The sequence below is a fragment of the Tenebrio molitor genome, chromosome X, assembly GCF_963966145.1.
Source record: "Tenebrio molitor chromosome X, icTenMoli1.1, whole genome shotgun sequence".
NCBI classification, from domain to species: domain Eukaryota; kingdom Metazoa; phylum Arthropoda; class Insecta; order Coleoptera; family Tenebrionidae; genus Tenebrio; species Tenebrio molitor.
In genome coordinates, this window is record NC_091055.1 from 8,065,021 (window position 1) to 8,314,584 (window position 249,564).

The window sequence follows — 249,564 nt, forward strand, 5'->3', positions numbered from 1 at the left end:
CACATATTTCCTATTAGTCTCTCCCGGCGCATCCACCAAATATTTTATTTTGTTAATTGCCGTATTTCCATTTTATACAGGTGTCCCAGAATGAACCAGCATAATTTTAACCACGAGCTACTGGCTTCATATAAAACTCGGAAAAAAATATTTGAAAAATTCTGTCAAAAAATAAAGTGACATTTAATTTTTGAGGTACATTTTTTTTATTGCTTTTAGTCTTCTAGGTTGTCCTACAACCTCGTAGGTAAAATTTCGGCACATTTTAAAATTACACCCTTATATGTCATATTTTATAAATGTACGCCAATGCGAAGTAACCTCTAGGAAATATGCTTTAAAACAAGGAAACCGCATTGGTGTACATTTTATAAAATATGATATACAAAGGTGTATTTTTAAAATGTGCCGAAATTTTACCTACTAGGTTGTGGGACAACAATTAAATGTCATTTTATTTTTTGACATAGAATTTTTTTAAATATTTTTTCCGAGTCTTATATGAAGCCAGCAGCTCGTGGTTAAAATTATGCTGATTAATTCTGGGACACCCTGTATATTTGTTTTGTACAGTTTCCAAAACAGTTCTTGTAATTCAGTACTTTTCAATTTCGTTACAACCTCGGTCATGAAGCACCACCATTTTTATATCTAACATAAATAACAATAAAAAAATTAAATCAAGCAAACTTGTGTAACTAAAAGCTTTCCATGCTTTTTCAATTTTCAATAAAAACGATTTCATTTAAATGCCGTGACCAAATATTAGTTCGCAGTATTTTCTGATGTTATTTCCTCCAAGTGAAAAGACAAGCAATTATTTTTTTCTTTTGAATACACTCAAGGTGAAACATTCACCTGCGGCAAGAAATTATGTCGACCTTAGTTAATAATTCAGATTAATCTGAAAATATGATCCATGAATGCTGGAGCTCGCAATTGCAAAAGCGAGGAAATTATATTTATTTATATTTGATAGTTCCATGAACGAAATTTTGTTTTTGTGCCGAATGGCCACATCAAATATAAAATAAATCAAAATCATACGTCGCAATTACAGAATGAATGTTTTTTTAATCTGGTTCACCCAGCAACAGCGACGGCTTAATTACAACAGTACATTAGCTCAAAAACGGATTTTAAATTAACAGTGAAGGAAAAGTTAACTATTACAGAGAACCAGTGCACCGTTAATGGAATTTACAGTTTTACAGCCACTTGCCCGTTACTGCGGAACGTTAAAGTTGGAATTACTCTTGCGAAAAAATCCACCACTAATTACGAATTTATGCTAGTTAGCACTAACCTGACACCTACCATGACAATAGATATTTTCCGGCAAATCTACAAACTCGTCTTTAAATTGCGACGCCGTACTCAAAACGGAAGAACTGAATAAGTACGAAACGTTAGAAAGTGTGGTGTGTGTCGGATATAGAAATTTTTCGAGACTTTCCCTGAACTAAAGCCGCCTTTACACCAAGAAAGCCCACTTAAAACTGCCGTAATCCACTTGTAGTTTTGTCCGGATTGGTCGCCCCTGAATCTCCAGTCACGAAAGATAAACTTGGTGTTATAAAAATTTATAACGGCCACAAACAAAGCTGCAAAATCCTTCACACTCCACAAGAATAGCAACAGTTTCAACAAACCTTCACTCGCTGAAGTCTGGGGCTGTGTGAAACCAGCTTTGATGCGGATTATGGTGAGAAAAAGTGTACTAATGAAGCAATCTATCGCGCAGGTTCGATTACTAATTCCTTGTAAGTGGAAAAAACTTGGAAATATTACACCGTGAGATAAAACGGATTGGTTCTGGCGGTCATTATGACGAGAATTTGATTGCCAGAGGAGACTTTGACAAATCTGTGAGGTATGTACGGGGGCTTTGGACGTAGAAAAGCTCGGGTAACTGTTTCCAGGGACGCATTTGTTTCAAGTTCTGTTCGTAAAAAAGAGTTCGCAAGAAGTCGAGGACGGACAAGAAACGATCATTTGTTAGTTTCGATTTATGTAGCTTTCTAATGCAGTCGGAAAGAGTTCCGTTCCTGTTTTTAATTTTCCACCCTGTTTACCAAAATTTATGTTAAATACTCGTGCGATTATCGCGACTTTCCACGTTCAGTTTTAACGAAGAACGAGTGATCGATTAGGTTTTTTTTCGACAGTAATTTATTGAAGAGGGGAATCGTCAGTGCACATTCGATATCGAATGGTTTTTGTGATTTTGAACGAAGTGTCAGGTTTAATAACAACGATGTTCATAGCTGCGCCGAGCTCTGATTTAATTTGATTTTTATCGCTTTGTTTTCGCTAAGCCCTTGTTCGTTTCAGATGTACATTTTGAGGGAATCAGAATAACGTATCGATGTACATAAATAAATATCGGCTAAACCCACTGTGGTCCAGAGACTAAAAAAAGAACAAAAGAATTTACGAATAAAAAGTGCAAAACAGAGGAACCTCGAAACAAATTGATTTCAAAACTAAACAAATATTGATTGTTATTTTACGTAGTGTGTATATTGAATGTAAAAAACAATAAACGTAATAACAAAAGTTGGGGAAAATGCAGTGACAGCGGAAATTTTTACTCGACGGTGGTGAAAACTAAGCGGTTTTTATGACTAATTAAAAGAGGTGAAAAACGCTGGAATCTCAGCGCACAAAAGTTTTTCTGCCATTTGACAGGACATAAAGTAAAGCGAGAAGTGAAAATTAAAATAATCATAGCAGCTAAATGCAAGAGCCGACTCAATATTTTTACACAAATTTGAAATAAGAATCTGTGGCACAGTTTAACTAAAAAATTAAATAAGTTTGGGTTTGGTGACTCAAAGAACGCTGTGTCAGAAATCGGTGTAACCACTGAGACTGTTTAATTAAATTTGGTATAATGAAATTATGGTGTGGTCGGAGCTATCAAAGAGGAACCGCCCCCAAAATTCACTTTCAATTAAATATCCTTTATTTGGGAATAATCCTTGTTGGCAACTACAACTCATAGTTGATTTTCCGCCTGGAAGCTTCGAGATTTCAATCCAATCTCCTAGAAATATTCAAAACTGGTCCTCAACTTGCGGCTGCATTAATACATTTCCAGGACATTTGTTACGTCGTATTGACCGCGTGATTTCACCACTTCTGACCCTCGACGCATTCAATAAAAATTCTGTCGGAACGATAACGCGCCAGGGGCCACCCTGAATATTAAAGAACTCCAATTGGCGAATAAGTTTATTGTTTTGATAGAGTTTTTCACGAGTGGCTGAATTTTTGCCAAAGATGAATCTGCAATCTGCTACAAAAATAGCAGCGGGCTCGGGTAAAGGTCACGCGTGAAATCCGCCCTGGCCTTTACTTAATTATTTGGTCCAAGAAACCAAAACTGAGCTTTCTGCATAGAGTGTTTATCGATCTCGACAACAAACGAGTTGTAAGTTGGACCGCAATAGTAACCGAAAACTTTGAAACTTAGCAAGTTCACAGACGGCTAAATTACAAGTATGAAATGTGAGGTCGAATTTTCGAAGACAATTTTTTTATAAAACCGTCGACAATGTTTACAATTGAGACCAAAAAAATGGGAGTTTGCTTAAAATTCAATAAAATGGCGGTTTGCTGGTCCGTGGCAAATCGAAAAACTTTTATCCTTTGTGTCATCCTTAAATGCAGTGGAAGGGCAGCGTGTGTGGAGCTGGCGATATCCTCGCCAGCCTGCATCCCATCTTCCAAAGGACTCGCCTGAGATTTTACCAAAATTGTTTGAGAGAGACGCTAGACCAGAACTAATTCGCATCAGATTGTGTCGTTTTCGAAAAGTGTCAATACTGAAAACATTGGGGTAAAACAATTCTGTGCAGGCACAGAAACGTTAGGTCTAGTTTGGCTTGTGAATATTTTAATGAATATTTCATTTGCAGGGAATCGCGATAATAACTAAATGCAATTATTCGGTACATAATTAAATGTAGCAAACGTCGAATTTGTTCACCATAATGGATTAATATTTTGCGATAATTGTGGAAGTTTGGTCTCCTGGGTGAGGGCTGGTGCGCACTTCCCTGGGCGTATTTCATTAAGATGTTAATTTTTCTGTAGGGGTTGTGCGTCAACAACTCGGAGGTTTATTTCGATTAGACAGAGGTGTGGATGAATTAGGGTGGGTAGTTGTTTAAGAAGTTCACTAATTTGATTGATGTAATAATAGAAAAAAAAATGAGAAAAACACAACGAATTTATTTAGGACGCAATGAAATTGTGAGGGGTTGGAATGTCGCATTAAAATTCCGCGCGCATAAAAAGTCGAAACAGTATTGTTCCCTATAAAGTTGTACATGGAAACGTTTTAAAGGTATGCTGGGTTTTATGTGTTCAATGGGGGCGCGGGTCTTGCTGACTAGATAAAAGACAAGCGCATCTTGGACGTCTTTCCGATTGGCTCGTAAATCCTGATGATTTATGCTGGGGTTAAACTGTATAGGCAGCACGCGGAAACCATTTGTTTAGGGGATGATTAATTAACCCTTTTCTTTGCCAGCATTATAATTGCCATGTCTTTATCTTAACTAACAATACCACGCCAAATATCACGGCTCGGCTGAAGTCCCCCTTCAAGCTGACAAATACTCGGGATCACCTCCAAACCATATTAAGACTGCCCCTATTCCGAATAATAGGCCCTAAGTAAATGCAGAACTTACGGAGTCTCCTGAAAGCGACTTCCCAACTCATCCATTTAAACGAATTAAACCATCAAACTCGATTAAATTTTTGGAGCGACCTCGAGCTTGCTAATTACTCCACATAATGCAAATAAATAATAAAGTCTACGGCAGATTGACGAAGAAAACGACGACGTTTTTTTCCAGAATTTTGCTTTAATTAAATTCAATTAGTCTATTGGGCTTAGTTTGACGATGTTATTTTGCGATCCTCCAGTGATTCCAGCTTCCTTCATCAGCATGTGGACCGGCTGCCTTCAAACGGCCTATTTAAGCTACCCCTGAAACAATACTAATCTAAAATATTAAAATCAACAGTCGACTGGAATATCTCTTTGTGAAGTAAATTGTTGCCTAACTTTCATAACAAATATTTCAACATTGCAGAATTTAACTCCGTTTTAGTTTAATTGTTACCACTTTCGCACTTCCTTAGATCTACATAATTTAACTTTTCCTTAGTATCAATTTCAAATATTAATAACCCCAAAACTCCAACATTTCGAATAATATTATTAATTATTTTCCTAGTTGTAGATTCAAGTCGAATTTAATTCGAACCACCACACACAACGCACGATCTATTTAAAATGAATGTTTCAATTAATTGAATCAAAATCTGGTGGAGGCGCCGGGCAAATGAAATTAAATTATCACGACGATCTCTTTTTTGCGTGTATTCTCGTTGTTAATAAAATGGCGATTATTAACATGAGAATGAATGATGAGTCGTAATAATAATTAATCTTTCTATAAAGAAAATTACAAAGAAAAAAAATTGCACCCTAATTATTCCGGGTGAGGCTGAATATTAAATAAATTGTAAACACTGAATGAACAATTAATTTTAAATAAAGCCCTCAACACTCACAACTCCTGAAAACAAGAACAATAAATAGAAAGAAAATTGCAAAAATATTGAACACCGGCTAACTGATTTTGAAGGTTCAAAATTCATTAATATTCAAAATTAGAATTTTGCAATTTCGCCGACTCAGACGACTCAAAAAATTTGGAAATAAAAAAAGCGTAGAATGTTGATCTTTCTGTCACGGTTTCCCATTTCTCTTCCAATAAAAAAATGAAGATAAACTGAAAAATTGTTAATTAATATGCAACGCAGTGCTGCCAATTTAGCAAACACTACCACCCCTTAAGAAGGTAAAAATGGGTTAATATAATCGTAAAAATCTGGCGTTGTTAAGATTCCATCTCCGCACATCCTGCTTATCAGGAGGAGTGCGAATGAAGAACAAACCGTTGGAAAAATCTGCTTAGATTTTATACCGACACCTACCACTCAAATGTCACGTGACTTTTTTCATATGTGAATAATATCTGTTTTAATTTACTTCCGTTCTACGAGCATGCAAACGATTAAAATAATATGAATATTTGTAGTAAAAAATTAAAAATTAAAATCATCGGCAACACTAACGTCAAACAATATAAAACGAAATCTGCAGAAAATACCGCTCAAGCGGTGAAGAGGCGAATGCATTTGTTAACAGGTACGGCGATTTAAGGCATCGAGTTCTGTTATCATCATAATTTAAGAGGGCTGAATAATTTATCTGGTTCTATCCAGTGGCGTCGCTGCTTTTTTGAACACGCTCCAAATTTAATCACAGCCAAGCGATTTTCTTAAATTGAAAATAGCACCAATACAATAAGCAGTCTTTTGCTTTCGATTTTATCGACTAATATAAATATCATTGTTAAAGTATTGTGCAATAATTTTGAACAGCAAATTTTTTGTGATGTATGAGAAAATTTAAAAAAGTCAAATTTTCACTATTTTGAAAATATGAAATTACAATGCTAAAACACAACAAAAATATATCTCATTTAAAGTGAGAACGTGGCTGAAAATAAAAATAATGTAATGGTTTGACCCCCAATCCCAAAAGCTTTCTACGCCGCTGGGTGTGGCGGCCCACATAAAGAGAGGTTAATTCGAAATAAAGTTTGTGATCTGAGGTTCTGATGAGAGTGGCGTATTCAATGTATTCCCTCAATCCCACCTCTGTTCGCAGACTACCTTAAATATTTAATTGACCACAGAAAATATCACAGTTGTCAGAATCCGAGACATGTAGACATATTAAGTATGTTATCGTTTATATCATCCACGCACTACGAATAAAAAAGCATATTTTGGAAAAATGATTGCTTCACATGTGATGTTAACACCCATCAAAAATTGTTTTTATAACGTAAACACTGGCGCGTAAAATAGCGCCACAAATAATTGATGATTCGGCAGTTTAACATGCCAGAGTCACGTCTGCTGTTCTTTCTTTACTGCCATTGTAATAAATAAACAATCAAACAATACGTATTTAACATTGATTAATTTTTTAATACAAAAATGTCTGGAGCGAAGCTGAAGAGTAATTAGACGAAAATGTATCGTACATTTTTCTAAAATAACTTATAAATTTTATTACAAGACGTCATAATTGTGTGCACTCTGATGTAGAGTTTAAAAAATGTGTTAGTGTTCAAGTGAAACATTTTTCGCCGATATTGTGGATTGAGGGCAATTTGTAAGATTTATGTGCGGATTGGGGATTTGGGATTTTGGGAAAGTTATTGTAGACTTGATCTGTTGTTGAAATGGTGTCCGAAAATTGTCATGTACAGGGATAGGAAGTTATTTAGTGTGAAATAATTTTATAAGCCCAGAGGGTAGAGTTTCATAGCAAACTGTCCGATAATTTTAATAACGGAAATTATTCGTCTCGGCTTTTTACCACGATGAAATAAAATACTAAGTCTTGGAGTAGTGTTATTACCGCCGCGTAAAAATTCTAAAGACAACTAAAACAGTATAACTGAGAGGGGAAACCAGAAGGAAATAAATCGCAGCGCCAACAAATCGTGTTTATAAGGGAAACAAAAGATTTTAGCAAGTTAAAGCCAACAAGAACGATATTTAAATTTTCCAGATTTCAATACTCGTGTAATAAAACACTCCTTGGCTAACAGAGATCAAAATTTTAATTAAAATAATTTCAAATGAATTTCACGTTTCAGAAGTTTGAAATAACTTTAGTAATAATATTATTTGAATATTCAAAAGTTAAAGTTCAAATCGCCCAACAAAATCAAAGAAAGGTATCATCTGATACGGACTTGGCATTCATTAATTTCGAATCTCAATGACAACACCATAAAAACTTCACTCGAACAAAGCTTAGACACACCTTAAAACATTTTTTAAATGTGATCATTGTCCTGGAAAGGCCTCCTCCATAAAATTCTATCGCACCACTCTCGCTTCGTTGGTTATAACACTTGCGCCTTTTTCCTCCTATTATTTAACATAACGTTTTATTAATAAATCTCACTCGGACGGGTTTCCTACATAATCAAGTTAATCGTAATGAACTTCAACTCGATATAAATTTAACGAAGGCTCGACTGCCTTTACGTCAAATTACCGGGAAAAAATCGAGAAAAAAATGAAATATAGTTTTCATCCGCTTATTCGCATGGGAAAAATATGAAAAATGTGTAAAAAAAGGTCTAAATGTGCATATATCGATTTTGAAATCCAGGTTCTTTGCGTTCTACAATGTCTAAATGGGTAAGTTAATGCAATGTTTTAATATTAGGCGTAATAACGAGCAACCGTTCATCTTCTGCTACAGCCGGGGGCTGCTTTATCCTCTGGGAAAACCGGCAAACATCCAGGGCCCACCGCTCTTGCAGAGGGCCGCCAAAAGGTTCCTTGATTTCATTTCTCACAATTTATTTATGCATTCTTCCAAACTGAATCGCACAATCTTTCCTGATTAACTTATTAACTCGTTTGCAACACTTGAAAATCCAAACGTTCAATAACACAATGAAAGAAAATGTCGTCCACGCCGTATATCGACAACCCAACATACGGGTTCACATAACTGGTTGCATAATTACGTACATTTTTTAACTAATTAGATTTTTTTTTTATTACAATGTTTCAATTATTCAAAAAAAACACAAAAATATGTTTTTTATTATTTCAACTGGGAAACTATGTATTGTATCTATGGAGTAATAAAAATTTACACGAACTTTTATTTGTACCTACTCATTTAGTGCACATATTTTATTAAATTAAACCTTTACAAACAGGTTAAATTAATTAAATTAAAAGCTTTATTTTGGCATTTATGTCATTAAAACATCTCAATTTGTACATGAAGAGAAATGACGGGAATCGAAAATTGACATTAACAGGTTTTAGAGAGTAGGATTGCCAGGCTGCTTGAAAATGCGAGATAAGTCGGAAATACGGAGTACAAATAGGAAACAAACCGAAAACCCGAGAGATTTTTCATTTAAGAGGGTTATCGTCACTAATACTAACAAAAACATCACGAAAATATGGCATCGCAATTTTAATTCTTCCCGTCCTTGGAATAATTTAATTTGCGTTTAGAGATTACTGGAATTGAATTAAAGTCAATTTATGTCATTTTTATCTTTTTTTTGTTTGGTAAAAATTAGTAGTAATACATTTTTGCGTTCCTTTTTCTTCAATACGCATCCTTTTAACCATTACGCTTTCTTCATGCTTTCTATTTATATTAACAATTCTTTCTTATTCGTCTTGCTAAATTTCTTTCACCATTTGTGGTTGTGCAAATATTGTTTTTAACTTTTTAAGTATTCTCCAGCAAGTTCATGTTGTTGCTGTTTTAGTAAGTGGAAACAATGAAAATGAAAAGTTTGAAACAAGTTTGATAAAATTAATTGTATTTAGAACGTTGAGAAATTGAATCAATTTGAATAACAATGTTAATAAAATGTTCCGATCTATTTGTTCATAGGAGTAGACATACCCTATTAATTAAACCGAGATCCCGAGATGGGATTAAATTAATTCCCGGATCAGTGAGCATCCAAGTTAGCTGAATATTTTGAAGTAGAATCAATAAAAAGCTGGAATCCATAACGGAATTGATAAAATTAATTTACAGTTCAAGTGCATTATTTGCGGTGATTGCCGTAATCGAATCGGTTTGTAGCGCAGCTGCTTCTCCACACACAACGTCTAATTTAGTCGATAGCTCCGATGGTAAATCATAATCTATTTAAGACGTAATAGTCGCTGTTTAAGATTTCACCGGTGGGATCCATAATTCAGCGAAATTAATTGTAGAGGACCCCGGTTATGGAACGCGTGGTCCGGCGTATAATTAGAGGCGATCGGGGCTTGAATAAAATATGACGATCGGCGAGGAAAAAGTGTGAATTTCCGTAAAGGCGTTGATCGATATGGGGGCAGGATTGAGTTGTTGTGGTTTTGGCGGCGGCTGATTGCGGCGAGGTATGCGTGAACGTCCAATTTCTTATGGTCTGTCTCGTATCTGTGTAATATGAATATTTAAATTCTTATTACGGGGAGTTACTATAAAGGCGACGGCGGGTAGATTGGCGCGGAAATGGGGGGCATATCTCTTAGTGTATTTTGAAAAGTGCCCCAGTAATAGCGATTATGTAAAGCGGTCGGCGGCAGCGGCGTCCGTCGCCTCTGCACCGCTGCCATCTACCGAATGTATGAATTCTGCATGTGGAGGAGGTCTGTGCCCGGAATCCAAGAAACTGTACCCGGGGGACCGCCGCCTCTTCTACAAATGCGACCGCCGCCGGAGTCGGCGCAAGCGTGGGCTTGGGTGCCCTCTCGCTGCACTGCGGGCCTGGCCACATTCACAATACGCTAATATCCGTGTCGCCCTGCACCCCTAATCAGGGGTACGCACATCCCAATTACCGAGCTTTTTCACCGAATCATCGACACTAATTGCTCACTACTACGCCGTTTCGCATTTATAAACACTGCACGGGGAACAAATCCAAAAACAAACGTCGAAATACAAAGAAGAATAAAATACTAATTCAAAAAAATTTAAACCAAACCGTCACTTCCTGTTGTGGCTTTGCAAAATATCGACACCCGTCACAAATAATAACTGTTTAAAATTCGTATGCATTGGCAATTACTTGGCAAATAATTTGAAAGAAATTAACTAAAATTTTAAATTCGACGGTGAGATTAACTCGCAAAAATGGTGGATGCGCCGGGAAATTACGAAAGCTAGTACCTATCATTATTAATTATAGGTGGCATTTTAACAAAATAAATAACAAAAAAATCTCTCTCTATCTCTATTATTAATCAAGAAAATTAGTTGTTTATGAAAAACTAACTGAGTGGGTTGGAATTAGAAACAAAAATGTCGCATCTGTCGTATGTAATAAATTATATAGAATCCAAAAACTGTTCACGCTTGTTATTAACTGAATGAGGAAAAATGAGAAACAAGCCGAGAAAAATGTTAGATATCTCTATTGTCGAATGAACTAAACCAAAATCGAATTTACTCAAACACAAAATGATAAATATTCCAAAAAATTTTGTGAAAAGATCTGTCATGTCTGACATCTTGTGGGCCAGTCGAAACGTAAAAATATCGTTTTGTTCACATCCTTCGTCAGTTAATTTAGATTTTGACTGAATTAACATAATAATTGCACCGGTCCTTCGCCACATCTCCCCAAAGCGGCTTCGATGGGGTTTATCGGAACGCCAACCGATGACTCTCGGCTTTGTACGCCTTACTTATGACAGGATTCTCATAAAACTTACAATATTTTATGATTACCATTCGCGCTGCTGCAAATTTATATTCAACGAACAAGCTCACAAAATTGTAAAATATACAGGTGGCTTCACTAGAACTGATAACTCAAAACATCTCTGATACGAAAAAAATTCAATTTTACTACTACTATCTCTGATCAAATTTTACTTTACGGAAAATACAGGCTCCCTGTTCTGAAAATATAAAAGAATAAAAAATGTGCACATATTTTGAGATAATATTCGTACATCTATTAAGCTAGATGAACTTTAACCAATGAATAAAGGATCGAATTCTCAAAAGCATTTTTTACTTATTTATTGCATTATACGGAATCTAAACATTGTTCTCCAGTTTTCATTGAAGCTAAGACAAAAAATATTTGAAAAAATGTTTTCGCTTATGATTATGAACTAAATTTCAAACCGCAATACTTTGGTATTATCAAGGTTAAAAATATTTGAGATGTGTCGAGTGATTTAGAACCGTTCGATATCTTCGGGTCTTGTTAAACTAAATAAAATCTAAAAACATGAGTCTTTGATTTTGTCATGATGAAACAATCAGACACAAAAAACATTAACTTATTCCCCCGAATTCGAGGTAGCTTTAGTGTTATGATTGTATATCTTGATGGGTTTGGTCTGACGAGCGGTGTTACAACACTTTTTTTGTAAATTCGGCAAAACTAATAGGACTCTGAGGAGTATCGCTTTGGCAAATTTACAGCTCAACAGATGATTTGAGATTGATTTAGAAAGATACTCCGATCTACTCGTATAAACCTCCAAAAAGTTCGACCTTCGCCGGAATCATTTCACTAAAATATTAACGCTGATACAGGCATTGTTCGAATCGTAAAAAAACATAAAATCATCTAAGTATTCCTTTTACATCCCATTTCGTATCCATTTCTATTGTCGGCATGTGCGCGCGAACGACCATTTTAAGCAATAATTTTTTATTATTGAACCTTAAGGCTGAGTGGCTAGTGAAATTGTGCGTACATTACATGTGTCTCATTTCGATATTTTACAGAACCAATACTATTTTCCTGTGAATTTAGAACAAAGTCGACTTGAAAACTGGATCTTTGTGTTGTTGTTAGTGACTTAATGGTTTCGAGTAAAAACACCGTCTTAATCGACTAAAATTTAATTTTATTTTGTCAAGTAATAAATTTTATCACGTAGCGCTAGGTACTGACATCTCATTTCTTGTTCACCCAACCACTATCGAGAATGGTAATAAATGCGAACAAAAAGCTCAAGTTGCTTGTTAATTCCCAAATGCCACAAAGCCGTTTACATCTAGCATATTAATGCTCGGCACACAGCATTTTTGAGAAAGCTACTTTACCATCATTATGCAACGATATTCTGGAACATTATGTACAATTATTTCTGATAAATTACCCTAATGGTGCAGGAATTTTCGTAGTTTTGTTGAGAATTACGTAAGTCACTATTCTGTATTGATTTTCTCGACTGACAGCTACATTTCGCAAACAAATAAGTTCTTACACCAAAACAGTTTTTTCACTGATGAAACAGTCGTTGCCTCGAGACACACTTAGAATTTCATATTGTATGCCAAATTATATCGTAAATGATATCGAGTTCGCCTACGTAATAATTTTCTCTAATTAAGTTACGCTGAAAGGGGTTCTATTATTGCTTTGAACACTGAAGAACCCGCGATCGCCAAAGAAAGGCAACTGCCTCAAATCTTGAGGTAAATAGTCTAACAGAATTAACACCACAGGAACGACATTAAGCGTTCATTCCACCATTCCACCTCTCTTCCTATATTTTAATTTATTCATCACCTCCAGTTATACTTTCGTCAAACTTTACAGAATACAGTTAAATGGCAAACATTCTTTATTTGTGCTAACAATACTACTAACTACTTACTCTACGTATTGAAATAATCTGTTAATTTCTCAATCTTATGCAATCAATTTAAATATAAGGTAACGTAATAATGACAAAAATTGTATTTCATAGACTTCGTTGTGATAAAGAAAATTAACAGCATCCGAATTGTCCAATGAATTCAAATAATCGAAAAATAATGTTTCATAAATTTCTTTGTAGCGAAGCAAAGACTGCAAAAGTCTCCATTACTGCGCTTAAATAATAATTGTTTAGATACAGAAAAAAATTTCCAACCAAATTATATTTTTGTTGTTTCATTAGTTAGATAAAATCCAATAAAATCCATAAAATCTTCTCTCAGTTGAACTCCAGATAAAATGATAAAGTATTTGAACGATTAATCACTGTTGGGTGGTGATATTAGCCGTTCAAATGATATAGTCGTCTTTGTATAACTACTTAAAAACTTTATTGTATGACAAAATGTTGATGTACAAGTGTTAAGTACCAAGGATAGTGGTAGACTCTCGTTTTTACCGCTATATCTCGACTTAAATAAGGGTGGGTGATTTCACCCCTCTCACAAAGAAAGTAGGCAGGACTACCTGCTACAGTACCTGTTTCTAACAATAACGTTCAAAATTACATTATTTTGTACATATACCGCCCCCCTTGAAGGCACGGACTTCAAAAATATTGGAATTAGCAAAGATCGAACATGGTTATTAGAAAAAGGATTGTTACATAATAAACATGACAAAAAACATTAAAAAATACAAACATTGAAGTCAATTGTAAAAAAGGGTTAATGCATAATTATAACAAATATTTACACGATACAAACATAGTCTATTCATTCGCTGGCAGAACGCACACCTTTCGCGTGGCTCTTTTGAAGATGCCATTGACAGTCTTTACGGACACTACGCGCACAACACCGTCACTTCCGGGATGAAGTTCTACGATGCGTCCCAATTTCCATTGTAGTGGCGGCGTGTTGTCCTCAACTAGGATCACCATGGAACCAACTTCCAAGGCGGGGGTAGACGGTCTGGAACCGGAACCACGGAGCTGCTTGGAACGATTGATGTTTTGAACAAGGTACTCCCTTTGCCAGCGGTGCCAAAAGTGCTGCCTCATCTGTTCCACTCTTTGCCATTGCGTCAATCGGTTGATCCTCGTCGTCGTAAGATCTCTTTCGCTTATAGAAGTTAATGGCTCTCCGATGAGGAAGTGACCAGGGGTTATGGGATTAAGGTCATTAGGATCGTTACTCAAGGGACACAAAGGTCTGGAGTTTAGGACTGCTTCAATTCTTGTTAACAGGGTATACAATTCTTCGTAGGAAAGCACGACTTCTCCAATTGTTCTCTTTAAATGACCTTTTAATGGATTTTACGTTTATTTCCCAAATACCGCCCATGTGCGGGGATCTGGGGGGAATGAAATGCCACGAGATACCCTTATTAGCCAGATTTTCTGTAATTTGACTAAATGAAGCTGACTTTAGAAATGTTCTTAGTTCCAGTAATTCTCTATTGGCGCCAACGAAATTTGTAGCATTGTCCGAATAAAGATGGTACACATGACCACGTCTTGATATGAAGCGTTTTAGCGCATTCAAAAAGGTTTGAGTCGTTAAGTCACCAACTAGTTCTAAATGAACGGCTTTAGTTGAAAAACAGACAAAGACGCAAATATATGCCTTCACAGTACGCTTACTGCGACCACGACATTCCTTGATGTAAATAGGCCCGGCATAATCTACGCCACTGATTGAAAATGGTCTGGTTGGTTCGACACGGGATTTGGGCAAATTACCCATAATAGGATACATAACGCTTGGTTTGACTTTAAAACATTGCAAACACTGGTGCAAAATCTTGCGTACCACACTGCGTGGAGAAATTATCCAAAAATTTTGACGTAACGCGGCTAAAGTTCCCTGAACACCAGCGTGCAGTTGCTCAATGTGCACGTGTTTGACTAATGCCTTAATCAAATGGTGATCGTTTGGTAGCACGATGGGATGTTTGACATCGTAAGTTAAGGATGAGTTTTGCAACCTACCTCCCGCGCGAATTAAATTATCATTCTTGTCGAGAAAAATATTTAAGCACAGTAAACGTGATTTCTTGTTAATCGGTTTGTTTTGTTTAAGGCAAGCTAATTCATCGTTGAATGCAACTTCTTGAATTAAACGCATGATGGCCTTCATGGAATCTTTTAATTCTTCACATGTTAAAGAACTAGAGATTTGCCTTTGGTTTGGCTTCCTACAATTGTTGATGAACCGTAATACCCATGACATTACGCGTTCAGTTTTTTTGTAATTTGAAAATTTTGTAAGAAGCGGTAGTTGTCTTTCGCGAGAATGAATATTGGTCAGAGTGACAGTTCGCCGTTCTGGAATTTCAATATCCGAAAGATTTACGTTAGATACGGGCCAAGTGTCGTTGTTTTCTGACAGCCAATCAGGACCGTTCCACCACAGTTTATTAGTTTTGAGTTGACCAGGTAAAGCACCTCGGCTTAGTACATCCGCAGGGTTACTTTCGCTTTTGACATGATACCAATCTTTCGCATCCGTTAGCGTTTGAATTTCGGAAACTCGATTTCCTACAAATGTTTGTAAGTTTGAAGATGTAGCGTTTATCCATGCCAGAACGACTGTGGAATCTGTCCAGAGAAATTGCTGATCAATTTTGACATTTATCGTTCGTAAAACTGTATTAAATAATCGCGACAACGTTAAGGCGGCACACAGCTCCAAGCGTGGTAACGTAACAGCGCGAAGAGGAGCCACACGAGATTTAGCGCAAATTAAGTGAACTTGATGATTGCCACTATGATCAGTTGTTCTTAGATAGACAGCAGCGCCATATGCGATTTGTGATGCGTCACCAAAACCATGTAGTTGCACCTGTACGGGGCTTGATTTTATTATGTTTCTGGGAATTTCGATTTCGTTTAAGTGAGCGAGTTCTTGCAAGATCTTAACCCATGCACAATAAATAGTTTCAGGTAATAGATCGTCCCATCCAATTTTCAAACTCCAGCACTGTTGAAGGATTATTTTTGCTTTTACTACTACTGGCGCCACAAGACCCAATGGATCGAATACCTGGGCAGTTTTAGACAGGATTTCGCGTTTTGTTAGTCTTTTCGGAATGTCGCACTGTTTTACCTGATAGCGTAACGAATCGTGATTAGGATTCCAAAAAAGCCCTAACGTTTTAGTGTAAGCATCCTTATCGAAACTGACGTTGAGATTAGGCTCGTGACTATCTGGAATTAATGCAGGATGATTGGCGGCCCATTTACGTAATAAGAAACCACCATGAGCTAAAATTTGAATTATTTGATCTCGTAAAGTGATTAGGTTTTCAAGTGAGTCTCCTCCCGTCAGAAGATCGTCTACGTAAAAATCCTGTTGAATTGCTTTAGCGGCTTCCGGGTACTGATTTACGTTTTGAAGAGCTAGTTCTTTAAGACATCTTGTTGCTAGAAAACTGGCCGGTTTTGTACCGTAGGTTAGAGTGGTTAATCTATACGTTTTTAGCGGATCTTCGGTGTTCTCGCGCCAAACAATTCGTTGATAGTCACTGTGATCGGGATGTATTTCTATCATACGGTACATTTTAGCTATGTCCCCGTTTACGACGTATTTAAAAGTTCTGAATCTCAACAAAATTGCAAAAAGCTCTGGCTGGATTGTAGGTCCTGCCATAAGATTGTCATTTAGACTTAATGCATCAGCTGAGCGAAATGACGCGTTAAAAACAACTCTTAACTTGGTCGATGTAGAATCCTTGAGTACCGCGTGATGGGGCAAATATGTACAGTTCGGTTTATTTAATTCGCAACCCGGAACTTCCTCCATGTGACCCAAAGAGATGTAATCCCGCATGAATTGCACATAATCTGATTTTGGTGTAGGCCTTTTGTTTAGGTTTCGTTCCAGATTGTTAAAAAACTTTACAGCACTATCGCGGTTTGACTTGAGAATTGGAGGATCATTTTTTAATGGCAGTTTAACAAGAAACTTTCCGTTTGTTTGTCTGCACGTATTTTGAATAAAATGTTGCTCGCACATAATCTCTTCATTTGAAAAGCATTTTTGTTCGGAAGGGTTGCTGCATTGTTCTAGTTCGAAGAATTTCTGCACCTGGTTCTCTAAAATGTCGGTTACCGACGTTAGAGAAAGCGAGCAGGTGCTTGAGCTATTGTTATTGTTCATATTTAGTGACCCACCCGCAATGAAACCTAAATGGGTATTTTGCAGCATTAGTTTGTTATGGTTCTTCATTGTTATTTCCTTGCGGTCTTGACATAAAGGGTTCCAAAACAAATCAGCCCCGATAAGTAAGTCTACTGGTGCAGTTTCTAAGAATTTCGGATCGGCTAGCTGTAATTCCTTTGGAATATTTATTGCAGACATGTTTATGGTCACCAGGGGAAGATTTTCGGTTATTTTTTCCAGAACAAAACAACTTAAGTTCGCCGAAAACTTATTGTACTGAGACTTGATGTTTACCTGGACGGCCTGTTTGATGTTCGTCGAAATTTGACCAATTCCGCCAACGGTTATATTTACGGCTTTCTGCTGTAGACGTAATTTTTTGGAAAATGATGACGTAATATAACTGTTCATGGACCCTGCATCCAGGAGAGCTCTACATTTATGTGACTTATTATTACGATCTTCTATGAGAACGATCGCGGTTGATAGCAAAATAATTGATGATTGGGACCTCATAGAATGAGCGTTTAAACTTTCTACCTGTGCTGGTGTTTCATTGGTTTGCGTGATTTGTCTTTCTTTGTGAAGCAGCGTATTGTGGCTTTGATTGCATTTACGGCATTTGAATTTGGACTGACAGTTGTTAACAAAATGATTGGTTCTTAGACAATTAAGACATAACTTCAGGTTTCGAGCTTGAGCGTTTCTTTCCTCTACATTTAATTTTGTAAATTCATTGCACTGAAAGATTGTATGATCGTCATTTTTACAAAATGTACAATGTAGTTTGTTTGTGGCAACATAAGATGTAGTGCTTCGTTTTTGTGACATATTGTTTTTTGCATTATTGTGATTCGGATTGACGTTCGATTTGGGGTGCAATAGATTTAAGGATTCCAACAACTGACATTTCTTTTCTAAAAATTCGATCGTTTGACCGTAAGTTGGAACCTCGTCGGTTAATGTAGCCTGCCATTCTCTTGCAAGATTGTCGTCTAATTTGTCCACAATTATTACGACTAGAAGAGCGTGCCAAGTATCAATTGGTACTTCTAGCTGTCTTAACGCGGCAACATTTGAATTCAACGTATCTAAAAAACACCTAAGTGACGAATGCGAGGCTTTAATTACTTGGGGTGCCTTTGTGATGGCTATTATGTGATCGTGAACGATCAGCCGTTTGTTGCAGAACCGTTTCTTTAAGATATCCCACGCTACATTATAATTTTCTGATGACACCGTTAATGACTCGACTGCTCGCAAAGCTTCACCAGATAAACATGATCGCAAATATTGGAAACGTTGACAGTTGTTTAGCATGTTGTTTTCGTCTTCAATAATGGATTTAAATGAATTTTGAAATGACAACCATTCCTTATAGCAACCAGTGAAAGATTTTAACTTTAAAGTTGGCAGATTCAATTTGATTGATTGATCACGATTAGAGCAATGTGAATTAGCGCTGGAACAACTACCGTTAGGATTCGCTGTGGCCGCAGTGTGCGGTGGAGGCGTCGTTTGTCTAATTTTTGTTTGAATTGATGATAATACATCGAGATACTTTAAATCAATTTCGTCGCGGTCCTGAGTCTGTGTCTCAATCGCCTCTGATGAAAGATCGAGTGATTCAATTTCAGTCTGTACCTCGTCATATTCTTTGAATATTTGTTCGATGAATGTTTTTCTAGTTTCTAGTGGAGACACATCATTATCATTTGATTGAAAATTAGACACAAAGTTCTGAATACGCGTAATTCTAGCTTTTTATGAGGTTCTTTTCCTTTTTAGAGCCTCTAATTTGGCAATTGATTCATCTAATAAGGATGTCTCGGGCATAATGATTGATTTGATTTACGTGGTCGAGATGAAAATTTGCGAAATTAGGAACAATAGAAAAAGTCGTACGTAGTAATGCAGTTTGGAAGGGAAATTGAAAGGATTGAGAGCCACTAACCTTTGTTGATGTCTTGAGTGATGATCGCTTCGCTGCTACCCAATTCGGTGACTATTCGTGCTGCCCTTTTGCCCTTGCTGAAGGTGACGAAATCGTTGCTGCCCTCTGGGTGTCGAAACTGTTTCTTGAATTGTTGTTGTATTACACTTGTTATTACACTAGACGACCGTCGTGTGATATGGATTTAATCATCCGGCTCGAAGGACCAAAAATTTATGAACGATTAATCACTGTTGGGTGGTGATATTAGCCGTTCAAATGATATAGTCGTCTTTGTATAACTACTTAAAAACTTTATTGTATGACAAAATGTTGATGTACAAGTGTTAAGTACCAAGGATAGTGGTAGACTCTCGTTTTTACCGCTATATCTCGACTTAAATAAGGGTGGGTGATTTCACCCCTCTCACAAAGAAAGTAGGCAGGACTACCTGCTACAGTACCTGTTTCTAACAATAACGTTCAAAATTACATTATTTTGTACAGTATTATTGACAATTTTTTCATTGGTGAAAGAACAACACAAACAAAAAAAGTCCTAGCTTTTGTAAGCTCAGGTAACTCGCATATTATGTTATCTAAATATATTCTGAGATAATTTCTCTGTCATTTAAAAATTAGGGAACGTTATAAAAGAAATGATACGTTTCTCTCCCTGATATTAAAAGTTTGTGATAGTAAAAACAGGAAAAATACCTTAAAAAAATTGTTCAATGAGCCTTCCACTTATCGGTTGTGTAACAAGCTTTGTACATAATTTATGTTGAAAATAGTTTGAATATGAAATGTGACCGTAATTTTTTCCCAATTTAGCTTTTGGTAGGAACACAATATGTAGTATGTATATTATTATACTAGTTTTATAAGATGCTTGATTGTGACACGAGTTGGTTGGGGCACGACGAACGCAGTGAGGAGGAGGAGTGGCACAGTACGTCTTATAAAACAAGTGTAATATTAGTATATTTGTTATACGAGTTGCACAAGACAGTCTATTGTCGAACGCGAGGGTTTAAAACACGACGAACGCAGTGAGGAGTGTTCTAAACTTCTAAAAGAACGAGTTGGACAACATGTCTTGTGTAACGAGTGTAACATGCTATTTTTATTATTATCTAGTGACTTTTATTTTAATGGAATTGGGTTGATATTGACGAAGCAATGTCATTTCATCGAAAATTAAATTTTAAATTGTCTCCCAAATGTTGTTACAATAATAATCCCTTAATAGTTTAATTTGATCCAAAACATGGATTCAGGTTCAAATGACATCACATTTAACACTGAAATTTACTATCAATACCAACCCCACATTCAATAATCACTAGAAACGATGCTATAAAATTGATCTTTGTGAAACTGTTTTCGGTGTCACAAAATGCTCGTTGTGACACCGAAGTAGAAAAACTATTTTTTCTACTTTGGTCGCATTAATTTGATAAAAACTCAAAAATCTAATTATGAAATAATCTAGGGACTTTTGTGGCATGAGTTATGGTGGCATTTCTGTAAAATTTATGTCAAATGTCAAATGTTTTAATTGTTAACAGGAGCTTGCTAGAGATGTCGGACTCCGGCCAACGTGCTATTACAGCAATACCAACGTAATACGTATTAAAAAAAAAACAGTTTCACAAAAAGTTCCTTTGTAACACTACTTTTAGTTTCACAAAGACTCATTTATGATACCAAAGTAGAAAAAATGTATTGTCTTTAATTATTTCGTTAATTAAACATACGGGAAGTGATAACCGGTACTCGCAAAAATATTTCTAATTAAACACAACCTTTCCAAGTTCCATCAGTCATATCGAATTTGAGATGGTCTATTTTTGAGATGCAATTTATTTCGTGTAGAGGAAAATAAGACAAATTAAAAAAAAGCGAAAGATTGTCAAACATGAACCAAACGTTTTGTATATACGAAATATTTCTAACTTGCTGCGAAGCAACAGTTCTCACACCACCAAATTACGAATCGATTGGTACTGATTAATTCGCTGACTTTCAGCATTTAATATTTCTGTTTAATGTTGCGAAGCGTAAAAATCACTGAACGAACCCGTAGAGATTTATTTCGATATTTCAATAAAGTTAAATAGAACAAAAATACAGCCGCTACAAAAGCCCGTTTCGAAAAAGTTCATGAATAAAACTGACGAATTCTAGGCACAATTATAATCTCAGACGTTTGAACGGTCTAAGAGTCGATTCGTGGAGAGATTCGCCGCCCCCTAAACGAGTTATGACTCGCCAAAGAGATTTCTGCTGGTGATAATTTAGAAAGTGGGTGTTTTCTCGCCGAGAGGGATGTCAATTAGCGGATTATTTTAAATAAAAGCTATTTTAAAAGTGTCAACGACGCAGCCAAACACCGATTGAAATTATTGCCAAAGTGAATTTCAAAGTAATTGAACATCCCCCTCGCTCTTTAGACTCAGCCGGAGGCATCACTGTTTATTTACATCCTTAAAAAGATATAAGGGAATTTATTTTCGAGACGACGAAACCATTAAAAAGCGGTGGATTAAGAATTCCTTAATCTAGGTTTTGTTACAATTTTTCTGATGGAATATCGCGTGATGGTCAATCAATGTACGAGCTCTGTCATATCTGGGGTTATTTTGAGTCAGTTTTATCTGTCCTAAAAATAGAAATTCTGTTAATTACATTATTGGAAAAATTATAATTTACCGGGGAGATTAAAAGTGTGTTGTAATCATTAGTGTAAAAGATGTAACGGCTTGTTAGGTGATAATCAGGATCATAATTTTGTGGGAATTCCTTGTGCTTTGCGTGTGCTATTTTATCATATCGTATCATATCAGTTTTGATGTTATTGATTTTCGTAGTAACATTATCTGGTCGTGCACTCTTTATAATTAACTTGCCAGACCAGAAGGGAGATATATCGGAATAATCCTATGTTGATGGAGATTAAAACGGCAATGAGAAAATTGAGAAAAAACTTTTTAAAGTAACTGCATAAAAATGAAATAATGACCTCTGTTTCGTAGGTGGTGTTAAAATCCCTCCAGCGCATATCGCCAGAAATGTGTTTCACCTTCTTTAATGCGTCTCTCAGTGCTGGCTTATGAAGAGTTGACATAGTAAGCAGAAATGCTGGACTTTTTAATGGTGTTTGCTTTATACCTCGTTAAGATTCGTAAAGGCTTGCTAGCGTCAAATTGAATAAACCGAACCTCAACTTTGCATTTCAATATAAAAATACGTCATATTAGATTTGGGAAAAAATGGAGAGCTCATTTTGAAATTAAAATTGAATCAACCGATTATACATTCCTTAACATCAGTATTTAAATTGAGCATTCAAAGTTAAATTGGATTTTTTCCGCGATAGTGAAATTTCAAATGAATATATGTTTTTAGATCGGTCTTAAAAACTTTCGGGAAAGTTTTCATAATATGGTTAGTTCGGGTCGTGCTTTAGATAACTTCTTAAGGATCTCGAAAGTTACGAACAACAATTTATTAAAAGCGCGTCGTTTTCTTTTTGCATAAACAATATTCACGCAGAAAAATTCAATTAAAGCAAATCCGCTCGCCGCTAAACTTATCTTAATCCGCCTTTTGCGATGTTAAACTAATTGTGTGAAAATTTCCAAATTGAGCCCGACTCTGTGACGGTACAATTTTCATTATCTCCGCAACATCATACCTTTCTATGTAATATTAATATTGTACTGAAACAATTAGTATCAACGTCAAATTGCTTTGTTCTTTGTGACTTTGACGGTTGGTACATCTTTGTGTATGAATATAAATGCAATGGAAAAGGTTAATAACATCGCATGACGTTAACGTTTCGATGTGACATAAAATGGAATTCCGCAAATTCCATATCTGTAGGTAGACAATCAAATTAAATTCTCATTAAAATCCGAAAAAAATTAATTGCTAAAAGGTCCTCACTCGCATTGTAAACCAGCAACCTTTCATTACACGAGTCCATTCAGACAGTTGACAATGTATTGACAAAAATAACTTGTATCGCACGACGGAAAATATAGTGGTCGTTAAAATTTTATTTTAAAATATTTCCACCGTAAAAATGTTGCCAGTCGTAATTTTTCTAATAAATCTTCATGTGAAAATCGTAAACATTTTTATTTCCCCAATTATTTAATCAAGACTTCGACGTCATAAAATTTTTGATAAAGCCACGCTTTCAAATCCATTCTCCAGTTCACCGTTTATTAGTCACGTATACTTTATACAAATATTTAATCCACAACTACAAACGATTAAATAAATATTTCAACATCTAACGCACTATTTGCACAACAACTCCGATGTCACACAAAACAACAAACATCATACTTCCGTCAGGAACAAATCAAATTTACAAAACTTTAACCATTCGACCGTCGCAATCATTACAAATTAAAGCATGAGGTAGCTGTTCAACATAAAATTTGATCTAAATTCGTCGACAGTCTTCCTCGACCACATTACGTGTCTACAAAGATTTCGCCCTTTCTCCCGAATCAAATATTCATTCGGGTGTGCCACAAGGGTTTTGGTTAAGGTCTGTGCCCTTAACTTCGTCTACAATACCATACTTACGTTCAATTTACCAATGTTTTGAAACTTGATACATTCATAACCAACACAGGTACGAGTACTTGCGTTGTCGACGTATGCATTTCCAATTATTTTGGTCGTTCCTGTATAATTTATAACCCTCACATGTAGATTCCCAGTGTAAACATCCAGATTCGTTCGTGTACATACATAACGTTATCATTATTCACCCCAGTTCTGTGTTTCTATCTCAGACTGATCCTGATACGCAAATACAACAATCTTAGCACTTGGTTAAACACCGCTCCTGTTCTATTTTCAACAAAGATATGATAAAATTGTTTAAATTTGCAACAACATTCTGATTATTTTAATAAAGTTAAAATAATGGATTTTCGGAGATACAGACGCATCATTTGTAACTTTCTCAGATTCAGGTTTAAATATCTGAATTGCCAGAGCCTTTCTGGCACTGATTAATGTCGTAGCCACTAATTGACCACTTCAATTTACGGCCCAATTAATCATTCGAAAATATCTTCCTTCAGATCTAAAGGTATAATAATAAAACCACAAGTTCGGTCACTCGTTTTATTCTTAGTTTTCGGTACAGTGCCCTAATTAGAACAGCTTTCTGTCAAACACAGAAGCTATTAAAACAGTTTTGATGTAGCAAGAATGGAGGAAGCGCCCGGTTAGATGACTATTTGACGCTTACACCTGCATTAATTTTCATTTTAACTAAAATAATAAAAAACATCTTTAACTACTTGCATAAAACGGCATTAATAATTATTATCACGTTGCACGTTGGCAGCCAAATGTAAAAAAAAAATCTGAGCTAGTGGGTAATAAATATCAAATTGGTTATAAATATGATGATAAAAATAAATAGAAGAAAATATTTAACCCCACAGGAAGACATCAAAATCCTATTCTAAGCCTTGCACTGCTCCTAATAAATTATATTCGATAAGGGAAAAACGGGGGGTTTAAAAAATATTCAATGAAAAATCAGATTTTTTAAAATGTCGGTTTTGACTCAAATGTAATCAAAAAATTCAAATATTGACAACTGTCAATTCTGAGTGCAAAGACAACCTGTCCGGCCTTACGTGGACAGTGAGTTCTGCGGTCAGTTAAGAAATACAAAAGTAAAGAGCGATCGAATTAATTTGTAATCGAGTTATCCATGAATCCGAAGTCGTATGTCGTTACTTGAACTCCACGCTCCAATAAATACAGTTTGAAACACAGGTTAGATCTCGATATATCATCGCAAAAGACATGCGGATTCAAATCCATGGATGACTCGATTACAAATTAATTTGATCGCTCGATATTACACAATGTGTTGAGTGAGAAATGCTAATTCTTGTTTAATAATATTAAATTATAAAAACAGCTAAAATGTTTCAAGTAGCAACAAGTAACTTTTCGCAAATATTACCATCGATGTGAATAAAAAAAAAAAGAAAAGGTCCTAGCTTTGACCTCAGCAACACAGCTATTCACTATTAGCATTATTCATTGAACTTTTATGATTTTGAAAAATTTTAAAAATCCGAAAATGAGGTTTGCATTAAATACACTTCGCACCAAAATTAATTCATAATTTGTAAATTACATATACAGGGTGTTTTTTAAATCCTAGTACAAAAAAGACTGGTAATAGATGAGGATGAGTAGAACTCATATACAAAAAAATTATCCAATAAGTCTTTTCGTTTTCGAGATAAAAATAAATTAAATTTTGGTTAAAATTGTCAATATGCTGCTGAATTAAAGGTAATTAAAAACGCAATTGGGGTTGTTAAGCAACAATAATAATTTTGTTGCATTTTTGTTCATAGCATTTTCGAGTTGCTGCGGTGTTTACGGTTTACTATTGTTGTGTCTGTGGCGTGGAATGTGCATGGACAGGGTTAGTTTATCCCTACCGTTTTAGATTTAAAAAAAAAAATGGTTTTCTGGACTCCTCAGAATCTCCATATGACCCAGTTTTTTTTGTACTAGCATTTAAAAAACACCCAGTATGATATTACTTTTGTTAAGTAACTGTTTCTTTCAAGAGATGTGAAGGAAATATGTTTACCTTTCTTATTCAAGTTTTTTGAAGATAAATCAAGACGAAATGTTGATAGGGTTTTATTTAATTGAAAAAAAAAACATAGCAGCGTTGTTTTCTGTTTATTTCTTGCAATATTTCTGTCAATTGCCAACATTAAGTGCTTTGAAAATAGCTTGTTATTTTTATATTCGGGTAAAATGGATCATAATGGCCGACTTCGAAGAAATTTTTCCGCGGAAAAATGTGCGGTGATACTAGCGTTCTCCGAAGAAGGCGAATCTCAACATCTATTGCTCGACGCTTTGAGGTGACTCAATCTACCATTTCAAGGGTTCAAAATCGAGAGACAGGTGCCAATAAGGTTGGGTCAGAGTAGAAAACGGGTCACAAACGCAGCTCAAGACAGATTTTTACAAATATGTACAAACTTTGAGACGATTTGTAACAAGTTCTAGCTTGAGTCCAGACTTTTCCTCAAATTAGCCAAAATACAATTAGACGAATATTGGCAGAGTATCATCTGCTGCCATTTGTACCCGCAACGGGTCCCCTTTTAATCGCAGACCACCGCAGAAGACGACTAGAGTGTGTTCGCGAACACCTAAATTGGCAAAAAGCTGATTGGGCTAAGGTATTGTTCAGCCACGAGTTTTGTGGAAATTTTCTTTATTATGCATGATAATGCAAGGCCTCACGTAGCACAAGTGGTGAGTGGATACCTTCACGATGTTGGTATTAACACCGTAGACTAGCCAGCCCGAAGTCCTGACTTAAATTTGATAGAGCACTTATGGGACCACATGGGAAGACAAGTTAAAGCTTTTTGTAACCTGCGCCAATAAATCTTAACGATCTTCGAAACAGGCTTGTTGCGATTTGAGATGCTGCTGACCAAGATTACATAAAACTTAAAACATTTAATACTGTGTATGGGGTAAGCGGTGTCAAGCAGTAGTTACCGCAAGAGGAGGAAATACGCGTTATTAGGTACTTTTTTCTTCTAATTTCTTACATAATGTTGTGTTAATTTTTTGAAACGTTCCTGTATTGTACTTTATTTTACGTTATTAATAAAAAATACAGATGTCCCAGAACTCGCGAATCAGATTTAGAGTGTAGTAGATTTTTTCTAATTAACAATTAAAGTTCACCAATCAGAAGGTGAATTCAACGAACATTTTAAATTGCTTAGCAACATAATTCTAATATCTAGTCATTTTTATTATTCATACGATTGATACGTATTACACATTACTTAGTAATTGAGGGAAAGAACTCAGTTTTCTCGTAAAGGTGAAAACTGCTCGAACACTATTGGTCAATTTGAAAAATTCATAACTAAGAAGCTATTGCACCCCGAAAATTTTTCTGAACGTTTTTCACCTCCATTACGATTAAGGAGTATGCCCTTTAAATCTGATTCGCCAGTTCTGGGACACCTGTATATCGATTTGCTCCAATAAGATTCGAAAAATTCGAAAAAAATAAATTATTACTTTGCACGATAGTTCGTAAATTGGTTCAAAATAGTTCTTATAATAGAAATTATTGCGAGTTTAAGAAATTTAAAGCTCAGATTTGTTCTGTTGTGTTAATTTGAAATTAAATTTTATCATTTTAACTTTTTTCGAAATACATGTGATTTTTTTCGAATTTCATTCTGAAAATATGCTCAGGCACAGAAACCCCATTTTCTGATTTATTTTTTAAATGTCAAAATTGAGGTATACCTACCACAAGTCGCATGATAACTTTTATCAGTCATTTTTTCTATTCTTATTTACTTTTAGACAAGCAACGAAAATTGCCGTAGAATTTTTGCTAAATCCATGAATAAAAAATGTTCTCATGCGGTGCGAACATTTTGGTAAGCACTGTATATTCGACATATTGAATTCTGTCAGTGGAATTGGAAGAAAAATAACAAAAAAACTCGTGAAAAACAATTACTTCTTCTAGTGAAAAATTTACTCGAGTGTTTTTAGAAAAGAGTTGTATATTTTAATCATATCTTTGTACTTTCTCCACTTAATCTTCGTGTTGAACACGGCACTTATTAATTGATTACTTTAATGTTACAAAATGGTGAATGCGCCGGGTTAGTTTAGTTGAATGTTTCTGTTGAATAAAAATGAGTCAAGGGACGGCGTGAGAGATACCTACCTAAAACTTTTGTTTTGATTCAGTTATGTTACGGTTCGTCAAAACGCCGTTGATGGATGTATGTGTGAAGCGATCAAGTAATAAATTTCATTTTCAATTAGGTTTATGAGCCGCGGCTGCAGCGTTGCGTGCGACAGGGTGGAATTGTGGGGATGCGGATGAAGATTTCGCCTCGTTTTATTCATTAAACGGAGGCGGCGGCGTGGAAGGTGGCAGGAAAATGACAGATTACCCGCAGCATCAACTGTCCAGAGTGGCAGCTCGCGTCGGGATTTAACGACTATAATAAGTCGACGAAAATAAATTTCGCCGAGACAGATCGAACAAGAGTTCGGATTGTATGGAGCACAAAGTCGCAACTAATTAACGGCCTAAAAGACCTTCAATGACTGGGGTTATACGGGCCGGCCGCCGCCCCCAGTGGACTATTCAGCTCTCGATCTAAGTCTCCTTTCATGCAAGAAACGCCGTTTTCCCGTTCAACAACTTAATCTTCTCCGGGCGCAAATTTATAAAATAATGGCCCAGTTAATATCGCAAACGCCCTGTCCCAATACACACCAAACTAATTTCAAGTGGCCGACCGCAGACCAAATAGTCGGCCCCGGCTCGGTCATCAGCGCAAATTACTGCCGGACCTAGCTCGTTGCGAGTTTGCTACAAAAATACTGACCATCACAACTTTCGCAAAGACGGCGAGTTTGTGAAGTCTAGTCTGGCGGAAGTTATCAGATACGCGGGTTGACGCTCAGTGAAGTGAAAAATGTCTGTGCGGATTTATTGAAAAGATTTATTGCTTGCTCAAAATATGATGAATTTTTTTCCAAGGATGGGAAAGGTGTGTGCAAGGTGAGATGCCCAGGATGGAGTACTGTGTTCAAAAGAAACTTTGTTTATCAAAAGCATATTGTCATTAATGATATATTTTATGTACAAAAGTAGAATAGTAAAAAGGTATATCATATAATGTTGGTCAGAGTCGTCTTATATTACAAGGAACACTTATAGACAAGACGTTAAATATTGAATTTTAATTATATTTAGCGTCAATATTAGAATACATTAACATACATTTATATTAAAAAACAACAAGATTGATTTATACAATTTTTTTTTAATTGCTTAATGGGAAGAAATTTTCAACTGACACATATATTTGTGATTGGAATCTAAAAAAGTATCCGGTGAAATACAAAATATATAATATGTATATATTAACTATATTTTAACATAATCTTTCAAAGTATTGGCAAGCGGCATTGCATCGAATCAAAATGATTACCGCTGTTGTGCAAAAGGCAGGTGCGAAATAAGAGCGTTAACCTCCACAGACACAAAAGCTAATCAGAAAGTTATCACAATTTCCAATTTCAACACTAATACGTGAAATCAGATACGAATACATAATAAAAATACAAATTTACTTAGATAGAAGTTGTGACTCTGGAGAAATTTTCATTTAATTGGCACTTGGAGATGGAGCACCATCCCTCAGAGCCCGCTACCACACTGCTAACGGAGTAAGCACCACAGTACTAGTTAATGATATACTGTTGCGCTAAATCTACATCCATTTACAAGGACACCTAACACAATTAAAACTGGTACTTAATGGAGTGGTCGTATATTCTGCATATGCGGCTAGGATGTAGCGATCGCACGAAAATGTGATGAATTCGTGCGAAAGCTCCAGTGCTTACTCCGGAACTACCACGTAGAGTCCATCGGTGGAGGACCCCCTCACTAGGCTTATTCTAGATAGGAATATAAAACACCCTAAAATGCTGTGGTCAAAGAAGTATTGTCCCGTCGATAGTCTTGGCTCAGAAGTAGCACATACCACTGATTCACATACGCTATCCCTATTTGACACCACATAATTGGCAGTAGATTTCAAAATACTCTATCACTAAATAGAATTGCATCTAGAGTCAATAACAACCTTGATTTTGGAAAAATTTAACTGACATATATTTTATAATTAATTACAAATACAAATACTTAAATATTTAATAAAAAGAATATACAGGGTCTAAAGTACCCTCCGCTGGAAGAAGCTCTCCACGTCCGCACTTGCCTTCACGCCTATACACTTTGTCTTACAATTGTCTTTGAAATCTTTAAATGTACTTTTTGGTTCCAAATCATTAAATTTTTATAGAAGCACACAGATCGGTTTCTTTTTCTGCTTTTGTTTCTTTTCAGGTGATTTTTTGTTGATTTGTCGAACTAGATCATAAAATATCTGAAAAACGACGTCAACATAACACAAATATTACCACTTTCGAACCACTCACATCATTAACATTTATTTTGGCTTTGGCAGAGGTTTCCATGAAGGCACAGTTGAACTGGCGCGATAGGTTGATTCCTTGTTCTTTGCCTACCACTCTTTCCTCTTCCAGATCACACTTGTTTCCCACTAACACCATTGGAACATCGTCGGTATCCTGCACAACAAAAACATTTCCAACTTCATTCAAACAACATTCTAGCATTATCCCATCTTGCAAATCGTGAAAATGAAGAAGCACCAAACTTTTCCCCATTATGTCACAACTTCAAAACACACGAACATGTACCACAAACTAATTTGCCGCGTTTTACTCGATTCTGCCATAAATTAACTCGCTATCAAGCAGGTGATTAAAAATTAAACCATTTCGTTCAAGAAATCTTAACAAAAAAGTTACAAAAGCAGTTCAAACGGCATTTACTGCAAAATTCTATATGTGAACACCAAAAATACCACATCAAGCATTCATAATCGACTCAAACGATTCTTTGAAACAGACTCCAAAACGTACATACTAAATTTATCGGTTTAGAGAAAACTGTGAACGCACGTGATTCAATTTTCATTCTCAATTACTGCGAATTCAAATGCAATAATTAAATTAATTTCGTTCCGTAAATCCTTCCCATGTACGTTAGAACTAATTAAAAAAAATTACAACGAAAATAACGTCAAAAAACCTTGTAGAATGAGTGAACACGTAACACTTAATGAGATGATCGCTTGGGTAAAAAAAAAAAACTGAGTGAAAAAATCCATCATCTAAAAATTAACGGGGAGAAAACAGAGTTAATTGAATTACGGAAACACATTGTTCTGTCCACACCTCTGATGTTTGGAAAACGTTTAAAAAAATAAGCTACAAAATTACGTGATAGTCAAGCAATCTGTTTAGACTATCTAATGTGGTTGTTTTGGTTTGAAGTGTAATAAAAATGCTATTCAAAATTTTATCAGCATATTTAGATTTTGGTGGTGGTTGTGACAAACTATTAAAAATAGGGCGCGCATCTGGTGCGTGTTTATTATGAGAAGGGAAATTTTCGAAGAAAACTATTAAGTGAAATAAGTGTTTAAAAAAGATGATGACTTGTTAATTGTCAGAAGGGTGCAAATGAGTAATAAAGCAGGTCAACATTTCCAATATGTAGATTACATACATAACATAAATAGTGATCAATCTCATGTTGACCTTGGTTTTATTTTGATAATAAATGAAACATTGATATGGGTGTTGTTTGATATGCAATACTGCTCCTACTCCTGTGATGAAGCAAATATTTAAAACAAACTGAATCATTCCTTTGTGAAACAATGAAGTGTCGATCGTCTTAAAATAGACATGTTTACATACACAAATAAAGCAAAAAAAAAAGTGATCTAAATTGTGACCTCAATTGCAATTAGTCATACAACTGTGGTGTACAATTAAGTTCAATTAAGAATGTACCTTGACTCTGAGAATTTGTTCCCGGAGGTCTTGTAGATCATTAAATGTTGATTGTGCAGTAATTGAATAAACCAAAACAAAACCTTGGCCATTTTTCATGTACAAGTCCCTCATCGCCGTGAATTGCTCCTAAAGTGGAGAGAGTTAGTGCATGTAGTTTGGATGTCCGTACTGTGTCATACTGTGCCTGCTGTGTCCAAGATCTCTAGCATGCACTGCTGCCCATCCACTTCCACTTGCTTCCTATAACTATCCTCGATGGTTGGATCATATTTTTCGACGAATATTCCTTGCACAAATTGCACGGTGAGAGCCGACTTCCCTACGCCACCCGAACCCAACACCACTATCTTGTATTCGCGCATTTTCCCTGTTGCCCTCAGATCTCACTCCAACTGTAAAGAAGGAAAACGATAAGGTCCTGCGGTCGGACTGACAGACGTATGAGTAAGCGTTAACTACAAAGCTGCTAATCTTGGTGGTTAGTTCAACCACAACCCAACAGGATGCTTGCTAGTTTATGCTGCACACAGAGCAGGTGATTAATCCGGACATGCAGTCAACACCGATCACAACATACTCTACTGATTAGGGCGCTAATAGGCGGGATCGCCACTGCGGCAAGCTCTAACTGATCTAACGGCCCCAAACAATGCCCTCCTCCATCACCAACAACTCAAAGAATACGTACGTTGCCGCACTTTTCCAGTTTCAGCGGGGGGCGGCGCTGCCTCTTCCGGGAACGAATCCGGCCACTTCACAGTCCGTTTTAGGTTTTAACGTCAAATCGGGTCCGTAAGCACTTCAATTTACACTGTCATGGCTCAACGCTTCAACAAATACTCACTAGGTGAAACTATTTCAATTTTTTTCTGCACTGCCGTTTCAAGGATATTGTCATACTCTCTTAGGTGCTCTGGATGTTGGGTGTGATTTACATGAAAATAGGCAACTTACCGTGGGTATTACACCGTTATTTCGGGATCGGGCGATGCCGTTGATGGTAGGTGTATAGCTGCTGGCAATTACTATGCTCCCCTTCCGTTTGCCCTCAGATTAGCAGCGCATGCCACCATGCCGCACCCGAGACTCGAACGGTCGGTAAAATAGCACTCGCTACGTCAAATTTCTCAAGACACCACCAGAGGACACTAGACACTTTCCCACGCCAACACTCTTATTTTTCCTCAGGTCCAAAATCGCACACGCCCAAGACCCACAAAAGCCGTTTTTTACCGTATCGACCTCATTATTTTCAATTCTGACTGGAATTCTTCGGTAAATAGGCGAGCCACGACGTGTCACAGTTCGACTGTCAGGTTTCTCACGCGCCTAAATTCCATTTAAATGTACCAGATGTAAAGTTAAATCCTTCAAATCCCCTGTATGACTGTCAATCCTATCATCATCGAAGTATTATTTTACATTTCCCTTCGCAAAACCATATTGAATAATCCCCCGTCAAAGCGTTTCAACCCCCGAAAAATTTTTTGTAATATGTACCGCAGCGAATATCGAACGCCGCAGATTAAATCAGAATTTAATAACATAAATATCAAAGCCACAATCAAGCGGAGAACCAATAAACCAATTCGATTTAGTAATACCGATCCCTGAAAAATTATTAATGGAAATACGAATCTACACACCAGGTGGTCATTTTAAAGCGATCCAGTGTGAATGTCTTAAAAAACGAAATATTCAAAGGTCCTAACGCAAAAGAGAGTGTTGCAAGTGTTAACAAGTAATTTACCCCCCACTTGCACCCACCCGGGTGAATAATTTAAATGGTAATATACCTCTTGTGAGAATCAAATGCGAGAATTTACAAAATATAAACTAGCTGTAAAAAGAAAATTAAATTAAATTCAGACCAAGTCTGCAACCGTAAAAAATACCGGAATTCTCTCAAATAAAAGTCGAGTTTTTGCGGTACTACACTGTTTTAAAATTTTTATTGCAAAACGATAATATCATAAGCTCGAAATTAAATTTGGAAAATTGTACCGATCTTTGATTTTAACTGTTTAAATTATAATCGTAAAGATCATGTCTCCGAAAGAGTTATAAATTTAAAATGATTAAGATTAAACTAAAGAGTTTTTCTTCACAAACCTCCAGTTTGTACATATTACACTTCAACATTCAAATTTTACTCGACAGACTTGTCCAGATGTATTTTTCAAAAAAATATATAAATTAATGTTATCGTTATCGCCTTCAGGACAATTGAGACGTACACTCTTTTTAAAAGTTTTTTTGTCATTATCATCATATATGTATCATATTATTACCGTTACTGCGTTTATTTTGGTAAATTTTTGATCACTTATCGCCAGAGCAGTTTTTCCCTAAAAACCTTCGCACACAAACATTGAATTTAAACGTTATTTCATTTTTAATTGTTTCAAGAAAAATCCTTTCGCACCTAAATATTTTAATTAAATAGAAACCTGTGGGGCCGTTTATCATATTTTTTCGGAAACGTGAAAAGAATGTGTTCGATTTTCTCATGGCCGTCTGAATTTTTTAAATTCTTTAACGTGATAATCACAAAAGGCGTTTTTCGTGAAACGTCTACGAACGAAGGTATGAGTCGACGGCTAACAATTACAAAGTTCTCTGATAACCACCTTTGACCTCTGACATTTAGAATTGGCGGCCCCTCAGAACCTCATTTCTCCAGATGTTTAAAGAGAACCGATTTTAAAATGGACACCCGGTAGAGTCATCGCCTGTAATAAATCCTGATGGATTCAAACGGTCGGAATTCGTACCGCAATAATGGCAAATTTGTGAATTTAAAAATGAACTCAGATGTGTAAGTTAATTATCTGTTACATGTATCTCCAGTTATTCGTAAACACTTGTAAATATGTGTTGTTGTTATTTTTGGCGAATCACGTACCCACTTAACGGGAAATTGCTGGGAGAAAATGTGCCGAGAAGATCGGAATTAATTGTGAAAAATTTTCCAGGGAGGCGACTTTCCTAATTCGGCACACTTTGTGAATAACTTATTAAAATTTTGCAGAAATATGTGCTGTAATATCTTGTCGTTAAAAATAAACGCTTTAAGTCTCATTTAAATTTTTCACTTGAAAATTTAGATGACATTGGGACAAACATGGTGAGAAATTTCATTTCTACCGTGGAAAGGCGATATCAAAGAAAATGAAATCCTTGAATGTTGACTCGGACTTTTAATTAGATGCGTACCAAAGGCCTCATTTTTAATTTATTGTGAATCGTGTCGCTCTGTATTCACTTTGTATCACAAACAACAACAAAAAAAAAATATATATTTGTGAAAAATAACAGCTGCTATGTTATTTTCCGAAGAAAAAATCACTTTCTCAGATGTACTTCGTTGAAATTATAATATACTATTTTATGTATTATTTATTTATTGTTCGTAGATAAACATGAATCAAGAAGAAAACATCAAAAAATAATCGGATACATTAGACATAAAGCAAATATGTTATTCGATCAAATACGACATAACTTCCAATGTACGTTATGCAACTTGACAATTCTTGCTAAAGTAAATTCTAGAAAAGCGGTTTGCATTCTCCTCTTAGTCAGCGGAACACACTCTAATATTTTGCCACAGATAACATAACTAAATAACTTGCTTTGTCACGATTGCGAATGTCTCATTTAATAATTTACAAGAAAGTGACGAGTTTAAAATAATCTGAGTTTGACGGTGGTGGCAGAAAATGATTTTTAATTTCGTTATCTGCTTTAAAAACAACATGTTTTTCTGTTCGAATTTAAATTTTAAAGGAAGCAATGAAATCACCACAGAAATTTTCAAAATTCATTTTGAGGTTGATCGAGTTTTCATTCGTTGTATTTTTAATATAGATCACAAGAGAAAAATTTCTCATATCGCGAAATATGTGTTCATCAAGGAGAATGGAATCTCGATATCCTGTACGGTGAATAAAGTAGTGTAAAGCAGAATAAAAACGTGACACGAGCACTGATTAAACAAGAAACCTTAGTTTTAGGAAAAATTTATAAATCAGTTCGTTGTTTACTGCGTTCGTTCGGAACGTATAAAGTGGGAGATTTACATAAACGCAACGAATTTTCCAAATTAATCAAACATTTAAGCGGGGCTTCATGTTTAATTTGACTAAAAGCGTGCCAAGAGGCATCTATAGACAAAATATCAATTAAAACATATTTAATAATTCCTATTGTTTGCAGCGCTCCCGTCACGGCACATGATAAGGTTTGGAGTGAAATTTCTTAATAAATTACTAGGCTTATCCCGCCCATAAGCCACAACAGTGAAAATGTTAATCTCGTCTAAAACTGTTTTTAATTAGTTTTTTAAAAGACGGAAATTACCGTTTCTCACCCCATTCTGCTCGAACGCCCAACTCGAATAAAAATGTCTTCAGTTTTTCAAGCATCAATGTTTAGTCAAGTCTGAAAAAATCGCAAAAATCCGACCGGGATCTGATTGATTAGTGACCTAATTCATGCGTCCCTTCTCCCTCTTAATGTGAACTTCTTTATTATGTCATAATTCACCGAGAAATTAAGAGAAGTAAATGAATCTTTCGTCAGTCCATTTCTTAAAGGGCCAAAGTTTAATGTGTCTTTTGATAGTCCCGGTGTTAATTTGTCCTCTATTAAAGAATAATATACCACAACTTTCGCAATTTATATAAGACAATATGAAAGGTCTCGAAATTTCTGGAATTCTTCATTCTGTCATAATTCGGTTAAAAATGAAACGGGAGGGAAAGTTATTTTTCATTACGTTTCTATTGTAGATGGGCATTTAATATTAAGCGTATCATGAAAAACATCGCAATTTGAAACCTGTTCTTTAATTAAGACATTTTTTTCATATAAATGCTTTCATTTCGACATCGAGAGGAAAAGTCTGTCGGTAAATAAATAAATTAGCTTTAATTTTCAAGAGAGAAATTAGGTACACAACTTCAAAGTTTTATTATAACCGTTTCTTAAATTAACCGTATTCATGAAAGCCGTTCCTATGGGTAAATTGAGCCGACATTAATTAACTAACTTAGGTTAGTAGATATATGAGTTTCTAGAGAAAACGTAACGATTCCGTCAACTAAATCGAATATTTAACTAACTAAGCGACGCCATAATTCACCTTATGAATTCAGCATTATTTAAATTGTAAATTTGAACGATCAAATTAAGCCAGATAATTGCGTGGAAGTACTCATTGTTACAACTTTAAACACATGCGCAGATATTTTTATTCTAAATTATAAGAACATGCGCAAATAATAACCGGCGAGGGGGAGGGTGAGGTGAACATAATTTACCTGGCGCCTCCACCATTTTTGTAAACAATTCAACTTTTACTAGTAATTTTTCATCTGATCGATAACAACTCCGGTGGTGTCCTCGCAACAAAATGTCACCCCTTGTTTGAACATTTAGAAGAACTGTTTGTTAATCAAGTGATTAATCTTGTTGGAATTAGAAAATTTCCATATCGATAATAGTATTCCGATAAAGTAACGGGTTGGCTGTTTGCTTAATCAATTAGCGATTATCGAAAGGAGCGTCTGACAACCTCTAGCAAATACAATTAAATTGATTATCGCAGCGTGGAGATTATGGGAGTCATTCAATTTGTCATAATGGGGAAGTTTTGTAAATAAAGCGAATGTGACATGACTGTCTTTCAATATTGGATATAAAAGTCGTTCCCAAGCGGCCCTTTTATGTCATTAATGTATGCAAAGAGGTCGTCCTTTCTGCATACTCGGTGTTGTACGATACATATTTTCCTTTCTGGGGGTGTCGACGTCGACGTCGCCATCAGTTCGGTGTGATCAATGAGTAAAACTCGTTGTTCTGCAGCGGGGTTAAAATTCGGGGTACTTGGAGGTACTCGCGGTGGTACCACGGGGTGATCCGGTCACGCTGCGACAAGGGTGTACACATGCGCCGCCACTCATTGATCTGCAAGAACAGCATCCGTAGGAAGCTGCAACGTGCGTAAGGCCATTGAAGTGGAAGTATTATTAGGAATCAGGCGGTGACGAGGACGGTGAGCTAGAAAAGCAGGCGCGAGGGTGGTTCGTGCGCGGTCCATGTGTCATACAGCATCCCTGCTGGTCTGGTTGGGGCAGTGGGCTCGCGGTAGCGCAGTAGCACTTTGGCGGAGGAGCATCCGACTCGCAATGGCTTTAGTATACGAATGTGCAAAGTAGGCACGAGATAGTAAACATGAAGTAACTAAATCTAAACCAACTGGCGGTAATACTAAACTATATGTATATACATGTGTATGTATAGTATTTCCAGTACTGATATACATAGGTATATATGTATACATGCTAAACTTAAACTCATGAACCGAACATTTAAACTAATTGTGTAATAAATAACGCTGCAAACGCTAAACCCGACTAAATAACAAACGATTCTAATATGAAACCGCAATAAACCAAAACCTTAAACTAAATCTAAAAGATCGTTAGAACACAGCACTGGCGCGAGCTCTCTACTGCTAATTCGCTACCCATGGACAGTGGCATGCAGCAATGTCAATTCTACTGCGGCCCACGAGCACTGACGCTCTTTGTCCTCTTGCACATCTGCCTCTCGCTACCGAACGGTAGGCTAGATCTAGATCTTGTTCTTGATCTCGCTTAGATACCCCATACTCGACCTTCACGTAGCATCCTCTCCAAAACAAATATCACGCAACAAAAATAGCTATCATCCCATGTTACACCCTCAAAGAAAACAACCATCACCTCGAGGCTCGCACGTCTGGAGTCGATCGCTACCTTCAAGCATGCAACCAAACACCCGACACCCTTCCTCCCCTGTAGGTACATTTCTTAGTCGATCAAAATCCAGATTGCATCGTTAACTCATGCGAGGGTCCGAATGATTTTAGAATCTTTGGCGGGATACAACGAGAAGCGACTTCTTCACAAACTGCTCGACCATTACAACGTACTAGAGCGACCTGTCGCCAACGAGTCGGACCCTTTACAGCTCAGTTTCGGTTTAACATTAATGCAGATCATCGATGTGGTAGGTGTACCTACTGATTGTTCGTTTGCATAACTCGAACGATTCCTTTTCCAGGACGAAAAGAACCAGCTGCTGGTGACCAACATCTGGCTGAAACTGGTGAGTTTTTAGCGTGATAGGAGAGTTGTGTCGAGTTTTATGCAGATATGAGTCAGGCGGGGTGATTAATATCTGTAATGGTGGGTCCTTTGTGGCGCGAACAATTCGGCGCTCATGTGTGAGTTTTGAGTGGAAATGTCAATGGCGATAAGTTGATCGGTTGCGAATAATTTGACAATCGGTGAAGGCGGGGGCGGGTCGCGCCCTAACATCGGTTGACAGGTGGCCTATCGGCTTCAAGATCAGCGATTCACGGTGTCCGTTTCAGGAATGGAATGACATGAACCTGAGGTGGAATGCGTCCGAGTTCGGCGGCGTCAAGGACCTCCGCATACCACCGCATAGGTTGTGGAAGCCGGACGTCCTCATGTACAACAGGTAGGACCAGATTTTTGTAGAAACAATTTACAAAACAAAACAAAAAAAAATAAAAAAAAACGAACTTGTCCAGCGCCGACGAAGGCTTCGACGGGACTTATCCCACCAACGTGGTGGTGCGTAACAACGGCAGCTGCCTCTACGTCCCCCCCGGAATCTTCAAGAGCACTTGTAAGATCGACATCACGTGGTTCCCGTTCGACGACCAACGGTGCGAGATGAAATTCGGAAGTTGGACTTATGACGGATTACAAGTAAGTTGTTGCGTGTCCGATTTCCGGTGATTAACTCGGTTTTAGCTGGATCTACAACTACAAGACGACTCGGGAGGGGATATCAGCAGCTTTATTACTAACGGCGAGTGGGATTTACTAGGTGAGCGAGAGATAAAGCTAACACGGGATATTAACGGCTCATTCCAGGAGTTCCCGGCAAGCGGAACGAGATCTACTACAATTGCTGCCCCGAGCCCTACATCGACATCACATTCGTCATCATCATCAGACGGCGAACTCTTTACTACTTTTTCAACTTGATCGTGCCGTGCGTGCTGATCGCCTCCATGGCGGTACTGGGATTCACGCTGCCTCCCGATTCGGGAGAAAAGCTCTCTCTGGGGGTGACGATCTTGCTGTCCCTCACGGTTTTTCTAAATATGGTCGCCGAGACGATGCCCGCTACCTCAGACGCAGTCCCACTGTTGGGCACCTACTTCAACTGCATCATGTTCATGGTGGCATCGTCGGTGGTCTCGACCATCCTCATCCTGAATTACCACCACCGCAACGCTGACACTCACGAGATGTCAGAATGGGTAAATGAGATCCTCGTCGAAAATGTTTCTTTCACCGTTGTCACTGTTTTCGACAGATTAAGGTCGTTTTCTTGATTTGGTTGCCGTGGCTTCTGCGTATGCACAGACCACACGAACCTGGCAGTTGTGAGTATGGGCAACAGCCGAGTCGACCCGCATCTGTGCCAACAGATCGCAAACCGCTGCACTTCCAAGACGTGGAATTAAAAGAGCGCTCCTCCAAGAGTTTGCTGGCCAACGTGCTGGACATCGACGACGATTTCAGACACAACCATCGAGGCGGCGGCACTCCGACGCCCTTACCGACGGCGACTTTTTTCCGAACAGTCTACAGGTAAACGACCGAATTGAACGGTGACTGATAACGTAATCTTGTTGCTTCAGGCAAAACGAAGACAACGGAAACGGAGGTCGACTACACGAATCGCTCGTGTCGAACCACTCTTGTCTAAGTGCGGATTACGAGCTGGCGCTGATCTTGAAGGAGATCCGCTTCATCACCGACCAGCTACGTAAGGAAGACGACGCCGCGGACATCACCAGGGATTGGAAATTCGCGGCCATGGTGGTCGACAGACTGTGCCTTATTATATTCACTCTGTTCACGATCATCGCCACCTTGGCGGTGCTGTTCTCGGCACCCCACATCATCGTATCGTAGCTACCCCTCGCAGGTGTCTCAGAGCTAGATGAAGTAGCCGCCGACGGAGGGTTTCCAGTCACCCGACTGGAAGCCGCCTCCGGATCGATCCCGCTCGCGCCACCAACACCCATCAATAGTTGGCAGTCGTTTTATACGGAAATTTGGTTTTGTATCGTGTTCTTTAGGGTATTAACACAATCATACTGTGATAAATCAAGTTAAATGTTGAGTTAGTCGGACGAGATCGCGAGTCGGCGCGGATTAGGGGATTCACCTGGGGGGCGGCGGGCCCGTCCGCTCTCCCCTTTTCACCGCAGGCCGCGCCATTTGCGAACCCGACAATAGTAATGTGCAATGTTTTGTCCGCGAAGAGAGGAGCACGATTGTTTCTGTCGCTGTTCCCCACTTCGTATTGTTACTTGACACATTGTTAATGGCGTTTTATATTGTATGACGTGTAGAACTATATTTTTCTCGTGGAAATTTGAGATAATTTAAAATGATTAAAATTCATTACTAAAATTTATAAAGCAAAACGAAATGTTGGTATGATTAGACTAATAATAATCCGGATGAAGTTTTAGGAACCGCTTCATCTCTTTTTTTATATTTTGTCCGTCTAGCATGCTACGTAGGATGTAACTGTCATCTATGGACTTCTCTATCCTGTACATACAGAACCTAACTTAGGAGCATAGCTGGTGAAGAAGCACTTGAAATTCTAACATATCCTTTCAAAGTCATGTAACGTACAGAGTCGTGTGTAAAAAATACTCATGTCTCAAGTGGGAAAACGTCGTGCGTGTTTCCGGAGTCGCAACAATCATCGCATCTCTATCTTCGTTTCAGCTGAACATTATTTTCCGACAAGTTTTCCTCGATCGCTCCGGACTCCTCGTCGAATGAAGGAAGTTGCTCAAATAATAATAAAACGCCGAAAATTGACGTCGACTCGGAGTCGAGTCCGGGAGTCCGGACCCGCGGATTGTGTCACCCGGAACAAATCGGTCGCAACAATACATCGCCAACGTTCTTCCACTGTCAAGCAAGACAATATCTCGTCAGTTAGGGCTATAATTCTTATTCTTAGTCTTTATTTACATCTAGCAAAAATTGAATGCGGTGAATACCGAAACCATTGCGAGTGCGAGTCCTTACCCATTTATATTTTAGGTTTTAGGCAAATTAATGAATGGCAGTTCGATTGTTATTGCTGATTACGCAACGGCGGAAACGCTTAGCGTCATCTATCTCTCTTAATGGCTTAAAGAGGCAGGAGCTAGAGTGGTGGCTTCGGATGGTCGCTCCGCCCCGGGAACCACCACCCGAAACCACGCGACAGGTCGCAAATCTCTTTCGATGATATACATAAATATAAGTAATAAATCTCGCGTTCCATTGTTATATAAATAAGTACTTCCCAGAGAACTATTATTATTCACTAAAAATGCTAATCGGATTAAACACTATTTTAAAGAAACTCGACAATCCATTATTGGTCGCTAATTAACGACACGAGAGGGCCTTTGGGACAGCAGAAGATCCGCTGTTGGCTGGGGCTGCGACCCGCGACGTCCTTGCGACAGGACCGAGGAGTTACAACGCCGCTCGTCGCACCCTCAATCGCATCCAAGCGACAAGTACTGTTTTCTACCGAAATTGTTGTAAATTGTATCACAATGGATTGTACTTTGTTAAATGAATTTCAATTAAACTTGCAAATGCAGACGTTCTCTTATTTAGCGAAGGGTGTCGAGATGGAGAGCCCTCATCCCCCTCCCGATCCTGTCGAGTCACGGTTAGAGAAGTCAAATTCTCGGCTCGAAGAATGCCTCCGGATTCTCCCCGGATTCCTGGAATGACAAACTCGTCGGCGAGATTTATCCGCGCGCTCATACTTCGGAAGTTTCGCTCCAAGTGGCGAAAGAAGAGTCGAGTAGGCGCCACCACCGTCGTGGCACCCAAACGCATGCTCCTCTCTTTTCTTCGGTCGATAATAAGGTGGGAGACTGCACGGATTGGTCCTGAGGGCAGTCCTGCGCCCTCCCTGCCTGCCATCTAGTCACGATACTCATAATTATTTCCGAGGGGGTGGTGTCGCGCTACGTCCACGCTGTCTTTCGCAGAATGAGTCGGAGGGTGTGTGCGTGCCCTTGGTCGAAGCGTTGAGTGAAAGGACATGTTGCGGCGATCGCAGGATGTTAGGAAGGAGTAGTCAGCGTCCGAGGAGCGGAAATTGGCGACGCCAGGAAGCTCGCGCCCCGACGTCCGCCCAAGCCATGGACTTGAGCTGCCGCGCCAGATCTCGATGATCCTGTAAGCATCCTCGAGTGCCATGCACCACCTCGCAATGTGGACCGCCACGGCGGCTCAGCTGCTGGCCCTGCTTCTCATCTCATGTCTCATCGTCATAGGTAAGGGCGCCGGCACACCCACTGCCATGCTGAGTGACATGTAAACACAGCCCCTCCCCTCTGACATTGTTTCAAACAAAGGATTCCGTCTTCGCGTGATAACACTCGTTCGAATACGTGCATGTCGCAAAAAACAAAATCAATTTGGCAATTAACCGAACTCGACACCCACACTCGGACTTACAACTCATCGTCATAATATCGCCCCTAAAACCGCATAATCCCCGTTAATGCGATCTCCCTCAGGCAAATGTTCCGAAGATGAAGAGCGCTTAGTGCGAGACCTCTTCAGAGGCTACAACAAGCTGATACGCCCCGTTCAAAATATGACTGAAAAAGTTGACGTCAGATTTGGCCTAGCTTTCGTTCAGCTCATTAACGTGGTAGGTGATCAAAACAAGCCCAAAAAAAAAAAACTTTACTCAGCACACTCGAATTTTCAGAACGAAAAGAATCAGATCATGAAGTCCAATGTTTGGCTCAGACTGGTAAGTAAATTACCCCCGCTCCGGTCCAAACTCAGATTCGATTCGGTGTGTAGGTGTGGAACGACTATCAGCTTCAGTGGGACGAAGCTGATTACGGAGGAATTGCTGTACTCAGGTTACCCCCCGACAAAGTCTGGAAACCTGATATAGTTTTATTCAATAAGTAAATTGCGTTCGCGAAAGGGAACGCTATACTAATTTTTAATGCTTTTAGTGCTGACGGCAACTACGAAGTGAGATACAAGTCTAATGTGTTAATTTACCCCAACGGCGAGGTGCTGTGGGTACCGCCCGCAATTTATCAGGTGCGAAAATTGGGTCGACAATGTAAAATTTTAATGTGTTCGTTTCAGAGTTCTTGTACCATAGACGTCACCTATTTTCCATTTGACCAACAAACTTGCATTATGAAATTCGGCTCTTGGACTTTCAACGGCGATCAAGTATCGCTGGCTTTATACAATAACAAAAATTTCGTAGACTTGTCAGATTACTGGAAGTCTGGAACGTGGGACATCATTGAAGTGCCCGCCTACCTCAATATATACGAGGGTAACCACCCCACAGAAACTGATATCACATTTTATATTATCATTCGCCGCAAAACACTATTTTATACGGTCAATTTAATACTTCCCACAGTACTCATCTCGTTCCTTTGCGTTCTTGTCTTTTATTTACCAGCGGAAGCCGGTGAAAAGGTAAAAATTATTTAAAAAAAAATGTTTTTTTCATTTTCGTTTAACGACAATTATTCTTCTAGGTGACGTTGGGTATTAGTATTTTACTGTCACTTGTAGTGTTTTTATTGCTCGTTTCAAAAATCCTGCCACCGACCTCACTTGTATTACCGCTCATTGCGAAATATCTCCTTTTCACATTTATCATGAACACCGTTAGTATTCTCGTTACGGTAGTGATAATCAATTGGAATTTCAGAGGGCCTAGAACGCATAGGTTAAGTATTTATTCTTGATCGATTCGGCGTTGAATTTATAAGTATTATGTTTAGAATGCCTTCGTGGATCCGTTCTGTATTTCTAAATTATCTACCGGCAATGTTGCTAATGAAGCGACCACGAAAAACAAGATTGCGATGGATGATGGAAATGCCTGGAATGGGCGTGCCCCCTCACCCCTACGGATCTCCGGCGGATATCCCAAAACACATAAGGTAATCGGAATATGTATTCTATAATTAATCACTTTAACTAGTACATTTCCAGTTCTATTGAATCCCAAACTAGTAAAGTCGAAGTGATGGAGTTATCCGACTTGCATCATCCAAATTGTAAAATTAATCGAAAGTTAAACTCGGACTTGGGTGTGGGTGTAGGCTCCGAGAGTTGCAGACGAGAAAGTGAAAGCTCGGATTCTATTCTTTTATCACCCGAAGCTTCCAAAGCAACAGAAGCTGTTGAATTCATAGCAGAACACTTACGCAACGAAGATCTTTATATTCAAGTGAGTGATCTGACGCGTCGTCCGACGAAGTTACCGAACTGTTTTTTTTCTTTGCGTGTTTTTTTTTCGCAGACGAGAGAAGATTGGAAGTACGTGGCAATGGTGATCGATCGTCTCCAGTTGTACATGTTCTTCATCGTAACCACCGCTGGTACGGTGGGGATCCTGATGGATGCCCCCCATATCTTCGAATATGTAGATCAAGACAGAATCATCGAAATATACCGCGGCAAATAAAATCTTGGCTTTCCCCATCGCTGGCTAACAAATCATGTGGCTTCCATGCGAGAACCGCAAGGCCTACCGGTTTGGTGTTCGATAACAGTGACTGCGGCAATGTGACTCTGGTCCAGTCCGATTTTTGATTTTATTTTTGGACACTGCAGCGTCAGCGCTTGGTGATTGTTATAAACACACGACGAAAATTATTTTGTTTCTTATCGCCGAGTGACAATCGTTTGATACCGCGTGTGCTAGAAAACGGAAGGCCTGAAAACGGTGTATTGTCGATATTTCGTTGTCACGTCTGCCGGCTGATCTTACGATCGGTCGATTCTTGCGTGCACTGAATCAGTTGTTAACGGTGGCAAAGATTCGTATTGTTAAAGACCTGAATCCGTAGTAGCTCAATTGCCCGGAGCCCTCACACACCGCTGGTCGGGGGCGGTTGCCGCCGACGCGGACTTCGCTCGCTTCGGCGGCAAACTCCAACTATACCTACCAGTAGACTACACACCCTTCGTCGAGGACAATAGACCCGTGCGCGAGCTCCAGCGACATCAGTCAAATATTAACACTGTCGTATGTTTAGATTAGAGTAGAATGGATGAGACTGGGCAGTGTTATACTGTAATGTACTGCGTAGCGTCGTGTCGGCGGCCTGGTTTGAACGGAGTCCTGCCGCCTCCGCGCCAGGTTCATCCCTAATAGTTGCGCAGGCCCTCGACAGCAGACAGCCCGATAGCCGTTGACACCAACTCCTTGTACATACGAACATGACTCAAGCACTTTTCTTTTCACGATCACATCGTATACGTTTCGTTACTGGGTCAATGCTCATTTCGATAGGCCTAATTTCCTGTTGATCATTTCTGATTTGTTATGAACTAAACGTAAAAAATTGCTCAAACTCGGATGTGTATGCAATCATCAATATTCAATAGACAGTTTAATAAATGTTATATAAATATGTACAGTAATGTGATTGATCACTATAGGCACGTCTTCGACTATTTTTTCGATTCGTTTCGGCTCATTTTGTTTGAAATTTCGATCAAACAATATTAAAATATCAATATTTCATAAATTAGGGGTAATAATAGTTCTTCGGTCAAGTTCGATGCATGGATGTGTATATTACTGAATGGTCTTCCAAAATTTTAATATTGTTTTTTGGAATTTTCATTCACGCATTTGCGACACACTTTTTTACGACTATATACGCAATAACGGGTCATAGCTGTACATTAGTTAGCTACACGTGCTAATAGTTATCAGATGTAAAATAACGTTGTTACTGATAGATACTAATATAGGAATCTGTACCGTATAGCACTGCCTGCCCGTGTTTCAGCACATAATCGCTTGGAACACTTATTGACTATTTAATACAATAAATAATCATTTACCTGTTATAATGTTAATGTACCAGACAGAGGCATTTACAATAAAAATACGCAGAATAATTGTTATTACTCGCCATCATTCATTTAACTCACGTCGACCCAGATAACAAGTACCAGGATCATAACTAGACCATTTCCAAATCTGGTTAACTACCGGTGCAATGTTACTTGATCGCAAATAAATGCCTGAAATACCCACATAATTAATTTCAGAATCGTAAAAATTTCACCAGGTAATTACGTGAATGTTATCAAAACAAACCCATACTAAATTTAATCCTGCAAAATATCCATGTGGTGCAGTATTCGCTTTAAAATTAGCGCTCGACCAACAGCTCTCTCCGTTTTTGATCCAAAACCGCACTTTTTTGACAGATCTGTCATCTCCGACCATATAACCTATGTTTCTAAAAATAATATCAAAACATTGGCAAAGCAGCGAAATACCTTAAAATATGTAAATAACGACGTCATACTTAAATCGACGAGATCATTTCGTTTTTGAGTTATTTAATAAAATGCGGTGTGAACTTAACCTCAAACTAACCTGTCCGTAAGTTGATAACAACAACAAAATGCCTGGAAAAGTAAAAGTGAAGATAATTTCTGGAAGAAATCTCCCGGTTATGGACAGGTCAAGTGACACCACTGACGCTTACGTTGAGATCAAACTTGCTAGCACAACTTACAAAACTGACGTCTGCCGAAAGTCTCTGCACCCCCAGTGGAACTCGGAATGGTACAGATTTGAGGTAAAAGCTTTATCGTTGTTTTTTGCTATTCTAAATATTTGCTTTGTGCAGGTTGACGACTCAGAACTGCAAGATGAGCCTTTACAAATTAGACTGATGGATCATGATACTTATTCAGCAAACGATGCTATAGGAAAAGTGTACTTAGACTTAAACCCACTCCTGTTACCAGCAGCTAGTTTATTAATCAAATACGGATGGAATGGCGACGGCAATCACGAACACCCATCAAATTCGGTCATGTCTGGTTGGATACCAGTCTATGATACAATGCACGGTATCAGAGGAGAAGTCAATATTGTTGTTAAAGTAGAATTATTCTCTGATTTCAACAGATTTCGACAATCATCATGTGGAATTCAATTTTTTTGCTGTACTATACCCCAATAACGTAACGAAATAATCTGACATAATGTTTGTAGCCAAATCAATCCCACATGGCTATTTTGCTCAAACCGTCCACGGTTTTGTGGAAGAACTTATCGTAAACGACGATCCAGAATACCAATGGATTGATAAAATCAGAACTCCTAGAGCTTCCAACGAGGCGAGACAAACACTTTTTTTCAAATTATCAGGAGAGCTGCAGCGAAAAATCGGAGTGAAGGCTTTGGATCTCGGTGGAAACGCCGTCATCGGTTATTGCCAATGTTTCGACCTGGAAGGGGAGTCGGGAATAGTCGCGCGCGGGATCGGGACAGCTGTCACACTAGTCAAACTTCTGGACGCCCCCCATTGCAACATTACCGAAACTTTAAACGAAGAGTAAGTATAGATTCCAAAGAAAAAAAAACATTCAAAATACTCTGGTCGCGATTGAAGGGAATAATACATTTTTTTCTTGTCCTGTTGCATGTAGGCGTGCACAGAGTTACTTAAAATTCCTAGGGTCCCAAGCTAGCTTCCACCTGAACCCCATACTAGTCAGCAAACCCACTTTCCCGTTCTCGAAAAAACACCTTTCTTCACCTTTATATGCTCCCCTCCCGACCCTCGATATAGACAATCCGAGATACAAACATTTGCCAAAGCATCTGTACAAATCGGAATTTTCCCAACAGTTGAGATCCACCAGATCCAATCCGGCTTTAAACGAACAAATCCACCACACTTCGGTTAAAACACTTCTGAAACAGGAGGACATGAGAGGTACTCCTGCCTACGGCTTCAGTCAAAAGTTCAGAAACTTTAAATACTCGTCTCAGAATATTTTGTCTAAGAAAATGACCGCCCTAAAAGCTAGATTGGGAGATTCTGGAATCGGTGAAGAGATAGATCAAGAGGTTGCGTTGACTCCTCGGCAAGAAAGGAGGAGATTAAAATATAAAAGAACTATCAGCGATTCAAGTGTTATGGCAGAGGTGTTGGCCAGGAGTGTTCTCCACGCGCATAACAGTCTTACTTGTATACTGGAGGCGCAAGATTCGCTGCAATATGATGATGAAGAAACCGCAGTTGATCAAGGATCGGTTACTCCAAATACGGAAGAAGAACTCGAACCTGTTCCCAATGTACTCGAGAAAACAGTATCTGAACCACTATTATCTATCCAAGATAATCTATTGGAGACACACTCGTACACTGGCTCCTCAGGCTCCAGTTCTGAATCTCTAAGTTCGGATGACGACGAATATACTTCCGACTCGAAAGAAATCAATTTCGAAACTGTCAGCAACATTGTTAAAAATGTAGAGCTGCTAGAGAAGAACAGTACAGTTTCAAGTACTATGAAAAATTACTCAAAACAAATGTCTCTGCCCACTCTGTCTTTCGGTGAGTGTCAAAGCAACGTGACGGAAAGTAAGAATGGTAATCCTTTCGTTTTCCCGACTACCTCTGAAAATGAAGAAATTCCGGAGGATTCTGCTCTAGAATCAGATAAAAGTAGTTCACCTCCGGTTGAGGATTTTCCGGACAATTATTTGGAAACTTTGAAAGTCCCACTCGCAAAGATAGAAACAGATGAGGAATCAAACACTGAAGATATTGTTAACGATGACGATGTAGAAGTTGAGTCCAAATCAAAAACCATAATCCCACGAGTTAGAATGATGACAGGTGATGTTAGACACAAAGGTCTTTTTAAAACTGCAATGCAGACGATTTTGTTGGATAAGGTGAACATAATGGGGACTTACACTCCACCGACGTCCCCGACTTCAGTCACCACAAAATCGAGCGCTTTCAGTGTTGCATCGCCAGCGTCATCCTCGAGTTCCATCCAGAATTCGAACAATGTTTCTGGACGTTTGCCCAGATCTTCCACGGCAGTGTCGCTTGATTGTGACTGGGAACGCAAACAGGACACAGTTCTCGGCGCCCCCTTCGCATCAGTCTACTCTATTCAAAGGCAACATTCAATTCCTTGCATCTCAGACAAATTTATTTCATCCAGAAGAACGCCAGACTTCGGTCTCTCCGACAGCGCCCTCAATAAACCTGAAACAGCGAAACCACTCATCGTGTCTTGTAAAAGTGACCAAGCTAATGTGGGTAAAAATAAAATGAGTTTTATTAATTTACTCAAAGGGGGCGGATACAGTTATTCGGATGACGGGAACGTAGAGAGATTCGGCTCGAACGAGCAACTGGGGAGGAAGAAGTTCACTTTCTTGCGACGCACCTCTCACGATCCCCAATCAAATTTAAAGAAGGTGAGGAGTGATGATCTCCACAAGAAGAGGTTCTCATTTTTGCAGAGGTCCAAGAAAGTGGAGAAGTCTGAAAGTGAAAATACAGGGAAAAGTTTTCTTTCTAGTATTTTTCACAAGACTGGAGATGAAAAGGAGGGAAAGGATACTTTGAAGAAGCACGGATTGTTGGGTACAGCTCTTGGGAATGTTGTTATGGAGACTGTACAAGATATTCTGGCGACGTCTCAAGCCGACAAAAGTAAGAAAGTGGTGGAGGTGGATAAGAAGTGTCCCATTTTTCCTTCCTCTTCAATATTAACTGGTACTAATAACGATAATGGTCCCGATGTGTCTGATGAGGCCTCTGTACCTGTCAATACAGAAATTGATCGAGGCACTAGCGTTAGCGATAATAATATGCATGCGAGCTTAACCCCTTCTCTTAGGAATAATAGTTCACCAGTCCCGGATCACCCACCCGAACCAGGTCACCACAGAGCAGAGTCAGTTGGTACAAAAATGGTTCAATCACCGGCCAAATTGAACAGTGTACCGTGCATCTATCGCCGATCGTCAGATTCTGACCTGAGCATCACACCAAAAGGTGGGTCGAAGTTCTTGTAAAAAGAATCGTTCATTAATATCCACAGATTGTCTTATCGCGTCACAAATAAAATCATTTAAAGCATTTTTTTCTTTTCTTGGTTGGTAATTTCTTACCGTAGGATTCTTTAGGAAAAGTGAGTATAATGCGCTTGCCCGACATAACTGTTGCATTACTTTACTGTATCAGTGTCTCACAATTGGGTCACTAACATCCTCATCTCTCAAAAACATTACCATTATATGTGGCAACGTTAGACTAGTTGAGTCGTTCTAACCCCCTTCTAATCTAAATGTATTGAACTTTGTCCGATTTGAAATCGACAGATGTTTTCTGTAGGGAATAGTTTGACCGGAAGCGACCGCTCAGCCACCGGAGGAATCAACGGACACTTCCTTAAAAGCAACGTTTTGCTTAGGGCTACAGTCCCCCAAGAAAATTTTGACATGCTGGAGTACCCATTTTTGACGATGGTAAAATACCCGTCAGGATTTATCACCAAATTAGGTAGTCGTTCACGATTTTAATTCCCACTTTTCTCATTTTAATCCTTGTTAAGGTGGCGCTGTGAGCGCCCGATCTGTCAAACTTCTGGAGAGGATCTCGAATCTAGAAGAACCAGAATCCAGAGATACTTGGTGGTCTGAAATCCGAATGGAGATTCGCTCTCACGCCCGCGCATTGAACTGCAATGCCGTTTTAGGATACACCGAAACAACAAGCATTTGGTACTTATTTTGTCAAAAATTGAGGGAAAAAATTGTCAAACGATTTTTCAGCGAGGACGTTTGTGTTTTGAGTGCGAGCGGTACAGCAGCAGTGATCGGTTTTCAATACACAGGGGAAATGGGTGATAGTATTGGGGGACTTCCAATAATCCCCAAACACTGCAAAGATATCTTGAGTTCTTCTTTGGACCGCAACGAGTTCGATAAAGAAAGACTTCTACAAAAAGACGCCGTAATTTGGTCAAGTTTTTGTTGTTTGTCTGTTAAACAATGTAGTTTTTGCAGAAAAACAAAGTTTTGTTGGAAAGTCCAGAACATGAAGTTGCACCCAGCCACATTAACAGTTCCTGTGCAATATGTCACTTGCCATACAACACCAATAACGTACCAATCAGAGCGACTGTCCTAAAATGTGGTACTTGTCGTTCTGGAAAAGTTCCAGATATTTTGATCGCAACAATTGAGACTCCCGATGGTGCCCCGAGCGTGGGCCGGGGTTGTTTCATACAATCTTTTGTTTGTAGGTATGACTGCGTAAAGATCAATCAATATTAATATTGACTAGTACTCGATGTGTAAAATTATTGCTAACGTTTGTGACGTTTTCAGACAGTTGAAAGACTTGAGGGGGGAGTCAAACGCAAAAGAAATATCCGATGGACTCCCTTTCCTCGAATACGAGTTGCACAGGTTGCTCATAAATAAATTAAAAATCAAAGGGATGAATGCAATATTTGGACTGAAAATACGCATTTCAATTGGGGAGAAACTACTCGTGGGGCTTGCTACAGGAACTGCAGTGTTTTTAACTCCTTTGCCTACACCTGTATTGCCCAAATTAGTATCTGATCGCTCCTCCGACGAGAAGAAATTAGCCGATTTACAAAAACTCTTGAACGATACGGTGAAGAAAAATAGGGAAATTTACCAGTTGAAAAGTAATGTAAGTATAGCGAGAACAAAAGAGAACTGAATTAATGTGTTGTTGAAGGAGGACTGTCAGAATGGTCGCGTTTTATCTGATGATGATTCAGAAGAGGAACAAACTTCTATGGATTTATCGATAGGCAATAAAGACTGTTGCGTTCTCGAGGTTGTTAATTTATAATAAGTGTCAAGTTGTAAGTTTTGTTCGGGTATATTTTAGGTGGACGATCCTGAAGATGCAGACGTGGTGAACATGTTGATGGAAGAGCGTCCACCTGACGGGTTTCACGTGGTCAATACTGAATTCGTCCCAGGCTTAGAAGAATTAGAAATTGTTAAAAACTTGCAGATGTTCACTCAGATATACCGAGCCAAGTTTCAGCCTCCTTACAATTTTGACAACCACTTTCACAGACTGTTGCAAAGTGTGTATTTTAAATTGCGAAGAATGGTGCCTTGCGCTTTGTGTGATTTGCAGTTTCGAGTGGACCTGCCAGAAACCGACGAAATCCAACTGTGCGTTCTAGGTAGTAACTCACAGTTTATATTTTTCACTGTTGTTGACACGCTTTTGTTAAAGGAATGGCACTGGGTCTGGGAGATCCTCAAAAGATGAAATTCAAAAGGAAAAACACCGTTACGAAGAGATACGGTGGTTTGAATGGATTTTTTTGATTTAAGATCTAATCGATTTTTCTGTTTGCAGAAGACGATTTGATATTCAATTTGGAAGAGGATCAAATACCGGAAAATAGTGTCACTCCTCAAACGTTTCCGGCGCATTTAAATACTCACTCTGCAAGGTTGAGGCAGAAGTCTCCCTCAAGAAACAGGCTCCAAACTATCAAACAAAGACATGTAGTTTAGACGAGAATTTGTCAATATGCATTTCTGTACGTACATTCTTTTAGATGCCTTATAGAGAAAGACATGGAGTAGATATTACGCCCTTGTCGTATGTACCTGGTGGGAAAATAGAACATTACTTAGGAAACTTAAATTTCTTTTTTATTAGAGAAACCACGTCAATAAGAGAGGCAAGAAACTAGTGCTTGAATTTGGTAATTTGTTCTAATTGCTTTCTAATTTGTAGGAAGGGGGATTGAGTGGTTTTATTCATAGTTTTGTAACAGAAGTCTTGGCAATTGTTCGAGCACATGTCACCGCTTTGGGTGGTAATGCAATGGTGGCATATTTCATGACTGAATGTGTTTTAAATCACAATCTTCACAAAAATCAAGTAAGTGCAATTTATTTAATCACTTAATCATATTTAATACTACACCATTTCAATTTGAAGAGTGAAAATAAACTATTTTTTTTTGTGAAATAAAAAAAAGCACAGAATGGTAATAAGCAATTTCCTAAATCAAAATTGCTAAGAACTACGAGTTGCCTATTTAAAGTTGTGGCTAGTGACGTTATTTTACATCGTGTTAAGTCATAACATAGTAACGTTGAAACTGTTTAAATAACAGTAGTCAATGTAACTTTTACTATATCTATTTAATGTTTTTGAAATTTATTTCTTTTGGTGTCCAAATATTACATTTAGGATAATAATGACGCGATTTCCGTTTCAATAAAAACTTTATCGAAAATTAAACTAAAATTTATGGAATATATCACCAAACTCATATTTCAAAATAAACATACAACGATTTGAATTTATAATGAGTTAAAAATTTTCAAGGAAATATAAATAAATATGAATTGAAATTAAAGTCCAACGAGAATATTTAATAAACGGTCACTGGTTTAACAAGCAATAGCAAGTTAAATTTTTAATTACTAAAATTGTGACAGCACTACAGCAGTTACTTTGAGACACTGCTAAAGACAGAAACATTCAAAAAATTGTCACTTCCTTTTTTTCGTGTCTAACCACAGAACAATTTGGCTAAGAACGAAACCATATTCTTTTTTGGCGAAAGCTTTGTTCTATCTTGATAACAAGACAAAGTCGCGTTACAGCTTATGCATTTCCAATAAAGACGGTAATAATTTTATTTTGAAAAATTTGAATTAGAATATTCAAGTATAAATTTTGTTGTAACCAAACTTCGATGAAAAAATTTAATAAGCTGTCTTTTTATAAAATTCCATTACAACATTTGGGTTAGGTCAGGTCAGATGATAATATTTTTAGTAACAAAGAAAATTAAAATACTTTTTTAGCATGATTAGAGGTCATTCACTTCGTGATATTTATTGCCGCATCTTTTGATCAATATCCCGGTATTAAAATAGTTATTGATCATGTTCTGGGAGAAACCTTCACGTGTCAAAATTGTGTTCGATTTCCATCGACTTAATTATATATTATTCGAATGAATAATTGTTTTTAATGAATTTGAGGCTCTACACGATTTAATTAATTGAAAACACCTCGGTTGGCGCATTTGGTGTTGATTTCTGACAGGTGGCGCCCTCGCTTGTTTGTTCCACAAGTATTACAAAAGCGTACGAAAACGAAAGAATGTTAAAAATAAATATCAAGATTTATGAAACCCCAACTATTTATATTATGCTCGAGTGGCTATTTTTACATTACTACAAAGCTAATTAATCGTCTTCGCAATAAATCCGTTCGCTTTTCGAAAAAAAGGAACGATCCAAAAATTCACCGGCTGGAAAGAGTCTTCGGTCAAGGTTTTCATTTCATGTGTTGAAAACACTCGAAAGTCGTAAAGTTTTATTGAGGAAATGTAGAAATTTACGATTGGACGGAATTACTACTTTTTTCACAAACGAACTTTCTGTTGGAAGTTCGTACAATTGATTTTTTGCACGTGGCGGGAATTGTAATTTTCGTTCGTTGAACTGTTAATTTTTTTGTGTTTTGTGGAGCGAATCCACCCCATTCGTCATCGATTCCAGTAACAATAAATAATGAACCTCTGTCGCGTGCCGGGAATTATCCTTAATTGTATTCATAATTCCGTACGACCGAGAACAGTACATAGATGGCGCGAGTTGTATCAATCCGGCAACTGTAAATTGGATTTTTATTTTTAGTTTTGAATTTTCGTCGAGAAATTATCATTACAGCGAAATTGGGGTTCTTGATGTTTTATTTATGAAAAGATTTGCGGATGGAGACAAAGAAACTTTGTAATTTTATATCTCGACTCGGTTTCTTTGTAAACAAGAATTTCCACTAATGATCACCCCTACGTCCCTTCAAGCTTTCACAGCTCAAATTTCCCGATTTAAAATTTCCATCGTTATTTGTTACTTATACCAGTTGATAATTTTTTGTATTGCATCTAAACAAATATTGAACTCAGTTGCTTTTATCAGCACTTTTTTTCTATTTACTTTTCATGTTAACACCATTACTTATTGGTACACAGTTTGTATTTATGTTATCAAAGTGTTTTTATTAGTAACTTTAATTTGCTTCAAACTGGATCAAACTCGTGTTTACCTATATAAAAATAAGTTACATTATTTCGTCCGAAACACAACTAAACAGAACCAGTTTGAGTTTAATAATTTATGTAATAAAATTGTACATTTGAGTTTCCCAGTTGAGATACTGTAAATTGGCCGACCTTTACTAATGCTGTAAAAATCGGAAAAAATCCTTTGGCAAGATTTATAGCAGGGATAAGTGACTTCCAATTGTGCGACAATTTAAGATGCGTCAAGATTCCAAATATAACCACAGTTGTTTAAACTATAGACCGTTCAAATAATAGCACTGAAAATAAATTTATTCTGAGCGTTTGGTAATAAAATTTCAAACCTTAGTCCGTCTCTGCGTAGGAAGGAAAAATCTTGGCGGCCTTCCAATCTTTTAAAAAAAATTGGCATACAGTCCGTGGAATCTGAGAAAAATCCCATTTTCAAGTTGACATCCTAATGATAAATGTAGATAAATTTGACACTTTTTATTCATACACTCTGTCTCGTATGTGAATTTTAGATCAGTTATTTGTTTTAATATGCGCCAACATAATGACGTCAAGAAGTAACTGTCGTCAACTGTGAACATTTTGTTTTTTTTTTTTACAAAGAGGTGACATAAATTTTCATCTGATTTGTACAACTTGAGGCACAGTTTTGGGTTCGGGTTTGAAGTCAAAAATGTACTTTTTTTTCATTTGTGAAGCGACGTTGAAGTTGATTGGCAAATTTATATGCATGTACAGTTCTTGGGATTAAATTTTCCGAAGTTAATACTTTTTCCCACAAGTATAACATGCCACCACTTCCATTATTTTAATGCTGGCACGGCACTTTCAGGAAAATTACCATTTGAATAATGGCGGTCTCGCTATGTTCCACTACATAAAATTCAAGTCTTGATTTAATTTTATTTGTTGATAAATTTCAGTAAGTAAATACATATCTTCCAAAAGTTGAATGGGCGCAGAAATGTCGATAAATTTGCACCGCGAATGCGATTTAATTAATATATCATAGGCGATCAGACGAAAGATCTCGTAATATATCACCGTCGCAAGATCGCTGTTGCGAATGTGTCAGCGCAGTTAAAAACCGGAAATAACCGATAACTGTATTTTTGGAATTGACCACGTGGGAGCATTACATTTTTTTCATTTTTAGGTTACTGTAACAAAGTATTTTCGAGCTGGATAAACATCGTTTCTCTAGCCAACTTTCATAATATGTAATTGTTCAGAATCTTATTATTTGTTGTGTCTGTCGAAAACACACCAACGAGTCGGATTTTTACGAAGGCGGCTCTCAATGCTTCAAATTCCGCAAATTTTTGCCCGACACGTCAATTTCGTCTATTTTACATAAAAACTATTTACTTACGTGTCGAGCAGGCACAATTGAACTTTTTGTAACGTCTACTCTGACAGTAGCGATACAGAATTATTAAGATAAGAGAGGATATTACAGATGGGAATATAATGTATTGTGTATGTAGTCGCAATCACGTTTCTGTTTACAAAACTAAATCCTTTTAAACTGTTTATTTGCCTATTTTAAGCTGGCACAATAAGCAATTTTTAGCGTTTCTTTGTTCATTTTGTTGTATATTTTTTGTTCGGCAAGACGAGAATCCATTTTCGACAGAAATTGTAGGTAGGTACTTGTCGGATCTAAAAATTTAACTGCATGTGATGACCCCCCCGAGGTCACATCTGATTGTGAACTCAAGGCATCATTTAAATGTGAAAAATGAAACAAGAATTTGGAATATTCATTATTCAATGAACGCGCACAAGAATGTGTGCATAGATTTGAATTTAAACTATGTACTACTTTCTTGTAATGTGCGGCTTAAATGAATGACTGATCGTTTTCAGAAACTGTTTTAAATAATTTCGAAATTGTATACACCTACACGAAAACGCTAGGGATGCGAAAGGGTGTGACTTTGATAATTTGCAAGCTTCCCTCAGCGTTTTACGCTAAGTAAACTTTTATAATAAAAATAATATTTTGTTTTGAATTTTATTAATTGAAAAGATTATGTCTCGTCAAAACTGAAAAAAAAAACACCACGCCACGAGAGGATAAAGGTCGAATTTATTTATTATTAGTTTATTGTGGCACCAAGAATAGGACATTAATGAATAAATATTAAAACAATTGCTATAAATAATAAATGGAAATTCTAATCGAGATCCTGTTAGGGTTATTAAATTAAATTTAGTATATTTTATCCCTGGCCCTGGCTGTGTCATTACTCATTACATATTTTTTTCTATTTTGCACCGTTAACACAGTCATTAATCATTATACGGTGTGATCAAGAATTACTCAATCTGTTGGTAACAATGAAATTTGGCAAATTTGAAATTTACCATCAAAGGTTCATTTTTGTAATACCATAAACATAACCGGCATAAACAAAAATGTTTTTAATATCGTCTCAAGTTAAAAAATCCGGTCAGTGCCAATTACGAGACAAAAAACACCAGTACTTTTCAATTGTTTCATTGCCAACAGACTCAGTCATTGTTGATCACGCTGTATTACCATGTGAGCAACAATTACTGTTTGAGCTGGCAATAAATTCTGGTGACTTTTATGTCATGTTCCAACGAGAAATCCATTTTATTAATAACAGATTACAAAAACCAAAACGTTTAAATTTGAAATGTATGCCAGCTGTCAATAATGTCAATAAAACAAACCGAAACAGGTACAATTCACAATCTTGAAAATTTCATGTAAATTTTTTTATTGCCAACTGAAACAGTTATTGTTGCTCACCCGGTATAATACTCAAACGAATTTCGAAAAGGAGTTCTTTTCGATACCAGTTTCAGGAACATTTACTTAAATGTTTAATGTTTGCGGTGACTGCCAGTGAGTAGTGGCTGCGTAAATATTTAACACTTTAAATCATATACAGGGTGTTTCTGAAATAAGTACATTAATTTTAACTGGTAATAGAACTCACCAAAAGGAACTACTTTTCTCTCTGCCATTTTAGCGAAAAACGTTGCGTAGTGGCTTAAAAAAATAGGAAAGATTTTCGTAAAACCGTTCATATCTCCAAAACTAAGCTACCTAAAAACGTGAAACAACCAGATTCTTACGAAGTGGATTTTTTGCTATACGGGTAGATTTCTTTGAATTTCGATTTCTGCGTTAAAACACGTTTTCTGGATGAAAATGGACGTTTTTTTCATATTATCGCTGATCTCAATTAGCCATTGCAGTATTTAGTGGCGTAGGGTTATTTTAGTGAAAAATCTCTCCAATTTTTTTTTGGAATTAAACATCGTTTTTCGGCAAAATGGTAGATAGAAAAGTTGTTCCTTTTGACGAGTTCTGTTACCAGTTAAAATTAATGTACTTATTTCTGTTACACGTTGTATCTGCTAACTAGTTATACTTCGTCCAACGAGAGATTGGGAGATTGTATTAAATTAACGCAACACTACAAAATGCACTAGAATACATTAATTAGAGCATAATTTCAGGGCAAAAATGCTAGAGATATTTTCATATCTGATGGCGGAAACAAAAGACTGAGAAATGTCACAAATTTGTATTGCCAGTGTCAAATTTCTCAAAGACGTTCATGATTTCGACAGAAATGCAGCAAATTGGCAATAAGAAAGTTATTCATCGTCGAACTAGAGAAATAATTTGTAATACGTTTGATTATATGAGAATAACTTTTCCTTTTGAAGCACTGACAAAAACTGGTTTCCTTAGAATTTGTTTTTTCAATCTATTTAGCGAAAAGTTAAATTTACCTAGACATTCATTTTTACGGCATTTATGAGAAATTTGACACTGACAATACATTTTTGTGACATTTCTCAGTCTTTTGTTTCCGCCACCAAATATGAAAATACCTCTACTGCTTGAAGGATATATTTCAAATTTTACCTGCCCTAGGTACTACTTTCTCTACGTAGAATTTAGTGATTTTTATGACAACCAATCTCTCGCTGGACAAACTATAGTAGATATATGCTTTAAATTCAAAACTTGAATTGTTCGTCTAGTTACCAGTGCTATCAACCCTTTATATTTGCCAGATATAATTTTCCTAGCATTATGTATTGAACGTTTTTAAAATTTAAATAAAATCGGGGCAAAATAGAAAAAAATATTGTATTACACTCGTTTTATAAACCATTTTGTCACACTTTAAGTTATTTAGGCTAGAGAATGCCACAAGCAATATTTTTGTGAACGCATAGTCAGTGTGTGGTGTGTGTGAAAATTAGTTAACGCAGGAAAATACACAATACATTTTGATTCAATTTTTTTTTATAAACGAAGTTTTTATTCAATTAAGATTTTGGACTTCGATCCGGATACATTTTGATGAATTATTTCCCATCGACTTCTCTCGTATTTCAGTAATTGACTCTTGTGTATAAATTTTCCGTTGGGAAAATAAAGTAATTGCAAATACCTACCGTTTGCACCCTAAAAATTGCCCTAAATAAAATAAAACAAGGCATCCGTGAGATTTGAACGTTTATTGTTGGAAAAGTAAATTCGATAAATCAGCAAACAAGATCGAACGTTATCGAAATTGATCGTGAGAAATGTCTCCGCAGCGTTCCTATTTCCACATAATAATGTGTAGAAAAAGTTTCAGATTGTGCCCCAACGTTTTTAAATTTTTTGTACCCGGCAACTAGGGCCGAATACGGTGGTGATGTTTTTTTCGAGGGCCGCAGCTTATTGGGGATGCTGCAAATTGCGTTGTCGACTAAAAAGATTGGCCATTGTTTTTTTCAAACGTACCTACATGCGAAATTCAAATTGTGATTGTATGTAGCGAAGTGAATGATTTCATTTTAAATCAACGAGTGTAAATAAATGAACGTTGAACAGAGCTTTTGACCCAAATTAATGGTTTCAAGCACGAATTTGCGACTTAACTCGAGAACCCGAACAAAATTAATCTGGCAAATTCCGGAATGATGAATTTAAGAACGTTTAGAAAAAAACGAAGCACTCTCGACTTCGTTTTGAAAGTTGCCTAGTAAACGAAGATTATTATTTTGTCGTGGAAGGATTTTAATGGAGGGGATATTGTTTTTGATTATTCGAATGACGATTGGTCGAATTGACGGCGTTTTAATTTGCACTTTTCCAGGGACAATGCCTTATCAACGTTGGAGGAGACGTGGTGTTCGTTTCGTATTTTAAAGAGGACCCCTAGACTCCATTGTTTTGATTCTTGATTAATGTACTTAACGCTGTTTAATAAAACACGGTATTCGATTAATTGGGGCATTTTTCGTTATATTTGCCAAGTCTGATGACGTAAACTGCGTTCATCGCTTCCCAAGTTCATATTAATTTAGTAAGAGGGTCACATACCTAAATTAATTGTTCAATTTTAGAATAGTTCGATAGTTTTTTCACCTTGGGGACGGCTTCACCGTACGTCAGATTTATTTTATAAATATAAAACGAACCGTGCCCCAATAGCCTTAGCAAGCTCAAGCTACGTTCACTTTGCAATTCGCGGTGAAGCCTTTTTTACCTGCGATTCTAAAAGTTTTGTCGTTTGTTGACTAGAGTAGAATTTTTAGGGTATTTTCAAGTTAAATTCGGGACAGTTGATGATTTTTGTAGGCTGAGCTCGCTATTTTTTTTTTCAACCTAAGCAATATTTTTTAGTTCTCTTGAGACACTTATTTTGATGGGTGGAATTGTGATTGATTTGAAGATTTCTTTCTGTCAAAATATTTCACATTTCTCTATAGTAATCACAGCTCCACTGCAAATATTGTTTCGAAACATGACAAATATGAAACTGATTGTTTGATTGTATTTATTTTGGAATATTGTTAAATAAAAGTCCTGATATTGAATGCATAATTATTGATACCTCCACAGAAACAAATTGATACAATTCGAGTGAATGCAAGAATTAGGTGAGTAGCAAAGTTTATGTGATTTACGTAAACATCCAAGGTTCTGTTTATTATGCCTATTATCGATTACAGTCATAATGTATGTTGTTTTAAGGTAAATATTTGAAGCTTAAAATAGTTTTTTGAAATAATAGTCAACTTTATACTTATAAATATACTGTTATTAATTTAATTACAATAATTAATACTGTTTTTTTGTACACATATATGACTAGAGAAATAATTAAAAGCGCTGGATTCCCAAATTCAATCCAATCACATCTTTGCAATTAAAAGTAACATTTATTGAAATCAGTCGGTACAGGAAGAAGCGTTATTGACTGAGGATGGGCACCTTATAAACCGAGACGTCTTCCGAAGCGGAGAAAAACATGGTCAACATCTTGCCTCTTCGCATTACCATTCACATTTCTTTCCTCTACTCTCCTGTCTGCAACAAAATAAAAACACACAATTATTTCAAAATAAAACCGCACCCGCATTTCCAATCTTCATAAATATTCAAACTGGCTTAACAGGTAATCGCCGCAACACAATATTGCCAGTGTTATTCAATATTTTTGAAGTCGACCGAACTACAGTAATACCCACACTGGTCATCGGTAATAGCATTTTCGCTAATCGCCTGTTCGATAGCATAGCATAAATGGCGGACGTAGGGGCTGGCTTCTAGTGGGTTGGGGGGACAACTGATGGCAGTAGCGGTCGCCGAAGAGGTCAGAAGAGCAGCGACGGCTGCAAATGCAACTGCGACCAAGGTGTAGTGATGCATCCTGCAACAATTCAAAATCCCTTCCAATGAAATAATCACAGATATTTCGAAAAAGCTCGAATTAATCTGATCGCGGTCTGGAATTCTTGAATAAGCACTCGAATGTGACCAACATCACGTTTTTAGTTGATCTAGTTGGGGACACGTAGGAATGCACATTGAGGATAAATACAATCGGCACGAACTCGTTTTCCAATTTATTCACCTGATTGGGGGTGGAACTCGACAAAGAGATTATTTCGAGTGCCTCGAGTCGATTGTTTCTACTCAATCCCGAAGATTTTATTCGAAAAAGTCTCAAAAACGCCCCCGCTCGACTTTTTCGAACGTTGCCACAGTTAAAAATTAAAAATCACACCAACTAGGTACCACTTGCGATTCGGTTAAACTGGACCGGTTGCGGCAAAAATTTGCAAAAAAAATCCACAAGCACAAAAAAACTATCACGGCTCTTGGAGGACTTCGACAAAAAATGTTCACTTACTTGAGAGAGGAACTGTGCACTGTGATACTATCACTGAGACTTCAATGTAAAATGTGCCGTTTCGACCAGATGAGATCACCTTTATATGTTGAGGGCGCCTAGCGCCTACGTCTCTTTCCGCTTCATCCACCCCTTGTTGTCACCATACTTGCGCAACATCATAAAAGCATACATATATCTTTGTTTTTAACTTGACGCCCGTCACTTTTGACACACATTAATTGATATACATTATGGTATTACGGTGCCACTTATTTTAATTGTCACACTTTATCTGGACCCCTAATAAGATAATTCAATCACAGAAAGTGAAGCCGGGACGCCCTTTCGAACAGCCACCGGATTGGCTTAACACAGTTAATGATAACGTGACATGCAATTTGTTTCATATCAATGAGACACCCTGTGTTGGCACGCTTCGGTTCGTTTGTTCTCAAATGAAAGACTACTTGTTCAATTTTTTTTCTCATTTAGGCCTTTGTCACAAACTCTAAACGATGCCGGTATTACAAATACGAACTGCTTTTTTCAAATCTCCATTTTTAATAATATTCACCATGTTTCCGGTTTTAATAAAAAAAAATTGAGAGTCTCAAAAACCGCAAAATCGGCCAGATCCGGTATTTAATTACAAATGGTATAATAAAATCGTATTTCATCAATTTTATTGTTGTACAATGGGCTTCGATGATTATTTTATCGTACGATAACAATTTAGAGACGATAAATAAAAATAACTGCTCAATAAATATTGAAATATATTCTGTCACCACTGTTATTATAGTTGCAGCATATAAATTGCTTTTTCTGTCAGTCAAATGTAAATTCGTAGATTATGAATGTTGATGTGTTTTTATTAGTTTTCGTGTGAGTTGTCTGAGCCTTTAGAGTAAAAGATGTCCGAAAGAATCCGTTGTATTTGACTTAATGGACACAAGACATCCTTCCTTTTGATGGAACCCATATAATGGCATGTAACTTCAAAGATGTGCAGCCTAATTTGTTCTTGTAGAGAATGTGTATAACTCCGAGGGGGTCCAAAAGCTTAATTGAATCTCGACTAGGTCAGATAATCATCAAAGACTGTACACAACGTGTTATTAAATGTTAAATGTGATTCGTGTTCCTAGAAATTGAAAGTTTTGGGTTTTTTTGGACCAAGAATAGAGGAGACGAAAGGTCAGAATCGATACCTGAGATTTAATCAACTGTCGTATCAATATTTGTCAAAATTAAATAATTATGTTGACAGAGAGGAGGCGCTTTATTGTGTTCGCTTTAATAAAGTCACTTATATGCCTTAGGACCTGGTTGACAATCAATATTACTTTTTTAAGGGGTAATATTTTTTTAATAGCGGCTGTAAAAATAAAAACAAATTAGATTGTTTTAATTGTTTTGATAGACGCCACAATTCACCGGAAGGCACTAATTCTTTGGGTTTCATATTTGGGCAAAAATTTAGTGCGTAGTGGCCTCCTTAATTAGGGAACTGCATAGAAAGGACAATTAGAGTCCTGACGTAAAGAAACGGGGTTGTAGGACCAATTTAAATAATACAAAGTCTCGCTTCGAATACTTAATTGCCTCACTAAGCGATAAACAACAATTATTTACTAATAGACGTACAGATTCTCCTAGGTTGATCCCTTCGTTATTATTCAGGGCACATTTTCACCATACTCGAATCAATTTCTTACAATACGCATTTATACATTTTACCGGCAATTCGGCTAACAATCACCCAACATGGAAGGGTCAGAAGTCATTAACAATGAAAGCATTTGCATGCGCCTACAAAGACCGGAAAGAGTTGTGCGTCCAATTTTCAAAGCTCTCGATAGTTTTCGACGAGGCACTGAACAAAAAACCTAACTTGAAATGTTTGCTTTCCAAAATTTTGACTTTACACGTAAATGCGGCATTTAATTGTACCTCTGCAGTGGTGCCTCGTCGCAGAAATATATAAGAAAATAAACTAGGCCCGAAGCAGAAACCGTAGATTTTTAAGTGTGAAGTTTCTATCAAAATAAAAAAACAGAAAATGTATTAAACAAAATCGATACAAAATGATAACACATAGTACCGATTGGTCTGTTTCTTCAGTTCTGATGCACGCCTACTCGTTCGGCACACGTTTAAAAAAATAAAACATTAATATGAATTTGAAATGAATTTGAATTAAAATTATTTGAGAAATTTAAAACGTTGCCGAAGGGATTTGAGTTTTGCGTGGTGGAAGGGCGCCACTGTTCTCTTGCTCAGTTGCCAAGAAAATATCCTAATTGTTTGGGTGATGCGAGATTATAATAATAAATATAAAAATGAAATTTGAATTTAATGGTCGACAGGAATGTGTACTTTGGCCATTGTTAAAGCGTTTAACTTAAACACGAAGTATGGGAAAATATGTTTTTTTTTGAGATTACTTTGCATTATCTAGTGCGAGCCGATCCATATGTTCATAATCATGATATAAATTCGCACGTTGCTAAATGCACTGTCTTTGCAAACAATCATGACATTAGGTAAGTGGGAGTAAATAATAGCGCGATCAAATTATTATCTGTAACAATAATTTGCTCAATTAGCTTACACTTCTGACAAGGTTTACTTTGCCTACGATATTAAAGAAACATTGTTCCTGAAAAAATATACAAATCTTACTCGCACTCGTTTACAATTTCCATACAACACAAATCAAAATGTTCAAAAATATGTATCCGACCTGATCAGAATTTAATCAATTACGTAGAAGTAAAAATGAGGAAAACGTTCAAACATGTTTATTGTGAGCGCTCTCTGTTTCAATATGTCGTAACAAAAGTCACCGAAGAAACAAACAAACAAAAAACTGAAACCATAGCTTATACTTATTCATATTTTCCTTTTCCTTAGGTTTCATATTTTATTGCCAATAATCCTTTTTACGATCTCAATTTGTGGGCGATATTTTTATAAGTGTTCTTTTATCGTTTTATCCCAGAAAAGTTGTACACTTCATGCGTGCAGGTCTTCACTTTCTTTCAAACCTAATTAGATATATTTCGAATCAGATTCCTCGACGTTTATCGCAATAAACAGGTCAAAAATAATTAATAATACACAGATTCAACAGGTTTTAGTTAAGCAACGTCATTTAAGCAGTTTTATTAAAACATGAGTTTTATAAACTTAGTAACGAGTCGGATTTGCAGCACTACTGTCGCAGGTAGTAGTCTGTAAATGACGAGTGCTCTTAAGTTTTATAAAACAAATTTTTTATGCTATTTTTCCTAATTTGCATATTAAATACATTTTTTTACAAATAAAATCAATTTTGGTAATTTAGGGAATTTTGTGACAGTTGGTACACTTCAAAGTTCGCAAATGAAATTGCAATTAAAGATGAATTATTATCCAGAAATAACGACAAATAGCAGAGAATACCACAGTAAATTTGCTGCCGGCAATGTGTGTTACCAACTGAAAAAAGTTTCTAGATTTCGGGTGTGTTAATGGTTTATTAACGCATTCAAAATGAAAAAATACTGAAACAAATTGACTGATTGATTGAAGTTATAACTTAAGATTCTTCAAACTCACCAACGAGAAGTACCTACTTATTTTTTTATATTTTACGTGAAGACATAAAGTTCATAGCAAAAACCATAAATTTAAATCAATTTTGAAAGCACTGTACGCATATAAATCTTAATTGTAACATATATGCCGTTCACGATCTTTTTGGGGAGGCTATGGCCATCTAGTAATTTTGTTGGCAGTACCTCTGTGCAACTAAACTCTCTATTCTCTAATGGAAATTGACAGTAATTGACACTTTTCGTGTTAGGTTGGGTTGTTTTTAGTTTATATTTTTTGAATATGTAGGCACATTGTTGCCGGATCTCTTAAATCTGGTCTGTCCTTTTTAAATTGAAAATATAATCGTGTCAAAAATAAATTACTTAATCCCTAGGATTTAGGGATATTCGTTACTAAGTTGCCATAAATTTGGTTAGGTTTGGCCGATCTTTTGCGCCATTAGTGACATTTTTTTTATGTTTCGTACGCCTACTACAACTTTTCAAAGTTGATAATAAAAAAATGTCGAAAACTTCATTTTTTTTAATGGCAACTACCATTTCTGACACTAGATATAAACGTAAAATTTAATTTAAGCCCACGAGGTCGCCCAGCGGTCGAAATTCGACCGTTAGTCATTAAATTTTTAAGTTTGAACGTTATTGAGGTTTTTTTCCAAGATTATACCTCTATACTACATATAATCATTGCAAATAATTTTTTTGAATTTTGTTCTATTACGTCAGCTGCGAGCGTGAGTTATTTGAAAAATACGAACGATAGGAAAAATGAGGTATAGCTTGGCTAAGCCATATTTAAAAAACGATAACGGGTTTTTTTGCATTTCCTTGTTTTTTTTTAATTACTATACTGGCCAGGTTTCGCCAAGGCTACACAGTTAGGGTACGTTTTTGTTGGAGCTACGATGAGCGATAAAAGAGGCAACAAGAGCGAACTGCCATGGTTTTCAAATGGCAATTCGCTCTTATCGCTCATCGCAGCTCCGACATAAACGTTCCCTTAGTTTGCCTATCTTTTTCAAATTATACAGCCCGAGTCAGCTAAAACGGGTCAGTCGTATAAAACAGAAACTAAAGAATAATTTGAAAAATGTTTGTGGTAAATTTAATGTGTGGTACACTCTCATTGTATGCACATTTTTTTAGGATTCTATGATAACCCTGTTAGGAGGTATTAATTAAAACAAGACGTCAAAAATTATTTTTTTGTGCAAATTTATACCTTTTTATATTTATTTACCACAAAAAGTTTTCTGTTTTATACGAGTGACCTGTTTTAGCTGACTCATGCTGTAAAAAAATTAATACATACAAAAAATGAAAAATAAAATAAGGAATACGTGCTTCGTATTTTTTTTATAAGTATATTTTTTATTGAAATAAAAACCCGGGCGGTTAAAAAAATAAATGTTGTCCATTGAACTTAAAATAGTTTGAAAATGAATTTAATGATTCAAAACTCAAAAACTATTTCATCGTTTGCTAAATGCCCTTGACCGTTATATTCGGAAATATAAAATCTCAAACCAGTGAATGATCGAACTCTACTTGCTGCGACGTACAATTGACCATGTGTAAAAAGTGGCTGCCTCAATAAAACTCCCATTTTTTCGAATGATTGTTTTTGAGACTTATTTATTGTCATCGCAAATACAGGTATAATTGGAAATTGAGTTCTTTTTTATACGTGTAATCAAAATTCTCTTATTGCGTGCGGTTCCAGTTAAAACTTCGCAATCAGTAGCATTACGATGCATAAACTTGATGCGCATTCTTGTTCCATTGACTAATGCTTCCTTTATATTAAGTTTCTGATCAGTAAAACGATGCAATTCAGTATTCAGTATTAACTTATGTGTTGGCAAACCACTAATAGTCACGGAATTTTGTATTTCACTCCGAAGATTTTTTTTTTTATAAATAATCTAAATAAACTCCCTCTTGGAGTGAATTTCACTGCGGGGGGTTAAACATAGACAATAGTAGCGTCTTTTAACTTTTTTTTTTGTATTTTTGGTATGTAAGTGTATACTTGTGATATATTGTTTTCTTCACAATAAAAATTTCTATCAGAATTGTTAAAAAAATTATGTGCTCGCATTTGAAAAAAAATATTTTGACAGTTTAAAATAAAATAAAATAAAACATTCATTGTTTACGTTCATATCCAGCATTCACGATTGTTTCAAATTCGGACTGTCTATGAAAATCTGACATTTTAGTTGGCAATATTGTGATTTGGCTTAGTAAATCTATTTTAAGTTATAATTGAATTGTACTAAATCAATTACGGAATTGACAACAAGACGAATATTTAATAATGAAACGTCATATGACACTATGACAACAAAAAAAATATCTTGGCTTGCTGCGTTTAAAACAATTGTGAACGGCTAATACACTGTAAAAAAAATTAGCGGAGTAAATGCGGAGTGAATTTGGGGCGAATGCGGAGTAATTGATTTAAATTGCGCTGTGCGCAATCTTGTTATGTTATTTATTACATATTTGTCATTTGTTTTTCCAGCTAACTTAATTGGGTTATTACATTGTAACGCAACGAATTTTGATAGCTTCTCGCTTGGTACCTATCCGCCATTTGTTTCAAAATGTAGTGTTCTTTTTTAAAATTTTTTCTTATTTGAGATTATACATGTCATTCATTGTTGTTTTCAGAATAAAAATATTTATCGGAATTACTACATAAAAAAAAGTACATATGTACCTATGTGTTCACTTGGCCTTGAAGCCCTTGGGGCTTTACGTGAATTTATTCCAGTTAAAGTTTCCACACTGTATATAGATTTTATGTATGCCTATTTCAGCCGTTTCGGCGTAATTTCAAATTTTTAAATAAAACATTATTTTTTTATCAAGCAGCATTATTTGAATTTTTATTCAAAAATTGCGTTGCAATAAATAGTAGATAACAACAAAATAATAAAAAATAAGCAAATTAACAAAAAAATATTTTAATGTTAAGCTCAATGTGTAAACCATTTTTATTTCAGTCAAGAATGTTGTTGTTGTCCTTGTTATCTACTATTTATTGCAATGCGATTTTTGAATAAATATTGAAATAAAACAATTCCTTGATAAAAAATAGAAATGACATCAAAACGGCTGGAAATAGCCATACACAATGTTAATAAAAGTGGCCTTAAAATTAAATTTTACATTTATATCTAGTGTCAGAAATGGTAGTTGCCCATTAAAAAAATGAAGTTTTCCACATTTTTTATTATCAACTTTGAAAAATTGTAGTAAGCGTATGAAACATAAAAAAATGTCACTAATGGGGCAAAAGATCGGCCAAACCTTTACGGATTCAATTTAAAAAAATTCATTGTCTTTTTCCAATGGTTCAGGAGTTATACATTTTTTAATGAAGCCCTGTTCTAAACTCAAAATTTAACGTAGAATCCAAATATAAAATCAAAATGGGGCCTTTTTATTAAAAAAAACAAAGATGGCGTCGATTTCCGGTCTTTCCGAAAGTGTTGCCATTTTGAAAATATTTTATTTGAACTTGGAGCACTCGATTATAGTCGGCTACCAATTTTCATGTTGGGAAATCAGGAAGATCCTACGAACGTGCTACGTGAATCACCCTGTATATACTACTAAAATAGTTCCCTATTACGAGATTAATTTGCAATATCCCATGCAATATGCGGTATAAACGCATTTATGTAAATCGCTTACACAGAGCCTTGTTAAAGTTTGCACCGGAGGCAAAGCTCCATGTCCTTAAGGATAGTTTAGTGTTCTTCTTGCAAGATTAAGACGGAGGATAATTGATACAAAATGGTCTTTTTTCTCCCATTGTTTCATTATCTCATGCTGATGTTATTTTGTTGGTTTTCTTTTAAATCTTAAGTATTCTTTATCATACTTTCTACTACCTACGATCAATAAGTCTTTTTTTTACTTTTCCACGATGTTGAATATTTATGACGGAAGGCTATGTCGTTCTTTGTTTTTTGTGTCACTTTAGACACACCGTGTTATTGTCATTTGTCGTTCTTGTGTGTGTTTAAAGTAATACAACAAACAAAGAACGATCCATAGCACTAAGTGAAAATTTTAAATAGTCACCCCTTACATATTTTTTTTCAGTTCAGAATTTTATTTGATTTAAACCCTTAACTAAACTTATTTGTTTAGCTTCACTGTGGAATTTTTTGCTACTTTATTTGACCCACAACAACCATTAACTGCTAACTTAGAATTATGGAATTAGAGAATTGTAAATTTCACATTGAACTTGATAGGATATTATGACACCGATTGATTCTAATTTTAAGTTAATAAATCCGACATTATTATTCCAACGTTTCTTTTGGAGCATTGTTAATTTAGTAGGTGTTGACCTTCAACTGATGGCAATGGAATTGGTGCTGGGTTATTTGTAACAAAATCATTATTTCACATCTTTTGTATAAATTTATCTAAATTATCCCTCGAAACTCAGAAATGCGGGATACGCCTTTCATGTTTACTGTGTTAAATGAACACGCTGAATTACTTAATCGGTTCCTACGCCACAGCACAGGTCTGAAGTGTAAAGCTTCCTTTTCAACCAAAATTTGCCTTTAGTAAAAAGTAAAAAATATTGATCAGCCCGAGGCTGTTATTGGTGTTGCAAGCTTAGAACATCTCACAATAGAGGTGATGTTATTCCATAATGACGCTTTTGTTAAAATTGCCAGCGAAAACGTAATTAATCACGAAATAAAAGAATTAACTCTCTGTCCGAAGGTTCGTGTCTTATTACTTCAAAATGTAAAAGGAATAATTCGTTTTCAAGTTTTCAGTTTCCGTCTTTCCCGTAAAATAAATAAACGAATATTTTTAGGTCAAACAACTTGCTCAGTTCGGTCAAAATAACTAATTAGTAATAAATGAAAAACAAACTTTTAAATGTATTTAATTTTCACACAAATACAAAAAGAGAAAAAACACAAACAATAGTGACTAAAGAAAACTTAAAACTAGAAATAACAAAAGACGAAAATATTAACAAGGTGCACATAATGACAGAATATGGAATCGTAAAACAAAGGAAAGCGGAACGACCGATTAACCTGTAAAATAACAAAATCAATAAATCAGATTACATTACATACATGTTTTATTTCTCACCTGAATTTCTGTTGAAGTTGTATATGGCGTGTAATTAACTTACGTAACATATGAAAGAATACAAAAACAAGCTCAAAACGTTCGACTTAAGTTCCCAGTTTTTCTTGAAATACTTGAGTGGATGACTGTGAAAAAAAAAACAATACAATAAACAAAATTATATTTAGAGCCATCTGTTTCAGTGGAAGTTCTATAATAAAAATTAGTAGCTATATCAAATGTGTTTAAGAAAAAATAAATGAAAATTATTAGCATTATTCATAAAAATATTTATAAACTGTGTTGTCTGTCTAACAATTAAATCAATGACATTCAAAATGTTATTGACATTTTCATTAATGTTATTGTTTATTTGTGGTCAAAATGTTTCGTAAATTCTCGAAGATCTTCAAGTCGCGACTGATTGACCCACCGCATAAATAAAATTCAAAATAGGAATCCAAAACAGGCTCAAAATTACCAATCACTATGGTGGATGCGCCGGATTAATTCAAGTGAAGGTTAGAAATGTACATATTAGCAATGTAAATTGAAAAATGGTAATAACAAAGGAACAAAGGAGGGGGGCGAATAAAGTTAATATATACGAGACATTTTCCTGTTTCCTTTTCATGTGCGGTGGTGTGAGTTGCATGTGTTCCCGAAAAAATGTTAAATTCAAGAGATAAAAATGACGCGTTTCAAAATCGAGTTCAAGAAATCAGTGCTCTCCTGAGAAACAAATGTGATCGTAGTGACAACGAAAGTATGTTTTTGATTTTTGGTGTAAACAGTTACAATGCACACCATTATTACGTGACCATTTCATTTTCCACCGGACCAATTTCAAACTACATCACGGTAACTGAAACCGATGAAAGTTTAACCGACAGTAGACAAACATAATTTAATACATAGTTCAGTTATGTGCAAACTTACATTCTGTTGATATAAATTTAAATCAAATATTATGTCTTAAATTATTCATCACACATTAATGCAAATTCAAACTTGACGTCGATTCGTTCACTGTTCAAATTTTCTCTCGGTCTTGCAGACATGATAGAGAAAGAAAACCCTTACTACAACAAAAAGTACGAAGAAGCGTACAAAAAGTCTCTGGCGAACCCCGAAGAATTCTGGACGGAAGTGGGAAAATTAGTCTCGTGGACGAAACCTTGGGAGCGAGTTTTGGACAACTCGCACCCACCCTTCACGAAATGGTATGGTGAAGTGCTTAATCACACCGAAACGTGACGGTTTTTTTAGGTTTGCGGGTGGAGAGCTGAACGCGTGCTACAACGCCGTCGACAGACATGTGGAGGCGGGTGGCGGGTCCAAAGTTGCCCTCATCCACGACAGTCCCTTGACTAAAACCGTGAAAAAAATCACTTACGCAGAACTGCTCGACCAAGTGTCCCATCTGGCGGGAGCTTTGGCTAAATTGGGGGTATCTAAGGGGGATAGAGTGCTGATATACATGCCCCTCATCCCGGAAGCTGTAATTGCGATGCTGGCGACCGTTCGACTTGGGGCCGTTCACTCCGTCGTCTTCGGAGGTTGCTGAGTATAATTCCGTCGCTCATTAACACAACTGAACTGTTTCCGCAGGATTCGCGGCCAGAGAACTCTGTTCTAGGATCGTCCACGCCGAACCAAAAGTCATAATAGCGGCCAGTTGCGGTATCGAACCTAACAAAGTTATACGGTAGCAAGATTTTATCTTCTTTCGCGACCACCCGAGTTATACGATATTTCTAGGTATAAAACTATACTGAATGATGCGATCGAATACTCCTCACACAAACCCAGCAAATGCATCATTTTTCAAAGACGCAACATCGAGTGTGCTCCCATAGACGTAGAGATGGACATATTGTGGGAGGACGCTATGAAAATGGCAGGACCTCATGAATGTGTCTCTGTGGAAGCGAACGATCCTCTTTACATTCTCTACACGTCTGGCACTACAGGTTCCTTACAATTCTGTTGAAATTAGTGCTCATGGTAGGACTTTCAGACCAGCCCAAAGGTATACAACGACCCGTGGGTGGTCACATAGCGACGCTCACTTGGTCGATGAGTGTGATCTACGGAATGACACCAAATGACGTTTGGTGGGCTGCTAGTGATCTGGGGTGGGTTGTCGGTCATTCATACATCTGTTACGGACCCCTTCTCTACGGAATTACGAGCGTTATGTATGAAGGAAAGCCAGATCGTACTCCCAATCCGGGTCAATATTTCAGGTAAACAAATTAAAATATTTTTTTATCGATTCTTCCATGCATCTATAGTTTGGCCATATTTTGACAACTCTGTAAATACCAAATAAAAAAAAAGCTGCCTGTAGTTGATAATTTGTTTTTAATATTTTTAACAATGAAATATTTCTATATTTTGAAAACAGACATCTTCGGTGACCTCACTGGTAAATATAGTTTATGAAATAATTTGAAAAACAGTCAATTGCCAACTACGTTCAATTGTGCCTTTTTGCTGCGATTTTTTTAAGTTTGACGCCCATCATTCCGATTCGTTAGCGACAACTACCAAATTCTATTGGAGCAAAATCCCTTGCGAATTCTTGAACAAGCAAGATATAAGTACATACAGACAGAAAATCAATTCCATCAACTTCCAGGATATTAAAATACAGGGTGTTTAAAAAAATGCGCACTAAAACTATAGTAGGTACAGTGTTCAGAAACATTTGGTAAGTCAGCGAAAAATATTTAAAACAATCTTGGCGTTAAATTTTCACGTGGATCAAGGTTTCTTTTATGGTAAATTTGGCAACTGCGTGCACTTACCAGTACTTACTTTTAAAAAATAATTTCATCGATTTTTGCATAATTTTCGATAATTGAAAGAGGTAAATAGCATTTAATATTAAAGACCCCAGATATTGCGTTAAAAATTATTAACCAACCTTCTATTCTGCATATTTTAGTTGAATTTTGGGTGTTATTTAGTAATAATAACTACAACTAACAACGTTTAAAGATCTTTACACAAAACTCCCATTGTACAGAGAAATGAAGACCAAGAATTTTTTAAATATTTTTCCCTCACCTGGCAAATGCTTCTGAACACCGTACAATAATTTTAGTGCGGCATTTTTTAAACACCCTGTATATATATATTGGTGTGTCAGAATTCCACTGACAAACTTTCAGAGCTGATTCTATAATCAAAAATAGGCATAAAACTCTTAATACATATGGGATAAAAAATGCTTAGTTTATGAGATAATCGACAAAAAACGTAAAAACAATTACGATCTGAATTTCTTCGATTTTTTATTTATCTGTACATTGAACAGGGGGGCCGAACTTTTCACAATTTTTGTAATTGTACATAGCTCCTTTTTATGTTTGTTTGTATGTTTCATCAATAAATTCCACCCGATTGCTTTTATTGCTGATAAAATGTTTAGTCGATTATCTCGCAAACTAAGCATTTTTGACCCATACGTATTAGGAGTTTTATACTTATCTTTGATCATAGAATCAGCCCTGAAAGTTTGTCGGTGGAATTCTGACACACCCTGTATACATATAGACGTGATTTCATATATAGGGTGATTCAGATTTTATTAGAAATTTTTTTGGAGGATGTGCGGTGCATGTATATAAATAGTGGCACAAAAAACTAATGAAACACTTTGAGAAGTATTTAAAAAAACTAAATGTACGCCACTGAAATCTTGGCGGCTGCAATGTTTAAAATTATCTATCAAAAACAGGGGTCAACAGAGGCGAAAACAAAGTCAGCTGTTACAGTAGCCCATCCGAATACTTCCCAATGTCATGAATATTTTGTCATTTTTTTTACACGCCTTTTGTGTGATGTGTGAAGAACATCTCCTTAAATTTTTCGAAAAAATCTGAATACTCAGTATGTTATGTCGCCCTGTTTTACTCGACGTGATTTGTGCAGGATAATTAACGAGCACAAAGTAAACGCAATTTTTACCGTCCCCACTGCGTTCCGAGTCATCCATCGCGAAGATCCTGAAATCAAATTCGGCAGAAAGTATTCGCTGAGCAGCCTGAGGACCATCTTCGTCGCCGGCGAACACTGCGATTACGAGACCAAAGAGTGGGCCGAGAAAACGTTCAACGTCCCAGTTTTGAACCACTGGTGGCAGACGGAAACCGGTCATGCTATTACCGCCACCAGTTTAGGGTTCGGCCACAGTCTCTGCCCCCCGAAATACACAGCCGGGATGCCATTTCCTGGCTACGACATCAAAATCCTGCGCTCGGACGAAACGGAGGCGTCGAACCACGAATTGGGACGAATTGTGATAAAACTACCCTTACCCCCTGGAACCATGACGACCTTGTATCAGGCCCCAGAGAGGTTTTGTCAAGTCTACTTCAGCAAGTATCTCGTAAGTTGGTAAAACGCAATCGCAAAGCGATCAATTTGAGGGTATTGTTTTGAGGGTTACTACGACACCATGGACGCCGGGTACCGAGATGAATACGGGTACATATACGTCACAGCTCGAGATGATGACGTCATCAATGTGGCGGGCCATCGAATATCCACTTCCGCCTTGGAGGACGTGATTCTAGCGCATCCCGATGTCGCCGACGCCACAGTCGTCGGGGTTCCGGAACCGACCAAAGGAGAGGTTCCGCTCTGCTTGTACGTCATAAAGAGAAGTTGGTCGCTGCGGCAGTTTATTTTCTGTTTTAATATGTAATGTTTATCGCAGATGCGAGAAAAACTGAAGCTGCTATAAGTCGCGATTTGCTCAGGATGGTGAGGGAATTGGTCGGTCCGATCGCCGCCTTCAGACTGGCGGCGGCGGTGAGAGGTTTACCTCGCACCCGATCGGGTAAAACGTGTCGGAAATCCATATCCGATATGGCTAAAGACAAGGAAGTGAGGGTGAGTTGATCGAATAAATCGAAGAAGTTTTATTAACAATAACTTTATTATAGATTTCGGGTACTGTAGAAGACCCAACAGTTTACAAAGACATTAAGACCGCTCTCCAAAAGCTGGGTTTCGCGCATACCGCGCCCGATCCCCAGTGAATATTTACATTTAAATATAGAACATTTCCATTAGTTTACGTTTACATCCTAGTTATTAGTATTTTGTAACTTATTTGTGCTTTAGTTATTGAAATGTTGGTATATCTTTATAATTAGGTACAAATTAAGTGTTATTCGGCTAAAAAATCGCAAATAAATTTGGATTGATCAAAAATTGAAAAAGTGAGAAGGCAGCAAAGTTTTGAGAGTATTTTATGTGAACAAAGCGTAAACAGAGAGGCGAGGATGTTAAATAAAATTCGGTGTTAATTATATATGCGTGATTATATTTTAAAATTCATGTTTAATATGAAAATATTCATAGCATTTTGTAAATTCTTTAAATTATATTACAACGTTGAAGAACAAACATTCATATGAACTTGAAAAATATCTGACAGAACAAATGTAATAAAAAAGGCCTTTCACAACAATAAAATAATTTACAGGCGATCCTGAAATGGAATCATTAAAACACTTTAACAGCATGTTATTCACCTCTCTTTAATTTAAAGCTCAAAATACCTTTATTATATAAATAAAAGCACAGACAGACAATAAAACTTAATTAGGTAGAATGGTCACGGCCGTACTCCGATCCACCTTTAGTTCGATCTTGAGCCACCGGACCTGCCAGTGGCGCGAGTTGCGCGGCTAGCGCGAGAGGCGAGTTCGTATAAAATAACAACCATAACATGATAACGATTTAATTGTACCATTATAAATTACAAATAACAACATTCAACTTAAAATGCCACGTTGACAAAATTCGGCATAATCGGGGCAATCAATATCTGCGCTTACTACTGGTTCCGCAGGGGTCAACGCGGACCCCGTCCTGACTATCAACTAACACCCCTTCGATCTCAAGTGTAGAACTACAAAACAAACGAGGTAATGGTAGAGATTGCGGTTCGTTTGATCAACTAGAAGTGTATGGAGTCTGATGGGCAAGGGCGTGACGAACCACAGATACAACTTAAGTAAATTATATTACATAGTAATAGGAACGCGCGCTACCACGACCCACCGTGGGAGAGCGCGTCCGACACGACGGCTGCTCCGGAAATCGACGACGGCCGCGCGCCGGCCGCCAAATCGACAAGACATGACTAGAATTTGGGGCGGCCGGTATGACGCTCGTTGAGATCTGGAGCAGCAACCGAGCGATGTCCGCTGGTGGAATCAGAGAGAATGTCGCGAGGAGGGGCGGCGGGGTGCGCTCTGATCGCCGGACCATCCCCCGAAGAAGACATCCGCTCTGATACCGTCCAAATCGGACACCCTAATCGATGGATCCGATACGGAGTAGTGTATAAATGTGTGCGCGAGCTCGTCGGTCGCAGCGAACCGAGACCCAACAAGTTCAAAGTAAAATAAGTATAGATAGGTAAGTAAGTATGTAAGTAAGTAAGTACAGGCCGACTACTAAGTACCGCCGACTAGGGGGTGTTGGTCGGGGTTCGATAAGCCGACGCGCCATTATACACAGCTTACTAACTACGTACGTAATAAGTTTAGAGTACTGCAGTTTGTTTCCTTTCAATCAAAACACATTTAGATGAAGTATAAAACAAATCAATCTCTGAGGTCGAGGCTGCGCCTCGTACAGGATCTTAAATATGTAATGTATATCTAGTGTTCACCGCTAGACTATCTACATAACTAAGTCAGAGTTAGACCTAGATTACAACAGAAGAAGGCGAGGAGAAGCAGTAATTCGACTAACTATCAAAAACTAATCTATAACTGCACGTGTGGTTATTGCCTCCCCTCAGATATTTGGCAGACAACATCTTCTACGGTTTTTTTTTTTGTTTTAATAGTAAGATAGGACGGGTCGCCCACGCCGGTGTGCGCTTCAGGTCCAGCGGATCGGCGGCGGCGGCTCGTGAAAACGAGGGCGCGCGCAGCCCAGCTGGCCAGGCCTGGCCGCGGCGACGGTGCACTAGGAGTCGCCTCCTGGTCGACGCGGCGGACCCCGCCAGAGTGCACGACGGACGACGACGCACGTCCTCGTCTCGTGAGAGTCCCACTGGTCTCTCACCTAGGCACCTAATTAACGCTATGGGCGACTCTCGATCACCCATTTATTGCTAATCAATTTAGTCCTTGTCGCCAGCACGGATCCTGTCTACGAGACACTCAATGTCCACTAGATAACAACAAATCAACGAACAAACGATGCAACGCAGTGCGATCAGATGCAGACTATGATTGCGCGGTCGTGATGGATGGGCTGCCGGCGCTGGGCGGTCGGTGCCGGCTGGTCGACGGCGGCGGAGGCCCCGCGGCTGCTCGATCGACGGATCGGCGGGTCATTGAGGCGGTTGGCGGGGTTCGGACCGGTCTGGAGCGGAGGCAGGACGGGAGCGCGGCGCGAGGAAGAGGTGGCGTTTGCGGGCGGGGAGCTAGACAGCCGTTTCTGTGTGGCTGTGGGAGGATAACCGCTCCACGTCTATTTCGGGGATCGTCAACTCGTCTGGGATGTTATCGGCATACTCAATGGAAGAAGTCTGAGACAACCTCTTAGAGAGTGATGTCTGTTTGCGAAGTACCTCGACAAGGGAAGTATTGCTGTGTTCGCCATACCGAGCATCTAGGCCCTGACGGAAAGCATTAACTACTCGGATCTGAAATGAACAAGAAACAACAAAACAGGGAGAATTAAAATAAGAACATTCCCGGGAAATGGCGAGCAGTTAGCACAGCCGAAGAACAATACAGAGCCGTTAAGTAAAGTCTTGCGGTCGGTTCTCGGTGGTGGTGGTGGTGTTCTGCATGTGACTGTCGTATCGTCGCTGTGGCATGCAGTCATTATCATGAGGAAGGGGAGTGCTGACAAATATCGATGTCCAAAAGTCAGTCAGTCAGTTTAAGGGTGAATAATGAAACAGTGAACGTCCAAGTGCTGTTCAAACGAACAACCGAGCCAACTCCACGTCTAAACCCGCCACTACGCACATCAGACATCACAGATTGTGGTGGTGGTGACTGTCGTAGAGTTGCCTCGGTTGCCTTCTCGTTGTCGAGAACCGACGCGCGACCGAAAGAACAGTTATTAACAAACATGCAGTATTATTTACATGCCACGAGTAGCTGTGGCTGCATACATACACGTGATCGGAGGCAGTTCAACTGACAGGACTGCCAGAGCGAAATGTATTTGTGTAGAGCCATCATACATGCCGTGATTGGATGTTCCGAGGCAGGTCTAAGCTTTACATTTACTGATCTGATTGCAGACTATAAGCTAGAGTCTGGATGCCTCCAGTTGAAATGATTAACATTGATATGGAGGAACAAACAAACAGTCGTCTGCGCTGTCTACTTTGAATGTGCGATTCGGTCGCACGCAAAGCGAAAGCGCGACCGCTCGTTTATTCGCTGGTAGCAAGCAGTCGGATCTTGTCATACCGAGTGATCAGGATTAAAACATTGAACTTGCAAAATTTTCACAAATCAACACAGTTTAAATTGTCTGAGCACCACTTAAGAACACACACGAATAACAATAGTCAAATACATACAGTCTTTACCAGATATTGGTTACTTTGCTTACGTGATTTTGCCCCACCTGTATGTATGTATACGTGGGTATTAGTAAACACACAAACTTTATAAAACATTATTTAAAAGAAACACATAAAATAAAGGCGAATTAAACACAACCTAGCAGTTTGTCAAAATAAAAGTTGTAATAAGTTTATTAATTTTATTGAAAAAAAAAATGTTGCATCGAAAACAGCTGCTTGTTAGTATGTTATTATATAAAACAATTCTAAGTACACTTGGTCAGTTTTTAGATATTATATATATATAACAAATATAATAACAAATATAGGTAATTTAAGTGAGAAACAACTTTTTTTTCATGTAAATTTATAAATAAATGGAAGCCTCTACAATAAATTCAACAAACAAGACTATCTATATATGCAACGAGGCCGTTAATAATAAATAACCTATTAAAAAAAAGCATCAGGCATCATAGATCTAGCAGACGAGTCGTGACGGCGGTTCTGCAGTGCCAACAGATAGAATGACAGCACTACTGCATTGCTTCCCTTTTTTTTTAGTAGTGACAAACACGTAAAATATTTGACTTGACACAATCACAGGCCACAGAAATAACAAACGAAAAACAAAACAAAAAAAAATAAACAATCAAAAAGAAACAAACGAAACGATCGCACCAACCGCGGTCTAGTCTATGATGCGTCGTCGTTCGAAGGGCAACGTCATTAGTTCAATAATAAACCAATAAATCAAGTCGATTAATAATAATTAATAGTTGTGTATCTTCTAGTGATTACCTCATTAATCTCTTTTTTTTTCCTATAAAAATTAATTACGTATGCGGTACTTGGCCAAGATTATTTGGTGCTACTACTGACACACCTGCTCGTAATAACTTGATCAAAATTCGAAAAACCAAACAAAAACAAAATCGGCCGAGCAGTCGTTTTGAGCGATCTTATGCATCTGTGAACTAGGTGTAAATTAATATAATTAACGTTAAAAAAATGAACCACATGCAGCGTGCGAACAAAAATGAAAAAGATGTAAAACCGATCAACAGACAAAGAAATACGGAAAATAACTACGTAAAAATCAATATTAATGTTGTTAATTGAACTTCACTGCTTCGATATTGATAAGGGGCTTTAACGCTGTTCCGAAATAAATAAAACGACCAGAGGCAAGCGTAGATCAGTCATGGTAACGAAGCTGTGCCTCTACACAATGTGGAAGCAGTGGAAGCGTGGCCAAACACAAACTAACAAGAGCGAACAGCGGCATACGAATACATAGCGGACAGAAAGATGTAGGAAAGCGGCTTACAGCTTGGTCAGTGGAGCTCTTGCTGTACGGAACCGGAATCAAACGTTCTTGCAATTCACCACCTATCACCTTCAAGAGTAAAGGGCAACGTTAAGAGTGGTTCGATAGACAGTGACAGACACATACAATAGATAGTGCACAGAACAAGATAGATCAGATACTACTAGTAACCTGAGAAGAGTGGCAGGCGCCGGCGAAGGACGAATCTTTCATCCCGATCGCCTTACTTACTCCCTTGGACCTCTAAACTAACTAACAACACACATGTATCAAGAATTGAATGTGTCGTGATATGTTATTTTGTGATGTGAAACCCTTGAGAGCGGTTCGGTCTTTATCCGCCCTTCGCCGCCACCTATAAGGAGCACGCGGAAGCCCTCTGGTGTGTGCCATCGGCACGACTTCCGCATGTTCGCTGTGCTGTAAATAAAAGTGTTACAATCAACAGACACACGATTGCTCGAAACGTGTATCTACATGTGGCCCAGTGCCGAATATCAAGAACAGAGCATAGAAACATCGCTATATAGTATAAAAAAACGTTATATTCGATGTAAAAAAATCAACAGTAAAATTTAACGATTATCAGTGATTACTACACATTAGCATAATAGGTAATAATATTAATACACAGAGATGTTAACATCTTATAAAATATATAATTGAGTATTAAGTAATGTGGCCTGCTGACCGAATGCAGAAATATTGTTATAAAATAATTACGATACTTGTATTTAATTTTTTGGCATGATCGTTTTTTTTTCCGTTAGATGTATTATTAACACTGATCATGTCGTTGGCGGTCGACACACAATACAGATGACTCGCAGTTGTGTGCATGCGTTCAACAAGTTCAAAAATAAAATGTCTGTTTCCATTACCACTAACCTGAGAGGTCTAAGGCTATCTAAGATGCTATACATACAGCTAGTCTACAGTGAACGACGAAATTATTATGTACAAAATAATACAAAATACTCAGATTTGGTCAAGTAAGAAAGTCTACTTAGTGCTAAGCTAACGATAGAGGGAGAGGCGGGTGGGGGTCAGGATGGCTACTGTGGCGACACCTAGGGAACAGTACTGTCTGGTTGGTGGATCCAAACGGTGGAACGGTCAGGCGGCTACGGCGCAGAGCGGAGGCAGAGCTTGGCAGCGGTGGCGGGCAGAGGCGGCTGCGGCTACGGCTACGGCGGCAAGCTACACCGGACACGGAGCATGCGGTGCGCGCCGCGACTCTGCGGCCAGGACCGGCACTAGATGCGAGTCTCATGCACGGGCTTGGGCAGCTCCGAGTTGTTCGCGGGGGATGGGGCCAGGTGTGCGTGTGGGTTGTGGGTGGGGAGTCGGAGGGTGTTCGGGGACAGCAGTCGGTGGTCGTCGCGCTCGTTCTTCGAAGGTTGCGGCGACAGTTTGTTGGCGGTCGGATCCTCGTCTATGTAAGTGATGTCTGAGAGGGGACGAGGCGGCCAAGGGCCGGTGTGGCTTCGCGAGCTGCGCAAACTGTGTAAGCTGTGTAAACTATGTACCGAGCGACGCTCCTCCAGATCCTCCAGGGTGGACTTGAAAGCTCTGATTACTCGCAGCTGCAAACACAGGGAAGCAGGGTACTCATAAGGCCGGGACCTGCATGCACACACACACCATGCACACGCTCACCCTCGATTTACCTACATTTTCACCTGGGAACCGACAGCGGACACGGACACGCTCGTCCTTTCTAACTAATCGCTGGTGATAGTTTAATCCAAACTGGTTAGTAAAAATAGTAATCGATTCAAGACAGAATGATCACACTCAAGAAGAAGAATGAAGAAAGAGAAATTGAAGAAGCAAAGATAGATAGATGATGACACAGACGCGTACACTCACCTCAATTTCTAACGTCACACCCTTCTGACTTTACGACGACCGAAAAGATACTGCACGAAAATTATCTTCCTCTTCCGATACACTGATTCACATTATTTTAACCAACACCCCACGATATTTATTTTCTTATTTCTTACGATAATTAATGATTGTCGTAATGACTATTTAAACTTGTCCGTCCACAGAAAATTAAGTAATTGTAAAAACAGTAAATTAATTTTTTACTGGAAAGTTTTTACACGTCAGGTTTATAAAATAAAACTTTTTTTATCATCACAGATTCGTTAGAACCAACAAATTTTGTAAGACAAACCCATCAAATTAACAATAAATCATACTCAAGTTTGAATCATTAAACTTATGCCGTCGAGTGCTTACATCAGAGTTAGGTAACAATTTTTCGGTGAGAGTCAGAAAAAGATTTAATAGAGACAAATGTTACTGCAAAAAATTTAACCTCGTAGCATTAGAAACGGGTGTGGTATTTTTTCTAGATATTTTATAATCAACCTTGAGATCAAAACAGTCTGTTAAAAAAATAACGTTTTTCATAAAAGATGTGGTCAAGGGTTATACAAGACAATGTTGGGGTCGTCTTTTTAGTGCAGAAGATGTGACATTAGAAATTGACTGTACACCGCGAAAAATTCCGACTCTACCCATCACGACAACTTTTTTTCCGCAAGAAACGCACGCAAACTCACAAGCGCCAAGCGCAGCCGATAAGCACCGATTCTTATACGACTTTGCACGACACGCCACGCCACGCAACGCGAAATCCAACGCAAGCTGCAGTCCAACAAACGACGAGCCAATTACGTACCAGTTAGACAGATTTGAGAAAAGTCGAATAGATCGCGTCCGCGAGACTATTCCGAAACAATCGTCAATTCCGTGGCTGTGTTGTCGCGGAGGAAGCACTCCCTGGCCTCTTTTCTCGCTTTCTGAGGGTGTCGCTTTAACTGGTCGTCGTAGTGGGGAAAGGCCACATCCAAAGGGTTGCTCTAAGACAACTAACACCAGTGCAACACAGCAGAACGAACGCATCGCAGTCATTGCATGAGCTAAAGGCCTACTACAAGCTACGTACTTGTTTGTACTGCGAGAGGAATTGCTTGAAACACCCACAGCGTTCCTATACCTCAGTTTCTCTCATGGGTTCCGCCGGCTGATAAATAAACTCATGTTAAATACCCATAGACAGGTAGTGCTCTTGTACTAAATATGTTTGTCTCGATTGAGTGGCCGCGGACATTAACTAGGGGTCTGTTCGGGCTCAGACTGAGTCAACTGAGTCAACTAGAGAAGCAGTCCGCTTGCAACATCCACATGAAACAGACACTTAGGGAGTGACTAGCAAGTGGCCGGGAACTGTGACCTTTGCGGGGCATGGTGCAACCTTTAAAGACAACACAGCCAACTCGGGGCTCGGGCACGGATAGACGGACGACGTGGACGTTTCTCATGCACATACTATTGCTATCCTAGTTGCGCTATTGCTATACTACGTGTTCCGCGGGTTTGCTAACTACGTGATGCTTATGCACCGCAGTGTTCAGCTGGATGATCTGAAAGCATGCCTGGATCGAAGATGGATGGGGTATAGTTATGCCCGACATCGGGACAAGTAGTGTTAATAATAAGATTCAAGCAAATGCTATTTAAAATATCACCAACTTTTCAAAAAATAAAAATAAAATAAAACTGACATTCGATGAGGACGGGTGTTTATCCACTGCTGGCCAATCAATAGTCTTGCCATTTAAGTTCTTTTTGTTCGTATTATAAAAAAAACTACTCGATAAAACACAAACGGATTAATTTTGTTGGCGCATTTGCAAGACACTTTACCTCCTAATAAAAATAACAAACAGTATTAAAAGTACATATTATGTCTATGCTACAAGGAACACTGACAACTAAAGCAGCGAGATGAGGATGTGGGTGGGTTAACTTTTAACTTCAAATTTGCCAACACTGAACACACAACATATTAATTTTTGCTTCACAAAAAAAAAAAAAAAAACAAAAAACAAAACAAACAGTGTTTAGTGGAAAATGCAAAACAACACACATATCATCATGATCCATAAATGTAAATGTATGGATTTCAAACCACATGCAAGGTGTTTTATTTAAAACTCTTCAATTTACTTCGAGTTTTTTTTTTACCGTTCAAAGATGGTCCAAACAACAGAAGGAAATCTGTTTACTAACACTTTTTTCAATTTCTTTAATAAACACTCATTTACTTATGTACATAAAGAGTGTTTCTCATTTAGAACCTTTCGCTTAAACAATATTAATTTCCTAATTATTCTTTAAACACGACGCGAAAGTAAACAACTAAAAAAATACTAAAAAATACACCGGCACAATCCTTTACTTGTTTGCGAATAAATAAATAAATATTTCCATTTTTCTCCGAGATTCTCCAACTGGAGACACATACTAAAATATTCCTTTTGAAGGTGCTCTCTCAATATTCCAACTCTTCAGAATTCCTTTAATACACAAATTTATATCGAGAAAAACAATATTAATGAAATCGTCATTGACATTTTTTCCACTCGATGCTAAATTATGGGTCCACGATTTCGAGTAAGATAATTGAAAACCGTCGAAATTTGTAACTAAATTGAACATACTTGATTTGATTTAACATAAACGGCTGATATTAGATACATAAATTGGAGACTTTTTGAATTCACTTGAAGTTTCAAGCATGAATTAACACACAAGATCGGAAAAAATACAAATACCACGATTATCTGTTTTATTTATGTTATGAACGACTTCCCGTCTGGACGTAGAAAAAATCTCTTGTTACGTTCTCCAGAAAAAAGTTAAATCGAAACCTACCCGATGTGATTGGCATTTTTACATTCTGACTCGTGTCGGAAGAGTTGAAGAGTGAGTTTCAATTAAGACACCCTGTACGCTGATTGTCGATTGTGCTGAGATTATTGACAGTGTTGTAAAGTTTAAAGTTGGGGCTCAACGGCCACGGTTCACCCTCTCACATCATTAATTCAATTGCACACACATTGTCAGATGTCAATGCACCATGCTTATCAATAGACTAACACAGAGTCGGACCGGGACAAGGAGCGGAGGGAAGGAAGCCTCATCTGATGTGGTCTGACTGACTACCTATCAAATCCTAAATGACTGAGCTCTGTTCATCAATCACTCATTTACATAATGCTTAGCACACTTGTGGGAGAGATGCTGTACGAGAAGCGCTTGACTTCTCGACAACACAGCTTCTTACCCACTCGTGCTAAAATTGTGTGGTAACATCGCAGATGTCGCAATGTACACAATGCTCGTACTTACCTGCGTTTGCAACCTAGTCAAACCGCGGATCCATAATATCTGACCGGCTCTAGGCTTCTTGTCCGAGTCGACGTCGAACTTCTCCTCACCAATGGCGATGGCCTCGGTGTACTCTTCTGGATGGCCGCGGCCCCAACTGTACAAAACGAACCGACCAATTATCGACCGTCATAATTCACAATGTCGTTCACTTACGAAAGAATCTTGGGTATTTTACGTGTAGGAACTGTAGTTACCAGTTGTCCCCAAAGCAACGTACCCAAACCGAAGAAGAGGCACCAGAGCCACTGCTCCAAAGTCAGACTTCTAGTCGAGAAAGCCATTTTACCGTACTGAATGATAAGAATCTGCAAAAAGCCGGATTATATTGGATGTCGTCGCCACCGTGGGAAATTTACTTGGGATACACAAGTGCCAATCCAGATTGTATAGAAAATTGGATTGGTGAAAATTCCCTCGAATACGTTGCGTTGACCGTGAATTTTTCTTGCATTGAACTCGTTAAAGAGAGTCATCATAACAAAAGAATTAAATATAACAGTGAAATGTTGTGAAGGTCCCGCTCCGAGCTCTGCATAGCGTCCAGATTCAATGTCTAACATTTTGTCTCCTGCAATATACCAAAATTCGAATTTTCCGCCTCGGCTACAAACCTATAAAACTTGACTTACCCACGAAGAGAAGCGCAAATATTACAGTCAACTGATAAACTGCTTGTCCAAGAATATTTTTCATCATCGTCCTTGATATCAAGGGTTTTGTCCTGCCGTAGGGTTTTCGCAGGAGCAAGTCGTTAGTGGGAAGTTCTGTGGCTAGGGCGAGTGAAGCTAAAGTATCCATAATCAAATTTACCCACAACATTTGGACAGCCTGTCAATTAAAATTTTTTAGATCGAAATTGAAAAATTCTCGCGCGCTACCGACCTTCAATGGACTGTCTTGAACAGCACAGGCACCAATAAATGCTACAACAACAGCAACAACGTTAACAGTAAGCTGAAATTGCAAAAACTTTGCTATACTGTCGTAAACGTTTCGCCCCCACATCACGGCTTTTACGATACTGCTAAAGTTATCATCAGTCAGAATAATATCGGAGGCTTCTTTCGCCACATCTGTTCCGGCTATACCCTAAAATTGTACGATTAAATCGACACCGATTGGTCATTCTTTGATCGCGTACCATGGCAAAACCGACATCTGCCTTCTTCAGTGCGGGACCGTCATTAGTACCGTCACCAGTGACTGCAACTACTTCTCTGTTTTCGCTGATCTTACTGTCAATAATGCCCTTCACTAGTGTATATTTGTCGGTCGGAGAAGAACGTGCAAGCACACGCAATTTAGGCCATACTTTATCGAGTAAATGCTGTTGGACCTAAAATAGGACAAACGGTACCCGAAAGTTCCACCGAAGAACTTGAGAATCAGTTGATTGTAAAAGTGAAGGTGAACATTTTACAAACAACTGTGACAGAAGTGAGGGGTCTTACTTCTCCGGTGCTGTCTCTGATGCGTCTGTTGAACTCTTTACCCTCGATAATGAGAAAATCTTCGTTAGGTTTGACGATACCGCATTTGGTCGCGATAGATCTGGCTGTGTTTAGGTTATCACCTGTGACCATCCTGACGGTAATACCGGCTTTCTGACACTTCCTGATAGCATCCGGTACTTCCGGACGAACTGGATCTTCGATTCCGACGACGCAAAGACATGTCAAATTGTTTACAATATTGTCTTCGTCTTCCCAGTTCGGCTCGTTTTCTACGTGTACCTGGTTGATTTCGGCCTTGCCCGGTACGAACTCTCGGAAAGCGATACAAATAGTCCTGAGACCGTCACAAGCCATCGGTTCGATAACTTGTTTTAACAAACGTTCTTGCATGTCTCTGGTGAACTTTTCTAGACGGCCGTCGTGACCGTAAATGAAGGCACACCTGAAACGGGCTCGATCAGAGACGAAAAAGTCTCACTTGAAGACGTACTTGTTTAAAATCATTTCTGAAGCACCTTTTGTGAACAATCTATATCCACCACCCGCTCGGGGGATGACAGTGCTCATAGATTTTCGCACGGAGTTAAATGTATAAACGCGGGTAAAACTTTCTTCGGGATAGTCGTCGCGGATCGTTTGGTAGTTCTTGCCTAGACCGAGGACGAATCCCAACAGGGAGCATTCGGTTTTGTTGCCCACTTGCTTTGGCAACTCCGACGGCTCTTCGGGAGGCTTCGATGGAAGTCAGATTACTGAAGGTGTCGTTTTTATTGGACAAACTCACCATCACTCGCGACGTGTAAGCGCAGTTGACGGCGATACCCTGAAGGATCGCTGTTCCGACGTGGGCGGGAATATCAGAGAATTTGGGCATCGATTTGCACAACTGCTCGCAGATGTAAGATTGCACGACAGTCATACGGTTGGTGGTTAGAGTTCCGGTCTTGTCTGAACAGATTGCTGTGGCATTACCCATTGTTTCGCAAGCGTCCAAATGTCTTACTAAATTGTTATCTTTCATCATTTTCTAAAACACGCCGGATGAGGAACTTCTTGCGCCGCCAAAAACCAGACGACTTACCTTGACACTATAAGCTAAGGAAAGCGTAACAGCGAGTGGCAAACCTTCTGGTACAGCCACGACGAGCACAGTCACACCGATAATAAGATGGCGTACCAAATGACTTGCATGGGTTTTTTCCCATGAATGTCCCTCATAAACGTACGTGTTAACGCAAAACTGAATTATCAAAATTACAACTGTTAGAACGGCAATGGTTGAGCCGGCATAACCAATCTGAATGGCAAGTTTTGTTAATTTCGCTTGAAGAACCGATTTCTCTTTCTTATGACTCTCTCCCGACGACGGTGTTGAAGCTACATGGTTCTCTTTTGATTCTTGATCACTAGTCTCGTTTAGTTTATTCGGAACTGGTGCAGGTGAATTCATGTGACTATTACCAGTTACATTTTCTTCATCTGCTCCTATATCGATATATTTTCTTGTTATAATAAGAATCAAACGAATTTGTGGATAAATACTAACAAATCTCACAGTTATTGATTAATCGACACATGCCAGTTATTGTATTAATGTGAAACATTTAAAACTTTGTTATTTAAATTTCTTATTAATTAAAAAAAAGTTATTTATTTAATGAATGATTATTTTAAATTTAATTTTAACTCAAAATATAAATATAAAAAATTTATTCACCTGTTAGACTTTTCTTCTTCCGCTGCTTTTTAGCTTCTGTACAAAAACACATGCAAAAGGAGAACATTAGCAATCTCAAAAACACTCCCAAAGTCCTGACATGGGTAAAATACGATAATAATTCGACTTCGTGGCGGAAACTAGCAATTATTGTTCAATTTGCATAACATTAAGACCGACAAAAACATACGCACGTTTACGCCACGAAGCAAGAGAGTGACTATTAACCAAAGAAAAATATATACTGAAATAGTAAGTTAGGTAGACTGTATCCATCTGCAATACACTGTCAAGTTGGAAACTATCATTAAAGAACATTTATAAAGGGTTGTGCACTAACAGTAATAATGACACTGAAATTTAATGCGCTGCCAGCATTTTCAGTTCGAGTACGACCGCAACCACAACGTAACAATTAAACACCTCTCTCTGGAATTTATTTTTAAATATGAATGACAATGCTTTTACCGGAAAATGCAGCAGCACTAATCTAATATTTGAAAAATACCACAGGTGGACACTTAATATTTCAGAAACTATAAACTCACGAACCGATTAAATTCGAGGAAAACTTATTTATTTACTTCACACGTAAGCTTTCACGGACCCCGTTGCCAAATTTCTCGATTTCCTCGTATTACACCGTGAAAATTTTTATACAGCATGTATTGGATATAATATGCCGTTCATGATATTTTCTACGGCATATTATCCGAAACACCACGCAGTTTATTTATTCATTTATAGCCACTTTTATTAGTATGACATTTGCACGTTCCTATCTAAAAAATTCAATCGGGGGAAAAAACACAAATCCCGTCTTTTAGAACCCAACCAAGTGCACCGATTTTCAATTTTCTCCTTTAACCCGTACGTCGATAAGATATCGAGGCATCCAACCCTGTGTCATCTTTCAAAAATAACCACCATTAATTTTTAACGCTATAAAAATGAATCATCACTTTAAATTACGTTCAAGTTATCTCACCACGACAAGAAGTGCGTACTAAAAATGTCAAAGATATTTGCATTTAAAAAAAAAGTACTCCAAAGGATGAAAATAATTTTAAAAAACGCGACGCGGCGGCACTTTCGGCACAAGTGAGTTTCATGTTGCATTTTCGAGTACACTTATCCAAACCGAAGCGTTGAGACAGAATAAAATTAACGTTGTCAACGTTTTTACCAGACTTTTAAAGCAAATCTGGCGAGAATTCACTGGGAAATGTTCAATGAAATTATCTTACTGGTTCGGAAAGAACCAGTAAGTAATAATTTGGTTTTGGTAACTGTCACCTGAATCTGCTGACAGTTGTCGTGGCGGGGGGGGTACAAAAATCAAACATTTGACAGTAACATGCTGTGGTGTACAGACGAACATACCTTTTTTCATCTTCTTCATTTCAGCTTCCTGTTCATCGACAGCTGCCCCGAGAAGAGTGAAGATGATACCTGCTTGCGAATTGACACCAACTGCGGTAACCAACATTTTTCCTGAACCTTCCATCAGGTGAGTGCCAGACAGGACCATGGGGTCGAAATGTTCCCCCTTTTTAACGTGGTCTGACTCACCCGTAAGTGAAGATTCATCCACCTAGAGTCGTCATCGTTGTAAAACAAATTCAAAAAGAAAAATTATCGTAATATACCTTAAGATCATTGGACTGGATTAATATACCATCTGCTGGTAAAAGATCACCGTATTTTATCTGGCAAATATCACCCACAACTATATCGCTAACGGAAATTTGTTTTACTTCTCCTTGTCGAATCACAGCAAATTTATGTTCTCCTTCAATCCGACTCTGAAGACCTCTAAACTGTCTTTCTTTCGTATAATCGTTAAATGCTGTTACTAGTACTACTACAATAACGGAGATTAAAATGGCCAAACCCTCAATCCAACCATGACTAGTTTCGTCGTCGTTAAAAGCTACAAAATCGGAAGAACTAAACGGAAACCGTCTCGAGGGTGGCCCGACACTTACCGAGATCATCTTGTTGCGGCTGATAGAAAGAAAGAGCTAAAGACACAATGGCTGCTACTTCCAGAATAATAAGAGTAATGTCTTGTAAAGCTTCCCATACTAATTGAAGAAAAGTTTTTGGAGGTTTGGGAGGAATTGAGTTTGATCCGAATGTTTCTCTCCTGTGTTCAAGGTCCACTTGTGACCCGCTAAGACCTAAAATATGCGAACTCAAATCAGTCACCGGTCAAATTTTAAAATCTCTTTTCTCTCTCAAAGGCTCGCTCCTTGTCAAAAGCCGTCGCCGCACCCCTCAAAGAGCGTCCCAATACATTTCCGTATCTTTTTTGAAACGACGATTTACCTTCACTGGGCGATGTGTATAGTTTCTTGCAAATTTCTTGTACTCCTCCATAATCAGTTACTTTGGCTACTCCTTCGCGACCTCGATGTTCCATGAGGTCGCGTAACTGTTTCAGGGAAATTCCATATTGCGCGGGACGGCCGTCTATCGTAGCCATTTCTCACAGCTAGATCTATTAATAAATCACCCAATATTACAAATACACACTCACATAATATTTATTAGCATAAAAACATCAACAAACAGGCCTAATTTTATTGAAACATCGAATTATTCATTTACTAACAACCGGTTTACGGCAAATATAATTATTTTGATTATCTTTTAAATCTCACGGCCACCTCGTCAACTTCTGGCACGGGCTTTTCGCAACCAATGGAAAATTCGACTTAAACAAGTTAATATTGTTTGACGGGGAACAATAATTTACAACGCATTACAAGACAGTAACGACTAATATATCCTATATACATAATTATAAATAAGCTTTAAAAAACGATAAAATTCGAACATAACCTATAATAATTTATACCTAGTTATTCACTGTCAGAACTAGAGCAAGACTCACCGATTTTAAACAATGTTCAATTAAGTTTCATTCCGACCTGAATTATTAAAAACCTCTCTAATTAAGCGCGTTAATTGCGAGAAAGCTTCCAAAATGACGGTATTTTCGATTTCCACAATACTGAACAAAAACAATTTTCTACTAAGACTGACTGACACACAGTACCAACAACTGGATAAACTTTCATACCAACGAAAAACACTCATGAAAAAAAAACTTTGAAAAAAATTACGATAACATTATCGTTTTTTGCGCCTACTACAGCATACAGTAAGGTTAAGCTGGTTAAGCACGTTTTAAATAATTCGCTTCGCAAAACGTAAAAGCCGTCTCTCCGTTTACGGCTCGCTAACTTCACGCTCCAAAGTGCAACAAAATGAGCGAATAAATTATTATAAATAATATGCAACACTGTAAAAGTGTAGAGTAACGTAACGTGGTCCGTGTATTAGTCACTGTTAAGTTTAGAGACGGAGGTAGGCAGACGAAAAGAATTAGCAATAATTCTCGAACTTTTGTTGCCAAAATGCACCGTATTTTAGCGAGCCTATTGGCGTGCCGATGGGTGGACACGAACGTCGGGACCGGTCAGGACCAGATCCCGGGGTTTGAGTAAGGACGTCCACGCTAATCAAATTAAAAATAAGTCTGTTTACAAATGAGCGAAATAAATTGTTTTGTAATGGTTGGTAGTAAATTCGGTGGGTGGCTCCATTGGCTCTGTATGTGGAAAAGTGACCGACCGGTAGAGGGGGCAAATGTATGTATTTGAAAATTGTCAAAAATTCGAGGGTACATCACCTTAAGCGCAAGGATGGTTCTAGATCATTTGAGGAAAACACACAGATCACAACGTGAAGGGCGTAGAGATGATAGTCGTTTTAGGTTGTGGAGACGCGTGGGCCGTTTTCTAGGTCGGCATCAGACGTGTAGGTCTGGCAGTCGAACACACGAGACACGCAACACACCGGCCTAAACTGAACCTCAGGCCAAGACGACGACGGCGGCGACGGCGACGCTGAACGTCACGAGTTCACGATGTGGCCACGACAATGGTTCGGGCCAGATCATCACCTCATCACCAGAATGCAACGAGTCCGTGGAGTAGATGTTCCAGGTTTTTTGGGGGCAATCTCGATACGAACTACTCGTGCCTCAGTCGAGAAACGTAACCACAACACGGCAAAATACGGAGCCCGTGACGTAGCGACACTGTGATCGAGCTTCAGTTAATTTTGTATATATCTGGGACTCGGGAACGATGAACACGTACTGAGGGCACAACGGCTTCGTCTCTCTGGCGCCTCAAACACGACGGCGGACGGCGTCGCAAGGACGATTAGGCCAACATCGCCAACACCGCTAACAAATCGTAAAGAGTGACAATCGTACGACCACGAACCAAACTGCAACGTGATTAGTATTTTTATTATCAAACCGTAAATCCGGTGATTATAATTGAACAGCAGGAAGCCAAGCAGAGCTAAAGTTAGAATTTTATGGTTTTAGTCGAAAATGCGAGAATCCGGTCGGAGGCGGAACCAATCCGACAATCCGACGTTGAAGGGACCAAGCAGCGTCGTCGAAGAAGTGCGGACCTGGTGCACACCTGGACGCGATGTGACCCCGGCGAGCTGGCTCTCCGATATTAAAGGAGGTATTGAGGTTATTTATAATGCATGCTAGTCAGGAATCTCATGGATAAATGACGTCATGCAGGCCGCTTCTACTACCGCCACTCCGTCGGCGCTGGCGATCGATTCGCTCTACTCACAATATTAGGTATGCGGTGGCCAGAGTCAGAGTCGGACTCGAGACTCGACCCGAGGCAAGACCCGGTGGCGGCGGTCCAGAGCCGAAGAGGAGGCCCGGCGAAAGGTCACCACCTCGCCATACCGGTTCGCACTGGTCGGCTGGGTCGCGGCGCGTGACGTCACCACCGAGTCGGCCCTAGGTGTCGAGCGCGAGAGCGTCGGGGTCGGGAGTCGGGAGTCGCCTCGGCGGCGCTGCGGCCCATCCCACCGACCTACTTCCAGCACTTACTCTGCCTTGGTCCAATATGTCCCGGCTGCGGTAGCGGTCGCCCCGAGCCTTGTCGCAGTCCACTCCGTCGAGATGTTCCGTAGTGGCGGTCAGGTTAACATTGGTCGCCCGAAAGGGAGCAGATCTGGGCGCCGAACGCACCCAGCACTACACACACTCAAACTCAACTCGCTCGCACCACTCCGCCGGTGGACATTAACAGTCCCAACGTAATGGTCTCGACTCGCCGGTAGGGGCGCTGCCTCTGTCTGTCGATTCTGGTGGTAGGTCGCCACGATGAGCCCGATGGGAACTGCGATGGCGCCTAAACAACACGCGCACAACGATCGCCATGCCGACGCCCTCTATCAGCCGTCGCGCCAAGCGCGCCCCGGATCTTCGCCCGGAGGTGACGATCCATGCGGTCAGTCCCGATCCGCCCTCGCCATCCGCGACCGCTAACCGGAAAACAGGGGAGCGCCGCCGGTGGTGTCGCGGCGTCGATCACTAACTGACACTTCCACTCCGGAGGACTCCGGGTGCACCGTGGCGCCACCCCCCGGCCGCCGCACTCTCGCCCCAAAAACTACAAATATGCGACGCTCTCGATTTCAGGACCGTCACCCAAAAAACACCGATCAGTAGTAGTACCCTAATTACGAGAAACACCGACGAATCACTTCGGATCTCAAATTTACCGATATTTTCGGCGGAAATCAAATTTCTAGCGATTACCGGTGTACTTGGAGACGATCGTCATACAGGAAGATGTGATTCAGACGGTTAAAAGTCGAACAGACATGGCTTTCGTTTTCTGGTAGAATGGAAAGAGCGGCGGCGGCAGCGGCGGCGGCGGCGGTAGCGGTGGCGGTGGCAGAAGCTATATTATCGATTGCATATCCACGGCGACCTGAACCTACCCATTTCGTTTCTACACTATACTATGAACTCCACACTCAAAAACAATACTTACCTACAACAGAAACGGGTCTTCAAAAATCACTATGACTCCTCACATCGCCACCCGCTTTTCATTCATCGGATGACACACCAGTCACATTTACGACTGTTAATGTTATTATATTATATATTATCTTGCCGTGTAAATACACTTTTCAATAATAATGTAAGCATATCTACCGTTATTTTTATGATACAACTGTAGACTTTTAATGTTTTATTGTCACACTTATATGGAAGAATAAGCTTTAAATATTCTTGTCACACTTTTCTGACAGAATTGATAAAATTAGCCACGCACCACTACTTAATAAGTACCTAGAGTCGTCATTTCTTATGACAAAATGTCATAAACTTAATCCTATGACGTTCTTATTATCATTATACTTGTTAAAAACCAGAACACTTACGACGACTACACTTTTTTCACTGGTTGCAACAATTTATTACACAATAGAAGATTTCGCATGTTACGTTACAAACTAAGCCCCAGATTTACCACCCGTTAAATTAATTATACGACTCTTAAATGTTTTAACTGTTTGTTGTTTCAATAATATAATTCTCCGACAATATTGCTAAAAAGATTTTTATCACTTATTTTATCAACAATTTTACGTAATACACACACATATTTTTTTATCTTAATTCTTCTTTTTTATATCGTACGATTATACGCGATATTGAAGGTGTTTAATTACTTAATACACATTATATCCGCTGATATTAATAACAATTTCTTGATTAATTCAAATGCGGCTATTTTTGATATTCAGTCGTCGTTATGAATAACATTAGCCAGAATTTACATTTTGCAATGTAAATGTCATTGTTATTTCTGTGAAGTGACGTCATCGATGATGTCAATAACATCATTTTGAAAATTCTCCGAGCTAGTCATCGCTGTGATAAAGAGTCGACAAATATTCTCTCATTATTCTCCGAAACTAGCAAAAATATCTCTTATTAATAGTAAATGGTATTGATTAGCTAAATAAGTGCTATACGTGTATTATGTTATCGTTCGTTTTAACAGCTTTTGCTTGTATTTTGGTATAAAAGTAAGTAGTGGCTAGTAATGTTCCTCGACTCAAGTTTGGTCGATAATTTTTTGTAATAAATCCTCTGAAAAATAACCACATGCATGAACGATAAATTTTATTAATATTATTTACAGACTTAATTCGTCTACAATCAATATAATAAAATAAAGAAACCAAACAAGACTAGGTATTAAAAAATATGGCAAGAAACGCAATTTCGCTTCTAACATCTACACCTCGTTAAATTTTAATATGCATTTAAAATACATTTCGTATTCCTATCAACATTAAATGATAACAAATGTTAATACTACGATTACTACGTACTTTTAACTTGTTTACTTCTTACTGACTTCCAACCGATTATAACAACCACTCAAAATCATAGACTAAGGGTGCCAGTCTGTAACACCGTCATAAAAAAATCTCATAATTAATAATGTTTTCTCACAATCAATCAAAATATCTTTAATTCGCTATTTAAAATTAATCAATAATAATAATTTTATAATTTAGATAATTATACTCAACATCAGAGAGATGTACTTACCCGATACTCGAAATCACCGTAACAATTTTAACAGTGCATGTTACAATGGCTACACACTTACACTGTGTTTCAACTAAATAAAGCACACATTATCTTAAGTAGTATAACAGATAAGGAAAAAATATATAAGTAGAATTAAAATTAGTCGGCAGCTTCAATTTTTTCTCTAGCTTTGGCAAGAATAGCTTTGAGTTCAGAACTTCTCACAGTTTGGTACTAGAAAAACGAGAAAAATGTAATGGATTAAAAGAAATAAAATAATAAAAAAAACCTACCCCACTGACACTCTTTTGTATGCTGAGTTGGGAATACAATCTGGCTCCTTCTTTGTGACCGCAAATTTTTTCCAGCTGACCTCTTTGGAAATCGAACAGGTTATGTCCAGAGAGTCCCTTAAATCTATTACATATCGGCACGTCGAAATCTTTAATTCTGAGCCAGTTTTGAACTTCCTCCGGATTGGATTTTTGGCTGATGAAAACCTCCGGCGTTTGTCGTACTTCAATGTGTTTTTTATATCTCCTGTCTCGAACCATTGAAAGTACCATATTCAGCTCGTCTTGCATTCTATCATTCTGCGTTGCTGTCGATTTAATTGATGGTGATCTTTTTAAGGTTGCGACGGGCGTTATAGGTGCAGGCACGAGGGGCGGCAGAGGTGGCGGAGGTGGAGGTACATTGGTAGGCGCTACTGCGAATTTTACCAAATTAATAATCCTATCGATCTGTTTACCGTATTTTCCACAGGTAAAAGCTTAAAGCAACATTCATTTTTTTTCCAAAAAAAGACCCTTATCGGAGCATTAGTCGATAGCATCAAAGAAATTATATTCGTAAGGGACCGTGACGCAAGTGCAAGATTAGATACTCGAATTTGCGTAAAAACGAGTCTTCATCTGATGGAAAAAATGTGCCAAATACAAAATTCAAGGTAAATGTAGATTTACTTCGGGACGAACAAGCATTACGGGATTTATAATCAATAAAGTAGAGCGAAATGGAGCGAACCCAGGATAGCTGTCGATTGACAACCATAAATTATTCAGTAAAGGTCTCGGAATAGCACATGCAGTTAAGAAATGAACCTCGTCGAATGCAAACATAATTATCAAAATTGATTATTCTGCAATGTCAATTAAGAGTGTCCCCAAACAACACAGATCGATACACGCTTAATTGCTTAGTTTTATCTATATTTGGAGCGGTCTTTAAGGAGCGATTTCTGTAGTTCCAATTAAGGGTTCCCTCGTGTTGAACAAATGAAACTTTTGCTCGGAAAATCGCTTAATGACACTTTTAATTTCTGTTCATAAACGTGATGTTTGACTCAATCAGGATTCAGAATTTAATGAGAACCACCCCCGCATTCGTTCGCGCCCGTTAAATTCTATTACAATTATTACATCCGCACTGGTTGTTTGCACTAAGCTTAAGACCTGTTACAAATTTTCAATCGAAACTTTATTCAATCTCAGCTCCAAATGAATTTGCCCAAACCCAAACATAAATTTATAATGGATCGTTCGAGTGATTTTTATGGACACTCGCAATTATCGGGGGTTCTTCGACATAATGGTCCATCTCGCGGCCGAGTTGATTAATACCAATAAATTTTGACTCGATACAAATTTCTTCAAGGTCGTGGCATCCATTTACGTAGGTTGGGGCATATTTGAGATAACGTATCGTCCTTGTTGTGACAGATTTCCAATCTTTCCACATCTTTACGCACTATCATTATAAAAACATGTCCCGACTTGTTCATGTTTAACAATAACAAATTTATCGATCACTGTCCCATTTAATTTGCAACATTGTGCATCTGTGAAAAAGCGTGGCGCATCCATTTTTCCACCCTCGGGTGCGCGCCGACGTTGATAAAAACCGACGGCTCTAGATATTACAGGGTACAACTCATAAACCGAAGGTTCTAATTTAATTAAACCGTGATTCATGGAAAAAAGTCAAAGAAAAATCCAGCGCACAGATAATGTGGGAAGGTGGACGGATTCCTAACTCGTTATTTAATAATTCATTATCTGTGAATGGGTGTAATGATCAAAGTTAGACGTAAGAGTCATTTACTTCGCCTTTAATTAGAATCCAGGGAAATGACTAAAGGATTCGAGACGCACGCCCATACCTGCGCCTAGCGAGTGAGTATCCGGTTTCGTTCTAATTATCTGCTTATTATCCCATTTTAGTCAAAAACTCACGCTTTTGTGACCTACCGTGTTTAATATTCGTACCGGCGACGTTGATACTCAAAATAACCAAAATGACTCCGTCAACCTTGATTAAAATTTCAACTAGACAATCGCATAAAACACTCATCAATTATGCATGTGTTTTTTCAAGACTGAAAACTTGTACTTCCACACAATATCAAACACACACAAAACAAAAGCAAACACAGAACGATATGGTAGAAAATTTATTTTTCATATACGTAAGATAGGTATTTTTCATATATTATATAAGGTAGGTAATGTAGGTACTTAGGTACTCATTAGATATTCAGTTAGTACAAAATTTATAATGCTGCCATATAAAAAAAAATACAAAACTATATACAGTTTACGTACATTTTCGACGATTTTTTCACCCTCCAAAATGAGATTATGATAATTACACAATATATATTTAAAAAAAAGTTTTAATTAAAAAAATATATGTACGAGGAAAAATAAGTTAAATGAGATTATAGCCTGAACTGTTACAAAAACAGAAGTCTTCGAGTAAAAATAAAAAGCCAACGCCTAACAACTTACAATAACAATGTACAAAACAACATAAAACAGTATTATACAAGAAGCAGACGAAGTGGTGGTGGTGGTGGTGGTGTTGGTGATGGTTTTATTGGTGGTTTTGTAAGAGTGTACCAAACACTGAGGCAACAGTGCTTAAAAATAACGAAATTCTCCTTTCTTACCGAGTCTCTCTTTTCTCACCCAGTCGGCCGAAGTGGCCGAAACCGGGGGATTCACATGATCGGTCGCACTCGGACTGTGCCCTCCGCTGTATCTATCCGACGGGGAATCCTTTACGAGACGAGTTAGCCCGGTTTACGCAACACCCCAACAAAACAACTTACCGCTCTGTTCCTGTTGTAATTGTGCGTGGTGTACAACGGATTGTTGAAAATGTCGTTGGCCCCCGAGTGTAACGGGGTGACAATGGTGTGGGGAACGTGCGCCACTTGTCCTCGGCTGTTCCTGGCCTTCCACCATTTGCGACTGTCGTCCAAAATCTAAAGCCCTTTCAAGCAATCCGTCTTCACATTTTTACACAACTTACCTCCAAATATTCCCCACGCACGACCGTCAACTCCTTGTCGTTGTTGGCCGTGCGGGGATAAGTCACTTGAACGATGTTGGCCCCTCTCGCTTGCAAATCGTCCAGGAAACCCTCTTGACTTCGGCCAAACCCACGATCCTCGCCCCCGTTTCGCTCGATGGAATCCACCGAAATGTCGCTTCTAGTGCTCTCCCCCAAATTTGGAGGTAAATCTCTCTCGGGCTCGATCTTTTGATGGTGGGAATCCGTGCTTTTCTCGTAAATAAAAATGTCCCGGTGGTTCGACGAGTCGTAATCGTTATAATCGCTACTGTATTGTCCTTCGTTGTAATGCTTGTTTGCCTCTAATTCGTCCACCACCGGGTAATCGGGGGACCAGCCATCCATGAAAATCGGATGATAGGGGGCCACGTGACCTTTCCACTGGTCCCTAAAATGGAAACAGATGAAAAACGAAACCGGGCAGCTTAACATTTCTAATTAGACGTTATCACGCGATGAAAGGGTTAATTTCGTTTTAAGAGGAATCGTCGTCAGAGGAGAAGTAAGTAAGAGGAGACAGGTGGAAGTGAACCACCAGAATTCTTGTACTGCTCGTTTGACGGTCGCCCTAAAAATTTTCCGGAAGCCTACCTGGGAATAAGCCAGGCATTTCCTAGGGAATGCCACAATTCCGTTTCTTTGCTGGTCACGCAATTCATCAACAAATTGACGGCTTCTCTTGTCAAGAGAGGCGAAACCACCTTCCGGGGTAACTGCGAGTCGGGGTAGGTGTCGTGTGAAGCCTCGACGATCAGAGCCAAAGGCGTGAATAAGAAATGTACCAGTTCTGGAGCGTTGGGGTCGTGGATGTGCGCTTTTAATTTGGCCAGGAGGTTAAAAGACAATTTGAATTTTTGGAAAATATCGATAAATTCTTTCTCCGGGGGCGGTTTGGTTCTCATCGTCAACATTCCGTCACCCATGTCACGTTTCTTGCTCTTTCTGCTCCTCCTCCTTCTCTCTAATTCCCTCGCCGCCGCCGCCGCGTGTTGCAACCTGGCTATGAATTTTTCGATGTCGTCGAAGCAGTGGTTTAAAATGGTGACGTCCCTCTCGTATTTCTCGCTCGTTGTCGAGCTCGAATCGTCGTTGTTTGCCGTCAGCTCGGAATCAGAACCGTGATAATCGCGTGGGTCTCTTGTGGGGTTGATTACGTTATGGGGTGGTTTGTGGGTTGGCGGCGGTATGCTAGTCTTGCGGCTTCTCGTCAAAGTTTTCCCCATGCTTAGTTGTTTCAAATCTTCTACGAGGTCTAACGCGGATATGCTTTGACACTGAAACATTTTCATGACAAAGAAACAGATGTTACGTTATCTGTATTCGCTACTACATTCGAATGGATTAGTTGATTAATGAGTTCGGTAAATGTGTCGTGATCTCCGTTCACATTTTCAACGGATGATCGATTGTGTTTTTGAGAATTGTTATTTTGACAGAATATCTGGAAAATTGAAAAATGGATCCAGGCCAAGTTAGCGTCTAAATAATGATTGCTCAGTAGCACCAAAAGCTCGTAGAGCTGTTGATGAAATCACAATTTTGATTCGAGATTAACACGACTTATTAACTAATGTCGCCAATCATATAGATAAGTCGTTTGACGGTACGTGACAATGAGAATTATCTTCAAATGACACCATCGTCATAAATAAGCGGTTTGAAAATTACGAGGACCCCACGTTGGGTGCCGAGATAAGACTAACAAACACTCACCTGAAAAATGTGCATTTCTGGCGGAAAAGACGGGTTCGAATTGGCGACGTTAAAAACTAGGATATTGTTGTACATTTCCATCGGATCGTGGCTCGTAAAAGCGGTAGGTTCTTGTATGGAATTAGCCGGGAACCGTTCCATAACGTTCTATATAAAAATTTTAGAGAAATATTGCGATTAGTCAAAAATTATTTACCCCAGTTTCGTAATCCATTATTAAAACCCAAGAGCGGTCGAGGCACAGTTGCATTTTTTGAGACCATATCCCGTTTGTTTTTTCTAACTGGAGTAACCTCCGCATGCCATCGGCTGGGTACAAGATACCCGTTTCTTTGGTGACCGTAAAAGTGGCCAAATGCTCCATGAGATAAGTCGGTTTGTCACCCCCTTCATCGCGGTATCTTTCCAGTTCATCCCCCGAATACCCGTTCGAACGGTACGCCATTTTTGTAATACTTTTCAGTCACACAATATCTGCAAAATGTTGTCAAGATTACTGATCAAAAGTTATAAATCTGCCGATAAGATTAGTATATCGCCGCAATCATCTTAAAATTGTTACTACATTTGTCATTTTGCCGTATTATTTTATATTGTTTTCAGAAGGAATGCGAAGTATGTGGCCCCTTGTCGATAAATTCGGGGAATATAATCGATAATTATGGTCCTACTTGTTTAAACGCATAATAACTAAGATTAATTTCCTCTCTTTGCCACACCTTCAGCCATAATGGAATGCGAAGAATGTCAACAATTCTTCACTGTTGTTGGTTGTTACTTTTACGGCTGAACTACACATATTTACCGTGAATATTAATAACCGAACTGTTGCGAACTAAATTTGGAAAACGAAAGGGCGTGGAGTGCGCGCAAACCACACACTTTTATTAGCAATGCTGTATATAATTATTCAAATCGTTATACATACACCAAAAGTAGATTTCATCAACTTGTAGAAATGACGGCGAAAATAAAAAACGTGTTAAAGAAAGCGGTTTTATTTATTAATTGCGTTTTAGAATGTAAAATTGTTAATACATATGTGTGAATAATGCTTTAACGCAAAAGCCATCGTGGCGACCATAATAACACAATAGCCATGAATACAGTAACAATAACAGTATTATTAAATTTTTCGCCGTCAGGAACTTATTTCTAGTTGAATTTCGAACACTTACCATTAACCATTAGTTAAAAATTCGCGACATTAACACTCATACCTAAAAATATTTTGTTAACACATTTCGCACTAATCACAACGAAATTAAATTGTTTGATATCTACAGGTGGGCAACTCGTATCTTACCTGTCAGGTAAGGTAACTAAGTGTGCGCATGCGTATTGTGTGTCGAACGTTTACCTGTGGAAGTGTAAATCAGCATTCTTTGACATAATTATACCTGGTTCCAATACATTTTTGTCTGTAATTGGAAAATCACATTCTTGCTAATCCCACTTTACGACAAATATCATAAATATTAGTTCTTTTTATGGCGCGTTTCACTTTTATTGACCAATTCGCGTTAGAATGTTGGGAATGGGGTCCGAAAGAAAAACTAATATCGTCCGAACACGGTTTCAAAAGAAAAATAAATCCGGAGATATAGGTACGAGTAGATCTGACATTTTTCTAGTTCTATTAGGTATATCTATTCAAAACAGTCGACGAAGAAATAGATTAGTCGAGACGAATCTCGGCCCATCTGTGTCATATTAAAATTCAGACGCCCCTTGAATATGCATTTAAATTAGGTAAACCAGTAACTTATAGGATTTCCCGAAATCCTGGGCTTAAAAGGGTGTTTTCTCGTTATTCCGTGGTATAATTAGCATGGAAGAAAGCCGCCGAGCACATGTTTTGTTTCGTGTTATTTAATCCAGTTTCTCGTGCAAGAACCGTCGAGATTCTCACGGAAATCTATACGAATAAATCAGCCTCCGAAAACTCCAAAAATCTGAGGAAATTCGTATTAAATTCCAGACTCCCCTTGAATATCCATTTAAATTAAATAAACAACTGACTTACGGGATTTCCTGGATTCCGAAGGGTGTTTTCCTAGGCTCGATGTGCGGCTGTTCTGTTATCCTGTAGATAAATACAGGTTTAGAGTAAAATAAGGACCTAACACCTCAAAGGGTTTCTTATGTTTTTATACAGAAAAATCATTCGTTTCGCGACGCCCCAAATCGATGCTTGAAATATTGTTAGGAAGCGGTGTCAAATGAAAACTCGAAAAATTAATTCGGTCTTTGTCAAAATTATTTTGATTAAAGTGTCTAGTTTGATTATCTATCTGATAAATGCGACTTCTGACATTTATTAGACAGCAAACAGTCGTGTTGTGTTATTTCGATAACACCAATTTCACCCTGACGAAATTGTGTTACCCGTACGACACTCTTAAAACATTTTAACAGTGTACAGCTCCTTTAATTGCGTTCGAAATTTCGTCATAAATACATAATTCCACACCTACAAAGGCACTTGCATCGGATTGTTTCGTAACTTGAATTTTGAAAATTTTATGAGAATTACAGTCGGATTAGAAGGGTGAAAGACCTGTGAAACCAAAGAGCGTTCCTGTTGTAATTATAATTATCCTCATGGTTGAACTAATCCCAGACGTGCCTCCCAAACGTTTAACCTTTCCAGATCGTAATAAAATAATGAGCCCCTAACACACACGTAATTTCTCCACGTCTCGCAAAGAAAATCACTTTGTTTTTGTGGAAGCGTGGGTGTTTACTGATTGGTCGAAAATCTGGCAATTAAAATTTTTAAATTGCATCGACCTCTTTATTTTCTCATATCTATTGATTTTTTTTTGATGACACCGTATTTTTCTTCGTGTTGGCGCCCGTACGTCACCACCCCTCATTAATATTCAAAATTCCTAATCCGAAGTTCGTCGTATCGCAACAAACGAGTTATACCTGAGAAGCTTTCCTCTTTACAAAAATAAACATGCCCAAATCGAATAAGCTTCACGAGGGAAACACGATAATGGAATTATAATTCTGTCGTCTGCTACGCGAATTATTGTACTTATTTTTCGATGACTCAGGGGGTAAAGATCGGAAAATTTCACGATGTATACTAGGATCTCGATTACGTCGGCTTTAACACCAGACATAAAATTGATTCAAGGAAATATACGAAATACCCTAATAATATGTCTCTTTTCTCAATACATTACACTAGTAATGTGACCGTGTACGTAAATACGAAAGATGATAAAACGTAAAAATCTGCCTCTGGCTCAATTTTTCACGTTCGATTTCCAAAATGGGTTGGCTAATCAACACTACCCTTAAAAATATCGATCCTGTTAACGTACATTTACACAGGATTTACACTTACAAACGACCAATTTGATACGTAACCATTTTTTAGGAATTTATGAAACATGAAAAAATTAATAGGGTCATCGATTTATTAAACAAGCTAAGCACGTACGTGTGTACTTATTTAATTCCATCAACCCATCCCTAGTTAAAGTTCACGAGGGGTGAACTTTAAACGTTTGACACCTTCTGAATGTTTATGTGTTTGCGTATCGCCCTTTGCAGACAAAATACATATATTATAAATCTTCCCAACAAGATTTAATGGATACTCGAAGCTCTTTGCTTTGTTAAACTCCAAATTTCACCCCTAAAGTGAAATAGACGTGTTTAAAAATGATTTTAAGAAATTATGGCACACCACTAAATAAATATTATTTTTGTGTTCCCGTTGTAGACTGGCTTCTTTCTGCGATTGGATGACATCTGTCGTCGCCTCCCTGAACTTAATGTTGTGGAAAACCACCCTTAGGTCCTGGTCACCCCGTGGGGCGCCACCTGTCAGATTAGTTCACTTACAATGTTGAAAAAATGTTGTGTAATTTAACACATCGGGAAGTGGAATGTTTGACAAAAACCATATCAGTTAAAATACTATATTGAAAAACAACGCATACAAAATGGCCAAATGAACAAATAAATAACATCAAGGCGATCAGTCTTGAATTAAATTCTGAATGTGAATCCATGTTTCAAATTATGTTACTTATATTACAATAGCACAAAATAACAGCTTTGATCGACAAACATGTAACTGAAAGAACCAATTGTGATATGTATAGTCCGGACTGAGTTTTTCAAAATAAAACACTAGAAATATTGCGAATCGGCTTATTAATTTACGTTAACAGTTTCTTGAACCCACCATTTAACTATCTCAAATTGACTTTACAAAAAACAACAAACACAACAATAAAACAATTATTTACAGTTGACTAACAATAAGTACATATAACCCTACGTGGATTATTGTTGTAATGGCCATTTAAAATGAATCGATTATTACATCACATCTAGAAAGTGAAACATCTGAGAATTGCTTGTAGTTTTGCTACAACATTAAATCTAAAAGTTTTCTGGTTTCCAGGGTTTAGAAATAACGATAAGTCAGCAGCTTTGGCTAGTAAATTTACATTATCAAAATTTTACACTTAACAACTAATATGATGGAACAATATTTACAATAAGTATGATTTTATCACAATATATTGCTTTGTATTTACATGACTATAGTCTTTTCTTACTACATCTACTCAATAGACGATGACTATAAACGTAAAGCAACGACAAACGATTGATTTTAATCGCTTGAAACAAATTTTTATTGACAAAATTTTAAATCAAAACGTGCACAGCAGTAGTACATGTTGAAAATCAATAACATATTTATTGAGGATGAAAACTAATTCTAAATTCTTTTGAGACAATTTGTAGTTTTATTTACACATTTATAAAATCATACTTTATGGATCGATCTCACCGATTTCTCGTCTTCACCAACTTCATTACCGTAATTAACATTTTCTCTTTTAGGGCACTTTCGTTTAGCAGATTGTTCCATTAAATCACTACGTAAATTTATTTTTGCCATCAAAAACGTCTTCTCATAGATATTTTCACATCAATTTTTTTTCCAATAAACTTATGCAATCTTCATCTCTACATCCATTATTATGTTTTCACATTTTATTTTAATTCACTTACTTTTCAATACTTTCCCAAACTGATGTATTCTTTAACTTATAACTCATTTCTCTAACACACTTGTAAATCTTTTATAAAAAAATATTCCTATTCAATTTCCATTTTTGCTTTAATATACATACATATTTTTATTTAAATTTCTTTTAATTCTTACAAATATTATCACTCTTATAACTTTACATTCACATTTTTATATTCATTGGATTAAAACTTTGTTCATTAATAATTTTTGATGAGTTTGACAGATTTATAAATTATTTTTCATTTCCTAATTTCGACTTTATCATCACTGGTCATGATAACGTAACATTGCAACATATGAAAATGGTACCTCCAATGGCATGATGAGAAACAAATAATATGAAATGAACTCCTGACTTAAGCATTCCCTGTAAGAGTAAAATGTGATGGCAAAAGCATAGTATATACAAAGTAATATTTTAAGTACTTCATCGGTGAACAAAATACAGAGTACAAAAAATAAACTACAAAATTGTTACTCTCGATCTTTTAAATGGTGGATTCATTTTAATTTGAACTTTGATTTCTTTAAATCTAAGTATTACTGGAAAATGTGATGGATTATAAAATAAATTATTTACAATTAAACAAAATAACCTTAACTACATTAAATTAACATTTTATTCTAGGGTTTAGTTCTTGGGCAACCCCTCCCCAAGCCAATTTAAAAATTCTATTGCGCCATTTTATTGGAGGATCTAAAACGGCATTAACGAACAAATAGGGACCTGATAACTCCCTAAATAACCAACCAATTACAAAATGAAATTTATTAAAAGGCAAGGAACCATTCTGTAAAAGAGAGATCTTAATAATAAAAAAAATACTACCTAGTCGATAAATCACCTGTACTATACGTAGTAGGGTCCAATCACAGATAAACCATATTAAAATATGTACTAAATAAAATACAAAGAAGTCCCATTGAAAAATTACGCTTACGGACCATGCTGTGACAGCTCCAATCATCATACATTCGGAGAGAGGTTCCAAGAGGATTACAAATGGAATCATGGCAACTCGTAACTTCGCCCACCTGCGAAAATGGACAAAATGTAAATATTCTTATCACATTTATTTTAATCGTCAATACCTCGTAAGGCGAGCTTGAAAATTTTCTACATCGCAAATACCGGAATTTTGCATTGCTGGTTGGGTACTAATGGCAGTTTTCCATCCTCTGTTTATGTAGGATTGTGCAATAAAAAAGTCTTCGGCTAAGTAACACCCAAATGATTTTAACCCTCCTTGTTCTTCAATCACTGGTTTTCGCATCAAAGCCGACATACCAGTATGACAATTAATTCTAAAAAAATCAGCTGCTAAATATATCCTAGATTGTGCTGTACCAAAATATATCTGAAAACCAAACAGTTTAATCGTTTGTTCATCTCGGTGAATTTAGAGTACCTTTTCTAAAGTTGCAGCAAAACCAGGCCTGTCACATGTGAAAGGCAATTGATGGACCAATCCAGTTTTTTCGTCCATACGATTTACCATATCCAGAAGAGTGTCCTCTTTCACTAAAAAATTATTATATTATTGTATATGTATGTAAAGAAAAATTTTAAAACTTTATTTTAAATAACAAATAACAACAGACTTGTCAGAGCTATTTAATAAAACGACGATAAGACGACAAATTGTGTATTTAAGCAAAATAGGTTTTTACCATTACATTTATGTTTATGCATAAATTAAATCTTTTTTTACACATTTTTAAATAAATTTACGTTAAACAAAATTTAAACTTATTTTTAATAAAAACGGAAATTCCCGTTAGTGTACAATAAACTTACTATAACAAACTAAATATGTACTCATTCAAGAAACGAAGCCTCCTCTTTTTATATTGATCAACCGACCCTTAATTGTTTTTCTTTTGCGCTTTTAAAAGCACTTATAGGCAGATATACACGGTAAAACGCTTGAACAATTTTTACAAAAAAAAAATACTTATTTAATTAAATTTCAGTTCCTTGTTTTTTAAAGACTGATAAAAAGGGTTAATTATTTCATTATCATTATTTTTAAATGTTCTTAACACGCCTGCGGCGCACAACATTACAAAATCTCCTGTGGTCTGAATTTTTCTGCACTACAATCTTTTTATTGCCCAAATGGGACTTCTGTTTTTGGTGTGGACTACCTCAAATATAACCGTCAAAAGTTTATTGGTCTTTAAAGGCCATGACATTTCTTATGTTACCACCCGAAAATTAATTCCGACAACATTTAATCAATTCTTATAAAATTTTATTTTGGAGCCGTATAAGTCGAATAATTTGGGGTAGTGTGACAAAAAATCATTATCGAAAAATATCAATAAAAGAAATATGTAGCCGTCATAATCAATTTATATCAAATTAATTCGATTATCTCGTTCTCCGATTGCAACGTGTTAAAACAACTACATATCACCAAAAACATTTTGACAATTGAAAAATTGTGGACTGAAAATTCGATGTTTTCTGAGTTATCAAAAGGTATCTAAAATAATGTTACGATGTTTATAAAATCCAGCCAATTTCAAAAATAGAAAAATATACTGACGTTTCTTTAAAATAAAAAAAATTGGTTTAGTTGAACAGTATGTGTAAAATGAGCTGTCATTTCAAAGACGACATGACAGCGTCTTGGTAAGTTTTCAAGTTCACTATTTATGTAGAAAAATTAAAAGGGAAGGAAGCAGACTATACAGGCTGATTCACGCAGCCCGTTCGTTAGAAACTATGAAAATTGGTAGCTGACTATAATCGACTGCTCCAAGTTCAAATAAAATATTTTCAAATTGGCTACACTTCCGAAATACCGGAAATCGACGCCATCTTTGTGTTTTTAAATAGAAAGGCCCCATTTTGATTTCAAATTTGGATTCTACGTTAAATTTTGAGTTTCTTAAAAAAGCGGGATTGCAGGGCTTCATTAAAAAATTTATAATTCCTGAACCATTGTAAATAAATAATTGATTTTTTTTAAATTGAATTTCTAAAGGTTTGACCGATCTTGCGCCATTAGTGAGATTTCTTTTACATTTCATTCGCCTACTGCTATTTTTCAAAATTGATTATCAAAAAATGAAAATGTTGAAAACTTCATTTTTTTAAATGGCAACTACCATTTCTGACACTAGATATAAAAGTAAAATTTAATTTTAAGCCCATTTTTATTACACTATGTATGCCTATTTCCAGCCGTTTTGGCGTACATAATTTCAATTTTTTGAATAAAATATATATTTTTTTATCAAGCAATTGTTTTATTTGAATTTTTATTCAAAAATCGGGTTGCAATAAATAGTAGATAACAACAAAATAATAAAAAACAAGCAAATTAACAAAAAAATATTTTAATGCAAAGCTCAAGGTGTAAACCATTTTCTTTGAGACAATCAACAATGTTATTGTTATTGTTAAGTATGTATTATTTATTGCAATGCGATTTTTGAACAAATGTTCAAATAAAACCATTCCTTGATAAAAAAAAATATATATATGTATTTTATTCAAAAAATTGAAATTACGCCAAAACGGCTGAAAATAAGCATACATAATGTTAATAAAAGTGGCCTTAAACTTATATTTTACATTTATATCTAGTGGCAGAAATGGTATAAAAATAGTTGCCATTTAAAAAAAATTAAGTTTTGGACATTTTTTTTATTATCAACTTTGAAAAATTGTAGTAGGCGTATGAAACATAAAAAAAATGTCACTAATGGCGGAAAAGATCGGCTACACCTTTGGGAATTCAATTTAAAAAAAAAATCATTATCTTTTTCCAATGGTCCAGGAGTTATACATTTTTTAATGAAGTCCTACAACTCCGGTTTTTGGCGAAAAAGATGACATAGGTCAAAAACGATGACAGATAAGTGTTACAAGAGGACGTTTTAAACACAAAATTTAACGTAGAATCCAAATATAAAATCAAAATGGGGCCTTTCCATTAAAAAAAAAAAAAGATAAAGTCGACTATAGTCGCCTGCCAATTTTCATATTAATACCATTTTGGGAAATCAGAAACAGGGTGTGTAAATCACCTGTATACGGTCCATGTAATAAATTTAATCACCAATAGAACTCTTTAAAATAAACATTTTTTTACTTTTTTTTGCATTTTTATAGCCTCTAATTTGACACGTCGCTCATGGGATAATCATCAATTAAAACGAAACAGAAAATGTTTTTGTGGGAAGTTATTTTATTTTTCTAATACTAACAGTTTTTATTGTTTTTCATTCGAGTATTTTAATCGAGTATGTAATTCTTTTTTCATGCTTCGTTATCAATGGATGTGTAAACACATAAGCGGGTATAAATTTTAGGGTTCAAATTATGTTTATTATAATTTTGACTCTGGAAGAATTTACGAAAAAAAATTATAAACAAAAAAAATGTTTATTTTTTTACGAGTCCTATTTGTGGTTAAATTTATTACGTGGACTTCCATAACACCCGGTATGTATTGTTCAATTCACCTAACGTTGCCAGAAAATTATCAAAACTTAACTATGTGTGTTCAAATATATACGGTAATGATAAAAATATGATCAACCACATTTTAATGCACTGTGGTGGAATTTATTTAGTATCGTTTTAACAAAACTGTCGTAACCTCGATTTTACGACACTTCCTAAAAAATTAGACAAAGGTGTTCTTATCCTATTCTGACTCAGCCCGTGTACGAAACGATAATAGTAAACGTCACCAATTAAATACATTACTATTCATAAGGTTGTAATAAATTTAATTCACCTTGCATTTAATTTATGTGGTATATTTGCTTTTTAAATTAGAATCATTTCGTATATTGCACTCTTTTAAGGACACGATGTTAGTTTCAATATATTTAGCCTTGATAACAAAATTTTATGATACAAAAGTTTTGTTTTACGAGTCGCAATAACACAAAATCAATAACTACACATACTCATATCTGTAAAAAAAAAACTTCTGATAAATCTCCAAACTATGAATAAAATAACTACACATTTTTTGAACATATTTTTTCCGTTATCATGTTGTAAACCTGACAACTTAAAACGATTTATGATTTTTTTTAATACAACATCAGGTAAATATTTTGTCTTTTTTGAGAGATTCTTGTTATTTTACTTTTACTATTACGACCTTGAGTGTTTCAGCACCTACAAATATTTTTAACGTTATGTTCCCCCATAAATAATTATTGCCAGTTTGTTTTCGATGGAGTACATAATCGCCATCTGTAAGGGTTGTTGCACGATAATCTCTGATTTAATTACAAACATAACTATAAATTTTTTGCATAAAAATAACTGTTTCTCATGTGGTGTGAAATTAAATAAATTAATTTTATTGCAAAATTTCATAAACAAGTTGCTGTATGTAACATGTCCCAGATATTCACAAATTAATTAAATTTATTTGTTAAAATGTGAAATAGATTTAAACCCAGAAAAACTCACATACATAACAAATTAAAGCAACTTAAAAATGTGCTAATCAGTCAATTATAGTGGTTTTTACTGCGAAAGCCCTACCTACAAGATTTACTACAGCAGAATTATAACAAAAATATTGAATTTCTAATTGTCAAGTATTAATTATCAGCAATAGTCAAAGTGGGAACCTTTATTTTAAGTAAAACTACTAATGTATGATAGTTTCTTATATAAAAGGCAAGGATTTTTTGTGTTGTGTAAATATTTGAGGCTAATGTGAGAGTAATAAGAGTTATAGATTAGATCAACAAATTGATAAGATGGCAAATATTTGGTTATACTAGGAACTTTATAGAATGAGACACTGATAAGGTATATGATTGATTTAAAATATGGAATTTTATAATAAAAAAAAAGCATCTTACTTCTTATTCCACTATCAGATATGAGTATCAGGTCATAATTGCTGGCTTCATAAGCTCTATTCATATTGTTAATTTTTGGATTAACACCCACTACTGAACCACCGATGAACACATGAGCAGCCACTTTTGGATACTTTTCTATCAAACTGTTTACAACTTCAATTGCTGGATCAGTTTCATCTTCTATACAAAACAAGAGTTCATACTATAAGAGATGGTTGTTACAGCTTGTAAACAAAGCAAAAACATTATACAACTCACTATTGGGTAATTCATTGTAAAAAAGGTTTCTAAATTGGTTAATAAATTATTATCTACTCCCATTAGCGGTTTTAGAATTGAAACTCCTCGACACGGCTCGTCAGGGGGTAAGTTTCCGACTTTATTATGTAGCCTGTATTTGCTGAAACATACAGGCAATCCGGATTTGAGGTTATGTCTATCACACTTCAAATAAAAATTACTCACCCGTAGAATATTGCTATTAGATGTAAAAGCCACATAGCAAACCAAAATATTATAAAAAATAATGCAAACACATATGAAGGATAAATCATTGGCGCCATTCCATATATTTAAAAAATTTGGTCATTAGTTTTAGTATTACGCTATATCACAATGTTTTACACATGTTATTCCATCCTTATATTATTTAATTTTAATCTTCTTCTGTTATAGCCGAGAACACAACTCATTATATCGACAGTTAACCGAAAAGTTTCACCCGCAGAACTTCTTCACGCATTGCGATAGCGATACAAAGCCGCCAACGCAATTTTGGAAATCTTACAAAAAGACAAAATCACAAAATCTAAGCATGCGCTGTTACACCGTCACCGCAGTGTTACCACAACACGTCAATTTGGATCAACCAATCTGAATTGAACTAAAATTGAACCACTCCAAACTCCAGATTAGTCCAAATGTTGCCGAATGACATACCGTTGCAAACTCCATTCTCCGTAGGCCGTAGGGCAGATTACGCGATTACCGGCTGCGACTGCGCAACTGCGACGCGAGCAGAGGAAAAAACGGGGCGTGTTTGGGCGTTTGGGGTGCATTTCGTTGCATAACGTGTTTTTGCCCCCCCAAACAGATTTACGAAAATCAGTGGAATTTTGTTAGATTGTTTGAAATGACTAATTCCCACTAATACTTGAATCAGGTTATCTTATCAATGTGTCACGATGCTAAATGAGAAACAAGGTTTTTTTCCCATTTGAAGAATTTTTACATTATGGATACCAAGACAATGTACAAACTGAAACTGATAACATAAAATTTAAATAATTAAATCAATTTGACTCATCAGGCATTATCAAATTTTGTCACAAATAGATGATTCATCTTTTCATTAAAAATTATATTTCTAATTAAGTAATGCAGGCGTACTTCAAAACATGTGACCCACTTGTTAGTCATTTATTATTTATTTCCTTCAAAAAAAAACACAAATTTTTAGACTAGTTCAAAGAACAATCATTAAATGTTTTTTTACTGTACATGTACAGTATACTCATACCCAATTTATTTTCTTTTAATTTCTCATTTCACTTCTAATAGTCGATAAGTTTATATAAATATGCACATGCATCAGTGCAAATTTCATCAGATAACAAGTATTAAATAGAAAATAAAACGTTTTTAAGACCGAATTGAAGAGTAGGTACTAACTTATTTACAAACTGATGATTTCAGATTTTTTTTCAGTTATTAGGTACATAATTTCCAATAAAAATTGTATCTCTATATTTAAAAGAGAAGATCGTATTTCAGTAAATATCGGGTGTTCATTTAAATTTCCGGTCAAAGTTGGTATTGGACTTTTCAGGCGGCTAGATACGAATGAAAATATGTAATATTAATATATTATATAACAATATAATGGTCCGAATAGATTCGCTAAATTAAAAATTAGGAGCATAATTTAAATAATTGCAACAAAACGTTCAACAACCATTCATTGGGCCCGAAATTTTTGTTGGTCAATAATCCCTAAATGTGGTAAATAATGTAGTAGGTAGTATACCCAAATGAAATTTGCCCACCTTGGAAATTGTAGGAGTTCGAGGAATGAACGCAGGTATACAAGGGCAACAAATGGTCATGGGGAAAAACGTTGCAGTAAAACACTCGTTGGACATTTTTTGTAATTCCAGTTAGAATCAGGGAATAATTGAATTAATGAATTTGATGTTAGCAAATTTGAAATTGAAAGAAACACCAAATTAATGTTCACGAGTTTAATGGACTTTTTTTTAGCATTCTCAAATTTATGTCAAATGTGTAATCAAAGGGGGAAAATTGCAAATTAGAAACTAAACGCTTTATCGTAGAAAATAAATAAAGTCGATTGCACTAGTGATAGAAAAGTCTGTGGCGGAGTTTATTTCATATTATCAGTAGGTATATACAGTGTGGAAACTTATGGAATAAATTCAGTAATTTCCGTAGAGGTAATTTCAAAACTATTTGTCGAAAACGCTGCTCCACTTGTTCATGACGTTGTCCATTTTTGAGTTATTACGTCATCACCAATTTTTTAAATGACAACCCCACTTTTTTGTCCTCTTTCTGATAGACCTTCTTACGACCTAAACGATGAATAAAAAAAATTGCTACCTTATATAACAATTTTTTTGAGAAAATGACAAATTTTATTTCAAAAATTTAATTGACCTCAAACAAAAACAAACAAACATCTAAGGTTAACAATAAAATGTAACGCAAATGTTGAAATTGCCCCCCGCCAACTATTTAGCACTCACACAGCAGTGTAAACATTGTACACCGCGCTCAATAATGTTAGGGCTAATTTGTTCCATTTCAGCGCGAATTCTGTGTCGTAAATCTTCTAAATTGTTTGGTCTATTGAAGTAAATCCCCGATTTTAAATAACCATATAGAAAAAAAAAATCAAGTTTTGAAGTAAAATTTGTCATTTTCTTAAAAAAATTGTTATGTAAGTTACCAAATTTTTTAATTCATAGTTTAGGTAGTACGCAGGTCTATCAGAAAGAGAAGAAAAAAAGTGGGGGTTGTCATTTAAAAAAATTGGTGATGACGTCATAGCTCAAAAATGGATGACGTCATGAGCAAGTGAAGTAACTTAAAATAAGTACATATTTATTACGAGAAATAAAAATTGACCTGTTTCAGCGTTTTCGACAGATGTCATTAGTTTTGAAATTATTGAATTTATTCCATAAGTAATTTCCACACTGTATATCTCTAGTCTATGGTTTATTTAGGCATCCCCGAAGTCCAGACTGCACAGTTTTTCCTCAGAGAATTTCCGGATCGTGTATTCAGGGCGAATCCGGAAAACCGGGCCTGCGCAGTTCTTCCTCTGAGGATTAACGGAGCGTCTATGGGGGGCTTAAGATTCAAACTGCTGATCCGTGATCTGTAGTGCGTGCATTGACAATCGACTCTTCAACGCTTACTTTGACCAGAAATTTAAATGAACACCCGACACAATCGAATCCCAGTGTACAAATAACTATGTAGTATGCACACTACCTTGACTTTTTCCGAACATTGATAATTCGCTGATTGGAAAAATATGAAGTGGAACATCGACTTTTTATGTGTTAAGGACTATTTTTGATTGATAATACTTGGGTTAACCTTTTCGAATTGCTGATTTTGAACAGAATTAGAGCAAAAAAAAAAATTAAATAATCGTGTACTTTCTAGCTGAGGCCAAGCGCTAGAAGTTTTCAGGTCGAGGAAGCGCCTCTAACATGACTAACGACCACTACTAAGTAAGTAGCCGGGGCCGACACCTTTACATTAGAGTGAAAATTATCTATCGTCAAGATCTTTTTTATTACTAAATCATAGAGAACTTCAAAACACGGGTTTAGTATTCGTGGCGTTACGTACAGAATTTTAAGTTTTCAGGAATTTAATGATTCACGGTCTGTTTGATTAATATTCTTGTTTACTAGTCAATTTATTTTTTCATTTTAATGATATAACAGCGATTTTGCAAACTTTGGACACAAAGTTAAATTGTGCGATATTTTTGGTGCAAAGTACAGGAATATCGCTCACGAAACAAAAAATGACTTGTCTAAATGATAATAAATTTATTAGAAACAATATTAAAATTGACTATGGTATGTCTGAATTGGTTCAAATATTCGAAACACTTTACAAATGAAATTATACCATAAAATTGCAAAATAGTTCGGCATACGATATAATAAAACAATTTCTATAATATATCTATAAAGTTGTCTATATGACTATAATTTAAGTATAATAAATTTATTTAAAATAAACCTCATTGTAAAAAAAAACAAAAATAAAACAATGTTTACAAAAGAATTTGGAGGCAAAATAATATATACAGGCAATTTCACTTGAAGCTCATCACAGTAAACCACAAACTAAATATTACATATTTAATATGAATCAGTGCATTATATATCTGAACATGCGACAGAACATTGATATATAACAAGTGTCGTTAGACCCAGGAGTCCTTGCTGGCTGGTACGCTGGTGAGCTGCGCCTCTTCCAGGTGGTTAGCGTTGCCTAGGCTCGGTTGGCGGTTTCGCTTCTTCTCCATGTTGACCTGCGCGTAGAGAGGTTCCGGCTGTAACACACCCTCAGTCAGCGACGAGTGCGTACAGCGTGTTCACCCCAACAGGCCCCAAACTTGTCACTTCACACAACATAATTCTGAATATGTAAACCAATCCCGAGTGTTGTCTCAGGTCTGTGTCTTGGGGTCCTCTATTAAAAAAAGTGTCTTACTGATATACTTTTTTATTAGATTTTGCCGTTTACATGTTCAAAATCGTAAAAATTTGTACAGGTGTGGGTGTGTGCGCGCGTGTTCAGTGGCGGCTCGAAGAATATGTACACAACGCTTGAGAGTATGTATGTGCAAGAGTGTTTTCGTTGCTCGGGAATGCGCTATGGTAACGCCTCCTGCGAGGAGCCGCCACAGGTCGTGTTTGTAATGAAGTCGAAAGTGGGCGAGCCTGTTGCAATGGACACACTGTGTAGGCGCGCACGGCTGCTGGGCAGGGCCTCTCGTCTCAGCTGAGTGCAGTCAACCAAAGGCCCTGAGCAGCTGCCACAGAGCCTTACCTGGGCACCGGTCGGCGCCGGCGACGACGCTGCTGCCAGGGCCTTCGCTCGCTGCCCACCCCACCACAACACAGCTCGTATCGTATCAATGTTTACAAATTATATGTCATATGCTACAGGTATAGATACAGACACAGCTAGTACATAGTGAGAGTACAAGGAAGACTATGCTCCAGACCAAATCAGTAAAAATGTAGTAAAAACTCTTACAGTCAAGGGCTCCATACATGATACGGAACAGAGGATGCTGCTACAGATCATCTACGACTGTACTTGTACTGTACATGAACATCGAGATTAACAGTCTAAGTGAATGCCGTAATCGACGTTGAGGCCGTCGTTTCGTTAGTATACTATGAGATGTACATGGAATGAGAGTTGCCATATTGCTAGCTTGAGCAAGAGTCTGTGCTCAGTCCAGATCCACCTTCACCAATATTTTTATTTATTTTAAACGCGATCAATTGACACGGACGTGTAGGGTTTGTGCGAGTGGCTTATTAGTGACTTACTGGAGGTGGGTTTGGACCAGGGCCAGGGGGGTACGCTCGCCCCATCGGGGGTTGCGTTTCGGGGTATGCCATATCAGCCATCGGGATGTCTTCGTTCTGCAACACGCAACCGTCAATTCCGTTCTTCAAAATCAACAATACCCACCCTCTGATACACGGGAGCCACACCTCGAGCCCCCGGAGCGGACCGCTTCATCGTCCTATCTTCATATCTTGTACCGCTTTGCGATGCCATCGGTCTGTTCAAAGTGCTGTTCGCATTATTTGGAGAGTTAGGACCAGAATTTCTAGCTGCCACAGTTTTGGTAACAAAATCTTGCTCCTTCCAACCGTGCTTCTTGTATACGTCTCGGAGATCCTGATGCTGCCACATCGTAAACAATACTTGACCGGCAAACTTCAAAACTCTTGGAGTGTATTTCTGTCGCTGTCTAGTTATAGTCATCAGTCTTTCAACTCCGCCCGCTTCTAAGAGAGACCTCGAAAATTCAGCGTTCTTCTTTATCACCTCGTTCAGAGTAGCAAGGACCGCCGCTATTGTGTCATCCGAGGTGCCCTGATCGTGTTGAGGGTTTCCAGAGGGCAATTTCTGGACAAGATCGCGCATGGCATATTTACCTATTAATTCTTTGTTTCGCTGATCTATCGCTAGATTTCTGAGCGCTGTCGCGACAGCACACACTACTCTATCGACTTCCATTCGCAACAACTCAACAAGTATTGGTAGTCCTTTCTCTTTACGAACCGCAGCTCGGATTTCTATACTCGGCTGCCAATAACAAGCTGCTAAATTTTGAAGAGCACCAGCAGCAGCTTCTAACGTTTCTGGATTTGAGCAACTCTGCAGAAGAGCTAAGTAGGATTGCACCACTTCCGGCTGCCAAAGAAGTTCCATTCCGCGGACGGGTTCACCTCTGGCGGCAGCGCTGTTCGCGCCCACTCCGGTGCTGGACACGCCCGAAGTGCTCTCTTTCACTTCCGTCGACTGGGAATCTTTCTTTTTCTTACTTCCCCCGAAACAACCGAGATTTTCACCTGAAAATGAAAAGTTATCGAGTGAAAAATAAGACGTACACCGGATACCTTTGGAATTGGCGGCGACTCGACTTTGCGTCGGCAAAGGATTCTTGTCGTAGTTGGGGTCTTCAACTTCTTGGCAACGGTAGGAAAGATTGCGCAAGATACACACGCAATTTTCGACGATCTTATTGCCTATATTAGATTTGTCTATGGCACAGCGTACAACAAACAACAACGCATCCACCAGTCCTTCACATTCCCTCAATTTTTTCCTAGCGTATTCACCGGCTGAACTAACATTTCTAAGCACACCTGAAGCGTTTCTGAATACTGTCGACCAGCAAGTCTCGCCGTGGTTTCCTTGAGGGTCCCACCCGGAATGTGGAATTATTATATAAGTGACAATAGTTGAAATTCCGTCGTCGATAATGTGACGTTTCAAGTCTTCGCATGAGCTCATGTTCCATATAACACCTGTAACTAGTTCTTTGATTTCGGCTTCGTTGGATCTTCTTAGGAGGTTGATCAATGAAGTAATTCCGAGAGCATTTTTGATGGCCCTTTTATTTTCGTCGTTCTGTCTTCCGTAAGAGAGATTTCTAAGAGCGCCACAAGCATTTCTATATACTTCTACACTTTCATGACTTAACAGTTTTACGAGAGGTGGTATACCGCCCAGAGCTCTAGTCTTTTGTTTATTGGGGTCATCCATGTAGCAGAGATGTTGAAGATAGGCCGCTGCATTAGCTTTTATAACATTATTAGGATTATTGAGGAAACCAATGACTTCGGTCAAATTCGGATCTCGCCAACGCATGCCTCTTTGATCGTCATCTCCTCCTACACTGCCGGGGGAGGCCATGTTGTGTGCTCTATTATGAGGTAATCCCATGGTGTGTCCGTGGAGTGACATCTTACTCATGTGCTTTTGGAGCTCCTCGTCTTCGAACATCCTCATCGGCGCCCCCACCGGAACCGGGCCGTTCAGACTATCTTCGTATGGACGCGAGTCGTAGGTTGGTCCTTGATGAACAGGGGCGGTGCCGTAAGGAGAGGGCGAAACGTACCCGTAAACTACTCCCGGATCGTCCTGGTACGGATCTAACCCTATCGGACCTCCGGGAGAGGGCGTGACCCTGAAGTGTTCGGGCAACTCGTCGTAACCGGAGCTCAAGTAGGGAACACCCGGCTGCGCGTTCATAGGTAAAGGCGAGGGCGCCCCGCTATGCTCGCTCGGACTGGGGGGAGTCGGAGGCCGCTCCGCCCCCGTCGGGTACCCCATGTAGGCTCCATAAGGGTTGGGATAGTGCTCGTAGTCTTGGTAGTGGGGATGTTGATGGTACTGGGAATACATATGGTGGGCCGGTTGTTCCATATAATCAACGTACTGACTCCGAGCGTGGGTAGGGTGCGAATACGAACCCAGAGGAACAGGTATGTACTCTCCCGGTTGACCTTCCCCTAGTTGCTGCACTTCCCGAACGACTTTCGTTACAGTTGTCACTTGCTGCGTGGTTTGTTGTTTGTGTGTGCGCACTAAAGGCTCATCACTATGAACAGACATGTGGCTGGAATTTGGTGAATGCTCTGAATGTCCATTGCTATGTGAATGATAGGCTCCTTCGTTTACAGAACTTCCGGCGTCTGGACCCCTGCGCATAAAATCGCAAACATCAAACACGAAAATTGCAAAAACAAAACAAAAAACACCACTAGTTTACTCTTAGACCGCATGCAGCAAACTTACTTGTAATGCTGCATTTCGGGGACCTTCTCTTGCAAAACTCGCCTAGAAACAATAAAAATGAACATGATGAATGGGACACCTCGATAATATCGTTACAAGCTCGACTCCTAAACGCAAGGTGTGGCAAACTAAAACGGTCGAAAATTTTCACAACACCTTCCACACCTCTCCAAAAGATAAAAAGAAAAAACATGTAACGTACTCAATGTTAAGTGTTAATAATAATTTTTGGCCGTTCCTTAAAAAAATGTGACACCTTACATTTGTAGGAAGTGTTATTAAGTAATTCTAGTTAATAATTGACGCCGCCTCAACAAAACAAAACCCAAATTAAATTAGTAATAATTGGAATGATTTCATGAAAGATAAGCGACCTAACTCGTGAATGATTGAATTGCAAATGGAAGCAAAATGTGAATGAGCCCCCTACCTTTGCGTGATTTCAGTATGTGTGATGCTGTGCTCTTGCCTTTGTTCCACTCGTCGATTCACCAAGCTGCCAGTGTAAAAGCAATCAATGTTTTAGCAAAGCAATCAACACCACTTAAGAGCATGCAGTGATAACATTAGTCGAAGAAAACTACACCTCATTATCAGAAAGTGTAAAATGATTAATATAAGCCAACAGTTATGGAGCCAATACATGTTATCAGTTATCATATTTGTTTTAGTTGTAAAAATGATTCAAACACTACATTCTTCAAATATTTAGTGATAATAAGAACCAGATAAAAAGGAAAGTAAAAAGTAACTTGTTAGTCTTGTCTTAATTCTGGAGCGGTTACTTACAGGCATGAATCCATAAGCTGATTACCAGACATGATGAAAGCTGTTACTTAATTTATCCTGTGACATACATGCAAACAGATATTAGACATAAGCAACCAAATGAGAATTTTTCGAATTATATTCATTTCAAAAAATAACATTGAAACAAACATAATTCAGTGCAAATCGATACAAGATGTTATATGTTCAGTGGGTTAAAATGATCGGTGAAATACCAGAAAAAAACGTACCTCTGTTTAATGATTAAAATCCGTTTAATATAACACACTGCGCTTTTCTCTTAGCCATTAGGTTGCGTTCTGTAATTAAACGAGAAAAACCACAATTAGACTATTATTCCCTCACCGACAAATGCAACTAACAAACTAAAGATCCTCACAAAAAATAATTACTCTCAATTCAAAACAAATTATTACACAGTATTAAACAAATCGTAAAAATGAGTCACAAACAGAGAAAATTATTGTGATTTTATTATAAACAAATGTACTACCCTGCTAAAAAATTATGTCTGGATATTTCGTAAAAATGGACACGTTCACTCGACGGTAACCTGCTCGCACTTTTCAGGTCTTGCTGAAAAACCTCATCTAAAATTTCCGAACTCGCTTCAACTGAATGAATGTAATTTCAAAGTACAAATTTTCTATGGAAGTTACAATTTAGTTTAAAAGTCTAATAACCAACGTGCACTACAATATTGGATTTGTGACGTATTTCAGACTGAAAGCTTTGATTTATTTGTAACATGATAGAAGTACATACCACACAAACGCGTATTTACGCAACTGAAGGTACTCAATACGTGGGAATAAAATATTATAACACTTTGACACATTAAACATGCGATCGGATAAAATAAGTATTGGCGAAGGCTTGTGAGGTTAAACATACGGAACTATGGGGTCAGCGGGCTGAGCTTTTAAGGGTTTAAAACGTATTCGGGAATAATTTAACGACTATTTCAAGCAAAATAAGGAATTGATTTATAAATGACAATAGTACGTGGTGGGGCGGGGCTAGAGTGTTTACATTCCATGGTTTGTAGTAAAGTGGCGACCTAAAAGCCGCAAATGCATGTTTCCCGTAATTCGGCCCCAACTCAGAAAAAACGCGACTTGAGTCACACCCACGTTTGAAAACAGCAAATTCCATACAGTTTCACACCTGCAACATACCTATCATGTTTTTAATTGAGTCTCTAAGGTCGAGGCACAGAAGAGGTACAATGGAGAATACGTCACCAGAAAGCCGCCACTACTGTCACAACTTCCTCGAAAATGTTCGCGTTTTGTCACATCTCTTGACTGAATACGATTCACAAAAACGATTTATATCGTTCAGAAAACAAATCCGCTTGGTTATCTCAGTTAATTTGCGGGTTTTACAGCGAACAGGCAACTTCACTTCAGCACCAGCCAGACATCACTCCCACTCATGATGCATGCTGGGTAACTGCAGCTCTAATCGAAATATGCATAACACTTATTGGATAATCTGGCAAATGTGACACTTCGATCGCGTCATAACAGCTTCACTGCATTGCTGATTCGCTAAATTGGGACTATTTCATCGACTGACCTCGCAATTAAACTCATAAAATTCTAAAATTAATAGAATTAGTCGGTGGTTTTCGAATTTAGCGGCCCTGCCGACAGGTGTAACAACGCAACCGGTGCAACTGACCTGTCAAAATGACAGTAGGGTTGGTATCGAGTGACAACCAGTTCGATTTGACGTCGGCGAGTCAATTAAAATAATTAAATTTTCAATATTTTGTGTGACTTCTCGCGTTTGTGAAAATACAGTACGTTATGATAGAGTCTGATTAATTCACGACAACTTCACATTGTGCGAGTTTATTTTAATACATCAATTACCAAAACAGTGCTCATGTGGCATTAATCACCTAACACACCTGTAATTTTTTTGATAATGTCGTCTTCAGCGATTTACATTCTAGATGTTAAGGGGAAGGTAAGGGTATAAAAACAAGTTAAAAGTTTATAAACAACCCGCTTTTAAGGTTCTTATTTCGCGGAACTACCGCGGTGACATAGATTTGGGGGTTATTGAAAAATTTATGCCATTACTTATGGAAAAAGAGGAAGAAGGTCTTCTCACACCCTTGCTACAGACGAACGATTGCACCTTTGCCTACATCAAAACGAACAACCTCTACATTGTAAGCACAACCAAGAAAAATGCAAACATTGCCTTGGTGTTTGTTTTCTTACATAAAATTGTGCAAGTAATGACTGAGTATTTCAAAGAACTTGAAGAAGAAAGTATAAGAGACAATTTTGTTGTCATTTATGAGCTGCTTGATGAATTGCTTGATTTTGGATACCCACAAACAACCGATAGTAAAATTCTTCAAGAATATATTACTCAAGAAGGTCACAAGTTGGAGATACAACCTCGCATTCCTGTAGCTGTAACAAATGCAGTTTCGTGGCGGTCTGAAGGGATTAAATATAGGAAAAATGAAGTTTTCTTGGATGTCATAGAATCTGTGAACTTGTTAGCTAACGCTAATGGAAATGTACTGAGAAGTGAAATAGTTGGTGCTATTAAGATGAGAGTCTATTTGTCTGGAATGCCAGAGTTACGCTTAGGGCTGAATGATAAAGTATTATTTGAGAGTACAGGCCGGGGCAAATCAAAATCCGTCGAACTGGAAGATGTGAAATTCCACCAATGCGTCAGATTGTCACGTTTTGAAATTGACAGGACAATATCGTTCATCCCGCCTGATGGTGAATTTGAACTCATGTCGTACAGGCTCAACACACACGTTTGTGTCACTGTCAACTTAAATTTTCTTGTATAACAAATTGTTTGCAGGTGAAACCCCTGATTTGGATTGAGTCGGTAATTGAACGTCACGCGCATAGTCGCGTTGAATATATGATCAAGGCAAAATCACAATTCAAGAGAAGATCAACTGCTAACAATGTGGAAATAGTGATTCCTGTGCCCCATGATGCAGATTCACCAAAATTCAAGACTACAATAGGAAGTGTAAAATACGCTCCAGAGCAAAACGCCATCACTTGGACTATCAAGTCGTTTCCTGGTGGTAAAGAGTATTTGATGCGGGCACATTTTGGACTCCCAAGTGTCGAGTGTGAAGACACCGAGGGCAAACCACCCATCCAAGTCAAGTTTGAAATTCCTTATTTTACTACATCAGGAATTCAAGTATGAAAATTTTATTTTGTTATATTTTTGTGATGTTCTGATTTTTATTTCAGGTGCGTTATTTGAAAATCATTGAGAAAAGCGGCTACCAAGCTCTACCCTGGGTTCGATACATAACACAGAATGGGGATTATCAGTTACGCACTAATTAACGCCCTAGTATTGCAGAACATACCATAATTATTGATGAATGTTTTGTAATTATATTGTAACTGACTTTTGCAAAATATATTTTGAAAGAACAAAATCGATTTTTATACCAACCATAAACATTTATTCTTACTATTTACTAATCAATTAATCATAAAGCCTCGGTAGACCGTAAAATGAATTTAAACACTGCCAATAAATTGTTCGCTCAAAGTCGAAATCTGAAATGACCAAGCACATTTTATATGAATTAGTTTTATTTTTCAGTCACTTATTCTTATATAAATCACAAACAGGAATAACTAAGTTAGAAAATATAATATTAATAGAAACTTAAATTTTATTGTAAATGCTAGCTATAATTAAAGTAATGTAACTATTTATTGGCTAATTCATTTGACAACCAATCCAAACCTTCATATAAGCCATCCCCCTGAGTTGCGCAAGTAGCTTGGATGTACCACTGAAATCAAATCATTATTTTCAGTCAAAATTCACGCATGCGTGTCAAAGTAATAACGACGATAATCTCGAAGATAACGCAAAAATGGGTTTATATCGCAGTCCGTTACATCCGTAAAATTGATGTCTTAGCTAAATTCACGATTTTACAAAGTGTCAAAAATGACAGATGACCTTCAAGCTTAGACTGACGTGTAACGTACCTTGATGAAATTTAATAACAAATCATTTTATAAAAATCTTGAATGATTTGTTTTGAGAACTGTGATTACTTACACGGCGATTGTGCAACTGGTTTAAGTTCAATTTGTCAGTTAACTCAGCTGCTGTCATTGCATTCGGGAGATCTTGTTTGTTGGCAAATACAAGCAAAACTGCATCTCTTAATTCATCTTCCATTAACTACAACAATTGAAGACTTAAACATTATAAAATAATGATTTAATCAACAAGACAGAAATTGAAGGTTATGTTGTGTTGACTACTTGCCATATTTTTAAGCTCATCTGCTGCCTCGCCCATTCGTTCCCTATCATTAGAATCGACTACATAAATTAAACCTTGCGTATTCTGAAAGTAGTGTGACCAAAGACGTCTGATTTTTGTTTGGCCACCAACATCCCACACGGTGAACGAAATATTTTTATATTCTACAGTTTCTACATTAAATCCGATGGTGGGAATTGTGGTAACAATTTCACCTAACTTTAATTTATATAAAACTGTAGTTTTGCCTGCAGCATCCAACCCCACTATGAAAACAACACTAGAAACGTCAAATAAAGAATTTCCCAGAACTTACCCATCAATATTCTCATTTGTTTTTTGCCAAAAAGCCGTGAAAACACCGAAGATATCGTTAAACCCATGTTTTTTATTCAAAAGATCCTAAATTATTGTTAGACACAGTTTTAAAACTAATGCCACGTCAATTTTGTACTATGCGCTAAATCCCTCCCACTTGTCAAAAATCAAAATTAGAAGAGGGCGCCACTAGGAAGAGTGGGCGGCAATTTTAAATTTTGGGTGTTCTATACATTGATTGAAACCACCGCAAACGATATAACCTTCTACTTCCGCAGTGGTAATAATTAATATACGTGTATGTACACAAGCTCTGTCATACCATGTTTTGGAGTTCGGTTTCCGCTTCGCCGATTCGTTCCCGGTCGTTTGAATCCACGACAAAGATCAACCCTTGAGTATTTTGGAAATAGTGACGCCACAATTTTCGAATTTTACTTTGTCCACCCACATCCCATACTGTGAAGCATATATTCTTATATTCTACCGTTTCTACGTTGAATCCGATTGTTGGTATTGTTGTGACGATTTCGCCTAATTTTAATTTGTACAAAATTGTTGTTTTTCCTGCTGCGTCAAGACCGACTGGAAAACATTCGTTTGTGTTGTTCTTTATTAATGGAAGGATTAACCTTACCCATTAATATGCGCATTTGTTTCTTGCCGAAAAGGCGGGTTAAAACACTGGAAAGTGTGAGGCCCATCGTTATAATATAGAGTTTACACAAATTCGAGTTTTTGAAAAAAATACTTATAAGTGTTTCTTCAGCAACACAATTTCAAAATACGACTTGGCAGCCATTAAAGTTTCGTCTAAATGTCATCTCATGAGCTGTGACACGTGATACCCTCTGGTGTTTAAAATGTTAAACAAATCGGGTGTGAAGGAATCAAACTGTTTAAAATAAAAACTTGTATTTTTTACAAACTGCGTGTACAATTATCAAAAATTATATTTCATATTTGGTATTGACGAAAAAGTCGTTATTGCTTTTTTTTCTTTGGGGCGTTTTCTAAACCTCTGATGTATTTCTGGGGTATTTTATATTTATCTGTAAAAAATTCTTCAAAAAAAAAAACACAAGAGTAACTGATCAATACCTGTCAATAAATTATATACAAATAGGACTTGATTTCCTTGCACTAATAATTGATCACATTTTTTTCCAATTGGTTTACTAATGCTAGTACTAGCAGCAACGCCATGCTGACATTCTTTAGCAAAATCAGCAATGCGAATGCCAAATAACTCTAAATTGTCAACAAGTGTTACTTTTTTGTTCCCTGATCGTTGAGAAACTGTTATTGTTATGGGGGATACTTTTCCCTTATTAAATAATTCTTCATTTCCTGCAGTCACCTTATAACATGATTTCATTGCATCACAGACTCTTTCCATTAACTCTTCCCAAGTTATATAATTTTCAGTTTTGCAGATTTTTACTAGGGCCTCTTTTGGCTTAACCAGCCTGCAACATAACATTATAAAATAAAAAAAAAAAATCACATCCATTCCACCTTTTGTTTTCTTTATGTTGACAATCATTTTTTTTTACATATTCAACAACATATTGCCTAATTTGGGACATCTGGACTGTATCTCCTTTACTAAAATACAAGGATGAAATAGTCTCCAAAAATACTGAACTCCATAAACTTTAAACAATATTAGTTGTATTATAATAATGAGTTGCATATGAAGTTCAGTAATTGTAGAATTGAATGTTCATACTTAAAACTTGACTCTGCAAAAATTGGTAACACATTAGGTGTAATTAGAAAGGATTCTACAACACTAGTTGAAGATGAACTGGCTACTTCATCTTCTTTCTTAGGCCTATTTGATGGTTCAATATAAAATTCTGTAAATTTAGGGTGGTCTTTATTAATGGCAGTTATTGATTCTACTCCTTTTTTAGCTTCCTTAATGGTAATAATTCCATCCTTCAAAAAGCATTTTAACTAACAAGAAAAAGTAGCTTCAAAAACAAACCTTGCTCATATTGTCTAAAAATGGTTTCAGTTTTTTAAAAGAAGTTTTTTTTATGTCAAGAAATTTTCCCTCAGGACAAACCGGAATCATTTGCAATTTATAAAAATTTGATGTTAAAATTGGAAGAGTTAAAGTTTTTGAGTATTTGATGGCAACAAAAAAACAATAATTTAATAATTCATCCATTTCTTCTGGAGTAATGGCCACTTGGGTAGTTTCTTGAACATCTTCATTTACTTCAACAATTGCATTATCTTCATTTTTAACAGTCTCATCATCTAGAGTTCTATTGTCATCAATATTAACTAGTTCAGTATTAAGAACACGTTTATTAGAACCTAATTCTGGAAAATCTTCTTCGTAACTAATAAATTTAAGCCACTCTGGGGGTCCTAAGTCTAATACAGGAAGATTTGGCACACCTTCTAAGCTACATAATTTATCTCCCCAAACATGGTAAATTGTTAAGCATCTTCCTTTACCATTTGATGTGAGCATCTCAGAAGAATTTTGTGCTGTAACTCCTACAGCTATTGCAGCTTTATTATCTGATAAATTCACATAAGCAGTCGCTCCTTCTGTTAAGTTTCCATATTTTGACAGTCCACTATTTGCAGGTGGTGTTACTACACCAGGCAACATTAAATCAGCACCTGACGTCAGAAAAGACAATACTTGTGAATGTGTTGTGAAGGCTGGCACTACATTGGGAAATTTCCATGCTAAGTAAATAGTAGGGAAAACTGTTCCACGAAACTCAAAGGCCATAGGACGTTTTTGTACAGTGTAGACTTCAACTTTATCATTGGCAGATGTTATTAGTTTAACGATACTGATTATTTCTTTCTTTGGGAGCAGGTTTTCTATGTCTGTCTCAGTGAGGTTAGGAAAGGATTTAAGCAGTTTTTCTTTGATAGTTTTGCTAAAAAAATACCACATCAACTATGAAAATATAAAAAAACGAATTGTACCGTTCAGATCCTTTGACTTGGCTATTACTTTTAATTTTGAACGCTTTTCGGAACATTTTATTTAGATCTGGAATCACATGGAGCGCCAAAATTTGACATAACCAAATCACTGACGTCAGTGACATACACACAATAAACAAAGACAAAAATAGTTGACATATTCGAATGGATTGGTTTTATTTTATTTTTATTTTCCAAATTAGCACGAAAATAAATTTTTATTTTATTATTAATCCAGGTATGACACTTTATAAAGACTGCAAAAAATCAAACGAGGGTGTATAATTTTACCATTTTACCCCCTAGCCATAACTAATGTAGTGGATACGTTGCCAACCTACGAAACGAGGAGTCGGTTTGGAAATCGATAAATATGCTGGAATTATTTTTTCGATTATATAACTTTATCGAAAGAGAGTTCTAAATTAGGATATTACGTTGCAAACGGTTTTACATAAGTTGTGAATGAAAACAAGTCGATGTGTTAATTGGGGTTGACCAAATTTGGGGCATTTGGTAGTTTCCCACTAGTCGTGCAGGTTGTGCACGTTGTGCTTTAAGTCCTGTGTTTTTCCAGCTGATTTATTTTATGTTGATTAATTGTGAATAAATTTAGTCGAAATTATGACGGAAAACATCGAAATTCGAACTATTGTCGGCAACAGGAATTTAAATACAGTTTCAGATAGTCCAGTTACAGATCCAGCATCTGGAGCAAAGGTTTGTTTTTGGCTCTGAAACATATTTTTCTACTGTACAGTGTAATAATAGCGCCCTTTTTGAACACCATATCAGATATGATTATCGTTTTTGTGTTCATATTTGATTTTTTACCTCATTTTATTCTGCAATATGTTAAAAATTAATAAAGTAGAACAATGGCAGAAATTTATTCTAAAGTTGATTAATTCATACTTTATTAATTTTTAATATAGTGAAAACTGCGCGCCTTGAATTCTCATGTAAAGTTAAATTTAATTCAGGGCCAATACTATTATATTTTATATTGGATTTATTTCTAGGGTTTGGAAGGAACTAATGCTTTCGTCAGCCAAAGATCTAAGTTGGTAAGATATACATGTATATATGTATGCTTTACCTTCATTAGGTCTTTATTTGTTAATGCATGTTATTATTATTTCGCTTAATTTTAGTAAAATGCTACAGTGTGACATTGTTCATAAAAACATAAATCACTCAAATAACTTGTAACAATCTAAAACGAAGCCGCTATGTTTTTTGTGTAAACACATTTTTTTATGCTTTTATTGTAACTACAAATAATTTAGTCACTGTAATTAATTTCAACATATAATAAATTACTTGTGTACCAGGTGTTATTTATAATTTTTAAACAAGCTCCTTGTGATGCTAAGATTTTATCTGGTTTAATGTAATATTAAGGGATCCCATACATAATGTTATCAGTTAATTACAGTAGAATTTTATCAATAACCAAACTTGCCGTGGTTGTACTTATCTACAAAACAGTTTGAGATACTCTCCGTCTGTGTAAGACATCATGACAGAACCAGTTGTTAATTTCCAGGACCCTAAATCTTCAGGTGCTTTAAAAAAATCCAGTAGATATCGTAGTCGGTCGTTATCTGCGTCTTCAACCGACTCATACAGTTCTAGTAAGTGAAAAAAAATAAAAAAATATTTTCATTAGTTGTTAAATTTACAGCCTCTTGTACAGGCAGCAGTTCTGATGATGACGACGTCTCCCCACGAGAAAAAATTCAAAAAAATGGCGCCGGAAATTCAGACTTTTGCGTTCGCAACATCAATCAACACGCTTTCGGCAGGCGTGAAATAGAAATAGCGGAACAAGGTAATTCACCCCTGACATATGGAATGTGCGTGTAGTGCGGGGTTGCGTTCGCTTTCACTCCGCCGACTTGTTTGTAATACCGGTTATCTCTTATCGACTGAAATAAAACGATTAAATTAAACCCTACATGCCTTTATTGAATTTTCAGAAATGCCCGGAATTATGGCACTAAGAAAACGAGCGAGCGATGACAAACCCCTAAAAAACGCCAAAATCGTGGGGTGCACCCACATCAACGCCCAAACCGCTGTGCTAATAGAAACTCTGGTGGCTTTAGGAGCCAGCGTGAGATGGGCAGCTTGCAACATCTACTCCACACAAGTAAAAACCCACCATTCAACTTCTTTCAAAGATTTATGTGTATTTTAGAATGAGGTGGCGGCAGCTTTGGCCGAAGCCGGCTTTTCCGTCTTCGCTTGGCGCGGTGAGACCGAAGAAGACTTCTGGTGGTGCATCGACAAATGCGTCAACGCCGAAAACTGGCAGCCCAATATGATCTTAGACGACGGTGGGGATGCAACTCATTTGATGCTGAAGAAGTATCCCGCCATGTTCAAGATGATCAAAGGTGAAATCTCTTTCCTCGCACCACACAAAGTACAAACGTATTTTAGGCATAGTTGAAGAGAGTGTAACCGGGGTCCACCGTCTCTACCAGTTGTCCAAAGCCGGTAAGCTGACAGTTCCTGCGATGAATGTCAATGATTCGGTCACGAAAACGAAATACGACAATCTGTACAGCTGTCGCGAGTCGATTATAGACAGGTACTTTTGCTTCCGATTGTAGAATAGCTCTTAATTTTTGCGCTTTAGTTTGAAACGATCGACGGATGTCATGTTCGGCGGGAAACAAGTGGTAATCTGCGGGTATGGGGAGGTGGGGAAAGGTTGTTCTCAAGCTCTGAAAGGACTAGGATGTATAGTGTATGTCACCGAAATTGACCCCATTTGTGCTCTTCAGGCGAGGTATACTGTCTTCACAGGTTGCGTTTGTTGCTCTTCAAATTTCTTTGTAGTATGGACGGTTTTCGAGTGGTTAAATTAAACGAAGTTATCCGCAATGTAGATATAGTAATTACTGCAACTGGGAACAAAAACGTGGTGACTCGAGAGCACATGGATAAAATGAAAAACGGTTGCATTGTGTGCAACATGGGACACTCCAATACAGAAATCGACGTTGTAAGTACGGCGCCATTTTCTCCACTTAAGTCATGTCGTTATGGCATTACAGAATAGTTTAAGAGCGCCGGATTTGACCTGGGAAAAAGTCCGGTCACAGGTAGACCACGTGATCTGGTCTGATGGTAAACGAATTATTCTTTTAGCCGAAGGGAGGTTAGTTAATTTAAGTTGTTCAAGTTTACCATCATTTGTTGTTTCCATAACGTCAGCAACTCAAGCTCTTGCTTTGATTGAACTCTTTAATGCCCCAGCGGGGCGATACAAATCAGATGTTTATCTGTTGCCTAAAAAGATGGGTAAATAGGTTTTGTTGGTCAGCAACACAATATTAATTGATTGATTTTAGATGAATATGTAGCGAGTTTACATTTACCTACGTTCGACGCCCATCTGACCGAATTGACAGACGAACAAGCTAAGTACATGGGTTTAAACAAAGCTGGACCTTTCAAGCCCAATTATTATAGGTAAACACTTGTAAAAAAAAATTAATACTTAAATAAATCGCGTCTTTTTAGGTATTAAAAATTAGAACAATTTTATCTGACGGGACAATGGGAGAAGGAATCAAGGAACACGGTAGCATTAAGTCAATGTTAGTTGTTGCCAGATAGTTTAGAGATTATAAACGCAGGATCCGTTTTATATACATGCAGAATCGTAGACTACAAATTATTAAATTGTTGATCAATTTTAAGTAGGTTTCAAAATGGCTGCTCAAACAGTATGTTCCATAAAATCACTGAATCAACTATTACGACCTCAAGTGATCTGTCTCATCAGTATTTGATATATTTACAGAGAAATTCCTTTAATAATGTCAGAATTTTATGGAATATCTGTATTATATCTGAAAAAAGTAATACGGTGTTCAATACACTCAATTGTTAGAAACTTTTTAACATCAGAATTGAAGGGAGATACACCCAAAATATGTTTTATTGTTTATGACCAAATGGAAAAAGAATACATACGTAAATCAAGGTTATACTATTGGATGCATCTCCCTTTAAACGTTTATGGTGTGAAAAAATCAGTACTTACACGGTTGAATTCTAGAAAAACGTTGTTTTACTCTCACTGATGTTAACTGTTACTTTTTCTTCTTTTAACTAAAATTTTGAAGCAATTTTTCCACTTCTTACGAGTGTATAATGCTAAAATTGTAGTGTAACGATGATTTGTGTGTAATCGAGTGTAGTACCATTGTTTGCATTCTTTTGTTATTACTCTTTCAACGTTCTCGCTGATTATTTGAAACTTACACTACCTTAATTAACGCTGTATTTTCTTAGTTGTGTCGGTTTTGTGATGCAGTTATGTTGATTTAATCGTAAGTTAGTAATTAAGGTGATGCCTTTTTAGGCTGCTGTTAGGTGACTAAACGAATTTTGGTTAAGATTGTTGAGTCGAGTAGATGTTTAATTTTGTTAAGACATTGCATTATTTAACCAGAAACGCTAGTCGAGGTAATTAATACGCTTCTTCATTAGTTAGTGCCAACAATAACCACCATTCTAGCGCCAACACTTGCAACTCTAGTTGAGATCGTTTAGCAGTTAATTTCGTTCATTCAAAAACAAACAGCAGGTTTACACAAGTTTTTTAAGCAACCTTTTGACGTTAGTGATTTTGAAAAGTATTATTTTATACGAGGATTTGTTTTTGCGATCCTCTACTTTTTAAATTATTACGTGATTGTTATTGTCAATATTACGACAAATTGTTACAGGTATTGCTCTGCTTTAAACAGCTTTTAAAGCAATCTCACACCATCACAATAACTTGCCTTGATCAATTTATGGCAGAGCAATCAGCAATACTTTGTTAAATAAAAATAAAATTCTGATCTGTTTTTGAAAGCTGTAGAAATCGTATTAATTTTCAAGTATTATCATTGCCTTTTTTAACTGTCAATTAATAGAAGGTTATACATAATTCATGATGCAGCTTTCAAACACTAGTCAAACTGATGTATTTATTTCAAATTTACTGTTTCCAAAATATCTTAGAACTGTATATTTAATATATTGTTTCTCTAATGTTACAATCATATATATATAATCTATATATTTATTTTCAATCTCTTCGTAGCTGACACAACTTGTCAGTTTTTAGTTTCTCCGTCTTCTTTCTATGGACTTAAAAATATAGAAATTAATACGTACTTCGTGTTTTATTTATTCTTTCAAACATCTACAATCTTTCAAAATGAATTTTCTTATTTTGACCACTTTGCTGCAGTGTAGATTTGCGCTGTTCAGTTTTTCCATAGTTCCAAAATTTAACATCAGATGTCGCGAGTTTTGATTTTTTTTATATGAGTAAAGTCGTCACTTAAATTAAATATAAACAATATTTTTACAATGATCTTCTGAAGATCAAAAAAACCAAACCAAAAATGCTTCTAAAATTATAATTGCAAAAAGCATATTTTCCTCGATAGTACTAAGAGGGGTATAGTTGAAGGATTCTGTGTGGTCTACTAAATAAATATTGACCCTCAAATAATCCAATAAAGTTTGAAACACATCATTAAATCTTGCAGTTCTCTTTGATCTTTGCGAACAGTTGGCATTTGGTGTAAAGCAGCTAAGAAAAATATTGTTGAATTTCGAAGTTAAATAAGAAGGGGAAGTGACCCAACATTCTGGATTTTGAGTCCGCGGAGTAAACTTCATGTCTACAGAAGCTTCAAAGCTCTCGTTTTTATTGTCACTGTGTATATGAGACAACTTCAACTTCAAAATTGTGCCCCAGTATATTTTCAAGATTTCACAGAACTCTCACATTCTTCAAATATTCTTTGACAGCTACATCCCGAGCGATAAATATTTTGGCAGACTATTTTCTGTCATGTTTTGTAATGCTGCGGTTATATTTTCATCTGGCCATACATCATTGACAATTATTTATAAACGCCAAAATTTTCGTACGAATGAACCAACTCAGATATTTCTTTCAAAAGACGCACAACCTTTCGGCATCGTTTCTATTTGATTTCCGGTTTAATAAATATTTATAGTATCGACTCAAAAGTTAAATCCTTCTCAGTATTAACAAATATACTTACACGAAAGTAAAATACTAACTTACGTGGTTTCTATTTTAACTAATCTTTAGCTTAGTTAATGGTTATTAGTTGAGTGTTACATAACAGGTTTTTTACTATACCATACTTAGTATGTGATAAAACAAAACGCCAACAGAGTTATCTGTGAAAAATAAAAGGCAATGTTTTAGCAAAATTCGTATTTGAAATGTCGCTTAATATTTTATTAACCACAAAACAGTTACATCATGTTTTACAATTTCCGCAAGGTTTTTATTTTAGAGCATAAAAAGTATGTTTGAATCCTACTTTGCGGTGGGCTAATGACAGTTTGCCAATAACAGTATATAAAAATTTACATAAAAATCATATGAATAAGACACCGTTTTATTTTTCACAGGCAACTTTGATGGTTTCTTTTTTTAATCATATGGTATATTAAATTTGTTTTGCACACAGCTTGTGGTATAGTATCTTGGTAGGATTTGACCGTAAAGTGACAGTTTGACGATAAATAAAATATTTATGCAAGAGTCCTTGACTTACGAATGATAATCATCTACTACAGCAGTTATCAACAGTTCGATTTCAATTTGGTTACAGCTTAAAAGAACCACTCAATCTCTGATTGAATCTTAATCTTAAGTTTACAAAAACTTATATTTGTTTAAATCGTATCGAATAGATATTCTTATTCGAATGTTGTGTAATAAAAAAAGAACTACAAAATTAAAGTTGTAACTCGATTTTTTTTTCTAACGTGTAACCATCGATGTTCGAACCATCTTAGTCGTGATTTTGGGGTGTCTCGGGAAGTCTGAATTGGATTTGTTCGCCGAGGTGCGAGCCTAATTCGATTGTTTGATACATAATCCATCTCTTGAGATGTTGAGTGATGACTCTTGACGGGTAGTCGTGCGGTGCATTGCTGGTTGCAGCCTCGTTCGTTTGAAGACCGCAGCGGGTAAATATTTGGTGACCCGAGGGGCGGAGTTTGTGGGACCTCGGGGTTGTCGATCAGCGCGCCCCGTACACTAGTACCATCTTGCGAGTTAGAGTAGAACTAAGGTTAGTTTGTATAACTCGGTAGTGAGTGAATTTCATTCCAGCTCGATGTAATTTGGGAATCGAATATTTTGTACATGTACAGACACTCCCAATGTAAAATTCGAAATAAATGGTGTTTCTGACAGAAGTCGTCCTGGAAATAAATCGAAGTTAATAGATGAGTGGTGGCAAAACACGTTTCGACACAAAGAATTCGCGATTCATGCATTCTTCGTAGACGGTTTCAAAATGGAGTAGATGGTCATTGGATTTGTTGTTGTTCTGGAGGAAGAGACGGCGAGTGTTGTTGTCCCGGAGAAGAATCCAGAGGCACTCCTCGGGTGAGGTCGACGTCGTCGGAGAGATGTGCACCTGGAGGAGCGAGTGTTGCTGATGTTATTTCACAGAAAAGTCTTCGACTCTTGGATGCTGGATCTATGCATGACCTTTGTGCACCCAAATACTCACCAATTGGCCTTTGCTTCGACAATATAAGGTAAGGAACGACCAGTTCACCCTTCGCCGAACCACCGACCCTCCTCTTGGTTCCTTTCTTCTTCTTTTACATCGTCAAAACGTGCATTTCCTCTCATTAATCATCTTGTCAGGTACCATCAAAGAATAAATGTTTTAAAACATCGGACCTCCAGATGTACGCATTTTTATTCGCCTCATTCATATTCCGAACGTCTAATTGGTTTTTAATTAAATTTTGCCTTTGTTTCGAAGTAATGTTTTGTCTAGACGGTTTCATTTATAACCGATTCACGTGCTTCCACGGTTATTGCATACATTTAAACAAACTTCCAACGTAGAATTGCCATTCAAAGTTCTTAATTTAATTCAGCCAATACCTCGCGGAATCCCTTCATTTCGCCAAGACGTTAACTTTGTTCTCACCTTTTTTGTTTTGGCATTATTCCGGAGGAGCATTGTTTACATTTCCTTATTTATGTTTACTCTTTTTCGAGAGCTTTATAATTCATCTAACTAAATATTTATATTACACGATACTCCTTCCGCCGTCGCTATAAATTTCAAATACAACAATTTTTCTTAAAAGTTTTGTCGGGGAAAAATGATTCAAAGTGCGAAGTTCGTTTGCGAAGCGACGATTTTTTTAAATTGCAGTTGGCCGTGCTTCACAACGTCGGAACTTGGCTGGAGACTTTCAACTAATCTACGACATCGTTCTATTTGTCAAACTCTTTAACATAAACAATACATTATTATCAAATCAGTCCAACAATTATTATTGCCGGCCTTCTACCTGAAAATAGTCTTTGGTCAGGTGTTCCAAATGTTTCGGGTTTTCAATGGAAACCCCACTTTTTTTCCCAACTTCATTTTATTTCATTTATCAAAATATTTTGTATTGTTGGAGAACGTCGACACCGACAAAATGAGATTTTAACCTCGTGGCATTTTTTGTGGATATTCTCGCCGGTCGTCGTAATTCAGATCAAATTAATTTTCTAAGAACATACATGATGAAAGATACCATCCTGGTTTTAACCACTATTTAGTTACTTATAACAGGATTAAGAATTTTTTAATTTCATGTTCGCCAACCATTAATTATAACATTTTATGGAGTAGTGGCCCCGCCGAACAATCAGACTGAAACTTCCTTCGTTTGTTGGCAAGGCCAAAAAAAATCTTATCCATTTTGATTTTGTGAGATGCAACGTGCGATATGTGTGTTTCCAATATCCGGGTTTATTCATCGGATTTGAATATTTTTTATTTATATACATTAATGCACATAAATTTAATGGTGCGTGTAATGTGGGTTGTATGTTTATTAAAAATTTATACCGGTTGTAAATTAGCAGGGTATGCGACGATTTTTTTTTTTTGGTGTGAAAGTCGGGGTGAAATGAGTGGGATTTCATGAAATATTCAATCTAACAAACGTGTGAAATTATGCCCCAGTGGCATATTTATTTAAGATTCCAGCGAGACATAAATCGAAATACTTTGGGAAGTTCAACCGCTTGAGATTTGGTGGTAAAGTTTAGAAAAGAAATTTTATCATCTTTTGGCCATTATTTTCATGAGTTTAAGTTTTTATCGCGACATATTATTGGTTATAATTTTGGGTTATGAATAGCTTCGGAGTTTTGGGGGTTGATTTAACTGAATAAAAAACGAGTAAATCGTTCCACCTCTATTTATGTTTTTAATTAACTTGATAAAATAGCTTTTCTGGAAACTAATTTCCAAGTGAGATGAAAATAGCTAACACGATGATAAGTGGTTGGGTGTATATAAAAATTAGATAAGAAGTATTAATTTAAACATTTAGAAATGAAAGATGATGTTAATTTGATTATTGAGAGTAGTCTAAACATTTATTTAATGGATCGTATGTTATAAGATAATTCTGTCAATCTGACGAATAAAAATAAATTAATCTTCTAATTCCACTTGTCAACAATTTTTTTTTGTTGGTAATTTATTTTTGGGTAGGATGCACACAAAGAAGGCAAACACCGGGGCTAGTTTTGTATTTCTGAAATAACCGTGATGAAAATCACTTAACAAGTTCCAATTTGTTTCACTCGGCATGCTTCGTTTCTTCCGGAGTCGAGATGGGATTAAAAAAAAGATTAAAACAATTTTTTGCCGCAAAAATGAATTAGACGTTAGTTACGGGCGTACGGCGAGACACACTTCGTATAATGAAATTTAAACTTCACCACTTTTGACTTTTATTAAATCGTGATAAAAGAAATTCCAAACATTGTTAACTTCTGTGAGAGTTTATTACAGCGAAGGTCAGTAAATAAATTGAAATCCGTACAATGAAACGACGTTTTTCAATAACTATCCTTCCTATTGACATCAATCAAAATAATCAGAGGGTGTAATTCAATTTGAGAATCCTTCAATGAAACCGTTTATCATCGGTCAACAAAAAATTTCGACTTTAAATCCGGAAAGTAATGTCCGAAGAAAAAGCGCTTCGCAAATTTTGCTGCTGTTGCCATGTCTCCCGACTGCCATTAATCCACAATAACGCATCATTGTTTGCGAAATTATTTTCTTCTTTTATCGTTGCGGATAAGACAGTCGTTTCTTTCGAGGATTCATAAACATGTCGACGTTTCCGATTATAGACGTTGTTGCATTTATGTATTAAAATCCACTGACTAATAGCCTAGTCATCCCCTGTCGACACTAAAACCACTAAAACCAGACTTGATTGGAGCATCGTTTTATGGTTTTGTTGCTACGCTATTGTTAAATTAGTAAAGTTTGTAGGTTGTGATTTTATCGCCTTCTTAGATCACTCTCGTTGTCTTTAATTGCTAGGCAAACTTGGGCAGCGCCGTATATATTTGCTCAATGTGCATATTTGCAACGACATCCCGACACGCCCTTGTCGCTTTTTCCACATTTTTACATTTCCCTAAATAAATAAGATTAATTCACAGAAATATGCACGGAATCGGTTGCTTCCGAGAAGTTATTTCGATTTCACCACAAGACCATTATCTTAATGTCGGTTTGTGTTTAATTATTATTGTTAATGCTATTTTCGTCGGTTGAATAATCGCCGGACCGAATCAAACCTCTCACGAAGCCGCAGGTTGAAATTGTCATAGTCTAGTTATGCGAACGGATAAAAATCTATACCGATAAAAAAGCAGTTCTTGCAAAAAAATTTCAGCCTACTTGCTACAACCTGAAGATCTCTCGAGAAATTTTTTCGTGCCGACCTGCGGATCGCCCCACAACCCGTAAAGATCAGACTTTTACAAATTCCACATTTTATCACAAATAAAATTCCAACCTAAATGTATAAAATACACATTTTATTTGAAAATTCTTTTGTATTCCTTTGACGTCCCATGTGACAAAGAAATTAAAAATAACATGTCATATATATAATTGGTTCATTTTAACAATTTCTTTGTGTTCATGTTTTCAAGTACAAATCTGATTTACCAAAGGCAATTTTTTTTTTTGCTCGAAGCACGTGTAACTGAATCTTTTGTGAAGATGTTAATCCGAAATTTAGTATTCTGTTACTGCCACCAAAATAAAATAAAATACCATGACATATGTATTTGATTCAATTTTCGCATGTGGTGTGTGCGTTGCGTAACCTCACTTTGATCTTCTTTTTTGTCGCATCTGTAATTAACTTTTATTTTAAGTTGATTATTTTCGTCCCGCGAAAATAAAAGCCAGTAGAAATTACGAAATAAATCTGTGAGCGGTAGTCGTAATGATCGGCAATTTCTGTTTGTACACCTCCACAACATCAAATCTGTAGGTGTAAGATCGGGTGACTTGACGGTCTCTAATGAGGCGTCTAATTTATTTTTCGACTGGCGCGTTTCTTGGGACGTCCTCTAAAATCTCGAGATAATAAGAATCGAATGTCACACATTCAACGAACAGATTCTCGACGGAATTTTCCGTCGGAATATTTTTTAAATGAGATAATATTTTCAGATTTACGATTTACATCGATAAATGTTTTTTTTTCGTGCTTTGAAGAGGTTTTTTGATATCAAGTAAAGCGAAGCGAAATTTTTCGTTTAATGCTTTCATTAACCTTTTTTGTTCTACCGTACATATTTTTTTGTAAGAATTTTTCCCCTTGATTTTTTCCCGTGTTAATCGGGCGTTTTAAATTGAAAGCAGCCGCAACAGCTCATGTGAAAGTCGCCGCTCGGTTCTCTCTTTTGGGGGGATCCAAAATTGAATAATTCCCGCTTAGAATATTGTTTTTGAACATGTTTATTTATAATTAAACTTGTGTGTACTGAATTAATAAACACGTGATACTGTGTTTCTCCACAGCAAATCCTGATGTTTTACACGGATCAGTTACAGCATTACAAGTTTCCATTATTTTAATATTCACATGTTTTGTAATTATATACTTCAATTAACAGCAAAATGAGTGAAGAGGAAGCTAATTGGGATCGTACACTTCAGTTTTTCATAAATTAAAGCACCGGCTGAAATCGCCGACCGAAAAGAGCAGCTAGTCATCTGCGAAAAGCACAGAATCTGTATTTTCGCTTCAGCGTAATCATAAATCGACAATTCTTTCATTTTCTTTGTTTCTTCTAATATTTCGTGAATTATGAAAATATGATGGACGATGCATATTTCAGGGAGCGCCTTGAAATTATTGTTTCACTTTTCTCGTTGCACATCGGGCTTCGGATGTATCGTAATTTCATAATGAATTTCATCAACTCCCACTTACATTGCACCTCCACCTTTCATTTCTCCCTCATGATTCTTTGAAGTTGAAAAGGAAGAAAGAACGCAATAAAAGAAATGGATTTATAGATTTACCTTGACCAGCAGACGGAACTAAAAATAGTCCATCCCACTGTAATAATCTAAATTTTTAATTCCTTTTACTTGAAATTCATACATATTTCGACATGAAGAGATACCGATAAGTAATCAAACTAATACGTTTCACAGATTCTCACTGTCGTCTCGTTGTTACATATTACATTAATCCAGTGAAATTTTCGCCCGATTGAACCCAATCATTTATTTTACACAATACTGTTACGTATTTTGTTTGACTGTACTCCAAATGAAATGGAAATACTTTATCATATTTAAGATCAATATCTCGGTTTTTGTGTGTTTTACAAATTGCTTTGAAGTAATAGTTTATGCATAATTGATCCATAATAAAAAATCGAATTAGTTCAATCCTTGTTTCAATATTTATGTTCAAGTGTACGTTGATATTCCGGGAGTCAAACTCGATTAGTTTCGAAGGGGATTTTATAATTTTTTGAATATTGTAGGAGCAGGTGTGTTTACATTTTCCTTTTTTTTCATTATGTGGGGAGAACGAGAGAAACGTCAATAGATATCAGTTATTTAAGCAATGAAAAATGCGAAATCCGAATGAACGAATTTACTATTGGAAGTTTTTCGATGGACTCAAAAAATTTTGTCGGATGAACTTAATAACAGGACGAACACTTCGCATTTCCCATCAAAATAATCGTAATAAATAACAAAACATTCGAGTAGAATGCGCAGGATAAATAGTAATGTGTTATTGAAGCATTCGCTGGAAATTAATTGTAGATCATTCGTCAGTCGGGAATATTTTGATGTCGGGAGGTCTGATCGGGATGTGTTTGTGGTAAAAATTTCTTGTTGATCTTGGCTTCGAATGTAACTTGGTAAAGAAGTTTCTCGCTTTAAAGGAGGGTAATTCCGTTTTTGTGGTTTTAGGGTGGGTCTGGTGTCGGTCAGATTGTCAACTTGCACAATTCCTAGTTGATAATTTTTCGAAGAAAGTTCGTCGAATATTTTTCTTCGCACAAATTTACTTTTCTCGAATGCAAATTTAATTTATGCATCGTGTCACCATTAAATGAAGTAAAAAGTAATGATCCGATCTTGTCCGTAATTGCTTTCGGTCTAAAATACGAGGGGATTATCGAGTTTAAACTAAGTGAGAAAAATGCCCAATCTTGCACGAATTGCTTGAATTAACTTCGGCAAGATTAAAAATATAACTTGTTAGAAAAAGGAAATTAAAAAATGTATTTAAATTGGACTCTAATACGTAACCGGTCTCTTCCATTCAAACCGTGTTTGTGTATTTGTGAACGTAACAAAAACAGTATTCTCGTTTTGTTTATTGTCTTTGTTGTGGTGTTTCTGCTGAAAATATGAATTCTGCTGATGGGTTCCGCAATTGTGTGCAATTTATCGGTTTCGTCGGGGTCCCTCTTCCGATGCAGAAAGGACCACTTGTTAGGCTTATTTATCGAATAGATTACAGAACAATTTCAAGTTATCGGTTAACAACAATTGTTGACAATCGAAATTAGATCCTAAATTCATCAAACACACGCCGAAAAGAGTTTAAGTCGAGTCAATAATTATTCGGTGCATTGTGAGGTCTTGTAATTAAATATTTATTTTTGGTGTTTGGAAACAGTTTTATTTAAACAGCATGTTGATTCGATAAATTGGAATATGGCGAGCTTCCACAGGAGTAGCCCGTCGAGGCATTGATAAAAGCAGAAATGGAAAAAAGCGCCAGTATTTGTTCAAACAAGTCTAAAAAAGAGTAAAAAGCACCGTAGTTACGGAATTAATTCAGAATTCAGCAATTTTACAAAAAACTGACCGGCGAGAATTTCAATTTTTCGACAGCGTCAAAGCCGGAGAGTAATTAGTAGTTTTTGGACGTGTGAGATTTGTTAATAAATTTTGTGGTGGAGGGTGAAAGGTTGATTCGGGTGCGGATTTGATGTTGTTTCGCTTTTGTAATTCGCGCGTCTTATATCTTTTTTTTCTTCATCCCCTAACAAAAACTCCCCACAATGACGTATTGCTTTAATATCGCTAACCACCGTTGCTTGTTTCTTACAAGAGAAGCTCTTCTTTACCGAAAAAAAATACATTAGTTTAAATGGGAGTGTTTTGTTCGGCGCAGTCTACGCTCTTAGCTGGATTTTACGGGGCAATAAACAATAACAAAAGTCCTCGATGGTGAATATAATTACATAAAATATAATACGTGCAAGTTGAGATTAAGATTTCGCGATTTGTCAACGGCATGAATGGACTTGGTAAGTCAACCGAGATGAATACGTTGCATCAAATTTCCACAATAACTGCATCTAATGGGTTCACGTCATTTACAATCTTGAGTAATTTAATAGAATTTATTAAAGCGAGTCTTTAATTAATAAATCATTCTGTACGCGTTCTGTTTCTTCTGATTTCTCATTTCGCACAGGACAATGTAAACCGAGAAGCAACCATATTCTGTCGGTATCTCGTACCGTATCAAAATCCACCAGTGATTAAAGCAGAAATTTATAGTCTTCAGTTGAAATGTAGATGTGCTTCGTGTGAGTGATGAGAATAAGGAAAATATAAGATTTGGAGGGAATCCGGATGAGTGTAAACAGATATCTTCAACCCATTCTCATCATTAATTTTCCTTTGGTTTAAAAGCAGTTTGTAGATTAAAAGTACTCCGGAGTCGAGATAAATAGGTCGAAATATTATCGTGAAGGAAAAAAAACAAGTTCGATTTTGAAGTTGCAGTTGTAATTGATAATAAATATGGATGAAATGACGTGATTGTGCAATGTTAGATATGTGTTGGGCAATGTCCAAATCGGGAGCCAAATCGAGTCGGAAATGACAAATAAATCAATCAGAAATTAAAATTTTAAATTGATCGTAATGCTAAAGACCAACTTCAACGAATTCGTTATTTATTTTATTATAAAAGCCAATAACTGGATTAAAAACAGGCAATAAAACCACTTTACAATTTAATTTAATGCTAATTGGGTCAACAGTATCTTTTTGATAGATTTTTCGATGTATTCGGGCCGTAAATCGCGGGGTGGTCATAAATAAAAGAATTTCTTACGGCCCGCAATTCTGTTTATTCGAAATTTGTACGGATTAAATTGTTCGTTAATGGCCCAAGTAGATTCCGTCCAGATTATTTTCGTGCTTTTATATTTCCAGTTGCCGGACTCGTCTAATGAAACTGAACAATTTTAATAGACGATCTGAATGTCCCGAACGATCGAATTATTTTATTGGGAAATTGTGGAGATGTTTTCGGTTTTTTATTTCGCACCAGGTTAATCAATTAAGACCGATACATTCCGAATTGTTTGTTTTTATTCCGACCGAAAAGCACTTTCATGTCCGGCAACGACCAACCCGAAAAATAAGAAAACACATTTTTGGAGGGGGTTTCGTCGAGTGGGAAATTTCACGGTTTGCATTGGCCCAAAAAGTGTGGTGATTTTTGGCGCATGTTAAATCCTTGGAATTTTTGCTATACCATATTGATTTTGTTTCGTGTTTTTAATTACTTGCTGTTACCACTGTATTTATTGGAGGATTTTTTCCCGGGTGTGGTATTTTTGTTCAACAACGCAGCCTCATGCTCCTTCGGCCCGCTACTCCCACATCTTCGTCGGCTAGATCAGCTTTGTGTTTAATCCGGTCCTGATCCTGAAGCTACGCACATGTAACCGTGAGACCCGACCTTTCTTTATCCAGAGGTGATTCAGATTGGATGGTTTTGAAATCAAGCACCTATGCCGATTAGCTTGATGATGTTGATTAAAAAAATATTTGTCTTTCAACTCTCTCCAGTGTTATGTTGAAAGCCTGACCGGTGAGTTGGTAATGTAATTTTTTTTTTCTTGTGTGTGGTAAGTGCATGTAATCGTTGCATACTGAAAACAAGATGACACTGTCCACTGATTATTATTATTGTCATTGTCTTTTTGTCTTTATTGATGTCGACCGATATTTTTGTCGGATCACTTGTGTAAATAATTGACACGGTGTAACGGCATTGTTTAATAAAACCCTTTGATTGAGGAATTTTTCGACGTGGCAGGAATTATTTGAAAAGGAATCTATTGTTTTGTTGAAATAATGCGTTTAATCGACCCGTTCGTCTCGCAATTTTCTTAATTGTCGTCTATGGTTCTATTGACATTTCGTTTCCTTATGTACATAAAGGTGCAATCGTTTTACATCGTTGTAAAATGACATTATGGAGGTAATTGTTTGTCGGTATTTGAACGAAATCCGTTCTGAAAGCGCTTGTTTTTGACAGGTAATTGTTTGTGTTTAATTATTAAATTTTGATAACGTCTTGGCCTCTTGGTTCGTCAAGTGTACATGAGGGTGCGGATTGTTTTAACCAAATCACCAAATATTATTTTCTACCAAAGTGCGGTCCTTCAACAAACTGCTCTGTCTAACGTTCGTAATTAGTTTTAGTAGTTGAGTGACTCGTGATTGACTCGACAGGTATCGGGATTGACTTCTAAAATATTTTTGCCGCTTTGTGAAATTGTAACGTTTTAAATTTAAAGCCGTTAATTTTACATATGAGTGGAATCTTAAAATAATAAACAGTTATATTTAGACGCGTTCTTTATGTTTGTGCGAGCTTTTGTGTTTGTACCGGAAAATTGGAAAAAAACATTTTGATTTCTTGACATTTTAGTAAATTGAAAAACGCGGCAAATCATCCAGAGTCGACTTCACGTTAAGTCTGTTTTTTTTTGTGAGGAAATTGTTTAATAATATATTTTGTTTTTTCTTTGTAACGTGAGTCCTTTTCAATTAACTTTGTACGAGTTGATTTCACTTGTTGAATTATTTTAGCTTCGCTGCTAATTATTATAGAATGCTTGAAATTCGTTTAGAATTTTGCGGACTGTAATTATCATCAGTTTTGCGTTTCGTAATACAGTTTATCCTTTTATATTCACCGTTGTTGCGGCGTTCATCTTTTTTCCTACAGCAACAATTTGATTGTTATTCTTCGTGTGCACGCTTCGAGAATTCCGTATAGGTGTGGAGCCAAGTTTTTTCTGGGAATTTTTCTAATGGTCCGAGTTGTGCCAAAACAGGGATTCGGTTTGCGTCATGCCGCAACAAAACTAGATCCAATTTTGAAGGCAAGTTAATGCGCACTGGTAAAATAACAATAATTTTGTTTTATGTCATCGACCTGCACTAACCGGTTTATAAGTTGGTTGGAACTACGAAAAGTGCAGGGAAATTGGTAAAAGCATTTTTCTAATGGAAAAAATTACGTTCCAATTGAATTTAGCCTAAAGCTAGCCGCATTGTTCCGCAATAACCCTACATATTTAACGTCTGGATTACAGAGAGTCCATGCAAATTGAACTTTCCTTTCGTTGACTTTGTCTTTTATTTCAGCAGCTACACGTTAATATTAACTAGCAGCCCCTAGTCCGGTCAATTGTTCAAAGAGATTGTCTAATTAATGCGGTTTTGTTTTATTTGTGTTCGACATTGCGATGCCCGATGCGGCAACGGCGATCGACATAATAACAACGGTCCAAGTTAATGTACCGTGCCACGATAAGTAACCCATTTAAAACGGACGTACTGTATACTCCAAACAACCTAACGAAATTACGGCGATGAGTGGGGTAACCTCGTTATGTATAGTGCGTTTACAAAATCGACCACCTCCGATCGAACTCTTCACGATTTAAAATTCCCCTTGAAATATACTACATGGCAAAATTTGATAATGGAAAAAGACAAATTCTTTTCGCAAAAAGAACACGAAAATTGAATGAAACCGTCTCAGACGAGTCATAATAAGAAGTATTCACTGTATAACAAATAATAAAACACGTCGGACAAACTCGTAACATAAAGGTTATCTAAAATGCCAAGATTCAACTTGATCCCGTCTTGTTTTTGTCCAAGAAGTGATATATAAATTTGCATCGTCGAATTGCGACTTTCATCCTAATGCATTCCATTGTCTCTCTCTGTTCGGTGCTTGACTTTTTTCTTCAATAAAAATAATTGTGCGATTCTTGTAAAACGGGGTGGGGCAGAACGGAATTGTCGCTCCTATTACACTTACCCTGATTGAAGTAAGTTTGTTTCTTTTTCTAACAGCGTAATGTAATAGCGCAAAAATATAAACAATAGCGGGAGCTTTCCGATATTAGGATAGTCAATTGATCGGGGTCGGTCTCGAATAACAAATATTTGATAGCGAAATGAACACGAACGTATAGACAATAGATTGAGAAGTACAACTCCTGAAAGCCGGGAGCCGTATCCCTAATTAACAAGCTACTAAATGAACTTTAATTATGCCGACCAATAAAAAGAATTCGAATTTTCCGAAGCAGAGAACGGGTCGGTCCACGTTTTTGTTGACGAAAAAAAAATTATATATTTTTTTTGTCGACGTTTAAGGGCGTTTAGGCTTTCCAGTTCAATATTTACAGACGGAGTTGGAATTTTCGACGCGACTAAGCTTCGACCAAAACTTCGGTGCGCATTGATTTCCACTTCGACTTTGTACGAGAATTATTTCCCAGAACAAATAAATAGACTAGAAATTACTTAATAATCCTCTTAGATACAGAAAACGATCGATTTTGTCAATCGATTCGATACGCATATGTATTTAACTCTCCATAAAACTTTCAATTGTTGGGTCGCCTCCGGTAGAATTCCCCCCCTAGAAATTGACCGAGCTCTATGGTTGTATTTCCTTCCTGTATAGAGGATTTATTTGAACTACTCGTAAATAGTGTAAATAAACCCTTAAGCAAATCAGCTTGATCTTTTGTTGGCTAACAATAGAAGCCAAGTCATTTTTCATAAAATGTTTACATTTACCACCGTGCACGTGTCGTTGCTCGAAAGTGGCGAGAAACTCCGACCCTTGCAATAGTTATTACTTCCGTGTATTTATTTTTTCCGAACCAATTGATGAATTTATTTTGCCATTTTCCGGTCGCGGTGAACTGAAGATGCCCGAAATATATTCAAATTGCCGGCTATCTTTGGTGTATTTTTTTTACCGCGGATGCTATTTCGAAATGAAATTGCTTCTCGACTAATATGGGAATTTAATAGCTACTGTTCAATTTAGCTTTCGACATCAACGCCCTTATAAAATGAAAGGTTTCCCAGCCGTTCTGTATCGAACAAGTTTATTTTCTCGTTAAGGAATGAATTAAATAGGTCTAGAGTCGCCTGGTTTTTGTGTGTTGAGGGTTTAATGGACGGAACAGCAGGTGGGTGAGATACAGGGGTGATAGAATTAAACATTGTTTCAGTGATATAATTTCTTTCATTTTAAAAATATTTAAATTACGACAGCTTTGAATTGGCCAACTTTTCTTTCGGCTACCCCGGGGAGTGATAAATTTTTCTGTTTTTTCTAATTTCACTGTTTCAAAATAAAAATTCGCCTAATGGTGAGACATACCCAAAAAGAACACGACTAATTAAACATTAAAAGTTAAGTTCGTATTTAAATAAATTTAAAATAATTAATTCTGACCGACCATACGGAGATCGTTAAAATGCAGAATCTGATATAAAAAAAAGTTGGGAAAAAAGGCTTGTCGAAAAGTAATGGGAACCAAACCTATAAAATCAATTAACGACATAGATTTTACTAATTAGTGTTAAAGCGATCGGAAAAAAGCTCGTTCGAGGTGCACCAAACAAATTGGTTTGCCGATTTAGAGTAACAGGGACCGTTCGCACGAAATTATTTACCACCTAATACATAAGCATTGATTACGCTGCGAACGATTTGCATAAATTGCTTAATTTTAACGCCTAAGCGTATTATTTAGATTTATTCAAATTTGGGAAAGGGGTGATTGGCCCTGGCTTTCGAGAAAAACCGTTCGAAGCTGTTTCTCAATAATATAGATGGGAACAATAAATTAGACTTCAATTATAAATGTGTTTACCATGTTTTGGTGCACCCAGCGACCGACTGTATTGTAATAAAGGTGTTATTAAAGGAATGGCTGAACACCCTCCTCGGTCCCAATGGTAATAATAAAGGTCAATAAGAGAACGCTTCGTTCAATATAACGAGTTAAATGCTAACTGAACTGTTTTGTTCGATAGACAAGATAAAATAAAGTTTTAATTGGTCCCCGCCGTTTTATTTTGCTGTCGGTTTTATATGGGATGGTGTTGTGCAGCTTTGTTTAAATACATGGGGAGACTAGATTTGATACACTATCAAATAATTAACTGCAAGACAGAACGGCAACTACAAAAACAAGAATAATGTGTGCGTTCCGAAAATATTTTTTTATTCGTCGAGATCAAATAAAGTAGGAATATCACGCAAAACCCTTCCATTAAAGCTTTTACTTCGGCAAGGATTTTATATAGGGGCGCTTCCATTGATTACCGTATCGGCTGCACAGTCTAAATTGATCTATTCAAACTTGTTACACGAGCCCTTATTAGATTACGTTTAGTCGACGTAGAAAAGAAGTAATTTTAAAATAATCAGATACGGCAGTTTGACGGAAAGGAAAAATGTAAATCCGAGTTGTGCCATAAACACCAATAAAATCAAAATCGTATGTGTCTATTTATAAGGCACCTGTTTCACCGGAAAAATGACTTTTCTTTTTAAGTCTTTTTTACTGCCCTCATCTGTCGCGCACATATCTTTCAGTCGTGTATCGCGAAGCCCAATCTCGTGAAATTTCTATTGCAGAACGTCTCAATAACGCAAAGCTTTTTCGTCAAAGAGGAAAAATATGCTCCCGCGATTGATAAAAACGCATACACCGGTGGGGTTTTAAGCGTTCGAGGGTATCGACTAATCCCCAAAAAATACGTGCGGGGTGAGAGGAATCGCACGGCCGATGAAAATATCACTTTGCGACTTGTTTCTCTCGAGTTTAATTCATTTATGACGTCGGAATCTGCGCCGGTAAATTGGGTTTTTGTCTAATGGGGATGTTGAAATAACGGGCTTGGTGCTAATGCTAAATTTACTTTCATTTAGTCAGTTTTCGGTTTGAAATAAGGGAAAGTTCGAGTATCCTCGAAAAAGTGAAGGTCTCGCTTATTAGATCTCGAAAGGGGTTCCACTGAAATTCGGTATTTTTGGTAGTTTTAAAACAAATTTAATGAAATGTTCGCTCCCGATTCGGAGACTTGCGAAAGGCCAAGAGCCGACGAACAAATCCGTTTTAATGGGCAATTCTAGAGGAAGTTCTCGCTTATTTAAAAAATTCAAGTTTCAACTCTAATTTTTATTACATAATAAGTAGTCGTTTGTAAAGCGTGAAATTACAGAACGTTCCACACCTCGAAGTTTCTGTATTCAAACGGTGTTTCCTGCAAGGCGTTTCTGATCATTTTTGCTTTTAACGCTTTATGCATGTTCGGCAGGCCGACGACAGTTGGTCAAGCAACTGTAGTTCTCTGTGAATAAATAGGGGATGGTTCGCTGGGGAAACCTTCGTTAAAAATTTACTACAGTTGGTCAAGTGATTCGTAAATTCGTGAGTAAACACAGAAATTCGCTATGGCAACACTTCGTTAAAAATCTGCATTCCGCGCTCAGGCGCATCTGATTAAATTTAATATTAATTAAATAGTTTTATCGCCAACGAACAATAGTAATTTTTTGTTCGACACTGTCAGAATTTGAGAATTGTCTCCTGTGTGAACGGATTTTGATAAATGCCACAACTTGTCAAAATGAAACGTCAAGCTAATTTTAAAGATTTTAAGCGATTTGGAGCCTTTAAGGGGCTCGTCGAACAAAAAAACGTTGTATTCAACTCGTTCGCGTGTAAATTGGGCCTTTTTTAGCACGAGTGAGCCATTTTAAAATGCGAGTGAAACGTGCCCAAAAAGCCCAATTTACACACGAACTCATTAAATAAACTACTATTGTGTATCAAGGCCAAAAAAGTGCATCTTTTTAGTCCGAGTCTGGGTTTTCTAGCGAGGCGGAGCCGAGATGCACAAAGCGTTTTTCGTATTCGTTTAGGCAAAATTTTGAAAAAACATGAATTGATTGTAAATTTTGAGGTTATCTTTGACAGATGGTCAAGTTAGGTACATAAACTGAAAAATTTATATATTTAGTTATGTACCACTTTTCACGTTATGTATCCAGGGTAACGAACACGAAAAATTATTTTTGGTATGGGGTGCAGGTGTTCATTAGGAAATGTATTAACGCTTGGAAAAAAAAAGAAAAAGATCGTCGACGCATGAATTATTAAACGAGACTAATTTTGATGTTTATTTAATTTCACCCAATTACAAATTGATGTAATCAATAATCGCTTATTTTTACGACTACGTAGGTGCACTTTGATGTTTGATAAAAGTCCATTGTTTATGAGAAGTAATGATTTTGTGGCTCGTAATTTAATTAGATAATCGATGGTTAAATGACAAATTAATTAATCAATTAATGGGCAGGGGTACGGGTCTGTTATGTTGTTCATTTAATAATACATATTTGCTTTCCATTCGCCAAATGAAGGGCCGTTCAGATTTTTAATCAAGCAGGGGTGGGTGTATAAAAATCTTCTATTAAATTCCACATTTCCGCATTTTTATTTGGGCGAGCTGTGTATCATTTTTTGCAACAAAACAACACTCCGTCGCTCCTAATGGGCTGTTTGCCTATTATCTGGCTTGTATTTTTTTACGAGATTGGACGAAATTCGTGTTTTGTGCGGTAGCACCGCAATAATTTAAAAGAAGGAGCAAATATTAAGATAAGTGACTTACAATGTGGAATAAGATGAAGATATTAACATAAATTGTGGCGGTGTGGGAGATTTAGTACTTATTTACGGCCGTGTAAAACATTATTTATTGGAGAAGGGGTAATAAATATATCTGGTGGTATTGACAGAGCGGGGACGGTTTGTAAGCCAATACATAAATAATATATTATTTACAAACGAAGAGGAGACCGATAATTACACGTAATCTGGAAGGCATCTGTTTTTGGGCGAAGTAAAATCGTCGAGTTTAAAATTTTACGACCTCCTAGGTTTTAAAATCAATCGCGAATTAAAAAATCGAGGAATTTTGTAGGAGGACCCTTCGAGACATATACGTCGGTGGTTGTCGTTTTATTAGTCTCGTCGGGCGGAATTTCGGTACAAGAAAGCTTCATTTTTATTACTACGAAATAAGTTTGGAGAACTGGGACCGGTCGAGGGGAAAAAATCTTTTAAGTGAGCAGAGATAAAGGCAGTTAATTTAATTATCGACAGTGTTTCTTTTTAATTGGTTATTGCCTCGGCCAAAGTTTCAAACCCCAATTTCGAACTTGTTCACGAAACACATAATCTGTAGTTGAAATTACAAATTAGTTCGAATGGCCACTGATCGATATACATGCGCCTTCTTTCCTCCATTCCTTTCGAGCTTAAAACCGTTTTTATGTTTGCAAATGCACACAATTCACAGGGGCCATTATATTATTATTCCCGCGGCCGAGTTGTACTTTCGGTGGTCGTTTTTAAAACATAATCACATTATAATTCGTCAGTTTTGTGTTTTTTCATCGATAATTGGCGCGCTTTGATTCGACGTGTCACGGAGGAATTGTAAAATAATTTTATGTGGACCCGTCAGCTCTTGAGCTCTTCGAGTAAAACCTCACAATTGCGCCAGTAATGGAGCCATCATATCTATTTCCAATGATGGCATATACGATTGCGAAAAATAAAATTTTATTCGACGATTAAATTTTTTACGGGCGTTGTTCATATGTTTATTTGACGAAAAAAACATGGGGGGGGGGGACAAATCTCGCCGTTCCATTCCGTCCTTCGTAAACAATTGCACATGCAAAACGAGATTAAATTATAGCTGCAGTAAAAGTTGACTATGAAAAGTTTTATTAATATTTCGGTGCAACACTAAAAGAAACGTCTCTGTTTCAATCAACATTCTGTTGCAGGCTTCTTGCAATATTCCGGAGGGTTAAAATGCACGCCGTCATTGCGATATTTTAAATGCGTTATTGTCTCATCGTTGCCACACAAGAAGCCATTACACCGCGAACCGTAACCAGCGTTCGTTTCTTATTAAATTTTTATTGAATGGTTCCTATTACCGTATTAAACTCGCAAAACTTAAATAAATAACCTACTTTACTGCACATCGTAAAAGCTTTCAGACTTTACGCACTTGTGCCGACCTGTCTCTGGGGGCTTTATTGTTGTTCTCGCCGCATTTTTACCATTCATCCGCAATAAACAAGGAAACATTTTTGTTATTTACGGGACGAGTTAATTGTGGACCGTCCGAAATTAGAAAGTCCGACGAAGTACAAGAAATTTTCATTCGACCTCACATCATACTGCCTTATGTGCACTGGTTCTCCTTTCTCATTATATTGGATTTCAAGACGCTCAAGTATATGAGCTCCAATATTGTTTGTACGTATTTTCATTTTACTTTAATCATCGTCTTTATGGCGTTTCAGATATTACGAATTTGTCGAGTGACGCTTTGAATTATGTATTTAGCCTACAAATGTCGATTTCGTTATTTTTCTTGCAAGATTCTTAATACCCAACAAGATTAATGAAATCACTTGAATCAATAACAATAACGGTAACTTAAGTATTTTTATATTTTGTTTGCTAATGATCGGTTTTATGGGCCCCGGTAATTAATAGTGTAATTTGTATCAATGAAATCCAGATCGATCACAGATGCCGTTCCATTGTCACGCGAACACAAAACTTATTCAACTGGATTGTGAAAAGAACACAAAACTTGTATGACGTTTTGCATGCAATAATTAATGGTTTCGTCCCCTCTCACACTGTCGCTTCAAAAAAAAATATATATAGACATATTTAGCATTGAAATTAAAACGAACGACCTGACCATAGCTGCAGTCATATTTGAATATCACAACACTTACTCATTTCAGCCAGGGTCTCTATTTCAGCGACATGAAAATCAATAAATATGGTAAATATCTTATTCAACTTGACAAAGTAGAATAAAAGTGGCGGGTTTTGAGAGGTAACAAAAATTAATTGAAAGACAACAGATAGCGATCTAGCTAGCTCATTAAAGAAAAAGTAATTAGTAGAATGAAGTGCGATTTGCGTTGTGATTGCATAATGTTTTTTTGTAAGTGGAAGAATATTCAGCATGTAGTGAATTTTCCGGCTGGAGTGGTAGGAGGTACGGTGAGGTATTAATTTTGTTTTTTATCAGAGTGGGCAAAGCGTTAGAACAAATAATAATTGGTTGAAAATAATCAGAAAAGACAGTAGATAGATAGAGTGAGAGGGAGGGAGTAAGAGAGGAAGAGCCGTGAAGTTCGGGTGGTGTGCAACAAGGGGACAGTTTAGGGACCGGAATATTCACACGAGAGTGGTCATAAAATGAAAAATAAGGAAGAGCGGATGGTCATAAAGAGTTTTAGGTATGCACGGACGGAGATTAGATCATGGAAAATATCGTCTGCAAATAATAAAATCAATGATACCGTCGGAGAAGAAGGGATTTATGCGTCCGTTGAAATCGGAGCGAGCCACCCAATGCGAGCGGAAGCCGTATTTCGAGATACATTTGTTAGTCACCTCAATTACCCTCGAATTCTTAGTGTTAGTGTATAGTTTTTTAATGTAGCGCGGCGATGATGGATGTAGTGGTGATGGGTTTTCGACTAAAAATAAAATTCGGGCAGTACGGTTTCGTCTTGTTAACGGTGCATTTAACGAACGCAATGAATTTGATGAATTGTTGGGTTGAAGCGGCGCGTTTCATTATCCGAAAACTCGAACCGAAAGAGTTTCACGCCGTCACCTGTCGCCGCCCCATTTTTTAATCAATTTCGTCGTTTACCTAACGCCGGCGAAATTAATTCGACATAAAGGAAAAGGCGACTTTCGTGGTGCAAGCCGAACGACGTTTGCACCCAAAGGAAGCACTGAATTAAATTAATTGAGATTTAATGCTTATGTGCATCAAGAGATGGGCGATATTTTTTATTTGGTCGAACAATTTTATAATTTGTCCTAATAAATCGACCCTAATCCAATTAATACGGTCGGGGTATATTTAAATTGCCACGTTATTTATCTAATTTTTCCAATTTATTTTCATCGAGGGGTGCACGATTTCATGTTACGTGCGATTATAACTAATAGATCAAGTTTGACCTCCCGTATATCACGGTGTTGTTTACTGAAAGGCCCCGGGAATAATCAATTTTTGTCAGTAAATAAAATATGGCGGAAAAGATTTTTAATTTCGGACATTATTTTATTTATTCGCGTGCAAATTTAATTTGAAATAAATTATTTCCAGACGAAATTAGATTTACTTGTGAAGTTTGTAAACTTTTAAATTGCGTTTGAAATACGACCACCGAGGACCATACGTAGAATATAAGAGGGAATGCGGTCGAGTTTAAATAAATTCAAGAAAGTGTTGCCTCGTGCATCGTTCTGCTGCTATTTCACGAAAATGGACTACTAAATATGTCATCTGAGTATTGTTGTCATTTACATAATTCGCTGTCATCTGTCGGGTGTCGACAGATATATTTTTTTTGATTGCCGGATGGTTCATTTCTCACTTGGAAATGCTACACAAACAAGAAGCTCGCGTTTATTTTAGTCTGGTGTGTTGTGTGGCACATAACATATTAAGTCATAAGTATTATTCTGAGGGTAATATATTGATTATCCGTTTGGTGGTGTGTTTTTAGAGTATTCTATTAATAGTGGAGGTCCACTCCTAGTCGCTAGGATGTATACTCGGAGCTTGTTTTGATGTTGAAGTGACGCCGTAGACGGCTGAGCGAGTCGAGATCAATCACCGTCGTATACGCGTTTCAATGAAACACTCCCTCACCCTAAAACCTCTCACATCAAAAGATCTTCACTCAGCAAATGTCTTGAGAATTCGCCTTGTTAATGGTTATTTATATAATTTATTTTGCGTCATTTGATCACCCTTAACACGAAGCAGGTTGTGTCAAACAAAGCAAATTCTTAAATTGATGACGCAAATAAGTCGCTTTTCATTTCCTCTCGCAAACTTCCAACCCCACATTGAGCCTCGGATTACTCTATAGAAATTGATTATTTTCCGATTATATCCCCTGACTTGTGCAATGAATCGGTAATTTTTACCCTTACACGAAATACTACGCAAAATTGTTCAACTTTCAAAATGCCACCCGGTAATGCGACCCGCTCTCCGACAAAACTCATTATAACTGATATTATCTTTGTGTCAGTACGTGACATCAATTTATTTTTAATTTTATACACAATAGAGCCGCGTTAATAGAAGTTCGGCGAAATTTTTAATTACATTAAATTTTTAGTGAGCCACACAGAATCCGGATGAATACATTTGCAATAAAACTGATATCTAATTTTATGTTTGCCAAACACGCTTTCACTTAACGGGGAGGAAATTTTACGGCTCCGCAATTAATGACGTTTCTAAACTGTTCGAATGTTTTTTAATAAGTGGATGCAGAATTGATCCCCCATTTTTACAACCGCGTCCTACAAGCCCCACTTTTAATGCACCAATTAAAGGGAGCGTGAAATTCGCGTCCCGACTACTTAATTTTTTTCAATTAAACCACCCAAATTCGGTATCGGTTGGAAGTCACTCTTTCTCTGGTCTGTTTCAGTTCCCACGAGACAATTCCAGAATTAGATTCGAAATGTTAATTTCTTAGGTTACAGAGCTTCTTCGTTCTTTTTTACTCGTCATTCATTCATGAATGTTTTCTTTGTAACAAGAAGCCAACGAAAACTCGGCTTAGAACTGATACACGTACCGTACTTTGTCCCTAGTTCTATAATTTTAGAACTATCTTGCGAATTCAGTTCAACAACAAATTATTATGCAAGACATATTCGGCGTGAACAAACTCATAAATAGAAGTTTTCCCAATCAGAAACTTGGTCCGGAGCTTCATAATTCAATCTATGATAATAAAAAAGTTGAAGGTACTTGATCGAATAAAGGAACACACTGGACCGTATGATTCCTTTCTCATTAAGATTTTAGAGGGAATCGTTAAGGCCTTATGAACGTCTTCCATTTTCTGCGATTTGCAAATAAGATTGAAAGAAAAAGTTTGCTCGTGGGATAGATTTCTTACCCAGGACCCAATATTCTGAGCGAGACGATTTAATATCATTCTGCCCGCAAAACCGAATCAATCATAAAGCTAGCTAAAATGTTTTCTATACCTCTTCACGTTGATCGCCTATAATAACAAATAACTTCGACATTCAACAGCCACCAGGAACGAGGAATATTTATTTAATTCCAGGAAATTGCTCTCAATTTCGTACTTAGAACAGTTGATCAAATTTAGTCAGCCATCAAACGGCGCGTTCAGGCATTACTACAAGAAGTCCTATTGATCAAATCGTCGAATCGATTGTTACAAATTGAAACTGCCATACGATCTAATGAACTTACGAGCCCGATTTTCCGTGAAAAATAAAAGTCCACTCGCAGATTGATTCACGCGACGTTAACAAACTGTCGGATAGTGGGGCGCATCCTTCAACAGAATTACGCAATTTCATTAAACACAAAAATTTTTTACTGAAATTTTCTTTTTTTATGTTTATGCTGCACTGCAGTAAAGAGGTTTTGTTTCGTTAAGCCTCCTGTTTCAAACTTGAGTCTAACTTAAAAAACGAGACTTCGGAGAGTGACTTATTTAGTTGTGTCTTGTGAGAAGTAATTTATCAGTTGCCATTTCGTAGGATTATTCTTTTTTTAAATTGTTGAAAACATCTTTCCGATAAACGTTTATCATTTCCTGGTACAGTTTCAGTTCCTTATGGCAGGTGCGAAAGTCTTGTGTATTCGTCGGGTAAAATTTTATTGACAGATGTAACCCGCTTTATTTTGACAGTTACGCCTGTACGAGTCGATCAACGAGTAGAGTTTGTCGTTTCGAGGGCGGCTGGTAATTGTGGAGTTTGATGTGGTGAATTTTTGTTGCAGTGATGCGGTGCGGCGTTGAGGTAGCGGCCGGCCGGGGTATGCACTGGCCGCCGTCTTCATGGTGGTGAAGGGCGTCCGCGGTGGAGCGGCGGTGGACAGGGGGGCCAGCACCGTGGCGGGCCTCTGGCTGCTGCTGGTGGCGGGTCTGTGGGGGCGCGCGTTCGGAGGGACGCTCCTGGCGCAGTACCCGGGCCCCGCCGACCCGCCGATGCATTTCTCGCACCTCGCCGTCGACCACCAGACCGGGAAGATCTTCGCGGCCGGAACCAACCGCCTCCTGCAGCTGGACGCCGACTTGCGCTTGGAGCACTCGGTGGTGACCGGTCCCAAGAACGACAGCCCCCTCTGCCACGCCGTCGGCTGTCACGACACCGACATTCCCGTCGCTCTCACCGACGACTACAACAAGATCCTCCTGATCGAGCCGGAATCGAGGACTTTGATCCTGTGCGGCTCCATCTTCCAGGGTGCGTGCTACAAGTACAAACTGAGCAACATCAGTGCCGAGCCGGAGTTCATCCCGCGGGCGATCGCCGCCAATGACGCCAACGCGTCCACTTACGCGTACATCGGGCCCAAGAGCTACAATCTCTGGGGGCGGTCGAACATACTTTACGTGGGGACCACTTTCACCAATAACGGCGAATACCGCCACGACGTCCCCGCCATTGCCAGTCGGGATTTGGATACTTTAGACATCGCTGAATACTCCTTCAGCAAACAATCGCATCTCAGCATTGACGTCAAGTACAGAGACCATTTTATCGTACAGTACGTCTACGGATTCAACGCCAGCGATTACGCTTACTTTCTCATTGTTCAAAAACAGTCCCATCTGCCGGGACAAGAGGAACAAGGCTATGTTTCTCGATTGTCAAGGACTTGCATAAATGACGCCAACTACGACAGCTACACCGAAGTGACTTTACAGTGTGTAGACGGCGACCAAAAGTACAACCTGGTGCAAGACGCTAAAATAGCAACCGCAGGGGATGAATTAGCTAACGCGTTGGGGATTACCGTGGGGACTCCCGTTCTGATCGCGGTTTTCCGACCGGCTCGCGGAATCACCAACGAACCCCAACCCCACTCGGCTCTCTGTCTCTATCCCTTGCGCGATATCGAAGCCAAATTCATCGAGAACATTCACATGTGTTTCAACGGGAGTGTCAAATACAGAAACATGGGATACGTTTCTGGACTCATTTTAGACGGCAAGTGTCCCACTAGCGGGTCCGCCGGAAACATACCAAACTTTTGCGAGGTCGGTTTGAAAATAAGCGGGGCCACACCTATCATCAGCAACGCGGCGCTCGTTTTCCCTAATGTTTCTTTGTCAGCTGTCGCTACTGCCTCTACAGGAAGACACGTTTTAGCCTTTCTCGGTACCACCGACGGGAGATTGAAAAAAGTACTTTTGTCGGGACCCGTTCCTACAGAATACGAAGAAGTTGTCGTCGACGAAAGTAACGCCATCCTACCGGATACCACTCTCTCCAGTTCTGGGGATTACCTGTACGTCCTTTCTACTTCAAAGGTAAGGTGTCAAACACTTTCTACCTTTGTCTCCAGCGGAACTTTGCAGATATCAAAAATTAACGTGGAGCACTGCAGCAGCTATAACAATTGTTCGGCTTGTTTAGAATCAAAAGATCCGTATTGCGGGTGGTGTTCTCTAGAGAAGAAGTAGGTTTTTAATTGGTACTCGTAGGGGGTATTAAGCAATTGTTTGTAGGTGCACGGTTCGCAGTGCGTGTCTCAAGGCCTCTCACAGCCCCCCTCGTTGGTTGTCGCTAGGTACAGGGCAGCAATGTATAGACTTTGAACAAGTCCTCCCGGAGCGAATTCCGATTAATCAAATGACTACCGTCCGTCTTACAATAAAGACTCTTCCAGAACTTCCATTTGGTGCTAAATATAAGTGTGTGTTCGGTTCCGCGGAGCCGATAGATGCCGTTGTGACAGAGTTCGGACTGTCATGTCCGACTCCTGACGTCTCGCGACGTCCCCAGATCCCACCCCAAAAAGACCACGTGTTGGTACCGCTCAGTGTTCGCTCCTCGGAGACGAACAAAGATTTTGTGTCTAGGAATTTCGCTTATTACGATTGCTCCAAACACACCACGTGTATGCAGTGTGTCAAATCGCAGTGGGCGTGCAATTGGTGTGTTTATGAAAACAAGTGTACACACAATACTTCAGTCTGTCAACGCAACATCATTAGCGGCGAAAACGTAAGAGTCGCGGTCGGTGTGGAGCGGTAGTTGAAGTAATCTTTTTTTTTTTGTAGAATCCCGTTCATTTGCCAAATCACGGTTTCGAATATTGTCCACAGTTCAGAAGACGTGACGTTATTTTACTGCCGACAAACGTGCCGAAACAGATGGTTTTCGAAGTTAAAAATTTACCCCACCCCCAAGCTGCTCACTCCGGTTTTCAATGCATCATAATTATCGAAGGTGCTACAATGTTAGTGCCTGCTCGGGTGGCATACAATAAACACATTGTTTGTGATAACACGACAGTGAGTCGAGTCAAGATTTCATCTAATTGTGGTGTTAATTAATTAATATTTCAGTACTCGTACGAGGCAAACGAAGGGGAGTACGAAGCGAATGTGACGGTTGTTTGGAACAGAAATCATCACATTGACTCGATGACAGTCAAATTGTATAAATGTGATATATTAGGCTCACACCGCGAACACGCAGACTGTTCATTATGCGTCACTAGAAACTCAAAATATCAGTGCACCTGGTGCGGAAACACTTGCACTTATAGCGAAACTTGCCAACAGATACCCCACATCGAGTGTCCGAGACCTCGAATTGACATGGTAATAACCAAAACCTAATGGTCGAAAAGTTGAAACTGGTTAACCCGCGTTGCCGAAGAACACCGAATTCGAACATCGAAATTAATATTTTTAACGCGGACCCTTAAAACTTCAATCGACGAACCCTTCCAGTTTCCACTTGTAAAACGTGGAGGGTGTTTAAAACGGGTTATCCGGTTTCTCGGATTCGAACCGGTTGTTCGGTCAGCCGTCGTGACTTTAACCACGCTTTTTGCTTCTAGATTAAGCCGCTGAGCGGGCCGATAGAGGGCGGCACTTTAGTCACAATAGAAGGTAGCAACCTGGGTTTGAAGAAGGAGGACGTCCAGGGAAAAATTAAAATAGGGGATGTCCCCTGCGAGCTGTTTAACTACGAAGTGTCGGTGAAAATTCAGTGTGTGACGGGTCCGTCTAACACAGAAAAGACCGCGCCCATCATAGTCGGAAACGAGGCAGGTTTCACGAAATCGTCGGTGGAGTTCAGCTACAAAGACATTAAACTGTTCGGTATAGATCCGACGAAAGGTCCGTTGTCGGGTGGGACTCAGCTCGCAATCAGGGGACAGTACCTCAATATTGGCTCGGAAATAACCGCGTATTTGGACGATTATGTTTGTCAAGTTAATTTAACTCAAGCTTCGAGCGGACGCTTAACTTGCATCACATCGCGAGCACACGAATCTGTGAATATAGCTAAACTTACTTTAAGTATAGATGGCGCTAATCGTACTCTAGAAGGTAATCCGTTTAATTACACGCAAGATCCGACGATTATGGAAATTAAACCGCTGAAAAGTTTTGTGTCTGGCGGAAGAATGATTTTTGTTCACGGCACCAATTTAAGCAGCATTCAAGCTCCAGAAATGGAGGTTTATTCAGACGGTGAACCGTCGGTAGCTATTAATAAAACTTCTTGTACAGTTCTGAGTGCAACCCAGATTGAGTGTCCAAGTCCTTCAGTTAATCGACAGTTTCTTTTAGCCAGCACTAGAATTAGGAGGTCACTTAGACAACCATCTGCCATTAAAGTATGCATCACGATTTTTTTTTACCGGACTTTATCTCAACAGTCTCTATTGCAGATGCCAGAAGCTCAGCTAATTGTTAAAATCGGTTTTATAATGGACAACGTACAGTCCGTTAAAAATTTAGACAAACATTTTCCAAATTTGAGGAGTCAGTTGTTGTACGTAGAGGATCCCAAGTTTTTTAAATTCCCCAATCAAATCAAATTGTACAAGGGTGATACTTTAGTAATAGAGGGCGAAAATTTAAACATGGCTAGTGATGAAACTGATGTAGTTGTTACAATTGGAACAAAACCGTGTAACGTTACCGGTTTAGCGATGAGTCAGCTTGTTTGTTCACCCCCTGAACAACAACCTTTCGATACTGATGAAAACGGAGTAAAGGTATTTTAAACCCACCAATAATTTACATAATTAAAACACCCATATTGTAGACTGATACAAATCTTCCCCTGGTTGTGGTTAGGGTAGGAAGAAACTTGAGGTTTCCGTTGGGCTATTTGCGCTACGACATCTACAAAAGTTTCGCTTTTCCCCCCGAAGCTATAGCGATGATATCGTCGGGGTCGATTTTATTTGTATTATTTTTTTTCGCTGTACTTTTTGTCTATCGTCGAAAGTCCACCCAAGCGGAGCGCGAATACAAGCGTATTCAAATACAGATGGATACTTTAGAGAGTAACGTAAGATCCGAATGTAAATTAGGTAAGATACGAAAATTTACTTCGATACATCTTTGTGAATAATTAGAATTTTTAGCTTTTGCCGAATTGCAAACAGATATGACTGACCTCACCGCTGATTTGGAGAATTCAGGAATACCAACACTAGATCATACCAGTTACATCATGAAGGTATTCTTTCCGGGAGTCAGCGACCATCCCATTTTAAACTCCCCAAAAGTAGTCGATCCGTCTGGTGAATCAACTTGATCTGACTTTGATATTTTTAGGTGCGAATCAACGGTCCCAGGACTAATTACGATTCGGCGATGCTACAGTTCGAGCAGTTAATCAATAATAAGCATTTCGTGTTGGTTTTTATAGAAATTTTAGAATCTCAGAAATCTTTCAATATTCGTGATAAGTAAGAAGGGGGCACGTTAACAGTGGCAGCACTACTTTGGATTCTTTGCAGGGTAACCGTTGCGTCGTTGTTGATGGTAGTTTTGATGGGCAAGATGGAGTACGCTACTGATATATTAAAAAGCTTACTTCTGCGCCTGATAGATAAGTCAGTTAACACGAAACATCCACAGTTGATGTTGAGAAGAACTGAAAGCGTTGTAGAAAAGATGTTAACGAATTGGATGGCACTTTGTATGTATTATTATTTAAAAGAGTACGCCGGTTCTTCGTTGTTTTTATTATTCAAAGCAATTAAGCATCAGATAGAGAAAGGTTTAGTCGATGCTATAACGCATGACGCTCGTTATTCTCTATCTGAAGAGAGGTTGTTAAGAGAACAAGTGGAACATAGTGTTGTGGTAAGTATTAAATGCATCAAGAATAGCAGCGCCACAGGAGTTGATTTGCAGACTTTACATATTGTGCAAGATGACTTAGATGAAAAAATTCAGTGTAAAGTTTTGGACTGTGATACGATCAGTCAAGTCAAATCTAAAATATTAGACGCACTTTTTAAAAATACACCGTTTTCGCTGCGTCCTTCCATACATGAAGTCGATTTAGAATGGCGACACGGCAGGGGAGGACATTTGACGTTACAAGATGAAGATTTAACCACTAAGACAGTAGGGTCTTGGAAAAAACTAAATACTTTGGCGCATTACGGTGTCAAGGAGAGTGCGGTGATGTCACTAATTTCCCGACAAAACGATAGTTTTAACAATTGTAAACAACCTTGTCATAATTGTGAGTATAGAAAATCGAAGATAATCGTGTTTACAAACAAGTTATTTAGGTGTGGCGGGTATGTATTTTAATAATTCACAATCGCCGATAATTACGACTAATGGTGATGTCGAAACTGGAACCAATCCCAGGATATATCATTTAGTTAAACCAATCGACGATCATCAGTTTCCTAATAACAAGCTGGCCGAGAGGACTCACAAAGCAATCCCAGAAATATTTTTGACTAGATTGTTGTCGACTAAAGGAACGATTCAGAAATTCGTTGACGATTTCTTTTTGACCATATTGACAGTTAACGAGGCTCTGCCGCCAGCGGTTAAGTGGTTGTTTGATCTTTTGGACGAGGCGGCGAGAAAACACGGCATCCAAGATCCCGAAGTTGTACACGCGTGGAAATCGAACAGTCTTCCTCTTAGATTTTGGGTTAATTTTATAAAGAATCCCGATTTTATATTCGATATAAATAAGACTACAACTTTGGACTCTTGTTTATCTGTTATAGCTCAGACATTCATGGATTCGTGCTCTACCACGGAACACCGGTTGGGAAAAGATTCCCCCTCGAACAAATTGCTCTTCGCTAAAGTGAGCCAAATGTGATTTTTGACACAAGACAAATTGACATGTTTGTTTTAGGATATTCCTCGGTATCGAGACATGGTGTCTCAGTTTTATCACGACGTTGCGAGTCTACCTGTCATAACTGATCAAGAAATGGGCTCCGCAATGCAACAGCTGTCAGCACAACAAGCCGACGAGTTTGACACCGTGGCGGCGCTGAAAGAGCTCTACATATACGTCACCAAATACAGAGAACAGGTGAGGTGGTGGAATGTGGTCGTACGGGTTTTGACGTTTGGGTTGTAGATAATCGACGCTTTGAACAATGACATAAACTGCCGCCGTTTACATTTGGCACAAAGGCTGGACAGTGTTGCTTATACACTTGGAGGCGAAGACACGTCAGCTTGCTGACCTCGTCAGTCACCTGATCCCCTGCTGCCCCGACCCTTGGCGCCCTGATTCCATGCGCATTGTGCACACACACGCCAGTAGAGGGAGCTTGTGGGTGCATATGAGCGTGTTATACTGTGATATGGCGCACGATCAGGTGACTGTGATTGGATGCGTACTTACCCTCCAGCGGCTGCTAGTTTCCTTCCTGAGTGCCTCGCTACGCTGATGGGACATGGACAGTGTATACGCGCAGTGGCGCACTTATATAGCGCACTTTTGTTCGGTCCGGTTAGCTTAGTTTAAGTAGAAATAGACATTCATTCTACATGTATCCGACTGATACTCTAGCGTTTAAGTTTGTAATGCTCTTACTTTAGATCAGTATTAAATTTGATGAATGTTAGGTTTGCGATGTTCTTGCGGCATTTCTCGATCCCTTTGGTTACTATCAGTCGTGTATATGATGAAATAGTGATCTGTGCCGGAACTATATTTATGTGGAATCGTCTTCACGTCCAGTGATTTGTACGTTACTATTTTAATTATGTTCAATATAAAACAGTGCATACTTGTATCTTAACTATTATATATTTTTTTTGTACATACTACAATTGTGCATATAGATTATTATATCGGATTTATAAAAGTGTTTATATTTAAGCAAACATTCATTTTATTAGATTGTGTTAGAATACATTTTTATCCTAACAGCAATTTTTACGAACAATTTATTGTATATGTCGTAATCGCTTATTTAAAATGTGACTATACACACACATACCGGACACGTTTTATTTTAATATGTAGTCGACAAAGTATATATTTTTATTGTAAATCCATAAAACTGTGCATCACATTTCCTAGTCATATTTTAAATTTGCCCTCATAAATTTTTATATTTAAAATATTGATGTTTGAATTCTCAAATTTAATATACGAAAAAGTTAGATAAAAATGTTTGTTAAATGCAATTTTAAGGTGACTTATTTTATTTAAATTCAACTTTTAATTGTCAAATATTTTTTAGTCGCTTATATTTCTCTTTTATATTTTTGGTAATGTGATCGTGAATTAAAGCTTTTTATATAAAGTGTATTGTTTAGTGATATTTTTTTACTCTATTAAACATGTATTCCAAAACTTTTTTTTTATTCACGTTTTTAATCCTGTTTTATTTTTTCATGGTTCATGTACACACATCAGTCGATCTAACTGTATGCACTTCACTCGACACATCTATTAATGGCTATATGTAAACAATAAATAAACTTTATTTTTATTCTGGGCCGTTGAATATCATAATAGTTTAAAAATATATGTCATGAATAAAAGAAATCAGTCGTATCAATACAAAACAAGTGATCAATAATATTTTGCCCACTCAGTCTCTTTAAAACTGGTTTAAAAAATAAAAACTACATACTCATGAGCATACCCCAACTGAACAAAGCAAAGACATGACTTCCGAAACTTATAGCCTTATGGAAACCTACATTATATTTAATGTCAGGAATTTTCATAGAACTTTGAACAAAATAATAAGTGGATTGCCATCCGGTCAAATAATCAAATCAACCTCTTATCAGCATACCGCATGCGTTAACAATTCAAAGACGGTTCAAAGTCCAGCATCATTTCTTTCCCTATAGAATGACTCTAATTTACAAAACTCAACTTCCTAATTGAAATTGCGAATTAATGTAAGTTTAATACCACTGTCACTTCAATTTTCAAGTACTTTCTTTGTAAGAAGCGTGTAGTGATTGTCAAACATCTACCCTAGGTATACACCACAAGGGAGATTTTTCTAATTCTCTTAGATCACTTTTAATTAATTTGGTAGAATATTCACATCAAAAAAAAAAAATTATCATTACTTGATAATAATATCGGTAATGGTAAATTAATCCGGCCTGAATTCCGTGTCATCTAGTGTCTAGCGAACCAGAACATAATTATGTACATGAAAATAATAAATTAATAATGATTAATTATTATATTGATTTACAATGCAAAAATTTTCCATAATAATGCGGAATCTGGAAAAGTGTCCCGAATGCTTGTAGCGTTTCCATGTTGAATGGCAAGGGAAATCCTCTCAAAAAGGAATTTCTTTGATTTTGAATCTCCTGATCATATTATATTAAGTATACATATTTAGAATTTCATACCAGTTTGAAATAAAAAAATATATATCCAGATAAAAACAATAAACTATTTTAACTAGATAATGCCGACAAATGACACTGTAGTCCAATAAAAAAACATGTTACAAATCAATAAAACTCATAAAGCGTTTACAATAACATTACATTTCAGATTGTAAACTATAAATTGCATGCTTAAGTATCTATATTGTCTTCTTATTAAACTTAAACATATTTATGCATATTCATTTTGTTTTGAAGGATATGTTGTATTTCACATGTTTTTTTTTTTTATATAGTTGCTTTACTTTACATTTGTTTAACAATAATTTTCCGGGCCACAGTTCAGGATTCTGGTTGTTGTCTTGACATTTAAAATGACCTTTTGACAAAAATAATGAAATGACAATGTCAAATTTTTGTAGTGTAACACATCGTGCAATCATTTGTTATTATTTATTATTTAAACGCTAAGCAAACACGATTATATCAGTTTAAGGAATACACCTTTATCATCATATTTATTTGATCGGTCTTAGACAGTGAAGGATTATGCTTGCTCAATCATATTTTGACATTTCTGTTGTACTATTATAATATTTTAAGTGAATTAAGTTACGATGGTTCATTCTTTTTTTCAATTAAATTAAACTTTCAATAATAACAAAATTACATTTAGTTTATTGTATCACCATTATAATTTGTTGATCATCCGCTTATATTGAATGAGAAGAAATTGATTCTAATAAACTAATCGCGCCAAAATTGCCGAAGTATCATTTATTTTTTTGTCGGGCACAATTCGCCGACCCTCTTAACAAATTATTTGATGAAACCAAATTTATTAAACTGATTGAATAATATTATAGAGGGACCTAGTTTTTTAACGAACCTCAAAAATAAAAATATTTAAAAATCAGATTGAGCGTAAATTAAAGTTAGTTTGGTGACATCCGTGTTTCGTTTATTTTGAAAAGATCGTTTTTTGTTCGTTCATCCGATATGAAGAGTTTAGATATTGAAAAATCATAAGGATGTGAGTATCGTAATGTCTCTATTTCTATTGTAAAATTACCCTTTTTCGCTTTGGGGTTGCTTGATCTGAGTTGATCTGCTGAAATGTTTGAAAGTGGAAGGGTGGTTGTGATTGCGCTTGCGTCCATGTTCACATAACAGGCAGCGCCAACTGCAATTCATTTTGAGAATGCAAGGGAAGTGTATACTGCTCTTGTGTTTTTCATAGATTTATGTTTATTTCTCGTTAGGCCGTGCTTTGAAACGGTGGCCCGCAGCAAACTTTTAACCAGTGATTGTAAATTGTTTCCATGTGAATGTGTGCAGTAAACTTTTGTTATTTTGTGATAATTTTTCCACAGAAAGACAGTTAATCAGACAATATGGCGGATAGCACTCGCGGATTCTCGGACACCCAAAAATTTTGCTTTGAGTAAGTTAATTTAACATTCAATTGTTACATTCAGCTATTTAAATGACAGTTTAATCTATTTGTATTCATAAAATCAAGTCGTCCTAATTCAACTGTTTGAAAATGACAACCAAAACATTTTCTTTTCTGTTGACTGTAACTGTTGAAAATTTCTTTAAAGCACGGTTTTTTCGGTGTTTTGAATCGATATCAACCTTATTTCTGATATTTTTTTTTCGAATTCGCTGTCATCACATTTTCTATCGATGTCTTGACAAACAGATGCTCATAAGGGGGCTCAGATGTGGCCGCCTTGGCGGGAATATATTGCCGCCGACGGTTTAAATGACTGGATTGTTTTTACTCGTCCCAACAACGCAAACTTAAATTTGCTTAATAATTTTATGACTGGCTATAAATAAAACGTGTATAAATAGTAATTTGTAATAGTCCATGTTCTCTACTGTTCTTAATTTTTAAGGTATTACGAAAAGAATTCTTGTAAGAAGCTTGGATGTTCTTTCATTCATAAGAAAAAGGCTAATATTGAGGTGGTCCAAGTGAAGGCGCGGGAGGGTTTTGTTGTCGGAAGATGCAACAGTATCCCGCTTTGTCGCTATTTTTTGCGAGGATATTGCACGCACGCAGGCAATTGTCGATTCCGCCATGAAATTAGGCCAGTCAATAAGTTTAATGTACCAAATACTATTAGTAACCAGCCCTCAAGGTAGTGGTACCCATAAAGTGTTGAAATTATTTATGTGATGAATTTTAGCACAAATACGCCATCTACCTCTGCAGATGAACTGCGCCTGCAAGATTTTCACAAACCAGCCAAGAAAGGATCCAAACATGCAGAAAATGCCTCTGCCAACGCCTGTGCAGTAACAACTTTGATTAATAGGTAAGTTCCACTTGTCTACATTTTTTAAATATTTCATCAAGGCCTATCTTTCACCCGCTTTACTTTCTCCGTCTGTAGAATGGGATTATTATGTATTTATAACAATCCACTTTCATTGACCAGTTTTAATTATGAATGTACAAATTTTGTTGTGAATATGTATTTTTTTTTTTAATTATTAGATAACATTTTATTGTGGTTTTGAAGGCTTGAAATTTTCTACTATAAACGAAACGCGTCATACTGTTACTTGATCTGAAAGTTACTCAATGATTTCATCTTTTATTCACCACATACACATTTATGATAAGAAAGGAGAAGAAAGTCATTATCGAGTTTGTCTTTGAAACTCACGTAGAATACCGACACCAACAACGCTATAATCATTTATACCACATATACAGTGTCAGATTGTGTGAACTGTGAAGTGCACGCAGTTAAAATCATCTACAGTTTCATTAAGCTAATATTAAATTATCTTTTAAAGAAATTATGTTGTGAACTTTGCAAAAGTAAGTTTTAATTTAAAATGATTATCCTTTTATGAACACGTCACCCATAAAGAAGACTGAAAAGAAGGAAAAAGAAAACGAAAAACGTAACCATGTAATTTATATATTATTGATTACATTTTGAGCGTTAACGCAAAATTGCCTTTTCGCATTATAACATGGTCATTTTTCTGTTTTTTTTTTATACAAATAAAATCTTTTTTTATGACAATTACAAGCGTTTGTAGAAATATTTTGTTATTTGCTTAGTGCATTTCAGTTTTCCCCGAATCGCTTTCATTACATTCAAGATTTAAATATGAATTTCCCAACTTGACATAAGTTACATTTATTTGATGATGTTGCCAATTTCAAAAATAAGGATTCATAATAATAGGACCGCAAGAGGTACTAGATCAGACGTTTTTTTATTCTATCCAAGAAAAAAACAGGTGAATAATAAAAATGATCTGTATAGGAAGAAAGAAAAACAATTTCAAATTGCGAAACAAATCTAGTTAAACTCAATTATGTAGTTGTGCTTATTCATTAAATATCTTCCGTTTCAGTTATTCTTGAGATATTTAATTTGTAAAGTCGGCAGAACTTTGGTGTGAAGTGCCTTTTTTTATTTAATAAAAAATCGTTTTTGTTAAATTACACTAGAAAATGAATGAATAGTTTTCAATTGATCGGACAACTGCGACCTGTATGTTGAGATTTGTGGTGAGACAAGACAAATGTAGTTTGACCAAACCTTTTCTTTTTAGCGAATCTGAAAACGTCAGCCTCAATAACGCCGAGGGTGCCACTTGCTCTCCTCTCAAAGACTCCCTCTGGGTGAACGCCCCCGAATTCGTGCCAAAAAGCAGCACAATCGCGAAACCTCTCAGCTACGCAGCCGCAGTAAGCCCTAACGGAGCGGTTGCTAATAATACTACCAGCACAAGACAACTCTGCCCGTACGCAAATAAAGACGGTTTTTGCAAGTATCCACCGGGAGAGTGTAGCTATCTCCACGGTGAAATATGCGATCTGTGCGGAAACGCATCTCTCCATCCCTGGGACGAAGAAGCAAGGAAGAAACACCGTCAAGACTGTATCAAACAACACGAAAAGAACATGGAACTTTCGTTTGCCATCGCCAGATCTAAAGAGAAGAGTTGCGGAATCTGTTTCGAGGTTATCATGGAAAAGGCGAACGGTGAACAAAGATTTGGGATTCTACCGAATTGCAATCACTGCTTCTGTTTGAGCTGCATCAGGAAATGGCGGCAAGCGAGACAGTTTGAGAATAAAATCATTCGGTACGTTCGCTACGATTTTTTGTTTGAATCGATAATTTCACGTGTTGATTGATTTTTGTAGAGCTTGCCCTGAATGCCGTGTGACGTCAGATTTCGTTTGCCCGAGCTTGTTTTGGGTGGACACAAAAGAGGATAAAAACAAGTTGATCGACGACTATAAGACCGCGTTATCAACAAAAGACTGCAAATATTTCGATAAGGGAGTGGGTAAATGTCCCTTTGGGAATAAATGTTTTTATCGTCATGCATTTCCTGACGGCCGCGTGTGCGATGTGGGGCCACCACCACGTCAACGGCGTACAAGAAGCGGTCTTGACAATGCTGCGATCGAAGTCCTTCAGGTATTGTTTGGGCGTGTTTTGTCACAGTTGAACATAAAATTACGTTTGATTTTTGCAGCAAGTTATATTATGGGACTTCTTGGATGAAAGGGAAAATCCATGGCAGTCCCTGGCGGAAGATTTGGAAGATCTGGCAGATTTTTTTTCCGATTCAGATGAGTCAGATTGGTCTGACTATGACTTGTTCATAAGTTAGACGTTTTAATTAGTTTCGTTCAGATCATAAAATTTCATTTCATTTTTGTATTTATGGGTTTAAGTTTGTTAAAAGTCAGAAAAGTAAAAAGAAATCTTTATTCCTGTTACTGATTTCTTGTAAATAATGTTTGTTATAATGGTATTCTCTTATGTCATAGAAACGATATAACAACAACTCGCATTATTGTTAACAACAATAACGCAAGTTATTGTTTGTAATTTAGGATAGTAAAATGTTCAAGCCTCTCTGGTTTTTAGCTATACATTAATGCATATACATTTTGTTGTTGCTTTAGCCATGTGTTATTAACAGTTTTATGTTATACCCCAGTGCTTTTGTTTAACACATAGCTTTGCAACTGTAGAGTATTGGCCATGTTAAAACTCGTATACAAATTTGTGTTAGTACCAGAGAAACTTCTGATGTGTATTTACGTTTTAAGGGCCAGTACCGTTTTATATTTTTTCCAAGAAAAACGTTTTTGCCTTAAGATACTGACATGGGAAACGGCAAGATTATTTTGATCCTGTTTCTCATTTATTCCATTAGTTTGGCCATTTGTAGTTTGGTTATTTTTATTTCGTTTCCTTGTTTTGAAGAGCGTTTCTTAATTTGTTTTTAAGTAAATATATACCATTTTATATTAGCCATGTCTCCAGAAGAACCGTTCCGATTTTTAACTATCTACCACTCAGCTATGTAGTTTTCATTTTACCTCATTGTAAATTCAATATCAATAAATCTCTGTTGTCACTCTGTCTATTGCGTTTCTCATGGTGCTCATGCAGATAAAATTCGAAGCAGGCTGCAGAACTGAGCCTGGTACAGATCTGTGATTCTTAGCTTAGTAGGATTAAATGATTTAGTTCTAGTTAGTTTACTGTTGATGAAATTTAAGCTTTTGTTATTTGTCAAAAATTTTCTTCAACCACAATAAATTTTAAATAGTAAGACATTTCAAGCAATACTAAATGTTTACCTAGAGCTTATAATATTATTGTCCTCCATAGGTTTACAATGTTTTGCTTGTTTATGTTCATTACTATATTTAGTCATTATATTTAGTTTTATTGCTTGTATTATATGTATGTTCTTACATTTTTTTTCAATTGGGGTGGGATAGTTCTTAAAAGGATTTCCAAGTTATCCAACCCAAAAACAAATATTGATTATTGACATCGGTTTTTTTTTAACAGAAAATTCTGTATATTACGTACTTATTCCAATAAAAATAGTTGCTCTGATTCGTTTCACGTTTTTTGGGAACCTACTTTTGAAATTCCGAAATTGTGGCGGGAAATTTGGCGAAAATGTCAATAGATAACTTAACCTAACTTTTTGAAATTTTTTTAAAATAAATAATCTAACACAATGTTGGTGATTCAAGATGCCCCGTATAATATGGTAAGTACCGACTAAAAAAAACATCAAACAGAAATTAAAATTTTAAAAAATTGTAGCAAAACATAAACCTGCCGCAAGAAGACGCTATAAGTTTATTGGCGTACATTGCTCAGTTCAATATGGAATCAGTAACAGATGTTGAATCTCATTCAAAATTAATCTTCAGTTTGTTATCACAACTCTATGGAGACGATTTCTTAGACAAATTTTTGACCATGTTGCATAACCTCAAAGAAAATAATTATATTCTTTTGTCGAGACCCTGTGACACAAATTTATTTAAATTGTATGTAAGAGACAAATTTCTCTTTAAAATATTGCTGTTCACATCATTAAAATACAGGAAATCTTTATTTATACAGTCGTCGGCATCAATATGTTTCCTACAAACCACATTACAAGAGATTATACTATCGATTTGCATTGTTAAACCACCGACTTTACATCTTTTAAAATTGATCGAGATGATTCTGAAAAAACGAGAAGATGTCTTAACACCAGATTTATCTGTTTTCGTTCTGCAATGTATGAATCAAACTGCACACTCGCCGTTAACTGGTTTTAAACATTGCGCACAGAACGTAAGCAGGATTGTACTAAGATCGTTACCTGATAATACCAAGAAATATTTGTGCAATTTTAACAACCTTCCAATTAAAGGCATCGATTTAAACGATATTTTAAAACTATGCGCAGAAAAACAGATCCGCTCTTTTGCCACTTTGATCAACAAGCGAATTTTAAAATTGTTTTGTAACAATACGGACAGTCGCGACGGATCATTTTATTACGAGGCCCTAACAAATGTTTGTACATTTGAACAATTTATCGCAAACGTTTGGCCCCACTACAGCAGCCACTTTCAAAAATTTGAAGAAGGGTAAGTTAACACAGTTAGAATGAGATTGTGTGGTATAAGTGTCCTTTGTAGGGAATTTTACCAAAGCTTTTTAAAATACTGGATTCCCATCACTGTAAAACGTTACAAACACGATTTTTACACGTTTGTAGTGGATAAAAATGTCGACTTTTATCTCAGAGCTTATACATTACTTGAAACAAAAAAGAAAAGTCACTACGATAGTTCCAAATTTGATTCAGACACTCTGAATTTTTTAAAATATGCTAAAACCAGCACAATAGGCTTAAAAATTATTTGTACATATGTGAAAAAACATATTTATCCAGATCATTTTGCAATCCAGGCGGTTCAGTCGTATCTCAATTACTATTCTCGGTCCGAACTACCAGAAGATGTTTTGAAAAGCCTGAAACTATTTGTGTCCCAAATATTTTTAGTTTGTCACTTAACTCTCAATAAAACAGATGGAGATTTAAGTTTGTATTCCGAGTTTCTGACATTTGTGTATAGATTTTGCTTGTCACGCATTGATGATGGAGAGAATTGCGAGATAGCAGCTCAACTTCTTAAAGTTGTATGGGATATAGCACCAGGTGCATCAACTGATTTAGTGACTAGTTATAAAATAGACAGAGAAAATGTGTACGAAACCGGGAGCAATTTATACTACCAAAAACTCAAAAAGACTGGATTTTGGCAAAACACGTTTTTAGATGCGCTATTGATAAAACGCATAGAAAATTTCGTTAGTATAAAATTAAAACATTGTCCAAGACTGACCAATTTGGTTGAGCAACGCTATTTGGAATTTGTAAATTTAGATAATTCAGTGAACTTGGTGACGCTTCTTGACCAGACTAGTCGGTCGATTTGTCTACAAAGTTCTGAAAAAATTCGAATTTATACGAGCTTGATAATGAAGTATAAAAAACAGAAGAATGAAAGTCCGCAAGAAGACGTTGCAAAATTATATGACATTTTTTATTCCAAAATCGGTAGTCTTGAGGCCCAAAATATGTTCGAGTGTGTTTTAATCCTAGACGTTCTATTGATTATCACAAATTACGAAGACTTAGATCTTTCTCTTCTGATTGAGAAAAGTCTGTATTTCTTTGAGAAAATTTTCGATGGGAAACTTAACCCAAATTTGAATACAAAGGAATCAAAAGTGCTCGAGGCGCTTATTAACGTGAGTAATTTTTAATTATTCGGACATTTTGAGAGTGGATTTTTACAGAACGTCATTGAATATTTGATAACATCAAAAACAGTCTGGTCGAAACTGGACAAACAACAATTACTGGATCAACTCTGTAAAATAATACGCAAGAGTAACATGAAACGGCCAGTTTCTTCAGCCGTTCGTGTTCTTCAGTGTTACGGGGCGTTTATGGAGGAAAGCGATTATGACAGGGAAATGAAAATAAAATTGTTGGACCGAACTTTAAATTCGCTTTATAACAATAAGCAAAGTGGAAAAATTAGACGGAATCCGGAAACGAGACTCGTCATTCACGCTTTGTGTCTTGGAGATAAAAATCTAGCCAAGGTAGAATTAAAATTAATTTAAACTTCTCCACTCCACATTCGTTTAATTTCAGCCATTCTTGAGTTCGTCTTTGCATTTCATGCTCGAAGTCCTCTCAAATCCATTATCATCAGATTCGACTTTATCTTCGACTTTACACAGTTTAGAAGTGTTGGTCTCGGATAATTCCATTCACCAGTTTACTCTTCGTTTCATCGTAGATATAATCGAACACTGCATCCGACTTTTTAACAAAATGAGCTGGATTGTCAGGTGACTTAGATTCTTCAACTTACACTTAAATTACAACGAATCATTTTAGAAACGCCGATTTGCAGCTGTTGAAGTCATTGATCGAACGATTTTTGGGCGTTTCTCTGGACGAAAACGTACGACCAAAAACTATAGAAGATCTGTTTGTGTTATTTCCCACCCTAATCCCACATTTTTATAAAATTCTAACTGCACCGGAGTTAGGTGACAGCGCTTTGATAGTACTTCTGTTCTTCTCAGAATCTTACATAAAAAATGATTTACTCGCCGGTCGATTACTCGAGGACGACTTCAATAAGTTTCGACACTTGTTTGTTAACATAATTAAAAACCACTCGAATAATTTGGGATTTTTAGCGATTAAAGCGTTCACAGCGTTGTGTCCAGATTCGAAGATTTCTCAAGTATTTTCACAAATTGTATATTATATCCAACAAGATTTCGGTGCAATAAAAAAAAATATTTTCGCCAATCTAATCAAGCTACTCCGGGAATTATACCAGAAGCACAAATTGTCACTGGTTCGAACACATCGAAATGTTATCAGTGATGCTGCCACTAATCTATTGAATTATTTAAAACAGTTCGACTCTTTTTATTTCAATTTATTGTCATTTAAGCTGTATACAATTGGCGACGTAACAGATCAAGTTATTGCGTCTCTGGCTGTCGAAATTGACTTTGAAAGGCGTATTTGGCTCAACAATTACTTACCATTTATAGTCATGGAGACTGAATCGAATCGATTGGAAAGGGTTCTAAACAGACTAATGGCAAATCAAATTCCTGAATTTTTACAAATCAAAATTTTGTCGATTCTAGCCGACAGAATCGACGACAATTTCCCAACTGGTCCCGTGATCAACATTTTGATTTTAAAATTGACCAAACTGGCCGACTCTAGTAAATATTTAATTATGGCTTATGCCAAATGTATTTTATTGTTTTATGAGGTGGCGCGTGATTTCAGTTTATCTAAGCACATAATTGAGATCAGGAGAGATTTTCAGACTGATAACATTTATAAAATTTTTGTTTATGTTGTGGTTTTAGCCCATTGCCGTAGAAACGAACAAGATCAAGAGTTTGTAAGTTATTGTGTTACAAAGTACGTAGAAGCGGTAGCTGACGACGACGATGAATTTTTAGTCGATCTGGCCACCACTGTGGTCCACCTGTACAACTGTAGCTCAACATCTGACAGATTTCATGTGATTAAGTTAGTTTTTTATTTATTATTGAACGATTTTACCTCATTTGAGATGTGTAAATTTGTTTCGATCCTAACAAAATCGCACAGTTCTTCAATCTTAGTTAGCTTAGTCAATTTATTGAAATTTTCTAATTTGTCCAATTATGTGGGTGAAAAGAGATTAGCGGTAAGATTACTATCGGAGTTTTATTGTTACATCGATGATTTACCGGATGAGCTTGAAGAATCGGACACCTACTATTTAATCGAAGACGCTTTTCCGATACCCAAACAGTATGTTAAAACGATAATTCTCCAGTCTTTGTCGGAAGGAGATGTTGCAAGTACTTAACTTGTCAATCACGTTTCTGTAAAATATTTTGTATTTTATTAATAAAAAAAAATCATACTAATGTTTTTTTTCTTTAAGAATGGTTCTAATCGACCGATTAAAAAATATGTATCTGTTTCATGGGTGACTTCAGCCGCTTTATTCTTTTCTTCATGCGTGATTTATTTTGATTGAAAACATTTATTATATTCATTTCTTGGTTTATATTCAAGCAAAGGTGTTTTTATACAATACAACTAATTAACTTTGTTAAAACAATTTCGCCAGCAATACACGTAAATTATAGATAGTAGCAACATTGTGATAACGACACAATAGACAATTAACACTGTGGGTGTTACGTTTCCTATCAGAGGGATGTTAGTAAAATACTCGCGTTTGTGTGTTTCACTAAATCGAAACGAGTGTGGCCATGTTTATTTTGCATTACTTTGTGTACCACCTAATGATAAGAGGTATATCTAAATTTGTACTGTTGGCAGTGGATTATATTGTTGTGATCAATTTTAGGCAATTTAGGCGAAATACTTTCGGATGTAACGCTCGAAAAACTGTATCTTCAATTTCATGGGGCGGTTAGCTACATGTTCGGCAACGAAGAACTACGACCTGTCAGTCAAGATGTCACTTTTAACCTCTACACCAGAAAAAACCCACAGATAGCCCAGATAATCCCGCCGAACTACCCTGCACTTCTGCGATACTCCTATTTTAACCCCAAACTCAAGTCGTATTTCGTTGTTCACGGCTACACCGACCATAAACACCGCGAAATCATCGCCCGACTGAGACTTGGTATGGTGTTTTTGTAAGATCAACAAACCGAGCCGAGATACTTTCATTTTAAATCTCCGAGGTTTTAAAATCGTGAAGTCAGACATTTTTAAAAGGTCTTGTCATCTTGCTTGGTGGAAAGGCAATAACGTTTTACATCCAGATTAAATGAAACGCATAGATGTCCCATTATTTGTAGGTGTCGAAAATATTATCTCGTATCGCCCGTTTAAATTACTTATTCATTAAAAAGAGTATTGAATTATTGATTTTTACATTTTAAGTCTAACAGGTGGAACTTGACGGTTTTAAACCCTCCAATTGTCTCATTGAGCGTTCAAGTTTGACAGCATTGGTTCACACCCAATCGCACTCATTCACGTTATTAATTTTAGTGCTGAACAGTGCTGAAGATTCCAATGTGATTGTGGTAGACTGGAGTCGCCTGGCTGCTCTCATTTATTTCACAGCAGTCACCCACACTCTTCCCGTGGGAACATATTTGGGCCAGTTTTTATCGATTTTGGAAAATAACTCGGTGGACCTCCGAAATGTTCACCTAATTGGTCACAGTCTAGGGGCCCACATTTCGGGAATTGCCGGAGCTCACGTCGGGGGAAGGATCGGCCGCATTACCGGTAATTCACCCATAATGGGTGACAACCCTAAAACTCTCTTGTTTCAGGCCTGGACCCTGCAGGACCTCTTTTTGAGCTTTTAGAGCAAAAGGACGAGTCCGAGTCTTTGGATAAAAGCGACGCCAGATTCGTCGATGTCATCCATACAGATGCAGACGAATTCGGTATAAGCAAACCGATCGGTCACGTAGATTTCTACCCCAACGAAGGGACTTCCCCTCAACCGGGTTGCACCAGTGTTTTCACTGTTGGTCAGTGGTTTTACTTATACGACTAGGTAGTCGAATTTTCTTATAGTGTCTTGCAGCCACGTCAGATCGGTCGAGTTTTACACCGAGTCTGTCATCAACGAATTCCCTTTTGAGGCCAGACGTTGCAATGTGACTCGATCTGACGATTCTTGCCTCCAAGAGGAACCAGTCCACATGGGACATTATATGTCACTCGAGTAAGTCTTTCTCTTCAGTTCAATTCAGTCTCGAATTTGAATTTCCAGAGCTGAAGGAATTTACTTCTTGACGACCAACGCCGAACCTCCCTTCGCTAAACGCACCCACAATTGATTCTGTTGTTGACAAAGTCTGGGATCTCTGTGGTGTTCTAATGTCACTTGATTAAAGACTAAAATGGCGGAAGTTCAATACACCTTGATCCCATTTTCAACCACCGTAAATCTTGTTTGTCGCATCATGTTAAATTAGTGCAAGTTACGAAATAAATGCGTGTTGAGTGAATTTGCATTTGATTGTCTTGTTTATTTGCGGCTGTTTACCACGTTAGGGCCAAGGTCGGCCTAACAAATTTCCCGAATCTCAAAAATCGAAATTGAACTGTAATATTTATACTTAATCTGTAAGTTGGGATATCAAATATGACAGTTGGCAGGTATCACAGACAGCTTTCCATATCGAAGAGCTTACTTATTTCATCTCATATATTTTTTTTCATTCATAGTTGTCCCGATGTGAAACACATCAAGTCTCGAAGTGATGAAATGCGTACGGGGTTAATTTACATTTAATTTTCTGGTTTATTTGAATTGGAAACTGTTTCCTATGGCAAGGGCAAAGGCCATCCTTGTGTCCTCAGTGTTTTAAATAAAAAAGCGTTCTAATGACGTCATTAAAACCGTCGAAGCAACGTGTGCTACAAGTATGAATTGAGTTCGTTTATTTTAATAGAAATGACGAAGTTTTCGTTTGTTTAAATTTCGAATGTAGACATATCGGCAAAGAATAAAGTTCGGAGAGTTAGATTTTCGATTAAAAATGAAAGAAGACTATACCCAAATCATCATCTACGGCCTAACGATACAAGAACAGTATATATATTGCAGGGTAAGTGATTTTATTTTCGAATGTTGAAGTTTCGATGTAATGGGAACGATTTATCGGCAAGTAGGCGCGCAACGAGCGCAACTTTCTTCGTTAATTAAGTAGGTATCAGAATAAATTGAATCAGTGTTTATTATTGTGTAGTTTTCACAGAATAAATTATTTCTAATAAAAGGTTGGAGTGTGTCGATTTTTTTTAAACCGTACGTGTACCTTGCAAACGTAAACTTTCCGCCCGCCCCACTCTTTTTTGTTGCAGTGCGCAGCAATTCGCTAAATTTTATACATTAATGTGTATTCTAAGATCGTGTTGGACAGGTGTAAGTTGTTACCCCGTGCAATATAATTAAAGTGGACTTAATTAACTGACTTAAGTCATTCTGATTTGAGTTTAAAGTGCAACAAATCGAGTCATCGTGGACTGTCAAATCGAATTTGTTATAAAACAGTCGACCGGTCTAGTTAACTGAGCTGTCATCCAGTTTAATTGTCATCGGATATTTATAATCCCACGAAATAATTGTTTATGATGAAGTTCGTGAAACAAAACCATTGTAAGAAGCTCTGAGGGCGACGATAATGCCGAAAACCCAGTGACAATGCTCTTCTCGAGGAGGAACTATTTTATTTTGAATTGTCGCATATTTTTAGGTTAAGTTGGTGTACCGAAACTGTGAAAAAACTTTTAAAAACATGTTATCGTTAAAGAAAGTGTACAGAGACGAACTCTTGCAGCTCGCCTTGATACTGAGCTTGCTTAGAGGCAACAGTGGACCCTATTTGGAGAACGATCTCTTTAATAATACACCAAATTATGATTTCGACAATGGGACAAGCTGGAGATCTCTCACACCAACCGTCTTACGTTCACATTTTGTTCATCCAAAAAGCCTCGATTCTGTGTTGCTAAACTACGAACGCGAGTTATTTGCCGATTTAAACCTGCTGGGAAGGTACAATCGGGACAACTATCGACATCCTGATGTCACAGCTTATTTGCTTAATATTGAAAGGACCACTGCACCTCTGGCCACTCAAGATGTTCCAGGAGACATTATTAATCCGACACAGACCCAAAACGAGGAAGATGCGTTGGCTGCGAGCGGCAATGAAGCCTCCTCAGGACCCATCGATGTGGGACTCGAACTCAGTCAGGAGGTTTGTTCTACTAGTTTAATGGCGATAACCTTATCTGCAGTCTTTTATGAGAGAAAGCAATGATTCACACTGTACACAATAACAAAGCCTAAACACTTGTTCAAAACAATTTTGAAGACTTACTCATGCAACAACCAATCATTAAATTAATTCATCAAGTTAACATTCGAATTATAATTGGTAAACGTTGTTAATTAGTGAAAAATGCGATTAAGCAAGTAGGTTCACATATGGGACTTCAGAATTATTTATACAACAAACTTTTCTTCTATGCTCAATTTTTAGGTGAAACCCTGCTTCTTTTGCGTCACCATTTAATTATTATTTACAACGATTATTTCTTACTAGGTTGATATTTGTAAATGCAAAACCAGAACAATTTTATTAATTTTTTAATCTGACTAACAAAATCGCCAGATTAACATTTTGACCTTTGTGACATTCAAATTCTAAATCAAATCAATTCTCAAACAGCTTAAATCACTGACGATGTTTGTAATTTTGACAGTCAGCTTGTAGCGTAAAGTTCGTTCTGTTTCTTATCAGAATCGAAATATAGTAAAGAATGATTCTGTGTTTTATTTTTGTGGTTAGAAAACACGATAAAGATAGGTAATTTGGCGAGTCATTATTATTAGAAATAACGCAAATTAATTATGTAATATACTATCGATTTTGTTTTGTTTTTATAATGCAGTGTAGTATTTAAAATGATCAATTGAGTAAAGACAGTATTTCAACACAAGAAATATCTTACAAACAAATAGTGAGAAAAAATGCAAATCTTAATGTATCTTAATGGATTTGTTTTGTTGAGAAGTAACACGTGTCTACTTTGTTGATGATGAGTAGCCGTGTAAAAGCACCTAATAACTGTATAGGTCTATTTAAGCAGTGCACAATATTGATCTGAATGGGAAAGTAGGATAAAATATTTCTCCAATTGAATTTGGCTCGCTCGATATTTTATTACCTACGGAATAAGTAGGAAAATGTTGGAAGACGCAGTCTTAATCAGTTGGAATTTCGGGTTAACCGCAGACCAAAAACAAAACATGTTGTGGTTGTTTTTGATATCGTAGGGATTGCAGAAAAACAACAATATTTTGTAATAATATTGCGCCGTTGGTTGCGTCGATACACCTTAACAAAGGGATTTAATATGGAATAATTATTTATAAAACGTGAAATTGGCCCGCGGCCCACTAATCCCATTATTTTGGTTTTATTTTTACTCCATTCATGGAATTCTGAACGAATTCCGGCTGTTTTGGGCCCCAGATGGTTGACTAAATTCTGGTGAAATCAGCAGAGGATGCGTTGTATTATCAGGCAATTGATTAACGCTTAACTATTGATTGTTGATATTTTTTCGTCATGCGATTCACACGCGTTCAATGTTTTCCTTCGACTTTTGAGCGACTGCCAATTGAGAACGGACAAAGAACAGAGGCGTAAATAAGCGAGGATGCGTTGCCCTATTATTCCAAAAATACGAAAATATCCCCCGATATTTAGATCGCTCATTATTGCGAGTTTTATTAAATGCGATGAAAATATCGGACAACCTTGGGCCACTTTGTAAATGCATATATGTTTGTTTATCACCACTGCCGCCGCCGTGCAAAAAACCACCACAATAAAACCACGATTTTTATTTAATTGGCATTGATTATATAAAATGTCTAATTTATTTGCGTTCACAACGAACAATTTTTAATTTCACGTTAGCATTGTTAAAACACCCGCTATCGCTGGCTTGTGGTTCGACAATTTTTTTAACAGATATGTTGACCCAAAGGTTTACTTCATAAATATTTTATTGACTATTGTTTCGGTCGTGTGGTTAAAACAGCTACCGTATTTAAAATCTTTTTGTGAAGCACCCTTTGTGACCTTTTTAACTTTGTTTTTCAATTGCAAAGTCGCACAAGCGGATTGTAGCATTTTAGGTCAATTCTGTGTCGAAATCTCGCAAACACGCCCGACATTGAAAGAAATCGTAAATTATTTTCGTTTCGTAAAATTGGCAAAAATAGCTCCGACTGGCCAACTTCAAAGTTTAAAAGTTGAAGATTTTTATTTATTTGACACGGCAGCCCACCATAAAAACAAGAACAAACAAATTCAACACTGATTAGTTAATTCACATCAATAATTTTTTGAATGGCGCGAAAAGATTTAGTTTGGTCTTTTGTGAGGACCCGCAAGAAACTGTTATTGATGTGAGGTCACCGGGAACTGAAAATAATTCACTTCAATAAATAAAAAGTGAAAAATTCCACTTTTAAGGTGTTCCAGTTGTTTTTGTGCGAACATGACGTAGACCATCCATAATTATGCGATTATTCGGATTTGTTTTGAATTTGTTACGTTGAGGGGGACTGACATGTATGACATCAGCAAGTCCTAAGATAGAACAAATCCGCCCTTCAGATTGTGCAGGAAAGTAGAAAGTGCGTAAGGGAGCGACAGAACCATCAAGTTAGATATTGACTTGCCATTTTCATAAATGTTAATTTATATTTTGAGTTCAGTTTGTACAGTGTGAAACTTGCGTAGAGAAATGAGACTTGCTACTAACAAAACTTGAACTGATAGCGGAACTTGTTTTGCGGTTTACATGTCATTGTTAAGATCAATATTTGAACAGTATTTACTAAACACTTAGTAAAAATGTCAATAAGTGGATTCCCGCAAGGAGACGCTCTAATATCTGCCGTGTTTAGCACGTCAGATATGAATAAAATAAAATTGCTTTACGCAAATGCGTGTTCCGTTGCTGAACCGTGTTATCTAGGACGGGTTTGTGTTTATTGCAAAAGTTGTCTTAGTATTAGACGAGTCCTGATAAGTGGCGCAATGTTACATCAGTCGAATTGTTTCATTTTTGTTTGACAATAATAGTCGTGGAACTGTTGTGGTGTGACCGCCTTTTAAATCGTTGTATTTTATATTTCAGCGATAAATTATAACGACAATAATAAAAGGTGGTATTTGTAAAGTAAAATTTTTCTTTAACGGTAAACAAACACTACGTGGAAATAATAAGATGTATCAATACGAAGATTTGAAATTTAATTTCTGTTTACGAGCAAGGACGTTCGGTCGTCGTTAAAAGTTGAATGTAATGTCCAAGGAAAAAGTTGATATCGTTATTGAGTCATCGTGAGGTAGCGTGATGACAAATAAATTGTTGGTAGGGATCATTATCCTGCTTCAGCTGGTAATTTGCTTATTTTTCCTGAGTTTAGTTGTGAGATATGTAAAAAAAGCTCCTAATCAGAAATCAAATATCGTAAAAAATTGTTGATAGGTGTTATCAATTCGTGTAATTTTGCGCTAATAGATTGCACAATACGGGCTAACGATCTTTTCACCGACGGAGTGGTTGGGGGCGGCGAGACTAAATTTCGAATTCACCCCGTGGGTGCACCGAACCATCTACGATAGTGCAAACGACCTCCCCGGGTGTTATTCACACAGGCGAAGGTCGGGTTAAATAAAGATCGCTTCACATCGTCGAAAAAATAAATATAGAGGGAGTCGTAGCTATGCATTTTTTCGTTTCCTTTATGTACGACACTCGTAAAAAAGGCGCGACGCCAAACACATCAACCTCGATCATCGCCCTAGAGTTTTTCTCTGACCTCAAACCTACACAGTCTCAGAAAAGTACTAATTATAATATTTTTGTACGGGTTCTTTTATTAGTATCAGCTGTTTTCTTGTTACCATGGTCCTATTCACGTGACATTCCACGATTTCGTTCCGTCTCTACCGAATTCCACCCTCAATATTTTATTTATAACGACCTTAACCAATTTCGTGCGTATTTAGGTGAATTTTTTTTTCTGATCGGACAAAGACTCCTCGAAAATAATCTCGGCACGGCTCCCACGTCGATATTTGTTATTGCGTGACTAATAACGTTTTCTGGAAATTTTATCATGTGTTTTTCACGGGTGGATGTGCGAACGGCTCCATAAATATATATAGAAAAAAAAAAGCGTTTGAACTTGAACCTACAGACGGTTTAACGAAATCTTATTTTCAAACTAGTTTATTTTTGCAACCTTGCGACAGGTCAGGGTTCGAACGATTTGAATGTCGATAGGACATCTGTGGACGACCTCACAAACTTTCATCTCGGACGACGGTAGCGCAGCAGATTGGACGTCGGTGCCCTCTGTGAACGATCGAAAGAACTCTACGTCAACTTGGTGCAGTTGTCGTCCTCGACAACTTTCCTGACTAATTGTTTTCCAGGAATCGCTGTTTTTTTTTTGCCGTATTAGCTACATGGGAGTTCCAACTGACGGCACGTTTTGTCATATTTGTTTCCGTTTTGTTTACTTCAACCATGAATTAATTTTTAATTGCTAGTATCAGAATGTACCCAGAATTATTAAGAGTCGTACCGTATAATTTTCCACGAACTTTTTCAACTTCGTTGTGGACTAAAGACATTTCAATTGTACTGCATGTTCATTATTTTGTTGTTGTAGATTTGAATAAACAATTGTCGCAAGTGTTGTTTGTGTTGTGTCCGGTTTTGTTTCGTAACCCTGCGACTTTTCTCAGTCCATTATTTTATTGCTGCGAGATATCGCGGAATAACCTGTTGAGTGAATTGTCGATTCGCGATACGCTAATGCGAGACCACGTGTTTAATAAATAATTATTGCCATACTAAAGCAACGAAAGTCAAGGATACTGAATAGGTACTGATTGTCGCTGGCGCTTTCTAGTGAATGATTTTTGAGGCTTTTTCTTATCAAAATTTCTCTTATCTTGTTATTGTCTGAAAACGTCCAATATTTGGTAGTGATCTATAAGTCGTTGAAGTGTTGTGTGTCAGGAGTACCGTGTTTGGATAAAATTTCGCAAAAATGGTGAGTGCTTCAGTACAAAATATGTGTCACCACTTGTCTCTCGCACCATTCGTTCACCACACTTGGCGGACGTTGTCAACACTGTCGTGGCCCCACTTTGACAATTTTTGACCAATGTAAATTTCACAAATCGACCTGCCAATGTCGTGCGATTGTCACTTCGATTGATGACATCATTTCTTACACTTCTTACGCCCGCATTGATAAAACTTATGTATTTATTGTTTTAATTATCAATTTCATAATAATTTAAATAATGACGTCACACTTAAGTAACACAAAAATTAACAGCATTGTTAATTTTTGTACGCACTGTTGATAAATCTTATGAGATTATTGTTAACCAAATACGCTCGTTTTTATGTATTAAAAAAATCATTTCGTAATTTCATCCGCGAGTTGTCTGTATCCTGCAACATTCGGTTCGTGTCTTATTACCTACGCTGAAGTAACAACAGAGGGCGCGCGGGGTCCAGCTCTCCGTTTCTTCTCAAAGTACCGTGTTATTAAATAGTTCTAACGAGTATGAACTTGTTTTTACTTTAGTTAATTACTTTTATGATAGTTTTTATTATGTAGTTAATTGATGTACTTGTACTATTTGATGTAACAAGATTTGTATGAAATTAGAGGGAATTAAACATGCTAATTTGGTGTCCTTCCTTGAGTCACGATTGTAATTTTAAAAGTAGCTAGAAGGGGGTTGTTAGTATTGTTGGATCGTCTACCTACAGGTAGAATATTTGGTGGAAAGGGTTGTAAAATACATGAAAGCTGTTGTGGTCAAGCGATTATTAAGCGTAGGGAAACAATTGCCATTTGACAAATGATTTCTCGAGTTATGGGGTGGTCGGGATGTTAGAATGACAAATGATGTTGGGACAGGTCTCAGTGCGGTGTCTTATGATTTCGACAGGACCACCTTTACACAACACGGGTACTACACAAGCGCTACTATTAATATTTTTTCTTCGACGCTGTCGGTTTCTATTAAAATCGAAGTGACAGGGAAAGCTGGTCCACGATCTTATCGATCTCGAATCGGATTGTTTCAAACGTTATTTGAAATTAATCGAAAATATTTGTTCAAGGTCGAACATTTAACAAGACAGCCCCTTCGAGAAAATGTTGTAAAGTTGTTGTTTTCGGTGGGAAATATTTTATGTTAATATATAAATAAAAGAGAATTATTTGATTAGATAATGTAATCTTCGAAAATAGTAGTTTTTAGATGTTCTTTGATTTTATCTCTACTTGACAATAGGCGGTATCATCTATTTATGATTCATACCAAACAGGAACAGTTATTTTAGAACAATCATGCTATCTTCCAACCAACACGTGATAGTAAATTATTTTTTTTATATACCTTTGAGTTACCCAAAAAAATGTACTTATTTACCTATGTTTACCTTACGAAGTATGTTTCTGAAACATTTTTTTTGATTAGGTAATGAAGGCAGAGTGACATGCAATGTTATAATCTCTTAATCCACATACACATCGGATTTTGTACTTGGTATAGAATAGATTAGGTACTTCCAGTGCAACGTTTCAAATCGTGTCATGTTTTATTTGGTAAAATTGTTTTATCTTGTTTCTTAATAAAATGTATCTTATCTAAGCAGCATGTCACCTAGTTCACAGATGATCAATTTTTACGTCGTTTGTGTTTTACAGATTACTTCAAAATTTATTACTTATTGAATTAATTACTGATTATTACCAAATAATGAAGCAAAATTTCAAAATCGAACATAAATCCTCGAAATAACAACGTTTGTCTGAACGGTGCTAGGTTAATAATGTTTACGTACAGTGCGAAATTGGACTAAGATTGCAGAAAATTATGTCATTTTTATTAAATAAACAAATATTTTGAGTGATTTTTTTGCATATCTGTGCAAAGATAAGAAGGTTATCGCATTAGAATAGCGTCAAATTCTCTCCGACGTCACAACATTTAACATTTAAATTGTTCGAGACAGTCACCGAGTAGGATGTTTCGAATATTTCTATTGCATTACCTGTTAGAGTAAAAAATTAAACACTGTATCCGAAGTGAATAAATAAACTACGGTTCAATAAATGCCGACCTATTTCACAGCAGGGGTTTTTTAAAAATGGCGGAATTATAATTAACCAAATGTAATTAAGGAATTTGTTTCGAAATGGTGTGGTTTTTAGTTTAATTAATTGTTTGTTACTGATACCGGTACCGATAATTTTTTTCAAGTCGGTGAATAACATTTTAGTTGATTAAGCTCGAACTACCAAGAGAATTTCGGTGTTAACAAAGAGGCGGTCATTGCTGCTTTGTCCCTACGGTGATCGTTTATTACTGTCGTTTGAAAGTCATTTACTTATCTTCCCCTTACAGATTATTAAAGACTATAAATGTCGTAACGACGTATCTAGACACGTCCGCATCGCTATTACATAAAACGACAGGGAATTAGACGTTGCAATGACAAATCTTAAATTAACTTAGTTGTGTATCGCGTTATGCTGATATTATCGTGCCAATCAAGAACTTTATTCGAAAATGGGATGCAATGTTAAAGAATTTAGTGAAAGGTGATGTCTAATAATTGGTAACATTGATCGAAATACGGTGATAACAATAAAAAGCACTCAGATTTAATAATTCGGATTGAATAATATCGATAACGTCGGAAAAAATGTTTCATTTGCATTATTCTTCTGATAATGGATATTAAGTTTTATTGACTTGCTAATATTTGCCGTGCAATTTCATACGTAGCACGTCAAAAAGATACGAGCTAATAATTGACCTAATTATTTACTTTGCATATTTAGATTTTTTTAAACTTTAATAGTAATTGCACTATACTAATTGAAACTACAAGATGATTTTAATAGTATGGTGGAATTTAAATAGAAAATTTCATCTTGTAGAATTTGTCGGTATTCGCTTTGCTCGAATTGCATAAATGATTTCTGTCAAAATTTTAGTATGTATCAACGTTTGATTGTATGCGTAAAATCGTACCTGCACACGACCACATAAATAGTAATGTTTCAAAAAACCATTCATAAATTTCCATTTTTAAACTTGTACTAAAATATGTCCCGTTTGTATTAAGAAACAGTTGACCAGTAATAAAAGAGTAGGGATAAAACGTTCAGTAATCAATTCTATTTTGTTCGGTAAAAATGCTGAATTATCAGTATTCAATACATTTTTGCATATTTAAAAATTAGAAATGTTCAGTGAAAACATTAATTTGACACAGTAAATAATTGAAGTAATCAGTAAAACGTGCGCAGTAATTTATTTTATTTGATACAATATAAAGTGGACAGGAAAAAAATGGTAAATACACAGCATTGTATTCCAATTTGCACAGTAGGTGAAAATAATAAATGCTCAGTAGTTCATTATAAGTGACTTTATTAGCTCGGTATTTGAATTTAGTTGTCCGTTGTGCTTTTTTATTTAATGGTGAATCAATTTTTAATTTTTATTTTGCTCGTTGCTCGTTGAACAAATTTTTGCTATTTCAGTAATAATCACATACAGAGAGCTTTTTTTAACTTTGAACATAGCCCATACTTATTCCCTATATTCAGTTTTAAAAAACGCAGGACAATGCATGTATCTCACCAGGTAACCAACGTTACGTCAATATAGCTACTTGACAATAAAAAAAAAGACAAGTTGTTTGAATTATTATTGTGATAAAATAAATAAAATTACACATAATGCCATGCCAATCGGATCATGAGAAATGTGCTTCACGTTTTTTCAGTCATTTATTCCGATAGACCAATTCCACCAATCGGAACAATTTTTAACATTATTTCAAAATTTAACAACCACGGATGCGTCGAGTATAAATTGGTTGCATAGCAAATACTCTCAATGCATTGACCTGCGTTTTTTAAAACTGAACATAGGACTATGTTCAGAGTTAAGAAAAGCTCCCTGTAGATACTAATAAGACATTTACAAAACTCCCGACATTTTTGACATTTCGAGCTTACCAAAATGATATAATTAATGATAATATTTTTTGAAATTTGGATCGGTAATAGGATGATTAAGTCCTATGTATAGCCAATTAAAATATTAGGTGTTTGGTACTTATGAAATAAACTAAAAACATTACATTTAAAATTGCAAATGACAGCAAATGGGAGGGGAGTTTTCTGAATAGCTACGATTTACTTTATAACATTAGTTATAGCTGAGAATTTTTAAGTTTTGTATTGTTTAATTTAATGGTGAAGATTGTTTATAATTGTTTTACTGAACGTCTACACTATCGTACTGCATGTGTATTAATTTTATGTAGACTTTAGATTTTTACAGAACAGAAGTTTTCACGTTTAAATAGAATACCTACTGTGCATTTAATGTGTTACCTAACTAGAACAACAGCAGCTTATGCTGACTGATTTCGGTTTTTGAAAATCAAAAATAATTTTGTGTAAAGGTAAAGGTAGTCATAGTGGATGTACCTAATTTAAATTTGTACCCATTTTTCATATGTTGTAAAATTTTTATGTAGTCCTACTTTAGGTAAACACTGCCGTAAAGCGTTGCATTTTAGATAAAAGTTAATGGGTGTAATGACCCTAGTCAAAGGTGAAACATTGTTTTTCTAATTTTGACATAGGTATAAAGTGACACTTTTCAAAATTAATTGACGTTTGGAAACGTCACACTTTTCGTAACTGGTTAGGAAAAATTTATTGTATCACCAGTTCACTGTCATATTTTTTGTTTTTAAGCAAAATAACCGTGCCTACTTACCTACTTGATATTTTAACACAATAATAATTACAGTGAAATCTCCGTTGGACGGACACCTCCGGGACTGTGAAAAGTTGTCCGCTTTAGGGAGGTGTCCGTTTAAGGGACAAACTAAAATGATGTAATTAAAACACAAACAAACAAGTATTTAGTTACAGTTGCTTGCAAAAAAAAAGGAAAATGAAAATTTTACTAATGTACTCGTAAATTAGGTTTCGTCCATTTGTCAATCAACTGTCTACTTGATAATACCTATCAAAGAATTTTTAAAAATGTCATTGAATTTTGACCATAATTCTAACCTATCTCTCCCTAAGAAAGTTTCACACTATGAAAAATAGTAAACATTTTAATCTGACAATTCCCCGTTTTTTTGCAACAACTGTACATATTACATATGTATGTATTTTTGATTAACACACCAAACAAATAATACATAATTATATCATATTAAAATAGCCCAATAATGTTGTTTGCCGGATACCTATTTGTTTTAAAGACGATATTTTGGAAATGTAAAGAATTTCTCCACATTTCAGCTAAATTTTTCAAAAGTAGGTGGTCTTCTATTAAAAAATCGTCATTTGTAATAATGTTCCCATAATTTTCGCATGTGATTCCTTTTTTTCATTATTATAAACATTCACTATTTCAACTTTTTCTTTAAGTGTCAAACTATGGCGTTTCGCGGACATTTTAAATATTTTAAACAGTTATAAGTTATATTAAGACACACTCGACACTCAATCACCACACCAACACCTTGTAAACTACTTGATTTGATGATTACATAAAAGAGAGCGCTTGTGCATACATCGTTATAATTTGATATTGTCCGTTCAACGGAGATTTTTGCCTGATTCCTGTAAAAATATCGTGTCCGCGTCCGCCCAATGGAGAGTCCGTTTAAGAGAGGCTCCTATATACGAGATTCCCTATTTCCGAGATCGGGACTACGAAAATGTGTCCGTTGAATAGAGGTGTCCGTTCATGGGGGGTGTCCGTAAACAGAGATTTCACTGTAATTATTAATGAAATTCATTACTTCGTTTAACGATTGAAGAAACTTTTTTTTTTTGTCAAAATTAGAAAAAATCTTGTATGTAACACGTTTGGAAATGCAATTTTGTGTAACTCCTGTGATTTTGCGGGATCTCGCTGCGCTCGTCCCGCAAATATTCCACTCGTTACACAAAATAACGCATTTCCTAACTGGTTACATAAATAATTATTTTCAAAAAAAACTTCAAGTGGCGCCATTTAAAAATTTGAAATTTAGAGTGGGTAAATTTCTGTATTAAAACAGTTTAAAAGTGTCTGCTTTAATATTATTTTTGTAAAACATTATGCATTTACTATGCCACACGACGATAGATATAAATAATAATAATAATTATATACTCATTGATAATGATAATTATTGCGTAAACATCTGAATTGAATAGTCAAACATTAAACTTATTTTTAACGAACAGACGTCAAATTAAGTGTCTTAACAAATTACGTGCATATTTTTACAATTAGATATCTAAACGTGATACATAAAATTAAAGAACATGAAAAGTTTCAGCATCGTTCCGTATATATTGTTTAATTCGTTTTGGTTAATGTTAAATGGTTTCTGTAGACTTGGAGGTTTATCGTGTGACCTGAAATATTCGTAATCTACATATTTTAAAATATGTACATTTTCAAAAATAATTATTTTAGTAGGTAACATATAAGTATTCGCTTGTGAATAAAGCTAATAAAATAGCAGTTCTTATTGCTTAAGAAACGATAAAATGTCGCAATCTACACTTAATGCATCAAGTTGTTATCTCCAAGATAGTGATTAAACTATTAAAGATTTTCAATTTCACGTTAATGCGATGTTATGGTTATTGAGAACTTTAGATTTTCGTGGTATCCATTATTATTTTTTGTGTTTCATTTTTACTAACACAAATGATTTATATTTCACTTTTATTTATCGTTGAATCATCGTTGGGAGTGCAATGTAAAAAGAATACTTGAAGTTATTTTGAGGTCTATTTTTTCATTTAAATTTTAGTTGTCTTGCATTAAAGAATGAAGAATGTTTGTTTTCGCCGTATCATATCTGACTTATTTTAAATTGGAGTTGGTGGCAGTTCTGCCTGCAAAATTTTTGCGAAACCGCTCTGGACGAAGGCGACCAGACCAGTTGAATTTACACTGCGTAATAATCGTTGCTCAACGTTTTCAAATAAGGAAGTTGTCAGATAATTATGTTAGGTAACGCCCCATCGAGTCGGTCGATTTTGTCAAGCTCAAGAGTGCTCGACAACCCAATGACATTTCACAAAGGAAACGCCATGTGTGCGAATAAAATGCGCAGTTAACAAGCTACCCTGTATATGGAGGAGGACGAGGCGAAGGCAGTGGCGTCGTTGTTTTCGGTTTATCCGTCGATGGAAATTAGCTATCGATTATAACATACGATAAGCGGTGGAATTGTTAACATGTTTGATAGCGATATACAATGGAGGCAGTGCGCTGAACGGCGCCGGGCCCCAATAAGCTCGAGTCGTGGCCACGGAGCTCCGACAGGGCCGACAGCCCCAGTCTGATCGTGCTGTTCAAAAGTGGCCGCTGATTGGTCAGCATTGATTATGTCGGCGGGTTCTTTTGTCAAGCCGTCATGCTTCATTTCTTGCCGTCTGCTGACCTCCGGACCACTCGTCTGCCCTCCTTGTCTTCTGATTTTTTATCCCCATACCGCATCTTAAATTAATTATTAGTCCATGATGGCCTCTACGGCCGAGATGGCCAAAGCCCCGAAAAAACCTATTCAGGGCGCGCCTTCCTCGGTCGGTGATGTATGATGGGGTTGGAAAAAAGCGACCTTCCGGATCTGTTTGTCCGTTTCCACGGATGGCAACATTTTAATCTGCACAGTTGACGTTTATATTATATCACTTAATGGGGTTTGTTAATGTTAACGCCTTGTTGAGCGTAATTGGCGTTTTTACTTCGGCAATTATCCAAATCGTGTCTTATTTTTGACAGATTCCGAGAATCGTGAAAGGCGAAAAAGGTTTGTTAGCGGTGACAATGCGTCGGTTTTGCTGGCCATTTGCATGCGATTTAGCTAGATTGTTGCCGGAGTTGACTCCAATTAGCGTTTTTGACCAACCAACGACAATCTTTTTGTACGAGCTTCATACGCATTTGTTAATTAGATGAATTTACCGCCGGAATAAATTTAGTGCTCTCGAAAACAAGAACGGTTGTAGTAAAAGGCGACAGAAGTATCTAATGAATACATTATATCGACTTAAGTCATGTTTAATGCTTACATGATGGGCGTTTAAAACTGTTATATCGATATGATATGTCATTAGTTTCGATTAAAACTTTTACGCCCTTCATTAACCACAAAATTTAACCCACATTCGCCATTTTGACGCCTCTTCAAACGAATTTCTTTAAATACTTAGGCCTATAATCAGAATATTCCTTTCGCGACGTAATTCGGATGTTCAATGTTTTAAAGATTCTTTTATCTTTTATACCTAATTACCTAATTACTCCGCGGTTGACATTTTTGAAAATGAAATGTGACTGTTGGAATCAAAAGCATTATTTTAGTAGAACAGCACGAGGTGCGTTAATTATATAAAATACATACTTTTTGCCAAGAAGTACCTGAGTCAGAGATAAGAAATATAAAACCACTAATTGATTCATTAGAGTTGAATTCATTGAACCTTTTTTTTACGTATTATTTGTTACGTGTTAATGATTTTCCACGAACTCAGCATTAAAATTGGTCGTTTCTGGATTATTGAGGCAATTTATTTTATAATACCCGTACCTACCAAAAATTAAATATAGTTACGATCATTTTCACGCAATAGATAAGAACAAGTGTGACTAAATAAAAAAAAATATTTTAATTATCTTAATCCGGTAAAGCACTTGGTTTAATATCGCAGACGTGCCCTTGAAGACGTCGACCAGATAAGCTGTATTTTAATTTTTAGTAGAAACTGTTCTATACAAACAAATCGTTGAATTTTAGGTCAATAAAATTTGAGTAACGTTATAGGAGGTGTCTAAATATAAGTCTAATCAAGAGGGCTTTGAAACAATTAAGGACCTATATGTTTGTCATAAAGTGTAATGTTTTATTTCGATGACAAACTATTACATCATTTTCTGTCATAAATGCCTTCTGTTTTGTTGAATTATATTTTGTAATAGGTATTAGATATTATCTTAGAAAAGAAAAACCTATTTAGAAAAATATATAGAGTACAAACCGAAAAATACAGACATTTAAACTTAAATTGGAGCTTAAACTTGACCACAGTTTTGGCCGTGATAGTTCAAAGCTGCAAACTACAACATACGGGAAAGTAACAGAATTTACTGCAAAGCGCTCTTGACCAGATTTCTATACACTCGATGGCTATAAAAGCACATAATGACAGAAAATTATTGTATTGTTTTTATCTATCAACAATTATAAATGTTTTTGGTTTGGATAAAACCGAATCAATTTTTACGTAAATATTTAATGTACCTATATTAAATGTTTTCGAGTACATATGTATATCTAAAATAACATCGGAAAAATAGAAGTTTTATAGAAATTTACCATTAAGGTAAGGTAAAAAAATATATACCTATGTAGTTTTATTTTTTTAAATATAATAAGATAAATCTTCAAAATTCTTTTGGGTGAGTAAATTTCAAATCGCTTAATATGTGTAATTTCGTATCATGTAGAAATTGTTTAGCTCTACAAAGTATAGTTGTTTTGAAAATCACACACGGAGTTATCTGTGCTATCTGAAATTTATTTAAATTTTTATTACGAGTATGATTTTGTTATATTCAAAACAGTACCTACAACGTATTTATTATTTTCGTTTATCTAAAACGTAGCGTCTCCAAACAACACGTATTTTTATCAGTTTTTACACCATAGTTGACGTGAACTTTCAGATTGATTGAAATTTTACTGCTCGTGCGTCTACTTTGCCAACAATATCATTTTTACCAGGCGTGTGTCGTTCACATTATTTTTTTGAGAACCGCAATGACGTAATATCTATGTAAGTGGATTTTGGTTTATTATGAACCATATGGGTTCTTGAACCGCGTAAGTACTGTCGATGATGTTCAACTGATATCGCAATATTCTCGATAACTCTGTGAATTTCGGATCGATGTTGATTTCGGGCGTCGCACACGTATCGGGGCAAGTTTGGTCGAAATTCCGCCAATTAATTTGGTATTTGTCGTGAGAGTGGAGTAAATAGAAATGGAATGCGCTATTGAAAGGAGCGATCGATCTGAAGGAAAGCCATGATGAATGCGAGTGTCATGAACTATTCAAATGTGCTCCGAACCAAGTCTTAACCTTTACCGCGTCCACAATGGCCGTTTCTAATAGTTTATAACAATCTCATTATTCATACAGCGTGAACGCACGATCGGTTTCATATCGCTAAATTAGAATCGATTAAGAGAGCATCTAGCAGGAGGTCAGGTCCCGATGGACCCGCCCGTTTTGCGGCTTTCTCGAACAGGGAGACCGTTCTCTTCTATCGGCTATCTTATATCATTAGCGGTATCCTAGCAGGGCGCTTTCAGACAGAGACGGACTAGGATCCGGCGATCGAATCCGGTCCGCCGCTGGGGCGGCCCCCTCGGACCCGGCCTCGAGTCGTCGGCGGCGGCCTCCGGGAAAAATCCGGCCCGTGGGGATTGCGCACAATTGACGAAAGCGTGGGGCGATTTGGGGCGGCGGAGCGGCGTATTTGTTTAGGCGAAGCCGCCCCTGTATTGTTATCTGTAAATGCTCTATGTATGCATGTATGCATCAGTCCTGTGGCGACAGATGATAAATGATACTTCTTAATAGGAATCCAGTTCCTGTGAATTGCTATATCGACCATCTTCATTGGTTAAAAGCCTAAGCGGCCCTTCTCTTCTAACTTTAATCAACCAAACACCAATCGTTTCATTTAATAAAACTATCCCGCATCTCTTCGTGCCTCATGCTTTGTAATTAACTTTTACCACCCAACTCATTAATGGAAAACAACTTTAATTGCGGTTTTGTTAGAAAAAATCAAAATTATTCCATGCATATGCAAGGCCTACAAGATAAAAGATAACACCTTTTGTCACGCTAAACCAGTGATTAATCGTCCTGTTATTGTAATAATATTACAATTATTGCCTTGATTGACATTTAATTTTAATCCTCCATCAGTCCTATTTTACAAAATTTCAGGTGCGGTTTACTTTGTTGTTCGATACGGTTTTTGACATTTATTTTTTATGTTTCAGCATAATCTACGATTTAATGAGATTAAAATCGAGAAAGTTTCGGTTTTCAAAATTTACCGACATTGTTAGTTACATAATTGGTGTTTAAAACCTTTTAAAATAACGAAGCTACGCGTTCAATTCCGGTCAACGAACATAACAAAAAGTCACGACATTGAAATTAATTATTATTGATAGAAAAATATATCTCTCATTGTCAAGAACGTCGTTAATTCAGATAATTTCGTTCATCAATGAAAGAGATCCTTGATTAATTTTAAACTACAGTAGGTACGTTCATTTCCACAAATTTCTTGTTAAATATCGAACATTATTTTAATATTAGTATTGTTCTGATTTTTATGTAAATGTAAACATTTTCACATTCGTGTCAGGTCGTACAAGTTCAAAATGACCACCGTCATTTTTTAACGCACACGTTTATACTTTCTTAATCATATATCCAAAAATTAATTCAACAGATTTAAAGGTTTCGGATAGGTTATTTATACGTGTTGGAGACCTACCAGTTTAGTTGATCTAACAGTATGTTAATATATTTTAATTTGATTGTAGCTGTTTAATTTGCAATTCAGTTGTCTGTTTATGCAATGTTGTTAAAGATAATCTGTCTATCACTAAAATTAACCACAAAGTTGTAAACGTAGCAATGAAAATCTTTGAATTAAATTTTTACAAGGTGATTCACGAATAATGCCTGATTTAGCGGCTTTATTCCTCCAACACAAATTACTCTGTCATATAATACTTCGCTGTTTTTCAATTTCAATAAAATGTGTCAAAATAATTCTATTTTTGTAAATAAATCAGACACTATTCGTGAATCACCCTGTATATGGCTTGATGAAAATACAAATTGAAAATTTGATCAACGTTTATTGTTTTTATGTTATTTTAGTAATATCAGTTGGCAGAATGTGCATTATGTATTTATTGTAAAACTTCGCCGCTCTCTTATTGATAAGTATCTATAAAATTCAATCAAAAATCATTATTTGATTATAGATACAGTACCTATAGATGCTGATACTTTACAGTTCTCTTTAATTTCGTAATTTTATTCCGAGTAGACCATACCATATGCTTAATTGTATAAATAAAAAATAACGTTTTAATCAAAGCAAATATTTTGTTTGCAAACGTAATTTTAAATTCAAATATGAATAAATTCAGTGTAAATTATTAAAGTACCTGCTGAGTATAATCTCCTCTACCATACAGTGCTGATGATTACAATTCAAAGATATGATTTCGATTTTCCGAACGTTTTTTTTTAAATGTGTAAAAATCCTTAAATATGATTAGGATTCCAATAATTGTTGTCTTCTACACCGTTTAAATTTTATTTGGGTCGAATATTAAATGTAAATAATTATGTACATCAAAACTCTGTATAATTTAAAAATCTAAAACACAAAATTGGTAATTAATCGATTAATTAATTTATCTAATAATCATTATTTTGTTATAGACAAAGAATTCACGACACTTATCATTTCAAAACGATTCATGTTCAGTAACTGAAGATCGTTATCTTAAAACGTGTACAGTCCCCCCCTCCAAAATTTTATTTATATATATATTTTGCAGTTCTAATATAACTACAATCACCTGATGACATATTAACTGATAAAAATTAACCTAAAATAGCTCCTTGCTTATCAAATTACAGATAAATTCAAGAGCCTAAAAGAATGTGGATCTAGGAATATTATTAACGCCGTTTATGTACATAAGAATAAATTGTTATACATAACAGTATTTTTGTGGTAATCTGATGAGTTTTGAGTGTCTGGGAATATGACGAAAAGCGATGACAAAATCTTGTTGACAAGCAAAGGATTAAAGAACTGATTCGAAGCTTTGAAGAAAAATATTTTTTCAGTGAGCAAATAGAGCGGTTTCAACCAATTAAATCCGGGGCGAGTTATCGAATTAGAAAACAATGTAAATTGTATTCAACAATACAATGGCAAACAGTACTTAAAACGACTGTTTGTTCGAGCAGCTTTGTTTTGCCTAAGACACCAGTAATGAGTTGTTTGACTAATTCTTTTTAATTATTTTTTTTAATATTACGATATGTTAGATTGCATGTCAAGATTATATCCTTTTGTAATTACAGCACTCCGCCTAGTTGGAGTTTATTATAATTCGGATTTATTTTTGTTTAACTTTAATTAACTGGCCTGAAATATTCCAATGAATATGTAATGACTTTGGAATTTTCTAAACCACCCTCTCGAGGTGGACTATTCACGAAACTTTGACATTTTTATTGCGACCATGGCATAAAAGGGTTTCACCAAGACTACTGTGAAATTTCGCATTCACTATTGTATACAGGTGCCCTTTGGCAACCACTTCGTTACAGTAAACCATTCTTGTCTATTCAGAGATTAGAAACTGATAGCATAAAACGAATCGCACGCTCCGTACTCTCATTTTATTACAATTTTCATAAAAACAAAAGCGACAACTTTGGGCATAATGAGAAGTACCTACTTATAATTTTTTCTCAATTTTGATACATATAATGAAGGCCACTTGTGATAGCAGCGATTGTTTTGGCACCTTTGTTCATGTTCTTTGATAAGAATTTTGAGTGCAGCCGATTTTTCAAGGCGAATAAGAAATATGCCCTGTATTGGTAGGTATGTTTGCCGATTTTTACCGGTATGATTGAGTGATTGTAATGCACTCTCGACGTAATTGTTTCTATTCAAAAATAAAAACAATGTCGCGTTTGTGAAAGAATTTTATAGGACGTCGTTCTTCATAAAGTGTAAAACGTTTTGTGGTTATTTCCTCTTGTGCAATAGACCTAAACCGTCACAGATCAATCGAGCTTAAAAAGTTCCTTACAAAACGGAAATCTAACAAATTTTTATTAGGTCGGCTTTTTATTGGAAAAATATTAAGCGTTTAATAGTTTTTTCGCGCTTTGGTTATTCCTAACCACGTTGATTACTTTCTGTTATCGACTGATTGAGTAAGGCATAGTTTTCATGCACCTGAATTGCGTTTCCGGTCAAAAATAGAACCAGAAGGCACCCAGAATTTACTATTTTAACTCTATTCACTGATTCATTTTTAACTGAATTTGACTCATCAAAGTCTGATAATGTTCAGTTATCGAAAACTTGATTGATCTAGTTAGATTGTTTAATTGGTGGTATTAAATATGAGTATATATTCAAAGTTTGAATGTACCTAAGTTGATTGCTTAAATGCTATAAAATTTTATGATAACACTTTATAAAAGATATATTTTATTAATAAGGATGCTCAAGGAAATAATCCATGGCAAGGTTATCTAAATTATACATAGTAAGTATCGGACGTTCAAATGAAATCCTGGGCTGGGAAGGCGTTGGAAACCGTCAATTGTTTTGCTTTTTTAAAGTGTAAATTGACAGTTGTAATTAGAGCATGTTGACAGCTAACCTAAAATTTATAAACAAAAAATCTTTCTGTTTTCTCTTCTTTCTTTACAATGCCATAATGACATAAAAAATAGAATAACTAACGAAGTAGCGATTTCTATTCTCGAAGCAAATATCTAAGGGCACCCTTTGCCAGAAACAAACATGTCAATTATGTGCCGATTAAAAATAAACAAATGTTATTCGTGTCAAACGGCGGGAAATTTAAACTTTACACTGTTCCAAATGGTTGACTTTTTTTCAACGCCTACTCAGCCGAGGTTTTAATTTGAGCGCATGATATATGTATATGACAGAGTTTGAAATTTTAATATCAAAAAGACACAAAAACATTAATTAATCAAATGTATTTCAATAAAAAATCGATCTAAAGTTGTAAAATAAAACCGTTTTTATTTAATTTATAGACTTATAAAACTAAGATACAAACATGTTGAGGCCAACAGTAAATAATTCATGTATTTATACTAAAATATGTTTTTGTATGGAAAAGAAAATATTGGATTTCAAAAATTACCTAAATAAATACATATTTCATATTTACTTTACTAGCAAACATAATGTCACAAATGTCCATTTGATCAATGAATAAATCGTTACTTTTCTCAAGTATTAAATGTAAAATAAACGTTTATTTTGCTTGAAATAAACAACGAATATTTCCCGAAGTCGGCAAAATAAAAAAAGTAAAATTTTCAAGAAACTGATTTTGTTATCTCGAATAACAAATTTTCTCTGCGCTTTTTTCTCAAATTATTGAAACTGCGAAAATTAAAGATTAAAAACATTTGGCAGTTATGTTTTTAGCATATTGTTATAAATGATCAAAGCCAGATGGGGCATTTACGATAAAAGAAATCAATTTATAGTAAATAAAAATACAAACGTATTGATTGTACCATGTACGTAGAACATTTAATGCATATGTAAGAGCATTCAAATTTTGAATGGTAGTATACCATGACACTTAGATCACGTTTGAATTTAATTCAACTTTCCCATAGCTCCTCTAATAGTAAATGTCAAAAATGACAAGCAGACGAAATTGTAGTCAATTTTGATCAGGTTTTCAATTTTGAGTAGAATATGCATAGGGTGTACGAATGGCTGATGTATATTGTTCAAAAAGAAAGACAATTTTGAGTTTTATAATCAGCTTAAATTATTATTGTAAGAAAAGATAATCTCGAATGTTGGAATTGATTATTATCTTCTAGAGGAAGAATCTGTAAGTATGTATAACAATATATCTTTTAATATTAAGAAAGTTTTGGAATATTTAATAATTTATGAATTTCGTAGGTGAGAATGCCTGAATCCTGTAAGTCGAATAATTTTTCCGATATTGATTATTGAGAATGATTTAATATTATTTGAGATTTGTTCATCTTCATTATTTTTTAATATTAGATAAAGATAAAAATGCTCCGCTAATAGACAGTTATTATAAATGCATCCGATAAGCATGAATACTCGTATAAATTGTAAACAATGTGGAGCATTAGTTAATAACAAAATGAAGTTAGTAGATAATAATGATCGAGTGAATGTCGTAGGTATACTCGTATAGCTATACCTATCAATAAAAAGCGAGCAGTTGATCCGGGAACATTTCCAAACTTATTCAATTTAGCGGGAGAAACTCCAGAAGTTTCATCTGCAAGTGTATCCGTGGAGCGTTTGACGTCTGTTCCGTAAAAAATTTGTAATTATCCTTCGAAAACATGTCGATGTATTCGTGTCCGGGTATGATTCTTGATGTAACACCCGATTTAAAAAATCGTTGTCGGTTATATGATTAAACTGGGAGGAGCATAAAAGACAATGGGTGTTGGTTAACTTAACAGTAGGGTAACAGGGAAACGAGAACCACACCTTGGTCTCCCGCTTGGTTGAACCGAGTCTGCTGGAGTTTCGTCCGCCATCTTGTCGACCGCGGCGATAGAGCGCTCCTTTTACTTTTTCGTCGTGCAACCCATGGCGGGCTTTAATTTCGTTCTTATATCAAACAGGTGTTGTTTTGTTTTGTCTATTGACGAATACGCCGTTGATTAATGCCAAACATGACTCTGACTAATTATTATCTTCTTATTTTAATTGAGCCGCAAAGACACTGGCCGCCATTTTTTAGAATCTCGCCGACCTTTAATTACCGCCCAGAACCATGTAACAGCACCGACCACGATACCACGAAACTAACACGGAAGATAGATAATGCAGAAAAATTATAAATAAAATTGATTATCTCATCACGCAAATTAATTTAAATAAATCAATTCGCAGCGTTCTGTGCAATCCACGTGCGTTTATCTTGTTTGAGTATTACACAATGTCAGGTCTAGATAACAGTGTTTTGTTCTTTTTGTATTTGCTTTGATAACTCTCAAGATTTTCTGGCAACGGACTTAATGATTGATAATTACTCAAATCAAATTTTAATTGGGATATGATATTTTCTACGGATCTTCAAATCCAATCGATAATATTGAACAGAACCGAAAACTTCAGGATAGTTTAAAGAGTCTCAATTTAATTACTTTGGCGCAATATTATTTTATCTCTGAGTACATACATAAGATAGATAATTCGTTGACAATATCAATTTAGCGTTGCTTTTAGTTAAAATTACGCCATAAAAGCGTCGACTGTGGTAGAACCGTTTAGCTTAAAAAGTTGTTTTTATTATGTTTTATTGTTATGAGTGTGGTAACATTCTGAAATTTGTTTTGTGTATTCGTAGATATTAGTGAGTGTTATATAATAAAGTAGGTACACTTTTGATGTGTGATTTAATTTTTACAGGATATGGATTTGATAGAAGTTCTGTGGAAGCAAGATGTCGATTTGGGTTTTTCTCTGGATGTGGCAAACGGAAAAGGCGACAAACCCGAAGCCGACTTGCAGAATGATTCACCATCTTCGTCCATATCCATGGAAAATGACGACGTCGAAAAATTGAAAACATTAAAAGCCATAAACGAAGATAGCATAAAAGTTAGTTTTTCTTTTTTATTTTGTTTATATTTTTTTACTTATTAATTTCTCGAATGTCACAGGAAGAACCTGAAAATGAGTTGACCGATCCTTGGGCAGGATTTAACTACACCATAGACACAGAAACAGGTTAGTACATAATTTACGGGGTAATATAGTTGATTGGTCCTAATAAACACCCATGCGTATTTAAATTATTTTGTTTTGCATAATGTCCAAGAAGAATTATCAATTAGTAGATTTTACGGTTGATATTGCAGGCAGCTGTAATGTTACGGTTTAACACAGCTAATTTGAATAAATTGAGTTGGTGATGATGGCATCAATAATGAGAAGTGACCATTTTGGTCAATTGTGCATGTCAATTTTGGGGAAGTCCCCAATGGAAAAAAATCGATGTACGAAAGTAATTGTTTATGTTGAACTAAATCAATCAATCAGTGTGAAAGGTTTTAAATATAAATAAATGGAGTGGAGGAGAATAATAACGTAGTAATGCATCTCCCTTATAGGAGAACCCTTGCTCTTAATGTAAGAACACTCCGCTCCATGCTGTTCAGATTGATGGAAAGCATCGTTCGCTACAGCCAGATTAATAACTTAACAATGGAAGTTAGATTTCGTGCTCTCTGTCTAAAATATTCCTACGATAGCTTACTTTTATGAGTAATGATGGTCGTCTGACAGTTGAACCCGGTCCGTGATGATGTCGGCAAAATTTTTCTATTCTTTGGGGATCCTTTGATTATTACACAGAACTTTCGAACTCATTGCATTCATACACTATTTTATAATTTTTCACCGGTGATACAGTTTGAAACGGATCTGCCCTCGAATTTCTATAAATGTCTGTGTACGTTATAATTCAAAAACTCTAGCTTAGGGTGGGCCTTCTTGGAAATATTCTCGCTCCAACGCTAAAATTGAAGAGTCATCCTGTATGTTGTATCGAATAAAACCGGGGCCATAGTCGAGTTCTCTTTCAGTGCTGCCAGCACCTGTCTTTAAATTAACTAATTTAAAATTTTATTTCACTATTAGTATTTATTATGGACGGTAAAAAATGATGGATCTCGAATACGTTCCAGAACAGTAAAGGTAATTACAGGGCACTGTCTAGGATGTATTTGTCGTCACACCCAGTGAGAATTTTTTATTACCCGAGGAACGATTCTGGCTCAGATCTAACGGAAATAATCGACATTTTTTAAAACAGTACTCCCAAAATCCCAAATCTGATAAAGATTTGGTCGTTTACAGAATACGAGGTGCGTAGTTGTATAAAAAGAAAATATTTTTGAAAAATCTTCACATCGAAAAATAGATCAAAACCGGAACTTGTGTGAAGTTCAATTGCATTTTGCAGGTCTTCGTGACAGAAGGTAAGTCAAAAATGAATTCAATTGCGTCGGCACAATTAAAAAAAAAAAAAACTAAGATTCTGCTGTATTTTTTGGGCGACAAGACAGAGTAGCGACCACAAATCGATTTAATTAAGTCGTTATAACATAATTTTATTTCTGATTTACGTCTTATTTGCGCAAACAAAATCGCAGTTGGTAATTAAAACTAATTACATTACTAGTTCCAAGAAGTTAGTAAAAGGTTAATAAGCAGTTTGTATTTTAGGCGGAGGATGCGCTTGTGTTCTTTGATTATTTTTGTACATTGATAAAAATGTGCGTTATGATAACATTTTGAAAAAAACTATGGATCTCAAATTTATGTCAGTTCTCACAACACATATTTTAAGGTAATCTTAGCAATCACTTTCTTTTTAATTTTTTGTGTTGAAAAATAGTTTGAAAGTTTGTACATTGTGGAATTTTATTATGTATGTGTTTAATTTTTTTTGAAAATACATACATATATCCAAATATTTTATCAAAGAAATAGTTTTGATAGGTAGTTTTTAAACCGAAGAAAAATTTAATTTGCCTGAAATTTAGTTTCCACGATACAATTTTTTGTGATAAAAAATATGGGTCCAATTCCAAAGAAAAATATTTGATTTGTCTGTTTTAGGCTGTTGAATATCTAAGAGAATTTGCTTTAATTAAGGATTATCAAGTATTTTTGCTTCTTACTGATTGTTAATAGTGTTAATTAAAATAGTAAATAATGTTTTATTTAATTATTTGTAAAGGGCCTTGAGTAGTTTGAGGTTTAGTGGATGTACCGGTTCGTTGTTTTTTGTGTGTTGATAAAATTGTGTGTTACGGATAGCACTTTGATAGATTGGTTGCGGAGTGATTACGTATAATAAAATCTGAATAGTGAAATATGACAGCCACCAATTTAGGACATAGGTTAGGTCAGATTACAGACAGGTACACTCACAAATATTGACTAATGGTCCATCTGTCATTCAGCAGTGATAGATGCCCATTTACACAGAGATTTCAAGTATTGATATGAACCAAGGTACAGACGAAGGCTATCATTGTTTTACAAGCTCACAGTCTGATTCAATTAGGCGACATTTGATCGGCGCAAAGAGCATTGTACTAATTGTGTAATGTAAATAACATTTGTAAAAAATATGTAACAATGTGCAGCAAATATAAACAGATAATGGGATAGATGAAAGTGATTTTTGATGGTGAATACACCTGTTGCAGACATGAGTCGACGGTCAAATTAGCATATCGAATAGCCAATGAGCTTGCATCAATGATGTAGTTAGCTTTACGAGTGTTACAATTAGAAAAGAGTCTTTGTTGGACACTCGGCACAAATGTTAGCCACTTTAGATGAGATGCTTGCAAGTTGTCATGACTCCAGACTTTGGTGTTTTCCTTGTGCATGACGCCACGCTTCTTAGGTGATACAACAAACAATGTAAGCACAATTCATTCAGTGGCCAATGCTGGGGACAGACCTTACTAGACGCTATGCAGACTAAAATGACTAGGTGTTTTACAGGAATTTACAACCTGACTACTTTATTTAACACGTCGCACCGGATTACCCCGTTTACATCCTGACTAGGTCAAAATTCAGCACAATCATACACTCACACAAAAACATTGCGTTCCCAATGGTAAGTGTCGCGATTAATTCACGAAATACCTAATTCACTCCCTGCACGCGTGCATCTATTTTCATTTTTTTAAATAACAAAAAAAAAAATAGGCAACCCGACATACACGAGTCTTATCGTTATCGCAAATTGTATGGTCAAGGTGCTAAGTATTTACGTCGAAAATATATTTACCTAATTGGTGGCGAAAAAGCAGCATTCAAAAATTTTATTTGTTAGTATTGTTATCAGGAAGAACGTGAAAAGCGCATCTTGAATTGTTTATCTAACACGTCAACATCCAGATTATTGAATTCTAATTACTGGACATGCAATAACGGGATTTGTGGTCTCAAGTGTTTCACCTTTGAAGTGTGATGTCTGTTAAATTAAAAAGTCAAAGCCTGTCATTAAGTGAATATCTGAGAAGAAATTCTTTGCTACCTTTTTAAGTGGATTATAGTCAGAGTCATCCTTTGTTAGGAATTTAAGATTACATTGTTACAACACTCGAGTGGGCCCAAGGTCTCTGCATTTTCAGCTCCATTGTTAATGGTTCTTTGCCTGTTTCCACCTAAAACAATCACCGATGGAAATTAAGACTAATCCACCTAACAACGAGAGCAAATTGTTTTAAAATTCGAACAGATTTGTTATTTACATGTCAAAAACTTAACCGCATTTGTTGTTTACATGTCAAAAATTGCAAATGTCAACATCAATTTGACAGAGATTGTGTCAAATGCACTTTGCATAATTCCCAATTAATGTGTATATTCAAGGTTGCATACCCAACCAGGGGTTTTATAAAAAATGTGCCTTTAACAAATTTTTGCACCGCCAAAAATGAAAAATCTGGATCGAAATCGATTAAGAATTGTCGTAATTGTTGATTCGTTTGATTGAAATGGTGATAAAAATGACGGAAGGTGTCCGTTTCGCAAAGGTTTGTGTGGTGAGTGTGCCCTTGTTATAGTATTCTTGTTGTCTGTTGTTTTTTTGTGTAATAATTGGGCCGAAAGGTGTTGTAATTAGTCGGGGATGGTCAGTAGTTAGGGTTGAGGGCGGTTTGGTGTGTGTAATTCGTGTAGTATTTGTGTGAGGAGTGTTGAAAAATGTTAAATTTTGTAGTTGCAGTTGGTCGGAGAGTTGATGTGGGTTTTTAATTGGTTTGTAGGGTGTGTGTTGTTGTTGAAGGGGTCTGAGGCATGTTCTGGAGGTGGCAAATAGTTAGATGGAAACGTAAGATTATAAAAAAGTTGCAGTGCAATGCTATCATCATTCGGGGTTAGAAGAAACCGGGGTTCTGCCCCTCTCTTTTGGAGCCCCTCTGTCCCCTGAGCAAGTTCCCTTTCTCTGGCCCCCATTGTCTGAGTGGCAGCCATATTAGCTTGGAGCTCGCTCTGTTGGGCTGGGTCCTGATTGGCTTTGCCTGTTTTCAGCTCCGCAGTCATAGCTTCGATAGCACACATTCAATTCCTGCTGTTCGTGCCACGGTTATGTGTCGCTTTAAAATGTTTTGTGCCCTAAGTTTTTGTGTTTGGTTCAATTTTATTGGTGGACTGTGAAAGGACATGATATTTGGATATAGTGTGTATTTATCTGTGTTACGGTGATTGTGTTCTTAAGGTATGTTGGCTTCGTAAACAACATCATTTGCTCTCTGATCTGATCCTTACCTATGCATTTGCGTTGAGGATCATTAGGGCCGACAATAGGGCCTCTATGAAATATTAATGATTTTTGTTTGTCATAGTTTTCACTTGTCAAAAATCTTATATTGTAGCCAAATTTATGATTAATGACACAGTCTAGGTAGGCATACTCCAGGGAATTGCACCGTGACACGACTAAAATTATTTCATTTTCTAATTTTGAGTAATGGTTTATGCCCTTTCCGGACGTTTTTAATTTTTAACCTGAACCCCACTTTCATAGAATCTACTATACCGAGCACATGGCAGATAGATTCTTTCTCTAGTCAAGACTTTTTGTACACATTTCAACACACCAAACACAAAATTTGAATTTTATCGACGACCATTCCAAGCAGACGATTAATTAAATCATTGTTTACATTATTAAAAGCTAATTGGAGTGCGCGGGAAATTCAAATTGGGTGTAAGGTGCGACAAAATAGATGTCATTGATTGATTGAGCGAGAGTACAATTAAAGAAAATAAACAATTGTGTGGTCGAGTGATAAACCGGCGGGAAAATTGGGGAAATGGGATCCGACGGCCGCCGAAAAGTTGAAGGTGTCAGCCGTCGAATGGCGTCGGCGGAAAATAATTCTCGCTTTGATTTGTTTGGTCATCGAATAAAGTAATTCCATTTGTGGTAAGTGATTCGCCGTCAGATTTTGCATTTTTGGTGGTTTCGATCCTTTGTCAAAATTTTTGATCGCGCGACGGCCCGACGTCAATGGTCAGAGGATTTTATTTGTTTCTGAGAAACCATTAGTCGAAATGATTCGAAAATGAAGCACTTAAAAAGGTGAAAATTGCCGTTGCTTTATAATATTTCTAAAGATTCCTATCTTAAATGATGCGGTTGAAGTCTGGTCTGAAGTACCTTTTCGGACCCGCCGTTGTCCGTCAACGTTTCCTTTGTTTTCTTTATTTATCTTTTATATATAAGAAATGGTGATTTTTGACACTTTTTGTGACTTCAAGTATCGAAGATATTATAATGAAGCTATTATGTCGTAACGAAGGATGTTTTTCTAAGCACTATCACAATAATTATTTGAATATCTCAGGGACACCTTTTATTTGTCGCATTACTAAAGTTCTGCTATTATATCATATTCAATAAAATTTTGTCGTTTTAAAAAAATGTCAAACAAATTTCACGTCGCGGCCAATTCAGAAAACTATAACTCTAAAAAAGCTTTTGTATGACTTTTGTCATGTAACAGTGTCGCACTTCAGTAAGCGATATTAATAAAATGACGTAAATAGTAATACCGAAAAATTCAAACCTATCGAAAAAATCGTAAAACGAGTGCACGAATAATCTAAATTGAAACAACATTTTTTTCTCATGAAATTTTTCTTTAAAATATATTTTTTTATATAGGTATATGTGAGAATGTTCACGTCAGATGTCATTGGTCATTATTTTTCTATGATGTATGTAATTGTTTATTTTACATCTAGGGTGCCTTCTGTGCAGTTTTTGTTAGTTAAGCTTTTGAAAAAATAAATACATAGTAAAAGTATAAATTACAAAATAATGGAATGATACCGTTGAAGTTATTTTGTACGATAGTAAAGATAAAATAATAATGGATCGGATCCGATTATTACGGTGTTCAATTTTTTATACTTACATTATTTAAAATTCAACATTTGGCCGTTTCAAATAATAGAAAATATTGAATGCAACCAAAAACCATAAAACTGTCAGTTTGAACAGACCAGTAGAAGAGATGACCTAAAAAACCACCTTTTTGTGAAAGAAATGTCATAATAACACAATAACTTCATTCCGACACTAATAACAACAAAAATTTCATTGTGAAAGATTTAATTTTTTTAGTTTGGAGAAGGTCGAAACAAAATTAAAAAAGCTCAACTTCGAGAACAACGCGGATTGATATGCTTGATATTTTTCCGCAGTTGCGGATTCGTTTGAATTGGATAAGCGTCTGTGTAGAGCATTGTTGACATTTTTTCATTTTGATTAAGACAAGAAGTATGTTAAACATGAAATTCAATACCGATGTGCTTCAAATTATCGTAAATGAATCATTTTAAAGCTTTTCTGGTGTTAAATATTTAATACAGTTGTTTAGTATGTTCTCTACTTTAATGAGGTGCAGTCGGTAGCTCGTTTTTGTTTGTTTATTTATTATTCTTTTTTTGTTTTGATTTTGTTTGATTAAGAGGACATTCTCGATGAGTGAGTAACGAGGCACCTTCAGCACCAAAAATGTTACCAAAATCTAAATTTGGTTGTCTTTTTTCCGTAACAATTAAACTGAATTTAAGTGAACTGATTTTTAATTCGATACAGAAGTCATCGCGACGATTGAAGAAAATAATCAATTATTTGTTTTGCCAAGTGCAATATACAATACGCAAAAGTATACAAATAAAATCACGTGGTCAGTTAGATGATTGATATAACATTTTTTTCCCAAGAGTTAGTAAGTATCGAGTATTTGTGCTTCAAATTTGTCGAAACATTTTTTGGAACGTTTTTTGGTGTTGTTTTTAAAATAAATACATATTTGATAATTTATTGTGGTGAACAAATGTAGGTATTACGTTTATAACAGGAAGAGAATATACATTTTTTCGGAACATAAGTACATATGTATTTAAATTAACCAAAGCCATTTTCCAATTTTAGTCAATGTATAACACTTCAATTTTGGATTCTTGTTTAATCTTCAACTGATAAATGAAGAACTCGCTCTCTCCTGTTTTGAATGCTTTTTAAAATAAATCTTTATAATTTTTTTAATTTTTAAAAAACAAATAGGAAAATATTAGCTTGAGTCAAAAGTTTTCGCCACTTTCGATATAAATTTATGTTTCAAAGTTTATTTATTATACTTACCTATTAAATAATTTACTTATGTCATATATCATTTTAAAGAGATTTTAATTTAGTTTCAATACTATAATCGCCTCAATTTGTAAATAGTTTTTTTTTAAATAAAATTCTGTTATTCAGTAGTGGCGAAAACTGTTGACTCAACCTAGTAGGTACAATTCTGACTTGGCTAAATTTCCGACGGAATGTTCATACATTCTTGTTTATAACGTACGTATCCCTACCTATAATAATTATTATAACTTTATTGAGCGCAGTTTTTTTTTAAATCTTGATTTTTCAAATTGAATGATGATTTATCTAACTCAATATTCAGTGCAACGAGTATAATCGGTTAAAGTGTGTGCTGCCCATCGTTTGAAACATTTTGCTTAGTAAATTTTATCTAAAATTATTAAGCATGAAAGAATTTACTTCAAAGTAAAATTTTGAAAATGATGAGGCAGTATTTAGATTATACTCGTTGCACGAGGAGTATATGACAAGATTATTTCCAGAATAGAATAGAAAAACAGAAAACTTCGATCATACAGCCACCAGTGTTTTGAAAATATTAAAACTTTGACGAATCTGTCACGCAAATGTCAATTTTTTTTGTAGATAAAAACGACAATTAATGGGCTTTCGAGAAGAGTTCCTTTAGAATAAATAGAACAAACAATTTTACAAGATGCAATAATTGTTTATTTAAACCAAAATAATCATCTAGATACGGCGCTGTAATTGGTCAGATTTCTTATGAAGGAAATAATCATCAATAAATTAGTTTCTCGTTGCCTTGATTAAAAAAAAGAACAGCTCAAACTATTGAAAATTTTTGGAAACGGTTAGTTTATTTAATCTCTAATTTTAGTAATGTAAAAGAGAATTACATTTAAACCTTCATACCCCCATTATATTTTTTAAATAGGTACCTAAACAGAAGATTTTGATATAAAATTCAGTTCCACAAGAAGAACTACATAAAAAGTTAGGGATATTGATATGTATCTATTATAATTTATAACGTATCCCAAGAAGAGTAAAAGTTTGACGTAAGTCAAAACTCATTATATGTGTGAAAACGTTTACATATTAAAAAAACATTTCAATAATTCTTCTTAAAAAAAACTTAGGTCCTACTTATGCATTTTGATAAAGTTAACTTAAATATTTAGCAATATCCCTAACTTTTTTCGATCAATTTATTTCAATCGAATTTTTACAACGCCAAAAATGATTTTATCATATTTCTGTTCTTTATAATTATGGAAATTTGTAAATGATCAGATGTAGCAGGTTTAGAAATTGTGGTTGGATATTTTTTAAAATTCAAACTAATTTCAATTTTATAATCTCACGGATACCTACGATACCATTTCCTCATATTCTATATTTATAGTCGGTGATTCTGGATATAGGTATCATGTTTTTTGAAAGATCACTAAAATAAAATGAATAAAATACGAATAAGAAATTTCGTTTCCTGTATGTATTAATTTAAAAACAAATCGGTTTATCCTTTCGTAAAATATAGCAGGAGGGTATTTTCTGATATTTTGTTTAAAAAAATAACCTGATAATCACGATAATTTCTTTTTGCTTGTTTACGAGTTTGGAGTAAAAATTTTAAGCTTCGATAATTCAAGTATGACAAATTTATTGACTCCTAATTACTGTAAAAATATCTTTAGTTGATAGTTAATACAAATTTAAACCTATATTTTTACGTCCGAAAAAATGGCGTCGTCCATTTTGTCGAGAATATATTTAGTTTTGTGTTCGGATGATGAAGCCATCGATCCGACGTCTATTGAAGTCGGTGATTTCAATGCGGGTATAAATGCCGAAAATCACAATTTTACTCCTACTTCTAACAGTTGAACTTTAAATTACACGCGAAAATTGATCAGACCGCTAAATTAATTCATTTACTAACGAATCTCATCGTAGTGTTTTTTTTTTTGTCAGTTTTATGACTCCAACATTTGCATATGTCCGCTGTTGGCAGCTTATTATTAATGGATAATAAAAAAGACAGAAACGAACGCATTCGCGATGCGTTTTTCTGCACGTATTGCATATAAATAACGTCGTAATTATGAGTATTATTTATCAACGCGTCCACACGTCTTCATTAATGTCGGCACCACTGAAACTCACAACAAAATGGCTTCCAATGGCGGCTCTCTTTGACGGGCATTCTTTATACGCACAAATGGCTTTCCGGCACACGGCAACATAACATATTCGAATTTAATTTTCAAGTTACGCCTCTTCATATATAAAATAGTACATTAATCATCCGACAAAAATCTTGTTTTTTTTATTTTCGAATTATTTCTCTGGTCAATGGCGATGCGTCGGATACACGGACGTCCATGTTGAATCCGCGCAAAATTTATTAATCACAAATCGAAGCTTTTTTATTATTTATTTCACAACTGTTTATTTAGAGTACCTAAAATCATTGACACAGTGAGGTCGGTCGCATCAGTTTCACTAACAAATAGGATTTTGCTGAAACACCGTGATACAGCATGTAAAAATATACGTTAGATACATTACCTTGTAACTTTTCGTTTTGTTCCTTTTGAATTCTTTGTGGCATTGTAGTTTGGATGGCTGCATTATTTATTCTTATTCACAAATATTGTAATGTCTTTATTGATAATTCGCCGCCATCTTTACGTAATTATCACTACGACGGGGTTGGTTAAAAAACCCTAAAAATTCAAGGTGTTACATTTAACTTACGACCAATGGGAGATTAGGTCTAATTCCACGCTAGTGTGGGGGTTCCTAAAGCTCCAGGTAACATTCGGTGGCCCCGCGACGGATCATTTCGGTCGATCTCATTAGTCTTTTTTAGTTAGGTTTTTTTTGGTTCATTATTTTTTCGACCACAATTTTGTGATGTGCGCCATTTTACTCTTGTTAAAATAATGCCGATCCCAAAAATAAATTGGTTTAACTAATAACGACAATTGGACAGCCAACGCCATTACGTAAGTCTGTTAATCGTTCTTACTTTTAAATAAATACAAAGTATGCTAAATTATCAAAGCAACATTGTAACATTTCTGTAAATTACGATAAATAAATAACTGTTTCTTCTACGTTGTACCGAATAATTTTAATAATATTACGAGAAATAACAGATATTTGATAGATATCTACGAGTATATCGTTTCAAATATATTATTTGTTATGATTGTTAATTATTATTTTTGTTTAGAAATATGATATGCTCATTTTGTGTTTGTTGTGAATGAACAAAGACGTTTTGTAACACTAACTACAATGAAAAAAATCAACATGTCTAGATAGTAAAAATATTGAATGACCGTCAAGAGTATATCACTATGTTCATAATACATACTGCGGATAGTTCAGCCTTATCAAATTGTAAAAAATATACTATACAGTTGTTGTGTAAGAAAAAGCATAAGTAAAAATTTTAGATATTTTTTAAAAGTGAAAAATTTAGAATTATTTACATTTTGTAAAATTAGGTTTTTACTTTTTTTCTGTTATTTTCTTTAATTTCATTTGACTTTTTTTAACAATTATACAGCGTGATCAACAATGACTGAGTCTGTTGGCAATGAAACAATTGAAAAGTACGTATTGGTGGTTTTTATCTCGTAATTGGCACTGACAGGATTTTTTAACTTGAGACGACATTAAAAACATTTTTGGTCATGGTGTTTCAAATTTGCCAAATTTCATTGTTATATCAACAGATTCAGCGTTCTTGATCACGCCGTACTTCTTCCGAAGGAAGTAGGAAACAATATCGATTTCATATTTTCAATTACATAATTAAATTCAATCGTATCAGTACAATTGTTCATTAGATCATTATTTGATGCGGCACTAGAAATTTTGACATTTTATTTTTTTATCGCAGATCTAGTGATACCATAATTAATTGTTGCCATTTATTTCTAAGCTCAGATTTTTTTGTCAACATAAAATGCAAATAAATAAAGAAGTTGGTATGGGTATGTTGTGTATTTTATTTTAAAGAAGAATCCGTAAAATAAACAAAACAGGCAACCCGATACAACCTTTGAGTACACTGGAGATATTTCTACGTTTTTATTTTGTTTCTCGAAATAACTTTATATTCTTTATTTAGAATTTGTAGGGTATCAAATTTGAATCCTGGTGTCAAAATGTTATCTGAAGAGCACTGATAAGTCGAAAAATTTTCCGGGTAATAGTTTTCGAAAAGGATCCTGTAAATTTGTTGTTGACCCCAAATTCACGATCTGACCCGATGATTCGCTCAGGATTTTGCTCTTCTTCGCATAAAAAAGATGACCTTCAAAATTACATTTTAGAGGATTGATTGTTGTATCCGCATATTTGACAATGACATTTGGATCCCTTTATAATTATGGCGGGGAATAATGATAGTTTATTCAAAAGGAAATTTTAAAAAGAGTATTGTTCCGAGGATTACATAAGCCAATTGCGAGAATCCATTCTTTGCGTCTACATCGACAGAGATTTGATTGTTTCGTCGAGTCGGGTCGATTTACAAGAATGTCTCGTTGAAATTGTCTTTTTTTGTTTTAGGGGAGTATGTAGTAAAGGCCGAGGAATTAACAGAGTCTTTAAACGGAGCGGATTGCGGCCCCTCGTGTGACTTACCACTAGGGGACCTTTCATTGCCGCTCCCAGAGTTTCTCCTTGACGAAGCTCTTCGTCTTGTCGAATTAGACGACACACCCCAAGTGAGTCACGATCGAAACGATTTGGAATTTTTTTCGAGGGGGTTGTTTTTTGCAGGAGGCCATTAATGTTAAGGAGCTCGAGAACCTCGCCGAAGAGTCCAGCGATACAGAACCGTCGACGAGCACATCAAAATCGAGCGAAACTCCATCCAGTTCCAAGGATTCGGACGACGATCTGAGCATCCTTACAGACATGATACAGACGTCGCAATTCCACCACCCCCATCACAGGGCCTTCCAGGTATTGTCCTTTTAGTACCAGTTATCGAGAATATTGTTGTTCGACGGGCGAGCATGGTTCCGCTATCTACCACCGATTCGATTTCCTATTTGGAAATGGTTCTATTGTGCCAACAAATACTATACGCTAGTTCATTTTTTGCTTTATTTAACTAGTTAAAGTGAAGGTTACCTGAGAGGTAGTGGAGGGGTTCTAAAGTAAATCTCGAGATTAGTTCGCGTCGAGGAGTCACACTTCTTGCGTCCTCTTTTTTTTTTGGTTTTTGTTTTCCCGGGTTCGAATATTATAACCTTAAAATATTGTGGTTATGGTTGTTAATTATTTATCGTCGTAATCATGCGTGTTTTCCCGGATTTGAATTTTTACAAAGGTAAGGCGACCTCGTCGTTCTATCCTTTTCATCTAAAATTATACCTTTTATATTATTTCTTAATCTCAGGAAATGTACGCATCTGTATCGTATTTAAAATAAAATTAACGTTACCTTGTAATTTTATTGTCAAGGTATCTATATTTTTTTCTACCTAACTATAGTATTTTCCATCTACATGTTCCTTAATCGAATAAGACTAATTAGTCGGTGTTTTCAGTTTAACGTCGTCATTTACCATTTTTTTACTAGATGTTGGTAATTAAAGATGTTCATAACAAATTGTTTTCTTGACGTGAGAAACAAAATTTTGTTGCGGCAAAATTAGTTTATGCCTACCGGGCTTCTTTAGACAATTATTGAATAGCTACATTTCCACTGGAGGTAATTACTTAGTACTTATGTAACTCTTGATTAATTATTTTATATCAAGCAACAGTCATTTGTTTATAGCAATCACGGATTATTCCAAAATTAGGGTAATACCAACTGTCGGCTGGAAAAAGTCACTAATTGTGCATTAGTGGTATTGTGTGAGAGCCCTTTTAAGTCGACTTAAAGTGAAATTTTCATGATGACAGATGAATTGTGGGCACTAGGTAGTGACTTCTCCTTTGTAATTTGCGGGTTCTTCTTGTCAAATTATCGTCATGTCGGGTTACCATCATCGACATCCTTCTACCTTTTGTTAAAATTTCTTTATACCTGCTTCGGTATCAGGTGTAAAATGTTTTTCCGAATCGTACGCGCACCCACCGGACTTTTTAAACCCTCCCTCGAATTTTTTGATTAATTATTCGGGTCCGAAGAATTTCCTAGACGGTTTTTGTGATGGAACTAACACAAGGGCCTCGTTCAACTTTTATAAAGCTTTCATTATACCAGGTTGAGGTCTTCCTACTCGCACGCCTCAAGTTGTTTTAGTGTTGAGGCGGTTCTTCGTACATCACGCATCTGTTAATCATTCGATCTTAGTGACACCTTAAGCACTCACAAAATAAATTACACATGCGGCAACACGAATTTTTTTTTTTTTGGCTCCGGTTTTGTTTCGATTTTTCGATTAACTTCCATTAGAAAGTGTCGAATAGAAAAATTTACAGGCGTAACGAATCTCGTTGCAAAATTCCTGATCCGGGCTCGATTAAATTATCTTTTTTTTTCTAATGTATAATTTAAATTACTTTCAATTCAGTCGCAAATGAATTTTATAAAATGTGCCGAATTTTAATCGATACAGCAAAAAATTTGACTGACAACTCGAGTAATTAAAGTAACTCGCCCAAAATGAAGCGACACCTTATTTTTTGTCGGCGTTCGGTAAAATGATTTATTTTTTTGTTGAGGGGGGAGTTTCGTGTGGATTAGACTGGATGTATGTGTTTGTATTTATTTAGTGAGAGTTTTCGTGGGAATGCACTTCTTCGAAAATCAAGTGTTTTATTCAACTGTCATCTCGAGTGCTTATTTCCACTGGATGAAATTAAGAGACCAAAACATCAACCTGTAACAAATCCATATTTCTAATTCATGGTCTTTCGGTCAATATTGATTCTTCTTTCGAATGCACTCGACCAAGTTTGTTTAGCTTAAATTATTCAACTCACAGAAGGGACGGAAGTAGAATTGTCACTTCACATTCGGAATATTACGCATATCAAGTAATTTTTATCGGAAAACAAAGGAAAAATGAAATGGCTTAACTCATCCAGTAAATGTATATTTTTTTAATTTTCTAAATATAAAAGTTCGATGTAAATGTGATTTACAAAAAGCCAAGATTACATAACTCGCGAAAAAACCAATTGAAGCAGCGCCTTTGATTGTTATTTTTGCTAGTTGTAGTTTATACGGTTTAGTTTAAAAAAATATTGTACATCTGTAATTCAAATGATCTTAAAATATGTAATCGTATCAAACAGAAAGAAATGAAATAACGAAACGGTGTATAGTGGGTTGCGTTTCCCGAACAACGAAAATATTTGTGAAGACTGAGAATCTAATTTTTCCACAATAAAACCTGAACTACCTATTTATTATCAAAGTTGTGAATTATAATTTTGTATTTTAATCAGTTCATTTGACACACTTAATGCTTTTTACATTAGTTTACAGTGTACGGTTCATTTATTTTAGTTACATAACAAATAACACAAAATTCCAGTTTACATTTATTTAGAAATTTTATTGCCGAAAACTACAAATTCTTAAATATTACATAGCGTACTTGAACTAGTAGGTTTTTTTTGGGCTTCGTTCTTTCACTAAAGTATTAAGTTGCATTTTTGGACATCGGAAAGGGTGAAAAATAACCTTGAATATTTTTTATTGAATTAAAGGTTGACGTCGCACGCTGTAAATTGATGACGATACGTTAGAATGCAAAGTATAAAACATTTTTAATAGAAATTAATTAGTTGTGTTGACTTTTTATTAAAAATCACTAGCTCGATCGATTCTGTAGGTGTGAAAAATAGAAAACAATTAAATAGAAACAAAGCTCTTCTAGCTTCGTATTCTTGCAGAGCCGCATGCCCTTTGTTCGCACAGTGAGCATGGAACAAAGATGGCAAGACTTGGCTAACCTGCTGAGTCTCCCGAGTCCTGGTGACACCAGTGGCATGCCCCATCCCTTCAGTCATCACCATCCGCTCCACAATTACAGTCACCCCCATGCCCACGGCATGGGTTACAGTCCCGAAGCTACCAGAGGAGTTCTCTTGCACAATGCCACATTAACACCCCCGATGGGCGACATAAACGCGACAGTGCCATACAGTAATATCGGTAAGTGTGACTCGACTCGACTTAAACCCTATTACTTAATTAAGTATTCTTAGGTGGCACAAATCTTGGCAACGCCGTGGCTACTTCTATGAACCTGACGAACAGTAGCGAACCAATGGGAGAACCCAATTCCACACCCCATTACAAACTTGAACCCTCCCACGACATGATGTATTACCAGGTAGGTTGATCGGGAGTCGGTAATTACTACGGACGAGGCAATGTTTTTTTCCTTTTTTACAGAACAGTACAACAGAGCTTAATCAGACTGATGGATTTTTATCATCAATTTTAAACGACGAAGATCTTCAATTGATGGACATGGCGATGAACGAAGGTAAGACATTCTGATAAAGATCTGAGAGGAAATTTTGCTTACGCATTTGTCGCGATTATCACAGTAATCTGGTGCGCAAATAATTGAGATAATTTCTTTCTTTGATAAAGAGACGCGTGCGCAACGACATCAACTTTGATTTTGAATAATCGCGCTTTATTTGTTTGCGCCATTGAATTCATAATTTGACGTCGATGTATTTGAACCTTATGTAATTATGTACAGAGCGAAGGCCACATTACAGTCATCGCAAGTTGTAGGAATCTACGTCGAGGATGCGTCGCTTTTACTGTACGATTTCCGACGAATATTTTTTTCCGCGATGTTGCCGCGTCACTCCCATAATACGGTAAAAGACGAGGTGTCTGGACAATTATTTTTTCCGATTACCGGCGAGCCCAGGAATGGACGATAAAAATATGCGTGTCTTAGGTTATTTTTATATTTAGCACAAGTTTATTAGATTCGAACGAACAGGTGGCGTTTCGTGTTCAACAAAAGCGCGCTAGATGCATATTAATAACAATGTGTCGTTTTTTGGTAGAGCATTGTTTGGTCATTACGTGAATTTTTAATTCGTAATGGTTCTAATAGTGGTTCTTAATGAGAAAAATGTTGAATCATCGTTCGGGTTATCCTTGAGACTTGCCTCAAACTGATAAGGAATTCACAGCCAATGAAACATTGTTTTTAATCAGTCTTTTTACTTTTGTGTTCGAATTACAATGTGTGACAATTTCCAAAGAAATTTTCGACAATTTCCCGAAATGAAAATTTCTGCCGTTTGCGTTTTCTCGCAAGTTTGTTCGTGTAAAAAATCGTGTTGTTGTTGTTGTTGTTGCTGTTGCTGTATATAATTAAATTTCGTAAGTTTTTCTTTTAAATACACCCTCACAGTACACGACAACATTTTTTCGGGCGAGCGCGATCGGATCACGTTATTTACGTTGTTTTTCGACTAGCTGGGATGAGATTTTTCGGGAATTTATCAGGTTTACACATCAACATGTTGATAACATGAACATAGTGCATGACGCAATTACGCATACAGACGATTCCACTCACACCACCGCTGTCAATCGAATTTTTTCTGAACTGCGACACGGGGTGAGGGGGGAGCATTATCCAAATTATTACGGCGAAATTCATTCAAAGAACAACCCTTTGTCCGACACCGGATATTGGAATTGGCAGAGAGCGATTGATCAATACCTTATCGCCACCGATACTCAGAAATTGTCTCGATTGATTGTGTAAAAAGTCGAGTGCGGAGTTTTTCCGAAATGAAATTCGACCTTAGCACGCGCACGCGCGCCCGCACGAAGGTCCAACACGGCCTCACCGAGCCGCCCCCGAATTTCGAAAATATCTGAGAAGGATTTTTGGTTGTCTTGCAGGCATGTACACGATGCGGATGTTAGATAGTAACAACGCTATCAGCAACTTGAGCATGAACGGTGCCGCCGGTACTACCGCATCCATGTCGCGGACAGATGTAGAGAGGATGGACACCTCCAGCGACAGCGCTGTGAGTTCGATGGGTTCGGAACGGGTACCATCTCTGTCCGACGGGGAATGGTGCGACGCCGGTTCCGACTCCGGACACACAACTGGAGACCACTACGTCACCGATTACCAAACGTAAAACAGATCCCGATTGTACCACTCTTCCATGTCTTGACGTTTCTTTCGATTTTAGTAAATACAGGCCGTACGATTATAGTTACACAAGTCGGCAACATGCTAGCGCCTTGGCCGCCTCCGACGCGACTAGGATGCCACCTGTTGCCCAAAAGAAACACCAGATGTTCGGCAAGAGGTACCTCCAAGTAAGTCTAGATCACGGAACGGTTTCAATTTCACCGCAGGTCGGTCAATTCGCAAATATTTTCGTTGGCATCTCGCAATTAAATCAATTTGAAAGTAAAATTTTACCGACACTATAAATACCACGGGAAGGCTAAAAACAACCATCATGACATCCAGATTGTTAAGCACTTGTAATACTAACGGAGATGAGATTGCCAGATACTACGTTAAAATTCTTGATGGTTTTGAAAACCTTTCGGGAGCGATTGACACGTCGGCCTGCTGGTGAGCGTCGAAACGACCCTTAGCTGTGAGCCGAGCTCACTTGACGTTGTCCTCAGGAACAGGGCGCCACCGGCGCGGTCTCCCATCAACCTCCCGTCAAGTACGAGTACCGGGACCCCACCGCCGCCCCTTACAACAGCTCGCAGCCGGAGGGCGCCGTAGGGCCCAAACCCCCCGAGATGAAGTACTCCTGTTCGATGGAGTTCGGACGTCACAACCACCTGGTCAGGAATTCCCTGGACCACATCCAGCACAACCACACCTACCACTTGCCGACGGAGAGCACGGGGGCCATGCAGAGGCCGGTCTCGCGTGACAAAAGCAAATCGCGAAAGAGCGAGGATGAACACCTGACCAGGGACGAGAAGAGGGCCAGAGCCCTGAACGTTCCGATCACCGTCGACGACATCATCAATCTGCCGATGGACGAATTCAACGAGCGACTGTCAAAATACGACTTGAGCGAACCGCAGTTGAGCCTGATCAGAGACATCCGTCGAAGAGGTAAGAACAAGGTGGCGGCGCAGAACTGCAGAAAGCGCAAGCTGGATCAGATCCTGAGTCTGGCCGACGAAGTCAAAGACATGAGGGACAGGAAGATCAGATTGATGAATGAACACGAGTTCGTCTCCAACGAGTGTCAGAGGATGAAAGATAAATATCAGCAGCTGTACAGACACGTCTTTCAGGTGAGTCGGTAAGATCGGCGATTTGGGCTCGGGTGATGACATTTTCGTTGTTTTTTGGTAGAATTTGCGCGATCCTGACGGGAATCAGTACTCGCCGTACCAGTACAGTCTGCAAACGTCTGCCGATGGAACCATTCTAGTGGTACCGCGTTCCAATTCCACGCTGTCTAATCCGGAACGCAAAGACCCACCGCCCCAAGGTCACAAAGAGTGAAACGTTGACTAATTATACGCAATTTTCGATGTAACACAAAACATGTTCCATTTCTCACTGCAAACTTTGCTCAAACATACTTTATTTTTATACACTTCGTTTTGGAAAGTTTCAAACAACGCTGTACAGGTTACATTTTTGATTTATGTTAAGTCAATGGGCATTTAAACAGATATTTGGTGCTGACGAGAAGATTGAAATCAATTTGGTTTAACAGAAATAAGAGGCTTTGAAAAAGTGCTTATTAACCACTATTTTTTTTTGTTTTAAGTGCTTCTTTCTATTCTCTATAGAACTACGATAATATATTTTTGTAATACATGAAAATATCAGGTGATGAATATGCCTTTTTTTCATAACATAATGTACATAGTTATTCTAAGTAGTGTATGAGTGTGAGTGACTGATGTAACTTGGTGGTAGGAACTGGGAGATAGTGGAGCTAATTTTCATGCCAGTTAGAAGAGTTCTGTAATCATCATTTCAATGATGTATGTGATTTATTGTAACCATGTTATTTTATACAATTATAGTACCCGTACTTCTTGGTTATATTTTAATTAGTTTTAACAACTTATTAAAACACTAGGCTAATATTTTTTATAAATCATATAGGTTTTGTACATTGTATATCTTGTAAGTAGCTTATTAAGTATCCCTGTGAATGTGTAGCATTTCGTCAAGTGAATTGCTGGGTTTAATCTTTAAACAGTTTGTACACTTAACGTTTGCTCTAAGAAGCAATTTATATTTGGTTATTGGTGCCAATAAAGATCTCTACAATAAACAAATACCCCCTTATTCATTTTCCACGTCCCTTCTTATACTTTTAACGAGTTGTGAAGTAATTTTTTTTCTACAAACATCTCGGATCATCTGTTTCTATATCTTGCTTTATTTTTCGGTTACTTCCCAAAGCACAAAGGTGCCACATGTTATTCCCCGCCAAGTGTCAAACGACAAAGTTCATAACGTTACCAAGAGATGTCGCTTTATGTACTTTATGTATATCTAATGACAATGAGCAAAGTGTAACACAAGATTTGAAAATATTTAAACTTTCATAATGTATTCAAGTTTTTGACTTTTCAACTTTGATTTCATGGAATAATATTTTTAGTTGAAAAGTCTTGACATGCAACATTACGTGATATTACGGCGGTTTGACGACGTAATTACAGTTATAAAAGAGTTGACAAACCACCAAATCGTTGTAGATGTAGATGATGTCATACTGAATTAAATCAGAAACCGTAAGGACCATTTTCCCATAAAATGTTGAAACTGTGGTTTGCGGTCCCCAATGTAAATTGAATTATTTTGATTTGGTGATTGTTACACCCTCGATTTCTACAAATTCAGCAGAAGTTCCAAGTACAAATTCCCTTACGTATTCCAGTTTTTCTGGTTAATTGGCACGACGTCATTAACTAAAAGCCGAGTTTTCACATTTTTGTGACCTCATCAGTACTTAGTTCACTTTTAAACGTTCAAACAAGCTGATCTCATCAAAGTTTACTAAGCTGTTTATATTCTAGACCTTGTTTCAAGCTACTACACCTAAAACTTTAAAGTTAAGTAGGTGACACGTTCTAATTTGCTTGTCCAAAACTACTTCACCCCTTAAAATAAGCTCTGCCAAGTGGGAAAAAAAACCAGAATGTGTCGTAAAGACGCACGATAGAAGTAAAACTTTTGTATTACAGGAAAACATTGTAATTATTCATCAATCACTTTTAAATAGCATATTCACATTGTATATTTTAATGAAGAAAATAAATTATAAACAACGATAACACTAAACAATATCGAAATGCGTAACTCATTGTTCATTTTTAAGCCTCCAAATTAAAGAGAGGACATTATCGATAAATGCCGTGAGTGTGACAAAGACAGAAGTATACACAATTTTAAGGGATGTTTGTATCGTGTCAAACAGATTAACTTACATTTAAGTGAGATGGAAATATTGGCGCAACCGTTGTGCGAGACACTGCTCCCACTCGACCCGATAGTGTTTACCTCCACCAGTTTTCGTCACACAAAAAGGTTGCCGATCAGAATTTCAAGACTCTCCCATTAAAAGTTTCACTTCAAAAAACTAAACCAAAAATGATGATCTTTTTTTCTTTACTAAATAACGTAAAGTCAATCGATTATTTGGCGGTCGAGGGTTTGGTCCTCCAGGTGGAGGATTAACGAAGAAAAGCATGGCCGTTAAGTTTAAGGTTATCTAAATTTATCAAAATGATTACGGTGGAACAGAACCAGCGATTAAATCGATAGCAGTTGATCATGATACCACTGTTGTTCGGTAATGGACCCGTAATTAATTAAAAACGTTTGTTAGGCCCACCGCTGTTAGCACGTAAAAAAGTAAAATCCAATTTGGTAAAGTGGTCGGTTGTCCATTTTGAAAAAATACAGAATGCATTTTAGATGAAGCGCTCGTTCGAGAGTCGGTCGACAGATGGTGCTGGCCATTTTAAAATGTGGGTGAACCACCTAAAATTTTTAAGCGATTAAAGTGGTCAGTTTAAAAGGTAGAATGTGCGAGTTTGAATCGGAAAATTGATTCCTCAGGTATAAATAGGTTACGATAAGAGCGGTCGGTGGGTTTGAGCGCAAGCTCGCCTAGAATTAGATCAATAGCGGGCTCGTCACGTGTTAGGAACCCTCGCGTGAAAATTATGAGGGGACGGTCGACATTACCTATTGAAAGGGAGTTAAACAAGTATAGGGGATGCAATAAGTCCGTTTTGTAGAGTAAAATCAATACTGCATCGGCAACATTTTTGAGAGCCGAGGTCAATCGGTTAGAGGTTGGTTATCGGCTGTAGAACCGATGGAGTTGGCGTCGCAGGCTTCGACTTGAGCTGTTGGCAACCTGATGTGCGTTCACGTGTGTTTATCCGGATGATAAAGAGGCTTCGGGAATCGGGTGTTGTGTTTCGAATAGTGTAATCCTGAGCGTCGATTGCTATCAACAGGTACAAACCCAGTGAGTTGATAGCATGTGTATGTCGAGCCCAAGTTTCGATTTGACCGTTGGATAAGTAGAATAGGATATAGATTAGTAGATGGTTGCCTCGTTACCAAATGATCGCCTATTTTCTGCATAGTTATAGCAGTTGAGTTGTTGCTATGTAGACTGTTTCATGATTGAGTGGTCCGATTGACACCATGCCCCAAGGTTCTCCTTCACCAGCGGACGTGATCCGGCTGGAACCCATGGGAAGGTTCAAGCAAACTCAAAATGGCAATGTGCGCCTCCAAGGTGGGTTCCGTTTCAAATTTTCGTCGTTCTTCCACTCCACAACCGCCTCGCAACCCGAATCTCGAAAGACCTCCACGCTTTTCCCGCTTCAAACTGTCAATAGTCTAGTTTCAATCTAGAGCACAAATTGTGAGTGTCGAGTCGGTCAGGTTTAGGTGCACGAATTCTTCGATCCGGATTTATCGATTGCATGTTTGATAAGTTGTAGTTTTGAATCGGATCCCAGTCCACGTGGTTGCATGCGCGAATTGCGAAGACATTTTGTCAAAACAAAACATTGCCGCCCTTCGTACAGCACATGCGTGCAACTCCGGTAAAAACGACGCAGGTTTCCGGGTTCCGGAGGGTCTGGTGCGGTACAGCTTCGTCTAACGCGTCTCATGTCGTTCTACATCAGTTAATAAAACGAAAAATATCACTAAAGTACAACAACAAGCATCAAAACGCCGTAAATAGAGTAACTTCGTAACATCGTAGCGGAAACTCATGATATCAACACAAGTTATGTCGCATTATACTTTCTGACCAAAACGAGGTGTTCAACAGTAAATATAATGTAGTAATAATTGTCTTTCTTCCTCAAGTGCTTAGTTTTCGAGTCCAAATCTTAATCCATCCAAAGTAGTGTAATAGTTAAGAGTTACTGTGGAGGGTAGGAATCGAGAGGCCCTGGTTAAGGTTTCAGTAGTTACTGGAGACCACAGCATCGAGGCAGTTGTCTGGAGACGCGGAGAGAGAGTGATGAGCGAACAGGATGTTGACGATGTTGCGTTTCTTACAGGTACAAATCATACCGCACAAATCAATCACTCCATCTGTCAATCATCTCCACTCATTCATAATACCTGTGACACAGGCGGTGTTGCAGGAACTGAAAGTCCTGCCGGTGCCACAAAGAAAAGTTTATACGAGAATAATGGTGTCGCAGCGTGCTCCCATAACAGAGCCCTTTGCATCGCCACAGTCGTCTTCGCCTTGCTCTTCACTATCGCGGTCATCATCGCCTTCACGGGCCCACAAAGTGGTAAGTTTCTTTTTTCTTCCGCTTTCGTTCACAATTTCTCATCATCACCAACAGATTGCACTTGTGCCGGCGAGAAACCTCCAAATTTCGTTGACGAACGCTGGAACGTGACCAAGGCTTTCATTCCTCGGGCAACCAACGGCCAGATCTTCCCCTGGAACAACATCCGTCTTCCTACTTTCGTAAGACCCACGCGCTACAACATCACCATCCATCCAAATCTCACCACACTCGAAGTCAAAGGTACTCTACCCAACAACACCTTTTAGGACGACATCGATACTAACTCGTCCCACTCTCAGGTCAAGTTTCCATCGAACTCTATGCAGAAAAAGATACACATTTCATAGTACTACATAGTAAGAATCTGACTATTACCGATAAGATGGTCCAAGACAGAAAAGGGCACAGTATGAGAGTCGCAAAGATGCTGGAGTACACTGGAGCCCAACAGATTTACATTGAGATGAAAGAGAAGTTTCGGAAAAGACACAACTATACTCTAATGATTAGGTTTAGTTCTAAATTAAGTAGAGAATTTGAAGGTTTTTATATTTCTAATTATATCAACAAAGATGGAGAAAGAAGGTGAGTTTTTCAACAATCGTCAACACCACAATTTTGTACGTACCTACTACCGTTCCCGTAGATATTTGGCTACAACTCACTTCGAACCAACTTATGCTCGAGCTGCCTTCCCATGTTTTGATGAGCCAAATTTTAAAGCGAAATTCAAAATGTCTATTTTTAGAGATAGATTTCATATAGCTCTATTTAATATGCCCGTTATAAATACAGAAGATGTCGGTTTCTACATGGGAACCGGGCTTGTGAGTACTTCTCGACTGGTCGAACCAAAACTGACTCTTTCGTAGCTTAGGGACAACTTCCAAGAATCGGTCGAAATGAGTACTTACTTGGTCGCCTTCATTATATGTGATTACACCCATCTCAGTCGACAAACTCAGAGAGGTGTTTCTGTATCTGTTTACACTCCACCTCCCTACATCTCCCAAGCATCTTTCGCTCTCAATACGACGACTCACATTTTGGAGTACTTCGAAGAGTTTTTTGGAGTACCCTATCCATTACCGAAGCAAGGTAACGCGGTTCGTGAATATTATTGAAAATCGGAGTTTCACCCCGTCCCTCGTAGATTTAGCAGCTATCCCAGATTTTGCGTCAGGAGCCATGGAAAATTGGGGATTGATCACTTACAGAGAAACTGCCATTTTATACGATCCCATAGAGACTTCCACTATGGCCCATCAGTACGTAGCTATTGTCATTGCCCACGAACTTGCCCACCAGTGGTTCGGCAACCTCGTCACGATGAAATGGTGGAACGACTTGTGGCTAAACGAAGGCTTCGCCAGTTACTTGGAGTACTTGGGAGTCGACAATCTATTCCCCGAATGGAAAATGATGGAACAGTTTATCTTGGACAAAACTCAGCCTGCTCTTGCCTTAGATGCCCTTTCCAGCAGTCACCCCATTTCTGTAGCAGTTCATGACCCCGCGGAGATCGAAGCTATTTTTGATACCATCTCTTATAGCAAAGTAAGCATCACCACCACTACTGTCAAATCTTTTGACATTATTTTGTCCATTCAAGGGTGCAGCAATTTTATATATGTTGAGCAAATTTCTTCAACAAGAAACCTTACAAAATGGCCTTAATGATTATTTAAGTACATACAAGTATAGTAATGCTGACACCAAAGACCTTTGGAACGTCTTCAGCAGAAATTCTAATCAATCGCTCGAAGTCAAGGTAAGACCTTTTGCTTTTACACACTTTAGACGTTTGCTGAACAACATTTTAGGCAATCATGGACACTTGGACCCATCAGATGGGATTTCCTTTGATCACAATTACGAGAGAAGAAAACGAAGTGGTCGTCGCACAAGAAAGATTTCTTTTGACGGTGGAGAGTACGAACAGTTCGGTGAGGAACTCCCCTAAATCCAAGTACGATTACAAATGGTACGTTCCTTTCACCTATTTCACAAATAACGACACGCAGACTGTCTATAATGTATGGATGAACATGACGGATGGTAGGTGGGTATTGTTTTGAGACAAAAGCGTGTTCACGAGTTGTGTTTCAGTTCGGTTCGAGTTAGATCCGGACATTACCTGGATAAAAGCGAATGTAAACCAGTCTGGATTTTATCGAGTGATGTATGACGAGGCCACGTGGAGGTCTCTGATCGGCGTTTTGCGGAACAACCACACGGTGTTTAACCCCGCCGATAGGGCCAATTTGATTGATGACGCGTTCACCTTGTGTCGGTAAAACCATCAATTAATCTGTTCAAACGTGATCCTGTCCAATTGTATCCAGGGCGGGTCTGCTCAACGCCAGCATCCCTCTGGAACTATCTCTGTACCTTTCGAAAGAGCGGGACTACGTGCCGTGGGTCACCGCCATCGAACACTTCCAATCCTGGAGTCGAAGATTATCCGAGTCTCTGGCGTACAAACTATTTTTAAAGTACATGAGGAAATTGTTGACTCCAGTTGCGAAATACGTGGGGTGGGGCAACCAGGGTTCGCATCTAGATAAGTAAGTGGATTTATCCGTTCTGTCAGTTGTAATGAATGCAAAACCGGTAGATTAATGCGCACTGAAATATTATCGACGGCTATTCTGTGCGAATTAAACGAAACCGTCACCCAAGCCAAACACAAGTTTCAAAAATGGATGCTCCACAATGAATCCATAAATCCGGATTTGAAAGAAGTCGTTTATTCGGCCGGGATTAAATACGGGGGGATGGCGGAATGGCAACATTGTTGGAACCTGTACAATACCACGACGATCCCCAGCGAGAGAAAACTGTTGTTGAAAGCGCTCGGTGTGGCATCTGATCCTTGGCTGCTCCAGAGATACCTCCTCGAGACTCTGGACCGCAACATGGTCAAGCCTCAAGATGTCAAAATTGTGCTCGCCGTGGTCGCAGCGAATCCCGAAGGGAGACTCTTGGCTTGGAGACACCTGAAAGCTTACTGGCCTACCATGCATTCCCTCTTCGGAAACGCTACCTTCATGATGGGTAGTCTCATATCAGCTGTCACTGCTCACTTATCTACTCCGTACGACTACTACGAGGTGAGTTGTAGATTTTCTGAAACAGAGTCCGCAGATGGGACTTTTTGTTCACAGGTGTCGACTTATTTCAACGGGATGAACGTGGGTTCGGCGACGAGAGCGTTGGAACAAAGTCTGGAAACCATAAAGCTCAACATTAACTGGGTATCGCAAAATGAGGCAGACATATACACTTGGTTGCGTAATTACGTTAAGTAGAAGCTTGTAGGATTTAATTGTGATGTATTCATTATTTCGATATTACCGTCTTATGTGATCTATTTTTATGTCTATTTTTTATATGTATATATTAAGCGTGCTATTTTCTGTAAAGATGTTTCGTCAATGTTGATATTAATGTGAATTGAGATATTATTTTTATATATTAGATACCTCTAAAATATCGTCTTCTACATATGAGTGATTATCATCTTATTTTCGATATAGACTCCTCCACTCCCGATATCTACAATACAATCTAGACTATGTATTTAAATTTTTTATAACAGCTGTATTTTTTATTATACATTCAACAACTAAAGTGTATGAATGTTTCAATAAAAATGTTTTACCATCTGTTTCATTTTAATTATCTTGTTGGGACATGCCGCCGTCGAATTAAACAAAAAAGACATATACCCTGGGACGCAATTAATAAGCTTAACATCTCGGAAGATTTCTGAATGAGAAGTCATGCATTGCTTCCTGCTTTCGATTAAATTTGGCCAATAAACTCGAGTCGGCGCTTCTCCTTTTAACCGTTTATGCGAGCGGTATGTAGATGGCGCGCGCATTCATTTACCTCCTTCATAGAACAAAGAAATTAGTATTCATAAGATTTTCCGGCCAAGTTATGCTTTTAATTTGTAAAATAAATATTAGATTTAAAAATTTGGAAAACACGCTCTCCCCTTTTATAGGAGGGTTCCGTTAAACACGTTACGTCTTAGTTTTCCCGGCTTAAAGGGCTTCGGAAAGATTTAATGGTTGTTTTATGGTGTTATTTCTGCATAAAAATACTCTCTGGTTTTACAACCGTCTAACTTTTTACATTCGAATCAAGTCGGAACACGGATTATTTTTTTTTAATGAAATCAGCAAACAACCCTTAAAAAATAACGAATTAAGCAATCAAATCTTACGCGAAAAACTCAAATATTAATTACCAAGTTTTATTTCTTTTTAAACTTATAATTAATATTTTACGAATCTTCGACGGGAAATTTCGAGAATAATGAAAAGAAGAATCAAACTCTTAAATGGCCGAAAAGGTGAAAATTAACTTAATGACTTCCTAATTATACCGAGTAAAAAACTGAAAATTGCCACTTTTCGATTTTAATTAGATTCAATCGTACAGCTATTTTTATCGCGAGGGTAAATTAATAAAATGTACCATCATCTGTCACTTGAGCCGGTGAAAAGAATGATTAACTAAGTTATTTTCTGTTTTAGATAAACTGTTTTATTCAGTGGCGTTCGTTATATTTTCACTTGTCGAGAACGACTAAATTTATTAAATTAAAATATTTCAAAGTCAAGTGTGACAGACACATTCTCCCTGCAAAAGTGCATACACGTGAACACGTTAATATTCTCTTAAAATCTTAAAAATATACTTTTAAATAAAAGCAGATGGACAGAATTTTTTTCTGATATTTTTTTTAAATGTAATTTGTTTTAATAAAAAACGGCTATGCAGCTGTTATACAGGGTTATTATAAATGATTGTAGTCTAAGTTGGCGTAAAAACTGAATGTAAAATTTATGGTTGCCGCTCCATATAAAATTTTTCAAAATAATCAGGCGATTCAAAATCAAAGAAATTCCTTTTCGAGAGGATTTTCCTTGCCATTTAACGTGGAAACGCTGCAAGCATTCGGGGCACTTTTCCAGATTCCGCAATATTATCGGAAATTTTTGTATTATAAAACAAAAATGTTTATGTAATTATGTTATTAATATAGATTTCTTTTATCTGAATAAGGGAATACACACCGTTCACACAGAGGAGTTAAACAACTCAGTATTGTTAGATTCAATCGTTAATTTAAAAAGAAATAAATAAAATTCTCATCACCGCACTTTCCACCTAAAAATTACAGTGACAGTGACAAAAATTGACAGTTCACAGTGAGGCGGCAAAAACTTCATAACATGGGCATGGCTTGCTTCGACTACAATCATTTATAATAACCCTGTATTAAAATACATACGCTTTATTCAAAGTTGTTACCTTAGAAGAGAGCGTTGAGTTTGTTTCATACAGTAAGAGAAATGGCAATTTATGATTTCAAAGGTGGTGGAAGCGACGACAAATATTAAAAAAGTACGTCAAGATCTTTGTGGTTCGATGAGTTAGATGAAACATAAAAACAGCGTTCCGTAAATCCTGCTGGAGAAAAGCAGAAGATTAAAAATATCGGTTTAATATCAATTAGCAAAACTGCGAGTGGTAAATTGCACAAATAAAAATAAATACGTCGATTATTCATTGTCTGATAATGATAAATTACACGAAGTTTTAGAACGGTACTTGCCATTTCTGAGTTCCTTTCTTAAATTAGCACATTATTATTATTAAATGTTTTTTATGTGGTAGTTGGGTTTGAAATTTAAGGCCGATAATGCATAGCGTACCGGACTATACAATTTACATATACTAAAAGTAAATCAATGTGATTAATTGGTTGCCTAAAAACTAATTTATAATTAAAAAAATGTCACAAACAATTAAAATCAAATCACCCCATAATAAATTTCATCAGTTAGACTGATTAAAATTTTATTGAAAAATGATAAAAAAGGAGAAAATAGCACAAAGACAAACCTATGTTTAAAAAAAATTAATAAATAAAAAAGAGTAACCGCGAAAACTATGACGTTCGCAATTAATTTTAAGTAATATACAGTGCAAAAGTATGGAATAAATAAATTAAACAAATTTTTTTCCAAAAAAATCTTTGAACGGGTAAATTTTAGTTTATAAAAATGCATAGATATTTTAATACCAAATAAAATTCCAAGCAGTCATTTGTTTTCGAGTGATGACGTCATCGATATTTTTTTTAAATGGAGACCTCTTATTTTTTTTCTTGATTCTGATAGCCCTTTTAATTGTATAAACGACAGTATAAAAATTTTGTTATCTTACATAAGGAAATTTTTGAGAAAAAGAAAGTTGGAAAAAATAAATTTTATAAAGAACAAAAATAACTCAAAAAACTGTGTGAAGACTAGACATTAATGTCCAGGAGGAATTTCTTCATAGACTTACTTATTGTTAAAAAGCTGGGGGATGCCATTTCGAACATTTAATTCCACAATTTTAAGTACTTAGTAACAGTTATTGAGTTTACGAAAATTGATTTAAAATTTGGAATAAATTAGCCATCAGAATGTATACCTGCCTATAGCTAAGGGCGAAAATTTTCTGTTGCGATAGAAACGGAGCCTTGTCAAAAAAGGTACATTGTTATAGAAAAAAATAAATTATTAAAATTAAAATTCTCATGGTTACAAGAAAATTGAAACTACTAGTTAATCAAACAAAACGGCCCGTTTGGTAAAAATTTGGGGGGCAAAAAATCTTGGAAAACTTTTACGAATTTTGCAAAATGTTTTAGAGAAAAGTTTCATAAATTAGCGAGTTCTTTCACCGCTTAAAATTAACACACGTATTTCAGATACACCCTGTATGTGGCATCAAATTTAGAAACATTGAAATATTTTGTAAGGCATTCATTCTTGCAGGCCAGCACTGAACAAATCCACCCATCATTGTTGAATACCCGTTTGAATAATGGCACATTACAATAAATATATCTTTTTGGGGGAATAAACCATTTTCATTTATTGCCAAAGTGAGAAAGTACGAGTACAAATGTGTAGCTGTAAACAAAATATTTATCTACTACTTACTCGTACTCACAGTAAATAATATCCTTCACGACATAGTCTTAAAATAGTATATTAAAAGACAAGTTTCATAAGACCAGTCTTGAAGCACGAATTCAAGTTTAAAAAACGAGTGGCGTAGCCACGAGTTATTTTAAAGAATGAGTGCTTCAAGGTCTTATGAAACGAGTTTTTTATACTATTTTTTGTAATTTGCCCTTTTTAAGCCGTTTTTAAACAAAACTGTTTACTTTCCTCGATTTAGGGATTTTCGTGGCGGTTGGTAATGTCTTAATTTTAAAAGTGAAAATTTGATCAAGTCTTCAAAGTCGCCTTTTGTTTTATCCAAATTCTGTCACAAAACACGAATATGAAAGATAATCTTTCATGTACGCCCGCTGAAATACGTGAAATTCCCAAAAATACGGTCGCGAATTTGTTGCTTGATAAATCCTGATAAATAATTCTTTGCACATTTTGTAATTTAAACTGACACGCATGACGAATCAAGCTTTGCCAACCTAAAAATTTTCGTAAAATGTTCCGTGAAATAATGGCTATAAGGACATCCCAGATGATGACGTCGCGTTCGTTAATATGTCTATTAGAGAATCAAAATGGAGGCAAATTACAAAAAATTCTTTTGCTACTTCAACTAATTTAAAATACCACAATTAATACTTTGAAAGATGACTAACAACCAAAATTAGGTACAAAGTGACAAGTGTGAATATCGAAGAAATAATACCTAATAATACCGAGCGATCATTTAAAAAATAAATCGAGTTTGCTTTGGAGCCTATGCTATAGCATGGGTTGCCATAGGTAACACGCCGACTCGATTTATTTTTTAATTGATCGCACCGTACAACAATCACAATCGAAATCAAAAATAATCACAGGCAATTATGATGTGAGAAACTAAAAATCCTGTATTATCTAAATTTAATCCAAAGGAAAATAATAATGATTGAAGAGTTACTTGGCACATCTGAGAACCGCCACTGGTTTTCTCGTGCGGCGGATTCTAAGTTTGCGCTTTTAAAATATTAAATTTGCGATGCATCAAGTTTCGTGTAACTAATGGAGAAATGCGATACCTCCGGAATAATGGAATGTTCAGTTTTTGCCGTGGTACACCGAAACAATAATATGTATAATCTACGAGATAAAGGAGAAAACTAAAACTTGGAAACTGCGAGGTTTTTGTGCGGTGTAAGGAAGTTGTATCATTTGTTTATCTCAAGTTTACAATACACACAGTTCTTGGTAGAGCGGATATAGTTAATGAACGCGTATTAATCTTATTAATAACGTCAATAAATAACGTTTTATTTTGAGTGAGATAAGAGCCGGAGAAGATGGATAAATATGTATATCTGGATCCGTTATTTAAACATAATTTCGTTATCTACATGTCAACAGGCAACCAAGGGGAAGATGATGTAGTAATTTATGAATAAGCCACGGCGTTCCGGAATTAGGGAGGCAAAGTAATATCCAAGCTCATCGCAATGACCACATTGTCCATTAGTAGCACGTTCGAGTGATTACATTAACAGGTGTAATATTCATCTTGCCGGCGACACCTAATCGATATCAGTAATTGATTACATTATAAAGAGTTACTCCAACAAAATTTTACAAAGCTTCACACTTCCCCTAATGAAATGCGCCTCCACGCAATTCTCCGACGTGAGTAGATATGTTAATACCAGTTCTGGCTTAAGGGGTAATTGTGCAGAATTTTTAAATAAATCTCAATAATTTAGACCTCTTTTACAATTATTAAAAAATTACAATTTTCAGCCTCTTAACAATGAAAAAATCAGGTGCAATTAATTTTTCATCGTTTTTGTTTTGTTTCCAAGATCCATTAAACCCGTCACATTTCTTTGATATTTTACATCAAATTGAGACAAAAAGGTCTGTTTTCAAGACTTCTCGAAAAGAACCAACTATTATCAATATATCAATATATCTATTATCATAATTAAACCCGATACTCAATTTTCTCAAATGTTAAAAAAAGTGTATGTAGTTTGACATTCATTGTTAATGAATTTTCTAAAATTCTTACATTAGGATGGTTAGATGGTTTATTTTCTTAAAAATTCCATAATTTTAGTTCATATTTGTAGAATAACCCCTGAAATACTACACCTTCTGTGGCAATGTTAGGTCAGTTAGATCAAGATAAGTAATAATTTTAGGTTAATAACTATTACGGATAAATAAGAGTACGGTTGGTCTATTTTCCAGCGCAAAAACTAGGTTTCAGGCTCGAGGCGAAGCCGAGGGTCTGATTAGTTTGAGCGCTGAAAAACATCTACCGTACGACTTTTGTATTAAACTTTTCGGCTGACCGAATGTTTCATTTTGCAACTTTTGCAGATTTTTATGAAATAACAAATGTCAAAACTTTTTGAGATACAGAGCTGCCAACCCGAAATTTGTATTTTCCCTATTTGATTATGATTATTTATTAGTAAATAAAACTTAAAGAAACACACATTTATCGGAAAAATAATACATACATGTAAATCTGTTTTTTTTTTTTAACACTAAATTAAAGTAACGTATGTACACTTTAATTTTAAAGTAACTGTAAAAAGAGAAAATTAACCGTGCGTGCCACCGATGTTGTCAATATCCCCCAGAAGCACAAATTTACAACCACCGCCGGAAAATCGCAGCTACCTTACCCCAAAGTGAAAGGTAAAGGTGCGTTTACCAGTTAGGGAAACCGAAAATATAATTTGGAAGAACATTCTACACGATTTTGATAGGTTCTTGCGCCCTGCAATGCAGCACATCAATTTACTATACAGTTTTTAATTAGGTATTTGGTATTGCTTTCTGTAAGAACAAGTTTGAGATTTTTAATTGTTAGTCGTCGAACTTATATACGTCTCAATAATTATATTTTAAAAATTCCTTAACGAATATCAATTACTTCAAGAATAATCCTGCCAAAGCAAACTGACCCTAATGAATCGCCTATGCCTAAGATAATAATAAAATTAGTGAAGTAATCAGAGTAATCACTAATCATTACACGAAATGTTTAAAGTAGTCACCGTTATTGTAAATACAATAATGAGGCCCCGACGAAATAATTCTTCCACTCTTTCCAGCATACCTCTGTTATTGCGAATTGTTGTAACAGCATTTTCCACCCATTCTCTTAAAATTTCAATTGTATCAATTGGGATCGAATATCCTTCATGTACCGCCACAAGAAGAAGTCGCACGGAAATTCTCTGGGCTCGAGGAGTACTCGTGCACGCTTCACTATTCGCCAACACAACACCTATGTATTCACTATTCGAAAATAAACGCGCCATTTTCACAAAAGTTTAGCTTCAGTCACAGAATCAACACGTAAAGACCTGCCTTTTGTAGTCGGATAAAACTAACTAAAAATGTAATCCTCTTGTCTCTACCTCGGCCGCAGAGCGAAAAAAACTTTATTCTAAAAACACAATGTTTTGCGCTGATTTTACAAAAACTATTATTTTTCACTACTAGTCTCAGAAGGCGTCATTATTGACTCTCGAATCGACCCCAGAAGTAGAATTTCTCTCCCTAGGTTAATAATAATTTTCATTATTAACCAAGGTCAATAATGAACAGCCGTCACTTAGCAACGAAAGATTTTCGTTGATTTCATTGGTTAACGTAGACGATTTTCATAGCAATCGTTGAAAAATGAGAACTCGGATCGTCGCATCAGACAAAATAATTTGATTAATAATTATAATCAGAAAGGGTTTTAACGTATCTAGTAGTGAAAAAAATAGTATATAAACCATGGTGAAGAAGTCTCTTATAGCCTTCGTGCGTCGGCACGCCTCGGGCTCTAATCTTGGCGCTCTGGCTATAATCATGAACTTCTTCACATTGGTGTATAATATACTATTGTTTCACGGTCATTTTCATTGGGTCAAATAACTAGAAAATAGACAGCTCGTTAATTTGGGGGGGGGGGGATAATAAAATGAAAATTATATTTCTAAAAAATGGTACAAAACAATTTTGTTGTTCTTGAGATCTGTCACTGGTTAAAATTAATGTACTTATTTCTGAGACACGTTGTATAACTAACTAAACCCATGTTCATGAATGGCATGACTGCTGGTCCGTTTGTTCTTAAAGAATTGAAATTCCTTCAGTTTTTTTAAAGCGGTCACGCTTTTTGTCTTCCATATATGTGCTATCTACTGGGTACCCCAAAATTGGCGGAACAATTCAATGGGGTAATGTCAACTCATGTTAGAAGATAATGAGAAAAATAATTAAAAAATTCTATACCTCTTAGGTTTGAAGATATGGGGGCTCAAAAGGTGCAGCTTTGATCTCGTTTATTTGAAATATGAAATTTTTTTTTGACAATTTGTCTTTTACTAGCTAGTGGCATAATAATTCTGAACGATTGTGATCAGGTTTGCAATTATTTTCTTCATTATTTCCAGCATTTGCAAGTAGTAATTTATTTAATGTCTGTTTTACCTCAAATAACGTATGACAACATGGCTTTGATTTTTCTCTCATTTCCATGGATACAACAAAAATTAAATATTTGCAGACTATTGGGATACATAGAATGTTTTTAAATGTTGCCACATTTAGTGTAACGAATAAGTCCATATCTTCTACAAAAAAGAAGATTTTTACCTGATATTTTCATAACTACTTAACAATGTACTGCTAAGTTGTTCTGCGAATTTTGGGGCACCCAGTATAAATGATGAAGAAAGACAAAAAAGTTGGGTACTTTTTTTTCCCTATATGCAGTGTTTATACATTTTAAATAGAAACACTAAAATAATAAGATAACCTCAATTTCGAAAAGTAATACTAAATTAAATTGAAGTTAATGTGTGCTCTATAAACTAAATAGAATAATATAATAATAACCATTTTGTCTGCAGTTGCCACCTGCTTGACCGATTGTGCGCACAAGGCACAAACCGTTCTTCGTTTCAGATTCAGATTCAGATGTTGAATATCTTTGTAATTTCACGAATTTAGATATAATTAACGACTCACTGTTCGAAAGAAATGTAACAAACCATTTGTAGATTTAAAAGCAGTATTTATTCCTGATGGCAGACCTGGAAATAAATCATTCTATACTTTCGGTCTCTATAAAGCACCACATGATTTAGGTTCCAATTCTTAGAGTAAACATGTTTCCTTCTTTTTAAATTTCTTCGACAAACAAACTTCCAATTTTATGACCTCCAATTATTTCCTCATCTACATAAATTTGTAGATATCCATCTCGAATAAATAAAATTAAACTCAATAATGTAAACTTTTATGGACAACAATAGTATATTATACACCAAGGTGAAGAAGTTCATGATTATAGCCAGAGCGCCAAGATTAGAGCCCGAGGCGTGCTGAGGGTTCTAAGGCGCGAAAGCTATAAGGGACTTCTTCACCGTGGTTTATATACTATTTTTTCCACTACTAGATACGTTAAAACCCTTTCGGATAATAATTATTAATAAAATTATTTTGTCCCATGCGACGATCCGAGTTCTCATTTTTCAACGGTTGCTATGAAAATCGTCTACGTTAACCAATGAAATCAACGAAAATCTTTCGTTGCTAAGTGACGGCTGTTCATTATTAACCTAGGTTAATAATGAAAATTATTATTAACCTTGGGAGAGAAATTCTACTTCTGGGGTCGGTTCGAGAGTCAATAATGAAGCCTTCTGAGACTAGTAGTGGAAAAAAACTTTTATCTTTAAGAGTGAATTTCATTGTAACAGGTTCAGAAGAACCTAGAAATTCAAATAGAATTTCTATTTTATTTTTACCTGTGACAATATAATTTAAATGATTATAATAATAGAGTAAGCAAATGAATTGAACCATAAAATATTTTTTCATTTTATTAAATACATTTTTCATATAGACAACTCAATTAATATCCTGACACAACTTATTCAATTAACATTTTCTCTATCAACAAACTCGATTTTACCTTCTCCTTCATAAATCACATTGTAATTACGTGAATGTTGAGTTTCCAGTTTGTATTTAGAAATTACATGTGACTAAACGAGAAAAACCATAATTGAATAATTCAACGCAAAACGGGGTTTATATCTAGATTTAGTTTTTACAATTTAAAATTTAGTAACATTAAGTATAAGATTTTTATCTAATCCCATGGGATAAATGATACTTATCCCACTAGTTTTGAGTGGGATAAGAAGTTCATTACCTCACGCATTTTCATCAGTGAGGTAATGAATTTCATTACCGCACTCAGTGGGATAAATGAGTTTCATTACCGCACTCAGTGGGATAAGAATTTACTTATCCCACTGAGTGCGGTAATGAAACTCATTTATTTCACTGGCGAAAATCAATAGATAAGATTTATTTTTTTAATTTGGGGCGGTCTTAGATAAAATTTTGTACATAACACGTACATATTACAGGAATCTCATGTGATTACAGATGAACTCGGGCTAACGCCTTCGTCATCTGCAATCTTCACACTGGAGTCCTGTAATATTGCTTTTATCCCACTAATTATGTAAATAACTATTAGATCACTAAATCATTCAATTTTTTAAATTCACATTCATTTGTTCAACAACAACAAGATTGAACGTGTATATTTGATATACATAGAAAAAAAAATCAGTTTCAAAACTATATGAAGCCAGTTTGTTTAATAAAGTTTTCAATTGTTCCAATACACTTACATCTGGACAATGAATATTGTAAGTACTTAAACCAAATGGACCAGTCTTTATGAACATATTTGAAAATTGTTTTTCTTTACAACTTTAAGAGGTAAAGAAATTAAGTTTGATGCAACAATGCTCGTTTAATCAAAAGGAGTATTATAATAAACAATTAGGTATTAGAAGTTATAAACATGAGATTTATACTGAAGAAGTAAATAAACAATTTTTAAATTGAAGAGATGATAAAATATACGTAATACCTACTCGTATCTTAGCAGATGAGATAGGCAAGCTTGGATGCATTATAAAATTTGTAAAATCTGACAAAGTCAGTCTAGGATTGATCAAAGGGGTCTAAAAATATCACAGTTAAAGACAAAGTATGCGAAGCACTAGACAAAGATGTCTCATGATCCAATAAAACAAATTTCCATCTTTATAAATTCTTTCAATAAACACTACCAATATCACGTCCCCAAATTTTATATTTGTATATCCATTACGAATTGACAGAAATAAGCTTAGTTATATTGCTTAGGACACCAAAAACCTTTATGAACATTACATTTTTGTTCCATCTCGTCTTTTATACGATAATCGAATATAATTTCAAATTTATTACCTACTGACCCAATATTACGTATTTATACTTTTGTGGTAACATTCTAAACCTTTTAAAGTGAGCAGGTTTATCGAACCATTTTAAATACTGCCTCCTTGTTATTCCTTATTTGTAATAATAAACTTTTTTGTTGTTATTTTCATAATTTAAATTAGATTAGAGTGAAGAAAAAATTGTCCTTTAGTAGGATTCGAACTCTCAACTTTTCAATGATTTGGCTTTTAATCAACTGACTTGTTTTTGTCTTTGTTAAGAGTTATATTAATTCATTCATTCATTTTAAAAATCCGTAAAAAAAAATAGTTGAAATAAAGCTAAATTTTAATATTTGTTTAAAATAGGACAAAAATTTGACTACATTTGGTTAAAAAAGTCAGTTCGTTCTGCACAGGTTCAGGGTTTGCTCAATTCTTTATTTTTTTAGATTGTTTATGAATTATGAATATACAGTGTGGAAACTTTAACTGGAATAAAATTCATAACTTGGACAAGGATGACTTTTGTAAAAAATGCCGAAACAGGTCGATTTTTGTTTTTCCTTGCCTACATTTTGGTGCATATGGTTTTTGCATATCTCCTCCCTCGTTTATAAGCTCACTTCGTCAGGAATACAACACACTATTTGCTCCCTGAATATTTTCAAAGCCTACGTGCTAACAAAAAAAAAACAATTTTATAAGTTGAATTTCATTTAATGCAACAAATCTTCAAAATGAACACTGTTTCTTTTTTGGCAAATTGGAAATCGATAGTAACATGCATCCCTTACGTTTCGTAACATTTCCGGTGAGATTTGGCTAATTTCATGCCTAATACGTTGCTTAGGGTTTTCAATACTGCTCGGTTTTAGGCATGAAATGAGGCAAATCGCACCGGAAATGTTACAAAACGCAAGGAATGCAAGTTACTACCGATTTGCAATTTGCCAAGAAAGAAACGGTCTCCATTTTGAACAATTTTTGCCTTAAATAGTCTTGAATTTATAAAATGGGTTTTTATTTTTTAGCACGTAGGCTTTGAAAATATTCAGGAAACAAATAGTGTGTTGTAGTCCTTGCTAAGTAACCTTTCAAACGAGGTGTCACTTCCATTTGAAAAAAAAGTTAGGGGTGGTTGCGAACGTCCGGAAGCAGATACGCAAAAATCATATACGCCAAAACGTGGACAAGGAAAAACAAAAATCGACCTGTTTCCGGATTTTTTACAAAAATTACCTTTGTCCAAGTTATGAATTTTATTCCAGTTAAAGTTTCTGTATTGTTTTTCTAAATACAATGAACTATTTTTTTACGTACATCCTTATTTGCATTAGGTTCAATGTGCCTATTATACACCTACATATTTTCTAAAATTCAAATCGAAAAAAATAAACCTAATTTATCAGCTTGCAATGTAACAGATTTATTCGCCATTTATACCTGATGTTATGGAAGTCCACGTAATAAATTTAATCACCAATCACCACACTTTAAAATCAACCTTTTTTTACATATTGATCTTTTTTTAATCGAATATATTTTTTTACATTTTTCTAACCCCTAATTTGACACTTCGCTCATGGGATAATCATCAATTGAAACGAAAACGAGTGAGTGAAAATGTTTTTGTGGGATAAAAACATTACAGTTTTTTTGAAGAAAGAACGACCGCTGTTCTAATACTAACGGTTTTTTCTGTTTTTCATTCGAGTATGGATTTTAATCGAGTATTTTTTTTTCATGCTTCGTTATCAATGGATGTGTAAACCCACGAGCGGGTATGATTTTTAGGGTTCAAATTATATTTAATTTTTACACTGTTTGGAAAAATTTGTGGAAAAAATGATACATAAAAAAAAAGTTTATTTTAATGAGTCGTATTGGTGGTTAAATTTATTACGTGGATTTCCATAACACCCGGTACACACAGGAAAAACAATTTTTATATTTTGAGAGTTTAGATACCAATACGGATATAGCAAATACATCTTAATAAATCTGATGAAATCAATTCATTACCAAAGACAAAAACTACTACGAGTATGTATTTTGTCTCTATATTCCTGCGAATATTCAGAAATCATTCTTATTATTTTTGTTTTTTATTTTATTTATAAAATTATTCATATAAATTTATAATAATTCCAGAAAATTCCAGAAGTAGTTAAAGTGAACAATTACCGAAATGAAATCGATTTTTTGTATTTTTATAAGAGGGTTAAATATGTAATTGAAATGTATTTAAAAATTCTGCACAATTACCCCTTGAGCCAGAACTGGTATCAACATATCTACTGACGTGACACTGATACATTTATTCACTTATCCCATTCTCTAACAACACCTCCAGACATAATAGCAAAAACCGCTGATAAATACACCACTTAACACGCGAATTATAGCTAATTTCCGCCCAAATCACCGTCTCAGAATCTTACCCGAAACAACCGTCATGCCATCCCCGTGGACTGTAAAATTAAAAGTTACACAACAAAAACTGTCACTCACGCGAATAAATTAAGTGGACATTTTTCAAAATTCCACGTCAAAAAATACTCGCCCCTAACAAATTACGTCGCACCATGTCCAAATACTAATTAAACGCGCTGTTTGATTCTTTAGCAATCGATCGATCGATTGCTAAAATGTTTAATTAATCATTAAAGTTGGACGGTCAGACGCGTTTGTTGCCCAATATTCATAAATGATTAATTTCACTTCAAGAAAGGTAAACAGATGAAGCGACTCAATCATTTTCAACCGGATTGTTTTGACACAGGTCGATCGAATCAACGGCGGACAGACGACACCGAAAATATTCCGAAATTAAAAAAAGTTTTGTTATTGTGCCGATTTAGTATTAACGGAGACTTCCGATATTTGCGGCATTAATCCACGGCAGTTATCAAATCCCGACAAGAAAGCTGCTTGTTACTTGTTAATCTCCACATACGAGTAAGAGATCATTGTCAATTTAATTGTCTCCGTTGATGCTGTAGTATTGACGATTTGCGATAATTACGCTAAAACTGTGACAAAAACAATGATTTTGGCAATAAAACTAAATGTAAAGATTTTAATCGAGAGATTCTCACAATTCTCGAACACCTCGCGGTTAAAACTCAGTTTTCTTATTTGTTCAGTTTGTGATAAGTACATTTTCTCCCGATTCAGTTTTGAAATGAAATCGAGTTGAATTTCCGGTAATAATTTAATTGAGAAATAAACACGTTTCCTTTAGTTCAGCTTGTAACGTAAATACACGTTACGTTTTCCCGTTGATATTTTTAATTAAAACACTATTTTCACTTTAAGAAGTAGCAATCGGCTTAAATTTGTGAGGTAAAAATATTTTCGTTTAATTGCATTTGTCGTCTCAACAATACATTTGTCACAACAAACAACCAGTTAGAAGATTGTTAGTGAACAAAACAAACAATTCTAGCCCACGCTGTAAAAATGAATTTTCAGTCTACTTAACGAGCGTCAATTTTTGATATGGAAAAACATGTCATAAATACGTTAGAGTAATTTCTCTTTTAAAAAAACTCCTTTGTACGAAGGCTACAAATCGATGGAAATATAGATTTGTGTCGAGGCTAAATTCTGACTCTTATAAAAAGCCCCAAATAGTGAATGCATTATGTAGAATCGCGGCGAAAAAGGGGCGATAAGGTTTAATTGGAATTTGCGCCCCCGAAATGCGATAGCGTAAGTTGGGGGTGCTGTCCCGACTTACAATAAAGTAGTTTTTAAAATAATTTTCACCTCTTATCCTGGCTTTGTTTTATGTGTACTTGCAATAAATAGCGAGTCTGTGGTGTATACCGATAAGGTGTTAAATATATTGTCAACCTTAAAGCCACCGAGGCAAAATAAAATTTGTTATCCATATCTGGAGGAGTTTCATTCGTTACTTCACTTGACGATCGTTTTTGAGTGTTTTACGCAACCAGACATACACCGTTGTGTTGAGACGAACATCGATTAAGAATTTTTGAGGGGAGGGTAAATTCGGTGAAAGAATTGTGGTGCATGCAGGTAGCTTTGGTTTGATTGATGCCTTGTCAGATCGAACTAGATCGAACACGATCGAATCGATTAATCGGATTCAAGTTGTCCTTACCAAATTACGAATTCTACTTAAAATCCCCACTCAATAAAACCGGCCGATTTTTTGTAGCAGCAGGGGTAAGAAATGCCGGGATAATTTTATAGATTTAAGTGTCACAACACACTAACATCTTTCTCTAAAATTTGTTAAATGGATCACATCGGCTCAATAGGGGACTCACTGATGTGAAAAAAACCCGTATTCTTACCCGCCGACCGTTCGAGCTTTTACTATGAAATTTTACAGCGACATTCGTGGTATTATTTCCCATTCCAGCATATTCATGACTCAAGGCGGCTTTAAAAAATAGTTCGATCAAAAAATTCAATTCGATAAATCATAGGAAACTGAGTTAAGATAAGCACATTGGTTCTGTGTTATGGGGATGCTTTAATAAATTCAAATGGCGATAATCTTTTTATTCACTTTACCCAGACCGCTACCAGTGTAAGTCGACAACAAAATTATTGCACGTAAGCGGTGCTAAAGTAAATTGCATCACACTTTCACAGGAAATGAATTCCAAATTCAACGTAAAGAGCAACCAAAAAAAAAAGCCTCGCCACCGGTTCGATTGATTAACTTTTATTGTTTGCGCACGTGCTTGTAATAGGTACATATTTGTAATTCACAAAACTGTCATTTCTGGCCGGATATTATTAGGGTTGTCAAGATAAGTACAGTTTGTCAACTAATTAACTGCATTCTGTTCATATTTGCAGTGACATATTTAGGACGACTTGATTTGAGATTTTGGAACGAAACATGACATGATAGACAATTAATTAATTTACTCTTCAATCTGAAACACTTTCGTAATTATTTGTCGTCGGTTTGCGTCGTTTTAATGGAGAAAATTCATTCGGAAAACTTAATATATTTATTCTTCTCTGTTTAGAATGAAATCAATAAAAGTCATAACTGCACGTTTGTGATTGAGTGAAATGCTTTTAGGAATTCTCGATTAAATTGAAAGTGAAAAATTCTTTGATTTGAAATATGCTCGACTGCGTAAGAGACTATAATCACCAGTTCCTTTCAAATTGTGTATATTGTAAAATGGTGAAAATATGTAACTGCCAGGATCATTACATTTTAACTAATTTGTTAACTTGGAATGATGTCAATAAAATGGGAAAAGACATCAGCAATAAAATAGAGTGTCTAGGGGGTGGTTAGCGTTGGTGTGTTTTGTAGTTAAGTGTTCGTATTTATGAACGTTTCCGTCGTTTCAATTTCTGAGATTAGTTTTTGATAAGCATCTTTACCACCGTTTTTCTAGTATTTTTTCAATAAGCAAACAAGTTCAGTTGTGAATAAAGCGGAACGTCAGAAATGAAAAGTTCGAGTGACACGACAAATGTACGGTAGAAGTTTAAGATAATGAATTATTTTAATAAAACGAAATGATAAATCAAACGTTTATTTATTGCTGTAATAGATGTGCTTTTCCGACGAGTCAACATTTCAGATTTGAACAGATAAATCCGTATTCATCCGGCGTAAACCTGAGTTGTGTTGTATCATTTTGATTGTATACAGGTTGTGAATCGTTCTTTGTTAGTAGGTCTGCGGTCTGTAATTTGTTGTAAATATCAAAAGGTATCTATATAGCAGAAGAGGAAAGAAAACGTTACAGATTTATCAATAAGCCGTTGGAATTGTTTCTCGGAGAGCAAATCGTTTATTGATGGAAATACGTCTTCTCCGTACGATATCTGGCATGAAACTGATTTTTGATTGCGAGGGGGATAGAAATTTTCTTGAATAACCAGATAAGAGAGGCGTTTGAAAAAAATTAAATTTTATTATGGCATGTGGATGATCTTTTTAATTGTCGTCTAGTGGTCCCCCTCGAGTTCTCCGTCGACAGAATTCAATTATCTTCATCCATTTCTGAAATATCAACCGGGGTACGAGATTATGGCGGATAAAAGTTCACTAAACACGGTCATAAATTAGCCGGCGAGGAAACCACCCTGTATACTCGTGAAATATAGCACCTACACCGAAAACCCGAATTTAAAAGAGCAATGTAATCCCGAACGTAATTAACACACTGAATGTTTGGATACCGTAAATTAGTGAGTATGAATAGGCGACAGCCGAGTATGTAAGACGTCGTGATTGGTGGTTTAATTTCGTGCTGCTTCCTTGCCTCGAGTTCCATCGAGCTTTTTCTTACGAACTTAAATAGTTTTAATTGTCTTGTTTGATATCCATGGCTGACACCGCAAACGTCGATCTGGAGAGAGCCAGGGGCGTTCGACGATGAAATCCACCCTCTTTGTCTGGCTCAAATGAAATATTCTTGATGGCGTTATGGTCTGTGTGTTTCTTTGTTTGTCAATTGTAGTGCTTTATGAGATGGAGTTTTTAATAAAAAGTTACTACCCTTCAATTTGGTGCTGCTCTTAAAGGGCAGCAT

The 249,564-nt window shown here is 36.6% G+C and overlaps 20 protein-coding genes and 5 long non-coding RNA genes across 62 annotated transcripts; 14 read left to right on the forward strand and 11 right to left on the reverse strand.

Annotated features, from left to right (window-relative positions):
- Window positions 1-29,234: 29,234 nt before the first annotated feature.
- Window positions 29,235-33,080, reverse strand: Rap1 (RAS oncogene family member Rap1). 4 transcript variants are annotated; one of them, XM_069061583.1, is made up of 6 exons: window positions 32,922-33,072; window positions 32,656-32,794; window positions 32,147-32,359; window positions 31,965-32,093; window positions 30,516-30,668; window positions 29,235-30,463 (listed from the first exon to the last, which is right to left on the reverse strand). In XM_069061583.1, exons 3-6 carry the CDS (start codon window positions 32,327-32,329, stop codon window positions 30,374-30,376), a joined length of 555 nt encoding a protein of 184 aa, XP_068917684.1. In that variant the 5' UTR covers window positions 32,330-32,359; window positions 32,656-32,794; window positions 32,922-33,072; the 3' UTR covers window positions 29,235-30,373. The 4 variants fall into 4 exon arrangements, with proteins under 4 accessions (XP_068917684.1, XP_068917685.1, XP_068917683.1 ...); XM_069061584.1 differs by lacking the exon at window positions 32,656-32,794 and having other exon boundaries at window positions 32,922-33,080; XM_069061582.1 differs by having other exon boundaries at window positions 32,656-33,040.
- Window positions 33,081-35,742: 2,662 nt separating this feature from the next.
- Window positions 35,743-42,683, forward strand: LOC138140467 (neuronal acetylcholine receptor subunit alpha-7-like). 3 transcript variants are annotated; one of them, XM_069061574.1, is made up of 9 exons: window positions 35,743-38,815; window positions 38,884-39,023; window positions 39,078-39,122; window positions 39,391-39,500; window positions 39,574-39,754; window positions 39,800-39,875; window positions 39,923-40,314; window positions 40,371-40,648; window positions 40,699-42,683. In XM_069061574.1, exons 1-9 carry the CDS (start codon window positions 38,707-38,709, stop codon window positions 40,973-40,975), a joined length of 1,608 nt encoding a protein of 535 aa, XP_068917675.1. In that variant the 5' UTR covers window positions 35,743-38,706; the 3' UTR covers window positions 40,976-42,683. The 3 variants fall into 3 exon arrangements, with proteins under 3 accessions (XP_068917675.1, XP_068917677.1, XP_068917676.1); XM_069061576.1 differs by having other exon boundaries at window positions 35,744-38,811; XM_069061575.1 differs by having other exon boundaries at window positions 35,744-38,595.
- A 549-nt stretch (window positions 42,684-43,232) lies between these two features.
- nAChRbeta1 (nicotinic acetylcholine receptor beta1) lies at window positions 43,233-47,014 on the forward strand. Of its 3 annotated transcripts, XM_069061573.1 has the most exons (10): window positions 43,233-43,371; window positions 43,618-43,754; window positions 43,815-43,859; window positions 43,913-44,022; window positions 44,074-44,164; window positions 44,213-44,560; window positions 44,623-44,816; window positions 44,872-45,033; window positions 45,086-45,323; window positions 45,396-47,014. In XM_069061573.1, exons 1-10 carry the CDS (start codon window positions 43,293-43,295, stop codon window positions 45,558-45,560), a joined length of 1,569 nt encoding a protein of 522 aa, XP_068917674.1. In that variant the 5' UTR covers window positions 43,233-43,292; the 3' UTR covers window positions 45,561-47,014. The 3 variants fall into 3 exon arrangements, with proteins under 3 accessions (XP_068917674.1, XP_068917673.1, XP_068917672.1); XM_069061572.1 differs by having other exon boundaries at window positions 45,086-47,014; XM_069061571.1 differs by having other exon boundaries at window positions 44,074-44,560; window positions 45,086-47,014.
- LOC138140479 (uncharacterized) lies at window positions 46,995-57,508 on the reverse strand. 2 transcript variants are annotated; one of them, XR_011162511.1, is made up of 5 exons: window positions 57,384-57,508; window positions 53,494-53,555; window positions 53,388-53,433; window positions 47,190-50,139; window positions 46,995-47,134 (listed from the first exon to the last, which is right to left on the reverse strand). It is a non-coding gene; the product is annotated as an uncharacterized lncRNA (long non-coding RNA). The 2 variants fall into 2 exon arrangements; XR_011162512.1 differs by having other exon boundaries at window positions 47,023-47,134; window positions 47,211-50,139.
- LOC138140460 (serine-rich adhesin for platelets) lies at window positions 47,524-52,415 on the forward strand. Its single transcript, XM_069061552.1, has 10 exons — window positions 47,524-47,700; window positions 47,752-48,073; window positions 48,123-48,465; window positions 48,560-50,937; window positions 51,059-51,073; window positions 51,277-51,444; window positions 51,497-51,665; window positions 51,717-51,897; window positions 51,951-52,185; window positions 52,275-52,415. Exons 1-10 carry the CDS (start codon window positions 47,524-47,526, stop codon window positions 52,280-52,282), a joined length of 3,996 nt encoding a protein of 1,331 aa, XP_068917653.1. The 3' UTR covers window positions 52,283-52,415.
- On the forward strand, window positions 53,504-77,445 carry LOC138140465 (acyl-CoA synthetase short-chain family member 3, mitochondrial). Of its 2 annotated transcripts, XM_069061570.1 has the most exons (11): window positions 53,504-53,629; window positions 53,686-53,832; window positions 72,961-73,126; window positions 73,173-73,462; window positions 73,515-73,611; window positions 73,665-73,876; window positions 73,924-74,152; window positions 75,846-76,302; window positions 76,357-76,579; window positions 76,633-76,808; window positions 76,862-77,445. In XM_069061570.1, the coding sequence occupies exons 2-11, from the start codon at window positions 53,799-53,801 to the stop codon at window positions 76,955-76,957; spliced, it is 1,980 nt and encodes a 659-aa protein (XP_068917671.1). In that variant the 5' UTR covers window positions 53,504-53,629; window positions 53,686-53,798; the 3' UTR covers window positions 76,958-77,445. The 2 variants fall into 2 exon arrangements, with proteins under 2 accessions (XP_068917671.1, XP_068917670.1); XM_069061569.1 differs by lacking the exons at window positions 53,504-53,629; window positions 53,686-53,832 and adding an exon at window positions 72,145-72,669.
- PMCA (plasma membrane calcium-transporting ATPase 3) lies at window positions 71,694-96,649 on the reverse strand. 9 transcript variants are annotated; one of them, XR_011162503.1, is made up of 18 exons: window positions 95,169-96,012; window positions 92,558-92,729; window positions 92,215-92,409; window positions 91,876-92,159; window positions 91,610-91,820; window positions 90,227-90,262; window positions 89,591-89,994; window positions 89,294-89,536; window positions 89,000-89,241; window positions 88,507-88,951; window positions 88,197-88,391; window positions 87,938-88,144; window positions 87,685-87,883; window positions 87,412-87,623; window positions 87,209-87,360; window positions 87,014-87,149; window positions 71,925-72,049; window positions 71,694-71,866 (listed from the first exon to the last, which is right to left on the reverse strand). XR_011162503.1 is itself a non-coding variant. In XM_069061557.1 (18 exons), exons 2-18 carry the CDS (start codon window positions 92,712-92,714, stop codon window positions 79,369-79,371), a joined length of 3,609 nt encoding a protein of 1,202 aa, XP_068917658.1. In that variant the 5' UTR covers window positions 92,715-92,729; window positions 95,169-96,018; the 3' UTR covers window positions 76,836-79,368. The 9 variants fall into 9 exon arrangements, 8 of the variants coding, with proteins under 8 accessions (XP_068917661.1, XP_068917658.1, XP_068917659.1 ...); XM_069061557.1 differs by lacking the exons at window positions 71,694-71,866; window positions 71,925-72,049 and adding exons at window positions 76,836-79,590; window positions 81,803-81,871 and having other exon boundaries at window positions 95,169-96,018; XM_069061559.1 differs by lacking the exons at window positions 71,694-71,866; window positions 71,925-72,049 and adding exons at window positions 79,599-80,534; window positions 81,803-81,871 and having other exon boundaries at window positions 95,169-96,015.
- Window positions 94,437-96,637, forward strand: LOC138140480 (uncharacterized). The gene is made up of 2 exons (XR_011162513.1): window positions 94,437-94,573; window positions 94,635-96,637. It is a non-coding gene; the product is annotated as an uncharacterized lncRNA (long non-coding RNA).
- Window positions 96,650-97,250: 601 nt separating the features above from the next.
- On the reverse strand, window positions 97,251-104,090 carry LOC138140464 (epidermal growth factor receptor kinase substrate 8-like). Of its 2 annotated transcripts, none has more exons than XM_069061568.1 (9): window positions 103,931-104,090; window positions 102,949-103,226; window positions 102,753-102,899; window positions 101,631-102,313; window positions 100,998-101,427; window positions 100,795-100,950; window positions 100,633-100,741; window positions 97,976-98,388; window positions 97,251-97,916 (listed from the first exon to the last, which is right to left on the reverse strand). In XM_069061568.1, the coding sequence occupies exons 2-9, from the start codon at window positions 103,195-103,197 to the stop codon at window positions 97,842-97,844; spliced, it is 2,262 nt and encodes a 753-aa protein (XP_068917669.1). In that variant the 5' UTR covers window positions 103,198-103,226; window positions 103,931-104,090; the 3' UTR covers window positions 97,251-97,841. The 2 variants fall into 2 exon arrangements, with proteins under 2 accessions (XP_068917669.1, XP_068917668.1); XM_069061567.1 differs by having other exon boundaries at window positions 97,976-98,391.
- LOC138140478 (uncharacterized) lies at window positions 99,198-100,286 on the forward strand. The gene is made up of 2 exons (XR_011162509.1): window positions 99,198-99,856; window positions 99,905-100,286. It is a non-coding gene; the product is annotated as an uncharacterized lncRNA (long non-coding RNA).
- A 2,589-nt stretch (window positions 104,091-106,679) lies between the features above and the next one.
- On the reverse strand, window positions 106,680-114,615 carry GlcT (ceramide glucosyltransferase). Its single transcript, XM_069061581.1, has 7 exons — window positions 114,142-114,615; window positions 113,935-114,076; window positions 113,674-113,878; window positions 109,233-109,345; window positions 108,916-109,181; window positions 108,669-108,858; window positions 106,680-108,614 (listed from the first exon to the last, which is right to left on the reverse strand). The coding sequence occupies exons 1-7, from the start codon at window positions 114,237-114,239 to the stop codon at window positions 108,435-108,437; spliced, it is 1,194 nt and encodes a 397-aa protein (XP_068917682.1). The 5' UTR covers window positions 114,240-114,615; the 3' UTR covers window positions 106,680-108,434.
- A 3,132-nt stretch (window positions 114,616-117,747) lies between these two features.
- On the reverse strand, window positions 117,748-124,308 carry p120ctn (adherens junction protein p120). Of its 8 annotated transcripts, XM_069061562.1 has the most exons (9): window positions 124,026-124,308; window positions 123,078-123,146; window positions 122,848-122,904; window positions 122,489-122,554; window positions 122,059-122,100; window positions 120,375-121,963; window positions 119,437-120,326; window positions 119,292-119,387; window positions 118,277-118,419 (listed from the first exon to the last, which is right to left on the reverse strand). In XM_069061562.1, the coding sequence occupies exons 3-9, from the start codon at window positions 122,877-122,879 to the stop codon at window positions 118,351-118,353; spliced, it is 2,784 nt and encodes a 927-aa protein (XP_068917663.1). In that variant the 5' UTR covers window positions 122,880-122,904; window positions 123,078-123,146; window positions 124,026-124,308; the 3' UTR covers window positions 118,277-118,350. The 8 variants fall into 8 exon arrangements, 6 of the variants coding, with proteins under 6 accessions (XP_068917666.1, XP_068917665.1, XP_068917662.1 ...); XM_069061565.1 differs by lacking the exon at window positions 122,848-122,904 and having other exon boundaries at window positions 117,748-118,279; window positions 124,026-124,307; XM_069061564.1 differs by lacking the exons at window positions 122,489-122,554; window positions 122,848-122,904 and having other exon boundaries at window positions 117,748-118,279; window positions 124,026-124,307.
- Window positions 124,309-124,527: 219 nt separating this feature from the next.
- Window positions 124,528-126,298, forward strand: AP-1mu (adaptor protein complex 1, mu subunit). The gene is made up of 4 exons (XM_069061580.1): window positions 124,528-124,824; window positions 124,874-125,644; window positions 125,695-126,051; window positions 126,105-126,298. Exons 1-4 carry the CDS (start codon window positions 124,783-124,785, stop codon window positions 126,201-126,203), a joined length of 1,269 nt encoding a protein of 422 aa, XP_068917681.1. The 5' UTR covers window positions 124,528-124,782; the 3' UTR covers window positions 126,204-126,298.
- A 142-nt stretch (window positions 126,299-126,440) lies between these two features.
- Window positions 126,441-128,297, reverse strand: Arf4 (ADP-ribosylation factor 2). 2 transcript variants are annotated; one of them, XM_069061587.1, is made up of 4 exons: window positions 128,105-128,297; window positions 127,790-128,052; window positions 126,940-127,065; window positions 126,441-126,664 (listed from the first exon to the last, which is right to left on the reverse strand). In XM_069061587.1, exons 1-4 carry the CDS (start codon window positions 128,169-128,171, stop codon window positions 126,578-126,580), a joined length of 543 nt encoding a protein of 180 aa, XP_068917688.1. In that variant the 5' UTR covers window positions 128,172-128,297; the 3' UTR covers window positions 126,441-126,577. The 2 variants fall into 2 exon arrangements, with proteins under 2 accessions (XP_068917688.1, XP_068917687.1); XM_069061586.1 differs by lacking the exons at window positions 127,790-128,052; window positions 128,105-128,297 and adding exons at window positions 127,153-127,415; window positions 127,466-127,673.
- A 68-nt stretch (window positions 128,298-128,365) lies between these two features.
- Window positions 128,366-129,125, reverse strand: LOC138140477 (eukaryotic translation initiation factor 2D-like; the record flags this gene model as incomplete). The annotated part of the gene is made up of 3 exons (XM_069061588.1): window positions 128,366-128,519; window positions 128,569-128,936; window positions 128,986-129,125. Coding segments are annotated over 3 exons (576 nt in total), but the record flags the coding sequence as incomplete, so codon positions are not given.
- Window positions 129,125-130,722, reverse strand: LOC138140470 (eukaryotic translation initiation factor 2D-like). Its single transcript, XM_069061579.1, has 3 exons — window positions 130,432-130,722; window positions 129,461-130,382; window positions 129,125-129,411 (listed from the first exon to the last, which is right to left on the reverse strand). Exons 1-3 carry the CDS (start codon window positions 130,554-130,556, stop codon window positions 129,145-129,147), a joined length of 1,314 nt encoding a protein of 437 aa, XP_068917680.1. The 5' UTR covers window positions 130,557-130,722; the 3' UTR covers window positions 129,125-129,144.
- A 159-nt stretch (window positions 130,723-130,881) lies between these two features.
- On the forward strand, window positions 130,882-135,617 carry LOC138140469 (adenosylhomocysteinase-like 1). Of its 3 annotated transcripts, none has more exons than XR_011162507.1 (12): window positions 130,882-131,151; window positions 131,454-131,498; window positions 131,981-132,068; window positions 132,119-132,265; window positions 132,414-132,586; window positions 132,635-132,833; window positions 132,880-133,030; window positions 133,079-133,231; window positions 133,282-133,447; window positions 133,500-133,572; window positions 133,628-133,746; window positions 133,797-133,917. XR_011162507.1 is itself a non-coding variant. In XM_069061577.1 (12 exons), the coding sequence occupies exons 1-12, from the start codon at window positions 131,056-131,058 to the stop codon at window positions 133,973-133,975; spliced, it is 1,593 nt and encodes a 530-aa protein (XP_068917678.1). In that variant the 5' UTR covers window positions 130,882-131,055; the 3' UTR covers window positions 133,976-135,617. The 3 variants fall into 3 exon arrangements, 2 of the variants coding, with proteins under 2 accessions (XP_068917678.1, XP_068917679.1); XM_069061577.1 differs by adding an exon at window positions 133,969-135,617 and having other exon boundaries at window positions 133,500-133,746; XM_069061578.1 differs by lacking the exon at window positions 131,454-131,498 and adding an exon at window positions 133,969-135,617 and having other exon boundaries at window positions 133,500-133,746.
- Window positions 135,618-137,143: 1,526 nt separating this feature from the next.
- LOC138139594 (uncharacterized) lies at window positions 137,144-139,133 on the reverse strand. Its single transcript, XR_011162332.1, has 2 exons — window positions 138,018-139,133; window positions 137,144-137,921 (listed from the first exon to the last, which is right to left on the reverse strand). It is a non-coding gene; the product is annotated as an uncharacterized lncRNA (long non-coding RNA).
- PlexB (plexin B) lies at window positions 137,903-167,734 on the forward strand. Its single transcript, XM_069059908.1, has 16 exons — window positions 137,903-138,045; window positions 159,897-161,433; window positions 161,482-161,582; window positions 161,632-162,130; window positions 162,187-162,420; window positions 162,475-162,732; window positions 162,975-163,760; window positions 163,815-164,144; window positions 164,195-164,465; window positions 164,520-164,662; window positions 164,713-164,846; window positions 164,898-165,246; window positions 165,298-165,634; window positions 165,684-166,222; window positions 166,274-166,456; window positions 166,505-167,734. Exons 2-16 carry the CDS (start codon window positions 159,955-159,957, stop codon window positions 166,610-166,612), a joined length of 5,751 nt encoding a protein of 1,916 aa, XP_068916009.1. The 5' UTR covers window positions 137,903-138,045; window positions 159,897-159,954; the 3' UTR covers window positions 166,613-167,734.
- Window positions 167,735-169,919: 2,185 nt separating this feature from the next.
- On the forward strand, window positions 169,920-174,169 carry LOC138140312 (probable E3 ubiquitin-protein ligase makorin-1). The gene is made up of 6 exons (XM_069061256.1): window positions 169,920-170,188; window positions 170,649-170,894; window positions 170,943-171,071; window positions 172,333-172,869; window positions 172,931-173,210; window positions 173,269-174,169. Exons 1-6 carry the CDS (start codon window positions 170,139-170,141, stop codon window positions 173,404-173,406), a joined length of 1,380 nt encoding a protein of 459 aa, XP_068917357.1. The 5' UTR covers window positions 169,920-170,138; the 3' UTR covers window positions 173,407-174,169.
- On the reverse strand, window positions 173,967-175,020 carry LOC138140314 (uncharacterized). Its single transcript, XR_011162480.1, has 2 exons — window positions 174,882-175,020; window positions 173,967-174,824 (listed from the first exon to the last, which is right to left on the reverse strand). It is a non-coding gene; the product is annotated as an uncharacterized lncRNA (long non-coding RNA).
- Window positions 174,713-179,081, forward strand: LOC138140307 (uncharacterized). The gene is made up of 6 exons (XM_069061245.1): window positions 174,713-174,813; window positions 174,870-175,693; window positions 175,745-176,864; window positions 176,913-177,224; window positions 177,277-177,476; window positions 177,526-179,081. The coding sequence occupies exons 1-6, from the start codon at window positions 174,781-174,783 to the stop codon at window positions 179,018-179,020; spliced, it is 3,984 nt and encodes a 1,327-aa protein (XP_068917346.1). The 5' UTR covers window positions 174,713-174,780; the 3' UTR covers window positions 179,021-179,081.
- A 35-nt stretch (window positions 179,082-179,116) lies between these two features.
- LOC138140313 (pancreatic lipase-related protein 2-like) lies at window positions 179,117-181,166 on the forward strand. Of its 2 annotated transcripts, none has more exons than XR_011162478.1 (6): window positions 179,117-179,475; window positions 179,531-179,815; window positions 180,190-180,432; window positions 180,480-180,683; window positions 180,740-180,880; window positions 180,929-181,166. XR_011162478.1 is itself a non-coding variant. In XM_069061257.1 (6 exons), the coding sequence occupies exons 1-6, from the start codon at window positions 179,433-179,435 to the stop codon at window positions 180,993-180,995; spliced, it is 993 nt and encodes a 330-aa protein (XP_068917358.1). In that variant the 5' UTR covers window positions 179,135-179,432; the 3' UTR covers window positions 180,996-181,166. The 2 variants fall into 2 exon arrangements, 1 of the variants encoding a protein (XP_068917358.1); XM_069061257.1 differs by having other exon boundaries at window positions 179,135-179,475; window positions 180,730-180,880.
- A 519-nt stretch (window positions 181,167-181,685) lies between these two features.
- On the forward strand, window positions 181,686-225,201 carry cnc (cap-n-collar). 6 transcript variants are annotated; one of them, XM_069061252.1, is made up of 12 exons: window positions 181,686-181,769; window positions 205,175-205,366; window positions 205,429-205,495; window positions 217,521-217,678; window positions 217,734-217,919; window positions 220,815-221,076; window positions 221,121-221,257; window positions 221,320-221,413; window positions 222,811-223,054; window positions 223,113-223,242; window positions 223,564-224,196; window positions 224,258-225,201. In XM_069061252.1, exons 1-12 carry the CDS (start codon window positions 181,701-181,703, stop codon window positions 224,408-224,410), a joined length of 2,325 nt encoding a protein of 774 aa, XP_068917353.1. In that variant the 5' UTR covers window positions 181,686-181,700; the 3' UTR covers window positions 224,411-225,201. The 6 variants fall into 6 exon arrangements, with proteins under 6 accessions (XP_068917353.1, XP_068917351.1, XP_068917352.1 ...); XM_069061250.1 differs by lacking the exon at window positions 181,686-181,769 and adding an exon at window positions 182,049-182,924; XM_069061251.1 differs by lacking the exon at window positions 181,686-181,769 and adding an exon at window positions 182,049-182,924 and having other exon boundaries at window positions 221,130-221,257.
- Window positions 225,202-226,619: 1,418 nt separating this feature from the next.
- LOC138140309 (endoplasmic reticulum aminopeptidase 1-like) lies at window positions 226,620-232,382 on the forward strand. 4 transcript variants are annotated; one of them, XM_069061247.1, is made up of 13 exons: window positions 226,620-227,687; window positions 228,272-228,711; window positions 228,766-228,954; window positions 229,014-229,299; window positions 229,361-229,541; window positions 229,587-229,812; window positions 229,868-230,271; window positions 230,327-230,485; window positions 230,538-230,772; window positions 230,824-231,007; window positions 231,060-231,281; window positions 231,332-231,827; window positions 231,882-232,382. In XM_069061247.1, exons 2-13 carry the CDS (start codon window positions 228,429-228,431, stop codon window positions 232,023-232,025), a joined length of 3,009 nt encoding a protein of 1,002 aa, XP_068917348.1. In that variant the 5' UTR covers window positions 226,620-227,687; window positions 228,272-228,428; the 3' UTR covers window positions 232,026-232,382. The 4 variants fall into 4 exon arrangements, with proteins under 4 accessions (XP_068917348.1, XP_068917347.1, XP_068917349.1 ...); XM_069061246.1 differs by having other exon boundaries at window positions 228,469-228,711; XM_069061248.1 differs by lacking the exon at window positions 226,620-227,687 and having other exon boundaries at window positions 227,809-228,468; window positions 228,544-228,711.
- Window positions 232,383-249,564: the final 17,182 nt, after the last annotated feature.

Excerpts from the sequence above, each read along its gene's own strand:
- LOC138140313 (XM_069061257.1), top strand. The coding sequence starts at position 179,433 with ATGTTTATTTTGCATTACTTTGTGTACCACCTAATGATAAGAG. Across the intron at positions 180,684-180,729 it reads CACCAGTGTTTTCACTGTTG|TGTCTTGCAGCCACGTCAGA; the intron begins GTCAGTGGTTTT and ends ATTTTCTTATAG. Across the intron at positions 180,881-180,928 it reads GGACATTATATGTCACTCGA|AGCTGAAGGAATTTACTTCT; the intron begins GTAAGTCTTTCT and ends TTGAATTTCCAG.
- Rap1 (XM_069061584.1), bottom strand. The coding sequence starts at position 32,329 with ATGCGCGAATACAAGATAGTGGTGTTGGGTTCGGGTGGCGTAGGGAAG. Across the intron at positions 32,094-32,146 it reads TCTTGGACACAGCAGGCACA|GAGCAATTCACGGCGATGAG; the intron begins GTATGACACAGT and ends TCTCCACTTTAG. Across the intron at positions 30,669-31,964 it reads AACAAATTCTCAGAGTCAAG|GATACCGACGATGTTCCAAT; the intron begins GTACATTCTTAA and ends TTTGTTGTGCAG.
- LOC138140312 (XM_069061256.1), top strand. The coding sequence starts at position 170,139 with ATGGCGGATAGCACTCGCGGATTCTCGGACACCCAAAAATTTTGCTTT. Across the intron at positions 171,072-172,332 it reads GTAACAACTTTGATTAATAG|CGAATCTGAAAACGTCAGCC; the intron begins GTAAGTTCCACT and ends TTTTCTTTTTAG. Across the intron at positions 172,870-172,930 it reads TTTGAGAATAAAATCATTCG|AGCTTGCCCTGAATGCCGTG; the intron begins GTACGTTCGCTA and ends TGATTTTTGTAG.
- LOC138140469 (XM_069061577.1), top strand. The coding sequence starts at position 131,056 with ATGACGGAAAACATCGAAATTCGAACTATTGTCGGCAACAGGAATTTA. Across the intron at positions 132,069-132,118 it reads AACCGACTCATACAGTTCTA|CCTCTTGTACAGGCAGCAGT; the intron begins GTAAGTGAAAAA and ends TTAAATTTACAG. Across the intron at positions 132,587-132,634 it reads GCAACATCTACTCCACACAA|AATGAGGTGGCGGCAGCTTT; the intron begins GTAAAAACCCAC and ends TGTGTATTTTAG.
- LOC138140309 (XM_069061246.1), top strand. The coding sequence starts at position 227,594 with ATGCCCCAAGGTTCTCCTTCACCAGCGGACGTGATCCGGCTGGAACCC. Across the intron at positions 230,272-230,326 it reads ATACCATCTCTTATAGCAAA|GGTGCAGCAATTTTATATAT; the intron begins GTAAGCATCACC and ends TGTCCATTCAAG. Across the intron at positions 230,486-230,537 it reads ATCAATCGCTCGAAGTCAAG|GCAATCATGGACACTTGGAC; the intron begins GTAAGACCTTTT and ends ACAACATTTTAG.
- PlexB (XM_069059908.1), top strand. The coding sequence starts at position 159,955 with ATGGTGGTGAAGGGCGTCCGCGGTGGAGCGGCGGTGGACAGGGGGGCC. Across the intron at positions 161,434-161,481 it reads ACGTCCTTTCTACTTCAAAG|ATATCAAAAATTAACGTGGA; the intron begins GTAAGGTGTCAA and ends GGAACTTTGCAG. Across the intron at positions 165,635-165,683 it reads TAAACAACCTTGTCATAATT|GTGTGGCGGGTATGTATTTT; the intron begins GTGAGTATAGAA and ends CAAGTTATTTAG.
- LOC138140307 (XM_069061245.1), top strand. The coding sequence starts at position 174,781 with ATGTTGGTGATTCAAGATGCCCCGTATAATATG. Across the intron at positions 174,814-174,869 it reads AAGATGCCCCGTATAATATG|CAAAACATAAACCTGCCGCA; the intron begins GTAAGTACCGAC and ends AAAAAATTGTAG. Across the intron at positions 176,865-176,912 it reads TGCTCGAGGCGCTTATTAAC|AACGTCATTGAATATTTGAT; the intron begins GTGAGTAATTTT and ends GGATTTTTACAG.
- AP-1mu (XM_069061580.1), top strand. The coding sequence starts at position 124,783 with ATGTCGTCTTCAGCGATTTACATTCTAGATGTTAAGGGGAAG. Across the intron at positions 124,825-124,873 it reads TTCTAGATGTTAAGGGGAAG|GTTCTTATTTCGCGGAACTA; the intron begins GTAAGGGTATAA and ends CCCGCTTTTAAG. Across the intron at positions 125,645-125,694 it reads CGTACAGGCTCAACACACAC|GTGAAACCCCTGATTTGGAT; the intron begins GTTTGTGTCACT and ends AATTGTTTGCAG.
- LOC138140467 (XM_069061574.1), top strand. The coding sequence starts at position 38,707 with ATGTTACACCCTCAAAGAAAACAACCATCACCTCGAGGCTCGCACGTC. Across the intron at positions 39,024-39,077 it reads TAATGCAGATCATCGATGTG|GACGAAAAGAACCAGCTGCT; the intron begins GTAGGTGTACCT and ends TTCCTTTTCCAG. Across the intron at positions 40,315-40,370 it reads CTCACGAGATGTCAGAATGG|ATTAAGGTCGTTTTCTTGAT; the intron begins GTAAATGAGATC and ends TGTTTTCGACAG.
- nAChRbeta1 (XM_069061571.1), top strand. The coding sequence starts at position 43,293 with ATGCACCACCTCGCAATGTGGACCGCCACGGCGGCTCAGCTGCTGGCC. Across the intron at positions 43,372-43,617 it reads CTCATGTCTCATCGTCATAG|GCAAATGTTCCGAAGATGAA; the intron begins GTAAGGGCGCCG and ends GATCTCCCTCAG. Across the intron at positions 44,561-44,622 it reads CAGCGGAAGCCGGTGAAAAG|GTGACGTTGGGTATTAGTAT; the intron begins GTAAAAATTATT and ends TTATTCTTCTAG.
- LOC138140465 (XM_069061569.1), top strand. The coding sequence starts at position 72,573 with ATGTTAAATTCAAGAGATAAAAATGACGCGTTTCAAAATCGAGTTCAA. Across the intron at positions 73,127-73,172 it reads CACCCACCCTTCACGAAATG|GTTTGCGGGTGGAGAGCTGA; the intron begins GTATGGTGAAGT and ends CGGTTTTTTTAG. Across the intron at positions 73,612-73,664 it reads GAACCTAACAAAGTTATACG|GTATAAAACTATACTGAATG; the intron begins GTAGCAAGATTT and ends CGATATTTCTAG.
- GlcT (XM_069061581.1), bottom strand. The coding sequence starts at position 114,239 with ATGGCGCCAATGATTTATCCTTCATATGTGTTTGCATTATTTTTTATA. Across the intron at positions 109,182-109,232 it reads TTGCTGCAACTTTAGAAAAG|ATATATTTTGGTACAGCACA; the intron begins GTACTCTAAATT and ends TTTGGTTTTCAG. Across the intron at positions 108,859-108,915 it reads TTTCAAGCTCGCCTTACGAG|GTGGGCGAAGTTACGAGTTG; the intron begins GTATTGACGATT and ends CCATTTTCGCAG.
- LOC138140464 (XM_069061567.1), bottom strand. The coding sequence starts at position 103,197 with ATGGCGTACCGTTCGAACGGGTATTCGGGGGATGAACTGGAAAGATAC. Across the intron at positions 102,900-102,948 it reads TAATGGATTACGAAACTGGG|AACGTTATGGAACGGTTCCC; the intron begins GTAAATAATTTT and ends ATTTTTATATAG. Across the intron at positions 97,917-97,975 it reads TACAAAAGAGTGTCAGTGGG|TACCAAACTGTGAGAAGTTC; the intron begins GTAGGTTTTTTT and ends TCGTTTTTCTAG.
- LOC138140470 (XM_069061579.1), bottom strand. The coding sequence starts at position 130,556 with ATGTCACTGACGTCAGTGATTTGGTTATGTCAAATTTTGGCGCTCCAT. Across the intron at positions 130,383-130,431 it reads CAAGTCAAAGGATCTGAACG|CAAAACTATCAAAGAAAAAC; the intron begins GTACAATTCGTT and ends GTATTTTTTTAG. Across the intron at positions 129,412-129,460 it reads TTTTAGACAATATGAGCAAG|GATGGAATTATTACCATTAA; the intron begins GTTTGTTTTTGA and ends TGCTTTTTGAAG.
- PMCA (XM_069061555.1), bottom strand. The coding sequence starts at position 92,714 with ATGGCTACGATAGACGGCCGTCCCGCGCAATATGGAATTTCCCTGAAA. Across the intron at positions 89,995-90,226 it reads GAAGAAGAAAAGTCTAACAG|GAGCAGATGAAGAAAATGTA; the intron begins GTGAATAAATTT and ends ATATCGATATAG. Across the intron at positions 88,952-88,999 it reads TCAGAAATGATTTTAAACAA|GTGTGCCTTCATTTACGGTC; the intron begins GTACGTCTTCAA and ends AGCCCGTTTCAG.
- cnc (XM_069061250.1), top strand. The coding sequence starts at position 182,460 with ATGTTATCGTTAAAGAAAGTGTACAGAGACGAACTCTTGCAGCTCGCC. Across the intron at positions 205,367-205,428 it reads TAAACGAAGATAGCATAAAA|GAAGAACCTGAAAATGAGTT; the intron begins GTTAGTTTTTCT and ends CGAATGTCACAG. Across the intron at positions 217,920-220,814 it reads CCCATCACAGGGCCTTCCAG|AGCCGCATGCCCTTTGTTCG; the intron begins GTATTGTCCTTT and ends GTATTCTTGCAG.
- p120ctn (XM_069061561.1), bottom strand. The coding sequence starts at position 122,879 with ATGTCTGGTAATCAGCTTATGGATTCATGCCT. Across the intron at positions 121,964-122,058 it reads CCCGAAATGCAGCATTACAA|GGGTCCAGACGCCGGAAGTT; the intron begins GTAAGTTTGCTG and ends TTTTATGCGCAG. Across the intron at positions 120,327-120,374 it reads AGTCGCCGCCAATTCCAAAG|GTGAAAATCTCGGTTGTTTC; the intron begins GTATCCGGTGTA and ends TTTCATTTTCAG.
- Arf4 (XM_069061587.1), bottom strand. The coding sequence starts at position 128,171 with ATGGGCCTCACACTTTCCAGTGTTTTAACCCGCCTTTTCGGCAAGAAA. Across the intron at positions 128,053-128,104 it reads ACAAATGCGCATATTAATGG|TCGGTCTTGACGCAGCAGGA; the intron begins GTAAGGTTAATC and ends AATGTTTTCCAG. Across the intron at positions 126,665-126,939 it reads ACCAGTTGCACAATCGCCGT|TGGTACATCCAAGCTACTTG; the intron begins GTAAGTAATCAC and ends ATTTGATTTCAG.
- LOC138140460 (XM_069061552.1), top strand. The coding sequence starts at position 47,524 with ATGCCTGGAAAAGTAAAAGTGAAGATAATTTCTGGAAGAAATCTCCCG. Across the intron at positions 47,701-47,751 it reads CGGAATGGTACAGATTTGAG|GTTGACGACTCAGAACTGCA; the intron begins GTAAAAGCTTTA and ends TGCTTTGTGCAG. Across the intron at positions 48,466-48,559 it reads ACCGAAACTTTAAACGAAGA|GCGTGCACAGAGTTACTTAA; the intron begins GTAAGTATAGAT and ends TGTTGCATGTAG.